Source organism: Schistocerca cancellata, chromosome 7 (assembly GCF_023864275.1).
Source record: "Schistocerca cancellata isolate TAMUIC-IGC-003103 chromosome 7, iqSchCanc2.1, whole genome shotgun sequence".
NCBI classification, from domain to species: Eukaryota; Metazoa; Arthropoda; class Insecta; order Orthoptera; family Acrididae; genus Schistocerca; species Schistocerca cancellata.
In genome coordinates, this window is record NC_064632.1 from 224,770,560 (window position 1) to 225,058,917 (window position 288,358).

At 40.3% G+C, this 288,358-nt stretch overlaps 2 protein-coding genes and 1 pseudogene across 3 annotated transcripts; 1 reads left to right on the forward strand and 2 right to left on the reverse strand.

Moving 5' to 3' along the window:
- Positions 1 to 64,209: 64,209 nt before the first annotated feature.
- LOC126093074 (5S ribosomal RNA) lies at positions 64,210 to 64,327 on the reverse strand (annotated as a pseudogene).
- A 2,775-nt stretch (positions 64,328 to 67,102) lies between these two features.
- LOC126092173 (lipase member H-like) lies at positions 67,103 to 124,284 on the forward strand. 2 transcript variants are annotated; one of them, XM_049907648.1, is made up of 7 exons: positions 67,103 to 67,165; positions 92,369 to 92,492; positions 103,266 to 103,402; positions 109,376 to 109,621; positions 114,407 to 114,589; positions 123,091 to 123,241; positions 124,078 to 124,284. In XM_049907648.1, exons 1-7 carry the CDS (start codon positions 67,117 to 67,119, stop codon positions 124,133 to 124,135), a joined length of 948 nt encoding a protein of 315 aa, XP_049763605.1. In that variant the 5' UTR covers positions 67,103 to 67,116; the 3' UTR covers positions 124,136 to 124,284. The 2 variants fall into 2 exon arrangements, with proteins under 2 accessions (XP_049763605.1, XP_049763606.1); XM_049907649.1 differs by lacking the exon at positions 67,103 to 67,165 and adding an exon at positions 87,620 to 88,058.
- Positions 124,285 to 136,307: 12,023 nt separating this feature from the next.
- LOC126092245 (pancreatic triacylglycerol lipase-like) lies at positions 136,308 to 181,267 on the reverse strand. The gene is made up of 7 exons (XM_049907754.1): positions 181,164 to 181,267; positions 177,805 to 177,928; positions 163,082 to 163,218; positions 153,839 to 154,084; positions 146,599 to 146,781; positions 137,291 to 137,441; positions 136,308 to 136,552 (listed from the first exon to the last, which is right to left on the reverse strand). Exons 1-7 carry the CDS (start codon positions 181,255 to 181,257, stop codon positions 136,495 to 136,497), a joined length of 993 nt encoding a protein of 330 aa, XP_049763711.1. The 5' UTR covers positions 181,258 to 181,267; the 3' UTR covers positions 136,308 to 136,494.
- Positions 181,268 to 288,358: the final 107,091 nt, after the last annotated feature.

Here is a 288,358-nt window from a genome sequence, read left to right on the forward strand (position 1 = left end):
AACCGTGATTGGTAGGACTGAAGAACAGCAATTTGCGTCAGGGCGGAATGTCCTCTCACTCAGTGCGTGACATGGCACAAGTGGCGGCAGACGCCTCTGGCTTTCCCTCTCGTCTCTGGCCGCATCTGGTGTCTGGGCAGCAGCCGGCATCTTTGGCAGCTTCTGGACAGCAGCTGGACCCTTGGCGTCATCCTGGTCAGGCCGCAGTCAGCCATCAGGGACTGGCGTGACAGCGTTGCATTTGACGTGCAACCCGCCCCCTGCCGTTGAAATCCATTCAGCGCTTGTGGGACATGGGACAGCCCTACTCTTCCCATTCACCTCTGCATTGGAACGCATGCCTGCCGGTGCGGGACATTGGATTAGCTCGCTTTTTGTCGACAGGACATGTCACTGTTGGCACCCCACTGACAAGGGGAGGCCACGGCGTTTGGAATGCGGATTTACTGCAAACTTCGTACACTTATAATACTCCATGAGGACAACAAAATGTGTAAGCATTAGCGCGTACTTCTCAAGCGTTATTGAGAAAATCTCAAGATAATTTCAGTCATCGAATATGTACTTGTGCGTGGCCGTTATTATGACGAAGCGGCGGCAGCCGAGTCTAACCGACATCAAGTCTAAAGCGATGACATTGTATGTCAAACGAACATGGAGCATAATGTGTAATGATCCAGGGTGCATTACAGCAAAATTATACGATATTGTCATTCCAGAAAGTGTAGAGCCGCCGATAAATATACAAAAAATAAGTTTTAAGTTAAAACACATTAGGGAGTATTATTTTGAACTAAGTTATCTCAGCAAAAAGCTTTTAAACTCGAAAAATGTTACAGCGAAGCCGATTTGAGCTGAAAAACGGAAATATGAAAGGAAAAATAACATAGAAACTAAATATGCTGGAATAGCATGGAATGTTGTCTGGAAAAACATCAGTAGTGATGTTCTGTCGTCTGACGTGAGAACAGCGTGGTACAAGGTAGTCAATAACATCATCAGCACTAATGAGCGTCTCTTTGCCATCGGTTTAAGTGACACTAACCTCTGCAGCAAATGATACCTCGTTGATTGTGTGCCTCATCGTTACACATGTGGAGATCGGATTTATCATCTGGAGGTGGACCAGGGAAAAAATTGCTCAAATAACAAGAACTTCAACAAACAATGTACCGGCTAACATTTTCTTCAGACCAGAGGAAAGTCACTACCCTCAGCCAAAAAATAACGCAGTGATTTGGTTAATGGGCAAGTATAAAAGTTATGTTCTTAACAATATTGGGAGCGATGAACATATTGAATACAAGATGTATATGGAAAATGAATTTGAGAAAATACTTAAATATCAGAATCACAATAAGAAATATGGTAACATGCTCCGAATGTCTTCAACACAATGGGTATAGGTTAGGAACTGGATTCCTAGTAGAGAGGGAATGGGTTGGATCACGTTCCCGACCCTAACCTCACCTGCAAGTCACACATGAAAAATATATCAGTAGTACAGCAGATACCAGAGTATGGCGATAAACAGATGGTGTCTGATATAGAGAAAGATCTTGAACTCCCTATGGATTCGTTTAGAAGGCTGGAACTGACAAAAATAACAAGGCAGTGAAGGATTTTGTGATGTCGCTGTTCGGGACTGCTCTTCTGTCCACGTAATTTCTCCTGGAAGGAACACACATCAAGGATTTACTGAATGAGTAATTTGGGTCTGGGAAATGATGATGAGGAACCTCAGGCTGCAGAAGAAGGAAAATTGCATGCTGAACTGCCACCAGTTGTAGGTGACACTGAAGGTGCTAAGTTGTGCTACTGCTAAAGACTCATTCTTTGAATGCTGCAATTTAAGGACTTGAATTATCTGTCACCTTATTTGTGTCATTTCATTGCAGCCATTTTTGTTACTGCTTTTGTGGAATTAAAAAAAAGTGGTTAGTGTCCAAGCCGCGTAACCGTAGGTCCTTGGTCACTGGATCGAGTCCTGTTCGTCACTTTTTTTTTTCAACACAGTCATATTCTTTACTATTTATATTACAGTTGATATAAAGGGGAAATACGTGTAATCAGATGAACTTCTATTAAATTTACCATGTTATTTAGCGGTCTACAAAGTTTTATTACCAAAAATAATATAATATTCATAACTACCGACTAGTAAACGACCAACGAGGGAAGGGCCAGGCTCGAACCGGCGTAGAATGGGGATCATTCGACGGTTAACTCGCATAGCGGTGAGACCTTGCTTATGTAGCAGGAAGAAATAACGATGTGCGAATCGCTCGTGAAGTATAAAACCTTACATCGTGACTAGAAAAAGGGAACTGACACCCGGTTCGTCGAGAACTGCGGACGAGGAATGTCATGAATATTCAATCAATAGTGCAGTTGCGAAACGTCGTTTGAAAGATGCGTTCCTATATTCTGAGAGTCTTCGCCAAGAAGCGGACGTCATTGATACAGAAGCATCAGCAACGATTCCTGCCGATACAATGATGATTGGAGAAGAATTGTTTCGGGCTACCATGGAATTGTTAGGAGAAAAAATACTCATCATTGACGAGGACCTTATTCATTTTGATGAAGTACACAAGTAGATCAATTCCGTGAAGTCGAAGAAAATTCGTCCGACGATGAAGATTATGAGCCAGCAGAAAAGGCGTCAACAAAAGGCGATTATGTTCCGTTGGAGACCAAAACAAAAGTTGTTAAACTGGCGAAAGAACACCCCAAATTGAGACTTCGAACTCTCCAGATAAAAGGGTCTAGAAGTTTGACAAGAAAAGACAAACTTAAGAGATGGGAAGAAAACATAAAATCTGGAGGATCAAAGATCGATAAATATTCGGTAATTGATACGTGGACCTATGACCGTTTCGTGGAGTATCGCCAAAATTATCAGCAAGTAAGTGTTCATTTTTATCACTCTACATCTAATTTTCTACATCTTCAACAACCGCATTAGAAGAGATATTTATATTAATAAAATGAAACTTTGATTTTATTTTTCAGATAACAACCACAAACCTACAGCAGTGGGCTCTGGCTGCTGCAGGCCAATTCCAATCGAAGAACTTCATCTTCAAAGCATCGCTTTCATGGATAAAAAATTCAAACTACAGCACAGAATTCGGCAGAGGAAGATCTCGCAGTATGTGAGTTTGAGGGAATGTATGTCTGCGGAAGAAACGCTGGAAGCCGCGAGAAAGTTTCAATTGCAGACGAGGGCAGTCATCCGGAATTAAAAAAAAAAAATGTTATCAGTACAGACAAGACAGGTTGCCACTACCAGTCCACATACAACAGAAGCCTCGCCGAAAGAAATTTGAAGACCGTGTTTGTCAGAAGGCGCGATATGAATAAGGTGACGCACTCGTACATGGCACAATATGCGATAACATTGTGTGGCGAATTATTGCCACACGTGTTTCTTTGTTTGCGAGAAGCCACGGGGAACTTTGGACCAAAGGTTCAGAACACCGTTGACAAATTAATGAAAGATCTTTCGAATGTCGTCGTAACGAGTTCGAAATACGGGAAACTTACCACGCAATTATATTGTTCATTTTTATCTAGCGTCATGCTTCCCTACGTGAAGAAAGAAAAAATATAATTAATAATAGATTCTTTTTTTTGGGGGGGTGCGGGGGGGGGGGGGGGGGGGTCAGACGAATCCTGGTTTGTGCGACGATATTTTCACCGATGACGAAGGACTTGGAACATGTACACTCGGTTCTGCATGACCAATTATCAGCGCTGATATTTAAGGAAATGCTGTGTTATGCATGGTTTGCTTCCAAATTATAGGATGAAAGAGAGGTTTTTAAAAATGTTAGCGAGATTTGTTTTTCCATGGAAAACCTGAAAAGACATTCCGTATGTGGAAACATACCGTTTATTCAATGCAGCTAGTGCCGTTTAACTTTATGTTTTCCATGTTTTTACGAAAAATACCATCCTGCAACTTGTAATGTTATAAGCGATGATTAGTTGGACATCTTTCGAAAGCTGTCTGTGGCAGTCAAAACATCTAGTTTCGGGCTCCTTCCAGGTATAAGGGATTTCTCAAATCACGGACAGGCAAACATTTTCAGTATCACTTTATGCGTTTATATGATTTATATGGTGCAGAGGCTGGACATTGAGGAAGGAAGAGGAAAGAAGATTGGAGGACTAGAGATGTGTTTATGGAGAAGACTGGAAAAAGTGAAAATGGGAGACCTAGTAAGGAATGAAGAAGTATTAAGAAGGGTTGGAGAAGAAAGAAACATGCTGAAAGTCATCAGAAAGAGAAAACAGAACTGGATTGGACATTGTTTGAGGAGGAACTGTTTATTGAAGGAAGGAATAGAAGGAATGGTGGAGGGAAAAGGGGGAAGAGGAAGAAGAAGATATCAAATGCTGCACAATATCAAAGGAGACAAATATTCAGAAATGAAAAGACTGGCTGTGGACAGACAAAAGTGGAAGAGGCTTAACCCACGACAAGACCTACCGTAAGGCAGAATACCATACTGCTACTACTTACGCGTTTTGTCGATTGCTAGTCGGTAGTTATGAATATTATATATTTTGTGATAATAAAACTTTGTAGACTGCCAAATAACATTGTAAATTTAATGAAAGCTCATCTGATTACACGTATTTTTCCCGTTATATGAATTGTAATATAAATAGTACAGAATATGACAGTGTTGGAAAAAAAAGTGATGAACGGGATTCAATCCAGCGACCAACGCCCTACGATTATGGGGCTTGAACACTAACCACTTTTTTTTATAAAAACATTTATTAAAAAACAATGTTACACATTCCAAATACATACTAAGTTCATGTACTAACTATGTACACATGTAATACATGAAGTGATTTAAACAAAAACAAATTGATCATTTCAATTATGCTGATGATAAAGAAAGACAACAGAAGATTTTGTTACTGATTAAATTACCAGGAAGAATTAAGTTAAACATCAAGAAAAGTTTTTTTTAAAAAAAGACATTCATACTTCAACACGAAGAAATAAAATCTGCACTTTGAATTACATGTGCTCCAGTCTTTACAGAAGCATAAATAGCTCTTTATGATGGATATCAGCAAATTGGTGGGATATAAAACAATTTAATAATCATATTAGACAATTTCTGAAATACTTGAGAATGGCGGAATGGAGATATGATAAGGTTGACTAGCCTTCCAACTACACTTTCTTGACATTAATTGAATGTTAAGTATCTGAAGTGATCATCCCTATATAATAAGTGTTTCACTGCAAAACTGACTTACACATCACAGTGCAATAATGAACAGGACAATGTGCCAGCCATTGAATACTAAATTATGTCAGATAGAATCTTATGGTTTTAACAAATCGATTTCCATAAAAACTGTCTATTTCCAGACTTGTAATAGAAACCAATAATGCACCTTTAATGTTTTGTGTTTTGACACTATTAGACATACAATCTCACTGTCACATAATTTCTGTACATTAACTTATAAATTTCAAAAACTACTCTATGAAGTAGAAAAAGCACACACCAAAAATATACTGTAAAATTTTAAATAATATCCTTAAGGTAACTGCAATATATCACTGTCAACACAGTCTTCTTTTTTGTATTAACCAATGCCCATTCTTTCAAATACAATTTTTAACGTATTACCGAACTTGTTCTTGTGATTCGAATACCTTCTAATTTTGTGGAATTCACACAGCATGTGTACCTTGAACTCTATGATGTTATCGGATCCTAATTTGTTAAGGACGTAATTAACAAAATTTCCCAGCAACCAGTACACAGCGTTATTTTTTGCTCCTGGGAAATAGCGTGCTTCAGGGCTGTTTATCAATGACAGCGATATATACTCAGGGGATGTTCTTGCTCCCGGATCCACTTCCAACTATTCATGTGACCACTGCAAGTACATCCATGAATTATTGAGTCAACTAGATGCCATTGACGTTTTCATATTAGACGTGAGCACATTAAAACTAATGTTTTTTTCCAAATCTCAGTCCACTCAATGTTTGGAAACTGACTGCTTGAGTTCGACACTTACATAACTAAACTCAACATAGAAAATCCTCATATGCTGTAAACAACTGTTGATATTCTGCACGTCAGTCGGGGGAAGCAGGCTTTGAGGTTTAATGATCACGAAAAGTTGGCTGGTTATGCTTTCTCGCGAGTCTCTTATTAAATTAACTAGCCTTTTGGTAAAAAGTGCAGAGGCTTTATCTGTTATATCAGTTAATCTTAGTCCACCATTTTTAGGATCTAAAGTGGCTACTTTAGCAGGTACTCTGAACACTTCACCTCTCCACAAAAAGTTGGTGATTTTGGACATTATTCTCCTCACTATCATTCTCTGTATTGGAAACAGCTGGGCAGTATAATAAGCTTTAGCAAGGATGAATGAGTTGATATACTGTGTTCTTTGAACTTGGTTCATATATCGAGTTAATTTCTCTATAATGGCTCCTTGCACTTTATCTGCTGCAACTTTCCAATTTAAAGCCGTCATTTTCAAAGGCATGTTAGGGTGATCCCAAGTGTTTTATGTTAACGAACTAATTTTGCCCACTCGGCGTTGAGATGATCAAAACCTCTGAGATTTAACATATTACATTTTTTCGTTTACATTGGCTCCAGATGCTCTACAGTACGAATAAATCATTGTTGCTAGCGTGGTTACCTCGTCATTATTCCTTATTTTGACCCCTATATCGTCACCATAGGCTCTTATAACTGTTTTATTCCCTGATAATGTTAAGCCTTTTAATCTAGCATGGACACGTCGGAGAAAAGTTCCAGCGAAATGGCGAAGAGCGACATGGACAGAGGACTTCCTTGAGGAACACGTTGTATTTGCATCGGCCTGGATTGTTGACAATTCACCGCTATTTTATCATTTATTCTAGTTGCTATGTTCTTAATCAACTATATGATCCTATCTTTAAACCTATTTCTTCAATGTCCGTAGAAGATATTCATGATTTACTACATCGAACGCTTTATAAAAATCTAAAAACAATAAAGCACACTTTATGTTTGTCACAGAAGTTATTGCAATGATATCCCTGAATTCTGCTAGATTTTGAAAAATGGTTCTGCCCTGCGTGCAGTTCTGAGGTTGACTAATAATTTTATTTGTAAGGCATGAAATTGTCTTGTTTGCTATTCTAGCTATTAATTTATAATGAGAAGTCAGCAGTGAAATTGGACGAAAATTATTTAAATCTTTGTTTTCATTATTTTTTGGCACCAGAACAATTTTACTCTCCTTAAACTCAGCCGGAATCATTTTACCCTGAATAACCTCATTTACAATGTCCGTGATTTTCGCACCTACTATTGGCCAGTAACAGCTGTAAAACTCCGCTGGCAGACCATCCGGTCCTGGGGATTTTTTTGGTGGTGAGGCCCACAGAGTCTCATACATGTCTTCTTCACTGACAACCTAGAGAAAATTTTCTTTGTCATCTTCTGTCAGCTGTGGGGCTAGGATGTCAAGGAATTTTTCCATGGAAGCATCACTACTTTGGTGTACAGAACATAGCTCGCAATAATAGCTATAAATCTCGTCCATGATACCCTGCTTTGTACTGAGAATCGTACCGTGTTTTGTTCGAATTTCATCAATATAATCCTTCTCCCGTTTTTCATATGCTTCACTAAATAGTATAGGGAAGTAGTTTCATCTGACACCGAATTTGCCTTCGATTTTATTTTCAACCCTTCCATTTGATTTCTCTTGATATTAAGTAACTTGGCTTTGACTATTTTGATGTCTGATATCCAAAGTGAGGAACCCGCTGGGACTTGATCATTAGATCTCTCAAATATTCTATAGCGCATTTCATTTCTCTTGCGCTCTGGGCACTGTATTGAATAAGAACATTCCTCAACTTTGGCTTTGCCATTTTTACCCACCAGTCGATGGCAGTGGCATATCTACTACGAGTACGCAGGCATATTGCCCATGTTTCTTTAATCAAGTCTTCTAAATCATGATTTACTAATAAGGAAGTGTTCAAATTCCACTGATTCTTGAATCGGCGAACAGGCCGTCTTGTTAGATTTATGCAAGCTAAGACACTTGAATGGTCTGAAAAGTACATAGGAATGGTTTCTACTTTTGTCACGGAAGTTTCAAGATTTTGAGAAATATATAATATATCAATCCTGCTACGTGATGTTGCTGTGACATAAGTGAACTCAACAATGGAGGGGTATTTGATTTCCCATTATCCTTTAATTCTAAACCAGTAACTAGTTGTTTTAGTTCACTTGAGAAATTAAAATTAGGTAACTGATATTTTCGATTTAAAACACAATTAAAATCATCTCCAAGTAATAACTGTCTTGGAGTTTTCCTTAACAAGAATATCACGTCATCTTTGAAGAAACGTGCCCTGTCAGCTCGGTGAGAACTTCCTGAAGGGGCGTACAAGTTGATGATAGTCACAGCATAGATATTTAGTCCTATTCCCCTTCCGGTTTCCAGTCGTTCCACCTCGCTTACTGTAATTGCTTCCCTCACCAAAACAGCTGTTCCAACACTTGTTTCGGGAGATACATTTATGTAACTGACAAAACCGGGAATTACTAAATGCGAAATTAGAACGTCTTGTAACGGGGCAATATCAGTCGCGGATTCGTACAAAAATTCCTTAAGGGCCGATAATTTCAAACCGATCGTAATTTTATTTATGTTTATAGTGGTTGTAGAATAAGATTGCGTCATTGTGCTGTCACTATGTAGTTGTTTTGATGAACTAACTTAGTTTTCTGTGGTTCAGGGTTCAGTTAAGCTGTAACAGTTTTCTCGGAAGGCTGAACGTGGAATAACACTTCAATCAGTTTATTGGTTACTGTCCCGTTATTTTCTACTTCTGATGTTTTCTGTTGTACCACAAGCAGACTGATGTACTGGTGAACATTCTCGAGCTACATTCTCATTTGGTTGCGTCAGTATTTTACTTCGCGGCTTATCTGGAGCAGCAGTAGACAGACGCTTTCGCAATTTCGGTTGCCGGCGCCTGCTCTGAGGTGTTAACAGTGATTTCAGTTTGGCCACCACTTCCTCGTTCTTTATTAATTTCACTCACTTCCTGATCGATGGAAACAAATGGAGACTGAAGTTTTGCAACCTCCCCCTGAATTTGTTTATTAACAGATAGCTGCTGATCTTTGCAATCGGCTACTGCACCTGTTGTTTCTTGCAAACTAATGCTGATTACACCCCATTCATTTTCTGGTACCATATGTGTATTATCATTCTGTTCATCAGTTTCCATTCGCATTTTGCCTTCCGGTTCCTCTGCCCCCTCATCGCACTGTTTTTGCTTGCGAAGTGAGGGAGTGGGACAAGACAGCTCGTCCTCTGAACAACTATCAGTTGCCTCCAGAGGTCGTTTTTTCGGTTGCATTTAAGTTTCACGAGTAGTGGTAAAAGGGTTTCCCTTTATTGTCAACGGGGGAAATTGACTGTTATCGTGAAGGGAGGCATCAGCTTGGCCCGCTGCGTTAACATCCTTAACCAGTTGATCCGGGCTATTCTTTGGTAACAGATCATTTAAGGTATCAAATTACTTTTAAGAACAACAGTTCACCGCAGACATTCTTGTCTGAAGTGGCCGGTTTCGTTACATATATGATAGGTAGCTTCGTGACCTGTACAAACAATTTGTGCCCTATACCCACAAACAGTTATGTGAGGCGGAATATTCATTTTAACGTCCATCTCTATACAGCCTACCCCGTTGAAACACTAAAGTTTAAAGCGAGGCGACCATCTTTCAATTGCAATTGATTTAACGTCCCCGTAGTTTGAAAGAGCTTCCTTCATTTTATCATTTTCAGTTTCAGTGGGAAGGTTCAAGACACGAACGGTTTTGTAATGAATGTCCGCTCTATAGATGGGAACCTTACTTTTATACCCATTTCTATGCACAAAATCTACTCCATAGCCCCACTTTCGTAACACTTTATCAACAGTCGCAGCACTGATTAACTGGACAAAAACAATATTTTTCCTGATCCAGTTGCCAGGTATGGACGGTTTCAGAATTGAGACCAATTACCTGTGCAATCCAGTCATCTATTTCCAGGGATGTCGGCTGAACAGGACGGGATTCCTTGTCAAAAGCAAATACCCGAGTATTCTTCCTGAGGTATGTAGCCATGGTTAATCCAGCGACGCAATTTCGGTTAAACAACCGAAATTCCAATTAGCAGCAACAAGACCAGACACAGCGATCAGATCACAAGGAATAGGAACGAACACGGAGCTTAACGGACGGGCAGCACTCGGCGAAGCACAAGTACAGCATGTAAACACGGAAGTGCAGCGCAACAGTTAACAGCGGCCACTCGCTAGCACGGCTGAAACGGAACTGTTCCGTTGGAGACCAAAACAAAAGTTGTTAAACGGGAGAAAGAACACCCCAAATGGAGTCTTCGAACACTCCAGATAAAAGGGTTTAGAAGTTTGACAAGAAAAGACGAACTGATGAGATGGGAAGAAAACATAAAATCTGGAGAATCAACGATCGATAAATATTCGGTAATTGATTCGTGGACCTATGACCGTTTCGTGGAGTCTCGCCAAAATTATCGGCAAGTAGGTGTTCATTTTTATCACTCTAATCTAATTTTCTACATCTTCAACAACCTCATACGAAGAATTAATTATATTAATAAAATGAAACTTTGATTTTATTTTTCAGATAACAACCACAAACCTACAGCAGTGGGCTCTGGCTGCTGCAGGCCAATTCCAATCGAAGAACTTCATCTTCAAAGCATCGCTTTCATGGATAAAAAAATTCAAACTACGACACAGAATTCGGCAGAGGAAGATCACGCAGTATGTGAGTTTGAGGGAATGTGTGTCTGCGGAAGAAACGCTGGAAGCCGCGAGAAAGTTTCAATTGCAGACGAGGGCAGTCATCCGGAATTTCGAAAAAAAATAATTTTTACCAGTACAGACAAGACAGGTTGCCGCTACCAGTCCACATACAACAGAAGCCTCGCCGAAAGAAATTTGAAGACCGTGTTTGTCAGAAGGCGCGATATGAATAAGGTGACGCACTCGTACATGGCACAATATGCGATAACATTGTGTGGCGAATTATTGCCACACGTGTTTCTTTGTTTGCGAGAAGCCACGGGGAACTTTGGACCAAAGGTTCAGAACACCGTTGACAAATTAATGAAAGATCTTTCGAATGTCGTCGTAACGAGTTCGAAATACGGGAAACTTACCACGCAATTATATTGTTCATTTTTATCTAGCGTCATGCTTCCCTACGTGAAGAAAGAAAAATTCGTATTAATAATAGATTCTTGGGGGGGTCAGACGAATCCTGGTTTGAACGACGACATTTTCACCACTGACGAAGGACTTGGAACATGTACAGTTAAAGTCGTACAACCGAAATGCACGCCAATTTTCCAACCATGCGATGTTTCTTTCTACAGGCAAGTTAAACGTTTCGTTAAGCGTCTTCAAAATTGTTCTTATTTAATCGAAAGAGAACGAGAAATTGCTTCTCGTGAAGACGCTGTTAAAATACACTCGATACTGCATGACCAATTATCAGCACCGATATTTATGGACATGCTGTGTTATGCTTGGTTTGCTTCCAAATTATCGGATGAAAGAGAGGTTTTTAAAAATGTTAGTAAGGTTTGTTTTTCCATGGAAAACCTCAAAAGACCTTGCTTATGTGGGAACATAGCATTTATTCAATGCAGCTGGTGCCGTTTAACTTTATGTCTTCCATGTTTTTACGAAAAATACCATCCTGCAACTTGCACTCGTAATGTTTAAAGCGACGATTAGTTGTACATCTTTCGAAAGCTGTCTGTGGCAGTCAAAACTTGCAGGTAACAAGTAGTTTCGGGCTCCTTCCAGGTATAAGGGATTTCTCAAATCACGGACAAGCAAACATTTTCAGTATCAAAAATGGTTCAAATGGCTCTGAGCACTATGGGACTTAACATCTGTGGTCATCAGTCCCCTAGAACTTAGAACTACTTAAACCTAACTAACCTAAGGACATCACACACATCCATGCCCGAGGCTGGATTCGAACCTGCGACCGTAGCGGTCACGCGGTTCCAGACTGAAGCGCCTAGAACCGCACGGCCACACCGGCCGGCTTTCAGTATGACTTTATGCGTTTATATGATTTATATGGTGCAGAGGCTGGACATTGAGGAAGGAAGAGGAAAGAAGATTGGAGGACTAGAGATGTGTTTATGGAGAAGACTGGAAAAAGTGAAAATGGGAGACCTAGTAAGGAATGAAGAAGTATTAAGAAGGGTTGGAGAAGAAAGAAACATGCTGAAAGTCATCAGAAAGAGAAAACAGAACTGGATTGGACATTGTTTGAGGAGGGACTGTTTATTGAAGGAAGGAATAGAAGGAAAGGTAGAGGGAAAAAGGGGAAGAGAAAGAAGAAGATATCAAATGCTGCACAATATCAAAGGAGACAAATATTCAGAAATGAAAAGACTGGCTATGGACAGACAAAAGTGGAAGAGGCTTAACCCACGACAAGACCTACCGTAAGGCAGAATACCATACTGCTACTACTTATGCGTTTTGTCGATTACTAGTCGGTAGTTATGAATATTATATTATTTGTGATAATAAAACTTTGTAGACAGTCAAATAACATCGTAAATTTAATAAAAGTTCATCTGATTATACACATTTTTCCCGTTATATCAATTGTAAAATAAATAGTAAAGAATATGACAAAAAAAAACGTGACGAACGGGATTCGATCCAGCGACCAACAACCTACGATTACGGGGCTTGGACACTATCTTGTCGCGTTGATCACTTTTTTTTCTCAATGCAACAGTTCTTCAAGGTACCATTTAAACATATACAAATGATTGTTAGTTAAACAAAAATATTAGAATAACGTTAAATACATCAAAATATAACATATTTTGTCTTCTTCCTTTTTTTTTCAATAATCTTCTTTGAACAAACGAACAGTAGGTATATATACACAATGCAACTGTTCTTCAAGGTACCATTTAAACATATACAAATGATTGTTAGTTAAACAATAAATATAAGAAGAACAGTAAATACAAGAAAATATAACGTTTTTTTCTGTTTTGGTCGATGCATGAGAATGTGAATAAGTGTGTTGCATCATGTGACGGGTAGGCATGGCACAACCCAACCTTGAGAGGTGTCAAGGAAGACGCTAGGGAGATAACCGACAAATGTTTGCCGGTAAGATGGTTTTCGGGTGAGAGTGCTATGCACGATCACAACTTTGTAGCAGAAGTCAAGGACTGTATGCGGACCACTCTGAAAGAGGTATTCTAAAACCTGTCCTCGAAACCAGATGAGTGTATGGTGCTTAGCAAGAGGGTACTGAAATGGCTGGGGCAACAACAAGAAATCTGGGGTTACCGTCGTTGGCGGGGCAGGGAGGTAAAAGCCCATGATTCATTGTATGAGGAGCCATACGTTTCGTTTGAGGGGGCACGTAAGACGGTGCTCGTCGGTGTCTCCGAGCTGACAGTCAGGGCAGAGTGGGGAGGTGGCCAGGCCCATGCGATAAAGTTGACTATTAGTCGGGAATTTGCCATAGAGTAAAACATAAGAGAGTGCAGACACAGAGGACAGTAAAAAGGGTGCATGCACACACCCCCAAACCGTTTGCCAGTTAATGTCAGGGTGTTGTAGCATCATGGGATCGCAAGGATTGGACAGCATAAACAGACGATAATAATCTTTTGTACGGGGAGGACGGGTGAGTGGAAGATCGGCCCGAACGTAGCTGAGTTCTATGAAACAATTGGCGACATGGTACAATAATGGAGAAATAGGTGCCACATTGAGCGGTGGATCGAGAGAAGCTGGTCGGAGGATATCTAAGAGACTGCGTGTTAAGGACGGGACCGGCCCCTGCCATTACCGCAACAGAGTGTGGACAAAGAGTGCAGAAGATCGTGCCCGCACGTTGATGAGCCCGAGGTCACATTTTGCAGGAGGCAGTGTTAGGGTGTTGTAGCAGACTTTGAAAAGTGCCCCTGCTGACACGAAATATCCAAAGGCTGATTGGATGCGGCGACCAAGGAGTAACGGCATTCGGAGGATCTAGGCGACGTGTATCAGTTTAGGGGCGACATACATGTTGACATAGGACACACGTTGGAGTTGGTTTAAGTTACGGTGCACTTGACCGCGGACATGGTGCCGAATCGACTGTAAAAGCCGCCGGTAAGCAAGAGCCACTGTGCGGAGTGTGGAGCGAGTAAATTCGATACCCAAGTAACGAAGTGTGGTACTGACTGGGAGTGGGGTCGGCACCATAGCCGGGAGGCCGCGGCCAATGTGCATCACAGTCGATTTACTGACATTAAGAATGCTACCAGAAAGACGTCCATACTGGTGGATCCATTGGATGGCGTCATTGACTTCCGTGGAGGAGCAGGTGAGAAAGAGGTCTTCTGCATAAGCCCTGCAGTGAAAGGTGCAGTCACGTAAAGTGAGACCCTGCAGTCTAGAGGTAAGACCAATGATGAGGGGCTCAAGTGCAATGGCATATAGTAAAGTAGACATAGGGCATCCTTGACGCACAGAGCGGCGAATAGGAAACGGTCCTACAAGCCTCGCATTGACTTGTATCATCGAGACCGCGGGAATGGCATCGACAAAAAGTAATGGGAACCCCATACGTGTTGCCAGTATGAGGAGGAATGGGTGTCGAACGTGGTCAAAGGCACTCGTGAAATCGATGGATACCAGGGCTGCGCGAAGGCGACAAACTGCCGCCAGCGCAATGAGGTCTTGGCATTTTCCTAGCGCTATTTGTAAGGTGGCCCCATAACCACGTTCAGTCTTCTCCGGTGAAAGGACCGTAGGTAAGATGGTGCATATGCGAGCTGCTAAGAGGCGTGCATAGATTTTATAGTTTTCATTCATCAATGCAAGGGGACGATATGCAGGAACATGAGACCCTCCCTTTGGCTTAGGCACAGGTAGAAGAATGCCAGTGACGAATTCAGGTGGAATTGGGAAGGACGGAGTAAAGTGTTCCTGAAACATTTCCGTCCAGCGAGGAAGCATTAACGTGGTGAACGCCCAGTAAAACTCCACGGGGAGACCATCTGGTCCTGGTGATGTGTTGTTGGCCCCCTTGCTGATCGTATCTACCACCTCTTCTGCGGTGATTGCAGACATCGTGGACATTGACTGACTACGGTGAGGGTCCGATCAGGGGAAGGACGGAGATCATCAGGAATTGGCGTTGTCATCGGTTCACCGTCATAAAATTGGCGATAATGTTCAGCAAAGGCAGACACCACTGCCGCCTGTGTTGTGTGGTGAACACCGTCAGAGGTCATGATGTTGGGGACGAAAAGTCGACGTCGACGACGATGGTCGGATGCGGCATGGATTGCGGATGCTGTTTCGTCGTGGAGGATGTCCTGTCGTCGGGAACGCACCACGACACCATGCAGTCGTGCACTTCGGAGAGTGAGGAGACAAGCTTTAGTACACTGTCGTTCCCTATGAGTTTCAGGTGATGGAGGGAGTGCGTCGAGCTCACAGAGGATGGCGTAGTGAATATTTGTGGTGTCTCGATGCCATGCTGCTGCTTCCTTGCCATATTGTATGAAGACCTTTCTGATCGCAGGTTTGGCACATTTGAGCCACCAATGGAACATGGATGTGTACTGCAGGAGGCGTCTTTCGCAAGACGCCCATGTAGTGGTAATACATTGTCGGCAGTGTGGATCATTAAGGAGGGAGGTATTAAGCTTCCAGTAACCTCTGCTGCGCCATGCTGACTGAGGTGGCAAAGCCAGGGAGCAAATGACAACGCAATGGTCCGAAAATGCAAGGGGCCATCGTTCAGCTTGGGCGAAATCGTTGCCAAGGTGGACAGAGACATAAAACCGGTCCAGTCTGCTCGCAGAATGTGCTGTATAATGGGTAAAACCGGGGGTATTGCCATGAATTTTCTCCCAAACGTCCACTAGATGAAAATCTTCAATTAAGGGGAACAGTGCCGGGCATGGCGAATAACCAGGCATTTGGTCCTGCGGATCGAGGACGCAGTTGAAATCGCCTCCCATGATAAGGCGATCATAGCGCCCAGAAAAATAGGCGCCACGTCATGTCCGAAAAAAGTCGACTGCCGGCGACGGTTCGTGGAGCCAGATGGAGCGTAGATATTGATGATGCGCGTGTCGAAGATGGTAACAGCCATGCCCCTTCCACAGGGAAGGATTGTCGTGTCGCTGAGTGGGATTCCTTCACGTGTGTAGAAAGCCACTCCACGCCCTGATTGATCACATGTGGATGTGTATGAGTTGTAGCCATAGACAGGTGGTAGTGTGGCAGTGCGTACTTCCTGATGAAGGGCGACGTCGACGTCAGAGGCTCGAAGCATGTCACATAGAAGCTGCAGCTTGGGTGCAGTGCCTATCATGTTGATGTTCAGTGTGACGAACCGGTACGTTTGTTTCAGTGGTGGTGGACACACATCTACCATCACCAAGGGAAGTATGAGGAGGGCACCGACAGGAAGTCCCGTCCCATCTGCTGCAGAGCCTCGCTATTGATGTTAACAGGCAGCCTCGTCTGGCGGAGGCAACTCATCCGGAGGAGGGGGCGTACCTTCCTCAACGTCGTTAGCCCATGTTCCTGTGCCGTGGGTCTGTGCAATGTCCGTGGGAATTGCGTCGTGGTGAAAGAGATCTGGAGCTGTCGGCGGGGAGACAGGCGTCTAAACCTGCGTACCGATCGTTACATTATGCGTGGCGACCTCCGTGGTGGTCCCGTCCTGCAAAAGTCTTGTTCATCGTGAAAGATGTCCGCCGACCTCTGCACGGAAATGTCGGCTGGTTGGGTGTCGTCTTCGTCGTCGCGGGTGGCGACGCTTTGAGAGCGCGTGGGTGAATGGCGGCGGCGTTTGCGCCTACGTGGCGAGCGTTATTTGTGCACATGTTCCTCAGTGTCGGACGACGGCAAGGAGGAGCGTCGACCTGGTTCAAAGGTGTCGGTGGGTACAATGAAATTGTCAAACAGGTGTTGTGAAGAAGTACTGGTCTCCTCAGTGTCCGGTGCGGGAGCCTGTTCGGCGGCAAGGTTGTCAGCTGGGACGTGACTGGGATGGTGGGACGTGCTGATCAAAAGGACCGGGCGATGGACTGGACGAAACTGTAGACGTGGCAAGAGCCGCTGCGTAAGTGACCGGTAGGGCGGTCATCATGGGTGTGACGGACGCTTCCAACAACGGGAGCTGCGCGACACGTCGTTGAATGCATTCAGACCGTAGATGACCTTCTTTCCTGCAACCGGAACAGGTCCGAGGTTGGCTCAGCAGCCTCTGATATATAGATAGGAAGGCACGTGTTTCTGCAATTCGATGCGGACCTGTCTAACACCGTTTAAAACGGGATAGGTTTGAAATTGTACCCATCGTTCGGCAACATGATCCAGAACGTTGCCATAGGGATGGAGCGCCTCGATGACGACGTCTGCAGGTAGTTCGAACGGCAGTTCGAAGATCCTTATCGTTCGTGTGCCGAGAGCTGCGTGATCGACGGTAACGGGTCCGACGTTGCCGTCGGAATGACAGAAGCGCAGTCCACGTTTTGCCTCTTGAAGCACCTTGTCGCACGCCGCATCGTTGATCATTTTGACGTAGACAGTACCGCTAACTATGGACAAGTGGATACCAATTAGATCTGTTGGTGGTATTTTAACTTCATCGCAGATAAATTGTTCTACCTCCAGGGTCTTGGGTCTGGCGAAGTCAGAACAAAAGTTGAAACGTAATGTCTTCTTCCGATAGTTGTGCGCCATGGTGGTCTAGAAGGAAAACAGCACTAACAGCGGCCGAAGTAACACAAACACACGGTGCGTGCCTCGCCCGCAGCACTCTGGCGTGTGGCCGCCTCGCAACACTGCCGGCGGCAGACTGCCACTCGGCTGCCGCCTCGTCGTGATAGTAACGGCCACGCACAGATACATATTTGATGACTGAAATTATCTTCCGATTTTCTCAATAACGCGCTACTGCTTACACATTTTGTTGCCCTCATGGAGTACTACGAGTGTACGAAGTCTGCAGTAAATCCGCATTCCAAACATCGTGGCCTCCCCTTGTGAGTCGGTTAGGCTCAACGCGCACATCGACTGTGGTGCCACGCAACTCGCTTGTCCCTCGATTAGTAGCCCGGCAGGTCACTGGCCACTAGGGGGTTGTTACCGGTGGGTGGTGGCATCCCGCTGTAGCCTGGCAGGTCACTGGCCACTAGGGGGTTGTTACCGGTGGGTGGTGGCATCCCGCTGTAGCCTGGCAGGTCACTGGCCACTGGGGGGTTGTTACCGGTGGGTGGTGGCATCCCGCTGTAGCCTGGCAGGTCACTGGCCACTAGGGGGTTGTTACCGGTGGGTGGTGGCATCCCGCTGTAGCCTGGCAGGTCACTGGCCACTAGGGGGTCGTTACCGGTGGGTGGTGGCATCCCGCTGTAGCCTGGCAGGTCACTGGCCACTAGGGGGTTGTTACCGGTGGGTGGTGGCATCCCGCTGTAGCCTGGCAGGTCACTGGCCACTAGGGGGTTGTTACCGGTGGGTGGTGGCATCCCGCTGTAGCCTGGCAGGTCACTGGCCACTAGGGGGTTGTTACCGGTGGGTGGTGGCATCCCGCTGTAGCCTGGCAGGTCACTGGCCACTAGGGGGTTGTTACCGGTGGGTGGTGGCATCCCGCTGTAGCCTGGCAGGTCACTGGCCACTAGGGGGTCGTTACCGGTGGGTGGTGGCATCCCGCTGTAGCCTGGCAGGTCACTGGCCACTAGGGGGTCGTTACCGGTGGGTGGTGGCATCCCGCTGTAGCCTGGCAGGTCACTGGCCACTAGGGGGTTGTTACCGGTGGGTGGTGGCATCCCGCTGTAGCCTGGCAGGTCACTGGCCACTAGGGGGTTGTTACCGGTGGGTGGTGGCATCCCGCTGTAGCCTGGCAGGTCACTGGCCACTAGGGGGTTGTTACCGGTGGGTGGTGGCATCCCGCTGTAGCCTGGCAGGTCACTGGCCACTAGGAGGTTGTTACCGGTGGGTGGTGTCATCCCGCTGTAGCCTGGCAGGTCACTGGCCACTAGGGGGTTGTTACCGGTGGGTGGTGGCATCCCGCTGTAGCCTGGCAGGTCACTGGCCACTAGGGGGTCGTTACCGGTGGGTGGTGGCATCCCGCTGCCTGTGCTGGCTTCGTACGTGCCACCTCCATTGGGGCTGCGTGATGTAGGTGCGTCAGCTGGCAGCGGCCGGTGGTCCCCCACATCTGGGCTGCTACAGCTGACTCATTACGGCAGCCCGCTCCACTTAACTTTCGCTGGCTGGCGTGGGCTGTGGCATCCAGTCTGTCATGTTGGTTCCAGAGTCTGCACAATCCTCAAGTGTGGTCACGTGCCATATCCTCTCACAAATGTTATTAGATCGATATCATCAATTTACAGAAAAGAAAATAATGATGAGTAAAAAAAATTTTTTACTTAATATACACTACTGCCCATTAAAATTGCTACACCACGAAGATGACGTACTACAGATGCGAAATTTAACCGACAGGAAGAAGATGCTGTGATATCCAAATGATTAGCTTTTCAAAGCATCCACACAAGGTTGGCGCCGGTGGCGACACCTACAACGTGCTGACATGAGCAAAGTTTCCAACCGATTTCTCATACACAAACAGCAGTTGACCGACGTTGCCTGGTGAAACGTTGTTGTGATGCCTCCTGTAAGGAGGAGAAATGCGTACCATCACGTTTCCGACTTTGATAAAGGTCGGATTGTAGCCTGTCGCGATTGCGGTTTATCGTATCGCGACATTGCTGCTCGCGTTGGTCGAGATCCAATGACTGTTAGCAGAATATGGAATCGGTGGGTTCAGGAGGGTAATACGGAACGCCGTGCTGCATCCCAACGGCCTCGTATCACTAGCAGTCGCGGTCCGCAATTCGTGGTCTTGCGGTAGCGTTCTCGCTTCCCGCGCACGGAGTCCCGGTCTCGATTCCCGGCGGGGTCAGGGATTTTCTCTGCCTCGTGATGACTTGGTGTTGTGTGTTCTTCATCATCATTTCATCATCATTGACTCGCAAGTCGCCGAAGTGGCGTCAACTAAAAAGGACTTGCAATACGGCGGCCGAACTTCCCCGCATGGGGCCTCCCGGCCAACAATGCCATACGATCATTTCATTTACTAGCAGTCGAGATGACAGGCATCTTATCCACATGGCGGTAACGGATAGTGCAGCCACGTCTCGATCCCTGAGTCAACAGATGGGGACGTCTGCAAGACAACAACCATCTGCACGAACAGTTCGACGACGTTTGCAACAGCATGGACTATCAGCTCGGAGACCGTGGCTGGGGTTACCCTTGACGCTGCATCACAGACAGGAGCGCCTGCGATGGTGTACTCAACAACGAACCTGGGTGCACGAATGGCAAAACGTCATTTTTTCGGATGAATCCAGGTTTTGTTTACAGCTTCTTGATGGTCGCATCCGTGTTCGGCGACATCGCGGTGAATGCACATTGGAAACGTGTATTCGTCATCGCCATACTGGTGTACCACCTGGCGTTATGGGGTGCCATTGGTTACACGTCTCGGTCACCTCTTGTTCGCGTTGGCGGCACTTCGAACAGTGGACGTTACATTTCAGATGTGTTACGACTCGTGGCTCTACCCTTCATTCGACCCCTGCAAAACCCTACATTTCAGCAGGATAATGCATGACCGCATGTTGCAGGTCCTGTGCGGGCCTTTCTGGATACAGAAAATGTTCGACTGCTGCCCTGGTCAGCACATTCTCCAGATCTCTCACCAATAGAAAACGTCTGGTCAATGATGGCCGAGCAACTGGCTCGTCACAATACGCCAGTCAATACTCTTGAAGAACTGTGGTATCATGTTGAAGATGCATGGGCAGCTGTAGCTGTACACTCCATCCAAGCTCTGTTTGACTCAATGCCCAGGCCTATCAAGGCCGTCATTACGGTCAGAGGTGGTTGTTCTTGGTACTGATTTCTCAGGATCTATGCACCCAAATTGCGTGAAAATGTAATCACATGTCAGTTCTAGTATAATATGTTTATCCAATGAATACCTGTTTATCATCTGCATTTCTTCTGGTGTAGCAATTTTAATGGCCAGTAATGTATTTATTTATTTAATTACTAAGGATGCAAATCCAAAAATAAGTTTAATGACTGATGGATCCTATTACACACCGGTGTCAATGTGTTCTTTTTTCCATTTCCAGGAGTGTATATATATATACACTCCTGGAAATGGAAAAAAGAACTTCATTTCCAGGAGTGTATACATATATACACTCCTGGAAATGGAAAAAAGAACACATTGACACCGGTGTGTCAGACCCACCATACTTGCTCCGGACACTGCGAGAGGGCTGTACAAGCAATGATCACACGCACGGCACAGCGGACACACCAGGAACCGCGGTGTTGGCCGTCGAATGGCGCTAGCTGCGCAGCATTTGTGCACCGCCGCCGTCAGTGTCAGCCAGTTTGCCGTGGCATACGGAGCTCCATCGCAGTCTTTAACACTGGTAGCATGCCGCGACAGCGTGGACGTGAACCGTATGTGCAGTTGACGGACTTTGAGCGAGGGCGTATAGTTGGCATGCGAGAGGCCGGGTGGATGTACCGCCGAATTGCTCAACACGTGGGGCGTGCGGTCTCCACAGTACATCGATGTTGTCGCCAGTGGTCGGCGGAAGGTGCACGTGCCCGTCGACCTGGGACCGGACCGCAGCGACGCACGGATGCACGCCAAGACCGTAGGATCCTACGCAGTGCCGTAGGGGACCGCACCGCCACTTCCCAGCAAATTAGGGACACTGTTGCTCCTGGGGTATCGGCGAGGACCATTCGCAACCGTCTCCATGAAGCTGGGCTACGGTCCCGCACACCGTTACGCCGTCTTCCGCTCACGCCCCAACATCGTGCAGCCCGCCTCCAGTGGTGTCGCGACAGGCATGAATGGAGGGACGAATGGAGACGTGTCGTCTTCAGCGATGAGAGTCGCTTCTGCCTTGGTGCCAATGATGGTCGTATGCGTGTTTGGCGCCGTGCAGGTGAGCGCCACAATCAGGACTGCATACGACCGAGGCACACAGGGCCAACACCCGGCATCATGGTGTGGGGAGCGATCTCCTACACTGGCCGTACACCACTGGTGATCGTCGAGGGGACACTGAATAGTGCACGGTACATCCAAACCGTCATCGAACCCATCGTTCTACCATTCCTAGACCGGCAAGGGAACTTGCTGTTCCAACAGGACAATGCACGTCCGCTTGTATCCTGTGCCACCCAACGTGCTCTAGAAGGTGTAAGTCAACTACCCTGGCCAGCAAGATCTCCGGATCTTTCCCCCATTGAGCATGTTTGGGACTGGGTGAAGCGTCGTCTCACGCGGTCTGCACGTCCAGCACGAACGCTGGTCCAACTGAGGCGCCAGGTGGAAATGGCATGGCAAGCCGTTCCACAGGACTACATCCAGCATCTCTACGATCGTCTCCATGGGAGAATAGCAGCCTGCATTGCTGCGAAAGGTGGATATACACTGTACTAGTGCCGACATTGTGCATGCTCTGTTGCCTGTGTCTATGTGCCTGTGGTTCTGTCAGTGTGATCATGTGATGTATCTGACCCCAGGAAATTGTCAATAAAGTTTCCCCTTCCTGGGACAATGAATTCACGGTGTTCTTATTTCAATTTCCAGGAGTGTATATGATGACTATTAAGGTAAATACATTGTTTGTTCTCTATTAAAATCTTTCATTTGCTAACTATATATATTTGCTAACTATATATATGATGACTATTAAGGTAAATACATTGTTTGTTCTCTAAGCATAGTCCTGTATAATTTTTCTAAGGGGACGTTCCAAACTACAGTAAGAGAATGTCTTGTTGTGATGTGGGCCATGTGCAAATTTTGACAGTATCTCTATGGAAGGCCGTTCACAGTTCTTACAGACCATCATTCACTTTGTTGGTTGAGAGGTCTTAAGGATCCAACAGGACGACTCGCCAGGTGGGCACTATGTCTTCAAGAGTATGACATTACCATAGTGTACAAAAGTGGAAGAAAACACCAAGATGCCGACGGTCTCTCAAGAAACCCTGTGCAAGACCACCAAGACTTTGATGAAGATAGTGACCGTCTCGCTGCAGTCCAGGATCTCTCTGTGGAGCAGAAGAACGCCAAGATTTCTCAAATTATGCTTGCCTTAAATCGGTCAGAGGATGTGAAAGGACAATTTAAGGTAGTTAATGGATTACTTTGCAAGAAAAACTTTGATCCATTTGAAAACAGGTGGCTACCAGTGATTCCTAAACACATGTGCTTAGATGTTCTACAGAATTCCACGAGCCGAAACGCCTTTCCAGCGTGTTGGGATTGACCTCCTCGGACGATTTCCAACGTCTGCTAGTGGCAGTAGATGGATTATTGTTTGCACTGAATATCTGTCATGCTATGCCGTTACAAAAGCCGTGAAAACAACCGAAGTACCCGAGGTAGCCCAATTCGTCATGGAAGCCATTGTATTAAAACACAGTGCCCCAGGGTCGTTAATTACGGATCGAGGAAAAGTTTTTCAATCGAATCTTGTGACAGAGATAAACAGTCGGTGCAACATTACTCATCACATGACGACTGCCTACCATCCGCAAACTAACGGGTTTACTGAACGCCTTAGTAAACCTTGCCGACATGCTATCAATGTTCGTCAATGTTGAGTAGAGCAACTGGGAAGAGGTGCTACCTTTCGTGACGTTTGCCTAGAACACCGCCAAACAAGTCACCACAGGATTTACGCCATTTTTCCTGCTGCATGGGCGTGAGGCGACTACAACGATGGACACTCTTGTTCCCGTTATATCCTGATGACGTGGACGACGGCTACACCGGCCAGGTGTTAACCAGAGCTGAGGAAGCTCGGCAGTTGGCTCGACTCTGCACGCTGCAGGCCCAAGAAAACGATCGCCGAAGGTATGACGCGAGCCACCGCCCTGTTGTCTACCAGCCTGGTGACCTCGTCTGGATCTTCACTCCTGTTCGGAAGGTTGGTCTCTCTGAGTAGCTCCTCAGACGCTACTTTGGACCTTATAAGGTTGTAAGACAGTTGTCTGATGTTACTTATGAAGTTGAAGACTTCGACCCCGACACAAGACGACGAAAGATCAGAGAGAAGGTCCACGTCCTTCGAATGAAGCCCTATAAGGATCCTGCAACCCAGGGTAAATTCTAAGCTCCAGCGACAGGCAATAAGCGGAAAGGAGACGAAGAAAATAACGGCAAAAGAAGTTCTAAGAATATCACCGCCAGGGCGAGAATCAGTCATCAGAAGTCGGAGTATGCAGGAGCGATGACTCGTTCCCGGACTAGGACGACGTAGCATCGAGACGCTGTTCCTTTAAAGAAGGAGAAATGTCGCAGAAGAAGCTGAGTAGCACTGTGTTGTAGTGGTTATGATACTAAGCTGCTGTATGGAGGGTCGTGAGTTCAAAACGCACATGGACGGTAGAATATTAATTCCTATATTCGGTTCGAGTACGTTCCAGAAGTATCCACAAATGTCAAGAATCCTTGTAATGGAATGTTCTGCAGCTGTGTATACACTGTATCTGTTCTGGCCAAAGGCAGTTCGCTCTGTGATCTTGTATGTGCAAGTGCTGAATAAACTTCGTTAAGGGAACCACACCGTGGTTAAGATAAAAAAAATCGATTTTCGGTTTTCATCATATTTCGATAGATTAAGGTTTTATTTAAGTACTCCGAAAAGGATTTTGCTGACAAAATTTTTTTCGGGCATTTAAAGAGCATTTTTATACCACATGTGTTTATGTGCCACACCCACTTTTCTGTCACCCACTTTTCTGCATATGTTTTACATCTTTATATCCCCTACATTGCACGTTAGGAATTTTTTTTTTACTCCCGAGTGTGTTGGCTATCCTTGAAATACAACAGACGGTATTCTTTTGTTTCTGCTGTTTGTAAACAACACACTTTCAAACACGCAGTTAGTTTGTTCAAGTGTGATTGCGAGTAGTTGTTATAGAAAACTTGCAGATATACTATGGGCAGGCAATTAGGGGAAATAAAGAAAATCTGGAGGCAATGGAGAGAGAGATGCTTGGGCCATATTCTTCCATAAGTCCTCTACTGATGATAAGCCATGTCATTGATTGTGTCCGTCAGGAGAAAATTCGTGGTGCAAATACTATAGGGCTCAGGCAACTGGAGACTCTTATTCTCACCAGCATTCTCTTCCTGCTGCTGTTATTGCAGCAATTAAACCTATTTTCAGAGACTATCCTGACCTTCTAAGGAAATGTCTACATGGGCAGACACAGAACCCAAATGAATGTTTCAATGGCATAATTTGGAACTTCCTTCCTAAAACTGTATTTATAGGCATGCATACAATGAAACTAGGAGTTCATGATGCTGTTATTACATTCAATTGTGGTAATACTGGAAAGTGTTGGGTACTGAAAAAGCTGGGAATTAATACTGGTGAAAATATGATCACTTGGCTGCAATATTGCGATAAAATGAGGATAGCCGATGCAGACAGGTCTGCATCTAATATGGCCAAGAAAGAAAGACAAACATCGAGGAAGGTTAAAAAGAAGCTGGAAGGCCTGCTAGAGGCCAAAGCAGGGCCATCATATGCAGCAGAACAGTTTTAATTAATTGTAAGTAACAAATTTCAAAACTTTTTTCCTTAATGTCAATTTCCCGCAAACTAAAATTTTCAGTACATATGCCCCATTATATCACAAACTATAAAGGAAAAATGAATGAAATTTTCAGGGACTCTGCTTAACATAAAAAGCCACCTCTGGTACTACATTCATTAATATTCCCCCATTAGGAAGTTCACAAAAATATTTTCTGCCGAAAAGACTTAATATTTTTGTTAATAAATTTAAAAAAGTATCTCTCAAAAATTATAAAATGGATAAAGTAGATTTTAGTACAGTTGACTCAATTAGCATCATGTAACATACAGTTAAAATATTAAGGTCCTGCATCAGAAAGGTTTTTCAGGGATGGGTAAAGTACTTGCCTAAATTAACATGGCTTAGATATGCAGGATGTGGCCCCTTTAAGTGAAGTTAGTGTTCGTCAATCACCTAATTACACCTTCTTCTACATGACAATATTATAGTGTATTTAAGAGACCTGGAGATTATTTTTGAGCATTCTAAAGTACTTTTAAGTGAGGCATACTAACATTTTTACAATTTTTAATGTTAATTTTTACTATGTTCTTGAGTTATCTGAAAGGTTCGCAGAAAACAAATGAAAATAAATACCATGCAAATTGGATCTTTTTTATCCAGGACTTAAATAAAATTATTATAATACCTTCGGTATTTCGGCGCAATTCGGATTTTACTGACGCGTAGTTCAGTTGTTATATCGTTAAAGCTCAGATCCATTTTCTTAACTAATAATTCAGTGATAACATGTGGAGTGCCACATTAATGGATATATGGTTCTTTACAGATTAGTTATGTACAATGTAAACATGCACAGTCCGACCTGTGCTATATTGCTGATGGTTCAAATGGCTCTGAGCGCTATGGTACTTAACTTCTGAGTCATCAGTCCCCTAGAACGTAGAACTACTTAAACCTAACTAACCTAAGGACATCACACACATCCATTCCCAAGGCAGGATTAGAACCTGCGACCGTAGCGGTCACGCGGTTCCAGACTGTAGCGCCTAGAACCACTCGGCCACCCCGGCCGGCCTATATTGCTGACTTGCGTAAATAATGTTATTGACTTTTGTTAACACTTGCGATCATTTCTGTCTCGCGTATCTCTACGGTAAAAACGAAAAATATTTGAGCAAATCTAGCGGTAACAAACCTTATTTTACTTACAGTTGATCGAAATTTGCGTACTAAGTGCAAATTTTCCTTGTTTTGTTATATAAATTTGGATGATTTCAAGCCAAGTGCAAATTAACCACCAAATCAGATATATTATTTTAGTCCTCTCTTCGTTATTTATAAGTTTCGAAAGATATTTTTCTTTATTTCTTTTCCTGTCATGAAAGTAATTATCAAATATTTCCTTCATCTTTTTTACCAGTTGTACTTAATTATTTTCCACCTCTTCGTTCATTCTATCCAATAGTTTTTAAGAGAGTGTTTCTGCACAAAGTTCACATTAATGGTTCCTTTATGGTACTAATATTTAATAATTCAGGGAAAGATCTATGCAGATTTACGGGCGACATACGCCGAATGACTGAAGTGCAATTCAGTTTTAACATCTCCACTGCCTATTAAACAAAATAACCTGCAATTGAGTCAATAGCTCATACAATACAGACCACCAAAACTTTCTCTAATACACATAAAGGAACCTCTGAATTACCTTAGTGGCTGCCAGTTCCCAACACAAATACAGCAACCACTCAATTACTTTCGAGCATGCCCAATGTGACCACTAACCACAAGGTACAGAACAAATCGAATGTCTATTCGATCACAGCAAATTTTCACACCAGAATAGCAATAGTGATTGGTATTGACAGGTCAAAATACGGCTCTGTCAACCCAGTGCTGCAACAATCAAACACCATTGACATGTAATATTCACAAAGCATTCAGTAACGCATTTGTAATTTGCAAACGTTATAGTATTCTATTACGAAACGGTAAGATGTTCAAACAAAGTTTACTACTGAAATGTATGGGAATTACAGGTTTGTCAGACAGATGATGGCAAGTGTCAACGGATGTACTGGTTATCTAACTATGTTGAGTTGTGGGTCACAGATCAGTGTTCTCTCCTCTACTATGGAGCACGTCTAAAACACAGTTACAAGAATCGAAGTAAAGCATAACTACTTTGCTTTTCACTGAGCGTTGTCATTCTGTCACTCTTTTCTTTTCTTATAAAATAAATAATGACTCTATATCTAAAAAAAATAGGGAGGCGCTGACGTTTATGTTTAAGAAAATCTTGTATTTACTGTATCTAAGTTGTTTCCGTCAGCAGTTCACTTGCAGCCTACTTGTCGGCCACAGGCAGCGTGGCACTGTGTCGTGAATACTGGTCGAGAGTCGAAGACAAGATAAAAAAAAACTCGGGAATTTCACCTTTTTCACTTGTCAGTCGTCAAAGTCAGCGAATACAGAATGAAATAAGAACTGAAATCTCCTATTACTACTTTATACCACTCACAAGAGAACGGCCCATTCTGTCATGTTGAAACTGATACTGCGGTATCGATACTTACCAGTAGCACATCGCTGATGCAACGATTTTAGCGTCTTGCCAGTAAGTACGCACGAACACTCTAGCAGGAAGTTCTTAACGTGTAAGAAATCGCGCCTTTAAAAGCTAAGCGATCGGTCGCGCACCGAGCATTTTGCTCACACTCAACAAGCAGTCCTAAATGTACCTAATATGTGTAAATTAGTATGTATTTTGTTATTTTTATAATAAAGCAATCATACTTTACTATTTAAAATATTTATTTGGAGTACAAAACCGTTAGTATATCCAAATTGTTGGTTATAATCTTAGGACAATTAAAATCGACGATCTTCTAAGCCACTAATAAAAAACTTGAAAAAAAAGGAACAAGTATTTCTTATTATTTAACTTTCGAGATCGTGGTCGTGCGGTAGCGTTCTCGCTTCCCACGCCCGGGTTCCCGGGTTCGATTCCCGGCGGGGTCAGGGATTTTCTCTGCCTCGTGATGGCTGGGTGTTGTGTGCTGTCCTTAGGTTAGTTAGGTTTAAGTAGTTCTAAGTTCTAGGGTACTTATGACCACAGCAGTTGAGTCCCATAGTGCTCAGAGCCATTTTTTTTTAACTTTCGAGACTTAACGTTCACCACACATCTGAGCTTTGCGCATATCAGATAATGTTAGGGCATGTTCACTACACAAAAATTTTGAACAGTTGATGTGTGCATATTTTGTTTTCTGATTTTAGTGCCTTGGCAGACTTGAATGGGTTTTACAGCATCTGCAACTTTAGTTTCATTGGTAAATCGTTTTGTAACTTGCTGCAGCGGACAAGACAGATTCTGAATTAAACTCCTACGCACATCTTCTCCCATCCACGCCAAAATTCTTTCTCCTTGTCTATCTATCTATAAAAATACAAAATAATGTTAGTTACTCGTTTCATATATACTTAGCCATCGCAAATAATAAAAAAAACACAATAAACCAAGAGCAAAACACATAAAATAACATTAAAATTATGAATAGCGAAATATATATTTATGTTGACACTCGCACGATGAGTTAAATGCCGCACAGCGATGAGCAGCCCAACCAACTTACCGGTACCTCTGCATGTGGCACCAGAGTACTGAAACTGTCCGGGTTGGGGGACACAGAAAGCCCAGATACTGAGTGGCCGAGAACCCTGTGGGCATTGTTGACAAAATGCCGCCAAGTCTTTTAAAATTTCTGTGAGCAAAATGCTCAAATCGCTAGCGCTCACAGGTTGTGGTGCTGCTGGTGAAAAGCGAGGATTCGGTCGGAATACACGAGAGGGTTTAGTCGGAGTTCTGCAGCATTCCTATGGCATCGCGGTGGTCATGTGGTTGATTTCTGAGCATGCGTTGTCACGTTATACAAAACTGTTTTGGTATCTGCCGATGGCTAGTGGAGGTGACTTGGATTTCCACCCTCCCCTCTCCTCCCCCATCTGCCATCCACATCCTTCTGGGAAAACCCTCTCCTCCTGGTAATCTGCAGATCTCCCAACCCCTCCGGAATTGGTGGGAAGTGCTCAGTGTGTGCTGAGCAGTTGCTGTGGAAGAGCATAAAATACTCTCCTTATTTCATCATTTTTGGGATGTGCAGAAGCTATGCTTTTGGAAGAATTTTGATGAGTTCACAATACCACTCGAAATTGGCGGGAAAAGCTCAGGAAGTGCAAGTATTACCCCGTTGAGTCAAGCAATAACCACATGCCCTAATTACACTTGTACAGATTGTCACTCTAGATCAGTTAAAAAATCATACGCTCGCCTACAGAGGTCCAATACATATTGAAAAAAATGTACAACTGAAATCCTCACCTAAACATCATATAAAGATCAAATATGCACTGCAAAGCTCATGAAAAACAATACGCCAACACATCTAAAGAGATCGCCTAAACTCCACCTATAAGAAATTATAAACATCTATATGTACAGCTACACAGCATATAAAGATCCAACACACAGTGCTAAATATATTGTAAAGATCGTCAAAAAATGGTACCAGAACACAACACAGCTATCGATCACAAAAAGCCTCACCTAGATACTTCTAATCTTCACCTACAGATCATATGAAGATCCAATACACAATGTAGTGCAAGTGTTGGAAAACTTCGCGATAAATACTGTGTCAAAATTTTGCAAAATCCTCTCTAAACTTCGAAAAAATTATCGACTTACAATAACATATCAACATTTCGAAAAAAATGATAGCACTTCCGAAATAAAATCCTCAGGAGATGCGCACTGGCGGCGGTTTGTGCCATGGAGGCCACTGGGTCACCCCAACAGCCTGCTTGGTTGATCTGTGTTACCGCAATCTGTAACCCCCAGGGGGCTTGTGCAGATAGCTTATAATGCTCTTGGGACATCCATTGCCGACCACTTGAAAGAAACGTGTCACCGACAATGAATGAAACGATTCTGAGTGGACAGACACCGACCACCAACAAGGAATGAAGTGCTTCATGTCCTCACACAAGGACCACCTGCAGATCGTTAATCATGTTTCCCAGAAGAAAACGTTCTGTGTGTTGGCGACCTTGCAGCAGCACTTCACACACAAGCAGGTGTTTTGGGGGTGGTTCGGAGACATTCCTCAGCTTGTCTATGCTCGCAAAAGCCATTCTATTCTTCTCGTAATGCCTGGCAAACACTTCACAAATCTCATGGAAGAATGTTGTCTCTTATTTATCAGGGAAAAAATTTAACTTATGCTGCTGAATGTCTTTCGATAAAAATCTTCATATTTTCTCTTTCCGGTCACTTCACAAGGCATATATGGGAGGGAGTAAAATGGTTGCTCACATCACTTGGCAGAAGCCCACCTCTCCACTCCCCTTACGTCAGAGTATCACTTACCTTCCCACATTATCACGAATCGTCCTATCTTCAATATATGGCAGCTGCATCTACCTAAGTTTGGGAGTAAGATACGTCTGCAATCAAGTAACAGACCCCTGCTAATTCTATCAAAATTGCATCACGTTCTGACAGTACTTTTCCATTAGTTAGAGGGTTGTCTAGCCTGTCACTGGTTGGGTAGAGAGCTATCATAACGAGACAAATAGCACACTAACATACAGAAAGAAATTCACAACCAAGCAGATGCTTACATCCAGTGTTGAGTGGCACTTAAGTAAATAAATTAGTGAAATCAAAGTGAAGTAGAAATTAGAATATAAATGAATAACTCGGTTTAGTTTAGAGAGTTACATACTGGCCAACAGCGGGCAGAACAGCAGAACAGGAGAGACAATGACCGTGAAGTCAGCAAGTTCCACATAAGCGGGCGCTGTCGATTCAGCCGTCAGGGCATCGCCCGACCGGCTCACGTGTTTCTCAGTGGTCGCTTGTGAGCAAAGGCCCTCACCTACATTCCAAGAACCAATGACCGACGTTAAGAAGATTCTTTGAGAAGCTTTTCAACGTGACGGAAGAGGCAATGACCGGCTCACGTGTTTATCAGTCGTCACGTGCGATCAAAGGCCCTCGCCTACATTCCAAGAGCCAATGACCGACGTTAAGAAGATTCTTCGAGAAGCTCCTCAACGTGACAGAAGAGGCAATGACCGTGAAGTGGTTCACCTCCAGTAAACTGTAGTGAATAAATACGCGAGACGCAGTGGGCCCGACAGACTGAGACGAGAGACGAAGAAGACGAAGAAGTGAAGAAGCGTAGCAGTAGTTTTCAGTCAGTTTCGGTGCTGAAGACCGTCATGCAAGAAGAGACTACATCATGCACAGACGCACCAAGTCCGCCGCTGTAATGGAATAGCAAGCAGCAGCCTCGGCGCCAGAAGACAGAAGTTAAAAGCTATTTGAAGTCTGATTTTTACGGACCCGGGTGACTCGTGAGGACGGGAAGGAGACGGCCTCACATCAGCAGTCACCTGTGAGCTGGGATGAAGATCTGACAGCCGAAGACTGGCAAGCGGGAGTCCGTTGTTCGAGTCCGGGACACTGGCCTTCCCCCGCCGCGCCGCTCCGCTGGCCGACGCACAACACACGCGGCCGCCTAGAGAAGAGAAACACTGGGACGCCACATCCAAGGTATCACCATCCGATGCACGACTTCGCTCGCAATAATTAAACGGGCCACCTCGCGCTGCGCGTCCCCAGTCAGCTGGGCGAGACGGCGACACGAGATACACACCGCTACGCGTAATCAGACGCCGCCGCCGCCGCCGCCGCTGCCGCAGCAGAAGGCTACGCAAACGACACAGCTGCCGTTCTCCGAATCAGAACATCCAGTAAGATACAGTTGTACGCAACTTTCAATAAAAGTTATCTTATGTAAAAATGCTGTTTCATTCTACCTCATACCCGAGCCAAGGAAGAACCCACCCTGCCCACATGTTGTTAAGAGAGAAAAGTTAATTTATTTAATATTTTCACCCAGACAGAATGCTTGAGAATGCTCATCCTGATAATTGACAGCATCAAAAGAGAAAACCCAGTTACATTTAGTGACAGAAGTGTTACATTTAGTATCAGAACTGTTACACCAGATATTTTTTACGACTTGTGCTGCTTCTAGTGATTTGAGGTCAATGGCATAATGGAACAGCAGTAACAGTTCTCTTTGGCTATTTAGATTCAATGGATACAACTATTTACATTCAACTCCCACCAATCGTCAATCCTCTGCAAATGGCTATAGCCTACCAGTGGCACAGCCTTCCGTTCCATAAGGACTTACATCTAACTATGTATTCCACAAACCACTGCATGGCGTGGACTTTGTTATAGCAGTCTTCCTGATTTTTTCGTTCCTATCTCGCTCACTTGTGTAACGATCAAGTAAAAATTGATTGTCCATATTCCTTTGTATGTCCCCTAATGCAGTGCTCTGCAGTACAGAGAGAGCAGAACTGTGGCACTACTTTGCTTAAGATTGTTGAGTATAGAGATGGAGATGTGCAGTTTGTGATTTGGGTCGCTCAGCCATTCTAACGTCAGTAAAAGTTCATTGCATTGCATTGCTCCAACAAATTTAGATGCAATAAATATGGAATCAAAGATATACAAAAAATAATTATTGTAAAATACTGTTGCGTAGTTTCAAAAAGTCAGTCACTGCTATTTAAGTACAATGATACTTCTAACGAACTCCCCTAGTCGTTATGACCTGTCCTTACCACTTGTCACGCACGGAGATATCTGACAGATCAAAAATGCCTGTGAACCCAGGTCCTGCAAGGTAAGGAGATCCCAGATGAAGTCACGATTAGACATCAGGATAACAGCCATCATACATGCCCGAAAATATTTCAGTGAGGAAGGGGTAGCCTCAAGTTTAGAACACACAAACAACTGTTAAGTGTACTAAATCTTTTTATTACAGAATCACCATACACAATGGTGACGTTGGGAAATCATCTATAATTAGGAAGATCCTGACAATGTATTCTCAAAGCTAAATGAAATTAATCGTGATAAACATGAACACTTAACAATCTTTGAAAAGCATTGCTACATGAGAATGAACCCCTAGCATAACTTACAATACAATGATCACAAAACAATTTATCCTCCAACATATTACTCTCACAACACTTTAATATGCCCTATTATCTACGCTGTTTTAGCTGGACAATAACATATATTTACCTTTCTCTGCTTTTAAGCCCTATGAACACACACGCGATACGTGGCTAGCATGGAAACGAGGGAATGAGAAGAAAATATGTAACACAACTCCAATCTCCAATAGAACTGAAGAGCACACACAAGCCCATGACTCCCCTACTAAGCAACTGAGCAAATGCGATATTTATCATGTTTTGTTGGCAACTGTTGTGGTTGGCAGCGGTGTATGAAGACGGCGGTGCGTCGATGCTGTGCAGACCTGTAAACCTCAATACTATTCTGGCCTTGAATGTATCAGCAGTTGGACTGCACTGAGTTTTCGTGAGGTGAAAAACTGTGTTTTTCCCTAGCCAAACTATTGGCAATGTCCACTCGCTCTGGCTTAGTAACGTGTACACCTCTGCCCTCTGTAACTGTTCCGCAGAACGTAACTAACTCGAGTCGAAAACCTTAATCTCCACTCCAGAGATGTTACGAGATTTTCGAACCCAGTGAATGCAAGTGTTCACTAAAAAGCTCTTGTAGACCGACAAAACAGTAAGTGTTCCGTCTATACATGGCCCCTGTCTGAAGAGGCCTACTCACGGCCCCAGTCTGTATATCTTCCTTGCTTCCCCTGCTGTACGTTGTGATCATCCACCATCACAAGTTGTGGCGGCCAGTGCTGATTGTGGTACTACTCGTGTCGTTTGTTGACCCAGTGAGGCTTGAGAAGCGTATTGGGTGTGGAAACTATTTTCCTTCTGGCTTGTAGCATTCATATTTCGCTCCTATAGTCTCAGACTCCGCCCATACACGAGCTGTCCACGTGCGCCCTCGTTTTCTCCACGCCTTCATCACGTGATATGCGAGTATTTGTTAAAAATTGCGGTGCTTTCCATTGTGGGCTTTTTTAGAGACCTCCCATTGTGATTCTGAAAGCATTTCTTTCCTAGAAGCTTCCCCAGCTATCCGGTGTGGTCTTTCTATGTCTGTTCCGTCCCATCATCTCTGCCCTGCTGTTAATTTTGTTTTGTGTGACTCAACATTTTTCGTAAATGCGAATTCCGTGCATTGATCGTCTAAGAGCCGCTACGTGGACCTCTGCTGCGCTAAGATGCTTCTTTCCATTCGACCCAGCTGTGAGTCAAAGAAGCTCACTTAATGGTTTATTGTTAGCTAATGGTGCCTGCCTCCCTGCTGCGAAGGGTCGAAGGTTTATGGCTCCTCTCGAAATGCGTTCCATGTTCTACTTCTCTCAAGGTCTGGGAGCTCCCTGCATCACTTCAGTTCAAAGTGATTGCAATACTACGCGACTATGAACAAGCAAAGGAGGGAATGCTTGTTAATATCGAGTTCATTTCAGCCACGTATGAAAGATTACTCTCCATACCATGCAAATTAGTATCACCTTACTTGAAGTAGGATATGCGTGGTAGCAAACTTCTCGGCTTGCTGAGTAGATTACGTTTCTATATTTAAAATAGTAAATTATTCCTCCACCTTATATGCTGTGTGTTGTATGTCCTACTACCAGTAAAAAGTATTCCAGTACAAGTAAGCTTCCACACCATACATGTGCATCATCTCTCCTGATTTTGAAATGTAATTTGTTTATTATGAAAATATCCAGTCGTGCAGCAAAGCAGTGGAATCAGATGTGTGTAACATTGTTCCAAATGTCTGTCAGGGCTTTTTAAGCACAGTGATGCTGTGTTGATACTCCCTCCCAACATTAACAAATGCTCCATTAAAACTACAGTCTTCCATGCAATATACACCCACACAGACTCCATCCTAATTTCCAAATGTAATCTTATGAAGAAAAAAATACCCAGTAATCCTGCAGTGTAGTGGAATCAGATGAGTATAACATATGTTCCAAACAACTATCAGAGCTATTTAAGTATAGTGCTTCTGTGTAGGATACTCCCTACCACCATTAAAAAAATTACCATTAAAATTTCAGACTTCTGCATCATATACATTTCACTCTGATTGTTGAAATATATACCATGCCCCAGACTATGGAAAATGGTGTAATATCTCTAGAGTGCATAGACTTAAAGTACTGATATATGACGTTATCTTTCCGTCCAACATGCAGAGCACACATTAAGAATCCAAGCACCTTCAACCACCAATTCTGATTAAGTGGGGTCCTGCCTACTTGTTGTGTCTAAAGCATGCTGATTTCTCATGTAGCTATACAACAATTCAGTCAAATAACATTAATAGTTTTATGTCAATAAAGCAGATTGACAAAACTTAACTTTGAATTTACAGTGGTGTCGCAAGCGATGGGCGACATGCAAACAATCGAAGTCCTTTGCTGTATACAAGTTCCATGTAAGGAATTGATATGGATCACATGTCACTGTTGTCATGGTGCTCTCATAGTACTGTGCGAATACTGTCCAGCCAAGGCTGGCAGGAGCGGCGCTTATATTCAAATCGTCTAGATGCTACTCCTATCATGATGATGTCCTAGTCAGCACGCTATTGGCTGATGGCACCTCACAGCCTTGTCTGCAGTTGTGTTCTTCATCTTTGTGCTGGCACTTGTTGATATGCCAGAACAGATTACATCTGCTGTGTAATGCTTTATACTAAAATAATGAGATCCATAGCTGGAGACAGCAATCAGATTTTGTTTTTCTACCTGCAGTACACCCCAATACAGACTCTAGTCACTACTAGCTTAGTGAGGTGTAAATGTTGCAAACCACTTGGTACCAGATCATATGGAACTCTGCAGCACAGGTCTTAACAATAGTACTCTGGTGGGTGTCGAAATGATGTTTTTTAACCCCCTGGAAGACTGCATGGTCAGTGTGTAATCATAGCTATCATATCAAGAGCAGACATAAGTGTGATTGATGTAGAAAAAAAGAGGGGAAAATCTTTTAACAATAATGCTTTATTCATCGCAATGTGTATTAAGGAAGTATACCATAAAATAATACGAGTAGTATCTCTTAAAACATCGTTGCCTTCGTCAAAAATGCTCTTACTGTAGCTAATACAGGTCTCTGACACAAAGCACACGGGGTAGGTCCACATTTAACGCAAGCAGCAATATGTCTTCAGTGAAAGGACAGTACTCCCATTTCTTCCCAGAAACAGATTTCACATGGGTGAGTATTTTTAGAAGCTCTGCAGTCACATAGTGTTCTGATACCACTTTCAGAAGATTTGATGGACCTTTTAAATTAATTGCAACCTTCGCAGTAATACTTACATTCATCTTCTGGCAAATGTTATCCATAATATCCTTAATCCTTGCAAGAAGCACAAACAAGAACTTGGACGACAACACAGCATGTTATTATAGAGAGTACACTGCGTCCTTCCACACTAACAGGTCAGCACACACTGAGAGTTTCCCAGCAGTTTCTGGAAGGGTCAGGGAGGGTCAGGTGGGGAGGGTGGGGAGGGTGGTCTGGGTTGGAGGGGTGGTGCGGTTGGAGGGGGGAGAGGTTGCGTTTTTTCAGAGGAGTAGGGGTGGGGAGAAGTGGGGAAGGAACCCATGATATGCAGTGATATCATCAGTGTTTCCTTGCCATATCTACCAACGACATCTTGAATAAATTTAGCAGCAATGCAGACTGTCCTCATATCGGCTCTGACCCCCTACTACTGTCATATCTGTTGGAAAGCTTATTAAAGAAAATGAAATATATTGATCGAAGTATGTAGGTTTGACAACTGATGGGGGCAAATGTCAATTTCTGATAGTCACACTGGAAGTTAGGTCAGTTGTTCTCTTGGTTCAGTGGACACTGTGCAGCATATGTAGACAGACTCTGACAGTTAAGTGTTTGGACAAATGTCTTAAAGAACTCTTGATAATGCAGTATAAATCGCCAACTTTATTTAAGCAAGGCCTCAAAACTCTAACTGTTTGTTATTTTGTGATGACACAGACAGCTTCTACTTCTCTGTAAAGTTCGGCAGCTGTCGAGGGGTAAGTACTGTCAAGATTTTTGGTACTCCATGAAGAACTCAGGGTTTCCCTTATGGAGATTGCGATGGAAAACATGCAAAGTCCTACTTAGACTGTCTGACCAACTAAAACTGGTACATGGAGTTGGCATATCTAGCAGATATTTTCGGTGTCCTCAAAGTTATTAACTTAATTCTCTAGGGCAAGGAAGTTCATACGTTTTTTGTGCAATACAAAGTAGAAGCAATGGTAACGAAAATCTTCAACGATGGTCTCAAAAAGTGGAATAAGGTTCATTTGTCGTATTTCCAGTCTAACAGGATTTTCTGGAAACCAGTGAAGTCAAAATTGATAACAAAAGCTACAATCACAAACGACCATCTAAAATTCTTGGCTTTTTGCCTCAGGTAATTGACATTATATGTTTTCCTGCATTTTATGGAAATATTTTTAGTTGGTGTAATTGTAAACACCAATTTTCTTTTAACAATAACTTTATCTAAAACAGTTAATTTTTCAAATAATACGAATTTTAAATATGATAATAATTTCTTTTAGTTATTTGTCTTATACTGTGATTATACATTTTCTTCTTCATTCATATAAATGAGAAATCTACTAACTAGACATACTAGAACATTATCTTTTTCATGTTTCATTTAGGGGCCAGTTCCCTAAAATTACCTAGTTTTAATTCAGATACTGATTATCTCACAAGGGACAAACAACGTCAAAAATCCGACTGAGCTCTTTTTAACATTGACCACTCTATTTCAGGTTTTCATATAGTTTTCTTTATAAAAAATGTAAATATTTTTCAATCCTTCTTGCACAGCATGTTTTGCTAATTAGGTCTGCTGACATATGTCTCCACACAAGTATGTGTGTGTGTGTTTATATTTTTTGCTTGGCATGGATATAGTATTCCCCAGAGTTTTCGATCCAAGATTGTACTGCCAGCAGAGCAGTTTATTTCAGTTCATTGCTATAATTGCTATGTATGGAGTAAATTGTCATAATTCTATTTCCTTATTTTTAACCAAGAATAGTATCAGCAATCCTAAATTAATCTGTTACGCAAACCGATTTTGACAAAATAGTCGTCGTTTTTATTACAATGTCACTGATTTCGCTTCTGAGGCAATGAGAAAGATTTTTAACAGATGATTCTGACATCTTAATTGTTTACTGCTATCAGTCTTACAACGTTACCGAATATGGAGGAAATTTTTAGCGTCGTATATTTTCTGTCCATTATCGAATGGCGCAGCAGACAGCAATTAAAATATATAACTGCCAATAACAACTTTTTTTTAACAATGACCAGTGTGGAGCCCAGAGCGTAACTGGACATTGACGTGGCAAATGTCGACCTAAATACCCGACAACAGATGACATCTAGGGTGACTTCATATGGACATACGACTATGAGGAAATGAATTGTTGCCTGTGACAGCCGCACTGTTTACCACAATATGCACACTGCATATCGGCGCGGATCATGCCCACTGACGTTGTGGCGGCTATGGGAGACTTGGAGGAAAATGGCCTGGTGAACTGTATTGATGCCTTCTGTTTTTAAGAGAACTCTCGAAATGAATTATCACGTTGTGGTGGCTTACTGACCTGTGGTACAGGTCTCTAACTATGGTGGCTATGTATGCAATGGTACCACATACCTAGGAGAGATGGTGCAATTACCTTGTAGAGGTCACATCTGGGCTGCTCACAGAGGGGATGATTCTGCTCCACGATAACAAGCATCTACATGCCTACAACCTCACAAAAGTGTAATGGCCAAGGAAGAGGGAGCTGCTTGAATGTCTGTCTTACAGCCCAGATATGTCGCCCTGCAACTTCCATGTATTTGGTCCACTAAAAAAACTCAAAGGGAAGAGCTTCAACTCGGACAATGAACTGAAGAACACAACCACAGGTTGGTATACAATTCGCCAGACTGTTTTCCTCCAAGCCTCCCACTGCCACCACAGCATCAGAAGCACAATGCACGCTAATATAAGGTATGCGTGCCATGCTAAACAACACTGCAATCACAGGCAATAATTTCCTTCTTCACAGTCACATGTCCGTGTTATGCCACCTTGGTATTTATCCATCATATGGTATCTAGGTCACTTCTTGGCACTTCAGTGGCCAGTTCTGCTCAGGGTCCCACACTAGTTGTGGATTTATTTCAGCTGCCCCCAAATCTATGCTATGGGATCAACGCCATCCACTGCCACTGCCCATAAGAAGGTGCCTCGGTCTCGCCATGAGCGCCGTACGATGCTGGACTTCCGTCCGTCATTCCTGAGGACACTGCTTTACTGAACCTGCATGTTGACCATCCATGAGCTCACAGCCTCGTGGGACTGAGTTACTACAGCAGTGTGCTGCTCATCAGGTGATTGTTCGTGAACCAGTGGTGTACCTTAGGTATGTGGCGCCCCTGGCAAGAATTTAAAATGGCGCTCTCTAAAGAACCCTCCCCCCAGGAAGCAGAGAATGCACCCCCTTATCAATACTGAGAGACTGATATTTTCCCTTGTCACAAGAAGATGTGAAGGCGTTTCTTGGCAAATATATATACGCAGTATTATTAATTTACAGAAATTTAAGACACAACGAAACTAATTTACAGCCCAGAATCAAAGGTGTTATGAAGGATTAAGAAACAAAAACACACATTTAAATTCAAAAACTCGTCATATTTTACGAAGTCTATTTCAAAATACATTGAGTTGCTAGGAATACCTATATCAGATTTAACTTAGCTCTGTTATTAAGCACAGTTAATCTACTTATATGCTACTTTCCTGGCTTTGATTTTCACAAAATTATCAATTAATTCCTCTAAGTTAAGTTTCGCTACCTCTTCATGTTCAATCGATAAAATGGCTAAATTTGACAAACGCTTCTGTCCCATTGATGATCTTAAATAATTCTTGATGAGCTTTATTTTACTGAAGCTTCGCTCACAAGAGGCCACCGTAACAGGAAGTGTTAAGTAAATTCTAAGAGCTGTTTGGATATTCGGATGTATATCTTCTAAAGAAAGCTCTTCAATCTTTTAAAGAATGTCAAGTGGTGTTGCTTTTAACATCGTTAATGAGTTCTTTAGTTTGCATTCGAAAATTTTCCAATTCTTGGGACGGCTCAACTACATCTACATCATGGGAATATTTAATCCCAAAATCTGCCGCATGTTTAAGAAAAACATCAATTGGCTCTTTTTTAGAGCTTCGCCCGTTAGAAAACAAAATTCTGAAGATATAGAAGCCATTGCGTCATACCTCTTAGTGAGTTCTGTCAGGATTTGATCAAAAACCAAATTTATTTCCCTCTGAAACTCTTGTTTTGAGTCGAGATAGTCATCATGCATTTGTTTGTTTGAATCTGAAAGACGTTGCCTTACGATCCTCCGTCTTTTTTCAGCAAAATTATCATCGATACCGATTTCTTGCGCTTGCTTTGTTGCATAGTCGATTGCTGGACCAATACCTTCATCTCGGATTTCCTGAATCGTATTTGACAAGCCCTTTATCATTTTGCTAGCCTTGTCGATTGCAACAGTCTCTTTCTGAAGTGACTTGCTGATGTTATCAATCGAGACTAGAATCCTTTCCCACAGATGCAAAAGACATAGGAATTTGAAGTCGATTTGCTTGATGAGTCTTTGAGCCCCCACTGACGTTTCCAGGTTCCATTTGTCTTGGTTAATATCAGCCATTTCCTCCAGACTTGCATACAGTTCGTTCAGTGTTCTTTTTAAAGCGGTGATTGCTCTTCGTTTGGTTGACCACCTAGTGTCACAACGACCCTTCAACGTAATGTCGAAGTAACTTAACACAGCTTGCCATCTTCCTGTAGCGCCACTGAAGAAAGTAAATATCTTTTGAACTGTTCCAAAAAAGGTAATCATTAGAGGCGAAGCAGCGGCAGCATGCAATCCGATAATGTTTAAACTATGTGCAGCACATGGTACAAACCGAGCACTATCATTTTGTTTTGAGGACCTGAGCTTGCACAACGATATATTTTCCATCCATATTGCCGCCATTATCATAACCGTGACCTCTGCAATTATCAATACTTAGCCCAGCTTAAGTTTTTTTTTTAATTTCCACTGAAATGCCTTCACCTGTTTTTTCATTAGTGTTGATAAAGTCAATGAAACTTTCTTTAACTTGACACTTCCCATCTGACAAGTCAACAAATCTAATAGCTTGGCTCATTTGTTCAATGTGAGCACTGTCTGGCGTGCAGTCAAAGATGATCGAAAAGTATTTTCCATTTTTTATTTCATTCAATATTTCCTGCCTCACGTTACTTTCAATTAAAGTTATGAGCTCATTTTGGACTTTAGGGGAAAAGTCACTGAGTGCAATTTTATTTGATTTAACGTATGCCATATGTTCTACTAGTTTAGGATGATAGTGACTTATTAGTTCTAATGCGCTTAAAAAAACTCCACTACTTGACTCGCCAATGATTTCTTTCTTTGCTGTTCCTTGAAGTGGTAGATTATTCTTAGCACAAAATATAATTGCATCTATGACTACTTTCAGTATGTTCCTCCACTTCTCTACCTCCTTCTGAATACTTTCTTAAATTTCATCATCTACAGTTTTCTTTTGTTTTAGTCGGTTTTGCAAAACTTTCCACTGCAGGCAACACAACCTGTGGCTGGACGAGTTTTCGTGTCACAAAATATAATTGCTTCTATGACTACTTTCAGTATGTTCCTCCACTTCTCTACCTCCTTCTGAATACTTTCTTAAATTTCATCATCTACAGTTTTCTTTTGTTTTAGTCGGTTTTGCAAAACTTTCCACTGCAGGCAACACAACCTGTGGCTGGACGAGTTTTCGTGTCAACCTTCAAGTTTTCCGACACGGGAAACTTGAGGATTGATACGTCAACTATTTAAGGGCCACGTTCAACCAGCACAATTCGAATACTATCAGTAACCAATGGATAGCTGGCCATTTTTTGGATCATTAAAAACTATTTCACCTATTTCTGGTGAACAGTCTTCTTCTAGTTGAGGTAAATCATGACAACCAACTGCTGATCCTTCCTCATCTAAAGAACTATGTGTGGAAGATTCGTACTCTTCATAGTTGTTTTCTGAAACTGGTGGGGATATATGATGGGAAGTTGATGGTTCTGGTTTTTTTGTCATCATTTGTATGTGGATGTGTTTCCGTATCATCAGATACAAAATCGGCATTACTCTTATCTTGATCTGTTGCAGTATTACGTGTGTTCATCTCCTTGTTGGGTTTTAGCCAATAACTGCAGTTCTTTCCTTTTCTTTTCTTAGTTTTTTAAATGCACTTCCAGATAGTTTTTTAGGTCCCATCTCTTTGTTGTCTGAAAGGAAATGTTTTAATCTGGAATAAAATATAAATGAAAATAAAATGATCCTATACACATAATAAAAACAATAACATATGAATAATTTATAATGGGCCACACACAAAAGAACCTTCTGGGCTCAAGTACCACCAACTGGCTCAAGTACTCTCCCCAGGTCAGGCCGAATCTAGACGAGATAATCAGACTTGTCATGTCGAAACTTGCCTTCATTTCTGCCACTTGTAGTTGACGTCAGTTAAACCCACATGCCACTTTTCAGGTGCTGAGACACAGTGGAAATTATACCTAAAAGAAATCACGAAAGCATTTATTGTGTTGGCGCTTACAAGGAAAGGGCGGTCCACACGTTACGGTTTGTCTGCACAGATATCTGCGCAAATGTTTGTGCATGCAAAAGATAGCCGCAAATCAGATATTAGATTGTAGAGCGTACCCAGGAGCCGATATACAGGGTGTTACAAAAAGGTACGGACAAACTTTCAGGAAACATTACTCACACACAAAGAAAGAAAATATGTTATGTGGACATGTGTCCGGAAACGCTTACTTTCCATGTTAGAGCTCATTTTATTACTTCTCTTCAAATCACATTAATCATGGAATGGAAACACACAGCAACAGAGCGTACCAGCGTGACTTCAAACACTTTGTTACAGGAAATGTTCAAAATGTCCTCCGTTAGTGAGGATACATGCATCCACCCTCCGTCGCATGGAATCCCTGATGCGCTGATGCAGCCCTGGAGAATGGCGTATTGTATCACAGCCGTCCACAATACGAGCACGAAGAGTCTCTACATTTGATACCGGGGTTTCGTAGACAAGAGCTTTCAAATGCCTCCATAAATGAAAGTCAGGAGGGTTGAGGTCAGGAGAGCGTGGAGGCCATGGAATTGGTCCGCCTCTACCAATCCATCGGTCACCGAATCTGTTGTTGAGAAGCATACGAATACTTGGACTGAAATGTGCAGGAGCTCCATCGTGCATGAACCACATGTTGTGTCGTACTTGTAAAGGCACATGTTCTAGCAAAAAAATGGTTCAAATGGCTCTGAGCACTATGGGACTTAACATCTATGGTCATCAATCCCCTAGAACTTAGAACTACTTAAACCTAACTAACCTAAGGACAGCACACAACACCCAGCCATCACGAGGCAGAGAAAATCCCTGACCCCGCCGGGAATCGAACCCGGGAACCCGGGCGTGGGAAGCGAGAACGCTACCGCACGACCACGAGATGCGGGCCATGTTCTAGCAGCACAGGTAGAGTATCCTGTATGAAATAATGATAACGTGCTCCATTGAGCGTAGGTGGAAGAACATGGGGCCCAATCAAGACATCACCAACAATGCCTGCCCAAACGTTCACAGAAAATCTGTGTTGATAACGTGATTGCACAATTGAGTGCGGATTCTCGTCAGCCCACACATGTTGATTGTGAAAATTTACAATTTGATCACGTTGGAATGAAGCCTCATCCGTAAAGAGAACAGTTGTACTGAAATGAGGATTGACACATTGTTGGATGAACCATTCACAGAAGTGTACCCCTGGAGGCCAATCAGCAGCTGATAGTGCCTGCACACACTGTGCATGGTACGGAAACAACTGGTTCTCCCGTAGCACTCTCCATACAGTGACGTGGTCAACGTTACCTTGTACAGCAGCAACTTCTCTCACGCTGACATTAGGGTTATCGTCAACTGCACGAAGAATTGCCTCGTCCATTGCAGGTGTCCTCGTCGTTCTAGGTCTTCCCCAGTCGCGAGTCATAGGCTGGAATGTTCCGTGCTCCCTAAGACGCCGATCAATTGCTTCGAACGTCTTCCTGTCGGGACACCTTCGTTCTGAAAATCTGTCTCGATACAAACGTACCCCACCACGGCTATTGCCCCGTGCTAATCCATACATCAAATGGGCATCTGCCGACTCCGCATTTGTAAACATTGCACTGACTGCAAAATCACATTCGTGATGTGGGCCAACTGGCGGTGAATCGAGGAAGTACAGTACATACTGACGAAACTAAAATGAGCTCTAACATGGAAATTAAGCGTTTCCGGCCACATGTCCACATAACATCTTTTCTTTATTTGTGTGTGAGGAATGTTTCCTGAAAGTTTGGCCATACCTTTTTGTAACACCCTGTAGACTCAGATCACAATTTAGTAATAATGAAGAGCAGGCTTAAGTTTAAGAGAACCGTCCTAAAGAACCAGTCGGGAATTAAATGGTATACCAAAGCTCTGAGGAATGATGAGACGTGTTTGAAGATCGCGAAGGCTGTGGATAATGCGGTCGTGAATACCAGAGTAGGAAGTTCAAGTGATGAAGAGTGGACATCTCTAAAAACAGCAGTCACAGATGTTGGGATGATAAACATAGGAACAAGGAAGGTAAATACGAAGAAGCCATGGGTAACAGAGGAAATACTTCATCTGATCGATGAAAGAAGGAAGCATAAAAATGTTCAGGGAAATTCAGGAATACAGAAATACAAGTCACTTACGAATGAAATAAACAGGAAATGCAGGGAAGCTAAGGCAAAATGGCTGCAGGAAAAATTTGAAGAAATTGAAAATGAAATGATCGTCTGTAAGACTGATTCAGCATATAGAAAAGTGAAAACGACATTCGGGGAAATAAACCCGGCAGTAAACTCACCTGGTCTGTCAGACCACGGAGAAATCTTCACATTAATACAATGTCTGAAAATTGGTTAAAAGAAGCCATCTTCTCGGCAAATATAAAAGATAACAATAAGAGTCGCCTGATGGTAATTAAAAATCGATGTAATCTGTAAGGGTCTGAAAGAACAGCTACGTGTTTGACGTTTGTGCGTCCCGTTTCCAGGCGCGTGCACTGCCGGGTTAAAAGCAACGGTGGTAACATTAAGAGAGTAGTGGGAATTCCACTGCTGAGAGCAAAGGACAGGGCGGATATATGGGAAGAATACATTGAAGGACTCTATTAGGGGGAAGATGTGTCAGATGGAGTGCTAGAAGAAGAGACGAGTGTTGACATGGAAGACATAGGGGATCCAGTATTAGAGGCAGAAGTTAAAGGGCTTTGGAGGACTTGAAATCAAATAAGGCTGAGGGGATAGGTAATATTCCATCGGAATTTCTGAAGTCATTGGGAGAAGTAGCAATCAAACGACTGTACAACTATGTGAGTAGAATCTATGAGACTGGCGACGTACCATCAGACTTGCGGTAAAATATCATGCACACAATTCCGATAATAGCAAAGGCAGATAGATGTGAGAACTACCAGATAATCGGATTAACATCTCATGCATCGTAGATACTGACGAGAATAATATATATAAGAACGAAAAAGAAAATTGAGAATCTGTTAGGTGACGATCAGTTTGGGTTTAAGGAAGGCAAAGGCACCAGAAAGGCAGACACGACGTTGCGAATGATAATGGATGCAAGACTGAAAAAAAAAAAAAAATCAAGACACTTTCATAGGATTTGTCGACCTAGAAAAAGCGTTCGACAATGCAAAATCGTGCAAGATGTTCGAAATTCTGAAGAGAATAGGCGTAAGCTATAGAGAAAGCTCATCCATCGACTCTTTGATTTGGTCTGAATGTCAAATATCAAGGTAAAAACCAAAGCAGCAAAACAATGTAGAAGTTTATCAGTTATAACGGTGACAATAAAAGCGTGACTTTTTAATATTTCTTTGAGTTCAAACAAATTTTATTGCCAGGGAAACCACATTGCGCACATGATGTTGCTTTAGAGTAGACGAGTTTAGAGTCAGCCTATTTGTTTCAAAAAATTTTCCCATAGAGAGATACAATGTGTATCGAGAAACATATCGCAACCAGATATGACTGAAACTGAAGTACTCAGAGCTTGTTTTACGAATGCAAATTGACCAGTGCGGATCGCCAGTTTTAGTGAACCTTGAATGCACAATGCACGAAGATCAGATATTAAAAAGGGAATGAGCGTTAGAAGGACACTTTCAATCAAAGGTGAAAAATACAAAGGCAACTTTGCATTCAACGTCTGCTATTGACACTTTTTAGACAATAATGCCCGTTATTAATCTGAATGGTTCATTGTTACCTGTGTGAATGGACCAGAAACTTTGGTTCACGCCTAATAATACCAGCTTTACGTACAGAAAAAATTGTGAAGGGGTCATCGATGTCTGGAGGGAAAAAAAAGAAAAACTATAAGAGAGAGAGAAATAAACATCTAGCATTTTCCACACGTCAGGTTATACTTCCGTTTTAAAGAAAGTTATTGTTGTCGTTCTGTGTTCTGTATTCCATACAAACGCTTTGAGAAATGCAAGAAAATTCTGCTGGATTTCATTAACCCGGAGAGTCTCAGTGGAATGCACGAAGGGACACTTCGTGCCTCATGTGGCAAAACAGCAGAAAGTAGTACAGAGGAAAAAATTCAGAGATACTGTAAATACCTCGCTTCTACTTGGCACTTACATCAAAGTTTCTTCTTTAACACTGCTTGCTTTTATCAAAAACATTCATCTGAGATTATAATGAAATTAGCGTCACTTTGATATTTATCGAATGTGATGACATTTAGGATAAAACAACTGATTTCATCTTCAATACTTTTAAATCTTATATGTAATTTTAACTGGAACGTCTATTATAAACAATATGCAAACAGCCTAATCTCCTTAGATAGCATATCAAATGTTGCTGAAATAAACAATAAAGGTGCTACAGTTATCAAACACGAGTATGTTCATATTTATTAATTGCAGTAAATGAAACGTAGTCGTGAGAAAGAAAAATTGTATGACTGGCATTGTAGATGAATCAGTTCTAACATCAGGAGTGACCCAGGGAAGAGTGACAATGTCGTTGCTATTTTCTTCAGGGTGACACAGAATAACGAGAATGTTTGAAACGAGTAGTGGTAGTCATGGGCAGGTGGCAGCACTGCGGATTCGTGACAGTTTAGACGACGATATTGGTTTGCGCCACTCGTTGCGTGGAATGAGTTGCACGCAAATGGTTTCACATTTGACTGTAGACACGGCGAAACCAGTATATACTTCAGTTTCGTCGCTTTGTGGGTTCCTGAGTCGTGTCTGAAATGAAAGTTTTGGCAGCTGCATGTTCCAATGGTTCAAATGGCTCTGAGCACTATGGGACTTAACTTCTAAGCTCATCAGTCCCCTAGAACTTACAACTACTTAAACCTAACTAACCTAAGGACATCACACACATCCATGCCCGAGGCAGGATTCGAACCTGCGACCGTAGCGGTCGCGCGGTTCCAGACTGTAGCGCCTAGAACCGCTCGGCCACCAAGGCCGGCGGCTGCATGTCGCACGAGTTGTGATGGAGTTGAAGCTTGTGGCATGAAGTCGCTGTATAAGAAAAAAATAAGAAACGTGTTTAAGTAAAATTTGTTTGCATACGATCATTTTCTTAAAGATTCAAGAGATATTAACTTTACTCAAATGACAAATACTAACGTCAAATGTCTTTTGAAAAGAGCTAAAGTAAGGGAGTCGATAAATAGCTTTCAGTTCCATTCTGGTTCTCAAAAGCAAATTCTAACGTTACTAAAACATAAATAACTGTTCCTTGTTGAATGAACAGATTTAGCTTTCAAAATTCGTTCCATCAGGAAGTGGAAACCATAAGTATCAAACAGCAGAGTTGAATTTCAGGAGGAATTGCTCAAGGTGAATTTAGTCATGGTGCCTGTTCCAGTGGTGAATGCAGTCACTATGTTTAGAGGTAAACATAACTTTTCAAAACGATAATTCAAGTTAAGCAGCGGAGAGTGACAAATACTTTGTTGCTAAATAAAACGACCCAATACTTTGTCAACTAGACGCCTCATAAGGAATTCGACAGTCAGATTAAAATTCAGTCAGGTACGAGTCCGAATTTAAACGCTACCGAATACAGGCAAAGTCGTAGCAAGTTCGCACTGTTTCACAGACGCGGCCAGAATACCGTAAAATCGCTATGTTTGAGAAATACAAAGAAGGCGATAGGACTGTTGTGACATCATGCAACAATGTACATGTCCTGTGTCTTGATGACCTTCAGCCATTTTAGGTCATAAATTATGCTGATTGGGTAACCGATTTGGGTCATTATCCATAATAACTGTGTAATAAATTACTTGAAAGGGTCCTCGACATCTGGTAACCATGCGGGATGCCCTCTTATGCCCAGTCAATAGGACAATGCCTCAACCCCATTTTTTTAATTTCTCCTCATTTATACGTCATGCAATTGGTTTAGAAGAGAGGCAATGTGGAGGATGGTGATCTTGACTTTGAAGGAAATATGCCAACAAAGCAGGATGTTTATAAAATTCATGTTAATGCTTTACTGTATTGAATTTTACACATTTATTCCGACAGGTTTCGGTTGTCAACCATCGTCCACGAAAAAAAAAAAAAGTTTTATATTTCACATGTAGCATGCCTGATACGTGAAATGCAAAAGTAGCATGACATATAAAATATAAAAGTTGTATTCTTTTTTACTTTTGTGTGGTGATGGTTGACAACCTAATCTGGCCGGAATAAATATGTAAAATTCAACACAACAAAATAACATGCATTTTCTAAAATATATTCATGCTGTAGACTATCGCCTTTAATAATGTTTGAATACAGGTTGTTTTTATACGATCTTTGTTACACTACTTCCTCAGAAATACTTTTTTCTGTGCATGCTGCTAACGATGTTCCACACTGTATGAAAGGCATATTTTATGTGAGTATTCCACTACAGCTACATACACTTACAGAAGTGCAATTCATACAAATCTAAAAAACTTAATTCATACATAAAAGAAGTCGCTTACGAAACATGTCTTCGACCAATTATTGACATTTGTTTGTCACTGTGGGACACCTACAAACTTGTATTTGTCCTTTTGGGAAGGAAGTTACGCTGATTACCTTAGCTTGCTCGTCTACGTGTTTTGGGGATATGGCCTTTTGTGTACTGTAGCGGCTCCATACGGACGTGCAAAACAAAATACAGATATATGAAGGGGAGACCTGAGACACTGGTTGATGAAGATGGAACGAGGTGTTGCAAGATTCGGATCTGTGCTTCAGGCGCAAGAGAGCACAATGATATACACTCCTGGAAATTGAAATAAGAACACCGTGAATTCATTGTCCCAGGAAGGGGAAACTTTATTGACACATTCCTGGGGTCAGATACATCACATGATCACACTGACAGAACCACAGGCACATAGACACAGGCAACAGAGCATGCACAATGTCGGCACTAGTACAGTGTATATCCACCTTTCGCAGCAATGCAGGCTGCTATTCTCCCATGGAGACGATCGTAGAGATGCTGGATGTAGTCCTGTGGAACGGCTTGCCATGCCATTTCCACCTGGCGCCTCAGTTGGACCAGCGTTCGTGCTGGACGTGCAGACCGCGTGAGACGACGCTTCATCCAGGCCCAAACATGCTCAATGGGGGACAGATCCGGAGATCTTACTGGCCAGGGTAGTTGACTTACACCTTCTAGAGCACGTTGGGTGGCACGGGATACATGCGGGCGTGCATTGTCCTGTTGGAACAGCAAGTTCCCTTGCCGGTCTAGGAATGGTAGAACGATGGGTTCGATGACGGTTTGGATGTACCGTGCACTATTCAGTGTCCCCTCGACGATCACCAGTGGTGTACGGCCAGTGTAGGAGATCGCTCCCCACACCATGATGCCGGGTGTTGGCCCTGTGTGCCTCGGTCGTATGCAGTCCTGATTGTGGCGCTCACCTGCACGGCGCCAAACACGCATACGACCATCATTGGCACCAAGGCAGAAGCGACTCTCATCGCTGAAGACGACACGTCTCCATTCGTCCATCCATTCACGCCTGTCGCGACACCACTGGAGGCGGGCTGCACGATGTTGGGGCGTGAGCGGAAGACGGCCTAACGGTGTGCGGGACCGTAGCCCAGCTTCATGGAGACGGTTGCGAATGGTCCTCGCCGATACCCCAGGAGCAACAGTGTCCCTAATTTGCTGGGAAGTGGCGGTGCGGTCCCCTACGGCACTGCGTAGGATCCTACGGTCTTGGCGTGCATCCGTGCGTCGCTGCGGTCCGGTCCCAGGTCGACGGGCACGTGCACCTTCCGCCGACCACTGGCGACAACATCGATGTACTGTGGAGACCTCACGCCCCACGTGTTGAGCAATTCGGCGGTACGTCCACCCGGCCTCCCGCATGCCCACTATACGCCCTCGCTCAAAGTCCGTCAACTGCACATACGGTTCACGTCCACGCTGTCGCGGCATGCTACCAGTGTTAAAGACTGCGATGGAGCTCCGTATGCCACGGCAAACTGGCTGACACTGACGGCGGCGGTGCACAAATGCTGCGCAGCTAGCGCCATTCGACGGCCAACACCGCGGTTCCTGGTGTGTCCGCTGTGCCGTGCGTGTGTTCATTGCTTGTACAGCCCTCTCGCAGTGTCCGGAGCAAGTATGGTGGGTCTGACACACCGGTGTCAATGTGTTCTTTTTTCCATTTCCAGGAGTGTAATTAATATGACTGCTATAACAATATTATTACTTTCACTGTGCATTTATTTTATACAAATCTTCTGACCATTAGAGATTAATGAGTACCTTGCATTTAGTTTCTAAATTTTACTTTTGTATCAGATTGTAATTGAAGTTTGAATTATTCATCTTCTTCAAAAAATTTCTTCCTCTCCAGAGATTAATTATAATCGTATCCAAGGTTAGTTAATCATCTGATTTAAATACCTCTCCAGTAATTCACAGTTCTTTCTAATTTACCGAAGGAATATTTTACAAAAATATGTTCAGCACTGAGGATCCTACAATTTAGGTATTGAAATTTAAACTTTGAAAAAACATGACTGAAATTATTAATAATTATTTTTTGAAGATAGAGTAAATTAATATAAGGTTACTACAGTGACTCACAAAAAAAAGTGAAACACCCATAAGACGTGATCAGAAGTCAACCTAACTTTGTACACATACCGATCATTGGTGAATATATAAATAATTAAAGTTGCAGTTCCTGCGATGTTTAGAATGGCCACCAGAGTGCATTAGTGGTGGTCGTGTTTACTGTTGTTACCAGATCTGGTGGGTTAAGTAAGGGCATGTGCAGCATCAGCTGTTGGGTAATCTTGACGATGGACACGGAGATGGCAGCTACACAGGTGGAACAGAATTATCGGCATCTGACAGAGTTTGAAAGGGACCTCATTGTGGGCCTCTATTTGGCTGGCTCGTCGAATCGTGGAATATCCAGATTTGTGGGGCATGTGTATGTAACAGTGACCTGAAGTTGAACGGCATGGCGGTCTTGTGGCAAGTGTACTCGCCCTCAAGGTTTAGGTCGACCGTATGTTATGACAACAAAGGAGGATCGCCATTTTGTGCACCAAGTACATCATAAACCCTTCATATTTTCTTCTGCCAAACAAGAACAGTTAATGGACTTCCCACAACATTCTGTGTCACTCTGCACCATTGGTCAGAAACCAACGGAATCATTGTCCGACGTGTAGGCTGCCGTTTACACTACAACACGAGAGACTGCGTTTGGAGTTATTCTGTGAATGGGTAGCATGGTTTGCTGATGTATGGCGTCACACTGTGGTCATCGATGAACCACTGTTCTGCACTACCAGATGATCATAGTGAGCGAGTATGACAGTGACATAGGAAGAGGTCCCATTCTCCTACTGTTTTGGAGAAATGCAGCGACGTTATTCCCGGCGTCATGGTGTGGGCAGCCACCGAATATGACTTCAGGTCACAGACAGTAGTGATCAATAAACAATGGATGGCACAATGTTACGTCACGCACGTCTTGCGTCCTCATGTGTTACCCCTGATGCAGCAGTATCGTGGTGACATTTTTCAGCAGCAGGATGCTCGTCCACACATAGCACACGACCCCATGAACTGTTATATGATGTTGAGGTTACCCTGTGACAGGTGAGGTCCCCAGATCTATCCCTGATAGAGCACGTGTCTGACTAGATCGGACATCAGATCCATCCCACAGTCAGTATCCAGAATATCAAGGAGCAGTTACAACAATTGTGGGCCAGCTGACCTCAGGATAGGATATGACGACTTTATAGCACCCTCCACAAGTAAATCAATGCATCATCCCTCACAGTGAGTAGAACATCATACTGATAAGTGACGTCATACTGCCAAGTTCTCTATAAATTTGACCAGATTTTGAAATCGCTGTGATGGCATCACATACCGTCTCAACCTGTTAAGTTTCATTTCGTTTCCCACTGCCCATCTGTGTGCTTACTTTCTTTGTCAGCAGTGTATAGTGTTTATAAAAACTTTCCTAGTCCTCTTGCTGTGGTGCAGAACTACAATGTACAAGGAAGTGCTAGTATGTAAGGTAAACTTTGACTATGTTGAAACGGAAAAGACGTTTGGAGGCGTTGGTGAAAAAGTCGGTGGAGTAGGGAGGGGTGGTATGTGAGGGGAGGGGGTTGGAGTTCAAAGCACCCAGGGATTGCTGGATTGAAAAAGAATAAAAACTGCTCATGATTTTCTTACTGTCATGATTTCCAAACGCCTAGTTTTGAGTACTGGGAATAAACACAAAGAGAATGATAGGTAATGACGCGGTGAACTTTTGCAGCATTTTAAGACAAAACAAGAGAGAAAATCCACTGTTTAACAGCTTCATTACAGGTCTAGACTCCGTGAAAACACTTGCTGGGTTACATGAATGGTAATCTTGAATGGAGTGAGTATACCTGTCGATTGATATCAAGAGCGGCAGAGGCATGAGATAAAAGAGGTCGAACTTGATTACGGACAATAGTTTTACTATCGACGATCGGAATCATTACCCATTCAGTTCCATACTTGTTATGAAAGCAAAGACATTATTTATCTTAGTCGTTTATCTCCCTGAGATTCAGGTGTGCGTTGTCTCTCTGTAAGTGGCTCGTTTGCCTTCATATCTTTAGAAATATCTCTTAGCGCAATAGGAGACCAGACAGCAGTGCCTAAGCTATTATGGCACACACACACACACACACACACACACACAGACACCCCACACACACACACTTATCTGGCGAAGAGCGTGAATCTTCAGGAACACAGAACAAGTAAAAAAGAAACGAATGGGACGTGCAGTGTATAAACGTAGAGACTATTATAGAAGAGTTTCTGTAGAATATGTGCTCGGTAGTAAGAATGCGAGGTGTGAAGGTGCGTTTTGATGGGACATATTTTACCACAATATTTTTCTGGAGTAGCGTTACTGTCAACATTGGTGCGCAATGTGGCTATAATATACGGCAATTCTGCGGTGTAACTGGGGAGTACTGCTGAAGTTTTAGGTAGCTGCGGATGCATTGCTGAGGGGTTTCCAGTGTTGTCCATCAAGGCCGAAGAATATTTCGTATTGCAGGGCAATATCTATCTCTGTCTTTGTCTGTAAATGCTTCCCTCTCGCTCTCACTTTTGTGACCTACTTTTCTCAACGACGGCGCTCGGGCCATGTCTCTGAGCGAGAAAAATATAGTTTTGCTTTCGTCCGAAAGTTTGTGCGCTTACATGTAGCCACAAATATTGCAGTTGTTTGTTATGATTTTGTTGTATGCAGCAATGGAGACTTGGACGAACGATAGAACTATGAATTTAATTAATACCGTTCATCTACGACCAGAGCTATGGGAGGTCGCAAGTACTGTATACAAAGATCCCAGCTTCATGGAACTTACAAAAAAATTTGAACCTAAGCTAAATATTAGGCACAAGGTTAAATAGGAAGAGTGGAAGCGCAGATGGCTCTTCACCCACATGGTTTGCATTTTATGCCATGAGTTTCATACTATCTCGAGACGAATCTGAAGCAAGAACTGAAAGCGTAGACAATTGTTTGTGCTGGTGAACAAAAATAAAAATAAAATTTGTATTCTTACTTCAAACCTCCGTGAATGAAATCTTTCAGTCCTTCTATCGAAGCGCTGTTGTATACTTCAGGTTCCATCAGGCTTATGATTAATAGTGAACTTTAGGAAGTACATTGAACTAATGCACGAATCACTAGTAGCTGAAAGACTGAAGTGTCGTCCCCACTCGGTTTACAACTGGCATACACATTGTCGGTATTGTCAATACTCGGATGAACTGCTTGTACGATATATTAGAAATCGTGTTTGGACATTCTGATAAAATTCCGGTTTGGAGGAGAATGGAAGGCCTAAAGCAGAGGCTCAGACGGCTCTACAACGGCACTGGACGCGAATTTCTCAATTCAATTCAATTCAATTCAATTTATTAGCGTCCTTGTAGCACATCATCGAAATGACATAGGACTTGTCAATAAACATTACAATTTAAAATACATATACATGAAAATTTGTAATTTAATTTACTTGTCACTTAGACATTACAATTTTAATAGAACTTTTAGAACATTAACATAAAAATATACAAGTAGGATAACAACGTACAAAAAAAAAGTTAGTGATTCTCACATCAAAGATTATTTACATTCTTACATTAACACTGTTCCACGCTTTCATAGAAACAGCACGTATTTAAATGTGAGCAATTACACATATTTATTATGTCAGGGAAATATTAACTGTGCTTTTATTGTCAACGATTCATAAACTCTTCAATATTGTAAAACTATTGCTCAATAACATGTTTTTTTATTCTCTTTTAAATATGTACAGTTTTGGTATTATTTTTAGTTCTTTGGGGAGAGCACTGTAGAGTATTTTGGGTTGGTATACTACACTTTTGTGATACATAGCTGTTTTATGAATTTCTCTGTGGAAATCATTCCTATTCCTTGTTTCGTAGTTGTGAAATTCTCTGTTTAATGTAGAAAATTCCTCGTGTTCTTTTAAGAAACATATGCTTTCATATATGTATAAAGATGGTAGTGTCATGATTTTTAATTCTTTGAAAGCTTGCCTACAAGAGTCTCTATATCCTATACCTTTTATTATTCTGACTGCCTTCTTTTGTAGTCTAAACGAGTGTTTTGCTAGACTGATGTTCCCCCAAAACTGTACGCCGTATCTTAATAAACTGTGCATGAATGAGAAATAAACACATAACACTGTTTTAATATTACATGAGCTTTTAAGCATTCTAAGTATATAACATATTTGACTTAATTTTTTGTTCAATGATATTACATGCTTTTCCCATCTTAAGTGTTCATCAAACCATACTCCCAAGAATTTAGTGTATGATGCTTGTTCAATCTTACACTTACCCAGTTCTACTGTAAGGTTAGTTTTTATTTTATTTGTAATATGTCTGAAGTTGATCCACATTGTTTTTTTGGCATTCACAATGAGTCTGTTTTCATTAAACCATCTGTCTGCTTCGTCTGTTGCTAATGTGACTTTTTCCTGTAAGTCAGCTTCACTATTTGCTTTAACAAACAAACTTGTATCATCAGCAAACAGTACTGCCTCTACTTCAGATAATTGACTTGGTAGATCATTGATAAATATTAAAAAGAGTAATGGCCCTAATACAGATCCCTGGGGTACTCCAAACAAAACTCTCTCGAATATTGATGAATATGTCCTATCTGCATGGCTTATCTCCACCTTCTGATACCTGTCTGACAGATATGATTCAAACCTTTTGTGGGCAACTCTCGACCTCTAAATCGGTGGAGAATTTTTGAGTTCCCCTAAATAGGTCAGGCGTGCACTACACGGAGGAAGCGGGTACTAGGGTAGTGAAGCGAAGTATGTGTGGCGTGCACTTGGGGCATTTTTAGTATAGGGGGCACCCCTTTCCCCACCCCCATCCCTCCTCCCTTGGGAGCGAAGTTGATTTGCCAGTTAAATCAGCCACAGGGACCTGAGAGAATCTTGATCCTCGCAGATCCGAGATAGAAAAGATTAATATGATTCTAGTAAACTGCAAGAGCATCCAAGGAAAGGTCCCAGAATTAGTATCGCTTACTGAAGGTTATAATGCACAGTCGGTACTAAGAACAGAAAGCTGGTTAAAGCCAGATTTCAATGACAACGAAATCCTAAGTTCAGAGTGGAATGTTTATCGTAAGGTGGCAGGGGTAAAATACAGGGAGCGAAAGGCTATTTACAATTTGTACAGAAGCCAGGTGGCAGTTATAAGAGTCGAGGGACATGAAAGGGAAGCAGCGGTTGGGAAGGGAGTGAGGCAGGGTTGTAGCCTCTCCCCGATGGTATTCAATCTGTATATTGAGCAAGTAGTCAAGGAAACATAAGAAAAGTTGGGAGTAGGTATTAAAATCCATTGAGAAGAAATGAAAACTTTGAGGTTCGCCGATGACATTGTAATTCTGTCAGAGACAGCAAAGGACTTGCAAGAGCAGTCGAACAGAATGGACAGCGTCTTGAAAGGAGGGTATAAGATGAACATCAACAAAAACAAAACGAGGATAATGGAATGTAGTCGAATTAAGTCGGGTGATGCTGAGGGAATTAGATTAGGAAATGAGACACTTAAAGTAGTAAAGGAGTTTTGCTATTTGGGGAGCAAAATAACTGATGATGGTCGAAGCAGAGAGGATATAAAATGTAGACTGGCAATGGCAAGGAAAGCGTTTCTGAAGAAGAGAAATTTGTTAACATCGAGTATAGATTTAAGTGTCATGAAGTCGTTTCTGAAAGTATTTGTATGGAGTGTAGCCATGTATGGAGGCGAATGAAACACGGACGATAAATAGCTTAGACAAGAAGAGAATAGAAGCTTTCGAAATGTGGTGCTACAGAAGAATGCTGAAGATTAGATGGGTAGATCACATAACTAATGAGGAGGTATTGAACAGAATTGGGGAGAAGAGGAGTGTGTGGCACAACTTGACTAGAAGAAGGGAACGGTTGGTAGGACATGTTCTGAGGCATCAAGGGATCACTAATTTAGTACTGGGGGCAGCGTGGAGGGTAAAAATCGTAGAGGGAAACCAAGAGATGAATACACTAAGCAGATTCAGAAGATATAGGCTGCAGTAGGTACTGGGAGATGAAGAAGCTTGCACAGGATAGAGTAGCATGGAGAGCTGCATCAAACCAGTCTCAGGACTGAAGACAACAACAACAGGTTAGTCGCCAATTCGCCAATGGTGGCGGCGTGTTTATTGCAGTAAAAAATTCGATAAAATGTAGCGAGGTTATCACGGATTCCGAATGCGAATTAATCTGGGTGAAACTGAGTATCAAAGAACGTCCAAAAATGGTGTTCAGATGCTTTCATATACCACCTGGGTCAGGATCTTCAAACAGAACTTGCAGAATATCATTAGTAAATTTCCTGATCATGCCGTTGTAATAGGGTGTGACTTCAACTTGTCAGGTATAGGTTGGGAGTATTATGCCACCAAGACTGGTGCCAGAGACAGGGAATCGTGTGGCATTGTTCTCAATGTCTTATCCGAAAATTACCTTGAACAGACAGTTAGAGAACCGACTCGTGAGGGTAGCGTCTTAGACCTTCTGGCAACAAGCAGACCTGAACTTATCGAATCAGTTAACGTAGAGGGAGGTATAGGTGATCATAAGGCTGTGATAGCATCTATGAAGACGAGTCCTACAAGGAATGTTAAGAAAGGTAAGAAGATACATTTGCTCAGCAAGGGTGACAGGATACAAATATCAGAATATCTCAGCAGTCAGCATCAAATATTCGGTGATGAGGACGAAGATATGGAGAACAAATGGAAGAAATTCAAAGCCATAGTTCAATATGCCCTAAGCAAGTACGTTCCAAGTAAGGTTTTAAGGGATGGGGAAGCTCCACAATGGTTAACAGCCGTGTTAGAAAAGCGCTACGTAAACAAAGAGCACTTCATCTCAGATTCAAGAGAAGTAAAAAGCTAGCAGACAAACAAAGGCTGAACGAAGTGAAAATGAGCTTAAGGAGAGCAATGAGAGAAGCGTTCAATGATTTTGAAAGTAAGACGTTGTCAGCCGACCTGAGTAAAAACCCTAAGAGATTTTGGTCGTATGTAAAATTAGACAGTGAGTCCAAATCATCTATTCATTCTCTCAGCGACCACAACAGCACCGAGGCAGAAGATAACAGAGAGAAGGCCGAAATAATGAATTCGGTCTTCCGGAGTTGTTTCACTGCGGAAGATCGTAACACTGTCCCTCCTTACAATCGTCGTGCGAACGTCTAAATGGCAGATATTGAGATAACCGATAGGGGAATTGAAAAGCAGCTACAATCGCTTAGTATTGGAAAGGCCAGATGATATACCTATAAGATTCTATAAAGATTATGCGAAAGAACTTGCTTCTCTTCTAGCAGTAATTTATCGTAGATCCCTTGAGCAACGAAAGGTACCTAAAGACTGGGAAAAAGCGCAGGTACATTTTTGGAAATTAGTGGTAAGGCCTTATGGGAACAAACTGCTGAGATCATCTGTCTCTGAGCTTACACCCTACTTAATCTAACTTAAGCTAACTTAAAGGACGGCACACACACCCATGCTCGAGGGAGGACTCGAACCTCCGAAGGGGAAAGCCGCGCGATCCGTAACAAGACGCCCCAGACCACTCGGCTACCCCAAAGCGCAGGTCATTCCCGTTTTACGTAAAGTCGTAAGCCAGATCCACACAATTATAGACCTATATTGTTGACGTCAATCTGTTGTAGAGTTATGGGACATGTTTTACGCTCAAGAATTATGACGTTCTTGGAAAATGAACAGCTCCTCTATAAAACTCAACAGAGAACCTGCGAAACTCAGCTCGCTCTGTTCCTCCATGAGATACACAGCGCAGTGGACAACAGCGCTCAGCTTGTTGCCGTGTTCCTTGATTTCAGTAAAGCGTTTGACACCGTCCTGCATTGCCGTTTAGCGAAAAAAAAAAAAAAAAACGAGCTAAAGGTCATATCCAGAGCACCACAGGGAAGTGTGATAGGACCGCTGCTGTTTACAATATATATAAATGATCTAGTAGAAAGCGTTTTCACAGCCTTCTTTGAAACTCGTTTTACTCATAGAGACTCACCAAAAGCAATATTTATTATTTCTTAAACTTTGCTGCTTATTATTTCTATTCTTATAGCAAACTTTTATGTAAATTCTCTGATCCATTTGTATACTAAAGAAAAAACATATAACCATTTTGACAGCTGACAACATACTATGGCTGATACTGTACATATACTTTTCTGAATGTTTAGCAACACAATGACAAAAATCCTGTGAATCATATTAATACAACTGGTAAAAAACAAAAATTCTCTTTGCTTTTTCAGGGCACCTCATATTACTTTATTTCTAGACCTGTGCTGTTCACCAGTCATGACTGGACAGACTGTGTCAAGATTACATACTTATATGAGTTATTTACAATTTTTCATATATGTAAAGAAAACTATTCACAAAAGATGAAAGAGTATTTCTTTACTCATTTACTTTGGTAACCATTGAAGAATTCTTCAATGGAGTATAACGGGTACTCTTTCAGGTCCTGTACAGTTTTCCTTGTGAATGGTCCTAGTGGCTGGGATTGCACTTCTCAGGGTAATGAGCTGAACATTTTTAAAGCAACCATTGGAACACTATCTTGCATTCCACACTGTCGACAGCTTGGTATATCAGTGTTCCTCTTGTTGTGGGTGTCATCATATACCAGCAAAGGAAAAAAAAATTAAACTTTGTGAATACTCCTTGTAAACCAACTAGTGCCATCATAGTCTTGTAGAACTTCAGCATTGTTTCATTCTCTACTTTGTTTCTTAGTGTCTACTTATGTTAAGACTCTTTCTGTACATTTTCCAATTTTTTCAACATCAAGTTGTTTTCTGTGACTACCAAGTAGATCTTTAGAATATGTTTTTCTTACCATTTTCTATGAAACAATTTTCTGGTGTATGCAGTATGTATTAAGTATGTTAGTAACTAAGGAGTATAGGTAACAACACATTAAATAGTAGAGACAGTAAACTGCAAAAGGGCACATAAACAATGGAATTGTGGGTGCAGTGGCTAGGGGAGAATGGAAGCAAGTAGTGGAAACAGAGGTAGGGTAAGGGCGGCCAGCAACTGGGAGGAAGAGGCACCAGTTACACAGGATAGGAATGTGGCACCTATTAGCTCATTCTGACCATGTGCAGGAGATACGCACAGGGCACAACGATGTGGAGGAATGGATTGGGATGAGAAGATAGAAGAGAGGAATGAGAGACTGGGGAGAGAGGTGTGGCTGCAGAATGAGTTGGGTCCTGGGGCAGGGGAGGAGGTGGGTGTGGGGCAGGAGGCTAGCAGAAGGGTATGGGTTCAAAGGATATGTAGCAGCAACAACACCCATTCAAATAATTCACAGAAGCTGATGTTGTTGGAAAGGACCCAGATGCCACAGGTTGTGATGCAGCCATTCAATATGAGCCTACTCTAACAGGTGGCCCTATTTGTTACAAGATGGGGTAAGCCTTTGAAGGAAATGTAGTAATCCATATATGTACCTAGTTCGGTTGAAGTTACGCCGAGCATTCCAACAGTAGGCCTTATGTACCAACCCTCTCCCTCCACCTATAGGGTTTAAACATCATTGGACTGTTACCAATCAGTGTACACCTTTGAAAATCATGTATTCAGTACTAATAGAGTTCATTTTTTATCACTTTCCTATGTCATCCCCATCAGACCTCAAATGATGCTTGCGGTGTCTTACCCCAATAGTATATTTTTCAGGGTACTAAGTACTATGTTGTTGTTGTTGTGGTCTTCAGTCCTGAGACTGGTTTGATGCAACTCTCCATACTACCCTATCCTGTGCAAGGATCTTCATCTCGCAGTACTTACTGCATCCTACATCCTTCTCAATCTGCTCAGTGTATTCATCTCTTGGTCTCCCTCTATGATTTTTACCCTCCATGCTGCCCTCCAATGCTAAATTTGTGATCCCTTGATACCTCATATATTTCCAAAATATTGTCCTCAAGTACATCACCCTTGTATAGACCCTCTATATACTCCTTCCACCTTTCTGCTTTCCCTTCTTTGCTTAGAAATGGGTTTCCATCAAAGCTCTTGATATTCATGTAAGTGGTTCTCCTTTCTCCAAAGGTCTCTTTAATTTTCCTGTAGGCAGTATCTATCTTACCCCCCGTGAGACAAGCCTCTACATCCTTACATTTGTCCTCTAGCCATCCCTGCTTAGCCATTTTGCACTTCCTGTCGACCTCATTTTTGAGACGTTTGTATTCCTTTTTGCCTGCTTCACTTACTGCATTTTTGTATTTTCTCCTTCATCAATTAAATTCAGTATCTCTTCTGTTACCCAAGGATTTCTACTAGCCCTCGTCTTTTTACCTACTTGTTCCTCTGCTGCCTTCACTATTTCATTCCTCAAAGCTACCTATTCTTCTTCTACTGTATTTCTTTCCCCCATTCCTGTCAATTGTTCCCTTATGCTCTCCCTGAAACTCTGTACAACCACTGGTTCTTTCAGTTTATCCAGGTCCCATCTCCTTAAATTCCCACCGTTTTGCAGTTTCTTCAGTTTTAATCTACAGTTCATAACCAATAGATAATGTTCAGAGTCCACATTTGCCCCTGGAAATGTCTTACAATTTAAAACCTGGTTCCTAAATCTCTGTCTTACCATTGCACAATATATCTGAAATCTTCTAGTGTCTCCAGGGTTCTTCCATGTATACAACCTTCTTTCACGATTCTTGAACCAAGTGTTAGCTATGATTAAGTTATGCTCTGTGCAAAATTCTACCAGGCGGCTTCCTCTTTCATTTCTTAGCCCCAATCCATACTCACCTACTACGTTTCCTTCTCTTCCTTTTCCTACTGTCGAATTCCAGTCACCAATGGCTATTAAATTTTCGTCTCCCTTCACTACCTGAATAATTTTTTTGTCTCATCATACATTTCATCAATTTCTTCATCATCTGCAGAGCTAGTTGGCATATAAACTTGTACTACTGTAGTAGGCGTGGGCTTCATATCTATCTTGGCCACAATAATGCGTTCACTATGCTGTTTGTAGTATCTTACCCGCACTCCTATTTTTTTAATTCATTATTAAACCTACTCCTGCATTACCCCTATTTGATTTTGTATTTATAACCCTGTATTTAGCTGACCAAAAGTCTTATTCCTCCTGCCACCGAACTTCACTAATTTCCACCATACCTAACTTTAACCTATCCATTTCCCTTTTTAAATTTTCTTACCTACCTGCCCAATTAAGGGATCTGACATTCCACGCTCCGATCCGTAGAACACCAGTTTTCTTTCTCCTGATAATGACGTCCTCCTGGAGATCCGAATGGGGGACTATTTTACCTCCAGAATATTTTACCCAAGAGGACGCCGTCATCATTTAATCATACACTAAAGCTGCATGCCCTCGGGAAAAATTACGGCTGTAGTTTCCCCTTGCTTTCAGCCATTCGCAGTACCAGCACAGCAAGGCAGTTTTGGTTAGTGTTACAAGGCTAGATCAGTCAATCATCCAGACTACTGCCTCTGCAACTACTGAAAAGGCTGCTGCCCCTCTTCAGGAACCACACATTTGTCTGGCCTCTCAACGGATACCCCTCCATTGTGGTTGCACCTACGGTATGGCCATCTGTATCGGTGAGGCACGTAAGCCTCCCCATCAACAGCAAGGTCCATGGTTCATGGGGGGGACTAAGTACTATACATACCATGATTAGTTGAATTTGCTTCTTGGATTTAGGAATTATTATGCTTGCATGCTAAATCCTTCACACCCCCCAGAAATATGGGTTCTGGGGTTTTCCTAACTCCCAATCCATCGAGACCATCTGACCGCTGTGTCATCCTCAGCTGAGGATGCGGATAGGAGGGGCGTATGGTCAGCACACCACTCTCTTGGTCGTTACAATGGCTTTCTATGACCGGAGCCACTACTATTCAGTCGAGAAGCTCCGCAATTGGCATCACGAGGCTGAGTGCACCCCGAAAAATGGCAACAGCACATGGCAGCCCAGATGGTCACCCATTCAAGTGCCAGCCATGCCCGACAGCACTTAACTTCGGTGATCTGACGGGGACCGGTGTATCCACTGTGGCAAGTCCGTTGCCCCGTATGTATACAGGGTGTTTATAAATTAGTTATACAAAAGTAACCTTAATTGTGAAAAAGGTAAATAACTTACAAAAATGTTTGATGCAGTACTATATGCAGTATACCTTCAAGTTTTATTCTCCCGAACACTGTTAGTTCCCAACATTACCACTAGGTGGCAAGTGCAAATGAGTTATTAGAACAATCATCATGGAGTTGTGTAGCAACGCAAAGCGTGTGCAGTGTTGTTTGTGTTTTCACATATCCAAATTCACCACTACAGTTCAGAGACAATTGAGGACAAAATATTGCAAGCCACCACCCCAAGGGCAAACTGTTATTAATTGGTACAATTGTTTCACTGAAACTGGCTGCGTAACACATAGGACACCAGGTCAGGGTGCATCAGCAGTCCTGATGCTGCTATCAAACGAGTTTGGAAATCTTATATTTGTAGTCCAGTTGAATCAACAAGTCATGCCAGCATAGAAATTAATATGCTTTGCTTTACAGTATGAAAGGTATTACAGAAATGCCTGTCACTCAAAACTTACAGATTGGAACTCTTGAAAGCTTTAAGAGAAAGTGACAAAGTTTTGTGTAGAAGTGTTTAACAAAATGCAGACTGAAGATGATTTTCTTAATAAAATACTGTTCATTGATGAAGCCATCTTTATTTTTGTGTTTTAAGCTGTAACAAGACCTACAGTCCTTTCTTTTTTACCAAGTCAACTGTAACAGGCGTTTTGTAACCTGGACATGCTTGAACATTATCTAATGCCTGAATTGCAACAGGATATGGACACATAATTTATTTGCCAGCAATATAGTGTGACACAAAATTATCATTGTGAAGTTGTGTATTTCCAAAGGAATGGAACAATGTCCTGGCCATCTTGGTCACCTGATTTAACCCCAATGGACTTCTGTGCATGGGGCTACATGATGGAAATGGTCAGGAAGTAGTACAGCTAGCCCATAGCAAGTACCCTCACAGACGCCAACCACTTCACACAACATTTCAAGCCCTATTTGGACTTTCATGTGATCATGGGTCCTTTCAGGCAGATGAACATGCATACACCGTGCATGGACTGTGCATACGCCGGACCGGGTTGTACAGGATATTTAGATGGACCCTAGTACAAGCTCCAGGCAAGTGGCCCATCAACATGGTGTAAGCCAAAGTATGATTATGTGTATTGTGCATGATAACCACTACTGTCCCTATCACCTCCAATGAGGGTAAGGATTACCAGCAGCACATTTCTCTCTATGGGAAGGATTGTGTCAATGGTTCTTGCACCAGACCATCACAAATATGGGATTTCTGTCATCATTCCTCCTTTTGGATGAAACAATCTTTACCAGAACTTGCATCATCAGTCTATATAATCATCATCTGTGAGCTACAGGCATGGCACATGGTCAGAGGTACTGTCATTCATCAGCACCATCTACTGTGGCAATGATGCATTTCCAAACATATATTTGTATTACCTTTCTTCCTTCATTTTCAGTCAGGAACCTGTTCCTGCAGTTTGTCGGTTTTATTAATGTTCACCATGTACATATATTAGCTGAATGGGTAAATCATTTGGGATCATTCGTATACGGGGTATGAGACAGATCTCTCCAGCTGCTGGGTCTGTGAGGATAGTAGCTTCAATAACATTATTTTGCATGTTTTCAGTCTGCAAATGGATAGCATTAGGTTTCAGATGATTCCAATTGCCCTGCAGTATTTTAATGATAAACCAATAACCCATAAATACAACTTTCATACTCTACAGATTTTCTGTTAATAGCGTCTGTAAGGAACAAAACAAAACAGCACATTGTTGTGTATACAATTTTTGTTTAAAACTGTATACACAGAAAAACAATATATATGGGAGAAACAGTTTTGCTAATGGTTTAAATGCCATTCTGTGACAGTTAAAACTGACTGCAGGACAGAAAATGAAACTGCACATTTTCACAGCACAGTGTTTTCTTTTTTGTAGTCAGCTGTAACAGGAAACCTCTACATTGTTTCTTTTCTTTTCCTTTTTTATTAAATATGTAACCTATGTCTGTCTGAGTGTTTATAAGAATATCACAAATAAATATGAAGTAAATTGATCAAGAACTTTTCAAAATTTTTGAAAATAACTTTTACCCTCTGTGTGTTAGTATAGCAGTACAGGCATCCAAATATATTTATATAAAACCCACTTTCATTTTATATCTAAAAACAAAGATGATGAGACTTACCAAACAAAAGTGCTGGTAGGTCGATAGACACACAAACAAACACAAACATACACACAAAATTCAAGCTTTCGCAACAAACAGTTGCTTCATCAGGAAAGAGGGAAGGAGAGGGAAAGACGAAAGGATGTGGGTTTTAAGGGAGAGGGTAAGGAGTCATTCCAATCCCGGGAGCAGAATGAAGCAACTGCTTGTTGCGAAAGCTTGAATTTTGTGTGTATGTTTGTGTGTCTATCGACCAGCCAGCGCTTTTGTTTGGTAAGTCTCATCATCTTTGTTTTTAGATATATTTTTCCCACGTGGAATGTTTCCCTCTATTATATCCACTTTCATTTTAGTATGACTAAGATAATGTAGTAGCACTTTTTACATCTAATATAGTCTCAGGAATCTGATTTCAAATGATATAAATTAATTTCATGTTACTACATGCTGATAAGACAGATAATTATCCAAATGTGACTTATCAGTTGAATGAAGCACATTAAAACTCTCAAAGATAAGCAATATGTACTTAAGGCAGGAAGAGCAGATGAAATGTCAAGCAGTTATCATGGGTCACAAGCTGCTGTTGCTGTTTGTGTTAATTGGTCTTACCTGTGGTGAGTAAATTTAATGTCAAAATATCGGTTTCTGTGTGTCATCAACAACAGGCATATGACAGTGTGATCATTTGAGAGTTCATTGATATAAGAATAGAATATTTATAGTCGTAAAAGGAGTGTGTGTGTGTGTGTGTGTGTGTGTGTGTGTGTGTGTGTGTGTGTGTGTGTGTGTGTTGAAAGCAACAGATGAAGTCCAAAGAACCATGACTCATATTCTCTGATGAGGCTGTCCAGCAAGTAGTCTGTTGGTTATTTCAACAGCTTAGCACATCTTCTGAGAAACTTGAAACCTTGCTGCAACACACCATTAAGACAAGATCGGTAAAGGCAATACTCTATTATGAACGCGAGACCTACTCTAATAAAAACTGGCTAACTCTGGGCATTAAAACGTCTAGCAGAAGGAAAAGGAATCTGTATGCCTCACTCAAATACAGTTATAGTGTAGAAAAGGAAAAACATTACAAACTATACTGCTCTATCCTTACAAAAGTTCTAAGAAGGGCAAAGAGTATTTCTATAAAATCAGGAATTGATGTCTCTAATAACAAACTTAAAACCATATGGGACATAATAAAAAGGGAAACAGGTAAAATCCCTGCTGCAGAAAACACAATAGAAATTAAAACAAATGATACCATTCATGACAATGCTGAAATAATCACTGACATTTTTAACAACCACTTTCTGGCATCAGCAGTACAAACTGGAAAAACATGTTCTGGTAATGAAGCCATGTTATCCCTTCAAAAAGCTATTAATAAAAAAAAACAAGCAGATTAAAGTTTCTCCTGTCACGGTACATGAAATTGAGAATATAATTAGAGAGATGAAGAGCAAGAATTCTGTTGGCATAGATGGTATCTCTTCAAGATTACTGAAGGAGTGCTATAAGCCGATAAGCAAAATAATGTGCCACATATTCAATGAATCCATCCAGCATGGGATTGTTCCTGAGAGATTAAAGTATGCTATTGTCAAACCATAAAAGAAATTATTCAGGTAGTGAAAGGAGACGAAAATTTAATAGTCATGGGTGACTGGAATTCGTCAGTAGGAAAAGGGAGAGAAGGAAACATAGTAGGTGAATATGGATTGGGGGGAAGGAATGAAAGAGGAAGCCGCCTTGTAGAATTTTGCACAGAGCATAACTTAATCATAGCCAACACTTGGTTCAAGAATCATAAAAGAAGGCTGTATACCTGGAAGAATCCTGGAGATACTAGTAGGTATCAGATAGATTATATAATGGTAAGACAGAGATTTAGGAACCAGGTTTTAAATTGTAAGACATTTCCTGGGGCAGATGTGGATTCTGACCACAATCTATTGGTTATGAACTGCAGATTGAAACTGAAGAAACTGCAAAAAGGTGGGAATTTGAGGAGATGGGACCTGGATAAACTGAAAGAACCAGAGGTTGTAGAGAGTTTCAGGGAGAGCATAAGGGAACAATTGACAGGAATGGGGGAAAGAAATACAGTAGAAGAAGAATGGGTAGCTCTGAGGGATGAAGTAGTGAAGGCAGCAGAGGATCAAGTAGGTAAAAAGACGAGGGCTAATAGAAATCCTTGGGTAACAGAAGAAATATTGAATTTAATTGATGAAAGGAGAAAATATAAAAATGCAGTAAATGAAGCAGGCAAAAAGGAATACAGACGTCTCAAAAATAATATCGACAGGAAGTGCAAAATGGCTAAGCAGGGTTGGCTAGAGGACAAATGTATGGATGTAGAGGCTTGTCTCACTAGGGGTAAGATAGATACTGCCTACAGGAAAATTAAAGAGACCTTTGGAGAGAAGAGAACCACTTGTATGAATATCAAAAGCTCAGATGGCAACCCAGTTCTAAGCAAAGAAGGGAAGGCAGAAAGGTGGAAGGAGTATATAGAGGGTTTATACAAGGGCGATGTACTTGAGGACAATATTATGGAAATGGAAGAGGATGTAGATGAAGACGAAATGGGAGATAAGATACTGCGTGAAGAGTTTGACAGAGCACTGAAAGACCTGAGTCGAAACAAGGCCCCGGGAGTAGACAACATTCCATTAGAACTACTGACAGGCTTGGGAGAGCCAGTCCTGACAAAACTCTACCATCTGGTGAGCAAGATGTATGAGACAGGCGAAATACCCTCAGACTTCAAGAAGAATATAATAATTCCAATCCCAAAGAAAGCAGGTGTTGACAGATGTGAAAATTACCGAACTATCAGTTTAATAAGTCACAGCTGCAAAATACTAACGCGAATTCTTTACAGACGAATGGAAAAACTGGTAGAAGCCGACCTCGGGGAAGATCAGTTTGGATTCCGTAGAAATGTTGGAACACGTGAGGCAATACTGACCTTACGACTTATCTTGGAAGAAAGATTAAGAAAAGGCAAACCTACGTTTCTAGCATTTGTAGACTTAGAGAAAGCTTTTGACAATGTTAACTGGAATACTCTCTTTCAAATTCTGAAGGTGGCAGGGGTAAAATACAGGGAGCGAAAGGCTATTTACGGTTTGTACAGAAACCAGATGGCAGTTATAAGAGTCGAGGGGCATGAAAGGGAAGCAGTGGTTGGGAAAGGAGTAAGACAGGGTTGTAGCCTCTCCCCGATGTTATTCAATCTGTATATTGAGCAAGCAGTAAAGGAAACAAAAGAAAAATTCGGAGTAGGTATTAAAATTCATGGAGAAGAAGTAAAAACTTTGAGGTTCGCCGATGACATTGTAATTCTGTCAGAGACAGCAAAGGACTTGGAAGAGCAGTTGAACGGAATGGACAGTGTTTTGAAAGGAGCATATGAGATGAACATCAACAAAAGCAAAACGAGGATAATGGAATGTAGTCAAATTAAGTCGGGTGATGCTGAGGGAATTAGATTAGGAAATGAGACACTTAAAGTAGTAAAGGAGTTTTGCTATTTAGGGAGTAAAATAACCGATGATGGTCGAAGTAGAGAGGATATAAAATGTAGACTGGCAATGGCAAGGAAAGCGTTTCTCAAGAAGAGGAATTTGTTAACATCGAGTATAGATTTAAGTGTCAGGAAGTCGTTTCTGAAAGTATTTGTATGGAGTGTAGCCATGTATGGAAGTGAAACATGGACGATAACTTGTTTGGACAAGAAGAGAATAGAAGCTTTCGAAATGTGGTGCTACAGAAGAATGCTGAAGATAAGGTGGGTAGATCACGTAACTAATGAGGAGGTATTGAATAGGATTGGGGAGAAGAGAAGTTTGTGGCACAACTTGACTAGAAGAAGGGATCGGTTGGTAGGACATGTTTTGAGGCATCAAGGGATCACAAATTTAGCATTGGAGGGCAGTGTGGAGGGTAAAAATCGTAGAGGGAGACCAAGAGATGAATACACTAAGCAGATTCAGAAGGATGTACGTTGCAGTAGATACTGGGAGATGAAGAAGCTTGCACAGGATAGAGTAGCATGGAGAGCTGCATCAAACCAGTCTCAGGACTGAAGACCACAACAACATTGTCAAACCTCTCTTTAAAAAAGGCGATAAAGTTGACGTTACCAACTATCAGCCTATCTCCCTTTTAACAACCTTTTCTAAAATTCTTGAGAAATTGGTTCAGAAAAGACTTATTCAACACCTCATGCATTACAAGGTATTAAACAGTAGCCAGTTCGGATTTCAACAGGGTGTATCAACAGAACAAGCTATTTTTTCCTTCACCCATCAAATCTTAGTCATTTAAAAATAAATTATCTCCTGCTGGTATCTTCTGTGACCTTTCTAAGGCCTTTGATAGAGTTAATCAAGAAATCCTCTTAGCAAAGGTTGAATTTTATGGTGTAAGTGGCTCAGTTGGCTCATGGATTATATCCTACCTAGCTGGAAGAAAGCAGAAGGTAATGTTGAACGACTCAGAGGGGACCTCTGTGTCATCTAGCTGGGGCTCTATTGGCTGTGGTGTTCCTCAGGGCTCTGTACTTGGCCCCCTTCTCTTCCTCATCTTTATCAATGATCTTCCCTTGCATACTAGCTTTAAAACTCACTTTACTCTTTTTGCTGATGACACCTCTATCCTCATCAACAAAACTCCCAACATCAATCTTGAGGAATCGGCCAATATTGTCTTTAGTGAAGTATGTAATTGGTTTGTAAATAATGGGTTATCACTAAATGTTAATAAGACTCAGTTTGTGCATTTCCAAGTAAGAAAAAAAGTCGAGGATCAATTAAGTATTACATTGAATGGTAGCGAGTTACTACAAGTTGAGTCAACCAAGTTTCTGGGTGTACACATTCACAACAGTCTAAAATGGTTTGAACATATTTTGCTCCTCCACAAAAAACTCAGCTCAGCAACATTCACTGTTCGTATTATTTCCACTGTATGTGACTGAGACTCCACAAAAACTGCTTATTTTAGTTACTTCCGTGCATTATTGCTGTATGGCATAGTTTTCTGGGGTAATCAGCCACTATCCAAAAAAATATTCTTTGCCCAAAAGAGAGTTACTAGGATAATGAGCAGAGTCCAGCCTAGACATTCTTGTAGGAACCTTTTCAGAAAATTATGGATACTGACAACTGCATGCCAATATATCTACTCCCTGTTATGTTTCATTGGTAAAAATGGACAATCGTACAAAACCAATGATTCGTACCATACCCAAAATACCAGGAGGAAGATGGACCTCACTTATGAATCAAAAATCCTTACTGTTGTACAAAAAGGAGTCCATTACATGAGCTGCAAGGTGTTCAATGCTCTCCCACCATCACTGAAATTACTTATCCACGAGCTTCCCAAATTTAAACAACAGCTCAAACAGTATTTATTAGATAATTCCTTCTATACGGTAGAAGAATATTTCAGTAGAGTTAAATAATTGATTTTTTCATTTACTAATTGGATGTGCTATTGTGCATTATGAACGATTTGTTGCAGCAGAATAGCCATTATAGTTTTACATTAGATTACAATCATTTGAGAGTGAATTACAAGGATGTATTGAGTGTCTGCATAATTCTTAGTAGATTACATTCAGTGCAGGTATTATAACAGATTATCATTGGAACCATTTATTGCATAGTCTCTAATTGATCTGGTCCTCTTGTTGCATGTTACTATATGGTATCTCTCACAAGACTGCCCACATAGTGTACACTTGCAAAGGTTTGACGGTTCGTGGTATGCTGTATTTGCACAAATTTCATGGTGGAATCCGTGTACTGCGAGTCTTGTAAGTACGTCTCATCTCAAAATTTGCTGCTGTCCAAGTGCGGTCGATCATGGCCCCGGATCCATAGAATTCCGTTGGTACTTCCTCTCTTTTCTTGAGTAGTGATCTTAGTAGGTTCTCCGATGCTGATGTGTTGGGAAGTAAGAACATTGTCCTTAGATCCTCGATGAGGAAAGATTCTCGGGCGAGAAGGTAGACTAATCTTGATCTTGTGGTTTTTGCTACCCCTAATGCTCTTTTGATATAGGTTGCTTTTACTCTTTCCAATGTTTCTAAGTTCTTTTCATTTAGGTGTATCCATATGATTTCTATCCCATAAGCCAGTATCGGTATTATTTTTGATTTGAAGAGTGCCATAGCTGTGTCTAGATTTAGTGTTCTGATGGAACTTATTTCGTTTATCGCTCTGATGGCCTGCGTCGCTTTCTCTGTTGTGTGTTTAGTGAAGCACTTTGCGGACGGCTGGAGTGTTATCCCTTGTAATCTTTTGTGATAGATATTTCATTTCCTTGTAGTGCAATTCTTGTCGTTTTTGGGATTTGCCCACCTGGTCTGAATACCATAATTTCCGTTTTGTCGGTGTTGATTACAAACTTGTGTTTTCTACACCATTTTTCCACGTCTTCTATAGTCTCCTGTAGTTTCTTTAAGTTTTTTGAGCCTATCACGATGTCGACCGCGTAGGTGTATGCTTCGACATCTTCGTCATGAGTGATTTCCATAATGTCCTTTGCTGCCAGAATGAACGGGAGCGGGCTTAGTGGGTCTCCTTGGAGTACTCCGTTTGTTTGCCTTATTGGTTCAGACAGGTCGAGGTTGTCCGAGATCCTTATCTCATTCCATTCATTTATGGAGTTTATAATCCTCGTCCAGACGCTGTCTCTCCCCAGAGTTTCGTCGAGCATCCTTTTTACTAATGATCGGTCGAGGAGATCGAAGGCCTTTGTGAAGTCTATGAATACAGCATAATATTTTTGCTTCTTATCGATGGTTTCCCATATGTTTTTTAAGAGCAGCTCCACTGCTGTGATAGTGGATCTTTTTTCCCTGAACCTGAATTGAGATTCTGGGAGGTGGTCTTCCAAAGTGTGTCGTATTCTTCCTGTGATTAGTTTTGTGAATACCTTAAAAGGGTTGTTTTCCAAGGCTATTCCTCTGTATTTGTTTGTGTCCTTTGGGTCGCCCTTCCCTTTGTACATTACCCTTACTATTGATTTTCTCCACTGGCCTGGGATTTTTGCTGTTTCAATACATTTGTTATAAAGTTTTGTCCAGGTTGGTGCTAGCAGATGGGCTGTGTCTTTAAGGTATTCGTTGTAAAGCATGTCCGGTCCTGCTGCTTTCTTCCTTTTTGTTGATTCAATGATGTTTCGGACCTCATTCGGAGTGAGTGGGGACCAGGCTGCCATCTCTTGCGGTGTGAGCTCTTGACTTGCTACCTGTGCTCCTTCTTTACAATCTTTGTTGAGAATGTCTTTGAAATATCTCGTCCATTCTTCCATGCTTATATAGTGTGACTGTGCCTGCTTTCGAGGGCGGATTGCAATGAATGGGTCTCTCCTGGCTTCTTCAGCTAGTCTTCTTCCCTGTGTGCCGTTCTCTTCTCCCTTGTTAGTGTTTTGTAGGAACTTCTTTTCTCAGCATATGTTTGTAGTAGTGAGTGATTATCTGTGTCCGTTTTCAGTCGGTGTAAGGCTTGGAGTATTTCTTTTCTTTGCTGATAACACTCTTGATCGAACCACGGTTTAGCTCTTCTCACTTTCCTGGGGGTAGTTCCTTGCTTTAAGAGTTTCTCCAGTTCAAGTGCTGCCTCCTCTACTTTTGAGTTGTCGATTAAGGACTCAATTTGTTCTATCTAGTCGTGGTATTTTTCCACTTTCCTTGGATCCAGTCTCCTTGAGAGCAGTCTCTTCTCTTGGTTCTCTCTTGCCTTCCAATCACTTTGTATGACTATGTTCATTGGGATGTGTTTTCTTATAGGTGTGTGGTTTGCATTCCAAAGTGGGCTTATGTCCCCTTTTATGTTTCCTCTTATGAGGGCGATATCAGTAGCACTTTTGCCATTATGGCAGAAGTACGTAGGGACGTTTGAGTCGTTTAGCAGGATGAGGCCTTCTTCTTGTAGTGATTCGATTACCAATTTTGTTTTGTGATTCTGTACATCCAACCGACAGTTTAAATCCCCTGCGATAAGTAAAGGGATTTCTTTCTTGCTCCGTCTTATTTGTTGGCCCAGTTCATCGATTATGTCTATGGCTGATTCGCTTAGCTGGAAGTAGGTTGCTAATATTGTGATGTGTTTTACTTCTATTAGAATGGAGTGATTTAGTTCTGTTGTCGCTATAATTGGTGTTATCCACGGTTTCAGTAGGACTGTTATTCCCCCTTGGGGTCGCCCCCTTTCTCCTTGCTTTGCCAGCATTTTATGCTATAGAATTTAGGGTGTTGCCAATGATCTGTGAGAAAAGTTTCTGTGAATATTGCTACGTCATAACCTTCGAGAAAGTCTGTTGGAGCTATGCATGCTGCGTTTTTCAGTCCTTCTACATTCCATAACATTATCTTCATGTTTTTTCTTCCTTCATTTTCTCCTGGTTTTGTCGTCTCCGGGTACATCTGGTTTTGACACTCTAGTACTGGTGTGCTTCTCATATTGTCTGCTATGTTGTGGCATTGCTCGTCTTGTGCCAGTGAAAATCCTGAGTTTCCTTCGATGACAGCCTCTTGTAGGTTGGCCGGTTTCGGGCTTCATTATATGGGAAGTCCTGATCCCTGATAGGTTTCTTTTTTCTTTCTCCCCTCCCATATCTTATCTGTTGGGTCTCTGATGACCTTACTTCTTTTCCTGTTGTTTGCGTTATCTGTTCCTCTTTTGGGGGTGGGGGTAGTGGGTCCTCTTCTGTTGCTGATGATGTTGCTTCTTTTTCCTCTATCGGGCATGGTGAGGTTTGTGGGTCTGCTTCTGTTGGTGACGGGGTTGTTTCTTTTTCTTTTATGTGGCACAGTGGAGACTTTCCTGCCTCTTCCTTCATTGGTAGTATTATGGGTATGTGTGTCTGCCCTTGTAGTTTGTCAAATTTTTCCAAAATTTCTTTGCACAGAATAGTTTTTCCATGGTTGTTTCTGTGTAAACCATGCCTTGTGAAATGCTCTCTTTGTGAGCTTGTTGCATTTATGAAAGTCACATTTGGGAAGCTGCTACATATCTTCCTAAATATCCTATTTGTTCTGGTAATTTCTTTATTTATGCAGGACTCAACCATCAAGTCGTGTCTTTGAGGAATGCTTAGCACATATACTTCAGAATGAGTAGCTTTCCCTAGGGTTTCCCTCAGTACTCTTCTTGCATTGATACTTTCGTTTCTATAAATGTCGTTTCCTCCACCTATAATGACACATTTCGCACCTTTTGTTTCGGATGTTTCCCAGGATTTCAACACTTCACTTAATGGCGCGCCTGATTTGGTGCTTCCGCTTACTTTTAGTTTGTTTTGCATATTGGCCATTTTTTCTGCCAAGCCTCTTCCGTGGCTGTCTGAGAAGATGTATACGTTACTTTTATTTCTATTATTCTCACTTGTCTCATACATATGATCCTTACTTTTAGTTCACTGTTTGATCGAGTCTTCACTGGTGTCAGGAGGCTCAACTTTATTCGTTGTTTTCAGATCGTGATGATTTTTACACTGTTTCACACGCCAGGTTATTTTATGCCTAGTACTCTGCTCGATTTCCACTTCTTGTTTTTGTTTACGATCCCAATTTACCCCTTGTTTCACACGCCAGCTTATTATAGGACTAGCAAATGACTCATTTTCCACTTTTTGTTTTTGTTTTAGTTCCCTGATCGATTCTTCTAGGTTCTTTGTATACTCTTTAGCTTGCAGTAGATCCTGATCTAGAGTTTGTACGACGTTTTCTTCCTGCATGTTTGCTTGTTTTAGTAAACACATTGACCGTAAACAACAACTGATTACTCCACAGTCACAAATCGTGCTTACCTTTTGAAGTACGCCCTGTTCTTGTGTATAGCCAGCGTTTCCTTCCTGTGCATTTTCTTGTTTTGATAAACACGTCGGTTGAAAACAACAGTAGCTAATTTCCCCATTGTCACTTTCATGTTTACTGCGACGAAGCGTTTGGCACATTTTGTATGAATCCATTTTTGACTCGCTGAACACAGTCTTAATCCATTTAGAAGACTTTCACTGCATAGAATACATTTTATATCGATGAAAAAGAAATCCTGAAATTTCTTTAGGATGTCGTTTGTCCCACCTAGAATGTTGACACTGTCTTTTTTCGTATATTCTTTCGTCTTCCCGTCTATGTTACAAACCACGTCCGTTAACTGTGCGTTTGGTTTTATTACAGAAGAGATGTAGTGTTTTTGATTTTGAGAACTGTTCATAATTTTTGCACAGTGACGACCATGACTGTCAGAAAGAATTAATATGTTCTGTCTCTTGTTATCACTGTGTATCATTTTTTGGGGCACTGGTCGATTGCTTTTTTTACAGTTTTAATTTTATTAACGCTGTTGTTTTTGTCAGGGCACTTCATAACACAGACACTTGAGTCCTTCGCTGTAGTATTTTTGCTTCTGGTCCATTCATGCTGCTTTTCTTTCTCACTATTTACAGTTTTTGTCGGTTTTGTTTTGATTGGTGCACTCGATTTCAGATAACCTAACAGTTCGGTATTTTCATTTCGAAGTTTCGTTAAATCATTCTTTAAAGTGTTAATCGCTGTTTGCATGCTTATGATACACTCTTTTAAATGTTCAATATCTGTTACACATTTGTTACATGGAATATTTTCACTTTCAACGGCTCTATTTCCGCGTGGTAGAACATTGCGCACTTCACACTCGTGAGCCATTTTATTTGACTTCATACACGTATCAGTAGTTCACTATTTCTAGACCGAATTTCCGGACACTTGAGTTATAATATCACGCACAATGCATTTACGACTGCAGTATTCACTGATTTTTACGTATGTCGTACATTTTCCTTTCAATTTACGTTTATATTTTTAGAGCCAACACACTTGTAGTTTACACTTTCCGCCATTCATATACAATACATCATATCTATGTGTATTGTGCATTATGATACTCACAATCACTGTTAACATAACTGTCTCTTTCATTTAGCTATTAAGATCTACCATATTTTTAATGTAATTTTTTCTATACCTATTAATGTGTATTTTGTCTTATACCAGATATCCTCTTGCAAGAGGTACTTTTATGTATTCTTTTAGTATTATTTTTAATAATTCTGACATGTCCTACATCCATGTGAATGCCTTGAAGTATTGGATTTATGTGACATAAATAAATAAAATTGTAGACCAATGTTCAAAATATTAAAGGGAGGGCGCTGCTGACCTCGATGTTGAGCGCCCATAAACCCCAACACACACACACACACACACATATTAAAGGGACCATTACGAAAGACAATGGCTGGTAAGGGAACCACTCTTCTGCATCATCTTGAACTGATCGATCGCCAGTGAAATGCTGACATTTTAGGTCTTTCAAGGTAGCAAACCTGTCATAATCACAAAATAAGATATTTGGACTGTGAGGATGATGATCCAACATCTCTCATTGCAATGAACACAAAGTGTCTGGTGTTGCATTGGCAGTGTGTGCTCTTGAAACAAAACCACACCTTGTGACAATTTGCTTGGTCCCTACCTTTTATAATGCATTGAAGGCTCTGTAAAGTGTGACATTAGTGTATTATCTCTGAAATCAGTAACTCCAGGATACTGTAGGACAGGCTGAACGTGACCTTCTAGCCCCAGCAGATGACAGGGCCGTTTTTGGTATGGGTGATATTGGATATCCCCATTCCTGATCCATCCTTTTTGCTACTGGTTGGAAATGGGGGCACCCTGTTCCATCCATAGGTATTTTCCTATGTGCAAATCTTTCTGCTCTTTGCCAAAGACTCGAGGTTTCCACAAAACACAAATATTCTAGTACCCTAACCTAGTTCTTTATGCAACATCACATGAATGAACCTCACACTAAGTTTAAAAGAAAGAGGAGATCACCACATACAACTCAGTTGTACAGGGATCCAGCCTTACTGCCACTCCCATGTACTATACTCGGAGGAAGGCTATGGTGATGGGAACTGAGAATGAGCATGGTTGTGAAATATACATTTATTTGTCAAAAAGTATTACACAGCCATCTGAAAACTGATTTATATTTGTAAGTGACAATGCACTGATGATTGTGTGGCCACAGTATATGCTGCTAACACTAATATTGTGTTAAAAGAAAAGAAAAAATTCCTTGACGTCTATATTTATGTGCTGCTTCATGACTCTGCTGTCAATATCTTTATTCTTGGCTTGTGTGTAACGTCTGTTTTTTTCTTACAGTAAATGTGTTGTTTTTCCGTATCCAGGGTGTAATTACAAAGCTAATAAAATGTTTTCTTGCCTTTAAATAATATTTTTCATCAGGTTATGGGCCCAGTACACGTGTAAAGGCAAACAACACGGTTTAATTAAAACAATATTTGAAATGAGCGTATGTCTGTAAAGAAACATGACTGCTAGCGGCGATTATAAGGTCAGCATTGATAAGCTTGAAGGACCTGACGACTGGGCCAAATGGAAATGGCATATTTCTATGGTGCTACGTTCATATGGAATAGAAGATATTATTAACGGTACACGTGAACGTGTAGAGTTGCCGCAAGATGCGACAAGTGAACAAAGAGAAGCGTATGTGGAATGGCTCAAGGACGACGCAAAGGCAGCAAGTCTTATAGCAAGTGCGCTAAGTAAACCTGTTGCAGAACTCGTCTTAACGTGCAAGAATGCTAAAGAAATCTGGGACAAATTACGAGCCCGATTTGAACGTAGCAGTACTCAGCGTTTGAATATGTTGATTGAAACATTTTTCCGTGTTAAACGTGATGAATCAGAAGATATTAGTGCACATGTGGCCAAACTGCAGAAGTTATTTGTGGACCTGAACGATGAATTAGCAAAACATGAAGAAAATACGCTATCTGAAAGAATCTTAAATGGTCGGATTTTGTCTACACTGGGAAAAGACTACGACAATTTTAAGGATCTCTGGGATACGATACCGACAGAAAAGCAAAGCTTGAATTTATTGATTGAAAAACTCTGTACTATTGAACTGCGTGAACAAGACGTTAATGGAAGTGCAGCTTTTGTCGTTTCTAAAACAAGAAAACGGCAAACAAGTAATCAGCAAGTAAAGATGACGAAGTCACAATTAAAACAGAAGTTTCCGTGTAATAATTAGATTATATTAGATTAGATTTACTTTCATTCCAATTGATCCGTAGTGAGGAGGTCCTCCTGGATGTGGAAATCAGTAACTCCAGGATACTGTAGGACAGGCTGAACGTGACCTTCTAGCCCCAGCAAACAATTAGGTCACTGGGCAGCAGAGTGTCCACAGAACCCTCGTGACAGCAATAAAAGAAAAGAGAAGAAGCGAGACAGTGAACACGCTGCATTTACTTCATACGCTATGGGTGTGTGTACCAGTAATCACAGTGACCCAAATGAATGGTATTGCGACAGTGGCGCTACAAATCATATCACTCCCAACAAACAGTATTTTGTTTCGTATAGTGAATTTGATGTTCCTCAAGTAATTTCATTGGGAAAACAAGATGTCAAAATGTGTGCGTACGGTCAAGGAACAGTTTACATCCAAATCCGACGAAACAATAAATGGTACAATGCTAGAATGGACAATGTTTTGTACGTCCCTGATGCAAGTGCTAATCTGTTCTCTGTGAGAGCCATTGCCTGCAGAGGCTACAGTACTAATTTTAGTTATAATAATGTCTGTGTTCGAAAACAAGTCAGTGGCAATATTGTTATGACAGGTTATGTGAAAAATGGACTTTATGTGTTGAACGTGCGTGTTGTTAGAAATGCAAAAATGAATCGTATGAGCTTGATGACTTCATCCGAAACATTGCAAGTGTACCATGAAAGGTTTGGTCATCAGAATAAACAACATGTGAAGAATATTTTAAAAGGAATGAACATTAATGTGGAAGATGCCAAGAGTGAATTTTGTGACGGCTGTGCGGTTGGAAAGATGCATAGGCTGCCATTCAAAACACGAACAATACGCGCTACCAGTACTGGTAAATTAATGCACGCGGATGTAAATGGACCAATGTTCACGAAATCTTTTGGAGGCAAGCATTATTATGTATGTTTCAAAGACGATTTTAGTAAATTTCGTCGAATTTTCTTTTTAAGACACAAAAGTGAAGTGTGTACTGTGCGTAAGCAGTTTTTAAATGAAGCACGAACTAATGGACATGTCAAACAATTTAGATGTGATGGTGGCAAAGAATTTAACAATAAGAATGTCAGTGAACTGCTTGCAGACTGGGGAATAGAGCTACTGATTCCTCCTCCTTACACTCCTGAACAAAATGGTGTGGCTGAACGGGAAAATAGGACCATTGTTGAAGCTGCCCGGTCAATGCTAAATCCGAGTAAATTACCTAAAGGGTTGTGGGCAGAGGCATGTAACACAGCAGTCTACCTAATAAATCGTACTGGAAAATCTTCAGTTGAAAATAAAACCCCTTTTGAACTATGGTCTAATCGACCAGTAGGACGACTTGATCATCTCAGAATATTTGCCACAGGCTGCTATGTTCACATTAACAAACAATTCCGTTCCAAGTTTGATGATAAGGCAGTTTTTGGACGACTTGTTGGATATGATAATGACAAAGATGGGTTCAGAGTTTGGATTCCATCTAAAAGAAAAGTGGTGTTGAGTCACGATGTAAAATTTAAGCCAGAAATTGTTTGTGATTTACATAGTGATCATGTTGAATTTGAAGTCCCTCGGGAAGAATTTAATGATCCGAATTCATCTAAAGATGACCAATGTAAATCTCCTAGGCTGTACACTTCTGGAGGAAGCCAAACTCAAGAAAAAATCTCGATTCTAGAGAAAGTCAAGAGTCGAGTGAATCTGAAGAAAATAAAGAATTAACAGAATTTCTAAAAGCAGAAGCTGCTGAATCTTCTAATGAAGAGAAACAGAAGAATAAAAGACAATGGAGAAAACCAACCTGGATGGAAAGTGGTGAATTTTGTATGGCAACAAAAGTTGATGCACTTGGATACAAAGATCCAAACTGTTTTTCGGAAATATTGCAGTCAAACGAGAAGGAAGAATGGATGCAAGCTGTGGAGAACTTCAATCACTTAGTAAGGAAAACAATACCTGGGTGCTGGTTGACCGTCCGAAGAATGCCAAAGTATTGCAAAACCGCTGGGTTCTACGGCGAAAGGTCGCAGTCAATGGAGGTACTCGCTTTAAAGCCAGATTGGTTGCAAAAGGCTGTATTCAGAAAGCAGGAATTGATTATGACGACGCCTTTAGCCCTGTGGCACGTTATGACACCATACAAACTCTGTTGGCTGTAGCTGCTTCAAAGAAAATGCTGCTAGAACAATTCGATGTAAAGACAGCTTTTTTGAATGGAATACTTGAAGATGAAGTATATATGGAACAACCAGAAGGTTTCGAAGATGGTACAGGCCGAGTATGTTTCTTAAAAAAAGGTCTTTATGGGTTGAAGCAAGTGCCACGTTGCTGGAACAAACGTTTTGTTGAGTTCATGAAGAAAGCTGGTTTTTCAAACAGTGATGCAGACCCATGCCAATTTTATCGTAGACAAAAGGGAAATAGCCTTTATGTGGCAATCTACGTTGATGATGGCCTGATTGTCGGCAGTAACAAGAAAGAAATTGCTGTTTTTATGGATGTTTTACAATATGAATTCGAAATAACAACTGGCAGTCTTGACAATTTTCTTGGCATAATAATGATAAGTCAAGAGAAATACACAGAAGAAATTCTGCAAAGATTTCGAATGGCAGAATGCAATACTATCTCAACTCCTATTGGACGTGAGGACAATAATCAAAACGAAGAAGTTTCGTTTGTTGTCTCATGTACCTTTCAACAGTAACTCGTCCAGACATCACTTTTGCAGTCAATAAAGCTGCTCGAGCTATGGAGAAACCAACCACTGAAGACTGGAATAGAGTAAAGCGCATTTTCCGGTATTTGAAAGAGACCTTAAATTTTGGAATTGTATATAATAAAAAAGAAGAATTAAAGATTTACGCTGATGCAGATTTCGCAGGTGATAACCGGACAAGGCGCTCAACAACTGGAATTCTTGCAAAGTACTCAGGTGGTGCAGTGTCATGGACAAGTCAGTTGCAGAAAGTAGTGGCCACATCCACAACCGAGGCGGAAATAATTGCAGCTAGTGAAGGAGCAAAAGAGTTAGTTTGGTTACGTCGTCTGCTATCAGAATTAGTGGAAATGTCGGGGCAGCCTCCAGTTCTTTACATTGACAATGCTAGCGCATTGAAGTTGGCAAAAAATCCAGAATATCATCGATGTTCTAAACATAGGTCCGACATTTCTATGTTCGTGAAAGATATCCGAACGGTGATATTTTCTTGGAACACATTGATGGACACAACCAGCTGGCAGATATTTTGACGAAACCTCTTGAACGAGTTTGATTTCATTTTCTATGTTCAGAAATTGGCATGCAAGAGACAAAGCAATAATTTCATGATTTTTTCTTTTGGAGGAAGTGTTAAAAGAAAAGAAAAAATTCCTTGACGTCTATATTTATGTGCTGCTCCATGACTCTGCTGTCAATATCTTTATTCTTGGCTTGTGTGTAACTTCTGTTTTTTTCTTACAGTATATGTGTTGTTTTTCCGTATCCAGGGTGTAACTACACAGCCATCTGAAAACTGATTTATATTTGTAAGTGACAATGCACTGATGATTGTGTGGCCACAGTATATGCTGCTAACACTAATATTGCACACTTGTCACACATTACAGGGCCCGAATACTGGTCCTAGAGGATGTACGTTTCCCAGTGTTATGAGTGTACTGTCCTCATTGCGGGCCTGCGGGAAAACTGCTGACTTGTAAGAGAATGATTTTCTGCTTGATCCACAGCACGCCGTGTCTTTCATGAACATGAGAAAAGACATGAATGGTACCAAATTACCATCCTGCGCACCTTTGTGGGGAGCTCACAGTAAGCTTGATTTACATGGTTTACGGCTTGTGGAATCAAGCTGAGGAATCCATTCCAATTGACTCACAGGCTTCCATGCCTTTTGTAAACATGAGAAAATGATGCTAATTTAATGTCTTGTGCACATTGATAGGGAGCTCATGGTAAGCCGTGCGGTTATGCATAAGTTTAATGAACCCAACAGAGACACAATAGAAACTTTAGTCATCAATAATATGTCATCTGCAGCTTGCAGAATCAGACCAAGACATCCACTGTCTTGATATGGTGGCTCAGTTCTCACTGCTTTATCTTTTCCATGCCCATGTGCTCCACACCATTGCCAAGATTTTGCGTAGTGGTAAAGGTTCGTACTTCTGGATGCTGATCACTGCCCGCTTTGAGCTGGCTGTGAACTGTCATTCATATATTGCGTTTTTGCATGAGTTTAATGAACCCAACAGAGATGCACAATAGAAAATTTAGTCATCCATAATATATTCCCTTTCTCTATTTAAAACAGTCTGTCAATGCTGGGGTAACTCTTTGATGCCACAACTGTAGAAATCACTTGGTTTTGAGGGGAAAGAACTTGTCAAGCCACATTCAGAGGGTATTTTCAGCCAGAGAGGAAGTTCCTTGAACGTTGTTCGATAGAGACACAAAAAGGTGAAACTCTGAGGGTGCGACATCAGGTGAATGAGGTGGCTCTGGAATGACTTCCCAATCCAATTCATGTCTATCATTTTTGTCAGTATATCAGAATGCAAGTGGGAGTTACTGTGGAGTAACATCACTTCACACAGCCTTCTTGCTCATTGTTTTAGGATTGCATTTGCAAGATGTCTCAGTTGTTGACAATAATGTCAGCAGTTATGGTTACATCTCAGGGAAGCAATTCATAGCTCACCACATCGTCACTGTTCCAACAGACACAAAATCATTATCTTATATGGATATGCGCAGGTCTTTGTGCACAGAGCTGCTTCTTTGTTTGGACTCAGACCAGCTAGAGAAAATGTGTTATAAGAGTTAATGAAATGTTTGGGGGAATATTGTAGTCAATTTAAATGGGAGAAAAGACATTGTGTTGATGTTACTCCAGTGTAAGATTGAGTAAAAGGAACTAGAAGATCCAGACTCTTTCGCGTCAACAACTGTTAGCCAACTATGCTGCCCACGTCCGTTGTTCGCCCCGTCACCCTAACTATCATCTCCTTTTCACTACTGCGGCAGTCTATATCCCACACCGGCGGCCGCGATCGGGCCATACCATTGGGATCCGTGTTTGGTCGCTCCTTAATGGACTCGAGTGTTTGCCTCTTCCATCTGCTTTCCAGGTCCGCCCACATACACCACCGTGGTGTATTCGTCGGCCGCAGCTTCGGCTGGAACTTTCCCGATGGCCAAAAGATTCAGTTCCTCCTGCAGTCTTGCGCTGCCAGTTCCTTGCTCTCCTAGGCGCATACCATGCCTCGGAGGTTATCTATACCGATGGCTCGATGGTTGATGGCCGTGTGGGGTACGCTTATGCTCATGCGGACTATGTCGACCAGCGCTCCTTACCGGAAGGCTGCAGTGTTTACATCGCAGAACTGACAGCCATTTTTCGTGCCCTTGAGCATATTCGTACCCGCACTGGAGAGTCCTTTGTCATTTGCAGTGACTCGCTCAGTAGTCTGCAGGCTCTTGACCAGTGCTACCCATGCCATCCCATTGTTGGTGCCATCCAGGGGTCCATTCACGCTCTTGAACAGCGTGGTCGTTCGGTGGTGTTCATATGGACCCCGGGACACGTTGGGATAGCGGGAAACGAACACGCCGACAAGTTAGCTAAAGAAGCCACCCGCAAACTGCCATTGGAGATTGGCCTCCCGGCAACTGATCTCCGATCGGTGTTACGCCGTTGGGTCTTTGGGATGTGGGCAGACGAATGACGCACTCTGTCTGTACCCAACAAGCTGAACAAGCTGCGGCGTGTAAAGGAGACCACGACCGTGTGGGTTTCCTCCATGCGGGCCTCTCGCAGGGATTCTGTTATTCTCTGTAGGCTCCGCATTGGTCACTCTTATCTGACGCATGGTCATCTGCTGCGTCGAGAGGACCCCCCTCATTGTCGCTGTGGTGCAACCATGACGGTGGCCCATCTGTTGTTGGAATGTCCTCTTTTAACTGCTCTCAGGCGTGCTTTTAATCTCCAGGGTGATTTATCGTCTCTCTTAGGTGACAATGTCTCTATGGCAGATCGTGTTTTAAGTTTTATTCGAGCAAGTGGCTTTTATAGGTCCCTCTAATTTTATTGCGTCACCCTCTTTTGTGCTGTATCTTTTACTTTGTTTTGTGTTGTAATTCGACTCCACCCTAATCTTTTAGGCTGGAGGTTTTAACGTGTTGCAGAGTGGCTGGCTCATCCTATTATTTTCGTGATCAGCCAGCCACGATCCTCTGCCGTACAGTTTTAATTCTTTCTGCCTTTCTTCTCTTTGTTGTTTTTATTGCTGTGCTCCGTTTTCCATGTTTCTTTCTTATTGACCTTTGGGATTTTCTCCCCTGGAATTTTTATCTTGTGCTTCGAATGACTAATGGATGGTTTCACTGTGCTCTGTGTGTTTATGAAACAAGGGACCAATGACCTCTGCAGTTTGGTCCCTTTAATTCTCAAACCAACCAACCAACCAACCATGTTAATTTGAAAGTGCCTCACCCATATTCATAGCTGAACAGCCTTCCTGAAATGTGTCACCATTCGGGAAAAGGACCACCCACAAGCTCTGCAACAACCTGAGCCCCTGGGTTCACTGTCATCAGTTGTCCTCCGTATAGTTCTGATTTGGCCCCATCTGATTTTCAGTTGTTTCCAAAACCAAAAGAACTTTTTCGAAAACTTCATTTTGACAGTGATGAAACACTGCAAGCAGAGGTGAGATTGTGACTCCATAAACAAAAGTCATATATTCCACACTGATGGTATCAACAGATTGCTTATTGGCAGAAATGTGTATGTTGGCAGGGTGACAATGTTGAAAAATAAATATGTAGACATGAAGAATAAAGATGTGGAACATTAACATATGTTTTATTTAAAAGGTTTTTATAATCTCCACATAAAAAATTCAGAGCCATTTCATTTCAGCATGCCCTCATACCATTTGCAGTAAATTACTGTAAGTACTTAATCCTAAAAACTTTCCAAACCCATCTGTTCATGTAAAAAGATAAGATTCCTCTCACTGTGGATTGAAATGTGAAGATGTTGCTGATGACTCGCTATTGTTGCTATTAGATGACATTGCTGTTAAAAGTGGCCCTCCCTTATTTCACAGTTGGCACTTCTGCCATGTTGTTGTGACTACATGGTGTGTGCACATTTCCCTCACTCCCCACAATGCAGCACCTGTTCTGCTTGTCAACAAGAGCCTGAGTAGGCACAAGAGCTCATGCTCTAAATCACCGAGTTTCTGAAAATCATGGAGTTGTAAAGCTTTGTAGTAGAAGATGTGTTGCTTGGTTGCCTTTCACTCTCCTCCAATAGTTCAGTTCTGAATTTGTAATGTACAGCTGGGATGTATAGTGTGAAAATAATCTATGTACAATTCATGTTTATACTTTATTTCTCCATAGTAAATGTCCTGAAGTTCTATAACTCATTTGAAACCATAGAATGTTAATTCATCCCCAAAATGAATAGCTATTTATTATTAATTTTTTTATTTGTTCACTCATGTTAAAATTCTTCATTTCATGTCATTTATGCTTCATGGCAGAGGTATTCAAAGATTGCTAGTTATCCCAAAGATTATGTTTTTTCATGAAAACATTGGTTAGTTTTCACCTCAGCAATAGTGCAAAAACAGTTAACAGTTTTATTGGCTGCAGTTTACAGTAGTAATATTAGGGCTATATCTGAAGACTGGTTTACAATAAAGCCTTCAAAATCAGTGGAAACATCCACAGCATGCTGTGATTTTGATACATTCACCTTAGCTGTGTCCAGTAGTTTTAATGCTTGATAGTACATATTCTGAGGCATCAGTTCTTGACTAAAGCTTGTTCTCTGAATAAGGATAGCTCTCTCTTCATAGCATAAGAGTCTTTATTCTTGGTTCTGTTTGATTTTACCCTTGTTTGTTCTAAGGGACTCAGATTAAGCTTCTTGAGTTTCTTGTCTTTTGTTAATGCATATCTTAGTATCTAAAAGGAGATTTAAAATTAGATGAATTTATAATATAAAAAGGGAGCAGATTCTCTGCAGAATTGGTAAGGGAAGGAATGTCTGGAAAACACTGACAAGAAAAAGAACAGAACTGTAGGACTTGTGCTAAGACATCAAGGAATAACTTTCATGGTACTAGAGTTAACTGTAAAGAAGACAGGGACTACAGGAGAAGACAGACATTGGAAGATGTTGGATTTGCTACTTTAAGAGGAAAAAACTGGCGCGTTAGAAGATTAGTGACAGGCCAAAAACAAGTCACAAGGCTGATGCCCCCACCCCCACTGCTGAAGAAAAACATCTTGACTCACTCCATATTCCTGAAGATTCTCCTTCTTGACAGGATATGTGGAAAATAATGGGTAAATGAACAAATGAATGAATTGCATTATATATTTAAGACTATAAAAAGTCTGGTTCAAGTCACTCACTAATATTTCATGTTGTAGATATCTGTACAACCTGCTTCCTTATGATACTGAAAAATTGTGGATATGGTATGAACATTGGAAGGAATAAAGTTAACAATTTATGGTATACTTGAAACAGTCAGCCATAGTCAAGTATGTAAACACTATTGAACTTGTAAGTAAGTTATTGGACACTATCTTTCCCCAGACGTAACTGACTAAAATGCACTCAAGTAAATTCCTAAACATGTACAGCTATATAGTCTTGGTGCTAGATCCCTGTCACACTACAGTGTCAGTCAAGTAGCTGTGTGTGTGAGTTTTTATTAAACTTTTATCTCTGATGAAAGACATTGTCCAAAAGCTTAGCTATGAGTTCAATCTTGAATATGTACTTACAACAACTTGACATCTCAACTATGCAGTGAGTGGTTACCTGTATTCTTTCTATTTTCAGCTTTCATGGTAAATATATGTCTCTGGAGATCTTGCACAGATGTGTAGGAGCAGTGCCTTTTTGTTATTGCCTTCTTTATACTAACTGACAACTACATCAAATGCAATGATGAGTTCTCTCTTTATACTCCACCCACAATTCTGTTGTGGTCATCTGTTCGAAGACTGGTTTGATGCACCTCTCCATGCTAGTCTGTCCTGTACAACCTTTTTCATCTCTTTCTATTATATATGTGGTGTCTCCAGTGCAGATGTGCACCAAGCTTGAACTCTTATGGGAATCGGCAAGATCTGTGAATAGCAGCACTGCATTAGTGGTATGTGGTGTAAGTTGAGAATTTGGGTCTGACAGGAGGTGTGCTAGGGTAGTCTGTTTGATTGTGGTGATGGCTGTGTCTGGATGTCGTAGTGGTCAGCAGTCTGCCTAGTAAGCAAGAGACCCGGGTTTGAATCCTGGTCTGGCACAAATTTTTAACTAGCCCATTGATATAAATCAGTGCCTACGGGCAGCTAATGTCTTTAATTCCTTTGTGTCTTTTTTAATCCCTGTCTAACTTCTTCAATGTACATTTGTTTTAATCTGTACAGATTGATTAACAAAGGGGTAGAGTAGAACTCTATCCCATTTTCTTCTGAACTACTGCCTTCCTCTCCCTTTACTGTCTTTTGACTCTTATAACTGCAGCCAGGTTCCTGTACAAGTTGCAAATAACCTCCACTTCATGTATTTTAACCCTGATATCGTCTGAACTTCAGAGAGTATATTCCAGCCACTATTGTAAAACACCTTTACTACATCTCCTTGCGCCGCCAATTTCTTGCTCTCCTCGACGCATCCCGCGACTCTGAGGCTATCTATACAGATGGCTCGATGGTTGATGGCCGTGTGGGGTACGCTTACGCTCATGCGGACTATGTAGACCAGCGCTCCTTGCCGGACGGCTGCAGTGTTTACACCGCAGAGCTAACAGCCATTTTTCGTGCCCTTGAGCGCATTCGTACCAGCACTGGAGAGTCTTTTGTCATTTGCAGTGACTCTCTCAGTAGTCTGCAGGCTCTTGACCAGTGCTACCCACGCCATCCCATTGTCGTTGCCATCCAGGAGTCTGTTCATGCTCTTGAACAGCGTGGACGTTCAGTGGTGTTCATATGGACCCCGGGACATGTTGGGATAGCGGGAAACGAACACGCCGACAAGTTAGCTAAAGAAGCCACCCGCAAACTGCCGTTGGAGATCAGCCTCCCGGCCACTGATCTTCGATCGGTGTTACGCCGTCGGGTCTTTGGGATGTGGGCAGACGAATGGCGCACTCTGTCTGTACTCAACAAGCTGCGGTGTGTAAAGGAGACCATGACTGTGTGGGGTTCCTCCATGCGGGCCTCTCGCAGGGTTTCTGTTATTCTCTGTAGGTTCCGCATTGGTCACTCTTATCTGACGCATGGTCATCTGCTGTGTCGAGAGGACCCCCATCATTGTCGCTGTGGTGCAACCATGACGGTGGCCCATCTGTTGTTGGAATGTCCTCTTTTAACCGCTATCAGGCGTGCATTTAATCTCCAGGGTGATTTATCATCTCTTTTAGGTGACAATGTCTCTCTGGCAGATCGTGTTTTAAGTTTTATTCGCGCAAGCGGCTTTTATAGGTCCATTTAATTTTATTACATCACCCTCTTTTGTGCTGTATCTTTTACTTTGTTTTGTGTTGTAATTCGACTCCACCCTAATCTTTTAGGCTGGAGGTTTTAATGTGTTGCAGAGTGGCTGGCTCATCCTATTATTTTCGTGATCAGCCAGCCACAATCCTCTGCTGTGCAGTTTTAATTCCTTCTGCCTTTGTTCTCTATGTTGGTTTTGTTGCTGTGCTCCATTTTCCGTGTTGTCTTACTATTGACCATGGGGCTTTTCTTCCCCCGGAATTTTTATTTTAGTGCTTCGCCTGACTGTGTGTTTTTATGAAGCAAGGGACCGATGACCTTTGCAGTTTGGTCCCTTTAATCTTTAAACCAACCAACCGACCAACCATCTCCAAATGCTGTTTTGCTTTCATTCAATCAGATGTAGGGTTACTATTGCCTCTCATTTTCTACTTTGCTTGTCATTAGAGGTGGAATACCATCTACAAGTGGACAGTCAGGGTGAAAGAAGTTGACAGATGCTTGGTTTAAGAAACCATCTGAGCATTTGATGGAAGTGATTTAAGGAAACGATGGAAAACACAACTCATAATTGCTCGACATGGGTTTCAATGCTACTTCTCCCATTTTCATTACCACTGTGTCAAGTCACACAGTGACCGTCCAAGACATTTCCCAAATGATGTGATTTCAGGCAAGGCATTTGCCCATGTGCCTCATCAGGACAGCTGACAAAGCGAATTGTTTAATACAGAAATAAATTTAAGAAATGTATATAGACTGTCTGGAGAGAACACAGATTGGCTGGATGAAAAGTGAGAGCTGCTTGGTGCATCAGGAGTACACCCTGTCCTGTCCATTTGTGGAAGAGTTTTACTTTGCATTGGCTAGGGGCCACAAGTATGGTGTTAAGGAACATGTGTGTAACAGCAGACTAAAAAAAATAAAAATTTAAAAAAAAATGTTGCATCTACTATGGAATAAAATCCAATATCATGCAGGTATTCAATTTGGCAAGAAATCGAGTGTCTATTCATTCTGGAAATCTGACAAAGTCAGATAAGGGGGAATATTCTCTGAAAGAAAAAAGCTGTTAATTCTTCCATCCCAATGTCCTTCAGTTGCATGGTCAGCTAAATCCATACTCTGCAAAAACACTGTGAAGTACACGCAAAGTGTACTTCCCACATATTAGCTTTCCTTCCTTAGGTATTTGCATTCAGAGTATAGGAAGAATGACTGTTTAAATGTCTCTGTGCCCACTGTCATTAGTGTAATCTTGTATTCATGAGGTCTACAGGGGTGATTTGTGCAGGCTGCAGTATGTTCTTGAAACTCAGTAAGAAGCATTCATGAGATGGTTGACGTCTATCTCCAGTATCTGCAAATTCAGGTTTTCCCACATTTCTGTGACGATTTCTCATGAGTGAAATGAATGTGTGACCATTAGTGCTACCATTCTGTACATAAATTCAATTTCCCGTGATAGTCCTATTTGGATTGGCTCCCACAAACTTGAGCAATATTCTGAGATGGAATGCATGAGTGCTTTGAAATAATCTCCTTTGTTGACTCATTGTATTTTCACACTATTCCACCAATAAAAAAAGTCTGCCACATGCTTTACCTTTGATTGAACCTCTCTGATAATTCCATTTCACATCCCCACAAATTGATAATCCAGGTGTTTGTGTGAGTTGTCTGATTAAAAGTGTAATTAATTGATATTGTAGTCATAAGATACTATGTGTTTGAATTTTGTAAAGTGCACATTTCACATTTCTGAGTATATAAAGTAAATTTTTATACTACTTTGAAATCTTATCATGTTGTGACTTCATAACTGTACAAATGTGAAAAAGAATTAACATCCTTCCTAATTGATACCCAAAAACAGACAGTAAACAAATTTTTGACCACAATGCTGCAAACTCAGTTTCTTTAACAGTTTTGCTTTAATGTATTAATTATGATTTACGATAGTGATTGAAGCAGAATAAATGAATTTAAAAAAAGTTAATTCATTTCTTCTGCTTCAATCATTATTGTAGATAAAGAAGAAAAAAATTAATTCATTTCTTCTGCTTCAATCATTATCGTAGATAAAGAAGAAACTTGAACGTCTCAGGGAAAAATGTAATTATAAGATCTATAATTATGATTTGTTTCAGCACATGAAGAGAGATGGGAATTAATTCCTGGAGGCGATGGAAAAGTGCATTTGGTTGACCTGAATCGCGACACTGAACATCTTGCTGTAAGTGACAGTGATGTGTCTTTCCGCCTTTACACACAGTAAGTAGGCATACACCTACAAACAAATGACTGCAAATATTGCACTTGGTGCCATTACTTATCGGAATAGTTACATGTTTTTGTTTCATCACAAGAAATTGTATACTGGTCATTTTGATGTCCTGAAAAGCTATATTCAGTATATAAATAAAAGTGAAGATAGATGATCATTCATCGGTTACTGGCTGTAGCATGAAAAAACATAACTGGAGAATTTTATTAGATTTTAAGGTGCTACATTTTTTTCAGTTTTAAGTACACACACTCAAACACACGTCCACAAACATCCAAATACCATGGTCACAAGTGTGTGCCTGTCATCATTTTTATTTTTAGTTTTCATATAATGAAAATGAATTCACATTATCATAATACATTTCCAGAAAAAAAAATTTAGTACACCCCTTTAGAGGATTCCAATTCATTCAAGATTTATTGTTGCAACAGTGCATATGGAATACGTGAAATGATTACATTTATAGATCAGAAGTACAAGTGGTTCTGAGTGTGTGGTGTAGCCTCTACAGGCAGCAATGCAGGAACTGATCTGGCATCCAGTCTATCAGACAGATGTTGAATATTATCCTGGGACACATTATACGATGCCTGCTTGACCTGTTCATATAGTTCTGTAAGAGTTGTTGGCTGACAAGTCACACGAGTCACTTCTCGTGCCATCATATCCCACACACGCTCGACTGGAGAAGTCCAGAGATTGTGCTGGTCAGGGCAGTTGCTGAACATTTTGGAGAGCATGTGGAGTTTCCCCATTGGTGTTTGGGTGAACATTATTCTATTGGAACAAGAATGGCAAAATAATGAGTTATAACAACATTCTGCATGTACAGAGTACTGGTAAACACCCCTTCAGAAATATCAAAGGTGACGAAGAGTTGTTCTTATCTCACCCCAGACCATAACGTCTGGGGTGGGGCCAGTGTGTTTTGGATGAATGCACTCGATGACACATCCCTCACCAGATCTACATTGCACGTGGAAATGACCATGACTTGCATTCAGGCAGGATCTGTTTTCATCACTGAAGACCCTGGCATGCCATTCCATCTTCCAAGTGATTCTCTGATGGCACCGCCCAAGCCGTTCATTTTGATGCTGTGGCATGAGTGTAAGATGGGCTAGAGGTGTGCATGCCCATAGCCCCACTGCTAATAACCAGTTCGTGGCAATTGTGCTATGGTGTTACTATCTGCCAATGCTGCCCTTACAAAATGACAATCCTGGCAGGAATCTGCGTTGCATGGACATCCAAAACCTCACCTATGGTGTGAAAATGTTCACATGACCAATTATACCAGGATCATCACTCGCAAGGCCACAATTTGACTTCCTTCAAACTCACTCATTTGGCTATAAGAAGCACGATTGCATCTCCTTGGTATGATTCATGCTTGCTTTGCATGTTTGCACCTCATTGAGCCTTCTGGCTGTGAGCATTCCCTACTAAAGTGTAGACACAGATGGAGATCTGATAGCTATGACGCTGCATAGCAGCCTTGATAGGCTGCATCCATTTCTCATGACCAAACCACTTTAATCTCAATGCAGTAAGCCTTTACTACATGTCACTTCAATGTGCAGGCCTCCTAATGTGGTCACTTCTGGTATTCTCTCTCCTTGTCTTTTGTCGAGCAGATCTAAGGAATAATGTTTCACAAGCTAGCAGTTGCTTTATGTGTCTTTTGGTTATGATAGAACTCTCCAAACTATAGGACTTGATGAGTGTTCTTCTTGTTGAAGTTGCATGTGATGTTGTTGTATTCTTCGGTCTGAAGAATGGTTTGACACAGTTCTTCACTGTAGTCTGTCTTTTGTAAACTTCTTCATCTCTGAATAAGCACTGTAACCTATGGTCATTTGAATATGTTTACTACAGCACCACATTCTAAGGCTTCTATTCTCTTCATGGTATTTCACGATATAATTTAGATCTGACACTAGAAACCAGTGGTCACTGTCCAGACATTCATGTGGAGTGACTTTTGTGTCTCTTACTTTTTCTCCCACAAGTTTATCTATTAATATATAGTCAATAGTTGTACTGTTTCATCTGAAATACATCTGTTGATCTCTGACCGGCTTTAAAAGTGCATATTCCTTACTGAAATGTTATTGTTTTTGCAAAAATGTAGGACATGTTCTCCATTAATATTCCTTGTTCCATAGCCAAGTCCATCACCTCCTCATAACCAGATCTGCTGTTCGAACTTATGCATTCGTATCTGTATTATCATAGTGTTTTCTCATTGAACCTGCTCTTTTAGCTTTTTTTATAAAATTCTTGTTTCTGTTCAACACTGCACTTTCTTTGAGGAGGATACACTTGAAATATTGTGAAACTAGTGTTCGCCATGCTTGTTCTCATTTTGATTATTCTACCACTAATAAAAGTAACTTTAGAGAAAAAAGCCTTATTCCTTACAAATACCAACCCACTCCATTTTGTGCCTCCTTTAGTTGGCCATACCTGTAAAGACTGTAATCACCTCTCAACGATTCTGAACTAGTGCCTTTTCATTTTGTTTCACTGATTCTTCCTCTTCTTCATTATATTCAATATTTCCTCTGCCTTTCCTCTCATGCTTATCACATTAAGAGATCCCATTCTCCATTTGTAACTGTTTTTACATCCAGACTGAGTGTTGTGTCTTCTATTAATATTTCTTCTTACACTCCCTGGATTTGTGTTACCTTCCAGAGGGTGATAACTCATTCCCAGCCCACAAGAAGTTGAGTTCTTTTCTCATTTTCATCTCCATGGATGGCTCTTAGCCATGAAACAGTAGTTCCTTCCTGCATTAACTCCCGAAATCAACTCTAGCGAATTGTAGGGTACCTCACTGACAATTTTTTGCAACTTGAGGTCACAGATTTGATCAACATTATTTCTTGGCTCTTCACTGTTATTTATTTCTACATAATAAGTAGCTGGAATATCTTAACTGTTCAGATAAGTCTCTTGTTTTCTATCTACAACAGTAAACTCAAATTTAACTGCTATTATCATTCACTCAAAAATTTAAAAGTTTATTACATAAATATGAGAAAATTAAAGATCACATGGTTTGTCTGAAGAGGTGCTATGCATGTCAGTAGACCAACATAATTTGGCACTCATAGATTTCCAAAAATGTTCATTGAGGGGTGTAGGGTCAGTTCAAGCTACTGTACGACTTCGGAAAGGAAAGAGAAAGGTACTGTTTACGCAGAAGCAGATTAAAGTTTCTCTATGAATCTTGACATATCCTATACCTTGCAGTTTTATAAATTCTGTTTTACCATCATAGTGTGCATGCCTGTAAGGAGACATAGCCCAAAAATTATAAAGTAATTAAAAGCTTGATTAATAAGAGATGCTGGAGACTCAGAGTATTAGGGAATTTTAGCACAATTTATTACAATATGTTATTGGTGAAGATAATATGGAATTATTTATTGCCCAAATTTGGACTGTTCAGATTTATCAAATTCTGATCAATGATGGAGGCTCTAGCCAGACAGCCATTAACAGTCTATTTAACAGCTTACAGAATGTTGTAAGTTCCTGGACAAATAGGTAGTGGTATAAAAATACATCCACATAAATGAGTTTCAAGTAATGAAATTAAACTATTTATAAAATTAATGTAAATTATGAAATAGTCTGTCAGTGGAAACAAAAACAACTAATATCTGTGGAAAAAGACAAATTATCTAATCCGCCTATGTCACCTAAAATACTGCATACTGTTTCAAAAGGTAGCATTCATTTACATTGTCATTACCATCTGTGCTGAGTTCTGCCTCCTGGGAATGGGTACTGGCGAGTCCATCTGCCTCTTTGTAAAATTATCACAGAATACTCTTGCAAATTCTATGCTATTATAATGCAGGTCAAATACTTTTGCGATTGACAGTCAGGAGCAGAGTAAGTGACACTACTGTGACCAATGGCACTCTGTCCTCAAGATTGCAGGCATTTGTACTGAATGGACAACAGAAAGAGCAGATGGAATTCAGTTATGATTGTTTGAATGTTTCTCATGATTGATCAGGGTGCTCAAGTGCCATTTATAAAGTTATTGTGTGATTTCCTGTCTTTTCTTGACTAATAAGCAACAGAGGCTCCCTTTAAAAACCCTGGACACAGGAATAAACCTATTCACCAAATGAGGAGGTATTAAGTAATATATGCCTCATACATGGTTCCCTACTCTTTGTAGATTACTAGCTGAGAAACTCTATCTTGTCTGCATATTTATTTATTCCAATCTTCTGTTAGTATTTTCAACTCCATCCTCTCTCCTCCTTCCTCCTCTCTCTGTCATCTCCTCCTTCCTCTCATCTGCAGCTCATGGTCTAGTAGCTAGCATTGCTGCCTCTGGATCATGGTGTCCTGGATTCAATTCCCAGCTGTGTTGGGGATTTTCTCTGCCCGGGGACTGGGTTTTTGTGTTGTGCTCATCATTTCATCATCATCATTATCATTTGTGACAGTGGCAAGATTGGACTGTGTAAAAACTGGGACTTGTACGGGCACTGATGACCACTCAGATGAGCACCCCAAAAACAAAACATCATCATCATCATCATCATCATCATCATCATCATCATCATCATCCTTCCTCTATTTATCCACCTCCACCTCCCCTCTTCACCCCCTCTATCTCTCTCTCTTTCTCTCTGTCTCTCCATGTCCCCTGTCTCCGCCCATCTTCTCCTACCACTCTCTCTGTCCTTAGACCCTCCCCTCTGTCTGTCCTCTTCCTCCTAACCCCACCCTGTCCGTCTTCTGCCTCCCCTCTCAGGTAAATAAAATGTGTTCCAAATTTTGCTGAAATTGATCCAGAAACTTAGGAGGAATTGCTGAACATATGTGTTCGTGACATTTGGGGGAAGTCAAATGAAAACTGAACACCGACCAAAACGGAACTGTGGAATGATTCCATTCAAAAGTAATCGCCACACACTTTAAGTCATTTATCCCACTGGGAGATGAGATGATCAATTCTGTTGATGATGGATCCACAACTGCACCCTCTCTTGCACTTTCTCATCTGACTGATACCAACATCCAAGCATGTCTTCCTTTCTTCAGCTTGCCAAAGATGTGAACATCGCATTGTGAAAGATCCAGGCCGTGTTGCAGTGTTTCCCAACCAAATTGCCTTTGTCAGTGTGTAAGCGGGTGTTATCATGCTACGAGATGATTCCATCCGACAGCATTCGGACAGCCCAAGGGCAAATGACAAAGCCAACAGTGTAAACATCCCACATCTTCCCCACAAAAGAAATCCAAAGCTATTCACAAAAGTTCCAGAATGATCATGATGACCTTCTCCTTCAACTCCAATGGCCGTCTGCTCATCAAGTTCCTCGAATATGGACAACAATTAATGCGAAGCACAATGAGGGCATTTTACAGAAACTGTGACGTGTCATAAAGTCGAATCTGTGGTGTCACCGCCAGACACCACACTTGCTAGGTGGTAGCCTTTAAATCGGCCGCGGTCCGCTAGTATACGTCGGACCCGCGTGACGCCACTGTCAGTGATTGCAGACCGAGCGCCGCCACACGGCAGGTCTAGAGACACTTCCTAGCACTCGCCCCAGTGGTACAGCTGACTTTGCTAGCGATGGTTCACTGACAAATTAAGCTCTCATTTGCCGAGACGATAGTTAGCATAGCCTTCAGCTACGTCATTTGCTACGACCTAGCAAGGTGCCATTATCATTTGCTATTTATCTTGTGATGCATGTACCGCCAGACCGATGTTCACCAATTATGGATTAAAGTTAAGTATTCCAGCAGCTCCGTACTTTTCTTGATAGTATAATTACTTTACCTGTTCCAGACCTCACGCCAGCCTGCGTGAGCTTAAACGCGTGCCTTTTGGCTTCCTCCAAACCCCGTGAATTGGCTCCTGCCAATTCACAACAGAAACACCCAGGAATCTTGCCAGATGGAATCATCCTGTTGCATGATAACACTTGCCCCCAGACCACCAGTCAGACAAAGACAATGCTTCAGCAGTTTGATTGGGAAACACTGCAGCATTCTCTATACAGCCCGGATCTTTCACCATGTGGTTTTCACATCTTTGGTGACCTGAAGAAGGACTTGCATGGACATCAGTTTCAGCCAGATGAAGAAGTACAAGAATGGGTACTGTTGTGGATCCGCCAGCGGCCAGCCGCGTTCTACAAACCATGAATTGATCGTCTTGTCTCCCATTGGGATAATTGTCTTAATGCATGTGGTGATTACTTTTGAATAGAACTGTTCTATGTTTCTGTTGTGGCAGGTGTTCAATTTACATTTGACTACCCCTTATATATTACACACTGATATGTCTGATTCTCTGCAGAAGTACCAAAGTCAACTGACTACAGGAAATAAACACAAGAAAGTCAGTTTCAAAAATTTTTTCTCTGCCACTCCTCATCCACAGCCCCGCTTCTTGTGGTAGAGTGGAATCTTACTCTCACAGCATTTTTATACAAGTAACAAGTCATTTCCCAAAGGGCAGTATTTAGGGTGTGTGACGCCCATGTGCAGTAATTTATTTTACACCCCCCTTTCCTAAAGTTCAGCATTGCTATTCTTTTACGAACTACCTTACAATAACACTGTGCAATCATTAACATGAATTTTAAATTTAACAATGTATTTAAATAACATATAGTACAAAGCACATGTGCAAGTTCAGTACTCAAATACAATAAAATAAATACTGTAGTTCAATAGCCCCTTTTACAGAAAAATTGCCACGGAAACATCAAATTTGGACACAATATATGGTAAAAATCAAAGAAAATCACTATCCTATACCAAAATTAGCTCACTTAAATGTGAAATTTAATCAGTCCAACATACTTGTTACAATCCCATTCAACTGACCTGTTCCAAAAGGCAGTGAACTTAAATAAATGAATTACATACTTTAATTTTAAGCTGAGAACCATGTGGAATGATATTGTTTTGTGTACGACACCATCATAACCACAAATGGATGAAGAATTCTTGAGCGTATTTTTGTTCTGTTGTTGCAACTACAAAAATGCATTTTTTTTTTACCAGACGCATTTTGCTTTATTGAGGTAAAGCATTATCAGTGGTCTGTAATTAAGTTAATGACATTTTGATTTGCTTTTAAATTGAATGAAGAATTGTTTAACGTGCTACATGCAAGATCTTGTAGGATAATCAGTTATGTGGAGGGCTGTTTTTTTATTTTATTTATTTATTTATTTGCTTCTCTTGACTACATATTATGCAACCAGTGTACACATAATATAGGACAAGTCAATTGGTGCAATTACAGTAGTACGTGAACATTTATACATCACATTGCACAGACATTTGTTTATTTAACAAGAACAATTACTAGCATGCAGTATTATAGCCTGCATTATGCCAAAAACAGTTTAAGTGACTGTTTAAAATAGTAGAATAAGTGATAGTGCATATTTTTATGCTACTGATATCTTTGTCTTACTGTAGCCTGCAAGATTAATGTGCTTGTACATGCAAGATGTTATACAGGTGGACTCACAGTAAAACACAAGTTTAATGACAGGTAGAAATGTTTGTCAACATTTTGCCAGCGAATTACTGAATGATAATGCAATGCACATTAAAATTATACTTCAAAAAATAATTTTTTGATGACAGCATTCTGCCACCCCCAAAATTTTGCCACCCTGTGTAGTGCACATGTTTGCACATGCTTAAATATGGCACAGCATGTACCTAACAGCTTTGCCTGAAATTGCTCCAGGTGTTCCTAAGCTATTCATGAATGTCACACCTTTTCATTTTTATCCCTGTGTTATGTAGGTAGGTCTTAAACCCACAGTGCTGCTTTCCACATAGTAAGTACTGGTAAATGCTTGATTCTTTAAATAATCAAATCCCCTTGTATAAAACAGCCTCAGACTACTGATTACATTGCAAATGAGTTAACTTCTTAAATATATGACGCTAAGTGAGAAAAAGTTTAGGAAATGTTTGAAATTATGTTTAAAGTGTGTTGGGAGTCACTAAATGCTCTTATTATCAAGCACTGGATGAGTATAGTCTGAGTAATTTGCATTCTGTTTTAAGAAAACATAGTTTTTCATGCATCTTACTGTTAATGATGTTATATATCCTCAACTATGTGGTGTAAAATGATTTAGACATATATGTGGACATTGTCTGTAAAATGTTTATTGAATGGAATTATTAGTTAAGAAGTAATACTTTGAAACATCATCCCTGATGAAATTAAAACATTGTGCCTGATGCAGCAGTATTACTGCAAGAGTAGCAAAAATATATTATGTGATAAACTTTTTTCCTTCAATCATTTTGTGAGGGTCTCACTGAGAAAATTTTTTGTGAAAGGTTGAAATTATGTGCGACGTTTGTTGAAAGTTGCTAAGTGCTCTCATTCTCAGATACTGGATGAATATGTTCTGGATATTTGCATACAGTGTGTTTTACTTATTTCCCAGCCCCATTTCCACCTATCTGAGAGGCAAGTTATTCCGTCCCCCAGAGAGCTGCTTTTTAGGTGGCAAGTAATAGGTGTGCCAAGTTTGGTTGAAATGAATCCAGTTGTTGAGAAGGAGATATGGAACATACATTTTTATAATACGAGGTGCGTTTTTTAAGTACGTACCGTTTTGAAATTAAAAAAATACGTGGTAAGATATCTCAATAATTTTATTTTTACATGGAACCCTGTATCTTAATCTATGCACTGACGCCATTACAGTCTGATTCCTCCTTGTTTACTTTGTGTACTGAGTGTTTAAGATGCCTCCAATAATCGTGAGTCCCGCCGACTGTGAAGTACGGGTTGTTATAAGATTTCTTAATGCTAAAGGCCTAAAAGTGATCCATATTCATCATGAGATCTGTGCAGTTTACAGAGAAAACATTATGAGTGGTGGAATTGTAAGAAAGTAGGGTGAGAGCATTTAAAGATGGCCTCACAAATGCGCATGACGAACAACGGAGTGGACGTCCTTCGGTCGTTAATGGAAGTTTGGTGCAGGAAGTGGACAATAAGGTGAGAGAAAACAGATGCTTTACTATTTCCTCCTTGTGGGATGACTTTCCTAATGTTTCTCGGAGTGTTTTGTATGGCATTGTGACCGAGCACTTGAATTACCGAAAATTGTGCGCACCATTGGGTACCGAAAGTGTTGACGGATGTGCACAAAACCAAACATTTAGACAGCATTTTGAGCGGTACCACAACAACGGTGATGATTTCTTAAGCCAAATTGTTACAGGCGATGAAACATGGGTGGCCTACGTCACGCCAGAATCAAAGCAACAGTCCATGGAAGTTGAGCAAGGACATCATTTTGCTGCAAGACAATGCCTGTCTGCATGTGGTGAAGCAGACCAAAGAAACTCTAGATCATCCTCCATACAGCCCCGATCTTGCGCCCAGTGACTATCATATGTTCCTGCACTTGAAGAAACACCTGTGCGGTCAGCGTCTTCAAGACGATGACAAAGTGAAAACAGTGGTGATGCAGTGGTTAACAAGTCAAGTGGCAGACTTCTATGAGGAGGGTATTCAAAAACTGGTACAATGTTATGACAAGTGCCTCAACATTGATGGAAATTATGTAGAAGAGTAGATTAAGGTACAGGCTTTCATGTAAAAATAAAATTATTGAGATATCTTAGCACGTCTTTTTTTAATTTCACAACAGTACTTACTTTAAAAACATGCATTGTATATGAGATATAAATATTTAGCTCGTATTTAAACAGCTTGTCAGAAGTGTAATTACTGGTGACAATTAGGGTATTATTATTAGTGCTGGAACTAAAAAATTCCAGACGCTACTGTATTTGTAGCTAAACAGGTATACTATGGACAGATTAACAAGTTAACATTAGAAGAGCAGCATTTTAGTTGAAGTTGGTAACTCTTCCATCTCTAGAATAGCTCACTCATATAATGCCTGTTTTGATCACTAATAGCAAATCCAGGAATATATGATTTTAGTGGCATAAACAATACTTATGTTGAAACTTCTTGGCAGATTAAAACTGGGTGCCAGCCTGAGACTCCATCTTGGGACCTTTGCCTTACATGGGCAAGTGTTCTACCATATGAGCTATCCAAGCACGACTCATGCCGTGTCCTCACAGCTTTACGTCCGCCAATACCTCGTCTCCTACCTTCCAAACTTCACAACAGCTCTCCTGCGAAACTTGCACAACTAGCACTCCTGGAGAAAGGATATTGCAAAGACATGGCTTTGCCACAGCCTAGGAGATGTTTTCAGAATGAGCACTTGCTCACAAAAGGCAAAGGCCCCGAGTTTGTCTCCATCTGTCACACAGTTTTAATCTGCCAGTAAGTTTCATAACAGTACACACTCCAATACAGTGTGAAAATTTCATTCTGGAATACTAATGTTAATGTGGTAATAAACAGTGATGAGTGATTTGTTTAAAGTAAGTCAGTTACAAATGTTTTCTTGCTGTATTACTAACTCCTCCCATATAGATGGTGAGTGTCATTCATGATGAACTTTATGGAATTCTCAGTTTACTGTGCTATATTTGTTTTTAGATTAGTCTCCTTAATTTAATCTTTCCTGTTTTTGTGGATTATTTGAAGTATACGTTTATGCAATTCTGCAATTAACAAATTAACAGATAAATAAATTTTACTTTCTTCAATTATACATGTGAACAACACTTAGAGGCTTCTTCAGTATCATATAAGATAATGCATTACTGATATTCATTTCATGGAGGTCAAACCCAACAAGTCCCCAGTATGTGACAATTGGAGATGCCTCTTCTCTTGGTCCCTTCAGTGCTTCACGTCCCACAAGATTTGCAATTCATGGGTGGCTAGCTAGTGAGGACAACTTAGTGGCAATACGTAATGGTAAGTAGTATTTTTAAACAGAATCAGATAAACATAGAAAAGTGCTTCTTGTTATCAGTAGGCACAAGATGTACACAAAAACAAAAGCTGGCCATAATGCTAGTGTAAATGTCCAACAGTTATATGGATATACATTGTATCAGTTAAAACATTTTTATTTTTTTGATCTGAAAGCCTTATGCCAATTTCAAATTAGAGTCCATTTAATGGTAATCATAAAAGGTACGAAAATATATTTATTTAAATGCCAGAAATGATTATGTAAAATGAGCCCATTAAATTTTAAGTAACCAAATTTTTATTTAACATTGTTTAATATTCTTAATTTGTGTCTGATTAAGAGACATGATACAATAATCCTATCTCCCTACTGTCAAAAGTTGTATTAGTGTTGGAAATGCAATCAATATGAACCTCAGAGATGACTGTGCACTTTTACGATGTGTGAGGAATGTATTGACATTGTTGGCCTGAAAATATCAGGATGTTTCAAGCATTTTATGTACATCTGCAGGCTTTTGTGGTCATTGGCACTGAAGTTAAAGTCTTCTGGGTTATTAGGCTGCGTCATGTTTCTTCTAAAATGTTTGACGTTTCGACCCCTCTGCTGGGATCTTTTCATGTCCACTACTGGTAGAACACTGTCAGAGACGAGTGTTGCATCCACTTATAAAGGGAGAGTTTTCTGGCGTTCGTACTGGAGAAGTGATAGTATTGGTTAAAATTCATATGGCTACCATTGGTGGGCTATAGTCATAGGCTAATATTCCCACTCTGATGCAGAAGAAGGGACGCTGGTAGCTCATTTCCTGTGGAAACCATTGGCAGTCCATCACCATTGGACAGAAAGGCACTATTCCACACTTATGCTGGAGAAGGGTTATTGGTTGAAATGCCTGCTACCACTGCTGGTTGGTCATCATCAGTGGCATCAAGATCACTAACAATATCAGTATTTCTTAAGACTGTTTTACTTATTATATAAGTTGCCAGTAATTATTTTTTCAAGTATGAGCATTAACATATGAAACTTTGCCATGGAAGTTACAGGTTGTGAATGTGATAATTAGCTTTCTTTTTTGAGAAGGTGTTGCAGGTAGCACTTGCAATGCATTCAGAACTGCTTCATCACTCTATAAAAAAATGGTTGTTAGAAATAAGCAGTACATCTACATCTATGTCAGACTCCACAATTGACCATACAGTGTGTAGCAGAGGGTACTTATGGTACCACTAACTGATCCTCCTTTCCCTGTTCCACTGGCAAATGGTGGAGGGGGAGAAAGGTTGTCGGTAAGCCTCCATATTAGCTCTAATTTCTCAGATTTTCACATTGCAGTCATATCATAAGATGTATGTGGGGGGAAGAAATTTGTTGTCCAACTTTTGTCAGAAAGTACTCTCTTGAAATTTCAGCAGTAAACCTCCTATGCATTGTGCAACACTTTTATGCCGACCAAATTAATAATTCTGACATGAAATGATCACTCTTTGTTGAATCTTCTCTCTCTCTCTCTCTGTCTTTCTCTCTCTCTCTCTCTCTTTCTCTGTCCCTTTTATCAGTCTTACCTGGTAAGGGTCCCAGATTTATGAACAATATCCAACAATCTGTCACACAAGTGCCTTGTAAGCCACTCCTTTCATGAATGAGCTACATTTCCTTAAGATTCTTCCTATAAATCTCAGTGTTGTGTCTGCTTTTCCTACTATTTGTTTTACATTTTCTTTTCCTATGTATTTGCAGTATGTTACATTTGTTTACACTCATTGTTAACTGCCAGAGACTCGACTATTTATCAATGCTGTGTAGATCATTCTGCAAATCAATACTGGCTTTTGACAGTGCTACTTTCTTGTAGACAATTGCATAATCTGCAAACAGTGGTTAAAAAACTTCTGATGGTTTCTAATAGAAAATTTATATACACTATAAATAGTAACAATCCCATCTCACTTCCTTGGGATTTTACAGAAATTATCTTTAGATGTGTTAACTTTGTTATGTTAACAGTGGCTTTTTGAATTCAATCTGCAAGGAAGTATTGAATCCAGTTGCAAATCTGATCTGATATTCAGTAAGCTTGTAATTTTTTTCACAAAATTGCAGTGCATAACTGTGTCAAATGCCTTTCCGAAGTGAAGGAACATGGCGCTATTGTCTATGATGATGTGACTCTCATGGAGGAACAGAACATGCTGAGTCACAAGATCTCTGTTTATGGAATTGATGTTGATTTTTATATAGGAAATTATCATTTTCCAAACTGTCATAATTCTCGAGCATAAAACATGTTCCATAATTCTATAACAGATTGCTGTCCACAATACAGGAATATAATTATGTGCATTTGTCCTATGATCATTCTTGAAAATGGAAACAATCTGTACTTTTTCCAGTGAGTAGGTACTCTTTGTTGCTCCAGTGAACTACAATAAACTGCTGCTGGAAGTGGAGCAAGTTCACATAATCTTTGTAGGATCTTAGAAGTATGTTTAGTTCATGATTTAATACAATGCCCTAAATATCATTTATCTTTCATCATGAAGTTTGGTTAGGCACTAATGTTGATAATGGCGTGGTGAAGGAGGGATGCATGGAAGAGGACATGGAGTACTGGCTAATAGCTGATTACGTTCATGGGTTATGGTCACAGAAACAATGGGAATCACTGTTCTGCATATATCAGTTGATGGAAAGTGTTTGCTAATGCTGCACAGACACAATTTGCAACCTCTGTTTACTGCTTACATACTCTTGAAATGAGAGGTTGTTTGAGAAGAAAATCCATCTACTTTTTTTTTTTAAGAACACACAAATTTTATTAGGTGAATACTGTATTATTTACAAACTGTCTGATTTTAGTTACACAATAAATCACACAAATTTAAAGGTTGTCAATTCAATTAAATACCTAGGGGCTATAGTTATGAACAATTTAAATTGGAATCATTGCATATTTGCATGTTGTGGAGAGGACATTATTGGTAGAACTCTTAGAAGATGCAACAAATCAATTAAAGAGACTGCTGCACTATACTTGTCTGTCCTCTTCTGGCATATTGCTGTGTAGCATGGGATCCTTAGGATCCTTACCAGATAGGAGTGATGGAGGACATGTAGGAAGTTCAAACAAGAGCAGCACATTTTGTACTATTGTGAAATAGTTGAGAGAGTGTCATGAATATGGTACAAGTGTTGGGTTGGCAGTCACTGGGGAAGCCGTTTTTCATTGCTGTGAGATATTTCCATGAAATTTCAAACACTAGTTTTTTCCTCTGAATGTAAAAATATTTTATTGCCTCCTAACTATGTTTGGAGAAAAGACCTCAGTTCTCACACAGAAACATTTAAATGTTTATTTTTTCCACATGCTATTTGAGAGTCAAATGCCCAAAAAATAGTTTGAAAGAAGTTCTATGAAACCTCTGCCAAGCGCTAAAATAAGTGTGAACTGCAGAGTAGTCATGTAGATAGTAGACGTAGAAACAATGATCCAACCATTATGACTCTATGTGGGCCATGATAGAAATAGTTGCTCACAATGATCCTCTTCCTGCAAATACCAGAGAGCCTGGGTGAGGTATAAACTTTATCCCCAAATATTTATTCAGTTGTATACAGTGCAGCAATGGCTCTATAGTTACATGGTAAGAATCTGCAGTTTCTCATTACAGAAAGGTAATATATGACATTAGACCAATATCCAGCAATATTGGTCATCTCTCAACGAACACTGCTTATTAAAATGTTGTATGTGATAGAGCTATGTTGCATCAAAAGACAGCCTTGGGAAGGGAGATAGATAGTACTATACTCCAAAGAAAACAAAGAGTGCAGATAATAGAAATCCAACTATTGTATTAAATTTGTTACTGTCACTCATAAGCCTTTTCTTTTAACTTGCAAAAAATTGTTAGAAGTCAAACAAAACCTGTAATTCTACACTGTATTTGCAAATGAATCTGTATAAATAAAATAAATAATTATTGTATCAAAATAACTAGTTTTTTGTGCACAGTAGAATTTGCTTGAGATGCGTATTTGGAACTGAAGGGCTTGCAGTACTAAACTTAATATAATTTGTTGCAACTTTTTTAAAGTAAAGAGCTATATATGAAACATGGAAGAGAATACAAATTACACTACTTTCAAATAGGAGAGAACTGCTCATGATGGCAGTGTTAAACCTTTTTTATTCGGAAGATGAAATAAAAAATGACAGATATATTTAATGTGATGGGGGAAGTCCACTCATTTTATGCTAGACATGCACAGGTATCTTGACATCAATATTACACCACTTTCAAGTAGGAGAGAACTGCTCATGATGGCAGTGTTAAACCTTTTTTATTCGGAAGATGAAATAAAAAATTAAATGATATATTTAATGTGATGGGGGAAGTCCACTCATTTTATGCTAGACAAGCACAGGTATCTTGACATCAATATGTATGGTAATATGTAATATATCTACAAGCATGTGTTACACCTTCTCGCCACTTGTTATGACAGATGGCCACTTCTTACGGCTTCTGCACGACTTGTTATGGCCGTTTGTTACTTGTTAGCAGCAGACACAGTGGCTGTGCCAAAGACTAAGACAGCGTGGAGTTTTACAATTATTTATTGAACTTTCTTTACAATTTCTCCCTCATCATCGCTGCCCAGCCCTGTGGATCCCTCCGCCTGGCTGCTGCTGTGTAGATTCTCCGACAATGCGTGCAACGCGCACCGCTGATCGCACTAGGCCACCAGTGCTCCGCTGAAACCAGGATGCCCTGTGGTTGAGGTGAACTCATTGCCACTCGGAGCTGCGTCATCATGAGGTCAGCTGCTGACGCCTGCTGCACCGGCAGCTGGGAAGCCGTCAGTCGCGATGTCCACGAGCTCCCGTCATCATGGACGGACCACGCGTAGTGGGGCCGGGTTGCCGTGAGGTCCGGGCGTCAGTCCCTGGCGGCCCCTGTGACCAAGACCGCACTGCGGCCGGTCCTGCTGGAAGTTCTCGCTGTAGTTAGTCAGCCATGGTGCTGACCGAACCCGGGCCAACCTCCAGAGCTGAAGTTGACATCTGGCGGCAAACAGATGACTCCTGCGAGCTGGAACAGACTTCCGGATTCGTCACCTACGAAGATTGAACATTCGGACTTGGACCGTGTCCATCCTCAGATCTGAACTGCTTCCTAATGGCTTCTGTCTGTTGCTGCCTGTGCTTCACTATTTATATCCAGCAGGAGGACATTTTTTACACTCGGTGGTAGCTTTTGTTATTACTCCCACAGTACATTGCAGCGTAACTTAGCGTGCTGGCCTCACTTCTCCTTACTCAGCACTCTCTTCAGTCTGTGTGTGTCCTTGCATCAGCCTGTTGGTAGCAGCTGCTGTCAGCAAGGCTATCTGTACTAGCTTACTTTGCAATGCTTAAATCGCCAGCATGCCTCTGTTTTGGCATTCTCCACTGCATGAAGCAATGCTTACTACATGTGGCCGCAACACATGTAAAGTGGGCTTGCTCACTTTATCTTCTATATGTGTGCTATTTGACTGACTGGACAGTGACATTGCTGTCTCAAAGTGTCATCACAGAACTCTGAAATAAATAACGCATTGTGCATATAAACAGGAAAAATAAACATAGCTAACTGAAACATGTCAAACATATGCTACTAATTAATATTAACTCTCTAACAGTATAGTATTTCATAAAGTTAACTTTGTTCCACGTTTTAGATATCCCTCTTGGCAGGTTCCATAGAGTGCTATTCATGTAACGTAATATAATGTACAAGAATGAGAGTTAAATCTGTTCTGTGAACTTTATTTCATGGATTCAGAAATGTGGTATTTTATGGATTAGCAATGCAGTTATTTTCAATATTTTTCCTTGAAAATTATGAAGAACATGGAATTTACAACTTCTTAGTTGTAAAATAGTTTCTCTATTGTTTTGATTTAGAATTTGTGCCTTACAGGTTGGATACAGGCTGGAGATTACAATGTAATAATGGTGGATTGGAGAGGACCAGCAAGCAATATTTTGTATGTACCAGCTCGTAATGCAGTGCCAGAGGTTGGTCAGATAGTTGCACGTTTCATTGACTTTCTGGTGCAGCAGGGTGCTAATGCTGGTAATATGGAAGTTGCTGGTCACAGTCTGGGAGCACATGTTGCAGGAATAGCTGGAAACAGAGCTGCTGCAACAATTGGAAGAATAATTGGTAAATATTCTAGTGTCCAAAGAGTGTCATGTCAAAGTTTTGACTACTATTCCAGAATAAATGGAGGCATATGTTTACTTATAGTTCAAGTCCCTTATACCTACTGATACTCATAGGACACACTTGTGAATCTCATGTTTCTACATTTCTTTAAGTGTCCAGCTGCAGTTGAAAATTTTAAAAGAATTTGATAGAGCCTGAAAAATCTGTTTATCACTCCTCATACATAAATATCATACCAGCTTCAAACAATGGAAAATCCAGGGTGGAATGTAACAGTATTATGAAAAGGAAAGTTGCTACTCACCATATAGTTACGAAGCTGAGCCGCAAACAGGCACAACAAAAAGACTCTCACAGTTAAAGCTTTCAGCCATAAAGCCTTCATCAACAATGGACACACATATGTGCGCGCACATGACTGCAGTCTCCACCAGTGGTTTCAGTTGCCTGAGACTGCAGTCATGTGTGTGACTTGGATTGTGTGTGTGTGTGTGTGTGTGTGTGTGTGTGTGTGTGTGTGTGTGTGTGTGTGTGTGACATCTCCGCTATATGGTGAGCAGCAGCTTTCCATCTCATAGTATTGTTTCATACCAGCTTCATGTATTTTCATAGCTCAACAGGTTGTAAGCAATTATTAGTCAACATCCTGATTATCAAAATATTTCCACCTTAAGTTTGACAGTATCGGTACCTTAAAAAAATTCTGTATCTTGTGTTTTAGAAATGTCTTTTGGAAACTGAAGTGTTATCTGTCTGTATTTATCACCTTGTTACAATTACTGATAGTCAAGTTTGGGTTTCTTGTGTTGCTCTATTGACTGATTATGATGCACCAGAACTGTGATGGATGATTACACTGAGGTGACAAAAGTTGTGTGATATCTCCTAATATTGTGTCAGACCTGCTTTTTCCCAGTGTAGTGCAGCAACTCAACATGGTATGGGGTCTGCTTCACACTCAAACTCTACTGTCAGCTCTTACCAACCAAAATTGGGACTCATCTGACCAGGCCATGGTTTTCCAGTCATCTAGGGTCCATCTGATATGGACACGAGCCCAGGAGAAATGCAGCAGGTGATGTCATGCTGTTAGCAAAGGCACTCACATCGGTCATCTGTTGCCATAGACCAAAAATGCCAAATTTCGCCACAGTGTCCTAAGGGATATGTTCATTTTACGTCCCACATTGATTCCTGTAGTTATATCATGCAGTGTTGCTTACATGTTAGCACAGACAACTCTTCACAAACAGTACTGCACTCGGTCATTAAGTGAAGGCTGTTGGTAACTGTGTTACTCCTGGTGAGAGATAATGCCTGAATTTTAGTATTTTTGGCACACCCTTGGCATGTGAATCTTAGAATACTGAATTCCCTAATGACTTTCAGAATGGAATGTCCCATGTGTTTAGTTCCAGTTTCTGAACCAAGTGTTGTTAGATCTGTATAAATTTCAGTGTCAGTTGTGGCTTCAAGAGAAATACCAAGAGTTCTTCACTGGCAGTTGTGACTTCATAGAAATCTACCAAGGAGAAACACCAATAGTTCAAGTTCAATTCTTATAGTAACAGAGTACCACATGAAACATGACAATAAAGGCCCTTACACAGCTCCTAACAGTGTTTTGTTGATACACAGTTGGCCATTGAAATTGCAGCAACACGAAGACAGCATGCAATAAACATATAACTGAACGACGGAAAGTGTGTGTGTGTGTGTATTGGTGTGTGTGTGTGTGTGTGTGTGTGTGTGTGTGTGTGTGTGTGTGTGATGTCTAATTCTGATGAAGGCCCTTTTTGGCTAAAAGCTTATCCATTTGACAGTCTTTTTGTTGTGTCTATCTGTGACTCAGCATCTTGGGTATATGGTGAGTAAATATAAAATTGGCGTGCTTGGATATGCAAATTACTAACATTCGCACAAAGTAGGTAGGAATAAAGTCATCTACATGCTGCATATATGGAAAGATTTTGCGGGAGGTGTCTATAAGTCAAAAAATACATTTGAAATGTCTTTAAAAAAAGAAAATTCTGTTTTGCTCCATGTAAGAATTAGAAACATCTACTAGCATATCCTGGAATTTGAAGATTCCAAACTATCATTCTGCAGTATTGCTGCTCATGATGATTGTGATACCACAACCGTTATGTGAATGTGGAATCACTGGGTTCAGGAAGGCCATAGTCAGCAAGACAAGTATTCACAGGGACAGTGCAGTGACATCTGGAGCACCACTGAGTGTCAGCATGGTAACTGTTGTTGCAGCTTTCATTGCTGTGGCAGCAGAGAGAGGCACACTGACTGGTGCACCCAGTGGCAACACTGGACTCAAGAGCAGCATCACATCATCTTTTCAAACATGTTGCAGTTCTGCATTCAGCATCACAATCGACATATCCATGTGTGGAGGATACAAGGAGAATGGACATTGTCATATTGCATTTGTGATAATCATAAGGCCCCAGTACCTGCCACGGTGGTATGGGGTGCTATGGGCACACTACATGGCCATCTCTGGTTCTCATAGCCAGTAATTTGGACAGCAGACATTACACTTCTGATAGGACTGGTGGCTGTGTCCTATGTTCCACATCTCTGTGAAATTATCTTGCAAGACCATTTGCTCACCATGATGTCCTGACCCACTGCAATACAGTGGGTATTCCACTGTTGCCATGGCCCCCTTAGTATCTAGATCTCTCTCCCACAGAAAACATTTGGTCAATGGTTGCCAAGAGACTGGCAAGCCACCTCTAAGACTGATAAACTCTGGAATGGGCATGAGATCACATACAAGTTGTGATCAATAAGTAATGGGAATTTTTTAATTTCGTGGGCTTTATACTTTTGATTTTCAAGATTTTCAAAATTTTTATCTTTATGGCACACACTCTCCCGATGTATGTTTGCATTTTCAGCTATTTTGAATATTTAGCTCATTTTTGATAGTTGGAAAGTTTATACGTGTTTTCAGGTGCTCAGTGAATTTTTACTTTGGAAAAAGATGGAGTAAATTATATGCATTAAATTTGTTTGAAAAATGGAATAAAGCACAGTACTGCATTCAAAATGTTGACTGTGGCTTTTGGCAAATGTCCTATGAGTAAAACTAGAGTTTATGAGTGATAACATTTCCAAGAGGCTTGAGAGTACATGAAGACGATGACGGCCCTAGATGCCCTAGCGCATCAATTAATGATGACAATTTGGAAGAAATATAGAAAATGATTCTGGAAAATGATTGAATCACCATCAGTGAGGTAAATGATGATGTTGGCATCAGGATGTTTGCGCATGAAATGTGTAGTAGCAAAGTTTTTTCCGAAATTGTTGAATTTTGACCAAATACGATCTCAAACATATGTGTCAACAATGATCCAGAACTTCTAAAGAAGGTTTTAATGAGTAACAAAACATGGGTTTATGGGTATGACATGGAAGTCAGGGCCCAATTTTCCCAATGGTAGCTGCCTGAAGAGACAAATCTGAAAAAAATTCGACAAGTTTGATCACATGTGTAGGTACTTCTCACTGTGCAATGGGATAGCGCATCATGAGTTCGCACCTTGTGGTTATATTGGCAATAAGTTATCGATCAATTGCTTGAAGCAGTCTGAAGACAATGACCAAAGTTGTGGCAAAACCACTCATGGAAATTGCATCATGATAATGATTCCGCTCATACATCAAAGCTTGTTTGTAATATTTTGGCAAAAAACAAAACCATTATGTTGACTTAGCCACTGTATTTGCCAGACATTGCCCCTCTGACATCTTTCTATCCAAAAATTAAGAGATCGCTGAAAGGATGTCATTTTGCCAGTATTGTTGAAATAAAAACAGAACTGCTGAAGGAGCTGAACACTATAAATCCATAATGACTAGTGCTTTCCAGAAGGGCTTCCAAGGTTGGAAAAAGTAGTGGGACAAGTGCATTATATCTGAGGGGAATTATGTGGAAGGGGACAAAGTTGATGTTGATGAGTAAATAAAGATTCTTTAAGAAAAACAAACTTTTTGACCATGCCTTGTACCAATATCTTTCACCCAGATTCAACTTGATGCAAGGCCTAGTCAGATTAGAGCCATTGTTGATGTCAGAGTTGGTAGCTTTTTGTATTAAATTCATCATCTTGTATAGTCCCAACAAATTATTCAAACTGCAATTTAGATGCACAGTAAGTACGATTTTGTTATTTGCTTTCCTTCCTGGTGTTGAAATTCTGATGGACAGCCGTACATTTACAACAATAAATTAATGGGCAGCAGCTCATTTGTGATTAATTTAATAACAATAGCATATGCTGACCAAGTGGAACAAAATGTGGACCAATGCAGGAAGGTGCTGACTGCACAATATGACATGAATATTCCATGTATTTTGTCCCTCATAAGTGGGCTCTGTAACCTATTCGAGTTGGTCATATACATAAAAATGCATTGAATGCCTATAGCTGTTGAGCCTAACAGGTGCAGAAGAACAAAATACTTATTATTATATCTTTCTGTAGCATGGAAATTATACAGCTATTGGTATGAGTTATCATTAAAACAGCATGTGTGTGCCACCCACAAAAGCCATGGAACTGTATAGTGTGAATTTAGAAATGACAATAAATACAGAATAAATAATTCAATATTGTAGTGGTTTGTGGAAAGTACAATGTGCATTCTTCATTGGTATAAAAATATTTGCATTTCTTTGTGTGTTATCATATTACATAGGCTATGTAATTAACAAAAAAAATAATCATTACATTTTTTTCATTTGGCTTTCATCAGCTATGGATCCTGCAGCACTACTGTTTGGAAGCACAGCAGCAGCAGATCGTGTTGATTCATCAGATGCAGCATTTGTTGAGGTCATCCACACCTCAACCTTGGGGTGGGCTGATCCACTTGGTCACGCAGACTTTTTTCCGAATGGTGGTACATTTCAGGAAGGCTGTTCTGCTGTTGATTTGGGTGAGGCACTTTCAGTATTTCCCCAAATGTTTTATTAAATTGTGAATACATTTTCTCTAGCTAATATGAGGGTCTCCTGAAAAGTAATGCCTCCAAGTTTTTTATGTGAAGACTCTTAAAGCTTTTTCAATAAAACATTCTACGTTTATATTCTTTATGTCTGCATATTTATTTCTCAACATAGTCATCCTGGCAGTGAACACATTTCTCCCAACAAGAGACCAGTCTGTTGATACCATCACTGTAGAATGTTTGACATAGTTGATGGAACCACAACCTCACCTTTGCTTTCACTGCTTCATCACTATCAAACTAAAGACCTTGAAATTGTTCTTTAAGTTTTTGAAACGGATGAAAATCAAACAAGGCCAAGTTGCGACTGTATGGAAGATAACCGATGATGGTGAACCCTAGGTGTCAGATTGTTGCAGATGTCACAGCACTTGTGTGTGGTCTGGCATGATCATGCAGAAGGAGAGGGTGCCACATTTGTGGATGAACTCCTCTGCAGTTAGAAACTCAATTACGGCATGCTGTTTCTCATGCACCGACAAAATTACATTACACACTGCCATGTTATAAGCTACAGTTCAGAGCCTTCTAATGGCAGAGTGCTATAAATATGTGGAGGTTAAGAATAAAGAGAGAGAATTTTAATAATGTTTGTTTTATTCTAAAAGTTTTGAAGAGTTTTGGAGGCATTACTTTTCATCACACCCTCGTAGATTTTAAGAAACAATTTGCATGTTACTATTTTGAAACCAGTGTTGCCTGCAAGTAGGGTACCAGAAACATGCTGTCAGTAACATCAGCATCCACTAACATGTACTAGAACTGCAACAGTAAGGAGGATATAAATCTGGAATGAACTTTGTGCAATAGATCAGGCATGTTATAGCAATTAAATCATTCTGATTTCAGAATTGTGTGCGATCTCTGGCAAGTAAGAGAGGTGGTACAGCAATCTATGTCAAAAAAAATCTTAGCTACAAAAGCCTCACAAAGTACAATAATATGCAAATAGAAACAGACTTTGAATTCTCCTTAATTATCTTAACAGACTATAACCTATTGATACTGAATGTATATAGAGCCCCTGATGGGAACATCCAAGCCTTCAATCACTCCCTCAAAGCACTACTCACAAAAATTCACTCACTAAACAAAAATCTATTAATAAGATGGAGATTTTAATATTGACTTCCTCACACCTGGAAAAAACAAAGATGAATTGTTGAATATTACAAATTCATTCAACTTATCCCCAACTGAAAACACACCAACCAGAATCACAAAAAATTGAAAAATAGCTCTAGATCAGATTTTCATAAACACAGACAAACTACACCACTCAATCGAAGTCATCAGAACAGGTTACAGTGACCATGAATCCCAAATACTAGTGGCGAATTTAAATTACACAAGACAATATCCCACAAAAACTAAAATGCAAAGGCAATTCAATGATGATAATATGAGGCTTTTTAACTATCTGTTAAGGGCTGAAAACTGGGCAGAGGTCTATAAAGAAAATGATGTAAACTACATATTTAATTCCTTCCATGAAACATTTCTCCACCACTTCAACACTGCATTTCCACTGAAATCCAGAAAAATCAGAAACAAACACACAAACTCATGGGTAACAAAAGGGATAAGGAACTCCAGCCAAAAAAAGCCTGACTTAAAAAATCACATTAAACACCATGAAGTCGATGATCAGTTCAGGTCATATTGTAAGACCTATTTTGCAGTCTACAGAAAAGTAATCCAACAAGCAAAAAAATTATACAATGATAAATTTATAAAGGAATCTAACAATAAAATGAAAGGCTTGTAGACAGTTGTAAAAAATGAAACAAACAGTAAGCAGTGTGTTATAAACAAAACATTAAAACTAAACCTAAATGATGAAGTCACATCAGATCCACACAAAATAGTAAATAGTTTTAATGACTATTTTAGCAAAATAGCAGAAAACCTGATAAAGAAAAACTGCCACAGACCAAATACTCAGCACCAAACACTAATGGAAACCATACCAGTACAGGCATCAATGTTTCTTCACAACGTCTCCAATACCGAAGTACTTACAGCTATAAAAGAACTAAAGAATAAGTACTCCAGTGGCAGTGACAACATTCCTGATTTAATCGTGAAGAAATGTGGAGAATCCGTTGTAGAACCCCTAACCCACATAATAAATGCACCCTTTACAAATGGAGTTTTCCCTGACTTACTAAAGACTTCTAAAATTACCCCACTTCACAAAAAGGGCCCTAAAAATGATGTATCCAATTATAGGCCCATAGCACAACTCAGCTCATTCTCAAAAATATTTGATAAATTATTTTACACCAGACTGAAAGACTTTAGAAATAAACTATCCTCATTAACAAAACACCAGCATGGTTTTAGAAAACAAAAGACACTACCACAGCTATTTATGAGTGTCTCAACAAAATTTTAAAAGCACTGGATAATAAGGAAATCTCTACTGGTATCTTTTTAGATTTATCCAAAGCCTTTGATGTAATTGATCATACCATACCCCTTAAGAAGCTAGCAAATGAAGGTATATGAGGAACTGCAAACAAATAGTTAGAATCTTACCTGTCAAACAGATTACAAAAAGTTGAAATTAATTTTGAAAAAAAGAATGCAACCACCCATCAATGTACTGTCCTCTCCTCTGACACAATGCCTATTAGATATGGTGTGCCACAAGGCTCAATCCTGGGACCCATACTGTTTCTGCTATGCATTGATGCCAGAAGCATGAAGCTTGCTACAGGACATATCACACTATTTGCTGATGACACGAGTATACTAATAACAGGTACTGATACAGAGGACCACAACCAAAAAATTAAACTGCTTATGTCATCACTCAGCAAATGGTTCAACGAGAACAAACTGATTATAAATATACAGAAAACAACATACATCAACTTCAGACTTTCATCCAAAAAACAAGAAATACCCAATGTGATTCTAAATAAACAAGACCTTACGTGTGGGGATGCTGTCAAGTTTCTTGGCATATGGCTTCAAGAAAATCACACAAATTATATCTCAAAAAAGCTATCAACTTTCTGTTACATTTTAAGGATACTCAAAAAATCAGTCACAAAATCTGTTCTCATAAATGTATATTATGCTTACTTCCACTCTACATTACAGTATGGAATCATATTTTGGGGGAACTGAACTAGGGGTGGATATATTTTCAAAATACAAAAAAAGGCAATACACATAATATGTAACCTAAGACATAACAAATCATGTAGACAACATTTCAAAACAAATGGCATTATGACACCACCCTCTGCTTACATTTATAATGTCGTCTCATTTGTCAAGTCATACCTATTAAACAATGACTGCACATTAAAATTCAATGGAGATATTCATAACTATGCAACAAGGCAGCAATCTGACCTACATATGATTCAGTCCAAAGCTACCTGCTACCAAAAAAGTGTTTTAAATGTTAGGATACAAATGTATAATAATTTACCATATGAAATCAAAGCAACAAAGAACCCAAGAGCATTAATACATAAGTCAAAAAAATATCTCTTGGACCAATGCTTTTATGCAGTTTATCATTTTTTTTTGAAAGAGGTTAAAATTGTAAACAATTTTATAATAAATGTTCCATTAGGTCTGAAAATTATATACTGCACATGTCTATGAAATATACTGGATTGTTATACACTGTGCATGTCTATGAAATATACTGGATTATTTTACTATTACATTTGTACTGGCTGTTTGTATTTTACTATACAACATTTGTATTTACTGTTTTGTTAAAGATAGATAATTTCCTCATTAAAAAATAATGTACACCAATTTATTAAAAATTACTTGCAAATATGTTCTCTTGACCTGTCCAATATCATATGTGCAACCATACAACATAGTAATAGTAGTTATATCATTGTTTGGGTGTTTTCTTTGAGATGGCACAATGATTAAGATACTGTTTGGGAAGAGCAGAATTCTAGTGGTGGGAACAAATGATTCAAAACAGTTGATTCAGTCAGTTATTGGGAAATAATCAACTCATCTGGATGTAGTTTTTTGTATCAGTTTAATTATTGTAGTGGTAAATGTTATTTAATATATCAACACATCAAAAACTTGAAACTTCCTGGCAGATTAAAACTGTGTACCCGACCGAGACTCGGACTCGGGACCTTTACCTTTTGCGGGCAAGTGCTCTACCATCTCAGCTACTGAAGCACGACTCACGCCCGTACTCACAGCTTTACTTCTGCCAGTATCTCGTCTCCTACCTTCCAAACTTTACAGAAGCTCTCCTGCAAACCTTGCAGAACTAGCACTCCTGAAAGAAAGGATACTGCAAAGACATGGCTTAGCCACAGCCTGGGGGATGTTTCCAGAATGAGATTTTCTCTCTGCAGCGGAGTGTACACTGATATGAAACTTCCTGGCAGATTAAAACTGTGTGCCCGACCGAGACTCGAACTTGGGACCTTTGCCTTTCGTGGGCAAGTGCTCTACCATCTGAGCTACCGAAGCACGACTCACGCCCGGTACTCACAGCTTTACTTCTGGCAGTATTTCGTCTCCTACCTTCCAAACTTTACAGAAGCCCTCCTGCGAACCTTGCAGAACTAGCACTCCTGAAAGAAAGGATACTGCGGAGACATGGCTTAGCCACAGCCTGGGGGATGTTTCCAGAATGAGTTTTTCACTCTGCAGCGGAGTGTGCGCTGATATGAAACTTCCTGGCAGATTAAAACTGTGTGCCCGATCGAAACTCATTCTGGAAACATCCCCCAGGCTGTGGCAAAGCTATGTCTCTGCAGTATCCTTTCTTTCAGGAGTGCTAGTTCTGCAAGAGTCGCAGGAGAGATTCTGTAAAGTTGGAAGGTAGGAGATGAGATACTGGCAGAAGTAAAGCTGTGAGTACCGGGCGTGAGTCATGCTTCAGTAGCTCAAATGGTAGAGCACTTGCCCGCGAAAGGCAAAGGTCCCGAGTTCAAGTCTCGGTCGGGCACACAGTTTTAATCTGCCAGGAAGTTTCATATCAGTGTACACTCCACTGCAGAGTGAAAATCTCATTCTGGAAACATCCCCCAAGCTGTGGCTAAGCCATGTCTCCGCAGTATCCTTTCTTTCAGGAGTGCTAGTTCTGCAAGGTTCGCAGGAGGGCTTCTGTAAAGTTTGGAAGGTAGGAGATGAGATACTGGCAGAAGTAAAGCTGTGAGTACCGTGCGTGAGTTGTGCTTCAGTAGCTCAGATGGTAGAGCACTTGCCAGCGAAAGGCAAAGGTCCCAAGTTCGAGTCTCAGTCGGGCACACAGTTTTAATCTGCCAGGAAGTTTCATATCAGCGTACACTCTGCTGCAGAGTGAAAATCTCATTCTGGAAACATCAAAAACTTTTCTACTCTATCAGTGAAAGATATTTGTGGAGAAACATGATTTTAATTAGTAGTAAAACAAGAACTGCCCATTATGTGGACATTTTTTTGGATTTATGTGCAGACATGAAAGGAGAAATGTGAGCACAGTGCATCAACAAGATGCAACGATAAGCGAGTGTCTTTGCTTGCAATGGAGAAGTCATTTACACTTCCCAGTCATGTACAGGGGATGCTGTGGACTCCTGAGAAGAAGCTGACTGATGACAATGTGCTAGCCCCACAACAAAAGAGTCTGTATTATGCAATCTCATACTTACTATCTGTCATTCATTGATTTATCATGTCAAGACTGGCTAGGAGCATGTTGTGAATGAGCTATCTATTCACTTAAGTTGTAATAGTTTATGAAAATCTTAAATACAGAAGAGTTCTTTAAAAAGTGGTTATATGTTTTCATAGCTGGTCGATAGTAAATGCAGGCTCACGTACACCCCTCAATACTCTGCAGATGGTGACAGAGCTCCATGGTACAGTTATTGGCACTGCATAGCAGGACCATTGCTTCATGAATCAATGAACATGCAACCATAAGAAGATATTCAATGTAACCAGTATTATGAACAACATCAATGAAATATCACTTCACGAAGTAGCAACAGACTGCAATGCAGATACAGACATGAGCCACCATAGTATTTCGTAGATCATTCCTCCTCTTCAGTAAAACCAGTTTATGGGAGCAACAGGGTAAAATCAATCAGTCTAGTTGATTATAGTTTTACATACCAGCTGGACTATTCATTCATTCTTTTGAGTGAAACCAGTGTCTGGAAGCAACCAAATGAAAACTATCAACAAAGTCTGTTGCAATTTTGCATACTGACTGAATTTTTCATTCTTTCTTTTCAAGTGAAACCAATGTGCAGCTTTCTCAGTTGAACCATGTATTTGTTCTTTCAACTGAAACCACTCTTGATTGTTTTAGCTGACTCAGCTATAAATTCATACTTCTGAATGAAACCAGTCTCTAGAACTCTCAGTAATTGAACTAAAGTAGTAGTATATGACCACATACACATACACATACCGCAGAGGGAATGTGAAGATATTTCAGAGGGTATGCCAAGTTAAAATAAGCGTTATACATATTCACTTAATTATATACTGAGTTTTCTTCTTTTCATCATTTAAAACAATTCTTCTGAAAAGTGACAGCATATGCTTAAAAAGGAAGTGATTAATTCACCAAACAATTTAAAACATTGTATGGTATATGCTTTTTGTTCTTGTCATCTCATCATTTAGCAAACGAGAATTAGGTGATGGCTTCAAACTACTGGGAAAGTGGGAGAGAGAGCATCAGTAAATTTAAATAAAAAATTGATTGTTCATTTATTTAAACACAAATTTAGAATGTAGCACATGTTATTAACTTTCCCAAATGAAGCAAAAATCCGATTTAATGCCAGAAGTATGAAAAAATTATGTTTAAGTAAATAAATACATAAATTTGGAAAATACATCTTTATAAATAGTTTTTATTCACCTCTCCTTGATATAAGATGTATTATTAGTATCTAAAAAGGTAGACAACCAAATCATGCTTTATTTATAACCCAAAAGGCCGGAAAAGTATTTAAGTGAAATTACCCAAACTCATAGAGTGAATGGAAACACTGATGTAACTGAAGTAACTGATGTAACTGAAGTAAGCAACAGAGAGTTGTGTCAGCCACTTTTCTCACATTGAGTGAAACCTTCCAAACCCAGAGAGTCTTTGAGAAATATTCATATAGCTCATGTGGTTGGAGACACTAGTTTCATTTGGTTGTTTCATCTGACCAGAAACACTGACTGGAAAAAAAAGAACAGTGTACTGGTTAGTCTGCATTAATACCAGTTAAATTTCCAGTTACTATGGAATTCAAAGAAGTTAAGTCATTAGAGATAGACAGCACATATCCCATGCAGTCATCTTAATTTAGGATCTTTGTCAAACAGACTTTTCAGGCAACCATTAACACCACTGGCATACCTGGAAAAATACATGATTACACAGTGCTGTCTTATATAATTATTTATTTACAACCAGTTTTGATCATAGACCATCTTCACAGTGGAACAATTATCAATATCAACATGATATGACATAAGTGTTTTCAACTGTGCAGGATAATATGGTCAAGTTAAAATTTGAGAAACATTTAACATAGGTATTCAGTATCTGAGCAATGGCTCGATCAACAGCCAGTATTTCACTTGCTATTGATCAAGCCATAGTTTTGGTACTGAATACCTATTTTAAATGTTTCTCGTGTTTTGACTTGACCATGTTGTTCGATATGCTTGAAGATATGTATGTCTTGTAATGTTGACATTTTTCTGCTGTGAAGATGGTCTATGACCGAAGCAAGTTGTAAATAAATACTTTTATTAGACAGTGCTGTGTCATTGTGCATTTTTATAGGTTTTTTGTATCTTCCAAAATCATTTCACTGAAATATCAGGAAGGTCATCTATATCCCGCACTCTTGGCAGCCAATCTGAGCTTATGATTACTCTTATTTGATCATGTTATCAAAATACATATTTTTCTCAAGCATTTGTTTGTTTATAATTTTCTGAAATCTTGTCACTACTCTTCCTCTGCATAAGTCATGTCAGTAGGATGGAATTTTTCCTAAAGTATATAGGTTCAAATATTCTAAATGTATGGAACACAAGACAAGGACAATTTGTTTGTTAGCAATCAAATGTTCACTGTTTGTAGTTGGTCTGCTTTTCCTTAGGCTTACCTTTTCAACTTTTTCGTTTTTTGAACTACCACATTCAAAACCTTGAGAATCAGTATTACGTGCATGCTTGTCATAGTCTTGCCACAATCATGGCTTAAATAAGTGCACTTCATCTGAATCATATTTTAAAAATATTGTGAAGTTAACAAAATGACACAAGAACGTTACACACAGTCCCAAATGAGAAAGCAGTTATAATTTCCGACAACACTTCAGAGCCTAACATATTATGATACATGATAATATAGTATCTTGTTTTAAGTAAATTATCTCTTGGAATCTGATGCATCTTTTATTACTTCCCAGAGTGCAGTCATAATCGATCCTATGAGTTGTATGCTGAGTCAATCACATCTTCTGCTTTTGTCAGCTATCAGTGTGATAGTTGGAATAATTTTCAAAATGGAAACTGCAATGGAAATGCTCAAGTGGCAATGGGTGCTCCCACCCCACCTGGGTTAGTATTACTGTAATTAGTTGAAATAGTTGTACAAAAACTTTCTAAGTATGTTATAAACATTCACAAAAATCAAATCTTCAGTCAAGATGGATTTTTTCATGTTTTAATGCATGGTTTAGTGAAACAGTAGTATCAATAACATACTTTTTACCTTACTCATTGCTTGTTGTTTTCTTTTATAATGATGGATCAAACACTTCTATTTTTGTCTGTTTTCAAATAATGTCTAAATATATTAATAGAAACAGAGGTATAACATGTCATAAAATTTGTTGATTTGAATATGAGGCATTTCTAATACCATACTTTGAAAAGAAAATAGGTTCTTTTACCATTTGATTTCATATAAGCTCTTAGTTGAGTTTGACAGTTGCCAGAATAGAGTAAATTGATATTTAACCTAATGATAGTAAACCAAATAAACCAAAATAAATATTGAAATGATGGATTTCACATAGCTGAAGGGCAACGTATAATAAATACATTAAATGCCTCCATTGACATTAATTTTGTAGTAAACTTTTTCAGTATTTCTCAGTAGACTTTATGCAGTGGAATCAGATCTCCTGTTTATGAGAGGAAATAAACCCATTGACAGATTGAAGAAAAATAACATGAGAGAACTTATTTTATTAATTATGTTTAAGAAGACTATATATTATATAGATACTAAAGTTATAACAAAGTCATAGATATAATTGCTATTGTACATAGACTAAGAGCTAACTAGGCTAAACTCTTTGCATATTTGACTCCACACATCCATTTTGTGCTGTATAATGTTAGATACGAAGTTATTATAACAAGTAAATCCTGCTGGTGGTTTGTTGTAGGACAACTGGAACATTCTACCTAAAAACTAATGGCGCACCTCCGTATGCCCAAGGATAAGGCACTCAACTGTGGTGGTCTACAAAACCAGGATTCTGGCTATTTTTACAGCTGATTCTATTCTCATTTCTACTCTCATCTGAATCATCATGTGAACTAAAAGAGTTGAAGGAGGCTTCTAAATAAAGAAAGAAGTTACTTCTCTTACCACAGTGTAAAACATTAAATAATAAAGAAAATGTGACACTATTTGTTGTATTTATTTATTTCTGGCCTACTCTATGCAAACCAAGACTGCACAAGCCAAAGGAATGTACTAGATGCAAAATATGAAAGCTATATGGTGACTACAAATTAAGAAATATTATATAGATACTAAAGTTATAACAAAGTCATAGATATAATTGCTATTGTACATAGACTAAGAGCTAACTAGGCTAAACTCTTTGCATAGTAGCACATTGACTCCTATCCTACATTTACATACAATCACTGCAAACACTGTAAAGTGCATTGAAGAGAGTACTTAGCACAGTACCATATGTTATGGCCTTTTCTCATTCCAGTCATGTTTGGAGCAGGGGAAGAATGCTTAAATGCATCTGTGCCCAGTGTAATTAATCTAACCTTGTTTTCACCATCTGATGCTGAATTAGATTTCTAGATTCTCCACTTAAAACTGGTTCTTAAAACTTTATAGGTAGGATTTCAGGTGATAATTGACATCTTTCCATTAGTGTCTGCCAGTTCAGGTTTTTTTAAAGCTTTTGTGACCCCCTACCATGAGTAAAAAAAAAAACAGTGACCATTCATGCTGCCCTTCTTTGAATATGTTCAATATTGTGCATTAATTATATTTCAAATGGACCCAAACACCTGAACAGTATTCAAAGATAGTGGTACATAAACACTATGTAAAAAGACTCATTTGATACTGACTGGATTTTCCCAGTATCCCACCAGTGAATCAAAGTTTATCACCTGCTTTACCTGCTGTTGAGCCTACATGCTCATTTTTTTTTTCATATTCATACAGAGTATTATACCTGTGAGTTTGTGTGATAATATGATATTTTGTGAAGTGTACAGCTTCATATTTGTGTACATTTAAATCAAGACTTTTGCACCACACAGTAATAAAATCAAAAACTGATTGGATATATGTGTAGCTATCTTTATTATAGATAACTCCATCATCAGGATAAATCTAAAGTTTCTGTAAATATTGTCTGCCATCTCATTACTCCAAAGGTCATCATACACTACACTGTGGCGCACCCGATGTCATTTTTCCATCTGTCTATGACTCTCTATCCAAGATAACATGCTGTAGCCTTGCTACCAAAATATCATCAACCCAGTCACAAATTTTCTTTAATAACCCATCTGATGGTAGTTTTGCTACTGAACATTGATGTGGTACTGAGTTAAATGATTTTCGAAGTAAAGAAATACTGCACCCATCTGACTGCCTTGATCCACTTGATTGTCTTGATCCACCTCATCACCTTGACTCATGGCATTCATGACATCAAGTGAGAAGAGTGTAACTTGGGTTTCACATGTTTGGAATCCAGGGTTTTTTGCATGGAGGTCATTCTCTCTGTGATATCCCATTATGTTTGAGCACTAAATACGTTTCAGTATTCTATATCAGATAGACATCAGTGAGATTCGACAGTACTTTTATGGATCACTTCTGCTTCCCTTCATCTAGACGGAAGTGACCTGCACTTTCTTCCAACCATTGGGCTTTTTTTTCTTTTGTTCAGTGGATCTATGGTGTACCATGCTTAAAATGGAGCTAACTTCATTGCAAATTCTGTATGGAATCTGATACAGATTCCACTGAGCACTGGAGCCTTGTTTAACTTCAGTAATTTCAGTTGTTTGCAAACACACTTGAGCACTGTGATCAGCCACAATTGTCATGTGTAGATAAAGAAGTATAATTCTAGAATTCTGAGCTAAAAAACATGAGTTAAGTTTAACTATTTGTATTTTTACTATACCTAAGTAACATGACCTGTGAAGAACACACAAACTATGAACTACATGTTAATAACTGGGAAAGGTGAAGTAATTTCCCTGATAATTGAAGTGTGTGGCAAAGCTTGTAAGGAGGAGGATACATCTGCCCTAGACTACAACTACAGGTCTTTTTTAAGATAAAGGACCACTATACAAGTGTTTATGGATGTAGTTCATTATTCTTTTGATTAATAATTGCCACACACAGACTTTCATTCATTCTGCATTAGTCTGTCATTTTTGTGTTACAATGTACAAGGCTAAGGAAACAAAATAGATGCTTTTGAATCATTTATCACAGGATTGGCTCCACATACATTAGTTATCACCAAATTTTACTTATTCATTTGAGACAGTGCTCCCAAATTAGTGTAGAGCAATACTTGTTTGATTGATATGTGTTAATAGCAATAATAAAACAGGAAGGATGAACAGTTCTCCAGTGTTGGCTGAGTACCACTGCTGTGTGACAATAGCTATTTAAGACTAAGTACGTCTGAGTTTGTAAGGAAAGAAATGTCATTTTTGGTGATACAACTTATGAAAGGGGTATACAACCTGACCAAAGGAAAGTGAAAGTGGTACCAGATTCCCTAGCAACTAAAAACAGAAATTAATTGAAAGCAATGTTTGGTTTATTTAGATACTACAGAAAATTGTGACTGACCAATAATTTAATCATCCTCATTCAGGTACTTCATTAAAGGAAAATGTTGTGTGGGATTGGACATGAGTGTGAAGAGACTTTTCAAAAAAAGAGAGAATTAGTTAGCAGTAAGTTGTTGTACCATCCAGACTTTTATTTGCAGTTTGTATGAGCACTGACTCAAGTTGGGGTTTGAAGTCATGTAGATAATAAAACCAGATGAGGTTATGGGACACTGAACAGTTGCTTTTGCTAGCAGGTTTTTACATGCTCTAGTGAAAAATTATTACACATCCAAATTGGAGGCACTTGCCATTGTATTTGGTTTGCAAAAATTTTGAGGATATTTGTTGGGGCACAAAACACGAAGTCAAGTTTTCTACAGTGGTGGAGGCTATACATCCTAGTTTGGTCAGATGGGTCTTGTATTTGTAGCAGTTTGATGTGCAAATTAGATACATAAAGTGAAAGATAACATAATTGTGACTGCTCTTCATAGAATGACAGCAGGCAAAATGAAATTATGACAGTTATTACGTAAATGAGGTGAAATAAGATTATTTAATTTACAGGGTTTAAAAGCTGAAAGATTGATTAGAGATATTTGTAAGCACATGAGAAGAGAACAAAATGAAGATTGAAATTTGAAATTAGTTAAACTGTATTAAAATATTCAGATGGAAACCCAAAAGAAAGACAGTATTATGCTATACACAAGAGGCTATTATTCAGGAGGAAATCTTTGGATAAACAAGTGTGGAAGTTGTGTTTTTCCTAAGCAACAGTTGATAAGTTCATTGATTATCTATACAACAGTTGTGGTCATAATAGGATCAGGAAAACTGTGGCTAAAATAATAATATTAAACAGCCCCTGGAAAGGATAAATAAGAGGTTAGCTGTGGATGCAAAAGGAACCAAAGAGTAAAGTTCACAGTACTGTCCTCAAAAGAATTAATGCAATCAGTACTCTGTAATGCCACAAAGGAATTTTTATTTATTTTTATTTATTTCATATTCCATTAATCCATATTGTGATAAATTACATGAATGTGGAACGAGTCACAGTTACATAAGACAGATATAATACAAGTATACAAAATGGCAAAAATGCACCATAAAATGATGAGTAAGCTTGATGGTTAAAATCAAATCAAAGTGTAGCTCAAGCAACATAAAACAGCTACTTAACAAGAAAATATAGTTCATTGTCCAACTTAAACAGTTAAAGGTGTGTTATAGCAAAACACATTAAAACAAAGTTTTGGGATTGTAAATACCGGCTGGCGATTGCTACGGGTTCTGAACCTACCCTCTCCCGGGTTTTACACTGTACGCAGAAGGGTTGGTCAGTTCGTCCATCCACTAAGACTTCTGATCCATTGCGGAACTACTACGCTTTGCGTTGCTGCCTCACGGCTAGGGATGGTGTTATCCTCTTTTCCACCAAAAATGCTTCGCCGCATGTTGTGGTACCTGTGCCTTTGCGTGCTACGGTCTTGCGCCTCCTTCACCAAGGGCACTGGGGTGTCTCTCACACAAAATATCTGGCATGCTGTCATGTGTACTCGCCCGGCATCAACTCTGAAATTGCACACATAGTCGCTGCCTGCGGCCCTTGGGCGTCATAGGCCGCCCCCCCAAAGTCATCTTTGTCACCGTGGCCTTCACCTGAGAAGCCGTGAGAGCGTATTCATGCTGACTTCGTGGGACCTTTTTTAGGTATTTATTGGCTTCTCGTTATTGACACCTACTCTAACTTTCCTTTCATTGTCCGTTGCACGTCGCCTACCACCGCGGCAACCACCAATGCTCTAGCTTGCATTTTCTCTTTGGAAGGCCTTCCCTCCACTCTTGTTACTGATAATAGTCTGCAATTTGCCTCTTCCAATTTTGCGGATTTTGTGCCTGTCATGGCATCATGCATGTCACAGCCCCTCCGTTCCATCCACAGTCAAACGGTGAGGCTGAATGACTGGTCCGCATGTTTAAGGGTCAGATGAGGAAACTCCTGACTTCTTCTTCTGCTGATGATGTGCTTGTCCTATTTCTGGCTTCTTACCATTTCACCCACACGGGCAGCGACAGCCCGGCTGAGCTCTTACATGGCCGACAGCCCCGCACGCTTCTTCATCTTTTGCGGCCTTCCACCTCACAGCCACGGGTGCCTTCGCTTGGCCGGTTCACTGGTGATGACCTTGTATGGATATCGGGATATGGCAGGCGGACAAAATGGAGTCCTGGCCGCATCTTACGACACCGAGGCCGACGCCTGTATGAAATCCAGACGGACACAAGTCTTGCAGTGCGTCATTCAGACCAGCTTCGGCCTCGTGAGCCTGCAACGCCTGTTCTGGATGCTACTACACTGCCTTCGACTCTACCAAATGCTTGGCATACTGGAATCTCTCATTACTCACAACGCAGTCCTCTCACTATTATATCGGTGCCAGCACAAGAACTGATGCCACCAGGAGATGTGCCCATACAGGAACCAGATGACCATCATCTGTCGGAGCAACTTCTCCTAAGGATGCGGACACATCGCCCATGTCTCCTGTTATAACAACCGGACTTGCCGCAACAGGCAGATGGGTGCACGGGGCCCCAGCAGATTCGACCCCCACGTCTCCTGTCATCTCGACCCGTTATCATCGGGGACACTTCCATCCGTACGGGAAGCATCTTCCTCGAGACTTTACGGCCAGTCAAACAACACCTATGGACGTTAGCAATCTACGGGCCACCTCCATCAAGACCTGTGCAAAAAATTCAAAGGGGGGAAAAGTGTCGTGACTTGCCGATCTTTCAAAGTGCCGCCACACAGTTACGCGTGTCCTCTACATGCGGCGCTGTCTGCCAGCCATGCAGCAGCAGCGCCACCTAAGCGGCCAGCCAGCCAGTGGCCGCTAGACTTGGACTCAATTATGATTTGATTGTTAAAGTGAACACACGTCTTACTCTGTTTACTTGATCTGTGACTTTCATGTATTGCATCTTCCTTGAAATAGATTTGTTCAACTTGAAGTTATAACAAACCGGCCTTTAGTCAAAAAAAAATTTACTGCACAGAAGAGAGCTGTGAAATCATGAATCCAAGACATTCTTGCAGAAATCTGCATCATAAGTTACAAGTATTAACAGTCACCTCTCAATACATATTTTGTTTGATGACTTTTGTTTCTAATAACCAGTCTCTTGTGTCATGATCATGATACTAGGCCGAAAAATGATTTACATAGGAATCTGAAACATTTAAGTGTTGTGCAAAGAGCTGTTCATTATTCTGTCACAAAAATTTTGCACTTTCTTCCCCCAGATATTAAAGTTCACATTAATATCTTTCCTAGTTTTAAATGTAAATTAAGAGACTACCTAATGGGAAATTCCTTCTACTCTCTTGATGAGTACCTGCAGATAAAGCAACAATTGGTGTTTTTTTTTAATTGTATTGCCATTGGTATTTACAATTTTAAAACTTTGTTTTAATGTGTTTTACCCCCCCCCCCCCCCCCCCCCCCATGAACCATGGACCTTGCCATTGGTGGGGAGGCTTGCGTGCCTCAGCGATACAGATAGCCGTCCGTAGGTACAACCACAACGGAGGGGTATCTGTTGAGAGGCCAGACAAACATGTGGTTCCTGAAGAGGGGCAGCAGCATTTTCAGTAGTTGCAAGGGGAACAGTCTGGATGATTGACTGATCTGGCCTTGTAACAATAACCAAAACGGCCTTGCTCTTGGGTAAAATATTCCGGAGGTAAAATAGTCCCCCATTCGGATCTCCGGGCGGTGACTACTCAAGAGGATATCGTTATCAGGAGAAAGAAAACTGGCGTTCTACGGATCGGAGCGTGGAATGTCAGATCCCTTAATCGGGCAGGTAGGTTAGAAAATTTAAAAAGGGAAATGGATAGGTTAAAGTTAGATATAGTGGGAATTAGTGAAGTTTGGTGGCAGGAGGAACAAGACTTCTGGTCAGGTGACTACAGGGTTATAAACACAAAATCACATAGGGGTAATGCAGGAGTAGGTTTAATAATGAATAGGAAAATAGAAATGCGGGTAAGCTACTACAAACAGCACAGCAAACGCATTGTTGTGGCCAAGATAGATATGAAGCCCACACCTACTATAGTAGTACAAGTTTATATGCCAACTAGCTCTGCAGATAACGAAGAAATTGAAGAAATGTATGAGGAAATAAAAGAAATTATTCAGATAGTGAAGGGAGACGAAAATTTAATAGTCATGGGTGACTGGAATTCGAGTGTAGGAAAAGGGAGAGAAGGAAACATAGTAGGTGAATATGGATTGGGGCTAACAAATGAAAGAGGAAGCCGCCTGGTAGAATTTTGCACAGAGCATAACTTAATCATAGCTAACACTTGGTTTAAGAATCATGATAGAAGCTTGTATACATGGAAGAACCCTGGAGATACTAAAAGGTATCAGATAGATTATATAATGGTAAGACAGAGATTTAGGAACCAGGTTTTAAATTGTAAGACATTTCCAGGGGCAGATGTGGACACTGACCACAATCTATTGGTTATGACCTGTAGATTAAAACTGAAGAAACTGCAAAAAGGTGGGAATTTAAAGAGATGGGACCTGGATAAATTGAAAGAACCAGAGGTTGTACAGAGTTTCAGGGACAGCATAAGGGAAAGAAATACAGCAGAAGAAGAATGGGTAGCTTTGAGGGATGAAGTAGTGTAGGCAGCAGAGGATCAAGTAGGTTAAAAGACGAGGGCTAGTAGAAATCCTTGGGTAACAGAAGAAATATTGAATTTAATTGATGAAAGGAGAAAATATAAAAATGCAGTAAATGAAGCAGGCAAAAAGGAATACTAACGTCTCAAAAATGAGATCGACAGGAAGTGCAAAATGGCTAAGCAGGAATGGCTAGAGGACAAATGTAAGGATGTAGAGGCTTATCTCACTAGGGGTAAGATAGATACTGCCTACAGGAAAATTAAAGAGACCTTTGGAGATAAGAGAACCACTTGCATGAACATCAAGAGCTCAGATGGAAACCCAGTTCTAAGCAAAGAAGGGAAAGCAGAAAGGTGGAAGGAGTATATAGAGGGTCTATACAATGGCGATGTACTTGAGGACAATATTATAGAAATGGAAGAGGATGTAGATGAAGATGAAATGGGAGATACGATACTGCGTGAAGAGTTTGACAGAGCACTGAAAGACCTGAATCAAAACAAGGCCCCCCGGAGGTGACAACATTCCACTGGAACTACTGACGGCCTTGGGAGAGCCAGTCCTGACAAAAATCTACCATCTGGTGAGCAATATGTATGAAACAGGCGAAATACCCTCAGACTTCAAGAAGAATATAATAATTCCAATCCATAAGAAAGCAGGTGTTGACAGATGTGAAAATTACCGAACAATCAGTTTAATAAGCCACAGCTGCAAAATACTAACACGAATTCTTTACAGACGAATGGAAAAACTAGTAGCATCCGACCTCGGGGAAGATCAGTTTGGATTCCGTAGAAATACTGGAACACGTGAGGCAATACTGACCTTACGACTTATCTTAGAAGAAAGATTAAGGAAAGGCAAACCTACGTTTCTAGCATTTGTAGACTTAGAGAAAGCTTTTGACAATGTTGACTGGAATACTCTCTTTCAAATTCTAAAGGTGGCAGTGGTAAAATACAGGGAGCAAAAGGCTATTTACAATTTCTACAGAAACCAGATGGCAGTTATAAGATTCAAGGGACATGAAAGGGAAGCAGTGGTTGGGAAGGGAGTAAGACAGGGTTGTAGCCTCTCCCCAATGTTATTCAATCTGTATATTGAGCAAGCAGTAAAGGAAACAAAAGAAAAATTCGGAGTAGGTATTAAAATCCATGGAGAAGAAATAAAAACTTTGAGGTTCGCCGATGACATTGTAATTCTGTCAGAGACAGCAAAGGACTTGGAAGAGCAGTTGAACGGAATGGATGGTGTCTTGAAGGGAGGATATAAGATGAACACCAACAAAAGCAAAACGAGGATAATGGAATGTAGTCGAATTACGTCAGGTGATGTTGAGGGAATTAGATTAGGAAATGAGACACTTAAAGTAGTAAAGGAGTTGTGGTATTTGGGGAGCAAAATAACTGATGATGGTCGAAGTAGAGAGGAGATAAAATGTAGACTGGCAATGGCAAGAAAAGCGTTTCTGAAGAAGAGAAATTTGTTAACATCGAGTATAGATTTAAGTATCAGGAAGCCATTTCTGAAAGTATTTGTATGGAGTGTAGCCCTGTATGGAAGTGAAACATGGACGGTAAATAGTTTGGACAAGAAGAGAATAGAAGCTTTCGAAATGTGGTGCTACAGAAGAATGCTGAAGATTAGATGGGTAGATCACATAACTAATGAGGAAGTATTGAATAGGATTGGGGAGAAGAGAAGTTTGTGGCACAACTTGACGAGAGGAAGGGATCGGTTGGTAGGACATGTTCTGAGGCATCAAGGGATCACCAATTTAGTATTGGAGGGCAGCGTGGAGGGTAAAAATCGTGGGGGGAGAGCAAGAGATGAATACACTAAGCAGGTTCAGAAGGATGTAGGTTGCAGTAGGTACTGGGAGATGAAGAAGCTTGCACAGGATAGAGTAGCATGGAGAGCTGCATCAAACCGTCTCAGGACTGAAGACCACAACAACAACAACAACTATAAAACATCTTTAACTGTTTAATTTGGACAATGTACTATATTTGCTTGTTAAGTAGTTGTTTTATGTTACTTGAGCTACACTTTGATTTGATTTTAACCGTCAAGCTTTCTCATCATTTTATGGTGCATTTTTGCTATTTTATATACTTGTATTATATCTGCCTTATTCAATTGTGACTCATTCCACATTCACGTGATTTATCACAATATGGATTAATGGAATGTGAAATAAATAAAAATTCCTTTGTGGCATTAGGGAGTACTGATTGCATTAATCCTTTCAAGGGTAGTACTGTGAACTTTACTCTTTGGTACCTTTTGCATCCACAGCTAACATTTTATTTATCCTTTCCAGGGGCTGTTTAATAATATTATTTCATAAATTTTAGCCACAGTTTTCCTGATCCCATTATGACCACAACTCTCGTGTAGATAATCAAGGAACTTATCAACTGTTGCTTAGGGAAACACATCTTCCACACTTGTTTATCCTAAGATTTCCTCCTGAATAATAGCCTCTTGTGTTTAGCACAATATTGTCTTTCTTTTGGGTTTCCATCTGAATATTTTAATACTGTTTACCTATTTTCAAATTTCAATCTTCATTAGTTCTCTTCTCATGTGCTTACAAATCCATCTTATCAATCTTTCAGCTTTTAAACCCTGTAAATTAAATAATCTTATTTCACCTCACTTACGTAATGACCATCATAATTTCATTTTGCCTACTGTCATTTTAAGAAGAGCAGTCACAATTATATTGTCCTTCACTTTATGTATTTAATTTCCATATCAAACTACTGCAAATACAAGACCCATCTGACCAGTCTAGGTTGTATAACATTCACCACTGTAGAAAACTTGGCTTTGTGTTTTGTGCCCCAACAAAAGACCTCCACACACCGAACACAATGGCAAGTCCCTCCAATTTGGATGTATAATAATTTTTCACTAGAGCATGTAAAACCCTGCAAATGTTCAGTGTTCCACACCCTCATCTGGTTTTATTATCTACATGACTTCAAACCCCAACTTGAGTTAGTGCTCATACAAACTGCAAAGAAAAGTCTGAATGGTACAACAACTTACTGCTAATGAATTCTCTCTTTTTCTTGAAAAGTCTCTTCACACTCATGTCCAATTCCACACAACTTTTTCTTTAATGAAGTGCCTGAATGAGGATGATTAAATTATTGGTCAGTCACAAATTTTCTATAGTATTTAAATGAACCAAACATTGCTTTCAATTAATTTCTGTTTCTAGGTGCTAGGGAATCTGGTACCGCTTTCACTTTCCTTTGGTCAGGTTGTATAACTCTTTCATAAACTGTATCACCAAAAATGACATTTCTTTCCTTACAAACTCAGATTTACTTAGTTTTGAATTCATTACCTCATAATTAGCTACTGCCACACAACAGTGGTACTCAGCCACCACCGGAGTACAGTTCATCCTTCCTGTTTTAATGTTCCTATGAATACATATCAATCAAACAAGTATTGCTTGACACTAATTTGGGAGAACTGTCTCAAATGAACAGGTAAAATTTTGTGATAACTAATGTATGTGGAGCCAATCCTGTGATAAATGATTCAAAAGCATCTATTTTGTTTCCTTAACCTTGTACATTGTAACACAAAAATGACAGACTTCTGTAGAATGAATTTAAGTCTATGTGTGGTATGTGTGAATCAAAACAATAATGAGCTACATCCAATAACACTGGTATAATTGTTCTTTATCTTAAAAAAGACCTGTGGTTGTAGTCTAGGGCAGATGTATCCTCCTCCTTACAAGCTTTGCCACACACTTCAATTATCAGGGAAATTACTTCACCTTTCCCAGTTATTAACATGTAGTTCATAGTTTGTGTGTTCTTCACAGGTCATGTTACTTAGGTATAGTAAAAATACAAATAGTTAAACTTAACTCATGTTTTTTAGCTCAGAATTCTAGAATTATACTTCTTTATCTACACATGACAATTGTGGCTGATCACAGCGCTCAAGTGTGTTTGCAAACAACTGAAATTACTGAAGTTAAACAAGGCTCCAGTGCTCAGTGGAATCTGTATCAGATTCCATACAGAATTTGCAATGAAGTTAGCTCCATTTTAAGCATGGTACACCATAGATCCACTGAACAAAAGAAAAAAAAGCCCAATGGTTGGAAGAAAGCGCAGGTCACATCCGTCTAGATGAAGGGAAGCAGAAGTGATCCATAAAAGTACTGTCGAATCTCACTGATGTCTATCTGATATAGAATACTGAAACGTATTTAGTGCTCAAACATAATGGGGTATCACAGAGAGAATGACCTCCATGCAAGAAACGATGGATTCCAGAAACATGTGAAACCCAAGTTACAGTTTTCTCATTTGATGTCATGAATGCCATGAGTCAAGGCGATGAGTTGGATCAAGACAATCAAGTGGATCAAGGCAGTCAGATGGATGCAGTATTTCTTGACTTATGTTATGTTATGGCCTTTTCTCATTCCAGTCACGTTTGGAGCAGGGGAAGAATGCTTAAATGCATCTGTACCCACTGTAATTAATCTAACCTTGTTTTCACAGTCTGATGCTGTATTGGATTTCTAGATTCCCCACTTAAAACTGGTTCTTGAAACTTTATAGGTAGGATTTCAGGGGATAATTGGCATCTTTCCATCTGTTTAGCTCTTAGTCTATGTATAAGAGCAATGATATCTATGACTTTGTTATAACTTTATTATCAGTATAATGTTTCTTAATTTGTAGTCACCATATAGCTTTCATATTTTGCATCTAGTACACTCCTTTGGCTTGTGCAATCTTGGTCTGCATAGAGTAGGCTGGAAATAAATAAATACAGCAAATTGTGTCACTTTTTTTTAATGAAAATATTATTTAATGTTTTACATCGTGGTAAGAGAAGTAACTTCTTTCTTTATTTAGAAGTCACCTTCAACTCTTTTATTTCACATGATGATTCAGATGAGAGTAGAAATGAGAATAGAATCAGTTGCAAAAATAGCCAGAATCCTGGTTTCGTAGACCACCACAGTTGAGTGCCTTATCCTTGGGCATACGGAGGTGAGCCATTAGTTCTCAGGTAGAATGTTCCAGTTGTCCTACAACAAACCACCAGCAGAATTTCATTATTATAACAACTTTGTATCTAATATTATGTAGCACAAAATGGATGTGTGGAGACAAACTATATGTCTTCTTAAACATAATTAATAATATGAGTTCTCTCGTGTTATTTTTCTTCTATGTGTCAATGGGTTTATTTCCTCTCCTAAGCAGGAGGTCTGACTCCACTGCATAAAGTCTACTGAGAAATACTGAAAAAGTTTACTACAAAATTAATCTCAATGGAGGCATTTAATGTATTTATTATATGTTGCCCTTCAGCTATGTGAAATCCATCATTTCAATACTTATTTTGGTTTATTTGGTTTACTGTTATTGGATTAAATATCAATTCACTCTTTTCTGACAACTGTCAAACTCAAGAGCCTATAGGAAATCAAATGGTAACAGAACCTTTTTTTCTAAGTGGGGTATTAAAAATGCCACATATTACAAATCAACAAATTTTATGACTTATTATACCTCTGTTTCTCTTGAGATATTTAGACATTATTTGAAAACTGACAAAATAGAAGTGTTTGATCCATAATTATCAAAGAAAACAACAAGCAATGAGTAAGGTAAAAAGTACATTATTAATATTACTGTTTCACTAAATGATGCATTGAAACATGAAAAAATCCATATTGACTGAAGATTTGATTTTTGTAAATTTTTATAACATACTTAGAAAGTTTTGTACAACTATTTTAACTAATCACAGTAATACTAACCCAGATGGAGTGGGAGCACCCATTGCCACTTGAGCATTTCCATTGCAGTTTCCATTTTGAAAATTATTCCAACTATCACACTGATAGCTGACAAAAGCAGAAGATGTGATTGACTCAGCATACAACTCATAGGATCGATTATGACTGCACTCTGTTTGGGAAATAATAAAAGATGCATCAGATTCCAAGAGGTAATTTACTTAAAACAAGATGTTATATTATCATGTATCATAACATATTAAGCTCTGAAGTGTTGTCAGGAAATTATAACTGCTTTTTCATTTGGGACTGTGTGTAATGTTCTTGTGTCATTTTGTTAACTTCACAAGGTTCTGATATTGAGAAGGCTATCTTCACTTACAGCGAAAATGTGCTTAATTCATTAGACAAAAAATTGCAGGCAACTGGTATATTTTGTGATCTATCAAAGGCATTTGACTGTGTAAATCACAATATCCTTTTAAGTAAACTAGAATATTATAGTGTAACAGGAAATGCTGCAAAATGGTTCAAATCTTATATCTCTGGCAGGAAACAAAGGGTGTTATTAGGAAAGAGACATGTATCAAGCTATCAGGCATCATCCAACTGGGAACTAATTACATGTGGGGTCCCACAAGGTTCCATTTTGGGGCCCTTACTTTTTCTTGTGTATATCAATGACCTTTCATCAGTAACATTACCAGATGCCAAGTTTGTTTTGTTTGCCGATGATACAAACATTGCAATAAATAGCAAATCAAGTGTAGTCTTAGAAAGATCAGCCAATAAAATATTTGTGGACATTAATCACTGGTTCCTAGCCAATTCTTTGTCACTAAACTTTGAAAAAACACACTACATGCAGTTCAGAACTTGTAAGGGGTGTCCCAAGAGTATATGTCTAACATATGATGACAAGAAGATAGAAGAAGTGGACAGTGTTAAATTCTTGGGATTACAGCTTGATAATAAATTCAATTGGGAGGAGCACACCACAGAACTGCTGAAGCGTCTTAACAAATCTCTTATTTGCAATGCGAATTTTGTCAGATGTAGGGGATATAAAAATGAAAAAGCTGGCATACTATGCTTACTTTCATTCCATAATGTCATATGGGATTATTTTTTGGGGTAATTCATCAAGCCAAGCTAAAGTTTTCCGGGCACAAAAACGTGCAGTAAGAATTATATGTGGTGTGAACTCAAGAACATCCTGCAGAAGCCTGTTTAGGGAACTAGGGATACTAACTACAGCTTCCCAATATATTTATTCCTTAATGAAATTTGTCATTAAAAATATATCACTTTTTCAAAGCAACAGCTCAATTCATGGAATCAATACTAGAAATAAGAATAATCTTCACAAGAATTTAAAGTCACTTAGTCTTGTACAAAAAGGTGTGCATTATTCAGGAACACACATTTTCAATAACTTGCCAGCAGCCATAAAAAGCTTAACAACCAATGAAATTCAGTTTAAGAGAAGCCTAAAGGATTTATTGGTGGCCAACTCCTTCTACTCATCATCATCATCATCATCTTGGACAGTTTCCAGCCACTGGCTGGGTCTGTCGGGAACACAAGCCTCTCCATCGTGTTCTGTCTTTCCACCATTCCCCCTCTTCCACCTTCGTCCAGTTCTCTCCTCTTCTCGTCACACATTCCTTCACTCCCTTCACCCATCTATCTCTTGGTCTTCCTCTGGGCCTCTTCCCCTCCAGTTGCAGATCAAACATCCTCTTAGGAATTCTTCCCTCATCCATTCTCTTCATGTGTCCATACCACTGCAGTCTTGATTTTTCTATCCTGTCCTGTACTGGTTCCTCCTTTAGTCTTTCCCTCACATATGAGTATGTGAGGGAACTCCTTCTACTCCATTGATGAATTTCTTAGTAAAACCAACTGATTTGTATATAAGTACAACATAACTTCTGCACAATTTCAGTGCAGTAATGTGTTCACTGAAAATTTGTGTGTGTGTGTGTGTGTGTGTGTGTGTGTGTGTGTGTGTAAGTATAATCTAACTTCTGCACCATTTCAGTGCAGTAATGTGTTCATTGTAAATAAGTATTACAGTAGTTGTATTACATGTTTATTACCTTATAAATAAATAAAAAACTTTTTTATTTTAAATTCAGTGCATTAGTATTTGTAAAATGACTCTTAGTGTTCATTAAAAAATGACGATCATTCCACTTGGGACCTGTGGAATGGTACATTAGCTTATTTGTTTTAGTTGTAAATATTTGTCATGTATTGTTGTTTTTCTGACATGTTCCACATCCAAGAGGACCTCCTCACTACGGATCAATTGGAATGAAAGTTAATCTAATCTAATCTAATCTAACAATATTTTTAAAATATGATACAAATGAAGTGCACCTATTTAAGCCATGATTGTAGCAAGACTATGACAAGCATGGACATTATACTGACTCTCAAAGTTTAGAATGTGGCAGTTCAAAAAAGGGAAAAGTTGAAAAGGTAAACCTACGCAACAGCAGACCAACTACAAACAGTGAACATCTGATTGCTAACAAACAAATTATCCTTGTCATGTGTTCCACACATTTGGAATATATGAACACACATACTTCCGGAAAAATTTGACCCTACTGACATGACTTACGTAGAGAAAGAGTAGTGACAAGATTTCAGAAAATTGTAAACAAACAAATGCCTGAAAAAAATATGTATTTTGATAACAAGGTCAAATAAGAGAAATCATAAGATCAGATTGGCTGCCAAGAGTGCGGGATATTGATGACCTTCCTGGTATTTCAGTGAAATGATTTTGGAAGATACAAAAAACCTATAAAAATGCACAGTGACACAGCACTGTCTAATAAAATTATTTATTTACAACTTGCTTTGGTCATAGACCATCTTCACAGCAGAAAAATGTCAACATTACAAGACACATATCTTCAAGTATATCGGATAACATGGTCAAGTCAAAATGCAAGAAACATGTAAATTAGGTATTCAGTACCAAAACTATGGCTTGATCAATAGCAAGTGAAATACTGGCTGTTTATCGAGCAATTGCTCGGATACTGAATACCTATGTTAAATGTTTCTCACAGATTGTAATCTAATGTAAAACTATAATGGCTATTTTGCTGCAATAAATTGTTTAAAAAAATGTTTCTCACATTTTGACTTGTTCATGTTATCCTGCACACTTGAAAACATTTATGTCATATCATGTGGATATTGATAACTGTTCCACTGTGAAGATGGTATATGATCAAAACTGGTTGTAAATAAATAATTTTATAAGACAGCACTGTGTAATCATGTATTTTTCCAGGTATGCCAGTGCTGTTAATGGTTGCCTGAAAAGTCTGTTTGGCAAAGAACCTAAATTGATGACTGCATGGGATATGTGCTGTCTATCGCTAATGACCTAACTTCTTTGAATTCCATAGTAACTGGAAATTTAACTGGTATTAATGCAGACTAACCAGTACACTGTTCTTTTTTTTTTCAGTCAGTGTTTCTGGTCAGATGAAACAACCAAATGAAACTAGTGTCTTCAACCACATGAGCTATATGAATGTTTCTCAACCACTCTCTGGGTTTGGAAGGTTTCACTCAATGTGAGAAAAGTGGCTGACACAACTCTCTGTTGCTTACTTCAGTTACATCAGTTACTTCAGTTACATCAGTGTTTCCATTCACTCTACGAGTTTGGGTATTTCACTTATGATTGATTAATTTATTGATCCATTTTCATCCACAGATGCATAATGTGCAAGAGATATTTGGATTTTTTTGTTAATATTATCAGTTTTACATATAATATACCTTTGTACATAATAACACTTTAATATATCAATTAATGATGAATACTTAAATAAATGTTGTTACACTAGATACAGGAAGATAAAATACAAATGTTCTTCTGAATGAGACTACATTGGGTAAACACAGAAAAATTTAGTTTTGTAGGTATTCATTCACTGTGTAAAAGCAGTGTTCAACCAAGTACGATGTCAGTTTAGATTTGAAGTGACCAATGTTTTGTATGTTTTTAATGGTATCTGGTAAGGCATTGTATAGTTTGATACTAGGATGGATAAGGCTGTTTTAAAATAACTTTGTGTTGGCGCTTGAACATGTACATCCAATTTTTGTCTTGTATCATAGCTGTGTATTGTGTGATTTTGAGTGTTGAGTGGTCTTTTTGTATGTAAGTTTTGCTTTAAATACATTATATTTTCAAGTATATATATATATATGCAACGAAGTGGCAGGATCATCCTTGTTTGAAACAATGGTCTACATGATTCGCAATTATCTACCCCTTCCATTATTCTTATAAATTTTTTTTTTAAAGTTGTCTACCTTTTTAGATACTAATAATGTATCTTATTACAAGGAGAGGTGAATAAAAGCTATTTCTAAAAATGAAGTGTTTTCCAAATTTATGTATTTATTTACTTAAACAGAAATTTTTTATACTTCTGGCACTAAATGTGGATTTTTGATTGGTTTGAAAAGGTTAATAACATTTACTACATTCTAAAATTGATTTTAAATAAATGAACAATTAATTTTTTATTTAAATTTACTGATGCTCTCTCTTCCTCTTTCCCAGTAGTTTGCAGGCATCACCTAATTCTCATTTGGTAAATGATGAGATGACAAGAACAAAAAGCATATACCATACAATGTTTTAAATTGTTTGATGAATTAATCATTTGCTTTTTAAGCATTTACTGTCAGTTTTCAGAAGAATTTTTTTCACAAGAAATGTTTGCCATCAATCATCAATTTTCTTTGATTTATATGGTATTAAAATATTACTCATCCTTGCAGATACCGTATAGTGTACTGAATTTATCTTGAGGATTTTTTTTTCTCCAGTCATATGTTTTGTTGCAGTCCCATATTACTGATCATTTTTTGATCCTGAGACAAAGTTCACTATTACCCAAAAGCTTGTTGATAAACATGGACGAAAAATTGAACCAAACCCTTCTTATTGGCACTAAATAAAAAGCAAATATTGAAACAACAATTAACAGTGATGACAGGTGGTTACATAGAGTAGTTAACATTGCCAAATGATCTAATGTTGCCACTCAGAACTGGATGCGCTGGGGATTGCCCAATCCTTCAGTGGTCACTTCCATCAGTACAGAGGGGTGCAAATGTTATTCCAGACTGTTTAAAGTGATGGCTAGAGGTAGACATAACTGTAAAACTGAAGTATCAGTTTGTGAACATGGGCAGTACTTCCTCAGTCCATGAAGCACTAATTTGTGTGCTTACCTACATAAGAAGTGATCTAATTTTCTGCGCAATATATTTACCTACTAGGCAAATAAATGGCTGAATAAGTGTTTACGGGCTATATCCAAATGATTTTTAATTAATGGACATCATCACAGCTTTTCAATAAAATGAAATGCAAACTGTCACTTGGCAGTGTTCCTTTCTTTTTTACATTCTGCTAAGGGAGTTTTTACACCTGACTTCATACACTCAATGAGAAATAATTAATTAACATGTTAATTGCATCTGGAACAACTTAAACCAAAGCAATATATCGATCAGTTTTAAATGATGAAAAGAAGAATACTCAGTATATAACTAAGTGAATATACATAATGCTTATTTTAACTTGGCATACCCTCTGAAATATCTTCACATTCCCCCATGGATAGGGTTACCCTCTGGGGTATGTGTATGTGGTCATATACCACTACTTTAGTTCAATTACTGAGAGTTCTAGAGACTGGTTTCATTCAGAAGAATGAATTTATAGCTGAGTCAACTGAAACAATCAAGAGTAGTTTCAGTTGAAAGAACAAACACATGGTTCACCTGAGAAAACCTGCATATTGGTTTCACTTGAAAAGAAAGAATGAAAAATTCAGTCAGTATGCAAAAACTGCAACAGACTTTATTGGTATTTTCCATTTGGTTGCTTCCAGACACTGGTTTCACTCAAAAGAATGAATGAATAGTCCAGCTGGTATGCAAAACTACAATCAACTGAACTGATTGTTTTTACTCAGTTGCTCCCATACACTGGTTTCACTCAAGAGGAGGAATGATCAATGAAATGGTATGATGGCTCATGTCTGTATCTGCATTGCTGTCTGTAGCTACTTCGTGAAGTGATATTTCATTGATGTTGTTCATAATACTGGTTACATTGAATATCTTTTATCATTGCCTTTTCATTGATTCATGAAGCAGTGGTCCTGCTATGCAGTGCCAATAACTGTACTGTGGAGCTTTGTCACCATCTGCAGAGTGCTTAAGGATGTAAGAGAGCCTACATTTACTAGCGACCAGCTACGAAAACATGTAACCACTCTTTAAAGAACTCTTCTGTATTTAAGATTTTCATAAACTATTACAACTTAAGTGAATAGATAGCTCATTCACAACATGCTCCTAGCCAGTCTTGACATGATAACTCAATGAATGACAGATAGTAAGTAAGAGATTGCATAATACAGATTCTTTTGTTGTGGGGCTAGCACATTGTCATCAGACAGCTTCTTCTCAGGAGTCCACAGCATCCCCTAAGCATGATTGGGAAGTGTAAATGACTTCTCCATTGCAAGTAAAGACACTCAATTATCTTTGCATCTTGTTGATGCACTGTGCTCACATTTCTCCCTTCATGCCTGCACATAAATCCAAAAAAAGTCCACATAGTGGGCAGTTCTTTTTATACTACGAATTAAACTTATATTTCTCCACAAATATCTTTCATTGATGGAGTAGAAAAGTTTTTGATGTGTTGCTATATTAAATAACATGATAATAATTAAACTGATACAAAAAACTACATTCAAATGAGTTGATTGTTTCCCAATAACTGATTGAATCAACTGTTTTGATTCATTTGTTCCCACCACTAGAATTCTGCTCTTCCCATCCAGTATCTTAATCATTGTGCCATCTCAAAGAAAACACCCAAACAATGGTATAACTACTATTACTATATGTCAGTATATATATTCAATGGCAATATTGGCTGCTAGTAACAGAAAGTCTGTTTTGACATAAACATATTTTTCACAGGACTCCACAAACCTCATTACAAAAAACTTTTAACTGTCAGCCTTTAAAAAAATAACCCAATACTCCATGTTGTTGTTGTTGTTGTCTTCAGTCCTGAGACTGGTTTGATGCAGCTCTCCATGCTACTCTATCCTGTGCAAGCTTCTTCATCTCCCAGTACCTACTGCAACCTACATCCTTCTGAATCTGCTTAGTGTATTCATCTCTTGGTCTCCCCCTACGATTTTTACCCTCCACGCTGCCCTCCAATACTAAATTGGTGATCCCTTGATGTCTCAGAACATGTCCTACCAGCCGATCCCTTCTTCTGGTCAAGTTGTGCCACAAACTTCTCTTCTCCCCAATCCTATTCAATACTTCCTCATTAGTTATGTGATCTACCCATCTAATCTTCAGCATTCTTCTGTAGCACCACATTTCGAAAGCTTCTATTCTCTTCTTGTCCAAACTATTTACCGTCCATGTTTCACTTCCCTACATGGCTACACTCCATACAAATACTTTCAGAAACAACTTCCTGACACTTAAATCTATACTCGATGTTAATAAATTTCTCTTCTTCAGAAACGCTTTCCTTGCCATCGCCAGTCTACATTTTATATCCTCTCTACTTCGACCATCATCAGTTATTTTGCTCCCCAAATAGCAAAACTCCTTTACTACTTTAAGTGTCTCATTTCCTAATCTAATACCCTCAACATCACCCGACTTTATTCAACTACATTCCATTACCCTCGTTTTGCTTTTGTTGATGTTCATCTTATATCCTCCCTTCAAGACACCATCCATTCCGTTCAACTGCTCTTCCAAGTCCTTTGCTGTCTCTGACAGAATTACAATGTCATCGGCGAACCTCAAAGTTTTTATTTCTTCTCCATGGATTTTAATACCTACTCCAAATTTTTCTTTTGTATCCTTTACTGCTTGCTCAATATAAAGATTGAATAACATCGGGGAGAGGCTACAACCCTGTCTTACTCCCTTCACAACCACTGCTTCCCTTTCATGTCCCTCGACTCTTATAACTGCCACCTGGTTTCTGTACAAATTGTAAATAGCCTTTTGCTCCCTGTATTTTACCCCTGCCACCTTTAGAATTTGAAAGAGAGTATTCCAGTCAACATTGTCAAAAGCTTTCTCTAAGTCTACAAATGCTAGAAACGTAGGTTTGCCTTTCCTTAATCTTTCTTCTAAGATAAGTCGTAAGGTCACTATTGCCTCACGTGTTCCAGTATTTCTATGGAATCCAAACTGATCTTCCCCGAGGTCAGCTTCTACTAGTTTTTCCATTCGTCTGTAAAGAATACGTGTTAGTATTTTGCAGCTGTGGCTTATTAAACTGATTGTTCGGTAATTTTCACATCTGAAAATACTCCATACCGACTATGAATATATTCAATTATTTGTCTTCACCTAGTGACATTTAGTTTAGTTACGTGCGTGTTTCATGGATCATAACTTGTTTTGTTTATGAATGCTACTATGCTGAACTTAAGCCTTTGAGACTATTTTTGATATATTATTTCCTTACTTAGATCCTATGATTTCAGAATATGCTGGCTTCATACCATACTGAATTGCCAGAGATCGCACACAATTCTGAAATCAGAATTATTTATTTGCTATAACATGCCTGATCTATTTGCACAAAGTTCATTCCAGACCTATATCCTCCTTACTGTTGCAGTCCTAGTACATGTTAGTGCATGCTGATGTTACTGACAGTATGCATCTGGTACCCTACTTGCAGGCAGCACTGGTTTCAAAATAGTAACATGCAAATTGTTTTTTTTTTTTTAATTCTACAAGGGTGTGATGAAAAGTAATGCCTACAAAACTCTTCAAAACTTTTAAAATAAAACAAACATTATTAACATTTTCCTTCTTTATTCTTCACCTCCACATATTTATAGCACTCTGCCATTAGAGGGCTCTGAATTGTAGCTTGTAACATGGCAGTGTGTAATGTAACTTTGTCGGTGCATGAGAAACAGCATGCCTTAAGTGAGTTTCTAACTACAGACGAGTTCGTCCACAAATGTGGCACCCTCTCCTTCTATTGTTGCAACAAATGTGTTCATTGCCAGGATGACTATGTTGAGAAATAAACATGCAGACATGAAGACTATAATTGTAGAATGTTTTATTGAAAAAGCTTTAACAGTCTTGACATAAAAAACTTGGAGTTATTACTTTTCAGGAGACCCTCATATTAGCTAGAGAAAATGTATTCACAATTTAATAAAACATTTGGGGAAATACTGAAAGTGCCTCACCCAAATCAACAGCAGAACAGCCTTCCTGAAATGTACCACCATTCGGAAAAAAGTCTGCGTGGCCAAGTGGATCAGCCCACCCCAGGGTTGAGGTGTGGATGACCTCAACAAATGCTGCATCTGATGAATCAACACGGTCTGCTGCTGCTGTGCCTCCAAACAGTGGTGCTGCAGGATCCATAGCTGATGAAAGACAAATGAAAAAAATGGAATGATTATTTTCTTTTGTTAATTGCATAGCCTATGTAATATGATAACACACAAAGAAATGCACATATTTTGATACCAATGAAGAATGCACATTGTACTTAACAGCAAACCACCACAATACAAAATTATTTATTCTGTATTTAATGTCATTTCCAAATTCACATTATACAGTTACAGGGTTTTTGTGGGTGGCACACACATGCTGTTTTAATGACAACATTTACCAACAGCTGTATAAGTTCCATGCTACAGAAAGATATAACAAGAAGTACTTTGTTCTTCTGCATCTGTTAGGCTCAACAGATATAGTTATTAAATGTGATCCAGGGATTTTTACATATGTGACCAACTCGATGTGGTTATAAAGCCCACTTATGAGGGACAAAATACATGGAATATTCATGTCATATTCTGCAGTCTGCACCTCCTCTTCCTGCATTGGTCCACATTTTGATCCACTTGGTTAGCATTTGCTATTGTTATTAAATTAATCACAAATGAGCAGCAGCCCATTAATTTATTGTTGTAAATGTACAGCTGTCCATAAAAATTTCAACACCAGGAAGGAAAGCAAATAGCAAAATGTTACTTAGTGTGCACCTATAGTGCAGTTTGAAGAATTTGTTGGAAGTATACAGGATGAGGATTTTAATACAAAAAGCTATCAACTCTGTCACCAACAATGGCTCAAATCTGACTAGGCCTTGCATCAAGTTGAATCTAGGTAAAAGATATTGGTACAAGGCATGGTCAAAAAGTTTGTGTTTCTTAAAGAATCTTTATTTATTTGTCAACATCAACTTTGTCCCTTTCCACATAATCCCCCTCAGATATAATGCACTTGTCCCACTACTTTTTCCAACCTTGGAAGCCCTTCTGGAAAGCACTAATCATTATGGATTTATGTGATCAGTTCCATCAGCAGTTCTGTTTTTATTTCATCAATACTGGCAATATGACATCCTTTCAGGGATCTCTTCATCTTTTGGATAGAAAGATGTCAGAGGGGGCAATGTCTGGCAAATACAGTGGCTAAGTCAACATAATGATTTTGTTTCATGCCGAAATATTATGAACAAGCTTTGAGGTGTGAGCGGAAGCATTATCATGATGCAATTTCCACGAATGGTTTTGCCACAATTTTGGTCATTGTCTTCAGACTGCTTCAAGCAATTGGTCAATAACTTATTGACAATATGACCACAAGGTGCAAACTCACGATGTGCTATCACATTGCACAGTGAGAAGTACCTTCACACGTGATCAAACTTGTCGAATTTTGTTCGGTTTTGGCTCTTCAGGCAGCTTCCAATGGGAAAATTGGGCCCTGACTTCAATTTCATAACCATATACCCATGTTTCGTTACTTGTTATAACCCTCTTTAGAAGTTCTGGATCACTGTTGACACATATGTGTGAGATTGTTTTTGGCCAAAATCCAACAACTTTGGAACAAACATTGCTGTTACATGTTTCATGCCCAAACATCCCAAAAAAATTGATTGGCATGAGCCAAAGGATATGCCAACATCATCAGTTACCTCACTGATGGCGATTCAATGATTTTCCAGAACCATTTTCTTTATTTCTTTCAAATTGTCATCAGTAATTGATGCACTAGGGCCTCAAGGGTGGTCATCATCTTCAATATACTCTCAACCCTCTTGGAAATTTTATCACTCATAAACTCTTGTTTTACTCATAGGACATTTGCCAAAAGCCACAGTCAACATTTTGAGTGCAGTACTGTTCATTATTCCATTTTTCAAACAAATTTAATGCAGATTCTTTGCTCTATCTTTTTCAAAAGTAAAAATTCACTGAGCACCCGAAAACACATATAAATTTTCCAACTGTCAACAGTGAACTAAATATTCAAAATAGCTGAAAATGCAAACATACATGGGGAGAGTGTGTGCCATAAAGATAAAAATTTTGAAAATCAAAAGTATAAAGCCCACGAAATTAAAAAATTCCCATTATTTTTTGATCACAACTTGTATGTGATCCCATGCCCATGCCAGAGTTTATCAGTCTTAGAGATGGCTTGCCAGTCTCTTGGCAACCATTGACCAAATGTTTTCTGTGGGAGGGAGATCTAGATACTGTGGGGGCCACGGCAACAGTGGAATATCCACTGTATTGTAGTAGGTCAGGATATCATGGTGAGCACATGGTATTGCAAGATAATTTCACAGAGATGTGGAATATAGGACACAGCCACCAGTCCTAACATATCAGAAGTGTAATGTCTGCTGTCCAAATTACTGGCTATGAGAACCAGAGATGGCCATGTAGTGTGCCCATAGCACCCCATACCACCGTGGCAGGTACTGGGGCCTTATTATTATCACAAATGCAATATGACAATGTCCATTCTCCTTGTATCCTCCACACATGGATATGTTGATTGTGATGCTGAATGCAGAACTGCAACGTGTTTGAAAAGATGATGTGATGCTGCTCTTGAGTCCAGTGTTGCCACTGGGTGCACCAGTCAGTGTGCCTCTCTCTGCTGCCACAGCAATGAAAGCTGCAACAACAGTTACCATGCTGACACTCAGTGGTGCTCCAGATGTCACTGCACTGTCCCTGTGAATACTTGTCTTGCTGACTATGGCTTTCCTGAATCCAGTGATTCCACATTCACATGAAGGTTGTGGTATCACAATCATCATGAGCAGCAATACTGCAGAATGATAGTTTGGAATCTTCAAATTCCAGCACATGCTAGTAGATGTTTCTCATTCTTACATGGAGCATAACACAATTTTCTATTTTATTTTATTTTATTTTTGTTATTTAAGGCATTTCAAATGTATTTTTTGAGTAAGACATCTCCCGCAAAATCTTTCCTTATATGCAGCATGTAGACGGCTTTATTCCTACCTAATTTGTGCAAGTGCTTTAATTTGCATATCCAAGCACACCAATTTTATATCTACTCCCCATATAGCCAAGATGCTGAGTCACAGATTGTTGTTGTTGTTGTGGTCTTCAGTCCTGAGACTCATTTGATGCAGCTCTCCATGCTACTCTATCCTGTGCAAGCTTCTTCATCTCCCAGTACTTACTGCAACCTACATCTTCTGAATCTGCTTAGTGTATTCATCTCTTGGTCTCCCTCTACAATTTTTACCCTCCACGCTGCCCTCCAATGCTAAATCTGTGATCCCTTGATGCCTCAGAACATTTCCCTTCTTCATGTCAAGTTGTACCACAAACTCCTCTTATCCCCAATTCAATTCACTACCTCCTCATTAGTTATGTGATCTACCCATCTAATCTTCAGCATTCTTCTGTAGCACCACATTTCGAAAGCTTCTATTTTCTTCTTGTCCAAACTGTTTATCATCCATGTTTCACTCCATACAAATACTTTCAGAAATGACTTCCTGACACTTAAATCTATACTTGATGTTAACAAATTTCTCTTCTTCAGAAACGATTCCTTGCCATTGCCAGTCTACATTTTATATCCTCTCTACTTCGACCATCATCAGTTATTTTGCTCCCCAAATAGCAAAACTCCTTTACTACTTTAAGTGTCTCATTTCCTAATCTAATTCCCTCAGAATCACCCGATTTAATTTGACTACATTCCATTATCCTCGTTTTGCTTTTGTTGATGTTCATCTTATATCCTCCTTTCAAGACACTGTCTATTATGTGAAACTGCTTTGCCAAGTCCTTTGCTGTCTCTGACAGAATTATAATGTCATCGGCGAACCTCGAAGTTTTTATTTCTTCTCAATGGATTCTAATACCTACTCTGAATTTTTCTTTTGTTTCCTTTACTGCTTGCTCAATATACAGTTTGAATAACATTGGAGAGAGGCTACAACCCTGTCTCACTCCCATCCCAACCACTGCTTCCCCTTCATGTCCCTCGACTCTTATAACTGCCATCTTCTTTCTGTACAAATTGTAAATAGCCTTTTGCTCCCTGTATTTTACCCCTGCCACCTTCAGAATTTGAAAGAGAGTATTCCAGTCAACATTGTCAAAAGCTTTCTCTAAGTCTACAAATGCTAGAAATGTAGGTTTGTCTTTCCTTAACCTTTGTTCTAAGATAAGTCGTAAGGTCAGCATTGCTTCAAATATTCCAACATTTCTACGGAATCCAAACTGATCTTCCCCAAGGTCGGCTTCTACCAATTTTTCTGTTTGTCTGTAAAGAATTTGCATTAGGATTTTGCAGCTGTGACTTATTAAATTGATAGTTCGGTAATTTTCACATCTGTCAACACCTTCTTTCTTATGGATTGGAATTATTATATTCTTCTTGAAGTCTGAGGGTATTTCGCCTGTCTCATACATCTTGCTCACCAGATGGTAGAGTTTTGTCAGGACTGACTCTCCCAAGGTCATCAGTAGTTCTAATGGAATGTTGTCTACTCCAGGGGCCTTGTTTTGACTTAGGCCTTTCAGTGCTCTGTCAAACTCTTCACGCAGTATCGTATCTCCCATTTCATCTTCATCTACATCCTCTTCCATTTCAATAATATTGTCCTCAAGTACATCGCCCTAGTATAAACCCTCTATATACTCCTTCCACCTTTCTGCTTTCCGTTCTTTGCTTAGAACTGGGTTTCCATCTGAGCTCTTAATATTCATCCAAGTGGCTCTCTTTTCTCTAAAGGTCACTTTAATTTTCCTGTAGGCAGTATCTATCTAAGCCTCTACATCCTTACATTTGTCCTCTAGCCATAGACACAACAAAAAGACTGTCAAATGGATAAGCTTTTAGCCAAAAAGGGCCTTCATCAGAATTAGACATCACACACACACACACACACACACACACACACACACACACACACACACCAATACACACACACACACTTTCCATCATTCAGTTATATGTTTATTGCATGCTGTCTTCGTGTTGCTGCAATTTCAATGGCCAACTGTGTATCAACAAAACACTGTTAGGAGCTGTGTAAGGGCCTTTATTGTCATGTTTCATGTGGTACTCTGTTACTATAAGAATTGAACTTGAACTATTGGTGTTTTTCCTTGGTAGATTTCTATGAAGTCACAACTGCCAGTGAAGAACTCTTGGTATTTCTCTTGAAGCCACAACTGACACTGAAATTTATGCAGATCTAACAACACTTGGCCCAGAAACTGGAACTAGACACATGGGACATTCCATTCTGGAAGTCATTAGGGAATTCAGTATTCTAAGATTCACAATGCCAAGGGTGTGCCAAAAATACTAAACTTCAGGCATTATCTCTTACCAGGAGTAACACAGTTGCCCACAGCTTTCACTTAACGACCGAGAGCAGTACTGTTTGTGAAGCTAAGTCTGTGCTAACAGGCAAGCAACACTGCATGATATAACTACAGGAATCAATGTGGGATGTAAAATGAACATATCCCTTAGGACACTGTGGCGAAATTTGGCATTTTTGGTCTATGGCAGCAGATGACCGATGTGAGTGCCTTGCTAACAGCATGACATCACCTGCTGCATTTCTCCTGGGCTTGTGTCCATATCAGATGGACCCTAGATGACTGGAAAACCATGGTCTGGTCAGATGAGTCCCAATTTTGGTTGGTAAGAGCTGACAGTAGAGTTTGAGTGTGAAGCAGACCCCATGAAGCTGTGGACCCATGTTGTCAACAAGGCAGTGTGCAAGGTGGTGGTGGCTCCATAATAGTGCGGGCTGCATTTAGATGGAATGGACTGGGTCCTCTGGTCCAGCTGAACTGATCACTGACTGGAAATAGTTATGTGTGACTTCATTTTCCCAAACAACAATGCAATTTTTACATATGGCAATGCGCCATGTCACAGGGAGACGACTGGTTTGAACAATATTCTGGATAATTCAGGCCAATGATTTGACACCCATGTCACTTGACATGAATCCCATCAAACATATATGGGACATAACTGAGAGGTCAGTTTTTGCACAAAATCTTGCACCAGAACACTTTCATAATTATGGAGGGCTATAGAGGCAGCAAGGCTCAATATTTCTGCAGGGGACCTCCAATGACATGTTGAGTCCATACCATGTTGAGTTGCTGCCCTGCACGTCTGACACAATATTAGGAGATATCACACAACTTTTGTCACCTCACTGCAATCATCCACCACAGTTCTGGCACATCATAATCAGTCAATAGAGCAACACAAGAAACCCAAACTTCACCATCAGTAATTGTAACAAGGCAATAAATACAGACAGATAACACTTCAGTTTCCAAAAGACATTTCTCAAACACAAAATACAGAATTTTTTTAAGGTACCGATGCTGTCAAACTTAAGGTGGAAATATTTTGGTAATCAGGATATTGACTAATAATTGTTTACAGTACATTAAAACCTGTTGAGCTATGAAAATACATGAAGCTGGTATGAAATAATATTATGAGAAGGAAAGCTGCTACTCACCATATAGGGGAGGTGCCGAGTCGCATGTATGCGCAACAAAAAGACTCTCACAATTAAAGCTTTTGGCCATAAGGCCTTCATCAACAACACACACACACACACACACACACACACACACACACACACACACACGCACACAATCCAAGTCACACACACGACTGCAGTCTCAGGCAACTGAAACCACTGGTGGAGACTGCAGTCATGTGCGCGAGCATATGTGTGTCCATTGTTGTTGAAGGCTTTATGGCCGAAAGCTTTAACTGTGAGAGTCTTTTTGTTGTGCCTGTCTGTGGCTCAGCATCTTCACTATATGGTGAGTAGCAACCTTCCTTCCCTTAATATTGTTACATTCCACCCTGGATTTTCCATTGTTTGAAGCTGGTATGATATTTATGTATGAGGAGTGATAAACAGATTTTTCAGGCTCTATAAAATTCTTTTAAAATTTTCAACTGCAGCTGGACACTTAAAGAAATGTAGAAACATGAGATTCACAAGTGTGTCCCATGAGTATCAGTAGGTATAAGGGACTTGAACTATAAGTAAACATATGCCTCCATTTATTCTGGTATAGTAGTCAAAACTTTAACATAACACTCTTTGGACACTAGAATATTTACCAATTATTCTTCCAATTGTTGCAGCAGCTCTGTTTCCAGCTATTCCTGCAACATGAGCTCCCAGACTGTGACCAGCAACTTCCATATTACCAGCATTAGCACCCTGCTGCACCAGAAAGTCAATGAAACGTGCAACTATCTGACCAACCTCTGGCACTGCATTACGAGCCGGTGCATACAAAATATTGCTTGCTGGTCCTCTCCAGTCCACCATTATTACATTGTAATCTCCAGCCTGTATCCAACCTGTAAGGCACAAATTCTAAATCAAAACAATAGAGAAACTATTTTACAACTAAGAAGTTGTAAATTTCCATGTTCTTCATAATTTTCTAGGAAGAATATTGAAAATAACTGCATTACTAATCCATAAAATATCACATTTCAGAATCCATGAAATAGAGTTCATAGAACAGTTTTAACTCTCATTCTTGTACATTATATTACATTGTGGAATGAAGTTAACTTTATGAAATATTATACTATTAGAGAGTTAATATTAATTAGTAGCATATGTTTGGCATGTTTCAGTTAGCTATCTTTATTTTTCCTGTTCATATGCACAATATGTTATTTATTTCAGAGTTCTGTGATGACACTTTGAGAGATCTTTGTCACTGTCCAGTCAATCAAGTAGCATACATATAGAAGATAAAGTGAGCAAGTCCACTTTACATGCATGTACTTATATCACACATTACCATGCATATTGATGTCAAGATACCTGTGCATGACTAGCATAAAATGAGTGGACTTTCCCCATCACATTACATATATCTGTCATTTTTTATTTGATCTTCTGAATAAAAAATAGAGTTGACACTGCCATATTGAGCAGTTCTTTCCTATCTGAAAGAGGTATAATTTGTATTTTCTTCCATGTTTCATAAATAGCTCTTTGCTTTAAAAAAATTGCAACAAATTATATTACGTTTAGTATTAGTATTTGTATTTCTTTATTGATCCTGTAAATCATATTTAGTTACTTATTTTGCATGACAAGTCAGGTTGGTACAGTATATACAACATCATACACATTGTTATTTTGAAAAGCTAAATAATTAAAAATTATTCAGTACATGTATGCATTTTAAGCAAATTCTACTGTGCACCAAAAACTAGTCATTTTGATACAATAATTTTAGTATGAAACTATTTTTTATTTGTACAGCTTAATTTGCAAATACAGTGTAGAATTACAGGTTTTGTTTGACTTCTAACAATTTTTTGCAAGTTAAAAGAAAATGGTTACAAATTTAATACAATAGTCAGATTTCTATTATCCGCACTCTTCAATTTCTTTGGAGTATAGTGCCATCTACCTCCATTCCCAAGGCTGTCTTTCGATGCAACGTAGTTCTATCACATACAACATTTTAATAAGCAGTGTATGTTGAGAGATGACCAATATAACTGGATAGTGGCCTAATGTCATATTTTACCTATCTGTAATGAGAAACTGCAGATTCTTACCATGTAACTATAGAGCCATTGCTGGTCTGTATACAACTGAATAAATATTTGGGAATAAAGCTTTGATATCTCACCCAGGTCCTCTGGTATTTGCACGAAGAGGATCATTTTGAGCACCTATTTCTACCATGGCCCACATAGAGTCATAATGGTTGCTTATAATGGTTGGATCATTGTTTCTACATCTACTATCTTCATTACTACTCTGCAGTTCACACTTATTTTAGTGCTTGGCAGAGGTTTCATAGAACTGCTTTCAAACTATTTTTTGGGCATCTGACCCTCAAATAGCATGTGGGAAAAATAAACATTTAAATGTTTCTGTGCGATATCTGATTTATTTTATTACAAAGGTCTTTTCTCCGAACATAGTTAGAAGCCAATAAAATATTTTTACATTCAGAGGAAAAAACTAGTGATTGAAATTTCGTGAAAATATCTCACAGCAATGAAAAACGGCTTCCCCAGTGACTGCCACCCCAACTCTTGTACCATATTTATGACACTCTCTCCACTATTTCACAATAGTAAAAAATGTGCTGCTCTTGTTTGAACTTCCTAGATATCCTCCATCACTCCTATCTGGTGAGGATCCCATTCCACACAGCAATAACCCAGAAGAGGACAGACAAGTATAACAGACAAGTCTTTAACTGATTTGTTGCATTTTCTAAGAGTTCTACCAATAATATCCTCTTCATAACATTTTCTATGCAATGATTCCAATTTAAATTGTTTATAACTGTAGTCCCTAGGTATTTATTTCAATTGACAACCTTTAAATTTGTGTGATTTATTGTGTAACTAAAATCTGACAGATTGTAAATAATATGTTATTCACCTAATAAAATTTGGGTGTTCTTAATTAAAAAAGTAGATGGATTTTCTTCTCAAACAACCTCTCATTTCAAGAGTATGTAATCAGTAAACAGAGGTTGCAAATTGTGTCTTTGTAGCATTAGCAAACACTTTCTATCAACTGATGTATGCAGAACAGCATTGTTTCTGTGACCATAACCCATTAACGCAATCAGCTATTAGCCAGTACCCCATGCCCTCTTCCATGCATCCCTCTTTCACCCCACCATTATCAACATTAGTGCCTAACCAAACTTCACGATGAAAGATAAATGATATTTACGGCATTGTATTAAATCATGAACTAAACATACTTCTAAGATCCTACAAAGATTATGTGAACTTGCTCCACTTCCAGCAGCAGTTTATTGTAGTTCACTGGAGCAACAAAGAGTACCTACTCACTGGAAAAAGCACAGGTTGTTTCCATTTTCAAGAATGATCATAGGACAGATGCACATAATTATATTCCTGTATTGTTGACATCAATCTGTTATAGAATTATGGAACACGTTTTATGCTCGAGAATTATGACAGTTTGGAAAATGAAAATTCCCTATATAAAAATCAACATCAATTCCATAAATAGAGATCTTGTGACTCAGCATGTTAAGTTCCTCTATGAGCCGCACATCACCATAGACAATAGCACCATGTTTCTTCACTTCAGAAAGGCATTTGACACTGTTATGCACTGCTATTTTGTGAAAAAAAATCACATGCTTACTGAATATCAGACCAGATTTGCAACTGGATTCAATACTTCCTTGCAGATTGAACTCAAAATGCCACTGTCAACAGAACAAAGTTGACACATCTAAAGATAATTTCTGGAATATCCCAAGGAAGTGAGATGGGATTGTTACTGTTTATAGTGTATATAAATTTTCTATTAGAAACCATCAGAAGCTTTTTAACACTGTTTGTAGATTATGCAATTGTCTACAAGAAAGTAGCACTGTCAAAAGACAGTATCAATTTGCAGAATGATCTACACAGCATTGATGAATGGTGCAGTCTCTGGCAGTTAACAATGAGTGTAAACAAATGTAACATACTGCAAATACATAGGAAAAGAAAACATAACAAATAGTAGGAAAAGCAGACACAACACTGAGATTTATAGGAAGAATCTTAAGGAAATGTAGCTCATTCATGAAAGAAGTGGCTTACAAGGCACTTGTGTGACAGATTGTTGGATGTTGTTCATAAATCTGGGGACCTTTACCAGGTAAGACTGATAAAAGGGAGAGAGAGAGAGAGAGAGAGAGAGAGAGAGAGAGAGAGAGAGAGAGAGAGAGAGAAGATTCAACAAAGAGTGATCATTTCATGTCAGAATTATTAATTTGGTCGGCGCGTAAATGTTGCACATTGCATAGGAGGTTCACTACTGAAAATTCATGAGAGTACTTTTTGACAAAAGTTGGACAACAAATTACTTCCCCCCAAATACATCTTGTGAAATGACTGCAATGTGAAAATTTGAGAAATTAGAGCTAATACAGAGGCTTACTGACCACCTTTCTCCCCCTCCACCATTTGCCAGTGGAACAGGGAAAGGAGGATGAGTTAGTAGTACCATAAGTACCCTCCACTACACACTGTATGGTCGATTGTGGAGTACTGACATAGATGTAGATGTACTGCTTATTTCTAACAACAATTTTTTTTATAGAGTGATGAAGCAGTTCTGAATGCATTGCAAGTGCTACCCGCAACACCTTCTCAAAAAAAAGAAAGCTAATTTTCACATTCACAAACTGTAACTTCCACAGCAAAGTTTCATATGTTAATGCTCATTCTTGAAAAAATAAGTACTGGTAACTTATATAATAAGTAAAACAGTCTTATGAAATAGTGATATCATTAGTGATCTTTTAAAAATATTTTATTTTCGTGACCAAAACACAACTGAACATTTTTGTTTTTACCTCTCAGAAAACTTAAATTTACCCCTCAGGGGATAATTACACCTAGGTTGGGAACCACTGATGTAGAAAGATCATGACACTATTTTCTGTTACAAGAGAACACATTACAAACACAAAGACGCAGATAAGATACAAGTTTAGTGCACTCCTGTCATCATGAACTGTGTTCTTATGTGATAGGTCATAATTTGTATCTGACTGTGAATTTTAGACATCTCATGTCACACCTTATTTTGACAAGTCATACACAATTTAAAGCTCTACTGTGCCTCAAGCAATTTCATGAATCCAAACGTATAGTGGCTTCCTCAACTGTGCCTTAACAGATGCAATCTGTTTTACCTACTTGTAAGTAATGAGCATCTTATATTACATCATCTAAAATATATAGGCCAATCATCTGGGTAATATGACAATCTACAATGACTAGATCATTCTTGTACTAGCATACACAGTTCCTCTTCACATCTGTAGCCAATGTTCCACTTATTCTCATTATGTGAAAGCAAGCTGAAATTGTTGTGTATAGTCCTATTGCTTATGATTTTTGGACAATTATGCAGCTTCTCAATGCAAATGACATAATACATAATGTATCATTTGTAGGGCTACTTGTGGAGCGTAAATAGCAACCCATTCAATTTATTATTGTCAAAAAATTGACACAATTTCCATGGAAAACTGTAGTAACTGTGTTGTACAACTGTCATCACAGACTGTCATGTTACTTGGTTATTGACTTCTACTTTTCAAATATGTCTTGTGTTGGAGCAAAGAGTAAGGTGCACATTATCTTATAGTAGGTCCAACAGATCACATGTGAGTATACAATGAAGTGACAAAAGGCATGGATAGCAATATATACAGAAGGTAGCAGCATCGCATATACAAGGTATAAAAGGTCAGTGCATTAGCCAGGATGTCATTTGTATCCGGGTGAGTCATTAAAAAGTTTCTGATGTGATTATGGCTGCACAATAGGAATAGGATGAACATGGAATGGTATTGGAGCTAGAAGCATTTTGGAAATCATTAGGGAATTCAATATTTCGAGATCCAGTGCCAAAAATTTGGTGAGAATATCAAATTTCAGGCATTACCTCTCACCACGGACAACTCAGTGGCCAAAAGCCTTCACTTAATGACTGAGAATAGTGGTTTTTGCATAAAGTTGTCAGTGCTAACAGACATGCAACACTGAGTGAAATATCTGCAGAAACCAATGTGGGACATACAACAAATGTATCTGTTAGGACAATGTGGCAAAATTCACATTAATGGGCTATGCTAGCAAACGGCAGACACAATATCACCTGCAGCACCTCTCCTTGCATTGTGGCCATATCAACTGGACCCAAGACAACTGGTAAACTGTGGCCTTGTCGGTTGAGTCCCAATTTCAGTTGGTAAGAGCTGATGGCAGGGTTTGAATGTGGTGCAGACCCCACGAAGCCATGGGCCCGAGTTGTCAATGAGGCACTGTGCAAGCTGGCAGTTGCTCCTTAATGGTGTGGGATGTGTTTACATGGAATGCTCTGAGACCTCTGGTCCAGCTGAACCAATCATTGACTAGAAATGATTATGCTCAGCTACTTGAAGACTATTTGCAGCCATCCATGGACTTCATGTTCCCAAACAACAATGTCATGTCATTGGGCCACAATTGTTTGCCACGGGTTGGAAGAACAATCTGGACAATTTGAGTGAATGATTTGGCCACCCAGACCACCCACCACGAATCCCTTCAAACATAATTGAGAGTTCGGTTCATGCACAACTTCCTGCACCGGCAATATCTCTGCAGGGGACTTCCAGCGACTTTTTGAGTCCTTGCCATGTCAAATTGGTGCACTGTGAGGTCGACACGATATTAGGAGGTATCCCATAACTTTTCACCTCAATATATGTCAAATGTTTTCAAAACTAAGTTGGGCCATTTAGCATGGACAGTAGAAAGTAGCAGTTTATTTCTTGTGTTTCTGAAAAGACCAAAATGTTAAAAATTTCAGTTCTCATACAACTGAAATCCTAGGCAGCATAATTTTATTTAGAAGGTATAGAAAAAGCTCATTCCCTGGTATCAAATGGCTTAGAGGGTAAGGATAACAAGTTAAGAAAATGAGTAGAACATTTATATGAAAGTATCTTCCAACCAACTTTGACATGAATGTTTTGTTATCTTTCATGGCTGTCAGCCATTATTTTTTTACATATCTGGTAGCTCCTGCATTAATGTTTTACTTATATTGCCAGATGTTTATTGTCTGTTGATAATAATAATCTTTTCTATAGATTACTGTTCACAGTCATGAAATAACCTTGGTTTGCCACTATTCTGCTTCTGCTGGAAGATAATATCTCCAGTGTAGTATTCATGGCATAAATATGGGATCATTGATTGAAAAATGTCAGAAATTTGAAAACCAGCATGATGGAACCACCAAAAGCTGCTGTAATATTTGTCTGAAATAGAAGTGGAATGCCCATTTTTCTGTAATCTGCTGTCATGTATAAGATCGGAGACATTTCACTGTTGATTTTACTTTTGTCCTGCCATGCACATTTCACAGAGCCTAGAGTGATTGTATTTCTTAATTAATGAATAAGACAGAATAAAAAGGGAAGCTGCCAACAGCCTGTATAAGATAAAAAGTGTTATATTACATATGGTCCTACTGGAGATGGTATGCCCTTGTCCTCCTCTGATTTTTAAGCTGATTTAGCCAGCCAATTAGGGAACCTACAACTTACCGTATTTACCCGAATCTAAGCCGCACTCAAATCTAAGCCGCACCTGAAAAATGAGACTCGAAACAAAGGAAAAAAAAAATTTCCCGAATCTAAGCCGCACCTGAACTTTGAGACTCGAAATTCAAGGGGAGAGAAAAGTTTTAGGCCGCACCTCCAAATCGAAACAAAGTTGGTCCATTGTAATATGAGACACAATTTAGGTCGAATGAATGACGATACAGCTACAGTAGTTTGGTTCGAGTCGTAAGCTTTACCAGGTAGCCATTGCTATGCGTCAGGCGCTCCGTCCGTATTTATATGGGTACCCTTCCTTTTTCACGTGCTTCGTGTGGTTTGAATCGATTGCTTATTTTGTTTGATCTGATAAGTGCCGTTTTCTCTGTTATAGGTGTTTACGTCAATCTAAGCTGAAAATGCATCACTGTACTGTGTCATGCATTGTTTGTTGCATTCTGATAGTGCGTGTTTACGGCCTGTCGCCGTTCGCGGCATGGCTTGCTTTTGTGCACGCTACCGCCACTTACAACTAAAAAGAGGCGAATCGTCTCATTAGCGAAGCAATGTCAAGAGACTGCTATTTGTTGTTACTTACACTGCTGCTTTCTTTGATAATGATCAACAAGAACCAAATAATAGGCTGGCTATGATAGAACATGTTCTGAACGAGAGTTAGGCGAAAAGTTTTCTCCGTTTGAAAAACTTTGCGGCCGCTTCTTTAGTTCATCAAATTCTGCACAGAAATTAGAGTGATCTTAGATTTAAAAATCTAGTCAGTTGCCGTGGTTCATTTCTGACTGTATCACTATTAGGCTAAGAATAATACGAATATAAACATGACACGATAAGTGTATTCTTCCGCGTTTGCTGTTATCTCACTCTAGTTTTGTAGTTTATTAGGCAGACAGGATTTAAATGAGATAGCAACAAACACGGAAGAACACATGGCAAAATGTTTATATTCGTATTATTCTTATGGTGAATGGTGAAGAGAATACTGCTTGTGATTCACATTTCATCAGGTTACTATTAGCAACCATCTCTTCTCACAGGTAGGAAAAAATTCAGAACGTAGAGTTGGCCATATTGAAAAACATCTCAAACAGTCTTGCCAGTCGGATTTTCGTAGTACATTGAAATTCTACTACATTCGAAGATGAACAATACGGAATTTGTATTTACTTCGTTGGATAATGTATGAAAATGCAGTGGTCAAAACTCGGGGCGGAGAAAAAAAAGCTCGTCTTCCACCTTTTTTTTTTAATTTATTTACTGACGCAGAGGTTTTGGTGCCAGTATTTATCTTTGTGCCTACAAAGCATGCCTTTGTAGCGCTACATGTATTCGATGGCAGAAGTTAGTTGTGGCGGCACCTACCAACATTTTTCAGAACTTCCACTTGCTTTGCACTCGATTCTAAGCTGCAGGATTTGGATTACAAAAACCGGAAAAAAAGTGCGGCTTAGATTCGAGTAAATACGGTAGTATGGACTCTGTACCATGGTACAACTATATTTTTGGCACACACACAAACTATTGCCAGATTATTTTACATAGTAGAAAAGGATGCTTGAGCTTTATTAAACATTTTTATGCAGCTCTGTTATAATTCAGGATGGCAGATTGAGTAGCACAGTGACAAGCAAGCCCCAGCCAACAATTTGTTAAAGCTACCTACAAAAAATGTAGGATTTTCTACAGTTTGTTCAATTCAAAATATATCTGTACTCATGCAATTGCTTGAAACATCCTGATCTTTTGAGGCCAACAGTATCAGTACATTGCTCACATATCGTGAAAGTGCACAGTCATCTCTGAGGTTCATATTGACTGCATTTCCAACACTAATACAACTTTTGGCAGTAGGGAGATAGAATTATTGTATCATGCCTCTTAATCATACACAAATTAAGAATATTAAATAATGTTAAATAAAAATTTGGTTTCTTAAAATTTAATGGGCTCATTTTACATAATCATTTCTGGCATTTAAATAAATATATTTTCCTATCTTTTATGATTACCATTAAATGGACTCTAATTTGAAATTGGCATAAGGCTATCAGATGAAAAAATTAAAAATGTTTTAACTGATACAATGTATATCCATATACCTGTTGGACATTTACACTAGCATTATGGCCAGCTTTTGTTTTTGTGTACATCTTGTGCCTACTGATAACAAGAAGCACTTTTCTATGTTTATCTGATTCTGCTTAAAAATACTACTTACCATTACGTATTGCCACTAAGTTGTCCTCACTAGCTAGCCACCCATGAATTGCAAATCTTGTGGGACGTGAAGCACTGAAGGAACCAAGAGAAGAGGCATCTCCAATCGTTACATACTGGGGACTTGTTGGGTTTGACCTTCATGAAATGAATATCAGTAATGCATTATCTTATCTGATACTGAAGAAACCTCTCAGTGTTGTTTAGATGCATAAATGAAGAAAGCAAAATTTATTTATCTGTTAATTTGTCAATTGTAGAATTGCATAAACTTATACTTCAAATAATCCATGAAAACAGGAAAGACTAAATTAAGGATACTAATCTCAAAACAAATATAGCGTAGTAAACTGAGAATTCCATGAAGTTCATCATGAATGACACTCACCATATATATGGGAGGAGTTAGTAATACAGTAAGAAAACATTGGTAACTGACTTACTTTAACCAAATCACCCATCAATGTTTATTACTACATTAAATTAGTATTCCAGAATTAAATTTTCACTCTGTAGTGGAGTGTGTGCTGTTATGAAACTTCCTGGCAGATTAAAACTGTGTGCCAGATGGAGACTCAAAAACAGGGCCTTTGCCTTTTGCAGGCAAGTGTTCATTCTGGAAACATCTCCTAGGCTATGGCAAAGCCATGTCTTTGCAATATCCTTTCTTCCAGGAGTGCTAGTTGTGTAAGTTTTGCAGGAGAGCTTCTGTGAAGTTTGGAAGGTAGGAGACAAGGTACTGGTGGAAGTAAAGCTGTGACAACAGGGCATGAGTTGTGCTTCGATAGTTCATACGGTAGAGCACTTGCCCGCATATGGCAAAGGTCCCGAGATGGAGTCTCGGTCCAGCACCCAGTTTTAATCTGCCAAGAAGTTTCAACATTAGTATTGTTTATGAGACTAAAATCATATGTTCCTGGATATGCTATCACTTATCAAAAATGGCATTACATGAATGACTTATTCCAGAGATGGAAGAGTTACCAACTTCAAATAAAATGCTGCTCTTCTAATGTTAACTGGTTAAGCTGTCCATAGTATACCTGTTTAGCTACAAATACAATAGTGTCTAAAAATTTTTAGTTCCAGCCACTAATAATAATACCCTAATTGTCACCAATAATTAGACTTCTGACAAGCTGTTTACATACTAGCTAAATATTTAGGTCTCATATATTATAAAAATATATGTTCCATATCTCCTTCTCAACAACTGGATTCATTTCAACCAAACTTGGTACACCTATTACTTGCCATCTAAAAAGCAGCACTCTGGGGGTAAGGTTGACCTGCCTCTCAAATAGGAGGGAATAGGGCTGGGAAATAAGTAAAACACACTGTGTGCAAATATCAAGCACATGTTCATCCAGTATCTGAGAATGAGAGCACTCAGCAACTTCACACAAAATTTCAACCTTTCACAAAACTTTTTCTCACTGACACCCCCTCAAAATAATTGAAGTAAAAAAGTTTATCACTTAATATATTTTTGCTGTTCTTGCAGTAATACTGCTGCATCAGGCACAATGTTTTAATTGATTACTTCTTTACTTCTTGCAGTAATACTGCTGCATCAGGCATGATGTTTTAATTTATTACTTCTTTACTACTAACCCCATTCACAGCACACTTTGCAGGCGGTATCCAGATGTACCACTGAATTTACTTGCAAAATTATGTCATTGTACAACACATAGTTCAGGAGATTTGAGGTCATAAACATTAAGATGTGTAAAAAATAAAATACTACATCAGGGTTGATGTGTCTGGAATTTTTTAGTTCCAGCCATTAATAATAATACGCTAATTGTCACCAATAATTAGACTTCTGACAAGCTGTTTACATACTAGCTAAATATTTAGGTCTCATATATTATAAAAATCTATGTTCCATAACTCCTTCTCAACAACTGGATTTATTTCAACCAAACTTGGTACACTTAATACTTGCCACCTAAAAAGCAGCACTCTGGGGGTAAGATTCACCTGCCTCTCAAATAGGTGGGAATGGGGCTTGGAAATAAGTAAAACACACTGTGTGCAAATATCTAGCACATATTCATCCAGTATCTGAGAAGAAAATACTACATCAGGGCTTATGTATTAAAGTATTACTTCTTAACTAATAATTCCATTCAATACACATGTTACAGACAGTGTCCACATACATGACTGAATCATTGTACACCACATAGTTGAGGAGATATAACATCATAAACAGTAAGATGCATGAAAAACTAGGTTTTCTTAAAACAGAATGCAAATCCAATGCTTGATAATAAGAGCACTTAGTGATTCCCAACACACTTTAAACATAATTTCAAACATTTCCTAAACTTTCTCTCACTTAACATCATATATTTAAAAATTTAACTCATTTTCAATGTAATCAGTAGTCTGAGGCTGTTTTATACAAGCGGATTTGATTATTTAAAGAATCAAGCATTTACCAGTACTTACTATCTGGTGAGCAAGATGTATGAAACAGGCGAAATACCCTCAGACTTCAAGAAGAATATAATAATTCCAATCCCAAAGAAAGCAGGTGCTGGCAGATGTGAAAATTACCGAACAATCAGTTTAATAAGCCACAGCTGCAAAATACTAACACGAATTCTTTACAGATGAGTGGAAAAACTAGTAGAAGCCGACCTCAGGGAAGATCAGTTTGGATTCCGTAGAAACACTGGAACACGTGAGGCAATACTGACCTTACGACTTATCTTAGAAGAAAGATTAGGGAAAGGCAAACCTACATTTCTAGCATTTTCAGACTTAGAGAAAGCTTTCGACAATGTTGACTGGAATACTCTCTTTCAAATTCTAAAAGTGGCAGGGGTAAAATACAGGGAGCGAAAGGCTATTTACAATTTGTACAGAAACCAGATGGCAGTTATAAGAGTCGAGGGACATGAAAGGGAAGCAGTGGTTGGGAAGGGAGTGAGACAGGGTTGTAGCCTCTCCCCGATGTTATTCAATCTGTATATTGAGCAAGCAGTAAAGGAAACAAAAGAAAAATTCGGAGTAGGTATTAAAATCCATGGAGAAGAAATAAAAACTTTGAGGTTTGCCGATGACATTGTAATTCTGTCAGAGACAGCAAAGGACTTGGAAGAGCAGTTGAATGGAATAGACAGTGTCTTGGAAGGAGGATATAAGATGAACATCAACAAAAGCAAAACGAGGATAATGGAATGTAGTCGAATTAAGTCGGGTGATGCTGAGGGAATTAGATTAGGAAATGAGACACTTAAAGTAGTAAAGGAGTTTTGCTATTTGGGGAGAAAATAACTGATGATGGTCAAAGTAGAGAGGATATAAAATGTAGATTGGCAATGGCAAGGAAAGCATTTCTGAAGAAGAGAAATTTGTTGACATCAAGTATAGACTTAAGTATCAGGAAGTCATTTCTGAAAGTATTTGTATGGAGTGTAGCCATGTATGGAAGTGAAACATGGATGATAAATAGTTTGGACAAGAAGAGAATAGAAGCTTTCAAAATGTGGTGCTACAGAAGAATGCTGAAGATTAGATGGGTAGATCACACAACTAATGAGGAAGCATTGAATAGGATTGGGGAGAAGAGAAGTTTGTGGCACAACTTGACCAGAAGAAGGGATTGGTTGGTAGGACATGTTCTGAGGCATCAAGGGATCACCAATTTAGTATTGGAGGGAAGCGTGAAGAGTAAAAATCATAGAGGGAGACCAAGAGATGAATACACTAAGCAGATTCAGAAGGGTGTAAGTTGCAGTAGGTACTGGGAGATGAAGAAGCTTGCACAGAATAGAGTAGCATGGAGAGCTGCATCAAACCAGTCTCAGGACTGAAGACCACAACAACAACAACAACTATCTGGAATGCAGCACTGTGGCGTTAAGACCTACCTACATAATACAGGGATAAAAATGAAAAGGTGTGACATTCATGAATAGCTTAGGAACACCTGGAGCAATTTCAGCCAAAGCTGTTAGGTACAAGCAGGGTCATATTTAGTCATGTGCAAACATGTGGAACTACACAGGGTGGCAAAATTTTGGAGGTGGCAGAATGTTGTCATCAAAAAATTATTTTTTTAAGTATAATTTTAATGTCCATTGCATTTGCACTCAGTAATTTACTGGTAAAATGTTGACAAAAATTTCTACCTGTCATTAAACTCGTGTTTTACTATGAAACCACTTGTATAACATCTTCCATGCACACGCGCATTAATCTTATAGGCTATAGTAAGACATAGCTCCCCACATAACTGTGTATCCTACAAGATCTCGCATGTAGCACACTGTACAGTTCATCATTCGATCTAAAAGCAAATCAGAATGTAATTAACTCAATTACAGACCACTGATGATGCTTTACCTCAATAAAGCAAAATGTGCCTGGTGAAAAAATCAAGCATTTTTGTAGTTGCAATGACAGAACAAAAATACCCTTAAGAATTCTTCATCCATTTGTGGTTATGGTGGTGTCATACACAACACAACATCATTCCACATGGTTCTCAGATTAAAATTAAAGCATGTAATTCATTTATTTAAGTTCATTGCCTTTTGGAACAGGTCAGTTGAACGGGATTGTAACAAGTATGTTGGACTGATTAAATTTCACATTTAAGTGAGATAATTCTTATTTGATTTTCTTTATTTTTTTACCATATATTGTGTCCAAATTTGATGTTTCTGTGGCAGTTTTTCAGTAAAGCAGCTATTGAATTACAGTATTTATTTTATTGTATTTGAGTACTGAACTTGCACATATGCTTTGAATGATATGTTATTTAAATACTTCGTTAAATTTAAAATTCATGTTAATAATTGCAGAGTGTTACTGTAAGGTAGTTCATAAATGAATGGCAATTCTGAACTTTAGGAAGTGGGTGTAAAATAAATTACTGCACATTGGTGTCACACACCCTAAATACTGCCCTTGGGTAAATGACTTGTTACTTGTATAAAAATACTGTGAGAATAAGAGCCACCTCTACCACGAGAAGCAGGGCTGTAGATAAGGAATGGTGGAGAAAAAATTTTTGAAACTGACTTTCTGGTGTTTATTTCCTGTATTCAGTTGACTCTGGGTACTTCTGCAGAGAATCAGACATATGAGTGTGTAATATATATGGGGTAGTCAAATGTAAATGGAACACCTGCCACAACAGAAACATAGAACTGTTCTATTCAAAAGTGATCACCACATGCATTAAGACAATTATCCCAATGGAAGACGAGACGATCAATTCATGGTTTGTAGAATGCGGCTGGCCGCTGGTGGATCCACAACAGTACCCATTCTTGTACTTCTTCATCTGACTGAAACTGATGTCCATGCAAGTCTTTCTTCAGGTCACCAAAGATGTGAAAACCACATGGTGAAACATCCGGGCTGTACAGAGAATGCTGCTGTGTTTTCCAACCAAACTGCTGAAGCATAGTCTTTGTCTGATTGGTGGTCTGGAGGCAAGTGTTGTCATGCAACAGGATGATTCCATCTGGCAAGATTCCTGGGTGTTTCGATTTTATGACACATCACAGTTTCTGTAAAGTGTCCTCATAGTGCTGCACATTAATTATGGTAAATGCTTGAGGATCTTGACAAACAGAGGGCCATTGGAGTTGAAGGAGAAGGTCATCATGATCATTCTGGAACTTTTGTGAATAGCTTTGGATTCCTTTTGTGGGGAAGATGTGGGATGTTTACACTGTTGGCTTTGTCATTTGCCCTTGGGCTGTCCGAATGCTGTCGGATGAAATCATCTCGTAGCATGATAACCCCTGCTTACACACTGCAAATCAGACCAAGGCAATTTGGTTGGGAAACACCTCAACATGCCCTGGATCTTTCACCATGTGATTTTCACATCTGTGGCGAGCTCAAGAAAGAAAGACATGCACGGATGTTGGTTTCAGTCGGATGAGAAAGTGCAAGAGAGGGTGCATTTGTGGATCCATCATCAACAGAATTGATCATCTCATCTCCCAGTGGGATACATGACTTAAAGCATGTGGTGATTACTTTTGAATGGAATTGTTCCATAGTTCCATTTTGGTCAGTGTTCAGTTTTCATTTGACTTCCCCCAAATGTCATGAACACATATGTTCAACAATTCCTCCTAAGCTTCTGGGTAAAATTCAGCAAAAGTTGGTACACATTTTACTTACTTGAGAGGGGAGGCAGAAGACAGGCAGAGTGGGGTTAGGAGGAGCAGGACAGACAGAGGGGAGGAGGCTAAGGGCAGAGAGAGTGGGAGGAAGAGATGGGTAGAGACAGGGGACATGGAGAGAGAGAGAGAGTGAGAGAGGGGGGGGGGGGAGAAGGTGGATAAAGAGAGGAAGGATGATGATGATGATGATGTTTGGTTTGTGGGGCACTCAACTGAGCAGTCATCAGTGCCCGTACAAAGTACCAGTTTTTACACAGTCCAATTTTTACACAGTCCAATCTTGCCACTGTCACAAATGATAATGATGATGATGATGAAATTATGAGGGCAACACAAACACCCAGTCCCCGGGCAGAGAAAATCCCCAACACAGCTGGGAATTGAATCTGGGATGCCATGATCCAGAGGCAGCAATGCTAGCCACTAGACCATGAGCTGCAGATGAGAGGAAGGTGGAGCAGATGACAGAGAGAGGAGGAAAGAGGAGAGAGGATGGAATTGGAAATACTAATAGAAGATTGGAATAAATAAATACGCAGACAAGATAGAGTTTCTCAGCTAGTAATCTACAAAGAGTAGGGAACCAAGTATGAGGCATATATTACTTTATATCTCCTCATTTGGTGACTAGGTTTATTCCTGAGTCCAGGGTTTTTATAGGGAGCCTCTGTTGCTTATTATTCAAGAAAAGACAGGCAATCACACAATAACTTTATAAATGGCACTTGAGCACCCTGATCAATCATGAGAAATATTCATACAATCATTTTTTTATTTATGAATTTGGCCAGCTATGGACCGCATACAACTTAAGACTTATGGTGTTTCTTTTTCTTCCGTTCTTCCCAGTACTTCTTCATTTTCTCGCCAACTGCTCATCTCTGCTCATCTGTCCACACTCTCTTGGGTCGAGGTTTTGGTGCATCTTCTTCATAGTTTGCGTTTTCTATAAGTAGCCTAAAGTTATTCCTGTCACGTATTATTTCTTCTGTAACACCTATTTTGTTATTCATACAATCATAATTGAATTCCATCTGCTCATTGTGTTGTCCATTCAGTACAAATTCCTGAAATCTTGAGAACAGAGTGCCATTGCTCACAGTAGTGTCACTTACTCTGATCTGACTGTCAACCAAAAAAGTATTTTACCTGCATTATAATAGCATAGAATTTGCAAGAGTATTCTGTGAAAAATTTACAAAGAGGCAGATGGGCTAGCCAGTACCCATCCCCAGGAGGCAGAACTCAGCACAGCTGTTAATGACAATGTAAATGAATGCTACCTTTTGAAACAGCATGCAGTATTTTACATGACATAGGTGGACTAGATAATTTGTCTTTTTCCACAGATATTAGTTGTTTTTGTTTCTACTGACAGACTATTTCATAATTTACATTAATTTTATAAATAGTTTAATTTCATTACTTGAAACTCATTTATGTGGATGTATTTTTATGCCACTACCTATTTGGCAAGGAACTAACAACATTCTGTAAGCTGTTAAGTAGAGAATCCAAATTTGGGCAATAAATGATTCCATATTATCTTCATCAATAATATATTGTAATAAATTCTGCTAAAATTCCCTAATACTCTGAGTCTCCAGCATCTCTTATTAATCAAGCTTTTAATTACTTTATAATTTTTGGGCTATGTGTTCCTCCCCACCATGAACCATGGTCCTTGCCATTGGTGGGGAGGCTTGCTTGCCTCAGCAATACAGATAGCTGGACCGTAGATGCAACCACAACGGAGGGTTATCTGTTGAGAGGCCAGACAAACATGTGGTTCCTGAAGAGGGGCAGCAGCCTTTTCAGTAGTTGCAGGGGCAACAGTCTGGATGATTGACTGATCTGGCCTTGTAACACTAACCAAAACGGCCTTGCTGTGCTGGTACTGCGAACGGCTGAAAGCAAGGGGAAACTAAAGCCATAATTCTTCCCGAGGGCATATAGCTTTACTGTATGGTTAAATGATGATGGTGTCTTCTTGGGTAAAATATTCCGGAGGTAAAATAGTCCCCCATTTGGATCTCTGGGTAGAGACTACTCAAGAGGATATCGTTATCAGGAGAAAGAAAACTGGCATTCTATGGATCAGAGCGTGGAGTGTCAGAACTCTTAATCGGTTAGGTAGGTTAGAAAATTTAAAAAGGGAAATGGATAAGTTAAAGTTAGATATAGCGGGAATTAGTGAAATTCAGTGGCAAGAGGAGCAAGACTTTTGGTCAGGTGAATACAGGATTATAAATACAAAATCAAATAGGGGTAATGCAGAAGTAGGTTTAATAATGAATAAAAAAATAGGAGTGCAGGTAAGCTATTACAAACAGTATAGTGAATGCATTATTGTGGTCAAGATAGACACAAGGCCCACTCCTCCTACAGTAGTACAAGTTTATATGCCAACTAGCTCTGCAGATGACGAAGAAATTGATGGAATGTATGATGAGATAAAAGAAATTATTCAGATAGTGAAGGGAGACGAAAATTTAATAGCCATTGGTGACTGGAATTCGACAGTAGGAAAAGGAAGAGAAGGAAACGTAGTAGGTGAATATGGATTGGGGCTAAGAAATGAAAGAGGAAGTCGCCTTGTAGAATTTTGCACAGAGCATAACTTAATCATAGCTAACACTTGGTTCAACAATCATGAAAGAAGGTTGTATACATCGAAGAAGCCTGCAGATACTAGAAGGTATCAGTTAGATTATATAATGGTAAGACAGAGATTTAGGAATAAGGTTTTAAATTGTAAGACATTTCCAGGGGCAGATGTGGACTCTGACCACAATCTATTGGTTATGAACTGTAGATTAAAACTGAAGAAACTGAAAAAAGATGGGAATTTAAGGAGATGGGACCTGGATAAACTGACTAAACCAGATGTTGTACAGAGTTTCAGGGAGAGCATAAGGGAACAATTGACAGGAATTGGGGAAAGAAATACAGCAGAAGAAGAATGGCCAGCTTTGAGAGATGAACTACTGAAGGCAGCAGAGGATCAAGTAGGTAAAAAGACAAGGGCTAGTAGAAATCCATGGGTAACAGAAGAGATACTGAATTTAAATGATGAAAGGAGAAAATACAAAAATGCAGTAAATGAAGCAAGCAAAATGGAATACAAATGTCTCAAAAATGATACTGACAGGAGGTGAAAAATGGCTAAGCAGGGATGGCTAGAGGACAAATGTAAGGATGTAGAGGTTTATCTCGCTAGGGGTAGAAGAGATACTGCCTACAGGAAAATTAAAGAGAACCACTTGTACAAATATCAAAAGCTCAGATGGAAATGCACTTCTAAGCAAAGAAGGGAAAGCATAAAGGTGGAAGGAGTATATAGAGGGTCTATACAAGGGCGATGTACTTGAGGACAGTATTATGGAAATGAATGAGGATGTAGATGAAGATGAAATGGGAGATACAATACTGTGTGAAGAGTTTGACAGAGCACTGAAAGACCTGAGCCGAAACAGGACCCTGGGAGTAGAAAACATTCCATTAGAACTACAGATGGCCTTGGTAGAGACAGTCATTACAAAACTCTACCATCTGGTGAGAAAGATGTATGAGACAGACAAAGTACCCTCAGACTTCAAGAAGAATATAATAATTCCAACCCCAAAGAAAGCAGTTGTTGACAGATGTGAAAATTACAGAACTATCAGTTTAATAAGTCACAGCTGCAAAATACTAATGCGAATTCTTTACAGATGAGTGGAAAAACTGGTAAAAGCCAACCTTTGGGAAAATCAGTTTGGATTCCGTAGAAATATTGGAACATGTGAGACAATATTGACTCTATGACTTATCTTAGAAAATAGATTAAGAAAAGGCAAACCTACATTTCTAGCATTTGTAGACTTAGAGAAAGCTGTTGACAATGGTGCCTAGAATACTCTCTTTCAAATTCTGAAGGTGGCAGGGGTAAAATACATGGAGCAAAAGGCTATTTACAATTTGTACAGAAACCAGATGGCAGTTATAAGAGTCGAGGGGCACGAAAGGAAAGCAGTGGTTGGGAAGGGAGTGAGACAGGGTTGTATAGCCTCTCCCCGATGTTATTCAACCTGTATATTGAGCAAGCAGTAAACGAAAGAAAAGAAAAATTCAGAGTAGGTATTAAAATCCATGGAGAATAAATAAAATCTATGAGATTCACCGATGACATTGTAATTCTGTCAGAGACAGCAAAGGACTTGGAAGAGCAGTTACATGGAATGGACAGTGTGTTGAAGGGAGGGTATAAGATGAACATCAACAAAAGCAAAGTGAGGATAATGGAATGTAGTCGAATTAAATCGGGTGATACTGAGGGAATTAGATTAGGAAATGAGACACTTAAAGTAGTAAAGGGGTTTTGCTATTTGGGGAGCAAAATAACTGATGATGGTTGAAGTAGAGAGGATATAAAATGTAGACTGGTAATGGCAAGGAAAGCGTTTCTGAAGACAAGAGATATGTTAACATCGAATATAGATTTAAGTGTCAGGAAGTCATTTCTGAAAGTATTTGTATGGAGTGTAGCCATGTATGGAAGTGAAACATGGACAATAAATAGTTTGGACAAGAAGAGAATAGAACCTTTCAAAATGTGGTGCTACAGAAGAATGCTGAAGATTAGATGGGTAGATCACATAACTAATGAGGAGGTATTGAATAGAATTGGGAAGAAGAGGAGTTTGTGGCACAACTTGACTAGAAGAAGGGTTTGGTTGGTAGGACATGTCTGAGGCATCATCGGATCACCAATTTAGTATTGGAGGGCAGCGTGGAGGGTGAAAATCGTAGAGTGAGACCAAGAGATGAATATACTAAGCAGATTCAGAAGAATGTAGGTTGCGGTAGGTACTGGGAGATGAAGAAGCTTGCACAGGATAGAGTAGCATGGAGAGTTGCATCAAACCAGTCTCAGGACTGAAGACCACAACAACAACAACAACAACAACTATGTCGTCTTACTGGCATTCATACTGTGATGATAAAATTGAATTTATAAAACTGCAAGGTATAGGGTATGCAAAGATTCATAGCGAGACTTGAATTCGCTTCTGTGTAAACAGTACCTTCCTCTTTCCCTTTCAAACTCTTACAGGAGCTTGAACTGACCCTATACCCCTCAATGAGCATTTTTGGAAATCTATGAGTGCCAAATTATATTGGTCTACTAACATACATAGCACCTCTTCAGACCAACTATGTGATCCTTAATTTTCTCATATTTATATAATAAACTTTTAAATTTTTGAGTGAATGATACTAGCAGTTAAATTTGAGTTTACTGTTATAGATAGAAAACAAGAGGCTTATCTGAACAGTTAAGATATTCAGCTACTTTTTATGTAGAAATAAATAACAGTGCAGAGCCAAGCATACAAACAAAATAATGTTGATCAAATTTATGATCTCTAGTTGCAAAAAACTGTCGGTGGGGTACGCTACAATTCGATAGGGTTGATTTTGGGAGTTAATGCAGGAAGGAACTACAGTTTCATGGCAAAGAGGGATCTTCAAATACTAAAGTAGTTAATGCTAACAGAAAATCCTCAGATTTCTTAGGCTTAGCAAACCATCTGAAGAGTGGCTATTTCTATCACTTTCAACCATCCACGGAAATGCAAATGAGAAAAGAACTCAACTTCTTGTGGGCTGGGAATGAGTTATCACCCTCTGGAAGGTAACGCAAATCCAGCGAGTGTAATAATAAATATTAATAGAAGACACAACACTCAGTCTGGATGTAAAAAAACAGTTACAAATGGAGAATGGAATCTCTTAATGTGATAATCATGAGAGGAAAGACAGAGGAAATATTGAATATAATGAAGAAGAGGAAGAATCATATATTTGGTCTCAGTGAAACAAAATGAAAAGGCACTAGTTCAAAATTGTTGAGAGGTGATTACAGTCTTTACTGGTATGTCCAACTAAAGGAGGCACGAAATGGAGTGGGTTGGTATTTCTAAGGAATAAGGCTTTTTTCTCTAAAGTTACTTTTATTAGTGGTAGAATAATCAAAATGAGAACAAGCTTGGTGAACACTAGTTTCACAATATTTCAAGTGTATCCTCCTCAAAGAAAGTGCAGTGTTGAACAGAAACAAGAATTTTATAAAAAAGCTAAAAGAGCAGGTTCAATGAGAAAACACTATGATAATACAGATATGAATGTGTAAGTTGGAACAGCAGATCTGGTTATGAGGAGGTGATGGACTTGGCTATGGAACAAGGAATATTAATGGAGAACATGTCCTACATTTTTGGAAGAACAATAACATTTCAGTAAGGAATATGCACTTTTAAAGCCGGTCAGAGATCAACAGATGTAGGCCTATTTCAGATGAAACAGTACAACTATTGACTATATATTAACAGATGAACTTGTGGGAGAAAAAGTAAGAGACACAAAAGTCATCCCACATGAATGTCTGGACAGTGACCACTGGTTTCTAGTGTCAGATCAAAATTATATCGTGAAATACCATGAAGAGAATAGAAGCCTTAGAATGTGGTGCTGTAGTAAACATATTCAAATGACCATAGGTTACAGTGCTTATTCAGAGATGAAGAAGTTTACAAGAGACAGACTACAGTGAAGAACTGTGTCAAACCATTCTTCAGACGAAAAAATACAACAACATCACATGCAACTTCAACAAGAAGAACACTCATCAAGTCCTAGAGTTTTGAGAGTTCTATCACAACCAAAAGACACATAAATCAACTACTAGCTTGTGAAACATTATTTCTTAGATCTGCTCGACAAAATACAAGGAAAGATAATACAAGAAGGGACCACATAAGGAGACCTGCACCAACTACTAGCTTGTGAAACATTATTTCTTAGATCTGCTCGACAAAATACAAGGAGAGATAATACAAGAAGGGACCACATAAGGAGACCTGCACATTGAAGTGACATGGAGGAAAGGCTTACTGCATTGAGATTAAAGTTGTTTGGTCATGTGAAATGGATGCAGCCTAACCAGGCTGCTATGCAGTGTCATAGCTATCAGAACTCCATCTGTGTCTACACTTTAATAGGGAATGCTCACAACCAGAAGGCTCAGTGTGGTGCAGACATGTGAAGCAAGCATGAATCATACCAAGGAGATGCAATCGTGCTTCTTACAGACAACTGAGTGAGTTTGAAGGAAGTCAAATTGTGGCCTTGCAAGCGACACGATGGTTGTTTTGGAGAATTGCCACACAACTTAAATGTACTGCATCAGTTGTGTAACAATCCTGGTATAAGTGATTATGTGAATATTTTCACACCATAGGTGAGGTTTTGGAAATCCACACAGCACAGATGCCTGCCAGAAATGTCATATTGTAAGGGCAGCATTGGCAGTTAGTAACACCATAGCACAATTGTCACAAACTGGTTATTAGCAGTGGGACAATGGGCATGCACACCTCTAGCCTGTATTATACTCTCGCCACAGCATCAAAATGAATGGCTTGGGCAATACCATCAGAGGATCACTTGGAAGATGGAATGGCATGCCAGGGTCTTCAGTGATGAGAACAGATTCTACCTGCGTGCAGGTTATGGTCATTTCCTTGTACAATATAGATCTGGTGAGGGATGTGTCATGGAGTGCATTTATCCAAAACACACTGACCCCACCCCAGACTTAATGGTCTGGGATGAGATAAGCAACAACTCTTGGTCACCTTTGATGTTTCTGAAGGTGTGTTTAGCAGTACTCCGTACATGCAGAATGTTGTTATAACTCATTATTTTGCTGTTCTTGTTCCAATAGAATAACGTTTACCCACACACCACTGGGGAAACTCCACATGCTCTCCAAAATGTGCAGCAACTGCCCTGACCAGCACGATCTCTGAACTTCTCCAGTCGAGCATGTGTGGGATATGATGGCACGAGAAGTGACTCATGTGACGTGTCAACCAACAACTCTTACAGAACTATGTGAACAGGTTGAGCAGGCATGGCATAATGTGTCCCAGGACAATATTCATCATCTGTATGATAGACTGGATGCCAGAGTCAGTTCCTGCATTGCTGCTTGTAGAGGCTACACCACACACTCAGAACCACTTGTACTACTGATCTATAAAAGTAATCATTTCACGTATTCCATATGCACTGTTGCAACAATAAATCTTGAATGAATTGGAAACCTCTAAAGGGGTGTGCTAAATTTTTTTTCTGGATATATATTATGATAATGTGAATTCATTTTCATTATATGAAAACTACAAATAAAAATGATGACTAGCACACACTTATGACCATGGTATTTGGATGTTTGTGGACATGTGTTTGAGTGTGAGTACTTAAAACAGAAAAAAATGTAGCACCTTAAAATCTAATAAAATTTTCCAGTTATGTTTTTTTCATGCTACAGCCAGTAACAATGAATGGTCATATATCTTCACTTTTATTTATATACTGAATATAGCTTTTCAGGATATCAAAATGACCATTCTACAATTTCATGTGATGAAACAAAAACATGTAACTATTCCTATAAGTAATGCACCAAGTGCAATATTTACAGTCATTTGTTTGTAGGTGTATGCCTACTTACTGTGTGTAAAGGCGGAAAGACACATCACTGTCACTTACAGCAAGAAGTTCAGTGTCACGATTCAGGTCAACCAAATGCAATTTTCCATCACCTCCAGGAATTAATTCCCATCTCTCTTCATGTGCTGAAACAAATCATAATTATAGATCTTATAATTACATTTTCCCTGAGACATTCAAGTTTCTTCTTTATCTACAATAATGATTGAAGCAGAAGAAATGGTTTAACTTTTTTTAAATTAATTTCTTCTGCTTCAATCATTATCATAAATCATAATTAATACATTAAAGCAAAACTGTTAAAGAAACTTAGCTTGCCGCAGTGTGGTCAAAAATTTGTTTCCCATCTATTTTTGGTATCAATTGGCAAGGACGTTAATTCTTTATCACATTTGAAAGTTTATGAAGTCAGAATGTGACAAGTTTTCAAAGTAGTATAAAAATTTACTTTAAATACCCAGAAATGTGAAATATGCACTTCACAAAATTCAAACACATCGTATCTTATGACTACAATATCAATTAATCACAAGTTTAATCAGATAACTCACACAAAGTCCTGGATTATCAATCTGTGGGGACATGAAATGGAATTATCAGAGAGGTTCAATCAAAGGTAAAGCATGTGGCAGACTTTTTTTATTGGTGGAATAGTGTGAAAATACAATGAGTCAACAAAGGAGATTATTTCCAAGCACTCATGCATTCCATCTCAGAATATTACTCAAGTTTGTGGGACCCATACCAAATAGGACTATCATGGAAAATTGAATTTATGCACAGAATGGCAGCACTAATGGTCACACATTTGTTTCACTGATGAGAAATTGTCACAGAAATGTAGGAAAACCTGAATTTACAGATACTGGAGATAGACATCAACCATCTAATGAATGCTTCTTACAAAGTTTCAAGAACATACTGCAGCCCACACAGATCACTCTTGTAGGCCTCATGAACACAAGATTAGACTAATGACAGTGGGCATAGAGACATTTAAACAGTCATTCTTCCTACAATCTGAATGCAAATACCACAGGAAGGAAAGCTAATATGTGGGAAGTACACTTTGCATGCCCTTCACAGTTGTTTGCAGAGTATGGATCTAGATGATCATGCAACTGAAGCACACTGGGATGGAAGAATTTACAGCTCTTTTTTTTTTTAGAATATTCCCCCTTATCTGACTTTGTCAGCTTTCCAGAATGAATGGACACTTGACCTTCTTACCAAGCTGAATACCTGCATGTTATTGGATTTATATCTGAAGGACTTTGACTGATAGCTTAGTAATATCAGTAGTCTACTTTCAGTGTGTCTATCTGCTGCTCAATGCTGCCTCTGTTTGATGAGTAAAAATCTTTCGATTTCACAATGTTGTTTATTTCAGGATAATATTTTATTTTACTTGCAGTCAATGCAGGTAACAATAAATAAAGCACAGAATAATTTTACAGTCAAGGGATGAGTATCATACAAATGCCATTTCTGAGTATGAGTTGGAGTCTGCTAGCACTATAATAAAGAAACACAGCCACTAAATATAAACTATTTAGACTATACTACTTCCTTGTTTTTTAAGCATATGTATAATTATGATCCATAGTTCTCCACATCTGAAGTTTTGTTAGACTTATGATGGTCACAATGAAAGCCACGCCTCCCACTAACTAAGCTTAGCCACATTTGATATCCACGTAAAAATTGTTGCTTATGGGAGTTGCAAGTTTATAGTCAAGCATGATGTTTCAGTTTCATTACATAAACAACAGAAAGGGAAATTTGCTTCTACTAATGAGTTAAACATCACTGAATGCAAGTAAAAAGAAACTGAAAGAGAGGTTTTGGAGCTATTGTTTCTAATCTTGTGCCTTATATTTCTAGCATTTTCACTTGACAGTAACTCCACAAGGAATAAATATATACAGAGGCAGTCTGTTCACCATAGAGTTGCTATCTTGCATATACAGTGTTTCTTACCTCTGTGTCAATTTAGAGAAGTTCTTACTGAAGGTTTTAGTGACTGCAATTAGTCATCATTGACTGCCCTGAATGTTTCCACACAAACCTCAAATAGAGTAGGGCAGAATGAAGAGACAAGAAATTCTGATGTGGACAAGTACATGAAAGAAAAGAACTATATGTGCACTGTCAATCGATGTGACTCATGGCAGCTGCAATGCAAAAATATTAGGTTGACGCATAAGTTCATAGCGTTTTTGTTTGCTATGGGTTTATTTATCGGTTATCATTTCCTGCTTGTAGTTCACTGATGCTACTTGAGTTTATGTATTGTCATTGGAGACAGTGAGTGGAGCTGTAGATGCTAGAAATGGTATGTTAAGTGGTGAAATCATAAAATTTCTGAAATATTCTTCTATTTGAGCTCAGTAGAGGGGAGGACGCTAGAAGCATTTGCATTTTCTCTGGGGATAATGGGCATTGGACATAGCATGGCAAGAAAATGCTTTTCTGATTTTAAGGAAAATTGTTTTGACTTGTGATTTTCCACATTTAGGAAGACCTTCACAGATTGATGAAGATCTTTTAAATGCATTAATCCACAGCAATCCACATCAGTGTACTCAAAAACTAGCAGATGTGATGAATTGTGATCATTCCACCATCATTCAACATCTGCTTGCAATGGGGAAGGTTCAAAAATCAGGTGTACAGGTACTGCATGCACTAAGCCAAAATCACAAGAATCAGTGGGCGGCCATATTTGCTTCTCTGCTTGCTCCTCGTTAATTGCCTTGTGAACAACATTAACAGTTCCTACCTCCACCTTCACTGGTGATGAGAAATAATGTATTTATGCTAATATAAGGAATAGAAAGGACTGGCTGAGTCCAAACAAAGAAACAGCTCTGTGCACAAAGACCTGTGCACATCCACAGAAGATAATGTTTTGCATCTGGTGGAACAGTGGCAATGTGGTGTACTATGAATTGCTTCCCTGAGGTGTAACCATAATTGCTGACATTAATTGTCAGCAACTGAGAAATCTTGCAGATGCAATCCTAGAACAATGAGTGGGAAGACTGTCTGAAGTGATGCTACTCCACAGTAACTCACACTTGCATTCTGATATTTTGTAGTTGTAAAAATCTCACATTCCCACCTTCTGCCAGAGTTAAACCTGCACTGTACTAATCATTATTGCTTTGATGTCTCTTCTCTCTCTTTCACACACACACACACACACACACACACACACACACACACACACACACACATGCTCATTTCAAAACTCTAATTGTCCATTCTTATAACAATGAACCCTTAAACGATCACACTGTCATATGCCTGTTGTTGATGACACACAGAAACTGATATTTCGACATTAAATTTACTCACCACAGGTAAGACCTATTAACAGAAACAGCAACAGCAGCTTGTGACCCATGATGACTGCTTGGCATTTCATCTGCTCTTCCTGCCTTAAGTACATATTGCTTATCTTTGAGAGTTTTAATGTGCTTTGTTCAACTGATAAGTTGCGTTTGGATAATTATCTGGTTATCAGCATGTAGTAACATGAAATTAATTTATATCGTTTGAAATCAGATTCCTGAGACTATACTAGATGTAAAAAGTGCTTGTACATTACCTTAGTCATACTAAAATGAAATGAAATTGGTTTTATATATTGGGTGTTGTGTGCTGTCCTTAGGTTAGTTAGGTTTAAGTAGTTCTAAGTTCTAGGGGACTGATGACCATAGATGTTAAGTCCCATAGTGCTCAGAGCCATTTGAACCATTTTTGGTTTTATGTAAGTATATTTGTATGCCTGTACATCTATACTAACACATAAAGGGGAAAAGTTATTTTCAAAAATCTTGAAAAGTTCTTGATTGATTAACTTCACATTTTTATGTGATATCCTTGTAAACACTCAGACAGCCATAGGCTACAAATGTATTAAAAAAGGAAAAGAAATAAAACAATGTAGAGATTTCCTGTCAAAAATGACTATAAAAAAGAAAACGCTGTGCTGGTTTCATCCGAGCTTCATAAGCGGCATCAGAATCAGCTTCATTCCAGTATTCTTCAACCGGTCTTCCATCAGCTCAAATCATAACTTTATGCTCAGTGGATATCATTTGACCCACTGCTGTCTTGAATACATGAACTACTTGACTGTACTTATGTAAAATCCTCTACTGTTCCTCAATGTTTTCCACCTCAATCAACTTATATTTGTGAAAAACTGATTGACTTCCATTTCTTCATTGCCAATAAAATACACTTCCAAAGATTATAAGATTAATTTGGCAATGGTTAGCAATCATTCCGCTCTGTGATAGACTTATCCTTTAAGGGTATACGGAATGAGTTTTTCGATGAAAAAATCGATTTTTGAGTAAATGCATTTTCGAAAAATTTAGACTCTCCCGTTTAATACCATGTATAAAATATTTGGATGACGTGAATAGAACTATTTTAAATAATTTTTTAAAATAATTTCGACACACAATGTTCCGCACCTTGTATATGAGACACGAAATATACCTGATATGGACAACCTTGCCTGAGATATAATTGAGCACAAGAGAGTTAGCTTTTCTGTTGGCTACACTGCTAGACAGTTGACAATAGATTCTGCACCATTTGTATTGTTTCCTTTGTTAGTACATCCATGTCATTGTTGTGAAAGACGTATGTGGAGAAGTCATTGAGTTTTCTTTCCTTCAACATGCCAAGACCTAGTCTGAAGGTATTTAGAAAGCATGTACATTGGCGCAAGAAAGTAAAGTGTACTAAAAATTCATCTGATTCATCTTCATCAGTATCTGATGTCCCAGTAGCGACTAACGTCAACACTGGTAGTGATACATTGAGTGATGCTGCTGCCACTACACCAGATAGTGCTTCAAGAAGAAAACTAGCTTGAATTGAAGAAGAATATAAGAAACTAAATGCTGGGACTACAAAATATGAGGTAATTAACGTCTCTTTATTATCAGACGTTTTGTAGAACAATGTGTGCTGCAAACAATGTGGAAAATGTGGTGTTTCATTAAAAACAAACTTACATGTAGGACTTGCTTGTGAATTAGAGTTGATGTGCAGTTATTGCAAACACAGTGTTACTTTCTTCAATTCCTCACATGTTACTGCAGATACAGGTAAACTATATGATATAAACATTAGACTGGTTTATGAATTACGGTGTATAGGAAAGGGCAGGGCTGCCGGTACCTTCAAAATTTAACAAACACATAATTGCAATAGGCTCTGCTGTAGAAGATGTGGCACAGGAAAACATGAAAGATGCTGTTGAGGAAGCAGTTGTTGAAAATAATAATAGCAGAGACTTGTCCATAGCTTTTGATGGAAGCTGGCAGAAGCGAGGCCACACATCTCTGAATGGTGTAGTAACAGCTACAAGTGTGGACACTGGTAAGGTAGTTGGTGTGGCAATACTTTCCAAGCATTGCAGATGCAAGGAGAAAATGAAAAATAAACATGAAGAGGAGTGCATGGCAAATTACTATGGGTCAAGTGGTGGTATGGAAGTTGCTGCTGTAAGAAGTATTTATCAACGCTCAGTAAAATGGTACAATGTTAGATACATAAATTATCATGAAGATGGTGACTCAAAGGCTTTCAAAGAAATTGAGGAACTGAGACCCTATGGTAACAATGTGAAAATTTCCAAACTGGAGTGTGTTGGCCATGTTCAGAAAAGGATGGGATCAAGACTTCGAGGGCTCAAGGCTAACATGAAAGGCAAGAAATTGAGCGATGGATAAATTTTAGATGGGAAAAATAGACTGACAGATGCTACAATAGATCATATTCAGAAGTGCTATGGTCTAGCAATAAGACAGAATACAGCAGATGCAGAATTAATGAGAAGAGCAGTCTGGGCTCTGTTTTTTCATACAGCTTCAAACAATGAGAATCCCCAACACAGGCTATGTGCAAAAGGAGACGATAGTTGGTGCAAGTACAACAGAGGCAAGGTAACTAAGAAACAATACAATCACCCTTATCACCTGCCACCTGCCATAATGGATGAAATAAAACCAATATTCCGAGACCTCGCAGATATTAGTCTACTAAAGAAATGTCTTCATGGCCGGACTCAAAATCCAAATGAGTGTGTGAACCATGTGATATGGAATAGACTACCTAAAACTGTGTTTGTGGGTATAAACACACTTCACTTTGGCGTTTATGATGCTGTTTCATCATTCAATCAGGGCAACATAACAAAGTGCAAAGTTCTGCAGAAGTTGGGGCTCTGTGTAGGACTACGAACTGCCGCAGCTATGCTTTGTTTGGACAAGGAACGGCTCAGCTCTTCAGATAATGCCATAAAAGTATATTCAAAGTTGGCTAGACAGCATAGCAGAGCCATCAAGAGGAAGCTGTTGGACGATTCTGATGATACAAGCTATGGAGTGAAGTAAAAACTTTGAAGCAAATTTCCCGTAACTTTAGTTTTTTTGTGTATAAGGTACATTTTCTCAGGGCCTATTTATAGTAGAGAGATGAAATTTTCTGTAGTTGTTCCTTAAGACCTTCTAATACATCTGAATTAAAAGATATGTGGAATTATTTTGTATTAATGGATGTAAATTTTAAAATACTTGTTAAAATGTATAACTTTTTTTAACATTTACAAAAAATAAAATATCTGAAAAACTATACATTATTTTTTCAAAATTAATAATTCAGCAGAAAAGCAGAACATATCTCTGTGTTCTGTGAAAAAATCAAGAGTATCGTCCAAATAACAAATGAGAAAATGTTCCTAACTTTTAGCTCAATTTAACATTGTAAGCAAAGGGCATTCCGTATACCCTTAATAGAAAACACAGGACTGAATCGATGTTTGTCACTGTTCAGGGAAGTAGCATCAAATGATGTTAGTCGAAAGCAAGGATTGAACTTTTTTTATATATTCTGATTCAAAGCTGAAGAAACAAGAACATGAAATGAATTATTTGGGGTTACAATGAGTGAAGTTGGTGAAAGACAACAACTACAGGTGCAAGAATTTTAAGCATTGGTGTACAAGAAGTGCAATTCAATTCAAGTGCTGATTCAATAGTTTGATTCCCGAGTTTCTCCAGTCACATAACAAAATAATTCTGGTGGAGGCGATTCCAATGGTGCTAATCAAATTTTTTCCACTTGTACAACATTTTCCTGAGGTTTCTCTAAGGAATTTCTTAGCACCACAGAAGTGACTCACTTGGCCCATTTAGCGAATGACAATGTGTTTTTGTTTGTTGTAAATCTTTATTGGTGTCATACCAGACAGCTTCACCTCACAAACTGTAATCTCTGCTTCTTCCACTTTGCACTTCTTGTACACCAAAGTTTTATTCTTGCACCTGTAGTTGTTGTCTTTCACCAATTTCACTCATTGTAACTCCAAATAATTCATTTCATATTCTTGTTTCTTCAGCTGTTCCTCTAATGTCTGATTGCTGAGCATCTCACTCATACCTCTTCTCTAATTTCATCTCATTGTTCATCTGTTGAGTTTTCTCTGTCTATATATTCTCTTCCATTATGAGGATAAAAATGCTTCTCTCTCTGCATCTGTTTTGACAACTGACAAAAGCTCTTCCTCTTTTGCATTTTGGCATTGTATTAAATGTTAAGATTACTTAAGACACTAAAATTCCATTTAATGCACTGTTCACGACCACAAGTGACTCAATTTCAGTTACATTTATTTCAGTTTCTATCGCTTTCACTTTTCCTTGATTCAGTCTAATTGATCTGTAAAAGTATGCTGACACATGCATCTTGCCATCACCCTTCTGATCTGGAATGCATCACCATCACAACAGGATAATGGAATAGTTGAGAACATTCTTGAATGTCCTAGAACATCACCTTATTGAACCTTCTGCAAGATTCTAAAACATTCTTGGTGTGATCCTCTCTTTTGACACCCATATCTTTGAACCCAACCTCTGCAGTTCCACACTAAAACCTTCTTCTTGGATTGAGGGATGGAGGGCTACCGTACCATATAACCCTTATATGGCTGTGGGAATGGACTGTGGAGTTACAGCAGAACACACAGACAAACCACACTTACATTTATTACAGGTAATAATTATGTTTTTATGCTGCACAACCATGAGCCTCTTAATATGGATCCATAAGGCAATTAATCACTCTAAACCTATTTCATGAAACCTTTATCCAGGGAAGTTATGCCCAGAAATGAATTCTAGTTGTGGAGAGAAAGGATGTCTGCTCAGTAACAAAACCTCTTACTTTCATAAAAGATATGGAGGTGGCAAAGATCCAGCATTCAGTTCAATTCTGGGGAGGAGAGGGGGGGGGGGGGTGACAGTTTACTGCTGCCCCCCTGATTCCTCTCTCCCCTCTAATTTTGCAAGCTGTCACCTGCACTTTAAACAAGTCATGGGTGTCAAAGATTTCAATAACAATAAAACACATAAAATGTTTTAATATATAATTATAATAATTTGTTCACACCAGTAATGTCACTATAGCGTAAATTCCATGGATTGACAAGTACTTGATGAGATATGCTAAATATTTGTGTCACACACAATTTATATGATTAAAATCAAAGCTCAAAATCATTATTAACAGTATTCTACACAGCACCATAGTGCTAGTATTCTACATATTGAATGCAGATTATTTTTGTATACATTTGGGAAAGCCAGTCTTTCTGGGCTTTTCCCCTCTCCCTTAATGGAGCATCTTTCTCTTTCTGTCTAGCCTTAGTCAGCTTCCTGTGGTTTGCCAAAACTACCTGTCTTCCTGTACTCATGAACTGAGTCAGACTTGATGTTGGCAGAAGGTATAATCACTTTGTGAAAGGGTATTTTTCCCTGGCTGGGACACTTTCTGCAGCCTGTCTATGTAGGATAGCCCTTTTTTTTCTTTTTCTTAAAGAAAAAATGCTTAATTTTACAGAATTTTTGCCATTTTCATGACTCTAAGTTTTCATGTTGCTGCATTCTCCAAATGTTATGTCAAAACTACAAAAAATAATATATCTAAAAATATAAATGCTTCTAAGAAATGATGCTGGGCAGAGTGAATGTCTGAAGCATAAACTAATAGATTTATCAAACAATGGAAAATCCAACATGGACAACCATTATGAAATTTGTGACAATCCGCATAGCGTATTACTGAAACATAAGTAGCACAAAGTGTTCAGAGTGAGAAATGTTCATTTAAAAAATCACAAAAATAACACTGTAAGGGAAGAATCATAGTTCCAAATTTTGCATACTGGGTCATGTGTTGTCAGACATTTTACTGTGGGAAAATATTATAATTTAGCAGAAAGTAAGAGAGAAATGGCAACACCAAATGTGAGTGAAATAAAATGACGCATATTACGAACGAAAATCAATCTAATGTAACATTGAAACAGCATTCTAGATTATAGTAACTTGTAACATGATAGGAAGAATGTTGTATGTTTTGCTGTGTGAAAGTCACAGATAAATGAATTCCATAAACTGAAGAATATGAAGAAATGTGCAAATGATGGGCATTTTTTGCTTAGTGCAAAATGCAGGTGTTCATGACAGAAGCTACAGGGATGTAGACCTTTGCACAATAAAAACTAGTCAAACAGAGCTAACAAATTGGACATGACAGCAGAATATGGGACTTGCAGATATCAGAAAAGCTAAAGGATAACTAAAAATAAGCAGGAGTGTTTTCAGGGACGAACTTTCTTCAGAAGTTCATATGACTTTTATGATAAGGAAAAGAGAGCATTGGGAATAACACAGGTGTTTGATTGGCAATAAGAAAAACTTGAACTGGCCAATCAGATATAGGAACAGGCCCATAGGAAACATTGCAGCAAACTAGGGGAGAGATTCTCATAGTGTATGGGTCACTTCAACACAAAACTTCATGGGAGACTCTTCACTGTGAAACCAGATGTAAGACACTTTAGCATTTGGAAAATCAAGAAAGGGATCATGACAGTATTATGAAAAGGGTAGATTACTACTCACCATATAAAGGAAATGCTGAGTCGCAGATTAGCACATCAAAAAGTCTGTCAGATAAGTAAACTTTTAGCTAAAAAGTCCTTCTGCAAAATTAGACAACCAACACACACACACACACACACACACACACACATACACACGCACGCATGACCACAGCTCTGGCTGCTGAGGCCAAACGCGTCAGGAATTTGGCCTGGAGTCTGGCCTTGGCAGCCAGAGCTGTGGTTATGTGGGTGTGAGATGCATTTAAATGACTGTATGTGTTTGTTGCCTAATTCCAATGAAGGTCTTTTTGGCTGAAAGTTTATTTGTTTGGCAGCCTTTTTGTTGCACCTAACTGCAACTCAGCTTCTCTGCAATATGGTAAGTAGGAATCTATCCTTTTCATAATATTGGCACTTGAGCAGTTGCTGGAAGGTCGAGCAAGACCTTCCTAATGTGTGGAAGCTATGGCCACCTGTAAGAATTTTAGCTGGTAGCCACCTGTCCCTGTCCAACCCGTCCACCACTGCAAGCCTTGGCTGACACCACTTATAGAAGTTGCTCTTCTTCAGAGTACAGCACAGAGCTTTCATGATTGCCCCACTGCCAACATATCAACCACCTATAATAAAAATGGATGCCAAAGCAATGAATTTAAATTTGTACCAGCACTGGGATTTAATCCCCAGTCTCCTGCTAACTAGGCAAATGCACTATCCATTATGCCACACTGGCACTACAGATACCACAAATTCCAAATCATTCCAAATCACACCTCATTGCATTGCTATTCTCCCTCTAATAGATTAACATATCAATCATTGTTTGGTAATGGTATGCACGTAATAACTCCCTTACTAGCATCATAGTCCACGTGGCTGTGTCCCATTTGTCTCAGACCAAAACAAAAAGTCTGAGATTTTTCACAATATAATGAACATATTGTGTTCTTATTTTAATCACAGTGATGGAAACATATTGTGATTGTTTTATATGAAGGGTAACTCAACGTCACTACCCGTAGTGCAAAGCACAGCATTTTATGCAAATAAAACAATTGTAATGTACTTTATTTACATTCTTGTAGGTGGCATACCTAATCCCTTTACTTATTATAAACTGGAATCATTGCATTCAAATGCTATTACCTCAAAAGTAATTAACCTTCCAATATGGGACTTTAAAAATTGGTGCCCACACTGGACCTAACAACTAAACTGAATCATTGTAACACTACTCAGACAGTCAGGACACAGAAATATTTATCTTTGCTATATTTCACAGCTCTCATCAATGGAATGATGAAGATCAAAAAGCATACATAAGTATCACCTACGATTTTTCTGTGTGAAGATGGTCTACAATGCATTTATGAACTCATTACCTGTGATATAACATGGCTGCTCCATTTCAGTCCTAAAAACAAATCAGTCGATAGCATAAAAATGTGCAGGATCTCCTTGTTGAATGGTGTCACTAATTACTACATCACACAAAACATAGGAGACGATGTTCTTTTAAGGTCACCATGAAGTATCTGCTTGCTGAACATCAAGTAACAAAGGACAGAGTAAGTTCTCAAGGAATTGCAGTGCTTATAAAGAAAGGAATGGAATACATGAAACAGTGAATAGTGGGAGGTATGAAGTGGGGGAGTTAAGAGTTGGCATTGCCCCCTCCTGGAATTTGAAAAATAGATTTCTTTTTCATTACAGAATTCTCTCATATTTCTAGAAATCGCTATTTATGATTCTGCTAAACTACAAGCTCAACACTGCTGAGTGTAATGGGAAACCCTGTGGCTCTGTCAAGCAATAAATAACTTGTTTTTGTTTGTCAGGTTTTTCACAGTAAATTACAGAGTTTCTTTGGCAAGACAACCACCTGGACACTGGTTTGAAATAATGACAAATGTGAATCTTTACACAACACTGCTGAAATAGAAAGTAATTTTTGAGAACATTTCTCTTGAAGAAAGTCACCGATCTAGCTGAAATAGAGTCTGTAATCTTTCTCCTATTGCTCCCTCAAGGAGCTTCAGAAAGGAACAGTGTAAACATCCAGCACTATGTAAACATGGCTGCAGATACCATCTGTTTCCCATTCTCACAAGGATAGCCTCTTTACATTCTGCACAACTGTAAGTTACCACTTACTTGTGGCCAAAGAAGATCTGTCACAGCTTGCTGATACTATGCTCACTTTTACGTGACAGAACAATTGTAGTAGAGTCTGAAGTGCATGATCATTCTATACTGTAGGCATATTCCTCTATACTACATCTATGCATGTGACTGTTGTTTTGTGAACTTCAGTCTGGAGAGTGGTTTGGAGCTTAAGTCTCACTTCCCCCCCTTTACACACACGCACACACACACACACACACACACACACACACAATACCTTGATGCTATTTTTCCCCCCAATTCAGTTCAGAACCTCCTCATTTGTTATTTGATCTACCCATCTAATCTTTGGCATTCTATAACACCACATTTTAAAAGCTTTTATTCTCTTCTTGTCTAAATCACTTGTCATTCACCAAGAAACATCAGTCAAAAAGAGTATATATCATTTTCTGCACTAGCAAAAAACAGAAACATTGTAAAAATCCATAGTCAAGAAGATGTGCACCCCAGTAATTGGGAGCCGATCAAACTGTGAGGTGTAACATACTGCAATGGTTGCAGAATAACATGTGAAATGGATGGGAGATTAGGACTACTTTGGTTCAAAATAAAAAGTGATGATTGAAGGAATCGCTGTGTTATGAATACGTCTGTGGATACCAATGACTGTATGCTGGGCACTATTTTGATTGTACAAGAGGGTGATTTCTTCCTACACGGTCAGGCGGCCTGAAGATGACGTAATGTAATGCTACATCTGGTAGCACAGATAAAATAAAACTGGAAATTTAAGTGGCTGAAGGTGTTTTGATATGACATTTTATATTGAATAGCCAAAATCCTGCAACCATCTTGTATAAAGATGGACTTACGGACCCTTTGGTTCCCATCTAAGCTGTTAAGAGTCAGTCCTACTGACCAATTTGATGGTAGTTTTGGGAAGTTTTCTTATGTACCTCTTCATTTGTGCCCATGAGTTACACTTTACCCAAACATCCCAAAATGTGGCTTTCAGAATTAATTTTGTTCAACTTTTATGTGTGCTTCATCATGCTTTTATTGCATCAACCAACACTGAAAACCAGAAGTCATGAAATTCCATTAATATAATATATTTAATCAAAAAGTCGTATAAGCATTGTTAAGGTATATTTCCTGTTTCTCCACTCTGAGGTGATTAGGTAAGTACCATTCTTTGCTGGCTATTTTTTGTTGATATCCAATAGGATTTTCTCAACAATCTGACTTTTTTTTATTTCAGTCTCTTAATCTCCAGTGTTACTCTGAGATTACTGGTATATGAACAAAAATATCTTTTGTGAATATTTTCTGTCTTTTTTCATAACTCATTAGATGTGGTTGACCAAGAGGATGCAATTTCACATTTGTTAAATCTAAATGTTGGGCATCCATATTCATATACATAACATAAATATGTGTGATGCTTTAAATGTACTACTGGAACATTCTTACCTTTAGGAATGAAAGTAATTTACCTTCCAAAAAAATAACTGGATAGCTAATCAAACAATTGACATACCATAAGTTTTGTGCAATTCCTGTCAAATTTAGTTCTTGGGCACAAAAGATTCTCAGGCTCACTGAAACAATTGTATCAAAAATAGTAATTCTACAATTTTCCCCCTGTTAGATAAATTTCTATGGGCACCCATGATCACAGAACAAAAGCCATTTGCTGCTGGCATAACATGGCAGAAGATCGGATATTAACTGTGATGGACAATTTTGCCACAGCCCCTATACAGCTGCAGCTTAGCACAAACGGATTTTTATCTGGACAGTTGACAGTTTTTTTGCCTGGGAAACAGTTTTGTGGTCACATTTTTTTAATTTTTTTTAATTTTTTATTTATTTATTTATTTTTTACCAACGTACAATTTCACTTACCCGTGTCTTTAGTTTCATTAGGCTGCTTACTGCCACTTCTCCTCCAATCGGTGCTCTCAGACACATTTGATAACACATGATAGGCTACACGAGCAATCAACACACCACAAGTTATGGTAAATATTTTGGTTACAGTCTCATACCTGTGAGGTTGGGCAGCTAAGTGTCACATTACAAATTAAATAGTACCAGGTTCCTTCCTCAGCCAGTACTAGGATTTTTTTCCGTCACATACGACTTCACTCACGTATTCAGATGACTGTACAATTTAGTTTAGTAGAGTTAAGAGCATATTCCATTGATTATAATTGTGATCTCTCAGCATAATGTGGTATAAGTTAGTTTTACAACTAATGTACATTTTCTCGGTGAAAATATGGACATGTAAAAGGCAATGTACTAAATACTTACACAACTGTCTTAAGCAAATCTCTCTCTGTGTCAAGAATGCAGAGTTGCATAATGGTTTGGAGTCTGTGGTAAATTGTAGTTCCCCTATAGGTGCCTGGGTTTACGTCAACTATAAAGTCAGAGGAAGGCAATCCATCAATCAATCAATCAATCTCTTTACTCATCCATTAACAATACACATTGTATAGATGTAGACAATTGCAACATAATTTATTAAATTTAATTTGTTTCAAAAACTTGGATAGTAAATACAAATATTTAATATTAGTATATATAAATAATATTACTTTTCCATATTGAGATATTTTTCAATGTTATAAAAATTATGTGTTAGTAAAACCTTTTTTAAGATCTACCTTGAATTTATGAAATTATTTAATTTTCTTTATTGTAGTAGGCGATGCACTAAAAAGTATTTTGGGCTGGTAGTTTACACTTTTTTGGTAGAGAGCTCCTTTGTGGGTGTCTCTCTGAAAATCATCTCTGTTCCTTGTTTCATGGTTATGAACCTGATTATTTAATATTGTAAATTCCTGGTGAGTTTTCAAAAAGCAGATACATTCATAGCTGTATGAGCTAGGAAGAGTCATTATTTTAAATTCTTTAAATATTTCCCTGCATGACACTCTACAGGGAACCCCTTTCATTATTCTAATAGCCCTTTTTTGAAGTTTGAAAGCTTGTTTTGCCATACCTGTATTTCCCCAGAAGATCACACCATATCTAAACAAGCTATTCATATAAGCATAATAGACACACAGCAATGATTCAGTATTGCAACAGTCCCAAAGAATTCTTAGCACATAGCCGCATTTAATAAGTTTTTTACTGAAAAGTTCTAGATGTGTTTCAAGTGCTCATCCACCCATATACATAGGAATTTTGGGCAATGATGTAGTTCCCTAACTCAGCTTTTACTCTTCTTTGAGCTTTACTTTTAATATTACTGGAATTCATCAATACCTTTATATCTTTATTTATGATCAAAGCATTATCGCTAAACCATTTTCCTGTCTCATTTATTGTCCTAGAGATGCTCTGCTGTAGATATCCTCAGTGTATCCTTTTATGAAAATGCTAGTGTCATAAGCAAACATCACTGTTTCTGCAACTATCAGATGGTTTGGCAAATCGTTTATACACAAAGAACAACAGAGGGCCTAACACGGAACCTTGGGGCACTCCATATTTTTTTAAAAGTTCTGAAAGATACTCTTTGCCTTCATAACAGATTTGTACTTTCTGTTGTCTATCAGAGAGATAAGAATTGAACCATTTGAAGGCAAGTCCCTGGACCCCATAAAATTCTAGTTTCATAAGCAATAAGTCATGGCTGATTGGATCAAATGCTTTAAATCTAAGAATATCCCCCAGCTTAATTCATTCTTGTCCAAGACATTTAGAACCATGCTGTTTCTGTGGATCTGTTCTTTGTAAACCCATCTTGAGCATTAGTGAGTATTTTACTTTTACTCAGGAAGTCAGCTAGCCTTTCATACAATACTCTTCCAATTACTTTAGAAAAAAATGACAATAATGACACTGGCCTATAATTATTTTGTTAAGTGGCATTATTATGGAGAGTTTTAATTTTGATGGGAACACACCTGCCTTGAAAGAATTATTAATAAAGTCAGTTAGGTAGGTATCTGTACTGGTAAAACTACGTTCGATTACCTTGTCTGGAATTCCGTCAATACCGCAAGACATTTTATTTTTTAATTTATTAATAGCATTTCTAACTTCACATCCAAAGCACTGTGGTGCTCAAATCAACCTTTGGGTTGAGGGCTGCTTTAGTATTCTTACACATGCTGTGTTGCACTGCTCATGCCTCTCTTCCTCCCTTTCTAAAATCTCTTATATTCGGTCAGTAGACTACTGCCTCCCTTCAAAAAAAGGTTCAAATTCTAGTATTACTTTGCTGATGAAAAATAAAATTTATCACATTTAATTACACAAAATGGAGAAGAGGCTTACAATTATCTCTACAAAGTGTCAGAATTATTAAACGTCCACATATTCTCACGCAATTCTGACGCAAAAATTTGTTTACATGGTTCTCACAGACAGCAATTTTCTTTGCAAAGCCACCAATAGAAATATGACTGGTGATAATGCATATCACCAAAAATTGCAACATGGTATTGCCTGATTTTGGATTTTCCTGATAATTTTGTTTTCATTTCTAATACCCACGTAAACGGGAACTTCAGGCAATTACCTCCACAATTATTCATGAAAGAGTAAGAAAGGCGTCCACAAACATATTACATACCATTCATCACGAAAATTCATCCAGATTAATCCAAATTGTAAACCATACATTCCCATCTTGTTGTGCGTATACAAAATGGCTCAAAAATTTCTGCTCCACTGTGTATGGTATGTCTCAAGTTTCCCACCAGAAGACCGAGGAGGTGTCGGAGCTATGCGTCACCTCACGTTTAGGCCAGTTTTTTATTATTTTTTTTTTCAGTTGCCTTCCAAATTTTTGAAAGTTCATTGTAGAAGAGGTGAGCCAAGTTCCATACAGCAGTGCACACTGCAATTTGTTTTTATTACTATTGACCAGTACACATCACTGTCAAATGAGCCTAGAATAGGAGTGAATTGATGATGAGCTGTGAAATTCGTAACAACAAAACAAAATAAAAATAATTTATGTAAGACTGTACCTTTTCCTTGGGTTCATAAGGGAATTTTATAGTGTGGTGCAAAAGTCTTTAACATTTTGCCAGCCCACATCAAGTGCGATATTGCTGAAAATTCAAATATTTAAAACTCAAGTATTTCAACTTGTTGGCCTCTCCTGCTATAAAATTTATCAGAATACTTGGCAGGTGTGTGTGTAGGGAGAGGGTGGGAGGGGGGGGGGGGAGAAGGAGTGCTTGCCAGTTGCGCCCTACACCCCCTCCCTGGGAACTCAGGAACAGACTTTTTACTCATCACAGACTTCTTATGAACTTGTAGAAACGATTATCTGTGATTCTGTTAAACAGCTTATTTAGGTAATTTAAGTGTAAATAGAATGGCCACAATGAGAAATACAAAGACCCACACTCACACCACTTCTTGTATGCTTGATTGTCACTCTGCTAATGGGAAATTACGCCGTTTCCTTCAGAGGAGCTACGTTTCTGCACTGACCTAAACTAATTCAAGGCAGTTGTGAACCTTGGACAACAATGATGAAACTTAGTTCCTAATTTTTCTTTTTATTTCCCGTGTTCACTTATGTTGGGTGTGGACAGTGTTCAGTTTTCACAGCTGATCGTTGGACTGGCTCCTGTAGAATGCAGTCGTGTTATGGAGTGTGTGTGCATGTTTCAGTCGCAGCGAGGCCTTTCTGGAAAATCATCAGTCATCTAAAAGGTAAGGCATGTTTTCTGTAAAATTAATACGTACGTTTTTATCTTGCTTGCAGTCTATAGTGAGCACAAAATTGCCGATTTTGTACAAAAGCCTATATTTTTCTGTTTTCCCACAAACTCATTGTAAATTATCAGGATTTTCACTGTTTTCTCCCAAGAACAGACTCAGTTGCTTTTTAAGCTTAATGTAGCCATTTAGACAGACAAATGAGAGTCAGCATGTAGGGTAGGTCAGACTTGGCTGAAATTAAGTAGCAGTACTCGATATCCCTGTTAAATTTTTTTTGGAGCCTGTAAGTGACTTGACATAATAAAAATCGAAGAAAGAAGCTCTGTTTTATTAGACAGTATGTCACGTTAATATAACTGTATTATATGAGCACTCTAAGAAGACAAACAGCGCCGTGACTAATGGGAATAGCTGGTTCAATTGAAACGGAATGCTGGCAATAGGTATTTACTCCTTTACGACCACTACCAATTTTAGACAGCAGTATGTCTAATTCATCAATAAATATGATTATTTCAATTCATAACATTTCAGTGATCGTTAATTCAGTGTGTCACTTCTCCTCTCGTAATGTAGGCACACTCAGCTGTGTTGCCTCCTAGTCCATATTAGCTGCAATCAGAGGTCAATGAATATTGGTCTATGTCATTTGATTTCTACTGATTAAAGTAGTCCCATCAGCCATCTCAGTGAGAGTGTTCTTGTAGCGCTATACAGTAAGTGCTCAGGCACTCACACTTTCGAAAATCATGTAGGATGTAGGCACTATATTCCATAGCACACTGCTTTACAAAAGTAAAAGATGAGATGCATAAAGCAACATAACATATTAATACATGGTGGAAATTAATGAAAGGACGGGAGCTTGTTGCCAGAGATCTCCTAATCGTGTACAAAAGAGGGAAGTCTCATTACGTGAAATCAACGTGACTATAGAGTCAAATGGGGATGACTGTGCAACATAAGGAAATGGAGGAAGGGGAAAAGACAGTGTGTCAATCAGCCGGCAGTTATGGTGCACCATGGTGGTGATCTGCAACACTAGGTGCAGTTGCAACTGCATTTAAGAGGACTGCAAGGCACGCAGTCTCACCCTCAATAGTGGCACAGTTACTGCACAGGGAGTGGTCTCTTTCTCCAATGACCAGTGTGTTGAATTTTGCTGACACCCACACATTGGCGGTACCGTTTGCAATGGTGCCAAGAGCGCAGCAATGGACCGACGAGGATTAGGGTAGCGTTCTCTTTTCATACGAGAGCAGATCCTGTCCGATTGTGAGTAGTGATTCTGGGCGTACCCTCACATGGAGAGGTGACCATATGTAATGCTCACACGGACATTGTTGAACATAATCGTTTTGGCAAGCTAGATGTTACATGGGCGTTCTGACCTCCAAATTGTTGATTCCAGGGGTGCATACAGCCTGAGACAATGACCACATCGAATAGTCCGGGTGGAGGAGCTCTCGGAACGAGAGGAAATACGGTGGATGGACTGGCCTGCCCATTCCCTCGACTTAAATCACATTGAGCACATGTGGGATGTGGTGGGGAAACATACTGCAGCACATCCAGATGCACAAACAACCATCCAGCAATTGTCAACTGCTTTGGTGGGGGAATGGAATGCCCTACCACAAGCACTCGTTACTGACCTTGTGGCCAGCATGGGAACACGTTGTAGAGCACGCATTGCTTTCGTGGTGAAAACACACCCTATTAAGAGCCGTGGTCTGCCTTTTGTTATGTCCAGGAGATCACCATAAATTGTAGTGACTTCAGTGTCATTATTGTCATTTCTATTTGTCTCATTGTGTATTTCTTTCAGTTATGTTATTTGCTATACTATGGCAGTTCTTTTCATGTATATAAAAGTTTTGTCGAGCTATATTACTTGGTAGTGACATATAATGCGGAAGTTACATTCATCCTTAAGTACTGCACTCCAGTGCATAATTTAGCGATGTACAATACAGGGCATTTGATTACCCCAACAGTCAGGCAACACGCTGCAGTGAACTTGACAACAGTATGGTGGAGAAGTCTATAATGAAAGTTGGCTATCATGACAGAACAACTCTATTTCAGGTTTCCTTTGTTGTACAGTACAGCAGTGAGTTCAAAAATCAGACCCAACTGGTAAGGGTCCCATACAGACGAACAATACTCCAAGACTGAACGAACTAACGTATTGTAAGCTATTTCCTTTGTTGAAGGACTGCATCGCTTCAGGATTCTACCAATAAACCGCAATCTAGAGTTCGCCTTACCCGTTACTTGTGTAATCTGATCATTCCATTTGAGATCATTCCGAATAGTCACACCCAGATACTTGACGGACGTTACCGCTTCCAAAGACTGGGTATTTATTTTGTACTCTTAGATTAATGGGGATTTTCGCCTTGTTATATGCAGTAGGTTACACTTACAAATATTGAGAGATAACTGCCAGTCATTACGCCACGCATTTATTTTCTGCAAATCCTCATTGATTTGTTCACAACTTTCGTGTGAGACTACAGAATCATCGGCAAACAGTCTATGGCCGCTGTCAATACCATTAACCAGATCGTTTATGTAAATCGTAAAAAGCAGAGGCCCTATTACGCTGCCCTGGGGCACACCTGAAGTGACGCTTGTTTCTGTTGAAGTCACCCCACTCAGGACGACATACTGCTTCCTGTCTGTTAGAAAACTTTCTATCCAACCGCACATGTCATCGGATAGACCATTTTTGTAGGGCCAGCTGTGTCTCGGATTACCGGTTTCCTAAAACTGTGCTGGTTTCTGCAGATGAGATTCTCAGAGTCTAGAAAGGTCATTATGACTGAACACAAAATATGTTCCATGATTCTACAACAAATTGATGTCAGTGAAATTGGCCGGTAATTATGTCATCCGATTTTCTACCCTTTTTATAGATTGCTATGACCTGGGCCTTCTTCCAGTCCCATGGAACTTTCTGCTGTTCCAATGATCTCTGATAGATGATGGCTAAGAATGGTGCTATATTTGTAGCATAGTCAACATAAAATCTTACGGGAATACCGTCTGGGCTAGTTGCCTTCCTAGCGTCCAAGGATCTTAACTGTTTTACAATCCCACTATGTCAGTCATCCTTTCGTTTGTTCGATAATTGAATGGAGGAATGGTGCTGCAGTCCTCTACCATAAACAAGTTTTTGAAGGCTAGGTTTAGAATTTCGGCCTTCTGTTTATCATCGTCAGTTACATTATCCGTACTGTCACCAAGAGAATGTATTGAATTATTTGTAGCATTCATAGATTTTGCGTACGACCGAAATTTTTTCGGGTTATTTTTAGAATCTACAGATAAAATATTGCTTTCAAATTCGTTAAAACAATCTCTCATTGTCCTTCTGAAAGCTGCTTTCGTTTCGCATAATTTCTGTTTGTCAGTGGGGCAGTGACTATTTTTAAAACGACTGTGCAAAATTCTCTGCTTTCTCAGCAACTTCCTAATATATTTGTTGTATCACGGTGGATCCTTTCCCTCCCCTATACTTCTGTCAGGCACATACTTCTCTAGCACATGGTGGACAATACCTTTAAATTCCGACCAAAGATGCTCAATATATTTGTGTCCCGCAGTGAATGCTTGAAGCTGACTATGAAGATATTCGTTAATGACACTTTTATTTGCTTTCCCAAACAAGAAAACTCTACACTGTTTCTTTGGTTTTTTGAAACTTGCACTGACATAGAAGCCACAACGACATTATGGTCGCTAATACCTTCTTCCAGATTAACTTCATCCAAAAGATCAGGTCTGTTTGTCGCCAAGATATCTAATATGTTCCCATCTCGAGTTGGTTTTCTTACCAATTGCTCAAGGTTGTATGTTGAGAGTGCTCCTAGAATAACTTCACACGAATCTTTGCTTCTGCCCCCTGTGATAAACGTGTAATTTTCCCAGTCAATGGATGCTTGCTTGAAGTCTCCACCTATAACTAATGGATAATTTGGAAATTTACTTCCTATGTACTCAAGACTTTCCCTGAAACGTTTCGCGACGTTTGTTGCAGATGCTGGTGGTCTATAAAAACGTCCTAATACAATGGTCAATTCTTGTCTGATTGACAGCTTTATCCACACTATTTCACAGTCCTACCCAGTATCCATCTCAACTGCATTTAAACAGCTTTTAACTGCAATGAACACATCAACTCCCATAGCATCAGTCCTATCCTTCCTGAACATTGTCCAATCCGATTTCAAAATTTCACTGCTTTTTATGTCTGGTCTCAACCAGCTTTCAGTACCTAATACAATATTGGCATTGCTACTGTTTATTTCGGAGATTATCTCGGGGATCTTGCTACAGACACTTCGACAACTTACTAATATGAGATTAAGCATATTTAAATCCTTTGGAATGGCCTGTTTAGGCGAACTAACAATTTTTACAGTTGGCACACCCACATCAGTGTCATGAACTGGTAATTTTTCAGGCCGACATCACCAGTATCCTATTATATATGCACTTGCTCATTTGCCACTTGCCGCTTGCCCATAATGCTCCAAACGGTCTCAATTGGGGAGAGTTCAGACGAACTAGCTGGTCAAGGTAGGTTTTGGTAAGCACAAAGACAAGCAGTAGAAGCTCTCATCATGTGCAGAAGAGCATTAATCCTGCTGAAATGTAAACCCAGGATGGCTTGTCACGAAGGGCTACAAAACAAGGCATAGAATATCGTCGATGTACTGCTGTACTGTAAGGGTGTCGCAGATGATAAACAAAGGGGTCTTGCTATGAAATGAAATGAACCCCAGACCACCATTCCTGGTTGTCGTGCCATACAGTGACAGGTTGAAATCCCACTGCTGTCTGGGTAGTCTATTCCACTAAATGAGATTTCAGACAACCAGTGATCAGCGAAAATGTGACTGGAGATGCCCTAGGCAGCAGGGGATACCAGCATGACAGTCGCCCCCCATACAATCCAACAACCAGGAATGATGGTCTGAGTTGCCATTTCTTTTCATAGCAGGACCCCTTTGTTTGTCATCTGTGGCATCCTTACAGTACAGGTATGTGTAGACAATATTCTATGCCATTCATAGCAAGACATCCTGGGCTTACTTATGAGCAAGATAATGCCCATCTGCACACCATCAGAGTTTCTCCATGCTTGCAAATCGTACCTTAGCCGGCAGGGTCGCCAGATCTCTCCCCAACTGAGAACGTTTGGAGCTTTATGGGAAGGGCCTCCCTACCAGCTCAGAATTTTGACGATCCAACGTGCCAATTGGACAGAGTTTGGCGTGTTGTCCCTCAGGACATGTAACAACTCTACCAATCAATAACAAGCGGAATAACTGCTTGCTTAAGGACCACAGGGGGACCAGCACGTTATTGACTTGCTCAGTTTGGAAACTGTTTTTCTGTAAATGTACGTCACATCTTCCGATTTTTGTCCCTTTCGGATAATTCCTTCATGGTGCGTCGTTTTTTCCGTAGAGTGTATAATACGATCTTAAACTTTTTTCACAAAACTTATTAGAGTAATACTTTCTAGCAGAAAGTCGGTTCTGTTCTAGTGCAGCGACTTCATTCAAGAAACTTCTATAATCGCGTCGGAGCAGATTTCTAGTAGGAGGGCTGTTCAGCAAAAGAATGACTAATTTTTTTATAGTCATAATTTCTCGCGCTAGAATTTAAGTTTATAGTATTGGTTCTGTTAACTTATTGTGCAACAAACATGCTGTACAAGTTTCGTTCTTGGCACTCCCGGTTCCCGCCTGCGACATGCGGACAAGCTGAGACATGTTCAGTATCGCATGAAGCAGCAGTGGAGGTGGCGCGCGATGAACAATATGACGCTTTGAAACAATGCTTTGGTCTCGACAAATTTTCAACTGAGGCCTATGCAATGTTACAGAATGCCTGCGGAAAACCTGTTCCTTCCTACAGCACAGCTTGAAGACGATTTATACTGTTTAAAGAGGGGAGACTTAGTTTCAAAGGAAGGTGGATCTGGCGCTCCACTTACTGCCCTTATGGAAGAAAACATCGACAGTGCTGCTGTCATTGTGAGGGAAGATCGACGAATAACCTTACGAACACTTTCTGAAATAATTAAAATTTCACTGAGTGCCACCCACAAGACAATGGTCGAAGATTTACACATGAGACCTGTTTCTGTGCGGTGGGTTCCAAGACTGCTAATCTCCAAACAAAAAGACATTCTAATGCGGGTCTGCATGCACTGAAGTTGATGTCAGAGGAAGATCCGGAGTTTCTTTCAAAGGTAACCACTGCTGATGAAGCTTGGCTACATCATATTGATCCTGAGAGCAAACAGGAAGCAAACTTCAGTGTGTAAATCTCCTTCGTCACCAACTCCAGAAAAAGAAAAAATAGTTACTTCTGCTGCAAAAGATATGGTCTCTTTTTTGTATTGGTTTATCAGTTCTACCTGCACCCACCCCAATAACTGGACAATTCGACAGGGACGTGCTAGAAGTTTTGCAATTCCGTATCAGGCGGACGCAAAAGGCCACAGATCCGCAAAACAGGGTGGATGCTGCACCACAATAACGCACTGTCGCATATTGCAAATTTTACTGAATATCTTGGAAAAGTCAATGTGCACTGCATCCCTCACCCTCCTTATAGTCCGTATTTAGTCCTGTATGACTTTTTGTTATTCCATAACCTGACGCTGCTCCTTGGTGAGAGGTATTCTCCATCATCAGAAGCATTAGAGAAAGCTTTAGGAACGATTCCGAAAGAGCTTTCAAAAACATGGTTTCCAGCATGTTATTATTATTATTATTATTATTATTATTATTATTACACGCAGGATTGCAGGGACATATGCATCACATTTGAAGGAGACTACGTTTAGGACCATCAAAATTACGATGAGTAAAGGTATGATGTCAAAAAAATTATGATCAATCTTTATTGAGCAGCCCTTGTATATATACCATGGGGGTGAAACTCATATAGGACATCCGACAACATAACCTTGGTTCGCTGCCAGGCCACTTGGAATGCTGCAAGTTTATCAGTCTTTCCTATTATCGTTTTCATACTGAGTGATTTACGTCTTCCAAATTTGTTTTCGTTTCATAGTAAATAAACAGATGTTGATCTCATCACATTGTGCTCCTAACTACGAATGCTTGTGAGTATTGCACCCTCAGAATTGCGATGTGGATGAGTTGTTCGTATTCTGTCTGATTCTTGCTTGCATCTGTAATATTGGGCGAGCTAAATGAATCCATATTTGTGTTTCATATGAAACAGAATCTGGTTTCGTTGTATGGTGTTCTGTGGACTCATACATATTTGTTGCTGCTTACGAATTCACGTGTGAACGTTGTAATTTTCGTTGTGGGCTATATCTACATGTTATGAACCTACCAGCACGTCTCTGAATTCGTTCCATGTCTCCCGTCACACCTGCATGATCAAGACTCCAAATGCGGGAGTTATTCTCCGGAAATCGCTGCAGTAATTTATTTATTTATTTATTCAGTCCTTCAAATCCTACATGTATAGAATATATACAAGGGTACTGGACATGGTGAGGTATTTACAAGATAAAATACAGTTTGGATTGCATTCCTAAGGACTAGATATTGAAGTAATATTAGCAAAGAATCATACATACAACAAACATTAGAAGCAACATAAAAAGTTGTATATTCATAATGATCTTTATTTTTGTTGTTTGTCTTCTAGGTACTCTGTCAGACAGTAAAAGCAATGATCAATTAAATATGCCTTTAGTTCAGCCTTAAAGCTACTGAGTTTACCTACTGATTTAATGTGATTAGGCAGATTAGTGCAAATCTTTATCCCAGTATGTAGTGTGCGGTTTTGGCACAATGATGTTCTCGCCTGTTTCATATAAAGGTCAGATTTGTGCCGCGTATTGTATGTATGTATATCTTATTGTTTAATAAGATATCTGGGTGTCTATCAATATTTTGTTTGATGAAAACTGATGTTTCGTAGTTAAAAATGCAAGGAAGAGGAAGAACTAACAGTTTTTTGAATATGGATCTGCATGATTTCGTATTGTTTACCCCTTCAATAATTCTTAATATTCTCTTTTGCAACCTGAAAAGTTTAAAATTTGTTGTTGGATTGCCCCAGAAGATTATGCCATATTTAATTGCTGAATGCACATAGGAGTAGGTTCTGCTTAGTTTTCTTTTCAAATACTCAATTGTACCTCCCATTTTGTGTTGCTCTGGAGCCAGAGTCCCAGAAATTTTGTGCTGTCAACACTTTCAAGAACTCTGTCCCTAAGTTCAATTTGTATGTTTGGGTTGTGTCTTCCTTTTAGATTATAGAAGTTCAGTGCTACTGTCTTTTCTTTGTTTATAATTTGCTTGTTATAGCTGAACCACTGTTCTACACTGTTCATTGTTTGGGTAGCGGAGTGTTTTAGTTTTTCTTCTGTTTTACCACTAATAAGGAAGCTTGTATCGTCTGCAAATTGGAGGGTAGTTTGGCAATACTTGTTGTACATAAGATGATTCACATAGAGGAGGAACAGAATGGGTCCTAATACTGATCCTTGAGGGGCGCCATATTTCACATCTTCATATCCTGAATACTAGTAGCTGATTTTCTGATTTTGTCACGGTCAGTATATTGCACTTCAGCCACCTGTTTGCGTATTATATTGATTTCCTTGACTGATGCATTGCCATTTTCCAAAAAATGTAGTATAAATGTGTAGGCTTCCAAAGTGTAAAGTTTTCTAGCTACAGTGCCGCATCATTTTATAAGAGACTATTACCGATAAATAAATGTTATGGCCACAGTTGCAGTGCCCTTCTTTACGTCTACTGGTGTATATCTGTTGTCAGGAATCACTCATATCCTGTCATGACTGTTCTACTGAGCATGATATTATGTCATAATTTTAAAAGACGTTTATACACTCCTGGAAATTGAAATAAGAACACCGTGAATTCATTGTCCCAGGAAGGGGAAACTTTATTGACACATTCCTGGGGTCAGATACATCACATGATCACACTGACAGAACCACAGGCACATAGACACAGGCAACAGAGCATGCATAATGTCGGCACTAGTACAGTGTATATCCACCTTTCGCAGCAATGCAGGCTGCTATTCTCCCATGGAGACGATCGTAGAGATGCTGGATGTAGTCCTGTGGAACGGCTTGCCATGCCATTTCCACCTGGCGCCTCAGTTGGACCAGCGTTCGTGCTGGACGTGCAGACCGCGTGAGACGACGCTTCATCCAGTCCCAAACATGCTCAATGGGGGACAGATCCGGAGATCTTGCTGGCCAGGGTAGTTGACTTACACCTTCGAGAGCACGTTGGGTGGCACGGGATACATGCGGACGTGCATTGTCCTGTTGGAACAGCAAGTTCCCTTGCCGGTCTAGGAATGGTAGAACGATGGGTTCGATGACGGTTTCGATGTACCGTGCACTATTCAGTGTACCCTCGACGATCACCAGTGGTGTACGGCCAGTGTAGGAGATCGCTCCCCACACCATGATGCCGGGTGTTGGCCCTGTGTGCCTCGGTCGTATGCAGTCCTGATTGTGGCGCTCACCTGCACGGCGCCAAACACGCATACGACCATCATTGGCACCAAGGCAGAAGCGACTCTCATCGCTGAAGACGACACGTCTCCATTCGTCCCTCCATTCACGCCTGTCGCGACACCACTGGAGGCGGGCTGCACGATGTTGGGGCGTGAGCGGAAGACGGCCTAACGGTGTGCGGGACCGTAGCCCAGCTTCATGGAGACGGTTGCGAAAGGTCCTCGCCGATACCCCAGGAGCAACAGTGTCCCTAATTTGCTGGGAAGTGGCGGTGCGGTCCCCTACGGCACTGCGTAGGATCCTACGGTCTTGGCGTGCATCCGTGTGTCGCTGCGATCTGGTCCCAGGTCGTCGGGCACGTGCACCTTTCGCTGACCACTGGCGACAACATCGATGTACTGTGGAGACCTCACGCCCCACGTGTTGAGCAATTCGGCGGTACGTCCACCCGGCCTCCCGCATGCCCACTATACGTCCTCGCGCAAAGTCCGTCAACTGCACATACGGTTCACGTCCACGCTGTCGCGGCATGCTACCAGTGTTAAAGACTGCGATGGAGCACCGTATGCCACGGCAAACTGGCTGACACTGACGGCGGCGGTGCACAAATGCTGCGCAGCTAGCGCCATTCGACGGCCAACACCGCGGTACCTGGTGTGTCCGCTGTGCCGTGCGTGTGATCATTGCTTGTACAGCCCTCTCGCAGTGTCCGGAGCAAGTATGGTGGGTCTGACACACCGGTGTCAATGTGTTCTTTTTTCCATTTCCAGGAGTGTATAATTGGTCCCTTGTGGCGGAAGGAGTGGAGAATTTTATTGTTATAGGTTACTGCTACAGAGGGAGTGGGGGGTCTGCTGTTGTCTATTGCTTCTTACAGCGTGTGCCGTAATTAGTGCAGAGCATCTACCTTGTCCTTGATGGAGCCTAACACATCCTGCTCCCTGCACTGCTGAAGAAAATGGGCTGCACACAAATCCTGCGGAGGCATTTACCAATCCTCCAATCCTGTTAGTGACATTCTCGACATAAGATATGTGCCCTGCTGCTGCTGCAGTTTATCGATTTCGTGCCCACATAGCTTTTTTTCATTCGTTGCCTTGGATGTGCAGATCGATGAAGGCCTGCAGCCATTGTCCAAAATGTTGTTCACAACCTTTTGAGATCAGGTGTTATACTATGAGCACCACTTAGGCGCTGCACGTGAATAGCAGGAGACTGACTGGCTGATTTCTACTGCGCTGGCTAGTGGTTGGATTGAGCTTGTAAGTACTTGTCCGTATGTGTAGGCTTGTGATATATTGTGTGCCCTGGTGTGAATATACTGTGTGCTCTGGTGTGCTGTCCATTGCCCTATATTTTTCCATGTCTAGGATTGTAAGTACGCTATTCTTCTTAACTACGATCATGAACTCGAACTTCTCGTGTATTTTGTTGAAGTACTCGTTAACCTTGTGTTGCTCTTTCTCAGCACAGGTCGTATAGTGTATATGTCGTCCACGTATCTTAACTATCAGTGCAGGTGTAAAGAAGTGGAAAGAAGTGCCATTGTCTCAAAGGGCTCCATGAATATGTTGGTTGCTAATGGAGATAGGGGAGAACCTGATGCTGTGTAATCTGTCTGCTCGTCATTTGAAGTATGTTGATGACAAACATAAACTTATAATGTCGCATTTGTCTGGCGGGACATGGTCGTGTAGACTACAAACTATTTCATCTACTGGCATATTTGTAAATTGTGACTTTATGTCGAAGCTGACGATGATGTCCATGGGTAAATTGTTTCTCTATTTATGCATTATAGTATAAAGTGTATCGAGTTGTTTCCATAAGAGGGCATTAAAGGATGGTCTTCCTTGTGTACTTACGGCACTCCATAAATTCTAAGTGAAACTGGGATTTTGGGAATGTGTCCCTTGGTTATAACATTGCCAATTCTTAAGTTCTTTATTAAGGTCTGTTCTTTCAAACAATTTTGACTGTAGGTTCCACCCTTAGTTCATCGTAGATGGGATCGTTTAATAATTTTTCATCTTGTCTTCATATTGCGTGGTATTGTTGTTCGTAGTTGTTTCCACACAGGGGGGGGGGGGGGGGGGCTGATTTGGTGGAGGAGACCAAACAGCAAGGTCGTCAATCTCATCGGCGGCTTAGGGAAGGATGAGGAAGGAAGTTGGCCGTGCCCTTTCACACGAACCATCCCAGCATCTGCCTGAACCAACTTGGGAAATCTCGGAAAACCTAAATCAGGATGGGTGGAGGCGGGATTGAACCATCGTCCTCCCCCGAATGCGAGTCCTTTGGGCTAGTCACTGTGCCACCTCGCTCGGTGCGTGGTATCCAAGATGGCACTAGCGTTATCTGTATCTACTTGTAATATCACAACTTCGTTGTTCTTCTTCAGCTCTTGAGTAGCTACACTTTCCTCAAGGCTAACATTGTGCCTAGGCGGCTTAGCACGCAGTGCAATTTTGAACGGTTCCCTACCTAATTTTCTTCTCTTCTGTCACACAAGTGTGCCATAGTACTGCTTCCATGGATTCCATGATTTCTTCTGTACGTATCCGCTCAGGTGTGGCAGTGACATTCAGTCCCTTAGCCAGAGCTTCTGTGGACAAGCTGCTGATGAAAAGCCGGCCGCTGTGACCGAGTGGTTCTAGGCGCTTCAGTCCGGAACGGCGCGACCGCTACGGTCGCAGATTCGAATCTTGTCTCGGGCATGGATGTGTGTGATGTCCTTAGGTTAGTTAGGTTTAAGTAGTTCTAAGTTCTAGGGGACTGATGACCTCAGCTGTTAAGTCCCATAGTGCTCAGAGGCATTTTTTTGCTGATGAAAAGAGATAAGAGATTTATCACTGTGTGAGTTGCATCCAGTGGAGTCTTAGTGTTCCGTGTCTTCTATGCTAGCTGCTGAAATTTCTTCCTCTGCCAAGTGGCTGTTGTTTTAGTGGTTGCACTCGCTTGCAGATGAGTAATTCTGTGCAGCTTATTCTGGTCGATCAATGATGGTGTAGCTGACAGCAAAACATTTACCTCCATTTCTATTAGCACTGTGGCCACCGAAGCACTGGCTAAGGGACTAAACTTTTCTGTCACACATGAACGGATTCCTAAAGAGGAAATCATCAATTCCTTGGAAATAGATGTCTGGTACGTATCTACATAGAAGTCAACAAAATTATGCAGAAGCAGTTCGAATTTTAGTAAGTGCAGTACCATCAAGACACAACCTTTGCCACGAGGAAAGGACAACTATTACAGCGCTGAATAAGAACAACGAAATTGTGATATTACAAGCAACGCTACTGTCATCTTGACACCATGCGGTATGTAGACAAGGCGAAAGAGTTATTATATGACACCATCTATAATGAACTAAGGTTGGAGTCTACAGCCAAGATAGTTCGAAAGACTCAGACCTTAATCAAGGACTCAATAATTGACGCTGACACAACCGAGGGACTCATTCCCAGAATCCAGTTCCATCTTGAATTTATGGAGTGCCAAAAGGACTCAAAGAAGGTCATTCTTAAGCCTGATTGTAAATGGGACAACGCAAATATGCACAATTTCGCATAGTATCTAGCCTGCAAATTAAGATCTCTAGTTGGCAAAACGAATACTTATGGCAAGAACACGATGCCCTTTATAGAACACATAAACAGAGAAACAATTTTACCGACGAACATCATGGTCAGCTTCGACATAAAGTCACTGTGCCAGGAGACGAAACTGTCCGCCTGCCTACAAGACTATGTCCCACCAGACATACGTGACCTTTTTGATTTATGTTTATCATAGTCATACTTCAAATGGCAAGGAAAATACCACGAGGAGGCAGACGGCATAGCAATGGGTTCTCCCGTTTCCCTGTCAGCAACGGAAATATTCATGGAGGTCTTAGAAGCAATGCCGTAATTCTGCTTCTTTACGCCTACTTTGGTGGTTCAGAAACATGGTCAACACTTACACTGTATAACTCCACAGCACGGGATTCACGAATGCACAAGGAGATCCAGTTCATGCTCGAAATTGAGAAGAATAGCAATGAATGCAGGACAATGGGTGGCACACTAGGGCACGGACTATATCGGAAGCCTTCACATGTGGATTTATACGCCCAATGCAACCACTACCCAGCACAGAAGAACTGTGATTCGTCCTCTGAGTACTCGTGCACAGTGCCTAAGTAATGTTCATAAAAATATCTGAGCTCAAAAGGCTGCAAACAACGTTCTTGGCCAATGGTTACAACCCTAAATCGATCCCCACAGCCATAGCAACGTATAAAACAAAGCAAAATAGGTAGGAAATCAGCTGCAGCCAGCAGTGCACTTACGTTATGTGAAGAGCGTCACTGACCAGGTTGGTAAATACCTTCGCTGGGATGGTGTCTAGCTCATCTTCTACAGCAGCCACCGATTCACGATGTACCAGGCTCCCCCCAAAGACAAGGCAGATGCTCTACACACTGTAGGCATGTACAAGGGAGTTTGCGAGTATGGAGAAGTCTAAATCGGCGAATCTAACAGGCCAGTAGTAATGCGCATACAGGAGCACGAGTGTTAAAGTCGACTTGGGCAGCACAACAATTCTGTAGTGGCCGAACACCAGACAGAGTGCATCAAGGAAATAAATTTCAAGGAAACCTGCATACTTGCCACGGAGCTAGAGGTGGTGAAATGCAGTATTGGAGAGGCCATCGAAATATTAAAACACCCCAACAACATAAATACAGAGGATGGACTTGGGTTGCTCCACCCTAGCTACCAGCCATCAGAGCCCAACAGACCGCACTAATAAACGACGCGAGACGTGAGCTTTACCAATGAGTAACTGGCGCCGTGCGGCCTACGTCCCGCATGAGGAAAACGAGAATCCACACCCTCTTCACTGATGACTACCAGTCACGACACAGGCAGATCCCCAGCCCCTCCACCACAGTAACATATCACAGTAAAGTTTACCTCTCTTCCGCCACAAGAGGCAAATTACACTGAGGAGTCACTTTAATGTGACCACCTGCCAAGAGCCAGACCACTGTGAGACGTGTAGGAAGAGAGTTAGTGAGTTTCCAGAAGATACTGACGCGGATGTGGAGCCATTTCATGGCCAGCTGCGCTGGGTTTCTCAGTTGAGGATCCATGGTGCGAACAGCGTGAATGAGATGGTTGCACAGATTGTCGATTGGGTTTAAATCCGAGGAGTTTGGTTGCCAGAGGAGTAAGATAAACTCTGCGTGGTTCTGTTCTAACCACACACATTTACTTTTGCTGAGAAAAACAAACTGCATGTAAGGATGGATATTGTTCTGAATGATAGATGCATACTTGTAGGCCGGCCGGAGTGGCCGTGCTGTTCTAGGCACTACAGTCTGGAGCCGAGCGACCGCTACGGTCGCAGGTTCGAATCCTGCCTCGGGCGTGGAAGTGTGTGATGTCCTTAGGTTAGTTAGGTTTAATTAGTTCTAAGTTCTAGGCGACTGATGACCTCAGAAGTTAAGTCGCATAGTGCTCAGAGCCATTTGAACCATTTGAACCATACTTGTGTTAATCCATTGTACCTTTCGGAATGACGCGATCACCCAGGGAATGCCAGGGAAACATTCCTTAAACGATAAAGCTCCCTCCTAGAGCATGGAGTCTTCTGACGGTAGTTGTAGTATGTCTGCTTTTGGGCGTTTCACGTCGTATACGCCAACAGCCATCTGTCAGATGGAGCATATAACATGATTCATCTGTAAAGGCTATTTGTCACTACCCAGTGGATATCCAGTTTGGGTACTGCCGTGCAAATTCCAGCCTTCGCCATCGATGAACAGCAATTAGCATGGATGCATGAGCCAGGCACCTACTGTGGAGGCCCATGCGCAGCAATGTTTGCTGGACGGTTGTTGAGGAGACACATTGGTAGCCCCCTGGTTAATCTGGGCGATCAGTTGCTCAACAGTTGTACGTCTGTTCGCCAGTACACACCTTCATAGCTATTGTTCACCCCTATCCTCTATCATCTGTTGTGCACCACAGTTGCCTTGGCGCCAGTTTTGGATAGCACTGCTTTGTCATGCATAGTATACTTTAACCACAGCGACACGAACAGTTCACAAACTTTGCCATTTTGGAAATGCTTCCACCTTAGCCCACCCTCCTCCCTGATTGGCTTTATATGCAATCGACTACTAGTGCTGTTACCGGCTGTCTGTGAGTGGTTATTGCACTTCTACGTCGAACATAGGTGGTGTTTACGTTAATGTGACTGGACTGTGTATATCAACTTTCTTTTTTTTTAATTATGCCGAAGTTCATGCTCAGTAGACCATTTAACATTTAAATGTTCGGATAATAAGTTGCCGTCTCTTTAATCTAAGGATAGATGACCAATGCAGCTAGCCGCTATCTCTGTGTAATGTCTTGTCTGTATAGACGTGTATCTGTTGTCTTTAAGATCCCTTCACCTTCACAAATAAGTCTATACAGTAAAGTATGGCCCTCCCAGTTCTTGGCTGATCCGTGATAAGACAGGCGAAAAATTAGACTAATGGAGGATTATTAGTATTATCTCTATTTTCATTCGCTCTCTCTCTCTTTCTCTCCTTTATCTATGTATAGTTTTTAATATAAGGTTTCATTACGTGATATATGAGGTGCATTCAAGTTCTAAGGCCTCCGATTTTTTTTCTCCGGACTGGAAAGAGATAGAAACACGCGCATTGTTTTAAAATGAGGCCGCGTTCATTGTCAATACGTCCCAGAGATGGAAGCACCGTACGGCAGATGGAATTTTACTGCCAGCAGTGAGAATGAGAACTGTTTTAAATACTTAAAATGGCGACGTTTTCCTTACTTGAACAGCATGCAATCATTCGTTTTCTGAATTTGCGTGGTGTGAAACCAATTGAAATTCATCGACAGTTGAAGGAGGATATGTGGTGATAGAGGTATGGATGTGTCGAAAGCGTGTTTGTGAGTGCAACAGTTTAATGAAGGCAGAACATCGTGTGACAACAAACCGAAACAACCTCGGGCTCGCACAAGCCGGTCTGACGACATGATCGAGAAAGTGGACAGAATTGTTTTGGGGGATCACCGAATGACTGTTGAACAGATCGCCTCCAGAGTTGGCATTTCTGTGAGTTCTGTGCACACAATCCTGCATGACGACCTGAAAATGCGAAAAGTGTCATCCAGGTGGGTGCCACGAATGCTGACAGACGACCACATGGCTGCCCGTGTGGCATGTTGCCAAGCAATGTTGACGCGCAATGACAGCATGAATGGGACTTTCTTTTCGTCGGTTGTGACAATGGATGAGACGTGGATGCCATTTTTCAATCCAGAAACAAAGCGCCAGTCAGCTCAATGGAATCACACAGATTCACCGCCACCAAAAAAATTTCGGGTAACCGCCAGTGCTGAAAAAATCATGGTACAGCGAGGGCGTAATCCTTACCCATTGCGTTCCAAAGGGCACTACGGTAACAGGTGCATCCTACGAAAATGTTTTGAAGAACAAATTCCTTCCTGCACTGCAACAAAAACGTCCGGGAAGGGCTGCGCGTGTGCTGTTTCACCAAGACAACGCACCCGCACATCGAGCTAACGTTACGCAACAGTTTCTTCGTGATAACAACTTTGAAGTGATTCCTCATGCTCCCTACTCACCTGACCTGGCTCCTAGTGACTTTTGGCTTTTTCCAACAATGAAAGACACTCTCCGTGGCCGCACATTCACCAGCCGTGCTGCTATTGCCTCAGCGATTTTCCAGTGGTCAAAACAGACTCCTAAAGAAGCCTTCGCCGCTGCCATGGAATCATGGCGTCAGCGTTGTGAAAAATGTGTACGTCTGCAGGGCGAGTAGTTAATTAGAAAAAAAATCGGAGGCCTTAGAACTTGAATGCACCTCGTAGTGATAAAAGAATCAGCCAAATAGAATCTTTGGTGGAGTCCGTCGTCTTGGTAATCAGCGGCTGGCTTGCTGTAAGAGATCTTTACATTTATTATTACTGTTAAACACTGCAGTCAGTCGGGAGAATCAATCGTTTTGGACAATTTGTTCCTTTTACGAAAGATTGCGAATTTCAGATGTGTACGAAGCCTTTTTGGACGATTTAACACAGACTCAGTTATTGCCGGCTGTCTTCGGCACAGCTGAAACTTCCCCACTAATTACAGGGCCAACGTGATCAACAAATGATTTAGAAAAAAACTCATTCGTTCATTCACTCCAGAACAAAAAAGTCACAAACCTTATTTATGGAGGAAATCGTGTATTAAATCCATTTCCATTACATGTCCAGATCTCCGGTGATTCCACGCCTTAATTATTTTCCTTTTACAATTTCTTTCTCTTCAACACAAACCGCTAGCGGCACAAATGTTAACTGGCTCGCTTTAGCGAGAAGAAAAGCAGAATATGTATCTCTCAGAAACACGTCAATCCTTCAACAGATACTCCAGAAGCTGTCCTAGTTACCACTCTACAACTATGGAGAATGCATGTCTGCCTCTCTGTTATTTCAAAGAATAAACGCACTAGAAAATACTTTGGCGTCGACGAGCTGTCGCCGCATATATTACGAGAAAATCAGATCAGATAACTTTTACAAAGTGAATGCATGTAGATGGTTTGATTGAAAATGATTAATTGGTGCGTGATAGAGCGTATTTGCTGTGGGGGACATTACAACCAGCATGAAAAAAGTAAGTGACTGTGAGCAACAACCCAGAAGAAAGTCACTTTAACAGTAGCCGAAACGTTGGTTCATCTGTAAAACTTTTCTGCAGAATGACGCGGCATCATTGACAAACAAATCTAAGTCTCCCAGTGGTGTTGCCTAATACGAGTAACATTATGTTCTCGTTCGACTGATACTTGTATGTTGCTCCTCCGTCTGGAATCCATACCTGACAGGATAATAAAGAAAACCAAAAGATTTAAAGAAGAGCATTGCGTTTCGTCATCGGTTCGTATAGTAAGCGCGGAAGTTTCGCAGAGACGCTCTCCCAACTGCAGTGGCAGACCTTACGAGACAAGCATCGCTGTATCACGATGTTGTTTGACGTTAAAATTCTGAGATCGCACCTTTCTGGTAGACACAACTAATTTGTTGCTTCCTCCTATGTAGACTTCGCGAAAAGCCCATGAAAGTAAAACCAGAGAGTTTCGAGATCACACAAAGGCTTATCTTACTGTCATTCTTCCCGCTTCCCATTCGGGACAATAACAGGAAAAGGGAGGGAGTGGCGATAGTAACAGGCAAAGGGATGGGGGCAGGGGGCAGGGCGGAGGTACAGTGGTACCCAAATACCTTCTGCTACTACTCTTCGTAAAGTGGCTTGCGGAATATTGAAATATATGTAGATATTCGTATACAGCTTTTTCGTTTTTCAACAGTGAGTGTAGGTCTTTCGTGTACCACAATTATCTCACTGCGGTCAAGAGATTTGACAATGTATCCAACAGAACACTGGTGGCAAATTGTTGTGAAAATAGTTGCAGTGACACAATGTAGCCTGTTGCCTTTCAAAACCTTTGCTGTCCACCACAAGTAGCAAACATTTCTTCTCATTTTCTCAACTGCTTTTGGCAAAAGCGATTGAATCAAGAAGGTAAACGGAACATATCTTCACCTACTGCAGAAGTATATGCTGTTTCGCTACCGAAATTAATTTTTGAATCACACTGCATGCCAAATTTACAAGTGTTATCAGGAGACTAACAAACATGTTTTTGCTGAAACTTTAGCGAACAGATGGGTGATGACTGTCTGAGATAAGTTTTAACATGACACACTCGACAGTCTGAAATCAGATAAAATTAACGTTCTGCAGGAGGCAGAGTGTCTTGTGTGTATCGCAGCCTCTCATATCAGATGAAGTGACACCAAATATCTAAGAAGCAACCTTTGTCAACTTGAAATGGAGGAGAGAATCTGCTTATGGGGCAGAGGTCGCCGAACGAAGGTGACGCGCTAGCGGTCGCCTCGGTGCAGGGAGTTCGAACACAGTGGTTGGAGAAATTTTCACTATCGTCAGACAGACGAAAGTTAGCGGCGCTCCGTTAATCTACAATCTACATCATACTACCAAGTAACATAGCTCGATATAAACTTAAAACCATACATAGAAAGAGTTGCTACAGTATAGTACAGATAGTAACTGAAGGAATTTCTCAATGAAATGAACATAAATCACACTTTTATTGAAAGACAATAATTACACTGAAGTCACCGATATCCATGCACATGACAAACGGCGGGTCGTCGGCCTTAATAGTTTAGTGAGCACCAGGGACGGCAGTTAGTGCTCTGCAGCGTGCTCCCATGCTGACTTCTTATGGTAGATTTGGAGAATATTGCGCCCATGAAACATTTTACCTTCCCACACCATAACATCTAGATCATCATGTTCGACAATATTCCTGGGTGCATTACGTGTTCCCACCTCCCGTTCGTGCTGTATATTGATGACTTTACAGACAATATTAATAGTAAAATCAGGCTTTTTGCAGATGATGCTGTTATCTACAACAAAATACTGTCTGAGATAAGCTGCATAAATATTCAGTCAGATCTTGATAAGATTTCAGCGTGGGACAGAGACTGGCAACTTGCTCGAAATGTTCAGAAATGTAAAATTTTGCGCTTCACAGAACGAAAAATCGTAGTACCCTATGACTCAGCTGGAATCGGGCAACTCATACAAATACCTCGGTATAACATTTCGTGTGGATATGAAATGGAATGATCACACAGGTTGAGTCCTGAATAAAGCAGGTGGCAGACTTCGGTTTACTGGTAGAATACTGGGAGAGTGCAATCAGTCTACAAAAGAGATTGCCTACACATCACTCATACGGCCGCTTATAGAATATTGTTCAAGTGTGTGGGAGCCGTATTACATAGGACTACTATGAGATACTGAACTTATACAGAGAAGGGCAGCACGATTGGTCACAGATTTGCTTAATCCATGAGAAAGCGTCACAGAGATACTAAAGGAACTGAAATGGCAGACTCGTGAAGACAGACGTAAACTATCCCGAGAAAATCTATTAACAAAGTTTCAAGAACCGGCTTTAAACGATGACTCTAGGGATATACTAAAACCCCCTATGTATCGCTCACATAGGGATCGTGAGGATAAGACTAGAATAATTACTACGCGCATAGAGGCATTCAAACAATCATTCTTCCGCGCGCCATACGTGAATGGAGCAGGAAACACTACCAACTGGTACAATGGGATGTACCTGCTGCCATGTATCTCACCGCGGTTTGCAGAGTACAGACGTAGATGTAGATGTAGATATAAGCGTACGTCCAGCATTGTCGAACATGATTGTTTGTTGGTCCATCTGTTATGGTATGGGGAGGCATAATGTGCGTGGGTGTACTGATTTTTGGACTTGGCCCACTCACTGCTCAGCGTTGTTGTGACACTATACTCCTTTCCTGCGTGCGTCTATTCTAGTGTGTATTCAGCCCTGATTTCATTTTTATGGCCGGCCGTTGGTGACCGAGCGGTTCTAGACACTTCAGTTCGGAACCGCGGGACTGCTACGGTCGCAGGTTCGAATCCTGCCTCGGGCATGGATGTGTGTGATGTCCTTAGGTTAGTTAGGTTAAGTAGTTCTTAGTTCTAGGGGACTGATGACCTCAGATGGCTGGTTCAAATGGCTCTGAGCACTATGGGACTCAACATCTTAGGTCATAAGTCCCCTAGAACTTAGAACTACTTAAACCTAACTAACCTAAGGACATCACACACACCCATGCCCGAGGCAGGATTCGAACCTGCGACCGTAGCAGTCCTGCGGTTCCGGACTGCAGCGCCAGAACCGCTAGACCACCGCGGCCGGCACCTCAGATGTTAAGTCCCTTAGTGCTCAGTGGAGGAGTTCGTGGAAAGAGGGGATATTCTGCCACTGGACTGAAATGCCCGTTCGCCGATTTAAGTCCTACCGAGCATAGAGCACGTGTGTGACGCTTTGGAGAAGCACGAGGGTTGGAACTTTAATAGTGGCAGCTATTCATTTACAGCTCGTAAAAAAACAGACACGTGTTTCAAACTTCTACTGAGCTTCAAAGTAGTCACCAGAATTGTGCATAAACCGTTGCCAGCGACGTGGAAGTCGTAGGATACTCTTAGCAGTGCCAGTTGTGTTGACAGTTCGAGCGGCGCGGTCTATCGCCCGACGAATTTGTAGCAGTTCTGAAGCGAATGCCGTGAAGTGTTTCCTTCAGTTTAGCTGGTCGTAGGTTGTGTTCCAAAAATGAACAGCATAGAGACAGAAGTGATGACACTTTCTGTAGGACCTGACCATCATTTTGCAGGACAATCCTCAGGCACGAATACAGTGCAAGCTGTTACTGATTTGTTTGACTGATGGGGCTGCTAAGTGCTATACCACCTGCTGCACTCCCCTGACGTAAGCCCTCCTGAGTTCAACTCGATTTCTAAACTGAAGGAAACACTTCACGGCATTCGCTTCAGAAGTGCTACAAATTCGTCGGGCAATAGGCCGCGCCGCTCGAACTGTCAACACAACTGGCACTGATAAGAGTATCCTACGACTTCCACATCACTGGCAACGAGTTATACACATTGCTGGTGACTACTTTGAAGGCCAGTAAAACTTTGAAGCGCTTTTGTATTTTGTACGAGCTGTAAATAAGTAGTTGCCACTATTGAAGTTCCAACCCTCGTGCACTGCAGCACGTCCACATGTACTGATGACCATACAGCAATTGTCAGCCGCGCTGGTGGAGGAATAGAACTCCCTACCACAAGAACTCCCCAACAACCTTGCCGTCAGCATTGGAGCACTTTGAAGAGCATGCGCTGCCATCCGTAGTAACCACACATTCTATTAATAGCCACGTCCCGCCTTTTGCAAAGTCCAGAGGACGATAATGATTAGCGGTGACTTCAGTGTAATTACTGTCTTTGAATAAAAGTGTCATTTCGATTCGCCTCCATTTCTTTCACTTACCTCTTGTACTGTTACTGTAGCAGTTCTTTCTGTGTATAGTCCAAGTTTCATAGAGCTAAGCAAAACGAGGATAATGGAATGTAGTCGAATTAAATTCGGGTGAGGCTGCGAGGATTAGATTAGGAAATGAGAGGCTTAAAGTAGTAAATGAGTTTTGCTATTTGGGAAGCAAAATAACTGATGATGGTCGAAGTAGATAGGATATAAAATGTAGACTGGCAATGTCAAGGAAAGCGTTTCTGAAGAAAAGAAATTTGTTAACATCGAGTATACATTTAAGTGTCAGGAAGTCGTATCTGAAAGTATTTGTATGGAGTGTAGCCATGTATGGAAGTGAAATGAGGACGATAAATAATTTGGACAAGAAGAGAATAGAAGCTTTCGAAATGTGGTGCTACAGAAGAATGCTGAAGATTAGATGGGTAGATCACATAACTAATGAGGAGGTATTGAATAGAATTGGAGAGAAGAGAAATTTGTGGCACAGCTTGACTAGAGGAAGGGATCGGTTGGTAGGGCATATTCTGAGGCATCAAGGGATCACCAATTTAGTATAGGAGGGAAGCGTGGAGGGCAAAAACCGTAGAGGCAGACCAAGAGATGAATACACTAAACAGATTCAGAAGGACGTAGGTTGCGGTAGGTACTGGGAGATGAAGAAACCTGCACAGGATAGAGTAGCATGGAGAGCTGCATCAAACCAGTCTCTGTACTGAAGACCACAACAACAACATGTTAAATTAGCAGCGACATATCATGTGAAAGTTTGTTCCGTTCTTAAGTTTTGTACACGAAAGTATAATATCCTGTCACTCCCACTGTTGCACCAGAGGCACCTAGGATTTAAAAAAAAATACTATAATATAATAACAATAATAATTTTCATACATTAACACTTAGTACATCGCTTTAACGTAACTTTCAAGAATAATAATTTACGTTTAGTTGCGTGTCCGAAAGAACAGAACTTGTTGACGATCCGCAATTGTGCGAAATAATTCGCTATTTATTCTCCGGCTATGAATTCGTTTTGGGTCAGCCTGGGTAGCGTGCTAGGATAGCCGAAGTGGTTAAGGCGACCAGTCGCAATAATCGGGAAATCCGGATTCAAATCTCGGTCCGCCAGAAATGTCGAATAATTTATGCGATATAAAATCGAAGTACGCAGTCACTGTTAGCATTATTTCACTTAGCACGGGGATTGTTAACACAGGTCTGTAGACTATAACCGTGTGTGCGTGTAAATGATGTGTTGTCGGCAGCAGATGCGGTCTGCCTGTGGGTGGTCGCTTTTACCTATCTCGACTGATCTCTGCAACTGGCCAGTCCACAAGCATATCCATGTGAGCAGGCCTTCAAGTGAGCAACTGAAAAGTGTCCCATGTTAATTTTCTGGGATTATTTGGCATATCTCAAAACTGTTTTCATGCTACTTTATTTTTAGAAAATTATTGAGAAACTTGGATTTTGAGGTACGTAAAAATTTATATGCTTTTAGTAAAAGTGGACTGTTAAGATCTCCTTCGCCCCCCCACCCCCCACTCCTCCCAATGACTCACCCATTGAATCCGCATCTGGTTCTTAAATCAACTCGGAAACGACTGCGCTGCACATACTGCCATTACCCCGCTACAATCAGTTACGGACGGCTTAATATGTGAGGGTGACCTGTCCATCACACAGAGACGCTAAACTTGGCTCGTTCACAACCACTTTTCGAGTGCCGAGCGAGATGACGCAGAAATCATCAGAAGACCAAAACGAATTACAAAATGGTTTAAACAAGATATCAGCCAATTGCGAAAAATGCCAGTTGAGCCTGAACGATAAAAAGTGATGTATTCCACATGAGGGCTAAAAATATTACGTTAAATTTCTGTTACACGATCACGCAAACGTAAAAGCTGTCAATTCAACTAATTACCTATGGATCACGATTACGAAAAAATTAAAGTGAAATAATCATATAAAAATCATGCTATGCCGAAGGCGAACCAAAGATTCCGTTTTATTGATAGAACACTTTGTAGATGCAACTGACGTACTAGAGACACACCTACATTACGCTTGTCCGTCCTCTTCGACAATTTGCTGCGCTGTATGGGATGCCATCCAGATATGATTGAGCAGTATATCGAAAAATTTCAAAGAAGGCAAGACCGTTTTATATAATCGCAGAATAGGGGGGAGTGTGTCAGCGATATGAGAACCCAGTTGGGGTAGCGATGGTTCAAATAAAAGGCATTTCTCTTTGCAGTGAGATCATTTCACCAAATTACTATAACTACTTTCTCCTTGAGGACAATATTATGGAAATGGAAGAGCATGTAGATGAAGATGAAATGGGAGATATGATACTGCGTGAAGAGTTTGACAGAGCACTGAAAGACCTGAGTCGAAACAAGGCCCCGGGAGTAGACAACATTCCATTAGAACTACTGACAACCCTGGGAGCGCCAGCCATGACGAAAAACTCTACCATCTGGTGAGCAAAATGTATGAGACGGAAGAAATACCCACAGACTTCAGGAAGAATATAACAATTCCAATCCCAAAGAAAGCAGGTGTTGGCAGATGTGAAAATACCGAACTATCAGTTTAATAAGTCACAGCTGCAAAATACTAACGCGAATTCCTTACAGACGAATGGAAAAACTGGTAGAAGCCGACCTCGGGGAAGATCAGTTTGGATTCCGTAGAAATATTGGAACACGTGTGTCATTACTGACCCTACGAGTTATCTTAGAAGGAAGATTAAGGAAAGGCAAACCTATGTATCTAGCATTTGTAAACTTAGAGAAAGCTTTTGACAATGTTGACTGGAATACTCTCTTTCAAATACTAAAGGTGGCAGGGGTAAAAAACAGGGAGCCAAAGGCTATTTACAATATGTACAGAAAGCAGATGGCAGTTATAAGAGTCGAGGGACATGAAAGGGAAGCAGTGGTTGGGAAAGGAGTGAGACAGGGTTGTAGCCTCTCCCCGATGTTATTCAATCTGTATATTGAGCAAGCAATAAAGGAATCAAAAGAAAAAATCAGTGTAGGTATTAAAATCCATGGAGAAGAAATCAAAACTATGAGATTCGCCGATGACATTGTAATTCTGTCAGAGACTGCAAAGGACTTGGAAGAGCAATTGAACGGAACGGACAGTGTCTTGAAAGGAGGATATAAGATGAACATCAACAAAAGAAAAACGAAGATAATGAAATGTAGAATGAGATTTTCACTCTGCAGCGGAGTGTGCGCTGATATGAAACTTCCTGGCAGATTAAAACTGTGTGCACGACCGAGACTCGAACTCGGGACCTTTGCCTTTCGCGGGCAAGTGCTCTACCATCTGAGCTACCAAAGCACGACTCATGCCCGCTCTCACTGCTTTGCTTCTGCGAGTATCTCGTCTCCTACCTTCCAAACTTTACAGAAGCTCTCCTGCGAAGCACTTGCCCGCGAAAGGCAAAGGTCCCGAGTTCGAGTCTCGGTCGGGCACACAGTTTTAATCTGCCAGGAAGTTTCATAATGAAATGTAGTCGAATTAAGTCGGGTGATGCTGAGGGAATTAGATTAGGAAATGGACAATTAAAGTAGTAAAGGAGTTTTGCTGCTTGGGGAGCAAAATAACTGATGATTGTCGAAGTAGAGAGGATATAAAATGTAGACTGGCAATGGCAAGGAAAGCGTTTCTGAAGAAAAGAAATTTGTTAACATCGCGTATAGATTTAAGTGTCAGGAAGTCGTTTCTGAAAGTATTTGTATGAGTATAGCCATGTATGGAAGTGAAACATGGACGATAAATAGTTTGGACAAGAAGAGAATAGAAGCTTTCGAAATGTGATGCTACAGAAGAATGCTGAAGATTAGATTGGTAGAACACATAAGTAATGAGGAGGAATTGAATAGAATTGGGGAGAAGAGGAGATTGTGGCACTACTTGACTAGAAGAAGGGATCGGTTGGTAGGACATGTTCTGAGGCATCAAGGGATCACCAATTTAGTATTGGAGGGCAGTGTGGAGGGTAAAAATCGTAGAGATGAATACACTAAGCAGATTCAGAAGGATGTAGGTTGCAGTAGGTACTGGGAGATGAAGCCGCTTGCACAGGATAGAGTAGCATGGAGAGCTGCATCAAACCAGTCTCAGGACTGATGACCACAGCAACAACAACTACTTTCTCTTTCCACCTATCATGGGAGAAATGACCAGCGTGATAAATAAGATAAACATGGAGGATAAACAAAATATAAAATATGAATAAATAAAACAAGAGAAATGAGAGATTGCACAGAAAGAAATAGGTGTTCATTTTTCCCACGTGCTATTCGAGATGCAAAGGCGGTGTAAGAGTCAGAAAGTGGTTGTGTGAACCCTCTGCCACATACTTAAAATACCAACTGCAGAGTAATCATTTAGATGTAGATGTACAGGAATTGGACAGAAATACCGAAACACCGCGAGAAATGCTCCTTGAGCATGAATGTAGATGCTAGCCAAGCCTGCAGTTTTCACTGTTGTATTTGACCACGAATGGCACCTGTACAATGTCCTCAATACCTCGCATGTATCAGTCGCGGTCAGAACACTTTTCTGTGTGGCTGAGGGTGCATTGTGTTGAAACTAAAAAAAGTAAATTCGAACGTGGGCAAATTGTTGGTGCTCGTATGGCGGCTGCTTCCGTAACCAAGATAGCCGAAGTTTTTGGTGTTACAAGAGGCACCGTATCGAAGATTTATACCGCATACATTGAAAGTGGAAGAACATAGAAGTCAAAACTCGGACGAAAGTGTGTGTTGAGTGATCGTGACAGATGGCCATCGAAGAGAATTGTGACGAAAAGTAAGAGAACGACAACTGCAATAGTCTGCGCAGAACTGAATGTCGCACTCGCGAACCCTGTCAGCACCAAAACAACAGGAAGGGAGCTCCAGAAGCAGGGAATTTCAGGACGAGCTGAAATTCGAAAATCACTCATCAAAGATTCAAACTCCTGTAATATGTAAACATGGCGCTGAAGCCATAAACCCTGGACTATGGGTTAATGGAAGAAGTTCATTTGGCCTTACGAGTCTTGTTGCGCACTGTATCCAACTTGCGGCTGACTTGACGTCCGAAGAATGAAACGGGGCGGGGTTCAGTGATAAAAAAAAATAATAAAAAAATATCGTGTGACCAGGGCCTCCCGTCGGGTAGACCGTTCGCCGGGTACAAGTCTTTCGATTTCACGCCACTTCGGCGACTTGTGCGTCGATGGGGATGAAATGATGATGATTAGGACAACACAACACCTATTCCCTGAGCGGAGAAAATCTCCGACCCAGCCGGGAATCGAACCCAGGTCTGTCACGCTGACCACTTTTCTTTTCTTTTTTTTTTTTAATCTCATTTTTGTTCCCTTTCGTTCGTTGCATCTGCTTGGGGTGGACGCCGTAAGACATCCGTTTTAAGTTCGTTGTTGATCGATTAACTCAGTTTTTTTTTTTTTATTACAGAGGGCTGCTAACCCTCTGACCGAACACGCTGAGCTACCGTGCCGGCTAAAAAAATGGTTCAAATGGCTCTGAGCACTATGGGACTCAACATCTATGGTCATCAGTCCCCTAGAACTTAGAACTACTTAAACCAAACTAACCTAAGGACATCACACACATCCATGCCCGAGGCAGGATTCGAACCTGCGACCGTAGCGGTCACTGCAAGATTGCGTTATGACAAACATTATGTGAGCATTTTGGCTAATCAGGTCCCATCCCATGATATATAGTGTTTGTTCCCCAACGGTGATGCTTTGTTGTAAGACGACAGGGACCCTGATCGAACTTTCGCGTCGTCCAAGACTGGTTTTGTGGGCACGGAGAGAAATTGACGAATCTCCCCTGGCCCACATAGTCTCTAGATTCAAAGTTATTGTGCCTTTTTAGTCTTCTTTGGAGAAACAGGTAGCAGATCGCCTTCCACCTCCATCATCGTCACGTGAATTTGTCACTATAATAGTCACTTGAAAACTATATAGGATCTGTATTTACACATTTCGAAACGAGTGGAAGCTATTTTGAATGGCAGGTTCCTACACCTCATTACACATGGAAATAAAATGTGTTTCCGGCGTTTCCATATTTTTGTCCACCTCCTGGAGATGGTGATTCATCCGTCGAATGGGATCGTTAAGCTCTGCGGTCCCGTGGTACTACTCGCAATGAGTAGGATATGTCACGCCACAGAGTTTCACCCTCTCTCTTCTCTCTTTATCGGCCAACACAACCATGGCACCACACTCTACACTCGTCCATTATAGTCACCTACACTCAACAGGTCTGCCGCTCGTGGTCTCGCGGTAGCGTTCTCACTTTCCGAGCACGGAATTCCGGGTTCGATTCCCGGCGTGGTCAGGGATTTTCACCTGCCCCGAGATGACTGGGTGTTGCTATGTCGTTTTCATCATAATCATTCATCCCCATTACGGTCGAAGGAAGGCAACGGCAAACCACCTCCATTAGGACCTTGCCTAGTACGGCTGTGCGGGTCTCCCGCATCGTTCCCCTATGCTCTGTCAAGAAGCATGGAACTTCATTTCCATTTCCAGACTCAACAGACACGCTCACAACACAACTCTTATAAACCGCGACTTAAGGTCCAGTTGTGCGAAAGGGAAGAAAATCCTTTCTTACTAGTCAGCTGGACATTGTCATACGACTCTCTCTCTCCCTCTCTCTCTCTCTCTCTCTCTCTCTCTCTCCCCTCTCACTCTCTCACCTTCTTGACACATAAACCAGTATTTGCTTTGATTTACCAACACTTGTTGTCGGAAAATCCTTCGTTATCTCCGTCGGCTGCATTCTGATAACTTCTCGAACGACGGGAATACTTCACAACCTGCCTCTCCAGGCCATACAATCTTTCCTGATTAGATACCCTGACAGCTTTTCTTGTAGAAGTGCCGTTCCTTAATGTAGTACCCACCTGACGCCATCTACAAATATTACTTCTGTGACACCAAATATTCTCAATATCGCATAATTATTTATAGCCTCTACTTCATTAATAGCCGAAAATTCACAGTTTGACAGAGCTTTGGAAGACTTGCGATCAAACACGGCAGAAGGGATCGATTAAGTTCCTTTGGAGTTTCCTAAACCATTTTGAGGAAGTGGCAACTAAACAATTATTCAATTTTATGTGCAGAATCTACGAGGCTAGAGACTCTTAATAGAAAATCATCCATACAATCCCGAGGTTAGTAAGGGAAGGTAAATGAAAGAATGATCGCATAATCGTCTTGCTGGCTGATACATGCAAGTTGCTGACCACAATAACGTACAGAAGAATGGGGAAGAACATTGAGGATCCGTTTGATGATCATTTTGGGGCTTTAGGAAATGTAAAGGAACCTAGAGGCAGTTCTGGCTGTACGCCTGATAGGGTAAAGCGAGGGGAGATGACGCAGATTTCGAAAACACTGTCTAAATTCTATAAAAGTGTGTATGTAAAAGTGTAAAAGCTTGCCAAATGTTTTGCACATGTTTCTCGTCTTCGAGAAAAATATCGCTTTTGTAAATACACTCCTGGAAATTGAAATAAGAACACCGTGAATTCATTGTCCCAGGAAGGGGAAACTTTATTGACACATTCCTGGGGTCAGATACATCACATGATCACACTGACAGAACCACAGGCACATAGACACAGGCAACAGAGCATGCACAATGTCGGCACTAGTACAGTGTATATCCACCTTTCGCAGCAATGCAGGCTGCTATTCTCCCATGGAGACGATCGTAGAGATGCTGGATGTAGTCCTGTGGAACGGCTTGCCATGCCATTTCCACCTAGCGCCTCAGTTGGACCAGCGTTCGTGCTGGACGTGCAGACCGCGTGAGACGACGCTTCATCCAGTCCCAAACATGCTCAATGGGGGACAGATCCGGAGATCTTGCTGGCCAGGGTAGTTGACTTACACCTTCTAGAGCACGTTGGGTGGCACGGGATACATGCGGACGTGCATTGTCCTGTTGGAACAGCAAGTTCCCTTGCCGGTCTAGGAATGGTAGAACGATGGGTTCGATGACGGTTTGGATGTACCGTGCACTATTCAGTGTCCCCTCGACGATCACCAGTGGTGTACGGCCAGTGTAGGAGATCGCTCCCCACACCATGATGCCGGGTGTTGGCCCTGTGTGCCTCGGTCGTATGCAGTCCTGATTGTGGCGCTCACCTGCACGGCGCCAAACACGCATACGACCATCATTGGCACCAAGGCAGAAGCGACTCTCATCGCTGAAGACGACACGTCTCCATTCGTCCCTCCATTCACGCCTGTCGCGACACCACTGGAGGCGGGCTGCACGATGTTGGGACGTGAGCGGAAGATGGCCTAACGGTGTGCGGGACCGTAGTCCAGCTTCATGGAGACGGTTGCGAATGGTCCTCGCCGATACACCAGGAGCAACAGTGTCCCTAATTTGCTGGGAAGTGGCGGTGCGGTCCCCTACGGCACTGCGTAGGATCCTACGGTCTTGGCGTGCATCCGTGCGTCGCTGCGGTCCGGTCCCAGGTTGAAGGGCACGTGCACCTTCCTCCGACCACTGGCGACAACATCGATGTACTGTGGAGACCTCACGCCCCACGTGTTGAGCAATTCGGCGGTACGTCCACCCGGCCTCCCGCATGCCCACTATACGCCCTCGCTCAAAGTCCGCCAACTGCACATACGGTTCACGTCCACGCTGTCGCGGCATGCTACCAGTGTTAAAGACTGCGATGGAGCTCCGTATGCCACGGCAAACTGGCTGACACTGACGGCGGCGGTGCACAAATGCTGCGCAGCTAGCGCCATTCGACGGCCAACACCGCGGTTCCTGGTGTGTCCGCTGTGCCGTGCGTGTGATCATTGCTTGTACAGCCCTCTCGCAGTGTCCGGAGCAAGTATGGTGGGTCTGACACACCGGTGTCAATGTGTTCTTTTTTCCATTTCCAGGAGTGTAAATCAGTGAAATTATAATTTTAAATACCATTTAAAAAGACTGTGTTTTGTCAACTCTCCTCCTAGGGTAGGTAAGATGACGCATGATGCTTGGGGGGGGGGGGTGTCTCATAATTGTACTTAGTGATTGGTTCGTTTAATTATAAATGCAAATCTATCCTATTGGTTTACAACTGGCTTAAGAAGCTTTCATTAAAATTTCAAGCTCGTGGAATCAATGAAGGAGTGGTAATAACATTTAATCATTATAAAAGCCTATGGTAACTGATACAAACGTAAAAACTGAATGAAATTATTCATCGGCAGATAACTGAACAAACAAAGAAATTACAAAATAGGAAGTATTACTGCACTTTCGTGTTATCGTAATTTTTGCTACTTCCTCTTTCTATTTCTTCCACAAAGGGCATACACGTTGTAACCTGAACAATTTTCATGCTGCCACCGTTTGCACACTATACATTGTAGCCAGTCAGCTTTAAATCGTGTTTCACAGTATAATTCCAGACATTCTGCACATTCATCTTAACTGTATTACTCTGAGCCATTACAGCTTTGGCCGCATTTCTCAAATCATCTTCACTCCAAGAAGCTCGATTCGTCATGCGAATATAGGTATTTGGCGGGATGTATTTAACCTTCAAGCACAACACAGGTGATTTAGACTAACTATACTATTCTATAAGCGCGAATTTGCTGCCCAATAAATTGATACATGTTTTAAATTTGCGTCTTCTCTCCTACTCTTTTCATGTTGCAGCTCTTCTGAAGCGGTAGTGAAGAAGATGCACCTTTCCCTTCCGGTGTAAGAATGTCTGAGTAACAGTAAACATTCCTCACGCCATTATCATTAACCTGTCTATCGTTTGCATCATTCTGTTTTTCGTTAATTCCTTTGCGTACCAATTATATTCAACCAATTATTGTTATGAAATGTAGATTTAAACTGAAGAAATTCGAGAAAGATAGGGAGTTAAGGAAATGGGACCTGTGTCAGCTGAAAGAACCAGAGGTTGATGAGAACTTCAGACGAACCATTAGGCAACGGTTGACTAGAACAGGGGAAAGAAATACAGTAGAAGACGAATGGGTTGGTTTAACATATGAAATAATGAAGGCAGCAGAGGATCAAGTAGATAAAAAGACAGGGCCTAGTAGAAATCCTTGAATGACATAAGGGGTACTGAATTTAACTGATGAAAGGAGAAAATTAAAAAATGCAGCAAATGAAGCAGGCGAAAGGGAATACAAACGTTTGAAAATAACATTGACACGAAGTGCAAAATTGTTAAGTAGGAATGGTTAGAGGACAAATGTAAGGATTTAGAAGATTTTTCACAAGGGGAGAGGTAGATGCCGCCTACAGGAAAATTAAAGAGGCCTTTTGGGAAAAGAGAAGCAGCTGTATGAATATCAAGAGTTCAGATGGTGAACCAGTCCTAAGCAAAAAAGGAAAAGCAGAATGGTCGAAGGGGTATATAGAGGGTCCGTACAAGGGAGATGAACTTGAAGGGAAGCAGACGGAGGTGAAAATAAGATGGGAGATAGGATACTGCAAGAAGAATTTGACAAAGCTCTGAAAGATATAAGCCGAAACAAGGTCACAGAGTAGACGATATTCCGTCAGAACTACTGATAGCCTTGGGAGAGCCAGCCATGGCAATATTCTTCCATCTGGTGGGCAAGATGTATGGGAGAGGCGAAATACCCTCAGATTTAAAAAAAAGAATGCTGTAATTCCAATTCCAAAGAAAGCAGTTGCTGACAGGTGTGAAAATTACCGAACTATTAGTTTAATAAGTCATGGTCGCAAAGTACCCAGACGAATTTTTTATAGAACAATGGAAAAGCTGATAGAAACAGACTTCGGAGATCAGTCTGGATTCCGGAGAAATGTAGGAACACGCGAGGCACTACTGACATTTCCCATTATAGCATTTGTAGACTTAGAGAAGGCTTTTGACAATGTTGGCTGGAATACTTTCTTTGAGATTATGAAGGTAGCATGGGTAAAATACAGGGATCGAAACCTTATTTACAGATTGTATAGAAATCAGACGCCAGTTATAAGAATCGAGAGGCATGAAAGGGATGCAGCGGTTGAAAAGGGAGTCAGACAGGATTGCAGCGTATCTCCAATGTTATTCAACATGTACATTGAGCAAGCAGTGAAAGAAACAAAAAAAACTTTGGAGTAGGAACTGAAATTCAGGGAAAAGAAATAAAAACTCTGCTGTTTGCCAATGACAATGTAATTCTGTCAGAGACAGCAAAGAACTTGGAAGAGCATTTGAACGGAACAGACAGTGTCTTGAAGGGAGGATATAAGATGAACATCAACAAAAGCAAAAGAAAGATAATGAAATGTAGTCGAATTAAATTAGGTAATGCTAAGGGACTCAGGTTAGGAACCGAGACAATCAGAGGAGCAGATGAGTTTTGCTATTTGTGCAACAAAATAACTGATGATGGCCAAAGCAGAGAGGATATAAAACGTAGACTGGCAATGGTAAGAAAAGCTTTTCTGAAGAAGGGGAGTTTGTTAACACGGGATATAGATTTAAGTGTTATGAGGACTTTTCTGAAGGTATTTGTTTGGAATGTAGCTACGTATGGAAAAGAAACATGGAAGATAAACAGTTTAGATAAAAAGGGAATAGAAGCTGTTGAAATATGGTGCTACAGAATATTGCTGAAGCTTAGACGGGTCAGTCGCGTAGCTAATGAGGAAGTACTGAACAGAATTGGGGTGACAAGAAATTTGTGGCACAACTTGACTAAAAGAGGGGATCGGTTGATAGGACACATTCTGAGACATCAAGGGATCACTACCTTAGTATTGGAGGGAAGTGTAGGCTGTAAAAATCGCAGAAGGAGACCAAGAGATAAATACAGTAAGCAGATTCAGAAAGATGTTGATTGCAGTAGTTATTCAGAGACGAAGAGGCTCGCACAGGATAGAGTAGAATGAAGAGCTGCATCAGACCAGCCTTCGGACCGAAGACCACAAAAACAACAACAACTCAGTACATTACAAGACTGCACTACGTTCGTGAAATTTCAGACACTTATCTTGTCCGGTCTGTGAGAAAATTTCCTCCTACACCTTGCGAATATGCTCACAATTTCTACAGAATTTGCCTATCCTCTAAAATTACTAACTCACTACTAACAGAAAGGTGCTGCCACATAGCGGCAAGTATGAAAACGGAAAATGGGTCTACTTTCCTACCCGCATCAATTCTGCTAGCTTTATCCTAATGAAAGAAAGATACTTTCATTGTATTTATCGACAAAGAACGAAAAGGGAACAATTAGAATGGAACACCAAGAGAGAAGTACTCGGATTAAAAAGTCTTTCTCGTTCACCCGGATATCGAAGAAATCGGAGTAACATATTGACCCTTCATTTACATAGATAGCAGTAGCCGTTCGATTTCCCTCAGATCACTAATTAAACTTTTCTTAATTACTCTAATTTTTTTCAAGTGATTAAATCTTTTATTGCAAAGTTACATCCCACGCTGGTCCCATTCTTCAGCTATGAAAACTTGGATAAATTATTTTTTCAAATCTCTATTTATTTTTTCAAAATTAACATCACTACTTTCAAGTATTTAAAATACCTTTTTTGCCAAACTAGACCTCACGTTGGTCAATTTGAGACCCCATTTGTCGTTTTTCCATTCTTCATATGACTGTGAAAATTCAGGCAAGAATCCATAGCAAAATTTTTCCTCAGATCATTAATTAAATATTTCTTCTTGGTTACTCGGAATACTTTCAAGCAATTAAATATTGTTTTACAAAACTAGACCTCACGCTGGCCAGCTTGAGACTCCATGTACCCATTTCCCATTCTTCGTTTGGCAATGAAAGTTCGTACAACTGTTTTTTTCCCAAATGACTAATTTTTTATTACTTACCCTGATTATTTTGAAGGAAATAAACTTTTTTTTCAGAGTTAGTCACTGTACTGGACAATTTGATACCCCATTCATCCATTTCCCATTCTTCGTTTGGATGCAACAGATGAAACAAAAACACACCGTACAGGGTTATTACAAATGACTGAAGCGATTTCACAGCTCTGCAATAACTTTATTATTTGAGATATTTTCACAATGCTTTGCACACACATACAAAAACTCAAAAAGTTTTTTTAGGCATTCACAAATGTTCGATATGTACCCCTTTAGTGATTTAGCAGACATCAAGCCGATAATCAAGTTCCTCCCACACTCGGCGCAGCATGTCCCCATCAATGAGTTCGAAAACATCGTTGATGCGAGCTCGCAGTTCTGGCAAGTTTCTTGGTAGAGGAGGTTTAAACACTGAATCTTTCACATAACCCCACAGAAAGATGGTTGGTTGTTTGGGGAAGGAGACCAGACAGTGTGGTCATCGGTCTCATCGGATTAGGGAAGGATGGGGAAGGAAGTCGGCCGTGCCCTTTCAGAGGAACCATCCTGGCATTTGCCTGGAGTGATTTAGGGAAATCACCCCACAGAAAGAAATCGCATGGGGTTAAGTCGGGAGAACGTGGAGGCCATGACATGAATTGCTGATCATGATCTCCACCACGACCGATCCATCGGTTTTCCAATCTCCTGTTTAAGAAATGCCGAACATCATGATGGAAGTGCGGTGGAGCACCATCCTCTGAAAGATGAAGTCGGCGCTGTCGGTCTCCAGTTGTGGCATGAGCCAATTTTCCAGCATGTCCAGAGACATGTGTCCTGTAACGTTTTTTTCGCAGAAGAAAAAGAGGCCGTAAACTTTAAACCGTGAGATTGCACAAAACACGTTAACTATTGGTGAATTGCGAATTTGCTGCACGAATGCGTGAGGATACTCTACCGCCCAGATTCGCACATTGTGTCTGTTCACTTCACCATTAAGAAAAGATGTTGCTTCATCACTGAAAACAAGTTTCGCACTGAACGCATCCTCTTCCATGAGCTGTTGCAACCGCGCCGAAAATTCAAAGCATTTGACTTTGTCATCGGGTGTCAGGGCTTGTAGCAATTGTAAACGGTAAGGCTTCTGCCTTAGCCTTTTCCGTAAGATTTTCCAAACCGTCGGCTGTGGTACATTTAGTTCCCTGCTTGCTTTATTCGTCGACTTCCGCGGGCTACGCGTGAAACTTGCCCACACGCGTTCAACCGTTTCTTCGCTCACTGCAGGCCGACCCGTTGATTTCCCCTTACAGAGGCATCCAGAACCTTTAAACTGTGCATACCATCGCCGAATGGAGTTAGCAGTTGGTGGATCTTTGTTGAACTTCGTCCTGAAGTGTCGTTGCACTGTTATGACTGACTGATGTGAGTGCATTTCAAGCATGACATACGCTTTCTCGGCTCCTGTCGCCATTTTGTCTCACTGCGCTCTCGAGCGCTCTGGCGGCAGAAACCTGAAGTGCGGCTTCAGCCGAACAAAACTTTATGAGTTTTTCTACGTATCCGTAGTGTGTCGTGACCATATGTCAATGAATGGAGCTACAGTGAATATATGAAATCGCTTCAATCATTTGTAATAGCCCTGTATAATTTATCTGTGCTATAGTGCAATATTATCATACATAGTTCTTTTTTGGATACACACAAACATTTGGCCAAAAACAGACTGCGCTATAACATGAATTTTTTAGTTCAGAAATTAAGGTGTCCTTAAGATAAAAGAAATTATTTCAGATCTCACTGGCATTGTTCTGGTACTTTTACATTGTTATTCGAAGTCCACTTGCTGAACACAAAATCGTTTGCTTTGTGTCTCAAAAGAAATGGTAAAATTCTGCAAATATTAGGAGTTGCCCCAGTCCTCCATAAAAGCTCTGCAGAGAAGCCCAGGAATGTGGTTACATGACTAACAGACAGAAACTGTTATTTGTGTGATTTAGCTACTAATATATATACAACATGCACCCAACCATCTAGTTCACTGTAGAGACAGAGTAAGAGGGAATGCTTCCGTTTTTAGATGTTGTGGTACAACGAAAGTAGGATGGATGTCTCGGGCACTTAGTGTACCGCCATCCGACGCATAGTGATTTACATCTTAGCGCCCCGAGTTTTCACCATCCAGTCCACAAGAGAGTAGCCTTAAATCCACTGGTGCACAGAGCAAAAATTGTTTCTGACGAGGACCACTTCGATTCCGAAATTAATCATCTGAGGTATGTGTTCCGAAAGAACAGCTATGGATCAAGTGATATGAAGTCAGCGTTCACTAAGAAAAGAAAACGTGAAAATGTTGAATCATCACGTGATGAGCCACCGATTGCATTCTTTCCCTACTGCGACGCTACATCCAGTAAAATAGGCAGAGTCCTGGGAAGACGAGGTATCAGATCTATTTTCCGGTCTCCCAAGAAGATAAAGGAAATGCTACGCCCAGTTGAGGACAGTCTCGGCCTCAGGATTCCTGGGATTTACAACATCCCACGCCAGGATGGAAGCAATTATGTTGCTAAGTCCATCCACACTATTTCTGACTCCTGTGCAGAACACTCACCGCATACTATAAATTGAGAAATGGAGAAATCTACTGAGTACAACCCCACAAACAAATATAAAGTTCTACATCTATATTTATACTCCGCAAGCCACCCAACGGTGTGTGGCGGAGGGTACTTTATGTGCCACTGTCATTACCTCCCTTTCCTGTTCCACTCGCGTATGGTTCGCGGGAAGAACGACTGCCGGAAAGCCTCAGTGCGCGCTCGAATCTCTCTAATTTTACATTCGTGATCTCCTCGGGAGGTATAAGTAAGGGGAAGCAATATATTCGATACCTCATCCAGAAACGCACCCTCTCGAAACCTGGACAGCAAGCTACACCGCGATGCAGAGCGCCTCTCTTGCAGAGTCTGCCACTTGAGTTTGCTAAACATCTCCGTAACGCTGTCACGCTTACCAAATAACCCTGTGACGAAACGCGCCGCTCTTCTTTGGATCTTCTCTATCTCCTCTGTCAACCCGACCTGGTACGGATCCCACACTGATGAACAATACTCAAGTATAGGTCGAACGAGTGTTTTGTAAGCCACCTCCTTTGTTGATGGACTACATTTTCTAAGGACTCTCCCAATGAATCTCAACCTGACACCCGCCTTACCAACAATTAAGTTTATATGATCATTCCACTTCAAATCGTTCCGTACGCATACTCCCAGATATTTTACAGAAGTAACTGCTACCAGTGTTTGTTCTGCTATCATATAATCACACAATAAAGGATCCTTCTTTCTATGTATTCGCAATACATTACATTTGTCTATGTTAAGGGTCAGTTGCCACTCCCTGCACCAAGTGCCTGTCCGCTGCAGACCTTCCTGCATTTCGCTGCAATTTTCTAATGCTGCAACTTCTCTGTATACTACAGCATCATCCGCGAAAAGCCGCATGGAACTTCCGACACTATCTACTAGGTCATTTACATATACTGTGAAAAGCAATGATCCCATAACACTCCCCTGTGGCACGCCAGAGGTTACTTTAACGTCTGTAGACGTCTCTCCATTGGAAACAACATGCTGTGTTCTGTTTGCTAAAAACTCTTCAATCCAGCCACACAGCTGGTCTGATATTCCGTAGGCTCTTACTTTGTTTATCAGGCGACAGAGCGGAACTGTATCGAGTGCCTTCCGGAAGTCAAGGAAAATGGCATCTACCTGGGAGCCTGTATCTAATATTTTCTGGGTCTCACGAGCAAATAAAGCGAGTTGGGTCTCACACACTCGCTGTTTCCGGAATCCATGTTGATTCCTACAGAGTAAATCCTGGGCTTCCAGAAATGACATGATACGCGTGCAAAAAACATGTTCTAAAATTCTAAAACAGATCGATGTCAGAGATATAGGCCTACAGTTTAGCGCATCTGCTCGACGACCCTTCTTGAAGACTGGGACTACCTGCGCTCTTTTCCAATCATTTGGAACCTTCCGTTCCTCTAGAGACTTGCGGTACACGGCTGTTAGAAGGGGGGCAAGTTCTTTCGTGTATTCTGTGTAGAATCGAATTGGTATCCCGTCAGGTCCAGCGGACTTTCCTCTGTTGAGTGATTTCAGTTACTTTTCTATTCCTTGGACACTTATTTCGATATCAGCCATTTTTTGGTTTGTGCGAGGATTTAGAGAAGGAACTACAGTGCGGTCTTCCTCTGTGAAACAGCTTTGGAAAAAGGTGTTGAGTATTTCAACTTTACGCGTGTCTTCCTCTGTTTCAATGCCATCATCATCCCAGAGTGTCTGGATATGCTGTTTCGATCCACTTACTCATTTAACGTAAGACCAAAACTTCCTAGGATTTTCTGTCAAGTCGGTACATAGAATTTTACTTTCGAATTCACTGAACGCTTCACGCATAGCCCTCCGTAACGCTCTCTCGCCAGCTAAACGATCCCGTGACGAAACACGCCGCTCTTCGTTGGATCTTCTCTATCTCCCCTATCAGTCGTACCTTCTGTTTGTTTGAGAGATTTTGGCTGCGTTTAAACTTGTAGTGAAGCCCACTCTTTGACGAAACAAAAAATCTGTCCCAGGTTCCCACATACTGGGACTCTGTAATTAAAGAGGCTGTAGAGAGAAGAATGTATGAGGAAATCTTTAACCGTGACGGCAGATATAATCTTAGTGGTACATGGAAGTTATCTCTCGATGCAAAGAAGCGCCAGAGATATTCTTCGCAATGTTTACACTGCGGCGGGAGTGGTGGCGCTACCAATGCAGACGTTGACACCTTCTGGGCCAACATGACGTAATTTCCTACTAATCTGAAGCCATCATTGGGCTATATAAGACCACCACAGCAGCAGTTTTGACAGCCAGTTACTACTGGTGAAGACTATTGGGCCGAGAGGTTCTAGGCGCTTCAGTGTGGAACCGCGCGACCGCTGCGGTCGCAGGTTCGAATCTTGCCTGGGGCATGGATGTGTGTGATGTCCTTAGGTTAGTTAGGTTTAAGTAGTTCTAAGTTCTAGGGGACTGATGACCTCAGGTGTTAAGTCCCATAGTGCTCAGAGCCAAGACGATGGGGGAAATCGTCGAAAGCTCGAGGTTTTACCCTGAATTGACACGGCAAGAAGTCCGAGTATGTTTTAGACAACAGTGCTGTCGCGAAAGACTTCGTTCTCAGGGGGAGAAACTTGTTTTCGGATACCAGGCGAAGATGCGAAGGCACTATGGTGTGTCTTGCGCACAACACGGCGATCCCCGCTTGTGTTGGTCAGATGTGGTAGACTGGAAACAAAAGTGTGCCTGCGCCCTCAAGTTCCCATCGAGCTTCTGTCACATCCGAATCTTCCACTAATCTGGATGCTGCACGAATCGAGCAGTCGGCCAAATGAAGACCAGTAACGAGGCACGCTAAAATTCTGTCCATTGCCGATAATGCTGTCTCATACGAGTACGTGGCATCTCCGTGTCTACCACAATGATCACTCAACATCTGACGCTGTTCTCGCCCCCTGTCCCACCAGGCCTAGTAACAAAATTAAACACGAACGACACTAATGCACTCTGGCGGTAATCCTACCTGTTCCAGAGAATTGCAACTCTATATACCAGCCAGTGATGTCTACATCTACATCTGCATTATACTCCGCAAGCCACCTAATGGTGTGTGCGGGGGGAACTTTCGGTACCACTATCTGATCCCTCCAACACTGTTGCACTCGCGAATAGTGCATGGCAAGAATGATTGTCATTAAGGCTCTGAATTGGCTCTAATTACTCGAATTTTCTCCTCGTGGTCAGTAGGCGAGATATACGTGGAGGGAAGTAATGTGCTGTCTGACTCCTCCTGAAAAGTGCTGTCCCGAAATCTCAATAGCAAATCTCTCCGTCATGCACAACGCCTTTTTGTAACGTCTGCCAGTGGAGTTTGTTTAGCACCTCTGTAACGCTTTCTCGCCAGCTAAACGATCCCGTGACGAAACGCGCCGCTCTTCGTTGGAGCTTCTCTATCTCCTCTATCCTACCTGATAGGGATGCCAGATAGATTAACATTACTCAAGAATCGGGCGAAGAAGCGCCTTATAAGCCACTTCTTTCGTGGATGAGTTACATTTCCTTAAGAATCTTCCGATGAATCTGAATGTGGTTTGCTTTTCCCACTATCTGTTTTATGTGGTCATTCCACTTAAGGTCGCTCTGGATAGTTACGCCTAGACATTTTACGGCAGAGGCTGTCTCCAGCTGTTTGTCATCAATAGTGCAGCTGTACAGTAGTGGATTTCTTTTCCTAGGCATGCGCAATGTGTTACATTTATTTACGTTCAGGGCCAACTTCCACAGTCTGCACCATTCATCAATTCTCTGCAGGTCGTTGTGCAAATTCTTACTATCTTCTGGCGTTACTACTTTGGTAAAAACAACTGCATCATCTGCAAATAGCCTTAAAGAGCATCCGACGCTTTCTACTAGATCATTTATATATATTGTAAACAGCAACGATCCTATCATATTTCCCTGTGGTACTCCGGATATTACCTTTACATCTGTCGATTTAGTTCCTTTAGGAGCGACGTTTTCAGTTCCACCTGCAAAAACTCTTGAATCCAGTCGGAGATCTGCTCCGATAGTCCGTAAACTCGTTTTTTTTTTTTTTTCATTAAACGGCAATGCGGGACGGCGTCAAATGTCTTACTGAAATCAAGGAACACGGCAACAACCTGAGCGCCGTTGCCCACTGCGCTGTGGATCTCATGGAGGAACGGAGCGAGCTGAGTTTCGCAGGTTCTCTGTTGAGTTTTATAGAGGAGATGTTCATTTTCCAAGAACGTCATAATTCTTGAGCATAAAACATGTTCCATAATACCACAACAGATTGACGTCAACGATATAGGTCTATAATTGTGTGGATCTGTCTTATGGATCGTAAGAACGGGAACGACCTGCGCTTCTGGGTAGCCGAGCGGTCTAGGGCGTCTTGTCACGGACCGCGCGGCTTTGGTTCAAATGGTTCTGAGCACTATGGGACTAACATCTGAGTTCATCAGTCCCCTAGAACTTAGAACTACTTAAACCTAACTAACCTAAGGACATCACACACATCCATGCCCGAGACAGGATTCGAACCTGCGACCGCAGCGGTCGCGCGGTTCCAGACTGAAGCGCCTAGAACCGCTCAGCCACACATGCCGGCCGCGCGACTTTCCCCGTCGCAGATTCGAGTCCTCCCTCGGGCATGCGTGAGTTTGTCGTCCTTAGCGTTAGTTACTTTAAGTAAGATGAAATAGTGTGTACGCTTAGGGACAGATGACTCAGCAGTTTGTTCCCATAAGGCCTTACCACAAATTTCCAAAAATTTACCTGCGCTTTTTCTCAGTCTGTAAGTACCTTTCGTTGCTCAAGCGATCCACGATAAATTACTGTTAGAAGGAGAGAAAGTTCTTTCTCATAATCTTTATAGATTATTATAGGTATATCATCTGGCCTTACCAATACTAAGCGATTGTAGATGCTTTTTAATTCCGCAATCGATTATCTCAGTATCTGCCATTTCGACGTTCGCACGGCGATTGAAAGGAGGGACAGTGTTACGATCTTTCGCGGTGAAACAACTCCGGAAGACCGAATTCAGTATTTCGGCCTTCTCTCTGTTATCTTCTGTTTCGGTGCCGGTGTGGTTGCTGAGAGAATGAATGGATGATTTTGACTCACTGTCTGATTTTACATACGACCAAAATCTCTTAGGGTTTTTACTCAGGTCGGCTGACAACGTCTTACTTTCAAAAACATTGAACGCTTCTCTCATTGCTCTCCTTACGCTCATTTTCGCTTCGTTCAGCTTTTGTTTGTCTGCTAGGTTTTTACTTCTCTTGAATCTGAGATGAAATGCTCTTTGTTTACGTAGCGCTTTTCTAACACGGCTGTTAAACCATTGTGGATCTTCTCCATCCCTTAAAACCTTACTCGGAACATACTTGTCTAGGGCATATTGAACGATGGCTTTGAATTTTTTCCATTTGTTCTCCATATCTCCGTCCACATCACCGAATATTTGATGCTGACTGCTGAGATATTCTGAAATTTGTATCCTGTCACCCTTGCTGAGCAAATGTATCTTCCTACCTTTCTTAACATTCCTTGTAGGACTCGTTGTCATAGATGCTGTCACAGCCTAATGATCACCGATACCTTCCTCTACGTTAACTGATTCGATAAGTTCAGGTCTGCTTGTTCGCAGGAGGTCTAAGACGTTATCCTCACGAGTTGGTTCTCTAACTGCCTGCTCAAGGTAATTTTCGGACGAGACATCCAGAACATTGCCACCCGATTCCCTGTCTCTGGGACCAGTTTTGATGGCATAACTCTCCCAATCTATACCTGCCAAGTTGAAGTCACCCCTTATTACAACGGCATGATCAGGAAATTTACTAATGATATTCTGCAAGTTCTGTCTGAAGTGGTCTACAACTACAGATCCTGACCCAGGTGGTCTATAAAAACATCAGATCACCATTTTTGATCGTTCTTTGATACTCAGTTTCACCCATATTAATTCACATTCGGAATCCTTGATAACCTCGCTGGATTTTATCGAATTTTTTGCTGCAGTAAACACGCCGCCACCATTGGCGACTAACCTATGCCGGCCGCGGTGGTCTAGCGGTTCTAGGCGCGCAGTCCGGAACTGCGCGACTGCTACGGTCGCAGGTTCGAATCCTGCCTCGGGCATAGATGTGTGTGATGTCCTTAGGTTAGTTAGGTTTAATTAGTTCTAAGTTCTAGGCGACTGATGACCTCAGCAGTTAAGTCGCATAGTGCTCAGAGCGATTTGAACCATTTTTTTGACTAACCTATCATTACGATAAACATTCCACTCTGAATTTAGAATTTCGTTGTCATTGACGTCTGGCTTCAACCAACTTTCTGTTCTTAGTACTATCTGTGCATAATAACCTTCAGTAAGCGATACTAATTCTGGGACCTTTCCTTGGATGCTCCTGCAGTTTACTAGAATCGTACGAATCTTTTCTATCTCGGATCTGCGAGGATCAAGATACTCTCAGGTCGCTGTGGCTGATTTAACTGGCAAATCAACTTTGCTCTCAAGGGTGGAGCGGTGAGGGGAGGGGGGGAGGTGTTCCCCTATCCTAAAAAAAGCCCCAAGTTCACGCCACAAGTACTCCGCTACCCTAGTAGCCGCTTCCTCCGTGTAGTGCACGCATGACCTATTAAGGGGAACCCTACAATTCTGCACCCAATTAGGAGGTCGAGAATTTCGCATCTGGTACCGTTTTCATAGCCGTCTGATCCTCTGGTTTAGACCTTCCACTCTGCTCCAAACCAGAATTTTATCAGAATGTCGAAACACGATTTCGAATATATCGTTCAAGCAGTTCATCCAAGTATTGCTAATACTGACAATGTGTATGCCAGTTATAAACCGACTGGGGACGACCCTTCAGTCTTTTAGCTACTAGTGATTGTGCATTAGGTCAATGTACTTTCTAAAGTTCACTATTAACCATAAGCCTGATGGAACCAGAAGTATACAACAGCGCTTTGATAGAAAGACTGAAAGATTTCATTAATGGAGGTTTCAAGTAAGAATACAATTTTTTTTTTTTCACCAGCACAAACAAGTGTCTACGCTTTCAGTTCTTGCTTCAGATTCGTCTCGATATAGTATGAAACTCATGGCATAAAATGCAAACCATGTGGGTGAAGAGCCATCAGCGTTTCCACTCTTTGTATTTAACCTTTTGCCTAATTTTTGGCATACTTTCAATTTTTTTTGTATGTTCCGTGAAGCCTGATTCCGAGCGCATCAGCAACAGCTTTACAGCTGTTTTTTTTTTTCTTTTTTTTTTTAAATCAGATCTTTGTATACAGTACTTTCGACCTCCCATAGCTCTGGTCGTAGATGAACGGTATTAATTAAATTCATAGTTCTATCGTTCGTCCAAGTCTCCATTCCTGCATAAAACAAAATCACAACAATCAACTGTAATACTTGTGGCTATATGTAAGCGCACAACTTCCGGACGAAAGCAAAACTATATTCTTCTCGCTCTGAGACATGGCCCGAGCGCTGTCGTTGAGAAAAGTAGGTCACAAAGGTGAGAGCGAGAGGGAAGCATTTACAGACAAAGAAGAGATAGATATTGCCCTGCAATACGAAATACTCTTCAGCCTTGATGGACAACACTGGAAACCCCTCAGCAATGCATCCGCAGCTACCTAAAACATCAGCAGTATTCCCCAGTTACACCGCAGAATTGCCGTATATTATAGCCACATTGCGCAACAATGTTGACAGTAACGCTACTCCAGAAAAATATTGTGGTAAAATATATCCCATCAAAACGCACCTTCACACCTCTCATTCCTACTGCCGAACCCATATTCTCCAGAAACGCTTCTATAATAGTCTCTACGTATATATAGTGCACATTCCATTCGTTTCTTTTTTACTAGTTCTGTATTCCTGAATATTCACGTTCTTCGCTAGATGTGTGTGTGTGTGTGTGTGTGTGTGTGTGTGTGTGAGCGCCGTAATAGCTTAGGCATTTCTGTGTGGCCTGCTATTGCGATATGAGATATTTCTAAAGATATGAAGGCAAACGAGCCACTTACAGAGAGACGACGCGCACCTGAATCTCAGGGAGATAAACGACTAAGATAAATAATGCCTTTGCTTTCATAACAAGTACGGAACTGAACGAGAAATGATTCCGATCGTCAATAGTAAAACAAGTTCGATCTCTTTTATCTCATGCCTCTGCCGCTCTTGGTATCAATCGACAGGTATACTCACTCCGTTCAAGATTACCATTTATGTAACCCAGTAAGTGTTTTCGCAGTGTCTTGACCTGTAATGAAGCTGTTAAACAGTGGATTTTCTCTCTTGTTTTGTCTTGAAATACTACAAAAGTTCACCGCGCCATTACCTTGTGTTTACTCCCAGTATTCAAAAGTAGGCGTATGGAAATCATGACAGTAGGAAAACCATGAGCAGTTTTTATTCTTTTTCAATCCAGCAACCCCTGTGTGCTTTGAACTCCAACGCCGTCCGCCCACTTACCACCTCTCCCTACTCCACCGGCTTTTTCACCGACGCTTCCAAAAGTCTTTTCCGTTTCAACATAGTCAAAGTTTACCTTACATACGAACACCTCCTTGTACAATGTAGTTCTGCAAAACAGCAAGAGGACTAGGAAATTTTTTATAAACATTATACACTGCTGACAAAGAAAGATAGCACACAGATGGGGAGTGGGAAACTTACCGGGTTGAGACGGTATGTGATGTCATCACAGCGATTTTAAAATCGGGTCAAATTTACAGAGAACTTGGCAGTATGAAGTCACTTATTAGTATGATGTTGTACTCACTGTGGCAGGGATGATGCATTGATTTACTTGCGGAGGGTGCTATAAAGTCGTCATATCCTATCCTGAGGTCAGCTGGCCCACAATTGTTGTAACTGCTCCTTGATATTCTGGATACTGACTGTGGGGTGGATCTGATGTCCGACCTAGTCACACACGTGCTCTATCAGGAACAGATCTGGGGACCTCACCTGTCACAGGGTAACCTCAACATCATATAACAGTTCATGGGGTCGCGTGCTATGTGTGGACGAGCATCCTGCTGCTGAAAAATGTCACCACGATACTGCTGCATCAGGGGTAACACATGAGGACGCAAGACGTGCGTGACGTAACATTGTGCCATCCAGTGTTTCTTAATCATTACTATCTGTGAACTGAAGTCATATTCGGTGGCTGCCCACGCCATGGTGCCGGGAGTAACGTCGCTGCACGTCTCCAAAACATTGGGAGAATGGGACCCCTTCCTAGGTCACTGTCATACTCGCCGACTATGATCATCTGGTAGTACAGAACAGTGGTTCATCGATGACCACAGTGCGACACCATATATCAGCAATTTGTGCTACCCAGTTATGGAATCACTCCAAACGCAGCCTCTCGTGCTGCAGTGTTATCGGCAGCCTACACGTGGGATGATGATTCCATAGTATGGTTGTTATTGGTCTCTGACCAATGGTGCTGGATGACACAGAATGTTTCGGAGAATCCATTAGTTGTTCTTGTGTGGCAGGAGCAAATGTGAACGGTTTATGATGTACTTGGTGCACAATATGATGATCCTCCTTTGTGGTCATTAGACTTGATCGACCTAAACTTTGAGGACGAGTATGCTTGCCATAAGACTGCCATGCCGTTCAACTTCAGGTCACTGTTACATACACATGCCCCACAAATCTGGATATTCCACAATTCGACGAGCCAGCCAAATAGAGGCCCACAATGAGGTCCCTTTCAAACTCTGTCAGGTGCCGATAATTCTGTTCCACCTGTGTAGCTGCCATCTCCGTGTCCATCATCAAGATTACCCAACAGCTGATGCTGCACATGCGCTTAATTAACTCACCAGGTCTGGTAACAACGCCAAACATGAACACCACTAATGCACTCTTGTGGCCATTCTAAACATCGCAGTTATAACTTTAATTATTTATGTATTCACCAATGATCGATATGTGTACAAAGTCAGACTGACTCCAAATCACGTCTTTTCTTTTGTCAGTCACTGTAATAACTTTATATTATTTTACTCTATCTTCAGAAAATAATTATTAATAATTTCAGTCATTTTTTCAAAGTTTAAATTTCAATACCTAAATCATAGGACCCTCAGTATTGAACATATTTCTGTAAAATGTTATTATTTTGGTAAATTAGAAAGAACTGTGAATTACTGGGGAGGTATTTAAAACAGCCGATTAACTAGCCTTGGATACAATTATAATTAATCTCTGAAGGAGAAGAAATTTTTTGAAAAAAATTAATAATTCAAACTTCAATTACAATCCGATACAAACGTAAAATTTAGAAAGTAAATGCAAGGTACTCATTAACCTCTAATGGTCAGAAGATTTGTGTAAAATGCATGTACAGTGAAAGTAAAAATATTCTTATAGTAATTACATTAATATATGTTTATGCACTCTTGCGCCTGAAGCACAGATCCGAATCTTGCAACACCTCGTTCCATCTTCATCAACCAGTGTCTCAGGTCTTATTCTTATAGTAATCACATTAATATATGTCATTATGCTCTCTTGCGCCTGAAGCACAGATCCGGATCTTGCAACACCTCGTTCCATCTTCATCAACCAGTGTCTCAGGTCTCCCCTTCATATATCTGTATTTTGTTTTACACGTCCGTATGGAGCCACTGCAGTACACAAAAGGCCATATCCCCAAAACAAGTAGATGAGCAAGCTAAGGTAATCAGCGTAACTTCCTTCCAAAAAGGACAAATACAAGTTTGTAGGTGTCCCACAGTGACAAACAAATTTCAATAACAATTGGTCGAAGACATGTTTCGTAAGCGACTTCTTTCATGCGTGAATTGAGTTTTATAGATTTGTATGAATTGCACTTCTATACGTGTATGTAGCTGTAGAGAAATATTCACATAAAATATGCGTTTCATACAGTGTGGAACCTCATTAGCAGCATGCACAGAAAAAAGTATTTCTGAGGAAGCAGTGTAACAAAGATCATATAAAAACAGCCTGTATTCAAACATTATTTAAGGCGACAGTCTACAGCATGAATATATTTTAGAAAACGCATGTTACTTTGCTGTATTGAATTTTGCACATTTATTCCGGACAGTTTCGGTTGTCAACCATCACCACACCAAAGTAAAAAAGAATACAACTTAACATTTCATATGTCATGCTACTTTGCATTTCATGTATCGGGCATGTTACATACGAAATATAAAAGTTTTTTTTCTTTTTTTTCGTGGAAGATGATTGACAACTGAATGTCGGAATAAATGTGTAAAATTCAACACAGTAAAGTCTTAACATGCATTTTATAAAACGTCCTGCATTGTTGCCAGATTTCCCTCAAGGTCAAGCTCACCATCCTCCACATTCCCTCTCTTCTAAACCAATTGCATGACGTATAAATGAGGAGAAATTAAAAAAATTGGGGTTGTCCTATTGACTGGGCATATGAGGACATCCTGCATCGTTACCAATTTCGAGGACCCTTTTCAAGAATTTATTACACAGTTATTATGAATTATGACCCAAATCGGTTACCCAATCAGCATAGTTTATGACCTAAAAATGGCTGAAGGTCGCCAAGACACAGGACATGTACATTCTTGTATGATGTTATAGCAGTCCTATCGTCCTCTTTGCAGTTGTCAAACATAGCGATTTTACGATATTCTGGCCGCTTCTGAGCGACTTTGCCTGTATTCGGTAGCGTTTAAATTCGGACTCGTACCTGACTCAATTTTAATCTGACTGTCGAATTCCTTCTGAAGCGTATAGTTGACAAAGTATTGGGTCGTTTTATTTAGCAACAAAGTATTTGTCACCCTTCGCTGCTTAACTTGAATTATCATTTTGAAAAGTTATGTTTCCCTCTAAACATAGTGACTGCATTCACCATTGGAACAGGCATCGTGACTAAATTCACCTTGAGCAGTTCCTCCTGAAATTTTACTGTTTGATATTTATGGTCTCCGCTTTCTGATGGAACGAATTTTGAAAGCTAAATCTGTTCATTCAACAAGGAACAGTTATTTATGTTTTAGTAACGTTAGAATTTGCTTTTGGGAACCAGAATGAAACTGAAAGATATTTATCGACTTCCTTAATTTAGCTCTTTTCAAAAGCCATTTACCGTTAGTATTTGTCATTTGAGTAAAGTTAATATTCTCTTGAAACTAAGAAAATGATGGTATGCAAACAAATTTTACTCAAGTACTGAAACAAAGCGATCCATATTGCTTTTTCTTGTGTTTTTGTCCTGCATTGGCGCAGTGTCGGCATGTTTATTTAACGGATTTGATAAGGTTAATTTATCGGCTGCCCTTCTTGTCGCTTCCCTGTTACCCCCCTGGGACGGAATTTGTGTGCCCCAGTTGTCTGCGTGTAGTGTTGTACGTAAGCGAAAGTGAGCAGAAGTTTTCTGTATGTTTGCGAATTGTGGAACTGAGGCGGTACGTGACTACCAACCCGGTATTCACCTAGTGGGATGTGACAAACTGCCTAAAATCCAGTTCCAGGCTGGCTGGCACACGGACCCTCGTCGCTAATCCACCAAGCAGATTCGATACAGGGCCGGCACACCTCCCCATTCCAGAAGTGGTGCTTTAACATGCACGGCTATCAGGGAAGTCATCATAACTAATTGACTATAACACAGAAATTACTTTTGTTGCTGTTACGTTCAACACTGATAAATTTTGATGTAGTATTTAAGAAAAATTAAACAGGTAATTGAAATTAAATAGTCACTAGCTTTAGGTATAAATGCTTCTATATTGACCAAAAGCACACTTGTTCACAGCAGGTATTAATTAAGTCTGGCTCTCTTTTACCAGTGTAACAAGCGAATATGACAATGGCTTTGTAATGACTGCTCCTTTGAGCCAAGTTATACAAATGTTGCAACACCATAATTTAGCCTGGTAAGTCTTGGATCCATGCCTAATTATTAAGAGAAATGACTTCTTACAGAGGCATTAATAAACGTAGTCTTCCAATAATTTGTGCCTGTATTATCACAAACTGTAATGTCTTGCAGAGTGCAACAAAAGATGACCGTCACTCACTGGCAGCTACTCACAGCTCAGTTTGTTTGCAGCAAACTTTTTTCCAAATAACAGGTGTTACCCAAAATGGAATGTGACAAGAATCTGCTAACCCTATTCTCAACACTTCATCAAGTTAGCCTTCTTCGCCTTTCTCTCGTAAAAAAGGCATTCACCAAAATGAAACGACCAGGGCAAAAGCTTGGCCTCCCTCAAACCTAATGCCTTCCTTCTTTCTTGTTCATCATAATAAACTTTCTGTAATAATAATTTTTACCAAGTTAAGGAGGAGGTCAAGCTGCGCAGAAATGATTTGTTTAACCTTCTTAATCGTAAAACAATAATTTTATCATCCTTATACCACTTAAACTAAACTTTTACAAGCATAACTAAACGAGCACATCAGATGTTGGCAAGACAATATGTACATGTAGTTCTGTTATAATGTCACATTTAAAAATTAAATAAATCCAAGTTAGATTGTGTGGTATGTTTATTTAGGTACTTTTGTGACAGGTGGGTAGCAGTATTGTGATAATAAATATGCTGCGTACAGACAGTTTACTTGTTAAACCGAATAACACAGCATGGTAGCTTCACAGATAATGCACTGCCACTACTGGCCACACACGTGAGGCAATATGTGCCACAGAAGTTGGCCCTGCACCGCTAGCTGCAAGCGCCTCTACGCATCTGGAGGGCAGAGGAGAGGAAACACAGCAGAAGCCCTCCTCCATGTCACTCGACGCTCTCTCGTGAGACACTTCGGACAGGACGCGACTGCACTGTGAGTATATGAGGCGACACTGCCACTCAAGGGCAGCGAGCTTACATCAACTGACTCACTTCCAGATATGTATTGAGACAGAGAGCGTATATTTCGTTTAACATATTCCAACGAGACGGAATCGCTGTATGCAGATACATTAAAGACACATCAAATCCCAAGTACTCTGAAGCGCCAAAGAAACTGGTTTAGGAATGTGTATTCAAATACAGAGATATGTAAACAGGCAGAATACGGTGCTGTGGTCGGCAACGCCTATATAAGACAACAAGTGTCTGGCGCAGTCGGTTACTGCTGCTACAGTGGCAGGTTATCAAGATTTAAGTGAGCTTGAACGTGGTGTTATAGACGGCGCACGAGCAATGGGACACAGCATCTCCGAGGTAGCGATGATTCCCGTACGACCATTTCACGTGTGTACCGTGAATATCAGGAATCCAGTAAAATATCAAATCTCCGACATCGCTGTGGCCGGAAAAAGATCCTGCAAGAACGGGACCAACGACTACTGAAGAGAATCGTTCAACGCAACAGAAGTGCAACCCTTCCAGAAACTGCTGCAGATTTCAGTGCTGGGCCAACGTGCAAACCATTCAACGAAACATCGTCGATAGGGGCTTTCAGAGCCGAAGGCCCACTCGTGTACCATTGGAGTCTGCATGAGACAAAGCTTTACGCCTCGCCTGGGCCCATCAACATTGACACTGGTCTGTTGACGACTGGAAACATGTTGCCTGGTCGGACGAGTCTCGTTGCACATTGCATTGAGCTGATGGACGTGTATAGGTATGGACACAACCTCATGAATCCATGGACCCTGCGTGTCAGCAGGAGACTGTTCAAGCTGGTAAAGGCTCTGCAGGAATATGCAGTTGGAGTGATATGGGACCTCTGATACGTCTAGATACGATTGTGACAGGTGAAACCTACATCAGCATCCTATGTGATCACCTATATCCATCCTTGTCCATTACGCATTCCGACAGGCTTGGGCAACTGCAGCAGGAAAATGCAACATCGCCCACCGCCCCCCTGCAAGAATTGCTACAGAGTGGCTCCAGGAACATTCTTCTGACTTTAAACACATCTGGTGGCCACCAAACTCCCCAGACATGAACATTATTGAGCATATCTGGGATGCCTTGCAACTCTTACGGATTTGTGGACAGTGCTGCAGGATACATGGCGTCAATTCGTTCCAGCACTACTTCAGACATTAGTCGAGTCCATGCCACGTCGTGTTGCAGCATCTCTTCATGCTCGCAGGGGCCCTACACAATATTAGGCAGGTGTACCAGTTTCTTTGGCTCTTCAGTGTAGAAATATTTAAGTGCAACACACATTTTATGTGGGCTGTATTATATACTAAAACTCGTGATTATATCCGCCTTGTATTCTATGCAGTTATTACTAATATCTCTGCTATTAATCAGGTTGAGGAAGTGATGTTAAATGCGCTACAATTAGTCCGTAACAGCCTTCCCAATAGTTTTCTTTAAACAACTGGTGTAATAAACTAAATGTGCAGTTATTATGGAGAAACATATCTTTAATTGGGAAGCAAATGTCAACAGCAGAGAGAAGCTAATTTATTATTCAATTTATCTTATAGCTACCGTATATTTTTCCAAGAATAAAGAACAAAGTCTTGCTAGTTAACGAACTGTAGCTTAGAGCCTTTAGGTGACATGTGCATGGGATCTGTAACCGTATGTATGTTACTTAGATCAGCCTGAGGATTATTTGGAGACCCATGTATGGACGTAACGTGAGTGGATCCATCTCTGGATAATACCCCAGATCAGCACTCATTCACACACATACACACACACACACACACACACATACACACACATACATACACATATACAATAGCGCAATTGGGCTATCTGTTTACAGTTCAATGTCATTTCATCAAATGTTATTCACATCAGTTACATAGATTCTGGACCTTTAGAGTATATAAGAAGCTTTGATAGCAGCCGTTGATCTGTATTCTGTGTTATCAACATACGAAAAAGTAAAGGATAGATGTGCCAACGGCCTTTCCACAGTGGTAACACCAGTTCCCGTCGGATCACCGAAGTTAAGCGATGTTGGTCTGGGCTAGCACTTGGATGGGTGAGTGCTGTTGGCAAGCGGGATGCACTCAGCCCTTGTGAGGCAAACTGAGGAGCTACTTGATTGAGAAGTAGTGGCTCCAGTCTCGTAAACTGACATACGGCCAGGAGAGCGGTGTGCTGACCACAGCCTGTGGGTGGAGGATGACACGGCTGCTGCCAGTCGGTGCCGTTGGGCCTTCATAGCCTGTTCGGGCAGAGGTTAGTTTTTTAAAGGATGCATGTCATATTTGTTAGGGGCTACGGAGCGAGATTTCTGGGAGAAAACTGCGTCTAAGAGAGTTAAGGGGAGTTGGATATTTCTATCTCGGCCATGTTAAATTATATGACTTCAGGAACAATTTTCTCCCTAACCAATTGACATATTATCATGATTTTTTTATGTTCCTTATATCTTTATCTTCAATTTAAATTGTTAAGTCTTGAAAACAATAAAAACTTATATTTAAAAAAATATTTTTTAAAGTAGCCATAAAAACTGCATTTTTTTTACTTTAATTAAATTTATACCATAGTTCTTTAAAAGATATTCATTTTTCCTCAGTTTAAATCAACAACTAACAAATAAGGAACAATTTTTTAAAAAAATCACGTTGATAACGTTAATAGTAGCCAAGAAAAATGTTCCTAACCATTATAAAACACAGTTGTCGGGGAGATGCAAATAAAGGTAAGACTAATAAACAATGATTTTATTCTTACTTTAGTACATTCCAGCTTCATATGAAGGGCTATCTGGATCTTCTAGCTCTTCAAACTGGTCCTCAATCTTTCTTCTTGCTTGTTGTGTGGCCTGGCGACACTTTTTCTCAATTTCTGTGACAGTTTTGTCTGCTTTTTTAATCCAAAGTTCGTCTTCCTTTTTCAAAAACTTGACACAGTTCTTGCCTGGAGATATGCCTAGATGACTCAAAATTTTACACTTCGCTAAATTTCCTTCATTGAAACTTGTAATAGCATCGTACACTCCCAACTGAAATGTAGTCATCACAATAAAAATTGCTTTTGGTAGCCATGACCATACAACATTGTTGAACGACTATGACGAATTTTGTGTTTCACCATGTAGGCACTTACGCAAGAGGTCAGGATGAGCCAAATCTTTGAATATGGGTTTTATTTGTTCAATGACAGCGAAAGGAAGATGATTGTGGTCATAAGGCTCATTTCTCTCTCGGGCTTCTCGGAATTTGCACCAGCTTGTCTCACCTTTGGGGCATAGTCTGTGTCCAGATGTGTCTTCGTTGATAGCTGTCAAATGAAAAAATTCTGCCCAGACTGCTGCTTTCATGTCCTTTAGAGTTTTTGTAGCATTCCTTCTTATAGCTAGGCCATAATATAGTTGTATTTGATTTATAGACTCACCAGTAAGGCGGCCACGACCCCCGATGGTTTTGCCGTCGGAAAGTTTCCCCAAGTTTCTGTTTCAATTTCCTCACACGACTACCCATCCGCTTCTAGACGTGACCACAACATTCCAATTTCTCAATTGAGAAGTCGGGACCATTGGTTTGGCCTCACAAACTTTAGTGTAAGAAGCACTGTCCCCATCCCCTAAATAATACTTGTACCGCACTCCGTGTTTCGGTAGCGATTCTTGGAACATTTCCACAACTCCTTTTACCTCCATTCCTCCACTCACTCCAGAGTAGTTAGCTAGGCAATCAGCATCATGATTGTTGGTCATTCACATCTGCAATACTTGGATAAAATTTTAACATCAATTACCTTGCCTGTGTTTTCTGCTATTGCAGTTACAATTCCATTGAGTGAAGTGTGGCCCTGGCCCCTACATTGCCACGATCCGTCAAATATTGCTGTCAAGTCTCTATTACCATCAGTTTCACTGACACTTTCTTCAACAGCAGCCTTCATACTCTCTTCACAGACCTATTTTGCAGCATCTCGAAGCATCTTATTGTATTTTTGAAAGCTGGCAGAGTCGGCAAGTTCATTACACCACATAAAGTTTTCGCCGCATCTTCACCTTTTCCAATACATTGGAATGTGTAGGCTTATCGAACATTCACTTCTGATTGTTTAGAGTCTGGTAAGCATGGAGAATTAGTAGTGGACACTTCAAAAGAACAGTCACTGCACTTCATTACTATTGGCACTTGTAAGCCTAGCCTGGTTCCAGTAGAGATGGTAAGGGATCCTTTACATTTTACACACACAGCAATTTGGCTAACTAGACTACCTAAACTGTTGATATTAACAATATCATACCAACCTCCTTCTTTTCCATATATCTCATATTTAGCGAAGTTACAGGTAAGCTTCTTAGAAGAAGAGCTTGTTTCAGAAGCACAAGCAGCTTCAGTAGTAGTACTGGGCCTAGGCTCACCTTCACAATGAACTTCCACTTCAGATTCACCACGATGCAAAAACTGTTTTTGGTTACATCTCCCCCCACTAAACTCCCGTTTTCTTTTCTTGTCTTGTATTCGCGGCATTTTTACATAATATAAACTTATTTGCTGAGATCTAAACACTGAAATACGAATATTGTAAACAAACATCACTTTCAATCACCACAAACAAAGAACTGAAAACAACAAAGTAAACTGGCAGCGCTGTTTTCATCATTGTTGCCAACAGTCTTTCATCAGTGTTACCAACTAAGCTTTCAAATAGCTGTACAGTAACAAGTAATCACTAGCGTGTAAAAAGAAGGTTGAGTTCAAGAGAAGTGTGTGTTGCAGGGTTTTACAAAAACGCTTGTAAAATGGAAACCACTCAACATAAATTAATAGATTTGGTATTAATTTAAACCCATATATGTGCTTAACAAAAAAGTGCAAAAAAAAATTGAACCAAACAACCATCGAACTTCCCTTAAAGTCAGCATACTCACTCACGATACGATAACTAACATTGTAGTGCAATAACCCTCACCAAACTCCTTAGTGTATCTAAGGGGTGACTTTGACAGCTAGCATCATGCTGAAACACTTTGGACACTCTGACAGGGTGAAGGAATCTGAATCACTGTTGGATACTAAAGAAACAAAGCTGTACCTGGTAGGGTAACAAATAAGAATATTCTTGTACAAAAACCTTTAATTACTGCATGTATATTTATTAACAGAATATGGAAAAAATTTGGATAAAAATGAGAGACACACGATATCTACCTTTACATAAATATCGATAGAAAGTGGTTGCATGTTGATGAACTTGTACAAAAATAATGGATACAATGATGTTTGCTACACTGGGGAATACACCAAAGATCTGCTTATAAATCTCTATTCCTATTTCGATCTACTTTAAAAAAAGAAGGTTATAATGTATCAACATGTAGTAAATTGGACATTATGCTGAAACACTTTGGACACTCTGACAGGGTGAAGGAATCTGAATCACTGTTGGATACTAAAGAAACAAAGCTGTACCTGGTAGGGTAACAAATAAGAATATTCTTTTCCTACAGAAAAAGTACCATAAACTGTTACTGCTTCCACAAATACTAGTATTCCACAGGTCTCAAGAAAAAGAGGCGTGGTAATGAACAGACTGAAGCTGGTTCCTATAAAAGGAATTTCTCCTTTAAAGGCAGTTAATGTGGAAAACTGAAATGAAGAGATCAACGTCAAATAATGGGATCTGGGGTATTTGGCGAAGACAGCTGCCAGAAAGGAAGATTATATGGCATGTCATTACCAATGTGCTAGCAAGGTATGCAAATACTTTAAACGCAGTACCTGGTTAAAGTTGAGATATTAATGGGGAATAAAATGCTCTGCTTACTGTAAATTTTAATGGGGAGTGATCAAACGTTGGTCTAAGTGCCAAAAATGTTGGGTTTGAGAGTGTTTAGTAGTTTAGAGGATACACAAAAAAATTGTTTATTAACCTCTGTTCCCAGTTCGATCTGTTTCAGAAATTCGGGAAATAAGAAGCAAAATTAAAATTCTTAGTGCTCTAGGTTACTGTCATATCTAGTGTATGCAGTCTCTTTAGTAGATTTTTTACATCTTCTACGAGTTCTGGTCATAAAATGCGGTACTACTGTGACATATAGCAATACACATAGGTTTACATGATTCTCACATATGAGAGGCATAGAAGATAAGCAGACTTTTGGATATTTTGCATATTTGTCATTGCATTAAAGATACACAGACAAATCCTGCGGTAGAATTAGCAAAATGCTGTATTATCATTCATGTACACCCAAAGGCTGAAGCTTTCTTTGTTTTTTTTAAAGTGATACATTACACATCAACATTCTATATTGAGACACATTATACCTAGATAGATCAACTCTCAATAACATGTCTATGATTTTACCATGATGTTAACTATTGACTAGCATCAAAGACTCCTGATTTTAGTGTCAAAACGTAGAATTGTCAGACATAAGTCTGCACTGTACCAGCATTTGCCGATGTATGCAGTCTTCCACAGTGTTAAAAAAGTCGTTTTATTCTAAGCAGAGTACTATTGATAAGACATTTAAACCTGTACTACACAGTTTCACATCATCAGGTAACAAGTGGTTTCCAAAGTGAGAATAGCACGTGAGAGGTCGCTAACCTGGTGTGGAAAATGTTTAATTCCAGTACAACACAAACACTCCATAACATAACAGTTATGCAATTTGTTGCCTACATCTATATGTCAGATCTCATCACAATTCCCATTTCTGTAATATAACACTGATTTATAGATACACTTACAAAAAGCTCTATACAAAGGACATAATCGGGATCTGCAGCAGAAGGTGTAGATTTTCATGTAAGCACTAGATTTAAGAGAGAGATGACAGTAGTGGGACAAAGTAATGGCCACCCACATTCCATTGTTGCCAAATTTATTCAAGATGGCGGCGATGACGTCATCCAAGATGGCGTATTTTGGCGGGAAGTTTGAATTTTGGTGAGAAGATAGGTCAATTGGGCTACCTCCACTAACCAAACCCTCCAGAAAAAAATTGGCAGGGAATTCAAATTCTAGCAGGATAATGCATCACACCACGAAAATGGCGGGAAAATAGGCCAATTGGGCTACATCCACTAACCTAATCCCCAACCCCCTAGAAAATGGCGGCAAGTTCAAATTTCAGCACAATAATGGTGGGAAAACTGGACTTGTCTTTATTATTATTTAAACAATATCAGTAGGTGTGGTCGCCACAAGGTCGGGACTCCAACTGGCTAAGTTCATATTCTCATCAGCAGAGGGTGCCACTCTTACGTCAGATCATCACACAACTACCGTTATTCAAGATGGCTGCACCCAGCCTGTGTTCTCCAATGGGTCTGGACTCCAACTGACTTATTTCATATTGCTGCCACCAGAGAGTGCCACCACAATGTCAGATCATGACGCATGTACCGTTATTCAAGATGGCTGCACCCAGTGTATCCTCCAACAAGAGGTCCAAAGTCTACTTCATATCGCTGGCACCAGAGGATGCCACTGTGTCGTCAGGTGATGACACAAGATTGTCCGCTTTCTCTCACGCCAACTCACTGGCACATGACCATCCAACCGCTCACGTCACAGCCTTAGGTCGGTTGGCATCAAAGTTGTTTGCTGGACAGTGGAATGTGCACTGATGTCACACAACCGCTGATCCACCATGTGGCTTGCTCGACAAAGAACACTCTTGCTAAGTTAACTGATCACACAAGTCTCATTATTCAACCCACATTGCCCAATTACCTAATCCAAGATCGTCGCAAAAACACACGCGCGTATGCGTGAGCCAACGCTCGCGCCTAGCTACCTACCTCCGCAAGTCAATCTAACACAAAGTTTGCAACTCAAATCCCTATCTAGAAAAAAAAATAACACCTCACTCAACATCACACAGACATGCATGAGCCATTGCACGCTCCTAGCTACATATCCCCACAACTGAATCTAGCAAAGTTTGCTACTCACATCCCTATCCTCAAAAAATAAGAACTCACTCAATTTCTATATTGTCCCACAAATAGTTAACCTTCTCTTTATTCATACAAAAATTCGCTCCCTACCACAAACTCTTTAAAAAAAAATAGCTAACAATATTCATCTCCAGACTTTCTAAAAATCATTTCGTTTATCGCTTACTAACGGTATTCTTAGTACCACCAACCTCTAATTACATGTATATATAACATTCCCCACACATACTTTTAATTAATCCCTCTTCAAGAATATATCTAAATCATTCATCCTAGCACTATAGCTCCTAATATACAAACATAATGATCTCAAATCCTGAATTCAATATCATCCAGTCTCTATTCTAAATAGCATCTTCACTCCTAGTAAGAATAATGTGTCTATAATTTTATAAATTATAAAATGCTTAGCTCTCCACCATGTCCTGGAAGCATCTGACTAGTTCAGCTTTCAGCCACTAGGGTTGCTAGTGAACTCAACCACCATCCTCACAAAATTCTCAACATCCATTGGTTCATCCCAAGACCTCGTGACATTACATCATCACACTTATGTAAGAAGTCAACCCCTGGTCATCTTTCTCACTCGTCCGTTGCCTCCCGTATCGTTTGTTTGTTTGTACTTGCTATTTCTTCATTCACTACGAATATGAAGCGTGTTATCTCTGACAACAACACTGCAGAGTCCAGTGGAAAGTGACCTAGAGTCCAGGATACACCATTACCAAGTAAGTAAATAATTTCTATTTTTCATTATCAGTATTCCTCTATATCTTATATACTCTCCTTATTAATAATATATCTCATTGTTACCTCGTGGACTTTATCTTCGAGACTGAGGAACGGACTGGAGCGCAACAGGCTCCCCAGTCCCAGCCCCCTGTGCTCCACGGACAGCTGGAATTGCCTTGTGGGTATAATTGTAATTCTAATCTTTTCCTCATTTTATATTAACTATTAAAAAAAATTTTTTCTTATTCCGTACTTTTTTTTTATTTGTTTCTAGGTAACTTGATGGAAGTCCAGCTTCAGTTGGAATCGGAGCTGGGGGTGTCCCACGTAGTGCCCTACATAATTGTGTTCAGCACCAGCTCCAAATAGCCCAGAACACCACCACCACTCACGTTAATATAGAGAAAAATAAATCAATCTCTATTGTCTTTCACTCTAGCTAACCTTTCAAAATAACTAAAATTATATCTCACTCTATTACAGGAAATGCTATTGATGACCTACTATCAATAGACATGCAGGTGGAGGCCGTTCAACAGCAGATCCATCAACAGCCTGCTTGTAAGTTTAAAAAAATTACCTATCAATAATAATATTAATATAATTATTTCTTTTTCTCTAAGAATTCCATTTATATATATATCTTCTTTGTTTTAAATCATAATAAGTCCTTATTAGATGATGGGCTGGATGATTTTTTTCAGGGCGCGATAGGCTGCTCTGATGAATTGCTTATGCCATGGACTCAGAGCCAAAAAGGTAATTACTCATTCTCCTCTTGTTAGAATTCATTTTCCTTCACCTTACTAGCAGTGGTAGACAATGTACTTATTTACTTTATCTCTTTATTCTACAGTGGTCGCACCTCAACAAGGCATCACACGTGTACCGGTGGCAGTTAAACCATCCACCCAACAGTGTCTGCAGAGACAAGCTCCTCAAGGTGGTCAATGACCCCCAGTATCCCGCCATTAAATGCAGCGCACTGCTATGCATTGAATTATCGCACCCCCCCCCTCCCCCCAAAACTGAGTCTGGTGATGGAGAGACTAGTATCCATTATCTTTGGGGGGATAATGGCGTGATAACGTGGAGCACATCAATCGCCGAGTGGTTTCGTAAATCCACCTTGAGTGCTATATTGTGTCGGTTTTCCGAGTTGGAAGACAACGGCTCAGCAAAAGCACTCAGCAGAATCCATATACATGTCTGAAATCCGGTAAATGGAGGATCTAGCTATATCAAGCTCCCTAAAGATATAGCTAATAAGCAGGCATGCATTAATGTCGGAAATAGAAAAGATCAGGCTTGTTTTGCATGGTCAATCCTGGCTTGTGAAAGAAAGTACAATTACAGAGCTCATCCTGAGCGTGCCAGTACATACAATGGAGGTGATAATATTCATTCGTGTTATAACTTTGATGGTATAGAGTTCCCCATCAATATCCAGGACATACCTAAATTTGAGGTGCAGAATACCGGCATATCGGTTCATGTTTATGGCCCGGAGAAGAAGAAAAGAAAGTCAGATGAGCAAGACAAGCACATCGTCGTCGGCCCCCTCCATTTTTCAAAATTTGCCGGTGAGCGTGAGCTGCATGTAAACATGCTGTTCTTCTCTGAAGGTGATAATTATCATTATGTTTGGATCAAAGACATGTCCCGACTACTTTCCTTCCAAATATCAACTAATTGTCGTGTAAAACATTTTTGTTTAAGGTGCCTCAGTTATTTCTCCTCTGAAGACTTATTAGCTACGCATGTAGTAGACTGTACCTCCAAGGGCCCTGTATGTGTTATTATCCCCACTGAGGAAAACAAATTCATATAGTTTAAGAATGCTCACCACCAGGAGCGATGTCATTTGTAGTGTACGCCGACTTAGAATGCCTTCTCGCTCCTGTGACCCACTGTGAAGGCGACCCTGCAACCTCACACACCACCTTTACAGAGAAACATGTACCATATGCGGCAGCATACCAAATTGTATCATCTTATGACTCCAACCTTAACTGATACAAATCTTACATCGGGGATAATCCTTCAGTTTGGTTGCTCTCTGAGCTTGAAAAATTTTCACAAGAAGTTGATGCACTGTACAGTGGCAACGTCCCCATGACCAAATCGAAGGAGAATGGAGATATTTATAATAACGCCACTGATTGTCACATTTGTGGGTTGCCGTTAGACAGAAAAGCGGAAACTGCTCGTAGGGACAACTGTCATCTTACGGGGAAATTCTGTGGCGCAGCTCACAACGCATGCAATTTGAAGTACCAGTTACCTAGACACATACCTGTTTTCTTCCACAATTTAAGTGGGTATGACGCTCACTTCCTAGTTGAGCACTTGGCCGATTTCGGTTTGGAGAAAGATCAGGTGTGTGTCCTACCTGAGAGCGTCGAGAAGTATATTTCATTCTCCAAACGAATGACGCCAAGAATTACGCTCCATTTCCTCGATACGCTACGTTTCATGTAGGCACCACTACAGAAACTTGTTGAGGCTCTACCTCTGGAGGATATGCACATCACTCGAGTTGTATTTCCCAACGAGGAAAAGTTTCAACTTGGGACTAGGAAGGGGGTTTTCCCATATGAATATGTGGATAGTATGGCGAAACTCAACGAAACCAGGCTATCCAACATAACTGCATTCTCCAGCAACATCACAGGCGACGCCATAATGAATGCAGAGTATGAGCATGCTGTGAATGTCTGGCGGGAATTCAATATTTCCAATTTAGGAGAGTACTCACAGCTTTACATGGACACAGACGTGCGCTTGCTTGCGGAAGTTTTCGAGAAGTTCCGGAGTCCATGTATGACCACATATTCTCCGGACCCCGCCTTTTATTACACGGCACCTGGGTTGTCTTGGGACGCAATGCTCAAGAAAACGAAGTGCAGCATCGAATTATTGACTGATCCTGACATGCTTCTTTTCTTTGAGCGAGGGATCCGTGAGGGACTTTGCCAATGTGTCCATAGACACGTGAAAGCAAATAACCCACTAATGGGTGACAGGTTCAACACATCCCTTGATTCAAGTTATATTATGTATTGCGTCGTCAATAACTTATACGGGCACGCCATGCAGCAATCACTGACGATTTCCGAGTTTCGGTGGCTGTCCGAAGATGAATGCAAGGGATTATGTGGAAAAATCATGGGGGTATGGAAGCTGATTCTGATGTAGGGTATGTGGTGGAGGCAGAACTCACATACCCTATTAGTTTGCATGATGTGCAAACTGATTAGCCGCCGTGTCCAGAGCAACTAGTTCTGTGAGAAGGTTCCACACCAAAACTGATGACAACACTGGCGGATAAGCAGAGGTATATTATTCATTATTGTAACGTCCAGCAATGCCTCAGCTTGGGTATGGAGCTGGGTAAAATCACCCGGGCCATCTCCTTCAAGCAGTTCCCCTGGCTGAAGGAGTGTATTTATTTGAGTACAAGACAGAGAGCTTCCACGGCGTGTGACTTTGAGAAAGATTTCTATAGATTAATGAATAATTCAATTTTCGGTAAAACTATGGAGAATTTGAGGGGGCGACGTGAAATTTTTATTAGAACGTTATGGGGTAAGAAAATGTATTGCCAGACCAAATTTTAAACGGGTCACCACATTCAATAAGAACTTTGTTGCTGAGGAGATGGCTAAAACTGCAGTAGAGTTTACTAAACTTATTTATGTGGGGATGTACATACTAGACCTGTGCAAACTCCACATGTATCACTTTCATTATGAGTTCGCAAAAACTCATTTCGCAGATCCTAAATTACTTATAAGGATACAGATAGCTTCATCGATTGGCTGAAGAATTGTGATCCATACGAAGTAATTAGGTGCCACAGTAATCAATTCGACACGTCTTCTTATGCGGCCGATAATCCTTACGGTATTGTTCGACAGAACAAGAAGGTTATCGGTCTCATGAAGGACGAGTCGAATGGATTGCCGAATGTGGAGTTTGTAGTTCTTCAGTCAAAAATGAATGCACATCGCACATTGGAAGGTGCAACCCAGAGACGGGCTAAACGAGTGCGACGCATGGCATCGAGAGCTCTATCTACCGAAGACTATTTGCAATGCCTACGCAGAGGTGTTCGCGGTGCTGTACTGCAGCCGCTGCATAAGGTAAGGCAAACCAGTATTCGATCGATAGTGCATGAGGTGTATGCTGTGCTAAAGTTTAAAATCGGTTTGTCGCCTCATGACGATAAAAGGGTCATCTGTGATGATAGGACTGAAACTCGCCCGTACTCACACTACTCACTTGTAGTGAGAGAAGGGGTGGGGGACTCTGATTGAGATTGAGAGAGAGAGAGAAAGAGAGAGAGAGAGAGAGAGAGAGAGAGAGAGAGAGGGAGAGAGAGAGAGAGCATCTGCAGAGTAGTAGTATGACCCTTTTATCATAGCGTAAATATTGGATGAGAGTGTTTTGTAGTGTGTATCAGTCTGCGTGCTTCTGTGTATGAGTGTGCGAGCCTGTGTTAAGTGTTGTTGTGTGGAAATGTATATTAATTATTCTTCGAAAGAAAATCATAAAAAAACAAAAAAAAATTTTAAAACTCAAATAAATTATTTAAAAAGGTCTTTATATATATGTGTGCATATTTTTTGACCATTATTACTATTTAATGTATATGAGCAAAAACATAAATTTTGCCAGTTCACTTCTGCCTTTTATAACGAAGAAGAAAAAAATAAAATTTTCACAGTTCATAACTGCTCTTATTATGGTGTGCCTCCTATCGTGCATGGTACGCTACTGATGAGATAGAGGTCTACGCTCCGTGTTATATACTAACTCGTCAGCGTCAATCCAACTGTTTTCTGATGATGGAAATCCTAACCATTTAACTAGCTCTCTATTCCCTCGACGTCTTATCACGCGTTCGACGAGAAATACATCTGGGTCAGAACTCTTCTGCAATTACTCGTTGTAAAAGCATCCTGCAATTTCTTCACACTTGCCATCCTTTAAGATATATGTCCTAGCGTTCGTTCTCCGCACTTTGGATACTGTGAATATCTCCGCGACCAGTTTGGTAAGTACGATTTCTCGAGCGCTGTCTTGTGTTTTGAAATACGTACTAAGTCGCCTACATTGAACCCCTGTTTGCGCGGGTCCAGCATTTTAATGCGGAAATATACTGTGTCCATGAGTGAATTATCGCGAACATCGATCGGTCTCATTTTTATTGTACTATATTTGGTTCGGTTATACCGTGCAATTATCTGTGGCATGATATTTGCAACTTGTACAAACCGCAAAGATTAAAACGCATCCACATTTGAGCTTTGAGTGTTGTGTTCAAACGCTCCAGGTGGGTAAACGTGGAGTAGTGGTGTATCCCGTAGCGCTCCATCACAGTCTTGAAATGTTCATTGTAAAACTCACCACCATGATCGGTTTGAAGATTGTCCGGGCATCGATTCGTTCCTGTCTGCAGCAAACGCTCAAACACTACAGCAACATCTCTACCCGTTTTAGTTTTCACAGGTAATGCCAATGCGAATTTAGAATATGTATCAATAACCATTAAAATGTATTTGAATCCATTATTCTCATGTGAATATTGACTCATATCTACAAGATCGGCTTGCCACAACTCATCCAGCCCTTTAATCATAACATGCCTGCGAGGGTATGTTTTGCGTGCTGGCTTGTGCAATTCTCGAACTACCGTCACCGTACTTATTCGATGATACGTCTCTCTCGAAGCTCAGAGATTATCGAAACAACCTCATTCAAATGGTTCAAATGGCTCTGAGCACTATGGGACTTAACAGCTATGGTCATCAGTTCTCTACACATCACGTGGTTTTATATATGCTTTGTTGTTGTTGTTCTTGTTTCCTACACCTCCTTCTTCAGCAACAACAACCACCTCAGCTTTTATCTTCCCTTCAATTGCGCTAATTCTATTCTCTAGCCGGTTTTGGTTAAGCGCAAGAAGTTTCTGAGTGTCCTTTAATTCCCTTACAACCTTACCGAGTCTTGCCTAAAGATTCTTAAATTTCATATCGGTGTACATGCGAGCATTCTGTCTATGCACACCTAACCTCTCAGACTGAGCGTCCGCCATGCGTGTGAATTTGTCCATGGTGTAGTGTCTACTGACGCACTCAGCTATTTTGTACTTTTATATATAGAGAACTCCTGGAAGTTCCGGCTATACCTACCGTCATTCAGTTTCAGACTTTTATCAGTCACGAGAAACCCGTATTGTGAGTGGTTCCAACAATCAGCACGTATCTTTACAAATTCATTGTATGACATGTCGTCCCTACATGAGCCTGGTAAATGTGTTTTAAATTAAGATTGTCTTGTTTGAAGGCTATAATGAGGTTGGCACAGGGTGTATACGCGGACAAGGAAAAACATTCCCGGATATTTCCCGGATCTCCCTGTTAAAATTACACTTTCTCCAGGATGAAAATACCCTTTTTCCGTGTTAAGCGACAGTACACTTTCCGTCGGAACTGTAAAACTTATCAATCCTTTGAAAGGATATAGTTTTATACAGCAGCGTAGAATTTCTCAGCGCTTTAGAAAACGAAACTCGCGGGGAAAAAACCTGTTTTGGAAAGATCTTTGGTATGCAACAACATGTACGCTGCATATTTTCGTATTACGAAAGTATAAATTCGAATTCCACCAACAGGAAAAGTTAATGGTTTAAGCTACTGTATATAGCATATAGTACATAGCATACAATATTTGTCTCGAAGATTAATAAGGTACAAGGTAAGCTAAGCTTTCACATACAATGTTGATCTGTTTAGCGAATGTTACACTTTAAGATACATCACACAAATACACGAATAAAATTTTTAATACCGACATAAATTTCTGATCTTTTGGGCTCGAAATTCTTCTTAATGGCTCGTCATCAAAGAGTTGATTTTTAAATGAGAGCAAACGCTCTGTGGTTTAAGAAATTCATCGTACATTATGACACATGGTTCATCTTGCGTAAAAATAAATTTACTTTGAAAATAACGCTTTTCGAACCATAATTCGCAATATTTTCCCGCGACCTGTTAGAAATAGATTCATTTCAGCAGTTGCCAGAGAGCGCCAGATAAAAGGCGTCACCGCGCTTGCGCAGCTACGGTGACGTAAGAAGCCTGTATGTTCGTACGTGTAAAACATTAAAAGAGCGAACTTACATTATGTCATAAAAGAAACATGACATCAGAGGATACTCCAAGAGCGTCGGAGTTTCGTGAACCGTACTAGACTGCATAGTTCGCCTTAAAGAGCACATTCGTATGTCTAGATTCCCAATGACGTAGGCCTCGACCTGATATTAAGTAAGCTTTTCGGTATGGTTTTCGGGACGTAAATTTTCTTGGAGTACAGTACCGTACTGTATTATCTCATTTTTCGTTCTTTGTTATGGCATAATGACATACGTGCTAGAAGATGAAAACGTGCACCTGAAATGCAGCGAACAGTTGAAACTAGCCAATATTGTGGAATTAAACACTTCGTTTCAAATAAATTTACTGCCTCAGCAGGAAAGCATAATAAAAGACAAATTTCTGTGGCAAACAGAGAAAAATATCTTTATTGTTCTGCAAGGCGATTAATACCACTGCTCTGCTCAACAGAACGTCAAAAATTTTAAAAAGGGGCTTTCCAAAAATAAGTTCATTTTCTAGCGCACATCTTCCTGAAGAGTCTGATACATGAAACATATATCTTCGAGGAAATGTAAGACATTTTATTTTGACAAATGGCTCTGAGCACTATGCGACTTAACTTCTGAGTTCATCAGTGGCCTAGAACTTAGAACTAATTAAATCCAAGTAACCTAAGGACATCACACACATCCATGGCCGAGGCAGCATTCGAACTTGCGACCGGAGCGGTCGCTCGGCTCCAGACTGTAGCGCCTAGAACCGCACGGCCACTCCGGCCGGCATTTTATTTTGGCATTAGTACGCCGAAGTGCAGTGCCACGCCTCTTGAAACACCATTCTTATACCTCTCGTCACTGTATTTCGCTCTGTGAAACTCAAACGTGTGTATTTTGCAATAGATGCCATCAAACTATTTCAGGACAGTTGAAATTAAAATGTCCTGTAGTGCCTCTCCTGCTCCCAGTCGGCCGGTTTGACATCCAGCCCTTCTAAAAAATAAAAAAAAAATCGCAAATAGTACTTGATGAGATTATCTGTAACCGGGAGAACAAGAACTCTTCACAAAATCTGGACTCTCTATTGCTTGTTGTTGTTGTTGTGGTCTTCAGTCCTGAGACTGGTCTGATGCAGCTCTCCATGCTACTCTGTCCTGTGCAAGCTTCTTGATCTCCCAGTACTTACTGCAACATACATCCTTCTTAATCTGCTTAGTGAATTCATCTCTTGGTCTCCCTCTACGATTTGTACCCTCCACTCTGCCCTCCAATGCTAAATTTGTGATCCCTTGATGCCTCAGTACATGTCCTACCAACCTGTCCCTTCTTCTTGTCAAGTTGTGGAACAAACTCCATTTCTCCCCAATTCTATTCAATACCTCCTCCTTAGTTATGTGATCTACCCATCTAATCTTCACCATTCTTCTGTAGCACCACATTTCAAAAGCTTCTATTCTCTTCTTGTCCAAACTATTTATCGTCCATGTTTCACTTCCATACATGGTTACACTCCATACAAATATTTCAGAAACGACTTCCTGACACTTACAACTATACTCGATGTTAACAAATTCCTCTTCTTCAGAAATGCTTTCCATGCCATTGCCAGTCTACATTTTATATCCTCTCTACTTCGACCATCATCAGTTATTTTGCTCGCCAAACAGCAAAACTCCTTTACTACTTTAAGTGCCTCATTTCCTAATCTAATTCCCTCAGCATCACCTGACTTAATTCGATTACATTCCATTATCCTCGTTTTGCTTTTGTTGATGTTCATCTTATATCCTCCTTTCAAGACACTGTCCATTCCGTTCAACTGCTCTTCCAACTCCTTTGCTGTCTCTGACAGAATTATAATATCATCGGCGAACCTAAAAGTTTTTATTTCTTCTACATGGATTTTAATACCTACTCCGATTATTTTTTTTTTTTGTTTCCTTCACTGCTTGCTCAATATACAGATTGAATAACATCGGGGAGAGGCTACAACCCTGTCTCACTCCCTTCCCAACCACTACTTCCCTTTCATTTCCCTCGACTCTTACAACTGCCATCTGGTTTCTGTACAAATTGTAAATAGCTTTTCGCTCTCTGTATTTTACCACTGCCACCCTTAGAATTTGAAAGAGAGTATTCCAGTCAACATTGTCAAAAGCTTTCTCTAAGTCTACAAATGCTAGAAACGTAGGTTTGCCTTTCCTTCATGTTTCCTCTAAGATAAGTCGTAGGGACAGTATTGCCTCACGTGTTCCAACATTTCTATGGAATCCAAACTGATCTTCCCCGAGGTCGGCTTCTACCATTCGTCTGTAAAGAATTCGCGTTAGTATTTTGCAGCTGTGACTTATTAAACTGATAGTTCGGTAATTTTCACATCTGTCAACACCTGCTTTCTTTGGGATCGGAATTATTATATTCTTCTTGAAGTCTGAGGGAATTTCGCCTGTCTTATACTTCTTGCTCACCAGATGGTAGAGTTTTGTCAGGACTGGCTCTCCCAAGGCCGTCAGTAGTTCCAGTGGAATGTTGTCTACTCCCGGGGCCTTGTTTCGACTAAGGTCTTCCAGTGTGCTGTCAAACTCTTCACGTAGTATCGTATCTCCCATTACATCTTCATCTACATCCTCTTCCATTTCCATAATATTGTCCTCAAGTACATCGCGCTTGTATAGACGCTCTATATACTCCTTCCACCTTTCTGCTTTCCCTTCTTTGCTTAGAACTGGGTTTCCATCTGAGCTCTTGATATTCATACAAGTGGCTCTCTTTTCTCCAAAGGTCTCTTTAATTTTGCTGTTGGCAGTATCTATCTTACCCCTAGTGAGATAAGCCTGTACATCCTTACATTTGTCCTGTAGCCATCCCTGCTTAGCCATTTTGCACTTCCTGTTGATCTCATTTTTGAGACGTTTGTATTCCTTTTTGCCTGCTTCATTTACTGCATTTTTATATTTTCTCCTTTCATCAATTAAATTCTATATTTCTTCTGTTACCCAAGGATTTCTACTAGCCCTCGTCTTTTTACCTACTTGATCCTCTGTTGCCTTCACTACTTCATCCCTCAGAGCTACCCATTCTTTTTCTACTGTATTTCTTTCCCCCATTCCTGTCAATTGCCCCCTTATGCTCTCCCTGAAACTCTGTACAACATCTGGTTCTTTCAGTTTATCCAGGTCCCATCTCCTTAAACTCCCACCTTTTTGCAGTTTCTTCAGTTTTAATCTACAGAACATAACCAATTGATTGTGGTCAGAGTCCACATCTGTCCCTGGAAATGTCTTACAATTTAAAACCTGGTTCCTAAATCTCTGTCTTACCATTATATAATCTATCTGATACCTTCTAGTATCTCCAGGATTCTTCCATGTATAGAAACTTCTTTTATGATTCTTGAACCAAGTGTTAGCTATGATTAAGTTATGCTCTGTGCAAAATTCTACCAGACGGCTTCCTCTCTCGTTTCTTACACCCAATCCATGTTCACCCGTTATGTTTCCTTCTCTCCCTTTTCCTACTCTCGAATTCCAGTCACCCATGACTATTAATTTTTGGTCTCCCTTCACTACCTGAATAATTTCTTTTATCTCATCATACATTTCATCAATTTCTTCATCATCTGCACAGCTAGTTGGCATATAAACTTGTACTACTGTAGTAGGCATGGGCTTCGTGTCTATCTTGGCCACAATAATGCGTTCACTATGCTGTTGGTAGTAGCTTACCCGCACTCCTATTTTTTAATTCATTATTAAACCTACCCCTGCATTACCCTTATTTGATTTTGTATTTATAACCTTGTATTCACCTGACCAAAAGTCTTGTTCCTCTTGCCACCAAACTTTACTAATTCCCACTACATCTAACTTTAACCTATCCATTTCCCTTTTTGAATTTTCTAACCTACCTGCCCGATTAATGGATCTGACATTCCACGCTCCGATCGGTAGAACGCCAGTTTTCTTTCTCCTGATAACGACGTCCTCCTGAGTAGTCCCCGCCCGGAAATCTGAATGGGGGACTATTTTACCTCCGTAATATTTTACCCAAGAGGACGCCATCATCATTAACCATACAGTAAAGCTGTATGCCCTCGGGAAAAATTACGGCCATAGTTTCCCCTTGCTTTCAGCCGTTCGCAGTACCAGCACAGCAAGGCCGTTTTGGTTAGTGTTATAAGGCCAGGTCAGTCAATCATCCAGACTGTTGCCCCTGCAACGACTGCAAAGGCTGATGCCCCTCTTCCGAACCACATGTTTGTCTGGCCTCTCAACAGATACCCCTCCATTGTGGTTGAACCTACGGTACGGCCATCTGTATCGCTGAGGCACGCAAGCCTGCCCACCAACGGCAAGGTCCATGGTTCATGGGGGGGACACGTTATTTTGTCTTTAGTACGCCGAAGTGCAGTGCCACGCCTCTTGAAACACCATTCTTATACTTCTCGTCACTGTATTTCGCTCTGTGAAACTCAAACGTGTTTATTTTGCAATGGATGCCATCAAACTATTTCACGACAGTGCCTCTCCTGTTCCCAGTCGGACGGATTGACATCCTGCCCTTATAAAAAATTTAAAAAATCGCAATTAATACTTGATGAAATTATTTGTAACCGGGAGAACAAGAACTCTTCACAAAATCTGGACTGTCTATTGCCTATTACCTAATAACTTGTTTTTCTATGTGACACAAAATTCAATATAGGATATCTATAACCAGTAAAGACAAGAGACAGGCAAGACAGTACCATTTCTTCAGTCCTTAGGTCCTAGCGATTTTCCTCTCTAATCTTGCTGCAGCTTTACATGGCGTGCTTTCCTATCTGCGAAAGAATTATTACCTCATCGAAGTTCGTCAAACGTTTTGCTACATCAGAAATCGAAATGTCGTCGCCTAATACTGAAAAAGCTGTTAATACAAATAGGACCCAAGACTGGTGTGGTTTCTCGATCTGATTACGTCTATTTTATCACTGTGTGTTGGATAAAACAAAATAGGCCGTCCCAATACCGCAGCAGTTGTAACACACATCAAATAAGTGAGACTGTTTTGACAATAATTATCATTTTCATAGTAAGACAATATCATTCACGAATTACCAGTATGATATACCTATTTGGCCTAATACAATCTAAAAGCTTTGTTAAGAAATAGTTTCACATTTCATCCATATGCTCCAGTTTCTCATGCACGAAACCGAAAAGTAATAGAACGAAATTTTTGTATAAATTTGGAATCGTCGTATTCTTCCATAATTTGTGTGATGTCCCCGTTTCTTCTCCTTCCTCGTTCTAACAAACAATCTTGTCATCACTAATTCTGTAACTATTCGTACCACTGTCAAAACTCATTCTCCGGTTAACTTGACTAACCCTGCCACAATCACCAGTTTAGTTATCCAACGATTATTCTCCGGTTAGGCTTTATTACGTGTTCGTACAATACGTTTTCCGCGCTACTCCCAGAATGGAACTTGAGCGGCTGCTTGCCAGGGACTACAACTGGCCCTGTCTAGTGTAGCGATCTGGCCAAAAATTTTCTGTCAGAATTTCACGTTCTTGGATACACCGAGAAGATAATACATAATCTTATTATTATCTGTTATTCCTGTTAGTCGTTTATGTCCACTCTGGTAGTCTGAAACTATGGATTTCGCTAGTAATTGTAACAACGCTGAACATTTGCACACCGAATCAACCATATAAACAAGCAGCAGTTGGCATTCACCAGTTCGGCTTTATTCCGCTCAGCTCGTATAGCCCCGTCCCGATCTGTCTGCAAGAAAGTTCATTTCCAGATGCGACGGGTATTCCCCTGGCAGAGACATCACGTACACTATGCAGGCATTCAAAAATCAGCTTAAAATTCATTCAGAAATTAACTTAGAATGTGATCAAAAATGTCCAAAAATAAGCAGGGGTGTGTTTCAAAATCATATGAATAATCGATAGAACGACGTGCGCTGGCCGCTAGGTGCTTTGTGAAACGATGTTTTTTCCCTCAAGAATATAGATTTGTCCCTCCCTCCGAAACTGCCGCCCGGTTCTGATACCCTGGTTTGAAGCCCCGCCACCACTAGACCCGGGCCTCCTGAGTATGCGTTAATCTGGCAGCTTGGGCGCGCCAGTAAAATTTTTCCAGGTACCCCATCAAGCTGATTGCTGCTTACACAGCAAACAGCCACTTTTCTGTAGCCAGAAGCGGGGGAAGGTATTACTCATACGTGACTCAACTGCGCGTGTGCTTGAGCCTGCTCGTAACTACTTAAATGAATCTAATGTAAACAGTTGTGACGTCACGTTCATCGGAGGCAATTTGTTATGAAGCACTGCATGTGTGTTGTTGTTGTGATCTTCAGTCCTGAGACTGGTTTGATGCAGCTCTCCATGCTATTCTATCCTGTGCAAGCTTCTTCATCTCCCAGTACCCACTGCAACCTACATCCTTCTGAATCTGCTTAGTATAGTCATCTCTTGGTCTCCCTCTACGATTTTTACCCTCCACGCTGCCCTCCAGTACTAAATTGGTGATCCCTTGATGCCTCAGAACATGTCCTACGAACCGATCCCTTCTTCTAGTCAAGCTGTGCAACAAACTCCTCCCCAATTCTATTCAATACCTTCTCATTAGTTATGTGATCTATCCATCTAATCTTCAGCATTCTTCTGTAGCACCACATTTCGAAAGCTTCTATTCTCTTCTTGTCTAAACTATTTATCGTCCATGTTTCACTTCCATACATGGCTACACTCCATACAAATACTTTCAGAAACGACTTACTGACAATTACATCTATATTCGATGTTAACAAATTTCTCTTCTTTAGAAACGCTTTTCTTGCCATTGCCAGTCTACATTTTATATCCTCTCTACGTTAACCATCATCAGTTATTTTGCTCCCCAAATAGCAAAACTCCTTTACTACTTTAAGTGTCTCATTTCCTAATCTAATTCCCTCAGCGTCACCTGACTTAATTCGACTACATTCCATTATCTTCGTTTTGCTTTTGTTGCTGTTCATCTTATACCCTCCTTTCAAGACACTGTCCATTCCGTTCAGCTGCTGTTCCAATTCCTTTGCTGTCTCTGACAGAATTACAATGTCATCGGCGAACCTCAAACTTTTTATTTCTTCTACATGGATTTTAATACCGACTCCGAACTTTTCTTTTGTTTCCTTTACTGCTAGCTCAATATACAGATTGAATAACATCGGGGAGAGGCTACAACCCTGTCTCACTCCCTTCCCAACCACTACTTCCCTTTCATTTCCCTCGACTCTTATAACTGCCATCTGCTTTCTGTACAAATTGTAAATAGCCTTTCGCTCCCTGTATTTTACCCCTGCCACCTTCAGAATGTGAAAGAGAGTATTCCAGTCAACATTGTCAAAAGCTTTCTCTAAGTCTACAAATGCTAGAAACGTAGGTTTGTCTTTCCTTAATCTTACTTCTAAGGTAAGTCGTAAGGTCAATATTGCCTCACGTGTTCCAGTATTTCTACGGAATCCAAACTGATCTTCCCCAAGGTCGGCTTCTACCAGTTTTTCCATTCGTCTGTACAGAATTCGCATTAGTATTTTGAAGCTGTGACTTATTAAACTGATTGTTCGGTAATTTTCACATCTGTCAACACCTGCTTTCTTTGGGATTGGAATTATTATATTCTACTTGAAGTCTGAGGGAATTTCGCCTGTCTCATACATCTTGCTCACCAGATGGTAGAGTTTTGTCAGGACTGGCTCTCCCAAGGCTGTCAGTAATTCTAATGGAATGTTGGCTACTCCCGGGGCCTTGTTTCGTCTTAGGTCTTTCAGTGCTCTGTCAAACTCTTCACGCAGTATCATATCTCCCATTTCATCTTCATCTACATCTTCTTCCATTGCATGGTCTTCCTAAAGCCTTTGACACATTTTGCTGTTGGCAGACGCTTGTACGTGCACAGTATTATTTTATATGGTGCATTTCCTTTGCAATGTAAGTTTTATTTTCGTTTTTTTCTCTCGTTCATATTTTAATGCTGCAGTATTATTCTGCAGTAGCGGGATACAGTAATTTCCTTTGTTAGAGTATCGGTTCTTACCCGTAAAAATTACCAAAATTTAACTCAAAACTAAAACAACGAATAATTCCCGGAATTCTAAAAAATTCCCGCGTTTTTCCCGGTTTTCTCCCAGATGAAAAACTTCCCGGTTTTTTCCCGGTTGTCCCGGGTCGTATACATCCTGTGGCGTTATCCCTCAGCAACAGTTTTGGGATCCTGGAATACGTCTGACTTAGATAACATACGTCAACACCCACATGACGACCAAAGCAGTAATATATACATATTTCATCCTGCTTTTCAACAGCCACATCGTCAAATATGAAGAATGTGTTAGGCTTTACCTCTTCAGGTAGGGGGATGTCGTCGCTTTCGCGGAATGCTTTGTACGTTACACCATCTACCCCATCTAATATTTTCTGAAATAACTGGTACTTGGGTTGAAACAGTGTTTTGGAGAAGATGAAAAGGTTCTCGAAGCGGACTCCGTCTATGTGCGTTAACAGAGCCACGAGGACATTTGTCTTACCACAGTTGGAAGGACCTACAATTATAGCTCGTATGCTGTCAGGTAGGAGTGGTCCATTCTTATTGGTCTTCTGGTCTTGGTCATCATCACAGGACCAGTCACCTACAACAAAGTCCTTGCGGCGAGGGTGCTTCACCCAGCCTGCCATGATACCTACTGTGCTAGGTACTGGCGTGCAATAGGCTTTTATATGATAAATAATGTGTGTGTGTGTAGCCACTATAGCGCAATAAACTTACCAACTCAGCTACAATGGCTACACGATAGAATGAACTCCAAGTGGTATAGTTAAAGGGAGGAGTGTCACATACATTAACGTACATAAATGTATACTAACGTGCATTAAGGTATGAGATATTTTTGTCTAGAGAAATAAAAAAGACAAAGAGAAATTTAAGATTATAAATATATTTATTTATTCAAGATGTACAATTATGATCAGCATGGAAAACAGTAAGTTCATTCTTTTTTAAAAAGTGCAGCAGAAGTACAGTATTTCGAAAATAGCTACTTCTTATATCCCTCAAATTCAGAATGTATATCTCATAATGTTATTGGCGCATTGCAGTAGTCTGGTATTCCATCTGTAAATTTGAGTTCAACATTTTCAACACCTATTCGAGGAATAGCACAAGACTTCGGCACCGCAGTTATACAGGTAATAAAACAATGATCTATATCTTCTATGTCAATGCTACATGTGTGAAGCCAGTTAATGATGTCACTGTATACAGATTACATACAGGCGCCATCTATTTAGTTTCTCTGTTGTACTAGTTACTGCCATATCTAGACTGAATAAGTTATCAATAGTCGAGTGCTGTATGAAAATAATATGACCATCAGCACTTTTAATTCTTAGTGTAGCATCGTCATACATTGATAGAATACTCACAGTTAGACTGCTGCAGTACATGTCCTGGTAGGAGTGAGATGGAGCGTGTTTGGTAGTCATATGCTTCTTGATGTATGTTTTTAGACAACAGAGTTCATCCCACTCATAGTCAGAAAACCTAACTTTAACATTTTTGGGTACATTTTCGAGCACTAACACAGTTGACAGGCTACTGTCTTGTGAAACTTCAAGTCCTACATGAAGACGCTTTGAACCACTAACTGTTAATACATATCATGAGGCGAACAGTAAAGGCAGTGGTGCAGTGGAGGTCGGTATCTTCTCATCCACAACATCCACACCAGCGCAGTTAGCTTTCTGTTCTTGCAGTGATGGTCGTATGTCTCTTGTGCAATGATCAATGGACGGCGCGTATGAACGAGTCCAGTACTGTGAAGCCGTCTTGAACGCAGTCTCTGGCACTAACATTAGCACCTCGCTATCCTGCCCCAACATGATGAGAAGCTGTACTACAGGATCCTGCATGGAAGAGTCCGAGGTCACCACGTGTGCTGGCCCCGACAGATTGGAACCTGCTGATGCTGACGTCATGGGTGAAGCTAGTGGACAAAGAAGAATATTCATAAGCATAATATGCTGCTGCTACGGAAATAATAATAATAATAATACTAATTTTGCGAAATAGATACTTTTCTGATGCTTCCTCCTCCTATTCTGCTGCAGCTGCGGTGATTGGCACTTCATCTTGACTGACAAATTGACCTGAACAGAGATCGAGCAGCTGCTGAGCCCTCCTTATATACCATCCACCTTCGTCATCATGATGCCGTGTTCATATTGGCTGAATCATGTGATCACATGACCTATCGAAGCGCCCTCTAGCGGTGAGCTCGTGAACTAGATCAGTTCTTCAGTCTGCTGGATCGGAGGCAGTTGTCTCTTGTGGGCTGGGAGCTTATATGGTGCTTTCAGAAAAGGCATACAGTTGCAACAATAGCAGATTTTTCCATGAGATGGGTAATGCATCTTTAAAGCATCTCGCTGCAACACATTTATTTGCAGGACCATATTCTTCCTCTTCATATGTTTGAGCATTAATGCGCACTTCCATTCCGCATGTAGGAGGCTATGGGGGCAGTCCTCGACTGTATGCTTACAAACAACATGGCTGTTACACTCATCCTGCTCACCAATAACTCATAGATAGAGCACATTCAGCACCGCCACGTGGATGTGGGGGGGGGGGGGGGGTGAGCAGCTGATCTTCGATGGTATATACGGAGTATGTGAATATGCTTAGACTGAAGCGAATTGACATCAACTGGACATCTCTTCCGTTTTGGGAGAGTAAATGCTTCATGATGAATATCTCTGCAGTTTGTGCATGCACATGAGCATGTGCTGGTTACGATATGCATCCTGGCTCCATCCCTCTGCATTGCCGAAATCTGCTGAACAGAATTCTTGTATTTATTCCTCCTACACTCCTCCATTATCATACTCTTCCATACGTGATGTAGTGCACTGTGGCTACAGCAATGCAGCTACATGTAATGCAGCTATTGAAAGCTGCTCTATCCTTCACATTCATCTCGATGATCGAACACATGATGATGGTTTGACAATGACAACTCAGCAAAGACTCAATGTGCACCACCAATTCAGGTCATCTGAGTGGCGAAAAAAAAATGTCGCCATCTTGGATAATGGTAGTTGAGTGGACGGGGCCCAATTGACCTTCTTCCCGCCAAAATCCACCATCTTGGATGATGTGATGTGCTTTTGCCAAGTCAACAGGCCGCCATCTTGGATGACGTCATCGCCGCCATACTGAATAAATTTAGCAACAGTGGAATGTGGGGTGGCACATACTTTGTCCCACTATTGATGACACCACATACGTGTGCTTTAATAGAGGGAATACAAAACATTCTTCAGACACAGTTTCAAGACAAAACAACCATTTCTCCTACTCTATGTCTATATACATACTCCGCAAGCTCCTGCACAGTGTGTGGCGGAGGGTATGGTGTAGCACAACTAGTCGTTTCCTTTCCTGTTCCACTCACAGATAGAGCGAGGGAAAAATGACCGCCTATATGCCTCTATATGAGTCCTAATTTCTCATATCTTATCTTCATGGTCCCTACGTAAAATGTATGTTGGCGGCACTAGGATCATTCTGCAGTCAGCTTCAAATGTCGGTTCTCTAAACTTTGTTTTTTTTTAAATGAATGTCTTCTTCCACCCAGGGATTTCGACATTTGTTCCAGAAGCATATCCATAAACCTGCTGCTGATCAAACCTACCGATAAAAAATCTAGCAGCTCGCCCCTGAACAGCTTCAATGTCTTCTTTCAATCTGACCTGGTGAGAATCTCAACCACTATAGAGTACTCAAAACAGCACGTACTAGCGTCCTATATACAGCAGTCCTGTCACATTTTCCTGGATCACTCCTGATGTTACCCCTGTCTCCGATGAACACTCGCCATAGAGAAGAACATACTGGGTTCTATTACTTAAAAAGTCTTCGAGCCTCTCTCTTATCTGGGAACCTATTCCATATGCTCGTTCCTTCATTGACAGTCTGCAGTGGGGTACCATGTCGAATGCTTTAAGGAAATTTAGAAATATGGACTCTACCTGTTGCCCTTCATCCATAGTTCGCAGTATATGATGAGAGAAAAGAGCAAGCTGGGTTTCGCATGAGCAATGCTTTCTAAAGCCGTGCTGATTCGTGGATGTGAGCTTTTTGATGTCTAGGACATGTATTATGTTCAAACTTAGAATATGCTCCAGATTTCTGCAGACAACCGATGTTATGGATATAAGTCTGTAATTTTGCACGTCCGTTCTTTTACCCTTCTTATATACAGGCATCACCTGCACCTTTTTTGCAATTGCTTGGCACTTTTGGGGGAAATAATGCGGCAGTGAAAGGTATACTGCAAAAAATAAAATAATACAAAGTAAATAAAATAAAAAAAATGACCAGGAAATACTGGAAGCCATTTTGAGGAAATATGTTATGTGGTGTACCATATAAAGTGGAATTGATGGACGTTCAAATTGATATTGTTATGGATCAAACGTCTGAGCTATTCAAACGGCTTCATCTAGACAACTATTACCTCATGGATGTGGATAAAATGCAAGATTTTCCTAGGATTTTTAACAAAATGGAGATGTGTGGCTGCTCAACATCTGTAAGCAAAACTATCAAGGAATAGATGAACGTAAGCAACAAATGACTGTTCAATGTTGACTAGCTCCAGTTGTAGAAATAAAAGTAGGTAAAAAATTAATATGGCAGATCATAAGCCCAGGAGTGAATGATGTTATCGGTAATCATTATGTCGATTTTATAGAGTGCCCTGATACGCATCTACAAGAAATGTTTACATGTTCATTGGCTAAAGAATGTGGTACTACTAAACTAGAGGCTACAATTTATAACTGTGGAATGGATGGGGTGTTTGACCATGTGGATGTGTGTCTAAATGCATTAAACATCAACAAACAGTATTTACAATATTTTCCGCTATGACCTGTGACAATGAAATCTCTGTGGTGTAAATTATAAGAGAGCTTACAACACACAGTAATGGGACAAGGGCGTTCTGGTGCACTCTTCATTGTTGCCAGATGTATCTAAGATGGCGGCGATGACGTCATACAAGATGGCGGTGTGTAGACTTGGCAACACCGCTTGATATCATCCAAGATGGCGGCCGTGGCGTCATTCAAGATGGCTAATTTTGGTGGGAAGTTCGAATTTTGGTGGTAAGATAGGTCAATTGGGCTACCTCCACTAACCTAACCCTCTCTCCCAGAAAATGGCAGCAAGTTCAGATTCCTTCAGGACAATGCAACACACCTCTACTAACCTAAGAAAATGGTGGGAAGATAGGTCAATTGGGCTACCCCCACTAACCTAAGTTATCTGACTGCCACATCTTCCTAGGAAATGGAGGGATAGGACTCAGCCTGTGCTATACATAAGTCTTTATTATTTTGCATGCACCAGTCTTTATTTAAACAATTTGATGCAGTACACCCATCCAGTGTGTTCACCACGAGGTCTGGACTCCACTTGACCTAGTACACAGTACTGACCCCAGACATAATCCAAGATGGCTGCTGTGATGTCAGCTGATGGCGCAAGTACCGTTATCCAAGTTGGTGGGAAACAATCTCTTCCCTACAAGGTCTGGACCTAGTACACAGTACCACCACCAGAGGGCGCCGTCATCCATTCTGCGATGTAATCCAAGTTGTCAGTCTGGGATGGAGGAAAATGGTGGGAACCAATAGGAGCCCTTAACCCAGTCACATGTTAGATTTCAGCCAGTAGGATGGCAGTATCTGATGACGTCATTGGAGGGGATATAGGGGAGACTCAGCAGCTCTGGGACCTCACTCTTGCTTGGTCAATCAGCAACAGCAGCAGAAGCACAAGAAGAACCATGAAACCTCAACAATCGTACTGGTTTCAACTACTGGCATGTGATAAAAGAAAGCTAAACTGTCTTCCACTGGTTACATGTTGTAACTCTGCTGCCTGTGTAGGCCATGAAAAACACGTTCCTGTAACATGTTGCTTCTAATCTTGCATCATTTGGAATGTCAACCAAAACTCGTAACATGGTGGCTAAAGCTATTCGCCCACTCATCGTAATCAGTTGGTTATGCACCCTTTCAAGATTACTCCATACAGTCTGCCTTAGTAGCATCTGCTACATCATACTTGCACTTACCCCACAGTGTTGTTCAGATTTTGAATATCTTCATTCTCTGCTGCCCCGAAACTGTTTTCAACAGTTTTGTGTCTACACTTACCTATCCTCCCTTTTTCTGAACTAGCGCTCCCAGGAGTCGGTCAGTTACCTGTTGTGTTCCCTCAGTTTTCTGAAAGTGAATTGTAATCCGAGATATTATCCCTGAACTTCCGCCAAAATTTCCTTGTTCTGCGCTTCCTCTTGCATTTCCAACTCGCCTCATTTGTCATTTTCCACACATTGAAAGTCAATCTCAGTGCCCATCAACGATTTGTTAAGACATCCATTTGCCTTAAGAACACCACTCCATATTCAAGAAGCTGGTTCTGCAGGCCACCCAGTTTTCCTCACTGGATGAAGTGTAGTATCAGCAAGATGACAAAATTCTTCCTGGCTGCCCATGCTGGCATGCCACCTGAGAGAAAGGAATTTCTCATCAGTTTGAAAAGCGCAAGTTCATGAGAAAAACAGTACTAAACAATGTAATAATACAAACGCCTAACCTACCCAGTAAAAAACTAGAAACAAACTCTGCAAAATACAATAGTAAAAACCCAGAGGTTCAAAAGCCACAAGACAAAAATACATATCAAGACAAAAGAAACAACATCCTGTTTATCTATCATTTGGTCTTAGTGTGTACAGTGTGTTGCATGTAGTTCAATCTTTCTTAATTATTGGATTCTTTGCCCTCCTCATAGACACTTTATTCTGCTCCATCTACAGTGATGGGATTTGCAGCAAAGCATCTAACACTCCACTGAAAGGTTTGACTCAGCTGACATGAACATTAGATGTCTTCGCTGGAGGCTGCACCTTCGGCACCTTCACATTTACCAGTGATGCCACCTATGTCCCTTGGTATGGATCCTAGTACCGAGTTAAAAACCTCTTTGTTAATCCCTTTAGAGTATATGAGTTTGTCACTAAAATGCACAGCAATTTTCCAATATGTTTCTCCATATATTCCTGACATTCTAGCACCTTTGTATTCGCCTATTTGACCTACTGCCAAAACTTTCTTAACTGTTTTGCAAACTTGTTCACCAATTCCTCATTAGCACCTAATTTAGTTTTCAGAGCCTCAAATGGAAATGGCACCTTCCTACCATTCACCACCTCATATGGCGAAAGACTTGGACCCATGTATACTTGAGAATCATATGCCATGACGAAATATTGAAGATACATGTCCCAATTATCAAGCTGCCTGTTTACGTAAGGACTCAACATTTTAGAAATTGTATGATGAACCCTCTCGGTACATTCATTCACATGTAGATGGGAATGAATAGTGTGAAGTATTTGGATACAAAGCAGGTGACACAACTGCTTCAACAGGTGTGACATAAAATTTATACCCTGATCTGCAATTACAGTATCAGCAACACCAAATGTTAATATCTGGTTGTTAACCATCACATTTGCCACTGTGCTTGCTAGATGGTCCACAGTCGCTACCACTGCTGTAAGTCACGGAAAGTAGTCTGTAATTGTAAGAATATATTTATTTCCAGCTGCTGTCCTATTAAATGGACGAAGGATATTCAAACTGAGCATTTCGAAAGGTTTTAACGCTTCTGGCAACCTTGGAAATGGAATATGTCAGTGACGAAGACCTGCTTTTTTCACATATGGCAAACAGTCTATTACTTGCTGTTCAACATGACACTGCGTGTGGTTTCAGTTGTCTGAGACTGCAGTTGTGTGTGTGTGTGTGTGTGTGTGTGTGTGTGTGTGTGTGTGTGTGTGTGTGTGTGTGTGTGTGTGTGTGTTTGGGGGGGGAGTTGTGTGTGTGTGTGTGTGTGTGTGTGTGTGTGTGTGTGTGTTTGGGGGGGGGGGGTCTGTCGTCTATTGTTGATGAAGACCTTAACAGCTGAAAGCTTTAATTGTGAGAGTCTTTTTGTTGTGCCTATCTGCAACTCAGCGTCTCTAATTATCAGAGTCTTTTTGTCATGCTATCTGCGACTCAGCATTTCCGCTATATGGTGAGTAGCAATTTTCCTTACAATAATTGTTACATTCCATCCTGGATTTTCCATTGTTTGATAGAAGGAAATAATAGTGAGAGTTCGTCCTGCCATACAGTAAAAGTATTCGTAGTATTAAGACAGAACCAGGCCAGGGAAGATACAGTCATAGGCCATGACCCATGAGAGAGAGAGTTAGATGAGGAAACAAGGGCAGGAGCACGTCAGCGAGTTGCTTACCTTACATGCATACTAGAGTGGCCAGTGGAATGTCTGGACAAGAGTGTGTGTCATCGTAGCGATTGCGACCCTAGTCAAGTATTTTCTAAAAATGCAATTGGATTGTAACCTCAGATTTACTGGACATGCTTGGCTTCAAAGTGGTGAAGTTCAGAATGCTGACTTGCATCCCTGTCTTTCAATGTACATAATCGACATATAGCACCCAGAAATTGCTTCAAAGTGGGGTTCCTGGATCAAGCGTTCCTCGCATATTACTACCGCAGGGCTGACACACTAGTGTTGCTACTCCAAAAAAAAAAAAAAAATTCTCTATTGCCAGCCTGACCAATGGGAACGCTGTCCCTCCTGATTAACTTCATTGATATGTTATCATAACCACTAGAATACATCAATTTTAAGGATTTTATTATGGATGCTACATCTTTGGGAGGTGTGAGTGTCATTTCCATTTTGCTGAAGTTGTAGAGACTGGTCTCCGATATTCCATTTCGCTGATAACTTCAAGCTGTTAGTAACAGTAACAAAGTACTTATTTAAGAGGTTTGAAAGACTACATGCACTTGTTACCAATGTCTCATTTGTTTTTAGAACTATCTGTTCCTCTTCCTTTTTGGCCCACCTATCTCTGTCTTCACTTTATCCAATATCATCTTTATTTTGTTGCCTTATGTAATTATCTTTTTCTCAGGATAAAGCTGCTTAGATTTCTGGATTACTTGCTTCAATATTTTGCAGTAGTCTTTGCAAACTATTATAATGCTAACATCAGGGTGGTTCCTAGATACTAAATACCGTCTCCTTTTTGTCCCCCATAATAGTTTTATTCCTCATGTAATTCTTGGTTTATTTGTAGATTTCTGTTTGATTTGAATTACCGTTGGGGGAAAACAATTTTCAAATGAGGAACTAAATCCATTATTGAATGCTTTGTATTTTTCATTTTAGTCAAAAGTGCTGCAAACATCTACCTAGTTCATATCTTTGAGAAATCTCCTAAAATTCTCAATTTGTACTCAGACTTAACATATTTTTTCCTGACAAATTTCAGTATTTAACCAAAGATGCTGCATGTCATGATCAGATAACCCATTTACTATTTGTTTTGTGATATGACATTTTTCCCTATATTAGCCGGCTGGAGTGGCCGAGCGGTTCTAGGCACTACAGTCTGGAACTGCGCAACAGCTACAGTCGCAGGTTCGAATCCTGCCTCGGGCATGGAAATGTGTGATGTCTTTAGGTTAGTTAGGTTTAAGTAGTTCTAAGTTCTAGGGGACTGATGACCTCAGAAGTTAAGTCCCATACTGCTCAGAACCATTTGAACCATTTTTCCCTATATTTGTCTATAATATATTATCAGTAATAGTCTTCGAGCATTTACATACCCTAGTTGCAAAGTTCACAATTGGAATTAAATATAATGACTTTTTTTTTTATATAAGGTTTAGTGGGACAACAGAGAGTGCAGATTTTTCTACAAAGAGCTTAAAGTTTCCTGAAAGTGCTCTGTATGTGCTTACTGTTATAAAGGACTTACAGTAGTATGAAATACTACTTCTGTTGCACAAGTTTCTAAGCGCTGCTCTGAGCAAAATTTATTAATATGAATATTCTCGAAATTAAAACAGTTTCTGACAAATGCAGTAAATCTTCCTTTCTCCATATTTTTTCTGCAGGATTAAGACTCTAAATTGAATCCTGTAACATTGAACATATCTATACCACTGGTCCCATGATGTTCAGAGAGGCAGGTTATATCAACTGGTTTGCTTAACTCTTCAACACAAATAAGCAACTCATTAAGCTTAACCATCAGTCCTCAGATATTCTGATGCAATAAAGATAACTGATTTTGTCTTCTGGCTGGATGAACCTAACTTTTTTTTCAATTTTTGAATATCTCCAGTTTCAATCAGGGGCTGTATGCATGAACTGTGCACATTAAAATTTGCTTTCTGGCTGCCTGTTTTATCGATGACATTTTCAACCTGCCTCTGACCATCTTTTGTTTCTGCCCTCCCTACCCTAAAAAACTGCTGTTCTGTCAATTGTAATGTTATAGTGCCCCCCGCTCCCCCCCACCTCCAAGTTAATTTGCTGTTAATACAGACAGTTTTTCCTTTACTTTCCTGTTGAGGTGAAGACCATACCTATTATAGTCCCACCTACTGATATTACACGAATATGAGACCCCACACCTGATCCAAGCAACCATTCCACTTCTAAATTAACTCTCCTGATAGAAGAGTTCAAATGACGCCAGTCATCGCATCTCAGAACAGATACTAGACCAACATCAGTATGTCTCATTACTGATGCTGTCTTCACCGGGTCACTCTCAGTTGAATAATTAGGGTCCCTGGCTATGCTGTTGCCTGCCCCACCCAATATTACGACATTGTCTTCCTTTGTGAAGTCTTTGCAAAGTGAATCTACATCCTCTATCACCTTACCCAAACTTGCACTCGGTTTCAAAAACCTGTGACCTTGTAACTGGACCATAATTCATCCTGCAACAGTTGGCCATCACCTCTACCACGTGAAGCACCTAACAACAAAACTTTCCTCTTCTTCACAACTTTTTCTGACTTCTTGCTTTTCAAAACCTTTTAGACAGTTTGTTATGTCCTGTCTACTCCTACATCTATCTGTGGCTCATCCATTTCCAACTGTGACAACAGACCAAATCTGTTTTCCACATTAACACAAAAATTGTCTGAGAAAGTTCTATTTGTATTTCTTCTATAATCTGTTGTCACTTCCCACCTCTCTTTCCTCTGCTCCCCCCCTTTAAGCTTATCACATTTTATTTTGCCTTATTCAGTTCCGCCTGAAGGGCAGCAATCTTCTCCTCCACTTCCACTATTTTCCTATGTCTACAGTAAATCCTACTCAACCAATGAACCTTGTTTATTTCCTCAATTCCCAAGTTACTACAGTGACACACATGGAAGAAACTGAAACACCCCTCACAACAAACCCCAGAACTAACAATCCTACACAAGTCATACACATCTCCCTCACAGCAAACAAATTTTAGCATTAGTCTAATTCAAACAAGAATAACTTGCTATACTACTCAATTAATATATTAAATTCCTAAGCAAGTTTAGGCCTAAAGTTTTTATACTAATTCCAAACTTCCAGAGAAATAGAAATGATTAAATATCTATTGTTTACATTGATGAAATATTTGTATTGTATTTGTATTTATTTATTTATCCTGTGGATCACATATTGTACAAAGTACACATGATATAGGACAAGTCATTTTTCTTAACAAATATCATTTTAAAAAATGTACACAAAATTGTTCATTGATGAATATAGTAACTTCACATACAGAGAATACAAACAATTTACATGGGGAACTAAGAAACATGTAGGCAATGTAATGCTACTTTAAATTTACACAAATAATCACTGAGATTACAGAATAGTGAAAATGTCAACTGGAAACACAACAGTAGGACCATGTCATTTAAAAACTACATTACACATGAAATAAACATTGAGATTTCACAGACAATTAAGTTTTAATACTAATAGAATGTGTACTTGTACATTCAAAAGCAAGTTGAAAAATTTTGGGAAGTGAAACTGAAACATAGTTGTGTATAGTAGAAATTAGGTTATTATTTTGCCTACAGAATGTTTTACTCTAAACACAGTATTTTACAAAGGAACTTTATAATTTTTCATTTCCAGGAATTCTTGTACTGAGTAGAAACAGTGCTTTGTCAGAAATGCCTTTAGTTTATTTTTAAATATTGGATCTGGAGCAGTTTTTATTTGTTCTGGAATTTTATTGTGTAATACGACACCCAGATGAGTTATATATTTTTGGTATGATGATGTCCTTGAAAAAAATTGATGGATATTAGATTGCCCTCTGGTATAATGAGCGTGTATATCATTGTTTTGGATTAATTTGCCTGTTCTTGAGAGGTATTCCCTGGTGAATAGGATTGTTTCTTGAATGAATAGGGATGGGACGCTTAGAACATTTAGTTTTATAAATTGACATTTACAGGATTCCAGCTTTTTGAGGCCACAGATTATCCTCAGTGCTCTTTTTTGTAGTTTAAATATATTTGTGCTGTGAGTTGAATTCCCCCAAAAGATGATTCCATAGCGGAGCAATGAGTGGAACTGCGCATGGTATGCTTGCATTAGTGTGGATTTACTTGTAGTAGATTTTAGTATTCTTAGTCCATAGCACAATGATGAGAATTTCTTTGATAAGTTGTTTATATGTGTGTCCCATTTTAAATTTTGTTGGACCCATAGACCCAAAAATTTTGTTGCATTTACATTTTCAATTTTATCATTATTTAACTTTACTTGGATAGTTTTTTGACTGGATGTGGGAATTAGATGGAAGTTGATACATACAGTTTTCCCACTATTAACAATTAGGCCATTTTTGTTAAACCACTCAGAAAGTTTTTTCATAGAGTTATCGGATATTGTCTGAAGGGATTCAGGGCTAGATCCAGTCAACACTATGCTTGTATCATCAGCAAACAGGATAGTTTTTTGTGGGCTCATACATTCAACAAGATCATCTATGTAAATGAGGAAAAGTAATGGCCCTAGAACAGAACCCTGGGGAACACCATATCTTATTGTTCTTTCCTCCGAGAGGAAAACTGTGTTATTTATTTTATTCTGTACATTAATATCGAATTGAAGTGATACCTTCTGTCTGCGATTTTGTAGGTAAGAGCATAGCCAGTTGTGAACCACACCTCTTATTCCTCTTCTTTCCAATTTAGCAAGCAGTATTTTATGATCTAGTACATCAAAGGCTTTAGAGCGATCTAAGAGTAAACAAAGAACTGAGCCTACGTTGTATGAACTTTCCACATATTTCCGAGCTTTTCACTTTGGCTGCTTGTGAGAGAGTCAAATGGATAGTGTGTAAGAATACACTAACAACATAAACTGCACTTACAGAAACAATCACATAACTTACAGCACACAATGACGTAAACCATACCTAGGCAAAAATTCGTGCCTTTGAAATGTTCTCTTTTTCTGAAAAATACTTCCAATCGAAGGCTTAGGTACTAATTTACTAATTTATGATTTGATATTGCCTTAATTAATTGATTCCTCTAGTAAATATTCATCTGGCACGTCCACTTCAAAGACCTGCACTTTGCCATTGAACAACCCACTTTAAATCACTCTGTATGCAGACACACAGATATTTAACGATTGTGACTGCTTCCATTGCTTGCTTGGAAATCTTGTAATTATATAAAAGTGACCCTTTTCACCTATTTACGTGCAGAACATTTCACTGGTTTATGTTGAGAGTCAACTGCCAAACCGTGCTCCAAGTGTCGCTGCTCTGCAGCTCTTCTTGCATTTGCCTACAGTTCTCTAGCATTGCAATCTCTCTGTATACAAAAGCGTCATTAGTGAACAGCGTCATAGAGCTTCTGGCATTACTCACTAGGTCATTTATACACTCTTAGATAAAAACTATGATGCACCAGAGAGGACTTATCCGAATGGGACGGAAATCGATAGATATGATGTTCATCTACAGAGAAATTATTACCATTTCAGAAAAAAAATGTAGAGAAAGAGCTTCAAAAATTGAGCAAGTCAATAATGTGTTTATCCATCTCTGGCCATTATGCAGGCAATTATTCAACTTAACATTGATTGATAGCGTTGGTTGATTCCTCGGATAACGTGCCAAATTCTGGCCAATTGGGGCGTTAGATCGTCAGAATTCCGATTTGTTTGGAGGTTCCTGCCCATAATGCTCCAGACGTTCTCAACTGGGGAGATATCTGGCGAGCTTGCTGGCCAAGGTAGAGTTTAGCAAACAGTAGAAACTCCAGCTGTGTGCATGGGGGCATTATCTTTCTGAAGTGTAAACCCAAGATGAATTGTCATAAAGGGCAACAAAGTGGGTCACAGAATACTGCCGATGTACAGTTGTGCTGTAAGGGTACCGCAGATAACAACCAAAGGGGTCCTGCCTGCTACGAAAAGAAATGGCACCTCAGACTCCTGGTAGTCGGGGCGTATGGAGGTTGACGTCAGGTTGGTATAGCACCACTGTCCTGGGCATCTCCAGACGCGTCTTTGCTGGTCATCAGGGGTCACTGAGAGTCTGGGCACATGGCTTTGATTTGTTTGCTGGTTTAACATAACACCAAAACTTTCTGTCAGATAGGTAGACAGAATGTTACTTTAGAATCAGTATCATAAATGACTCCATTTAGACTATTATTTGCTTTGTTCAGTTTTTGTTTGTCGTGAGGCTTTGACTACATTTAAATCTCCAGTGAAGTGGAATGTCTCTCTAATACTCCAACTATTCCCCAACACGTTTGTGACTAACTGCTCTTGATTGAGGCAGGCAGTCAATAGAAGCAACCTTTACCATGTTCGACCCGCATTTAACACATACCTTCGCCAAAATTATTTTGTATTCAAATTCTGCACTAATTTCACTATATGTTACCATATTGTTTATAGTTATAAACTCTCTTCCACCACCAGCATCCAGCCTTTCTTTGTAACATACGCTACAACTTAAATTTAGAACTGCATTGCTATGAACGTCTGGTTTCAGTCAGCTTTCTGTTCCTGTTACTATTTGGGCATGTTCAAAATGTTCAAATGTGTGTGAAAATCTTATGGGACTTAACTGCTATGGTCATCAGTCCCTAAGCTTACACACTACTTAACCTAAATTATCCTAAGGACAAACACACACACCCATGCCCGAGGGAGGACTCGAACCTCCGCCGGGAGCAGCTGCAACCGTCATTTGGGCGTGATTATCATTTGTAAGAGACACTAATTCTGATGTTGAATGTTACTCTCTGTAATTAATAGTCCTGATATGCTTCCCTCTCTAAAATCGTACCTTAATGTACAGAGCTTGTGGAAGGATTTCTCTATGCAAAAAAACCCACAACACAAGTACTTTGTAACCCTTGGAGCCACTTCCTATTTGTAGTGGTCACCTGAACTACTAAGAGGGTCCTACAAGTCTGCACCAAAAAACAGAGGCCGAAATTTTACATTCAAGATCGATGCACAAAGATACAACTCTCTAGTTTGAACTTTCCACTTGTTGGCTATAAACAAGAGGATCATGATCGGTTCTGAGAATGATGCTCCAAAACACTATCGAGGCTACTACCCAACATGGGTGGGGGGGGGGGGGGCTAACTTTCTTTATTACTGCAGCCAGCCGCCTGTAGGAATCAAGGATGGCCTCCGAACCCGGGCAGCAAGCATCATTTCTGCCGACATAAGCCCCATTTTGCTGCCAGGTGTTCCCTTTGCACTCAGTCACTGTCAGCAGAGCCTCTTCCCCATCTCAGACAAGTCCCCCAGCAAGCAAAGAGAGTAGGCACTGGTCTTCCTTCCTGAACAGCCCAGTTTTCCCTAAGAGGCTCCATCATCCCCTTAACTTTGGAGCTCCCCATGACAAGCAAACCCACTCTCCGCTCTTCTCTGGGCCTTCCAGAAAGATCAGCCCCAGTCCCAACAGATGAGGCATCCCACATTAGATCAGATCAGATGTACTTTCAACACTGGGCAACAACTGAAACCTGTTTTTAATTTGTAAAGTGACCCACTTTGCCTTTCGCCCAGATATTTTCAACTCGGCCACTGTTTGCTGCTAACATTCAGATGAATGTGGACCAGCCAGGTAGAGCATACTGAAAGGTTCTGCTGCATCAGGACTTCCACGCAATACTGTAGGCCACAGCTTCTGCACAAGATGCCTCAGTACCACTACATCCCAGAGCAGCAGTCTGAAGACAGTTGATTGCGGACACCACTGCTTACAACTGTTCCCAGGCAGTTGCCAATTCTCCCTCCATTCATATATAACAAATACAGCTCTTATCTATCTTTAACCTTAGTTTGTCTATGAAATGAGAAATACAGCAATCAACTGAGCAGTCACTGAATGCATTACAAGTACTGCTGCTACATTGCCCCTGTCTATCACTATGCTACAGAGTGAGTCACACAATGCAAATAAGTTAAAGTTGCAAAACTTGCAAAAAGTTAACAGGCAGATGTCAACACAGACACAAATCACTTCTTCACGGAAGAATGAGAGAAAACAACAACCTAATTGCGTGTAGAGTATGCACAATACAACTTGACCTGTAGCTGTGCAAATGGCACAGTAGGGGAGGGGACGATTGTGATGGGGACTCCGTTGTGAATGAACAATGTGCATTTCTGAAGAATTGCCTGAAGCCTATGCACAAACTTTTAAACATAACATGTAAGATACTGCTAGTGTGCCTGCAAATAACCATGTCAACAGGTTACATCAGTATGATCAGTAATTCAGTAAATATAAGTGTTCAAATTCAATACTTTATCGCTAGATGGCTGAAATAGACATAGTCACATAAGTAAAGGACCAACATAAACAAAACAAGTCCAACAGTGTGCCACCAGAAGGAAATGTATAAAACAAAAAATTAT

Excerpts from the sequence above, each read along its gene's own strand:
- LOC126092173 (XM_049907648.1), top strand. The coding sequence starts at position 67,117 with ATGGGTCACAAGCTGCTGTTGCTGTTTGTGTTAATTGGTCTTACCTGT. Across the intron at positions 67,166-92,368 it reads GTTAATTGGTCTTACCTGTG|CACATGAAGAGAGATGGGAA; the intron begins GTGAGTAAATTT and ends GATTTGTTTCAG. Across the intron at positions 92,493-103,265 it reads TCTTTCCGCCTTTACACACA|GTCAAACCCAACAAGTCCCC; the intron begins GTAAGTAGGCAT and ends CATTTCATGGAG.
- LOC126092245 (XM_049907754.1), bottom strand. The coding sequence starts at position 181,257 with ATGTACTTAAGGCAGGAAGAGCAGATGAAATGCCAAGCAGTCATCATG. Across the intron at positions 146,782-153,838 it reads AACAATTGGAAGAATAATTG|CTATGGATCCTGCAGCACCA; the intron begins GTAAATATTCTA and ends GTCTTTCATCAG. Across the intron at positions 136,553-137,290 it reads GGTGCTCCCACTCCATCTGG|GACAACTGGAACATTCTACC; the intron begins GTTAGTATTACT and ends GGTTTGTTGTAG.